General features: G+C 36.6%; 6 protein-coding genes across 9 annotated transcripts; 2 read left to right on the top strand and 4 right to left on the bottom strand.

Moving 5' to 3' along the window:
* Window positions 1-2655: 2655 nt before the first annotated feature.
* tmem236 (transmembrane protein 236) lies at window positions 2656-5932 on the bottom strand. The gene is made up of 4 exons (XM_067363662.1): window positions 5615-5932; window positions 5049-5121; window positions 3762-3885; window positions 2656-3680 (listed from the first exon to the last, which is right to left on the bottom strand). The coding sequence occupies exons 1-4, from the start codon at window positions 5860-5862 to the stop codon at window positions 3097-3099; spliced, it is 1029 nt and encodes a 342-aa protein (XP_067219763.1). The 5' UTR covers window positions 5863-5932; the 3' UTR covers window positions 2656-3096.
* Window positions 5933-7957: 2025 nt separating this feature from the next.
* stam (signal transducing adaptor molecule (SH3 domain and ITAM motif) 1) lies at window positions 7958-23088 on the bottom strand. The gene is made up of 15 exons (XM_067362371.1): window positions 22937-23088; window positions 22749-22856; window positions 18879-18963; window positions 18135-18210; window positions 17913-18008; window positions 17680-17826; window positions 16303-16393; window positions 16013-16214; window positions 13308-13402; window positions 12244-12332; window positions 11932-12019; window positions 11776-11830; window positions 11451-11604; window positions 11180-11313; window positions 7958-9601 (listed from the first exon to the last, which is right to left on the bottom strand). The coding sequence occupies exons 1-15, from the start codon at window positions 22983-22985 to the stop codon at window positions 9394-9396; spliced, it is 1677 nt and encodes a 558-aa protein (XP_067218472.1). The 5' UTR covers window positions 22986-23088; the 3' UTR covers window positions 7958-9393.
* A 4128-nt stretch (window positions 23089-27216) lies between these two features.
* On the bottom strand, window positions 27217-67683 carry colec12 (collectin sub-family member 12). The gene is made up of 10 exons (XM_067362370.1): window positions 67236-67683; window positions 64187-64237; window positions 40589-40711; window positions 36889-36975; window positions 35175-36218; window positions 32308-32799; window positions 28499-28641; window positions 28268-28377; window positions 27957-28099; window positions 27217-27843 (listed from the first exon to the last, which is right to left on the bottom strand). The coding sequence occupies exons 1-10, from the start codon at window positions 67240-67242 to the stop codon at window positions 27824-27826; spliced, it is 2220 nt and encodes a 739-aa protein (XP_067218471.1). The 5' UTR covers window positions 67243-67683; the 3' UTR covers window positions 27217-27823.
* Window positions 67684-71669: 3986 nt separating this feature from the next.
* clul1 (clusterin-like 1 (retinal)) lies at window positions 71670-80942 on the top strand. Its single transcript, XM_067363887.1, has 9 exons — window positions 71670-71677; window positions 72977-73117; window positions 73228-73376; window positions 73521-73691; window positions 75096-75531; window positions 76115-76243; window positions 78254-78468; window positions 78627-78805; window positions 80808-80942. The coding sequence occupies exons 2-9, from the start codon at window positions 73009-73011 to the stop codon at window positions 80821-80823; spliced, it is 1404 nt and encodes a 467-aa protein (XP_067219988.1). The 5' UTR covers window positions 71670-71677; window positions 72977-73008; the 3' UTR covers window positions 80824-80942.
* Window positions 80943-82407: 1465 nt separating this feature from the next.
* yes1 (YES proto-oncogene 1, Src family tyrosine kinase) lies at window positions 82408-116534 on the bottom strand. 2 transcript variants are annotated; one of them, XM_067364124.1, is made up of 12 exons: window positions 116173-116534; window positions 103434-103721; window positions 100718-100817; window positions 99767-99865; window positions 98356-98459; window positions 98103-98252; window positions 93640-93795; window positions 93037-93216; window positions 90763-90839; window positions 89791-89944; window positions 88630-88761; window positions 82408-84640 (listed from the first exon to the last, which is right to left on the bottom strand). In XM_067364124.1, the coding sequence occupies exons 2-12, from the start codon at window positions 103711-103713 to the stop codon at window positions 84432-84434; spliced, it is 1641 nt and encodes a 546-aa protein (XP_067220225.1). In that variant the 5' UTR covers window positions 103714-103721; window positions 116173-116534; the 3' UTR covers window positions 82408-84431. The 2 variants fall into 2 exon arrangements, with proteins under 2 accessions (XP_067220225.1, XP_067220226.1); XM_067364125.1 differs by lacking the exon at window positions 116173-116534 and adding an exon at window positions 104232-104367.
* Window positions 115754-129216, top strand: adcyap1b (adenylate cyclase activating polypeptide 1b). 3 transcript variants are annotated; one of them, XM_067364127.1, is made up of 5 exons: window positions 115754-115891; window positions 126311-126415; window positions 127353-127487; window positions 127847-127951; window positions 128478-129216. In XM_067364127.1, the coding sequence occupies exons 2-5, from the start codon at window positions 126312-126314 to the stop codon at window positions 128659-128661; spliced, it is 528 nt and encodes a 175-aa protein (XP_067220228.1). In that variant the 5' UTR covers window positions 115754-115891; window position 126311; the 3' UTR covers window positions 128662-129216. The 3 variants fall into 3 exon arrangements, with proteins under 3 accessions (XP_067220228.1, XP_067220227.1, XP_067220229.1); XM_067364126.1 differs by lacking the exon at window positions 115754-115891 and adding an exon at window positions 125647-125899; XM_067364128.1 differs by lacking the exons at window positions 115754-115891; window positions 127847-127951 and adding an exon at window positions 125647-125899.
* The last annotated feature ends 73960 nt before the right edge of the window (window positions 129217-203176 follow it).

The raw sequence follows: 203176 nt of genomic DNA, 5'->3' as shown, positions 1-203176 counted from the left end.
TACGCCCTCCCCAGACAAACCCCCCACCCCACCCCTCCCACCGCACCCCTTTTTTTTCAAAGACAGACACAGGCTCAGAGTTTAAAATTGATACACGGTGTAAATGTCATTTTCCTGCCTGACTTTCTCTGCGTCAGCTTCTCCCCGCCCACTCCGGCCAATCAGAATCCAGAAGCGAGCCACGTCTGGGTTGCCTTGTCTCCAGTCCACACAGGCAGAGGAGGCTGGAGTCCACCGTCTGCCGTCTCTCCTCCCTGGTCTCTGCTGCTTCTCTACCTCCACAACCCTTCCCGCATCCAATCCCTGTGGATTTAGGCTCTTTCTGTCTCTTTTTCCATTGATGTTGTCAGGGGCACTCCTGATTACCTGCGTTACCCCCTCGTGTCCTTTCTGTGGTTATATTTTGCCATTTTTCCCTCGCTCCCTGTTGCTACACTGCATGCTAGAGCACTTAGTGGAGCTTGTAATGCAGGAGAAACACAGACTGAATTTAAATGCGCTTCCTTCTTCCTCTCAATGAATCTCAGCCGCTTTTCTATATCGCAGGCTTTATCAGTCAGTCCACTCCTCTTCTTTATCTATATACTGTATCTGAGTGTCTGTCCTTGCTGTCTCCTCTCCCTCTGTTGTCCCCTGCTGAGGAGGTGAGCGAGAGCTCATGCAATTTCATTTGCTGCATCTGTTCAGATGCTGACTGTCAAGTTTAAACGGAATGAATTAAAATTAAGCTCTATTCTGAAATCTGTAGGAGGAACACTGAGGCGAACAATTCAGTCACACTCAGAGATGGGTTTTTAACATCTCCTTTTGAGAGAATAAATTACGCCTCGTTGGTTAGATGGGAATAATGCCAAGCTGAGAAAATAGGCTTGAAATAAGCATTAGACTGAAAAAGAAGAATACCATATTCAGAGGTTTCTCCTTGAATACTTATAAATGGGATTTCAGAAAAAAAATTTAGATATCATCATCACACATAAAGCAACATCCTGGTGGTCATAGACTTCAACAATGTTGGGACGTTTAATAAAATGTATTTGTCCAAAAAAAAAAAAAAAATTGTTCAATTGTTCATCGTTTAATTGAAAAATCATGGAAAAAACTGTGTAAAAACCTGTTAGCTGCAAGTTAAACTGGTAAGTTACATTATATATATATATATATATATATATATATATATATATATATATATATATATATATATGTATGTATATAGTAAAGGTATGTGTATATATGTATGTGTATAGTCAAAAAATACATTTAACAGGAAAATTGTGTAAAGACTAATTTTGGAAGTAACATTTATAACAATATAATTTTCAGTGAAAATGACAATACTTCTAGAAGTAAAAAGTGTCATTTAAAGCTGCAGTCCATAACTTTTTTTTTGTTCAAAATGATCCAAAATCAATTTTTGAGCAAGTACATAACCAGCCAATCTTCTTACTTTATCCCAATTCACAATGGTAAGCTTGTAATAATGTTTTACAATAAAATCGGTACTGGTGGGTTTCCGCTGGAAATTTGAGCATGCAGCCGTTCGTCTTTGCGCTATTACGTCACGTCTGTTTACATAAAGGAGTCCCAGCTAGCTGACTATATCATGTGAGGATGCTGCAGGCGGCTGATTATTTATAGCCTTTTCTCACAGCAGCTGCAATAATTAAACTTATCATGTTGATGGCGGATTGTAATCCAGAAAGGTCCAAATGACAATCATCAGTGATACCTGGAGATTCACCCGTAATCAAAAGCAAAAGATTTCGGACTGCGGAGTGGCTATAGAAATTGAAATCTACAGGTGACGCTAATACACACTAAATACATATAGTCACTGATGTTGTTAACATTAAAAATTTGAGAACAAAATATAACAGAAAGAATAATTTGCATGGCTTGACGTGATCCGAGCTAAACGATCGTTAGATTTAATCACCATTGGCAGTGCGATTTATTGTATTGCTGATGCACAACCCACGTAAAGATGAAAATTCCGCAAATAACTGCAATTGCAGGTTTCAGACAGAGATGGCGATAAAGAGGCAAAACTTACGGACTGCAGCTTTAACAATTTCCCGTGAAAATCTACAAAAGACAATGCATGTTTTTTTACAGTAAAATACTCAAATATTTTGTTGTTAATTTATTTTGAAAGTATGAAAAGAAAAACCTTATAGAATTAGCTTATAATTAAGATGAATTTTTAATATCAATATTAAAAATATCAATAATATTATAATGTGATAATTTGAAAGTGTTTACAGTAAATTATTGGAAAAATAATAATGTAAATATTATCCTTATTATTAAAATTCATTAAAAATATTAATAGAAATATATATTAAAATGTATTTAATAAATAGTAAAAATATCTAGGGTCTAGTAAAAAGAGTCTTAGGAGAGAATGATCTCTGTTACAAATGCATAACCTGACAACTGGTATAACAATAACAAATCAGGTGTGTATGTATCATTAAATTAAAAAAAATTATGGATGGAATTATGGTTTGCAGCAATAAGAGGTTTCATTTATGAGATGCAAGGGGATTTCTGAACATAATGGAAATTCAAAAGCTTCTCTGCGTCTTATGATATACATTAGAGTAGAATCATAGTATTACTGTTCAGGCTTTTTATAAAAAGCAATCCGTTTTTACATGATCAAAATATGTCCTGGCACAAGATGAACTTGCATTACCTTACATTCAGTATCAACCATAGCTGCACTCATAGGCTGAAATGAAATCCAACAATAAACGTGTAGTATCAGATGTTCTTCAAATGTTATATTCTACAAATTTGAAAACACGACATTCGTCATAATGAATTAAAATGTACATTAATAGAAAAATGCTTGAATTGTGATGCATGTAAAACATGTAATATACTCAAAATATTAAAACAAACAGCATTTACCAATACATTTTTCAATAAATATTAATAGAATGATGGCTAAACATTCAGATGTCTGTCTATAGTTTTGGTTATCTGTAAAATAAAAATCATGAAATATACACATTCATTCATATTTACAAGTCAAAATACATAGGCTGTCAATCTGTACTTATTTCTTCTCTTATTTTCCTCACAATGCCCTCAGAACATGCTTCTTTTGTTCAGCGGCTTTAGTTTAGTCATAAAGACAAAGTACACGAAAGACACCGCAGCGAGAATGTTCTTTAGTATGTACAGCACGGGGGTAACGTAACCGAAGACCCCTACCAGGCATATGCGCACCACCAGGAAGGGCACATCTTGGGAAAGGACACTGGAAGAAGCCAGCAGAGGACTGTCTGGAGTTAGAACAGTGCGCAGGATGGACAGATAAGCCAGCAAGTATATGGGAATCACCCACGCTGAGTAATACACCGAATCAGTCCCGGCCGCCCTCAACATTTCCACGGTGTCAAACCAGAACATGAAGGAGGCCACGAAGAGGTCATGCCGAGGGTCTCGAATCCAGAAAAAGCGAAAGGGACCTGAGTGAGAATGAGAGGAGTAGAGATACGCCGTGCTGCTGGTGCGAGACGGGCCTAATAGTGACCCATTCCTGACTGGCGACCTGAGAGACGCGTCGCCGTCCCGTCCGTTAGCCTGCAGCTGCGCGGACACTGATGTCACCTGCTCCAAGTGAGTCAGAACCGGACCCGGCATCTCAAAATCCAGATCCAATGCACTCGCTTTTTAAAAAGAGCATAAAAGTAGAGCACAACTTAGACAGATCATTTAATTGGCCGTATTTATTGCCTATTATCTCTTACCCTGTCCTGTCAGGCGAAGAGGGCGAATTCTCTCCACTATGTCCACACAAATGAGGGAGAACAAGACCAGAGAGACAGGGAGCTCAGTGAAGCGGTCAAACTTAATGCCAGCGTCAACCTGAACCTGCACAACCATAAATAGGCCAGAAGGTTGCTGAGTGAATGCAAAAAGCCTTTTATCGTCCCAAGAGAAAATAGAGGTGAAAGACTGAAAATGAGTTTTAGATGTATCACCAAAAACAAACCTCACCAATCAAAAACCGTGAGAACTTCTTTAGAAATACGGGCCTCATGATTTTAGATCTAAGTTGGCTGTAATTCAGCTCCATTCACATTCCACAGTCTATAATACCCCATCTTTGGGTTAATAGTAAATCTGCTGTTCAACACTGAGTTACTGAGTACCTCAGAGAGGATTTGTTTATGGAAGGTTCCTGTTGTGTTGATGAGCCCTAGAGTTTTTATTACATACCAAAACTGCCATAATGTTTCTCATATACAGTGTATTTTGTTTCCTACTTTCAGAATGAAGTTACATAGAAACAGTACATGGTGTTTGTATATGTTCAAATGGAGACAGACTTTTTTTAAGTTCTAATTAAGAACCTTTTAAAGTTCCAAATTATTCTCTAGTTCTCAGGAAACCATCAGTGTAGTGATGTTTAAATCAACCTGAAAAAACAATATGTTGATATTAAGAACTAATAACGTAAAACATATTTTAATCTCCAAAAAACATATAGCAAATCAAAAACCCTCTACAGTAAACTATGGAAGATGATTATTTTTTTATGTAATTAATTATATGGATTCTAATAAAATGTATTTTGATATACCATTGTCATAACGTAATTACAAAATAAGTTTAAAAATTGCATTAACAAAAATACTTACATTTTTTAAACTTAGTTAATGTTAACTAATGTACACTGTAAAAAATTTTAATGATTTGTCATCACATTTTTTCTTTTGTCAAATTAACTCCAATAATTAATGTGGTTCAGATAACATAATATTTTGAGTTTTGTTTTTTTTGTTGATTAAACCAATCACCTTCATTGTATTAACTCAAATTTTTAATTTCAATGAACTCAATTTTAAGGCCGATAACTTACATTTTTAAGTCAAACCAACAAATCTTTTTTTACAGTGCACTGAGTAATTGTAATTAACAACATATACTTACTGTAGGTTTAGGGTTTGGTTTGGTTTAGTGTTAGTAATTAAAGAAAATACATTTATACATTGCTGCATATTTATATAGTAGTTTCTAAATGAGACCATTACCTTTGAGTTGGCTATGATGATAGCAAAGCATGGTAAAGTGCTGAGAATCACATAGGCAAGAGTAACAGGTCGCCTGCAGAAGAAATAAGGGTGTTTTCATTGTGAAACACAATTAGCATCACAAACTAAGAAACATAGATTAGAAATTAAGAGTATGATTTCATATTTTTCATATTAGAAGGGGAAAAAAACCTGGTCCCATGATGTGCCTTACTTAAAATGCAGCTTGGTTTATATTTGACATGAAATTTCTAAACATTCAATCAGTGACATGTAGTGTGACAAGGAATAATTCATCTTTTTTTTTTTTTTTTATGTCTATACTGAATATTTTACAAAATTAAATTATTTCACCGCAGAACCATTTACAGTGAACCAGTGAAGCCAAAAAAAAAAGGGTGATTCTGAGTGGTGAAAATTTAAAAGAAACAATGATCAGTCAGAGTATATAAGATGTGCATTTTCACATATGAAAATTCAAACAAAAATATTACTGTTTAATGATAAAAGAGTTCATGGGTCAACTACCTTTATACAAAAATAGAGAAGCAGTGGTTAGTACTCACCAGTTAGTCACTTCTGAGAACCGTTGAGTCTTGACGATGAAGTATTTCAAAGGAACCCACACAAACAGGGTTGCAGACGCCATATAGGCCACAGAGGCCGCCACCACCAGCCAGTAGGCAGTGGTACTAGACTTTACAAGTCGAATGACTGAAGCGAAGCGCTCCATAACTACAAACACAGGAATACAGAGACATGCGAACTGTAGAAGCTCATAAAGGATGAGTTTGACAGTCTTCCAAGAGGGCATCTTGACAGTTTGAGTCTTCAGTAAATCCCTCTACGAGTGAGCCGTCACTGAATACATCCAGTGCATCTCCTTCAACGCTGAATGACTGAACGCTCTGGACTCTGTACACTGGCACTGCTTACACTGCATTCCTACAGGTCCTTTTTTATTGCCACAGTAATGAAGCAGTCATTTTCTTTTTATGGAGTTATGGGAAGAAAAATTGTCATTCCAGTAGCAAACTGAAACAATATAGTCATAATGACATGCTGCAATATCCCCACATCAAAAACGTGTAATGATATTTTTTATTTTATTTTTATTTAAGAAAGAAAGAGGATAAAGGTGTCTAATTTTATTTTACATATCAAGTAGTATTTTGCTGAGGCTTGTAATCTGCATGGTAAAAAACTCAACAGTATCTTTATTTTTTCAGTAAAAACTCTTATGTACAAAATGTACTGAATACATTTTCGTACATTTTTTCATAATAAAAAAATATTAGACAATATATTTTTGTTGGAAATACTCAAAATGTTTCTGAAACTCTCTTATGCTCATCAGCTTTTAAATTTTTTTTAAACCAAAAACACATAAAACAGTAATATTTAAAAATATTATTACAATTTAAAGGGTTAGTTCACCCAAAAATGAAATTTCTATCATTAATTACTCACCCTCATGTTGTTCCATACTCATAAGACCTTCGTTCATCTTCGGAACACAAATTAAGATATTTTTGATGAAATCCGAGAGGTTTTTGATCCCCCATAGAAAGAAACAACATTACCATATTCAAGGTCTAGAAAGGTAGTAAAAACATTGTTAAAATAGTCCACGTGACTACAGTGGTTCAACCTTAATGTTATTTAAGCAATGAGAATACTAAAATAACAAAAATAACAACTTTATTCAACAATTTCTTGCCTTTCCTGTCAATCTGCTACGGTGTTTATGTTGTAAACACAGAGCAGCACTTCCTGGTTCTACGTCAGAACAGCGACTCAGTATTGGCCGACGCTGTTCATGTGAGCAGCACGACGCTGACGCAGGAGGTGGCCAAAAATGCTATGCTGTTTACTATAACGTAAACAGCATAGCAGACTGACAGGGAAGACAAGAAATTGTTGAATAAAGTCATTATTTTTTTGTTTTTGCGCACAAAAAGTATTCTAAACGCTTCATAACATTAAGGTTATACCACTGTAGTCACATGGACTATTTTAACAATGTCTTATACTACCTTTCTGGACCTTGAATGTGGTAATTCTGTTGCTTTCTAAGGGGGATCAGAAAGATCTCTAATTTCATCAAAAATATCTTAATTTGTGCTCTAAAGAGGGGTTTGGAACGACATGAGTCAGTAATTAATGACAGAATTTTCATTTTTGGATGAACTAACCTTTTATGTAAACTGTTTTCTGTTTTCACACATTTTTAAATGTATAACAGCTGAATTTTCAGCAGCCTAAATTCCAGTCTTCAGTGTCACATGATCCCTTAGAAATCATTCTATGCTGATTTGAGCTCGAGAAACATCTCTTATTAGTATCAATGTTGAAAACAGTTGTGCTGCTTAATATTTTTGTGGAAACCATACTTTTATTTTTATTTTTTTCAAATTATCTTATGAATAGAATGTTTTAATCAATGTAATGTGTCCTTGCTGAATAAAAGTACTAATTTCTCTTTAAAAATTTGACCCTAATGATAATAATAATAATCTGTAACACTTTAGTTTAGGGTCCAATTCTCAGTATTAAAATTGTTGCTTATTAGCATGCATATTACTAGGATATTGGCTGTTTATTAGTACTTATAAAGCACATATTAATGCCTTATTCTGCATGACCATATTCTACATAACATCCCATAATCCTACCAAATACCTAAACTTTACCAACTATTAATAAGCAGTAATGAGGAAAAAGCCATAGTTAATAGTGAGAATTTGACCTAATAATCAATCGGTTTCCAAATCATTGTATTTCTTATTCACTACTTATATTACACTAATTGCAAGGAATGCCTTTCTGTCGTAAACTAGCTCCTGAACCAGTAAGCCACTAATCAACCACCTGTCTGCCTGAGCAAAGAACACACTAGTGACGCATAAACATGAGACACAACATATGCCGTACATTTGGCCTAGTTTTATTGTGAATACTAATAATTAAGATGATTAAAATAGTACATACAAACAACTGGGTACATAGAACCGATACACCAAAAACAGTCATTTTCCCTGTGGATAAGGTTGACTTAAGGATTATCATCTCCATGTGCAAATGCTAAGTAGTTACATTAGAACTGGCCCATGGTCCCAATTTCCCAGAATGTTCTTATGAAAGGTCAATAACTACTCTGATAACACTGTAGCTACATTGAGACAGATGTGGGGTACTGCCTTAGTTTAGAATAGGAGATTCAAATGAACCGAGTCTGTTCTCTTTAGTGTCAGTCTCAGCCCTTGCCAGGACTTATGAAGTTAGTTAAATCGTTCCACGTGCTACAGTGCATTTACACGTGATTCATTCATTCCCAGTGGATACGTTCGCAAAATCCAAGACAAGTTGCATGAGTATTTCTATCATCTGTTTTGAAACGGTTATGGAAAAAAGGGAAGAGTTAAGAGTGCAGGGTTAATGCCATTCGGGTTCTTCGAGAGCTTAGGAAACGTACGTTTTAAAGTGGGCACATCTGAAATGAGGGTAATGGAAAAAGGTAAATTAAAAGTGCATGATGTGGAGTAGCATTACTCCTCAACTTCCCACGTGCCCTTTCTACAGAAGCAGCAGCTGCTTTGAACGTTACGCTCTAAAGTCAGAGGTGAGCTCTTGTATATACACATCTGCACACAGGCAGAATATTACATCCTTCTATTAATGTACTGTCAATTAAAACAGCAAAACGACAATCAAAATATAAATAAAAGACACTAAAAAAACATTTGATCTTTTTTTAACACTGAGAAGTGAGCTTAAAGACATTGGGGTGATGGGCCACTGTCAAGACAATGGCAGTGTTTCGCTATTTGGTTCTGGAGGAGAGATGCGAGATGACTTCTGTGGGCTTGAACACTCTCTCTCTCTCTCTCTCTCTCTCACACACACACACACACACACACAGTGATGAGAAATTAACCTGTTGTGACAAACACCGGACTATCAGGGACCTACATTTGAACAGAAATGTATGTACAACACAAGCATGCTCTCTTTGTGTGTTTTCCTGTAAGAAACATCCAGTTAAGTATTACTATAATGAAAATGCCAAATAAATGGTATAACTTAGTGTTACTCATTACCTTCAACAAAATGTTCTTATAAAAGAGACCAAAAAAAGAACCGCTCTGTGAGAACACCACCTGTTAGTAGTCAACAATCGGCACATCCTGTCATGATCAGAATCAGTGTTTGTTTGTAGTGTGTCTTAAAGAAGAGGAGGAGAAGACAATCTAGGAGATATCTGTGTGTGAACTGAATGTTCTTTGTTTATGACTGGAAGTGTGTGTGTCTGTATGAAACCAGAGAGGTTGAGTCTCTAGGGGTCCTATAAGAGGGCTTTCTCAGGGTAAGGGGTCTGTTGGTTGTCTGCAGTAGCAGGGTGGCTTTGGGAGGAGGGCACACTGTAGCCGTGGGTCTGGGTCATGCCCGCTGGAGCGCCGCCTGGGGTCTGGTAGGACTGGACATCAGCTGGGGCCAGGCTGCCAGGAGAGGGGCTGTAGACTGGAGGCTGGCCCATGTACATATGGACATCACTGATAAACACATGTGACAAAAGCAAATCAGATTTTTATAGAATTATACTAATATAATGCATTGATACAGCTTTTCATTTTTTGTTAATTTAACCCTCTGGCACAGTCTTTTTGACCCCAAATGATGTTTTCTGAAAAAAAAAAAAGTTCTCTTTGTCCAAATGGCATGACACTTTGTACGGTTGTCAACACTTTCTAGATCTACAAATAAAAAATAAATTGTAATGATATCTGTTTTATGTTAGTGTGAGAAAAAAAGTCACACTTGTGCTGTTCAGGGACCCCGCTTAGAAAATGGACAAAATTCATCTTCAAAATCAGAAACAATGCAGACCACACATAGACAGAATCCATGTGTTTTATTTGTTATTCATGTCGAGTATTTTTACTCGATATGTAATATAACTGTTCATTTCTGTTAATTTTTGTTCTGTTTATTTAGTAACTGAAGTGTAGATTAAATTTGTATATGAAAAACAGATGTTTGAAATAAATTATAAAGTTTAAAGACTCCAACTTTTCTCTTTGTAACATCTTGTTCAGGTTTGATTCTAGTCATGATGTAACATTTTTGAAAAAAATATTTTTTTTCAGTGCAAAAAAATGCTAAACTTTGGCAAAAGTAATTTTTATTGTTTTTCATAATATGTAGATATGAATCCAAACTGCAAAAAAACTTGTGAAAAGATGTCTTTCAGTTAGTCAAATGGCAATATTGGAGCTCTGCAGCCATCTACTAGATAAAGTGATAATTTTTTAATTTTAAAACTGCATTTTTCCAAAAGATTGGCAAAAATCTTACACTAAACCATGTCAAATTATCCATGTTATCCCCATGAATGAAAGTTAGAAATGTGGGTCTTTTAAAAAGTGAATTTTACATAAAAGGCTGTTTTTGTATAAAAACCTGTTTAAAAAATATTTTTAAATTTAAAAAAATATATAAATAATCCAAAAACTGCACAAATGTGGATAAAAACATTGATAAACTGAGTAAAATTACATTTGTTTAAATAAAAACATTATTTTGTTACAAAATTACATTTCGTTTTCTGGGGTCTCTGGATACATTTTTATTAAGGTAATAACTATAATCATAACTGAATTGATATAGGTTTTTATTTTTTTATTATAAATTTAACAATAATAAATACATAAATAATTAAATAAAATGATTTTATAAATGCCTTGATACAGCTTTTTATTTTTATTAAGTTTAATAACAAGAACATAAAATAATTTTATAAATGCATTGATACAGCTTTTTATATTTAAGTTAATAATAGCAACAAGAATAATATCCATACATTGATACAGCTTTTTATTTAATTATTGTTAAATAATGTAATATAAATAATAATAATAATAATAATAAATATATCAATGCATTGATACAGACTTTATTATTGTAAATGTAATAATATAAAGCAACAATATAAAAAAAAGTCAGCATTAATACATAGATACAGCCTTTTATTTTGACACAACATTTTATTTATTTATTTATTTATTAATAATAATAATTTAAAAATATTTTTGAGATTCTTTTATTTGTGAAATATAATAACGTGTGATTACCTGGGAGCCGGCTGCCCAGCCATTGGTGTTCCTGTTTGGTTCATTGCAGTGAGCTGCTCCATTGGAACGTTGTATCCCGGTACTGCTGTGCTACCCATTGCATACTGCCCTCCAGTGGACTGGCCAGGGTACACCTGAAAATAAAACAGACTCTCTCTAATATACCACTGCCAAAACAATCAACAACAAATAGCCATCATAAAAACCATATTTAGCATTAAATCATATCTAGAAAACTTATAATATACAAACTTTCATCACAGATTCTCACCTGTTGGGAAGCGTTTGGGGTCTGCTGCATGTAGTATTGCTGGCTCTGTAGTTTAGCATACATAGTGTATACTGGGTCTTCATTCATTAGCTTAGCATAGAGAGATAGTGCTTCCATGACCTTCACGTTCAGGTCAGACAGCTCTGAGTGTTTTCTGAAAACAAGCATGACAGATTTATTACATGTGAGATCACTGGGGGAATGAAACTTGCATTTGATTCACTGGACATTCACTACAAATAATTGGAGATTTGTTTACAGGCTTTTCTAGACATATGGAAGGATGGATGTTTTATTATTTAAATTAGTTTTTAGATGGGAATACCTGTCAATCTCCTCCAACTTCTGATCAATGAGAGGACCCATCTGGTTGCAAGCAGCTGATTGTGGGAGGGGGAACAACTATTAATCAGTGGACCAATCTCTACAACACAGAACCAACGAACTCTGTCAGAGCATACGGATATGGTTTTACACTCACCCTCCAACTGCAGGAGTTCACAGCTGTCTGACTGGTCATCTGTTGGATCCGCACTCTGGATCATCTGAAGCAGCTGGTCCATTTTCTCCTGCAGAACATTCCAAAGACATTAAACCAGACTGCATGACACTTCTAGGAGAGCTGCTACTACCCTTAACACAGTTCTCGAATGAGAGCATCCGACAACTTTAGATGGAAATAGTGAATTATGGATCATTCTTGATTCACTGTTGGTCTATAGTTGTAAGGGGTGTTTGAAACAAATGAACCAAAGCAACACTGCCAAACACTATGAGATATATGCAGCCTCACCTCATCGATGTAGACAGGCTCTGGCTCTGGTTCAATCGTCTCTACCTGGACGTCTTCACTGAACTGCACAGTCTTCTTCTCCGTTTTCACTAAAGACAGAAAAACATTAAAGATAAAATCATGTAATGTAATAAGCAGAGAACCAACATCCAAGAGGATATTACTGTGACAATATACACTGGGATCCAAAAGTCTGAGACCACACTAAAAATCTGGGAATAAAATAATAATTTAAATCTGGAAATAAACATTTTAAAATACAAAAAGATTCTGCACTACTTCTAGGTCCTCAAAACAAGCATTTTGTGACATTGATCATGTGAACTCCCTTTGTACAGACAGTCAAATGTTCTTCCAAGGGAGCTCAAGATGCTCTTTTGGTCACTCTCAGGTTTTATACAATCTTGTGGAGTTCATGCTGCTGCCATTACAGTAAGAGCGGCATACAAAGTATTGATAATTATGAGAAGATTCAGGAAAAACTTATTTTAAAAAATTCCCTAGTGGTCTCTACCTTTTGGACCCCACTGTAATTACTGTTTTTCATTGTATTGAATACTGAATGACTAATAATACACTACCTATCAAAAGTTTGGGGTCGGTAAGATTTGATAAGACTGCTCACCAAGGATGCATTTATTTAAAAAATACAGTAAAACAGTAATATTATGAAATATTTTAACATATTTTAAAATGTAATTTATTCCAGTGATTGCAAAGCTGAATTTTCAGCAGTGTCACATGATCCTTCAGAAATCATTCTGATATGCTGATTTGGTCCTTAAGAAACATTTCTTACTTTTATCTATACTTAAAACAGTTTTGTTGCTTAATATTTTTGTGGAAAACTTGATACATTTTTTGTCATGATTCTTTGGTGAATAGAAAGTTCAAAAGAAAAGCATTTATTTGAAATAGACTTGATTGATTTTGATCCATTTAATGCATCCTTGCTGAAAACATTCTGAATGAGAGTGTAAAAAGAGAAACTATTGGAAAAAAACTGTGAGAGAGGAAGAGGCAGTGAAGGGCTGAAAAAGAGGAGATGTGACAGCTTTACTCACTCATCTCAGGCTCTGCTGTAAGGTCTGCTGTCACAAAGTTTGACGGAAAAAGCCCAACACCCTGATACGTCTCACCCTTCCACCAGTTAGGGTCACTGTGATAGAGAAAAGATGCTTAAGCCACCTCCCTCCAAGTTTCATTTAAAAAAAGAAAAAGAAAAAAAAAAAGAAACTCTTTGGCTGTGTTTAGAATCATTCACTCCATCTCTACAGAGAGCTGAATGAACAAATTGCCAAAAGAAATTAAAACAGAAGCCCTATTCGGACGGGACAAGTTTTCTGATCACTCAACATTTGTGATGTGATGTGTCAGTTTGGACGAGACTAACATCTTCATGTTAATTACAGAGGTTGGAGTGTGCGTTTTATAGACATGAGTATTATAGTAGGTCATGTGCTGTGCTTGTATGCATCACGTATGACCAGGGCCTAGAACTAACTTTTTGCCACACCTGCCAATGGCCGGTGACATAAAAAAACATTTACTAACAGTAGTTTTCAGGAACAGAAATTTAAATTTAAGTAATAAAATGTAAAATAACAAATACAGTAAATCTTCACTGTATAAATTAAACAAATGAATCCTTATTGAAGTTACAAAAGTTATTCAATCAGGAGCAGCGAGTGATTTTTTTTCTCTGTCCTTTGTTGTTTGATTAACATTAAAAACAGACAGCAGCAGGATTAGTAGGCTGCTGTCACTTTAAGACTTAATGTACAGATCCAATATCCTGACATGTGTTTTCTTTCTAAACTGTTTACGTTCACTTAAGACACAACCGACTATGTTTACTAGGATACTCGTCGGGACTGGCATATTTTTTATTTTTTTTACATAATTTTGTGTGAATCTGTCTATTGAAATGCAGGAAGATATGAAGGAGAGCTTAATCTAGTTTTGTCTGAGACACGTCTTTCTCTGCACGGCTGCACGCACTTAAACTTTCCACAGAGTTCATGTTCTCACAACATTGCATTGTTAGAATTCATAAAAATGTTACCGGCCAACTGCCGTTTGACATCGTGTCATATACTCACCAGCGCTGATTTTTACTTGCATTTGGCACTTTGGCGAGTGTTAATTTTAGGCCCTGTGTATGACATACATGTCTTTTAATGAATTACTTATTGATATAACTTAAATTGTTTTTATTAATAAAAACCTATTTAAATAAACTTCACATGAATTTATTTAAGTGGCTGTTTATAATAAACCAACATAAGTGAGTATAGACATCTATGAGAGTAGAGATGCATAGCAGGGACGTGCACAGGAATTTTGAGGGGCAGTTGCTCTGACCTAAAAAAAAGGCCCCCCCCCCCCCCCCCCAAAAAAAAAAAAAAAAAAAAAAAAAAAACACGGTCTATATGGTATAAGCGGAATAATTGACTACGCTTCGAGTCGTGACCGAATCAGCACCTCAGGTGTGCATTATTTTTCTAATAATTCAACGGCCCCTTACTTGAATCACATCTTAAATTGTGTTTTGACATCGCCAACCCAAGTGCATTTTACCTCAAACTTGCGTCTAGTTAACTAGCAATCGCTTCTCGGGTCGACATTAACACACTGACAAAATTATATTCAGAATTAAAAATATTTTTATACCACTTTTTAATGTGTGATTGTGTAAAGGTTTTCACGAGATACCAACCTTTCGCGAACTTGCTTCCAACATGGAGGCGCGGTGTGCACGGAGGGGTGGGGCTGTGCGCGCGCGAGTATGTGAGAGAGACGCGTGAGTGAGAGACGCAGGGAAATGAAATGCAGCTGAACGTTTGCTCTATGAAAGACATTGACAAAGATGAAAACTAAGAACATTTAATCTATAATTTTATTTTATTTTAGTTAGTTTTGCCAAACACACATTACAGTTTTGGTTAGTTATCGTTTTTTTGTAATGCCTCGTTTTTATTTTTATTTCAGTTAACGACGATGTTTTTTCCCACCTAGTTTTCGTTCGTTTTCGTTAACGATTATAACCTTACTCACCTTTCCGACAATGTTAAGTCGTCTCACCCGACAACCGCGACAATCTCCTTCTAGTGCCGCTCATGCAGGCTCAGCTCAGGTGCCGGTCGCGTGCAGCGCTGCAGCCAAGTAAACAGAGTTTGCCCTTCCCCTACTGACTTTCACTTTCGGACGGGTGCCCGAATATGGAAGTGAATGAGGCTTTGCGATTTTTTATTTTTTATCTAGGCCTACGTGAAATTCTGCATCCATTGTACGATTTTTTTTTATTTTTTTCCACCTCGGAAGGGCAACGTAAGTCGAGAAGGGCATATGGGCAGTTGCCCGGGCAACCTGAGCAACCCCCCTGTGCACGTCCCTGATGCATAGGCTCCATTTATTAATTTTATAATTCTATTTTTCGTTAAATACCATATTGAAATGAAAGCACGCGTAAGATTGGTGTGCAAACGGTAGCTCATAAAACACATGAGAAGAAGCATTAGTACAATACAATATTGGCACAGATATTCGAATGCGGACTGGATTTGATTTCTCAGAGGACCGTTGTGTGAGAAAAATACAGACACAGCAGAATCAGATAGGATTAAGATCACAAGTATGCCAGTAAAACGTGAACTTCTCTAACATTCTCCATGAAAACTAGTCCCGTCCAAATAGGGCTAAAGGGAATGATTAGAAATAAAGCCTGAACCATTTTGTCGTTACAATCAATGAACAGAACCAGACTCACCTATCATCCAGGATGGTGATAATCTCGCCTGATTTAAAGGTGAGCTCATTGTCTTCGGCTGCCTCAAAGTCATAGATGGCCCTGACCTTTCTGCCCTCAGTCTTGTGAGAGGTGATGAGGCTGCTGGTGCTCGGGTAGAGGCCAGACAGAGAGACCTGAGGCTGCTGCTGGTGTCGCTGGTCCTTCAGAGACAGTTCAATCGCTGAGACAGAGACACACAGACAGAGATATTACCTCCCTTTCTTCAAGGCAATTCACCGCAGATGTCAGCATTACAGATTTGTGCCTACCTTTAGCAAGGTCTTCTTCTTCCTTCTTGTTTGTTGAAGTTGCAGGGTCTTTAGCTACCAATGCAGGACTGGCTTTAGCTTGATCTGCTGCCTGCACAAAAAGTAAAACATCTCATTACTTAAACATTATACACACACATATTTTCTCCTTTTAAAACTAAATACTCATTCAGACAAAGTCTGTCATGACAAAACACTAGGTTATAAATATTTAACAAGTAGTTTGTTCAATTAGTTGTTATTCCATTTGAACGGTCTCTTAATTGTTCAGCATCCCAAAAAATAAAATAAAATAAAATAAATAAAAAATCTAGACTTTGAGAAGTCCGACATAATGGAAAAAGTCTTTTTTTTTTGCAAATAATAATAATAACAAAATAAGAATAATAGTAAAGAAATTTTTTTAAATGCATACATATATATATACACATACACACTACCGATCAAAAGTTTGGGGTCGTGAGAGTTTTTAAATGTTTTTGAAAGAAGTCTAATATACTCACCATGACTGCATTTACAGTAAAAAAAAAAAAAAAGAAAAAGAAAAAAAAAAGAAATACAGTTAAAACAGTAATATTGTAAAATATATTTACAACTAAAAATTATTGTTTACTATTTGAATATATTTTAAAACCTATTTTATTGCTGTGATGACAAAGCAGATTTATTTTAGCAGCCAGAACTCCAGTCTTCAGAGTGTCACATGATCCTTCACAAATTTACATTTATTCATTAAACACGGGCATCAAACAGGAGAAGTGATAGTAATACAAAGTGTCAGACATTGTTCAGAATAGTACAAGCTAAATGAAGGCACTGACAGGTTTTGTTTTGTTTTTTTGTGCCCACGGAAATGGCTGTCCGGATAGGGTTGGAAAGATCATCCCACCAGCAAAAAATAGGTAACATAATCCTTCTAATATGCTGATTTGGTGCTCAAGTAACATTTCAATGTTGAATTATTGTCAATGTTGAAAACAGTTGAGCTGCTTAATATATTATTGAAAATGGTGATTTCCCCCCCCCCCCGGATGAACAGAATGTTTAAAAGAACAGCATTTATTTTAGATAGAAATCTTTTGTAATGTTAAATGTATTTTCGGTCGCTTTTGATCACTTATTGCATCTTTGCTGAGAAAAAAAAAGAAGAAAAAAAAAATCGTACTGACCCCAAACCTTTGAACGGTATTTCCTTTATTATCAGGTAACGCATTTTTTTTTTTTGTGCTGAAGATTCGGATTTGGCCTTCAAACTGAAATTATACTCCTGACACACATTAAATTCCCTACATACTTAAATAACAAGTAACTACAGCATTTCACAGAATCCAGTGAACTGGCAGATCTGGACAGCAGGGAACTGACTGAGCCACTCACCTGAGAGCCCACCGCAGGGAAGATGACGCCCTGTTCTCTGAGGTTCTTGATCATGGCCGATATGAGGCTGAGCTGAGGGTCATTACGGAAATCCTCAGCCCATTCCACCATGAGAGCCTTCAGCTTCTCACACACTTTTGGGTGGCCCTTGAGAAGAAAGGCCTAAACATCAGTCTCATACTGCTGGACAAGACAATGACGCATACAGTATTTCTGCTAACAAAAGTACGTACCTTATTTAACACATTGCTAACTTCACTAGCAAATTCCCTGGAGCAGACTTCTAAATGGAATATTTTTCCACAGTTTGACACACACGCACCAAGTAGCTATGAAAGAGAAAACTCTTATTTCATTCTCAGTAGGTCATTAATGGCCTCTGATGTTTGCATACTTGAGATGGAACCATGCTTCCTGGGCATCCACTTGACAGCATTAAGAATAGTTTGCCTTACCGTCAACGCTTGCATGGCAACATGAGGATCCTTGTGATTCACTCTCCTCATTATAGATCGCAGGCATTCTTTAGGCCTTCAGAAGACAAGAAAAAACATTTAACTCACTAAACATTCATTAAAGGGATAGTTCACCCAAAAATGAAAATTATCCCATGATTTACTCACCCTCAAGCCATCCTAGGTGTATCTATTTTCAGAGGAACACAATTGGAAATATATTTAAAAATATCCTGACTCTTCCAAGCTTTATAATGGGTGTGAATGGGGGGCATGATTTTGAGGGGGATTAATAAAGGCCTTCTGAATCAAAGCGATGGGTTTTTGTAAGAAAAATATCCATTTTTAAAATTTTATAAACTAAAATAACTAGCTTCCAGCAGTTATTAAAGTTTTAAATATGGATATTTTTCTTACAAAAAAACCCATCGCTTCACTTCAGAGGGCCTTTATTAATCCTCTGGAGCCGTATAAATTATTTTTATGATGGGTGGATGCATTTTTTTGGGGGGGGGGGATTCAAAATTGCACCCCCCATTCACTACAATTATAAAACTTGGGATGAGCCAGGATATTTTTAAATATACCTCTGATTGTGTTTGTCTGAAAGAAGATAGTCTAGTCATATACATCTAGGATGGCTTGAAGGTGAATAAATCATAGAATAATTTTAATTTTTTGGGTGAACTATCCCTTTAATCTAAAAGACACTCTCAAAATAATTCTGAATGCTTGTTCACCAACCCAGTGCGAGACTGTCCGATCTTGTCACAAATATCCAGAATGAGGCCCCAGTCCTCAGCTGTGTTCATCTCACTTGTCGCTTTCTCTGCAAAAGAATAGTTACTCAAATGTTTATCCCTCATGACAAAAGTTTCCAGTGATTTCACAGATTCAACAGCATAACATTTATATACATAATCATAATGAATAAATGTGTATCTGTGAAAGGCCACAGGTTTGGTTCTGTTAAGGCCCAGATATACTTCAAGTGAAATGAAGTCCTTTCAAACGATAACAGGCCAAAACAATGTTCGTTTTTTTGTAGTTGTGGACTATTTTAACAACGTCTTTGCTACCTTTCTGGGCATTGAATGTGGTTGTAGCTATGTTGTTTTCTCTTGGGGGATCAGAAAACTCTTGGATTCCATCTTTATTTGTGTTCCAAGTAATAAATGACAGAAATTTAATTTTTGGGTGAACTAACCGTTTAATAAAAAAGGTTAAAGGGTTAGTTCACCCAAAAATAAAAATAATGTCATTAATTACTCACCCTCATGTCGTTCTACACCCATAAGACCTTCATTCATCTTCAGAACACAAATTAACCCTTAAATGCATACATCGGGTCTTTAGTGACCCGGGACATCATTCACTACCCCCCTCCTCGTTCATTTTTTAAAATTAGACATCAACCTTGTTGGTATTCCTCAATCAATTCATTATAAAGAATATAAGAAATAAAATTATAAAAGAATGCCTATTTTTGTATTCATTTTTTGTCAAAATTGTATAGGGTCGCAAACGACCCGAGGTATGTATGAGTGTACATATATTTTTTCTGCACAACAATAATTGAATCTTAGATGACGGAATAAGTACGATTCACCTTTATTCCACAAGGTGGCAATGTCTGATACACAATGATGAAGTGACGACTCATTCAGACAGAAAACGAAATAATAAGAAAAACATGAAATGGCTCAGCGATTTACTGCAGAGCAAGAACTGAACGCAATCAGATATGACTGTCAATGGATGGATCTGGTGAAGCTGTTAGCGATCGAAATATTGATTTTGAAGATGTTGAAAATTATATAGTTTTGATAATACGTTTGACATCGCGAATGGGCTCATATCATGTCCTCAAACATAAAAATAGCCCATTATTTGCTGAATTTACTGGGAAATGAGCTCTGACGAGGACATTCGTGATGGCATAAAACATCTGCTCAAACTGAGCCCTTTCAAGCTCCAAAAGGTAACAAAATATGATTTATTTTATTCTTCTGTAATTGTTACTCTAATATCAGAGGAGTTTTATATTATCGCGACAGGTAGAGATCCTTCCGTGTTAGATATAGATTAGATGCGGGTCGATAAAGACCCGAATATGTAAGAATGATGCATTTCAGTCATGCATTTAAGGGTTAAGATATTGTTGATGAAATCTGATGGCTCAGTGAGGCCTCCATTGGGAGCAAAGCCATTCAAACTCCATTCAATGTCCATAAAGGTACTAAAAACATATTTGAAACAGTTCATGTGAGTTCAGTGGTTCTATCTCAATATTATAAAGTGACAAGAATACTTTTTGTGTGCCAAAAAAACTAATGCTGCTTCCCAATTCGCCTACTTATACTACGTCCTAAAAGTATTTACTGTTTTTGTAAAGAAAAAGTACATACTTTTGAGTGTGTAGCAGAAGAGTATGCAAGCTTTGGGACATACTACCTCGTCATAATTGCGTCTTTAACGGATGTTCTGTCACTTAGTTACGCAACCTGTAACTGTTTAAATTGCCCTGTCAATCATCTTGTCACAGATAAAATCCTCAACATTCAATTAAATTTAATTTCCTACCGTTTCGGAGAGAAATGTACGTTGATCTGCCAGTCATGGGTCTTTCATGCAATAACTCTCCTCATCTTTGCATAATGATGCATTTAAAAGTTAATTACCAAACGCATCGTTATAAAGGTTCACAATGCTGTTGCAGATGAAATATAATGTGGATAACATTTAATAAATATCTTTTCATCAGGTTAGATAATGATTATTAATCATTTAAGCCCCTTTATCTTAACCGCTCTGCTTAGCCGTCGGTCTTGCACATCCGTCATGTTTGTAGTTTAACACTTTTTACTCGTTTTTGTAGTTCTAATAAATCCTCATCCACAGTGCAATGTGTTATGGGTAATATTAGTGGTTAGAAGTGTGCACGCGGATCTGCACTTCGAATTTTAACTGGAAAAAGTAGACCATCCGGGTATCTTTGGAATACTGATTTCAACATAATACGATTTGGGACATACTAATTCTTTTTTCGAATACTATTTAGGACGGATAGTGTGCGAATTGGGACGCAGCATAAATAAAAATATCTAGTGATGTGCCAATTTCAAAACACTGCTTCATAAAGCTTCTGAGCTTTATGAATCTTTTGTTTCGAATCAGTGATTCGGATCTCCCATCAAACAGCTAAACTGCTGAAATCATGCAACTTTGGCACTCCGATTTACTGATTCGATTCGTAAAGCTCTGAAGCAGTGTTTTGAAATCGGCCCATATAGATATTTTTGAAAAGTCTTTATTTTGTTTTTTGCCACACAAAAAGTATTCTCGTCGCTTTATAATATTTAGAACCACTGAACTCACATGAACTGTTTCAAATACATTTTTAGTACCTTTATGGACCTTGAATGGAGTTTGAACGGCTTTGCTCTCAATAGAGGCCCCACTGAGCCATCGGATTTCATCAACAGTATCTTAATTTGTGTTCCGTAGATGACCGAAGGTCTTACAGCTGTAGAATGACATGAGGGCGAGTAATAAATGACATTATTTTCATTTTTGGGTGAACTAACCCTTTCATTTACAAAAAGCAATAGCCCTGCTTACAGAAGCTTAACCAGTGACCTACATTTGTTGTGAGATTCTGCGGATCAATCTAGCAAGCTGTCAAATAGAGTAGTTAACAAACAAAAACACACCTCCCACTGTCAGAAACTCAGTATCTGCAATTTGGTACGGAGATACCACTACAAAATATTCAAAATAAACAAAACCGACCTATAGACAAATTCTATATATATTTATGATTTATGCCATCAGACAGCCAATAACATCTGCAGCTACTGAACATCAGACCACTTAGTCACTGCCAAAATCTGACATTTGTCACATCACCAGGATTTCATATGCTATGTATGATCAACTCATGTATTATTAACTAACGTTAACCTATAAGTGCATTAATTAAATACTAACTATAAGTGCAAGCATTTATATTACATCAGCACATGCTGGCTAAGATATTTTAATGGTGGTCCAAGCTAAATTACCACCAACAGGCTCAAATATCTTAATAATAGCCTATTATAAAGGATACAGTCATCGTTTAGCAAAACAAACACGGCTAATAACATATAAAAGCAGCAGATGGGGACATTTGCAGCGTCACCGTATGAACCGTTAGCTCGTGTGCGAACGCCTTCAGGTCGGGTCTGAATTAAACCATTAAGCGTGAGATAACTCAAATCATCTAAAGTGAACTGCAAAGCACCTGTTTTTACTCAATAGTGCACTGTCAGTGCCATACAAACAGAGAAAATGACATTCTGCTCGCTTACAATCATAGCTTCTTCAGCTATAAACTTGGCTAGCCATCAGGCTAATAAACACGTCTAGCTGTGAGATTGTTGTCATTAATGTCCAGGTTAATAGTCAAAACTGCTGGTGGGAATTATTTAACCACCGGAATGCCATTGCGAAAGTCTCACAAATATTTAAAGTCAACTGGAAATGAAATAGAAAGCCGGTGGGTTGCCATAAACAACAATAGACAGAGATGAGGTCCCGTTAGCTCGCCTGCTAACTGCAAGACAAACTTACCAACATCTTGATCAAAGGGATTTGACGTGAAGAGAGGCATGGCCGAGATATACACGCAACGAAATCTAAGCTCGGTCCTCTTCTTGTTCGTCTCCCTGTCAGCACTTCCTTAAAAGTGAATTAATAATCATAATAAAATAGAAACTACAGTCAATGTTGCTGATGGGATCCCCTCCTCAGTCACTTACTCGCAGCGGTGCATTCTGGGTAATAGAGGTGTCGCTGGAGTGTGCACATACTATACAGTATATAACACACAGACAAACAGCTAAATAAATATTAGCAGAATTATATGTACCGTGCGAGATTCGACACTGGAATTTGTTAATCGGCTAGTGTAAATGATTAATTATTGAAGGTTATGGAAAAAACAGCTGATAAATCATATGACTTAATCACATGGTAGACTATCTCTGACTCAGCAGTCACGAGATAATATAAACACTTTTTCTTTTTTTTCGACAGTTAAACATAATTTTCGACTTTTGTGATTTTGGAAGTGGTCACAAGTGCTATTTCTCTCAGTAACTAAAAGGAGTGTGTGGTAAAAAGTGAAATGACAAATCACTGATTCTTGAGAGATGGGACAAAACATGCCCAGCAATTGTAACTGCTATTAGGTTTAAAAATAAAAATAAATTCTATTATAAATGTTATGAGGGATTATTAATAAAATGTATTTATCACAATTATCCCCTTCAATTTATTTTTATCATTATTATCTCATTGTCTTCTCACTACATCTAAAACTGTGTTCACAGAGAAGTGTTCAATCATTCACATGCAATAAAATGGACATTTAATGATGAAAAAGCTTGTTTTATAAAAAGCAACACTTAGTAGCTCTTAGTTAAACAAGTAAACACATTCCTTTAGACAAGGCGGGATTGTCCATATTAGGTTTTATCATATAATGGAACATTTAAATAGGATATTTACATTTATAAAATAAAAATGTTTTAGAAAGAAGTCTCTTATGCTCACCAAGGCTTCATTTAGCAATGTTAACAACAGTAATGTTGTGAAATATTATTTCAATATAAACTATTGTTTTTTATTTTAATATTTTTTAAAGGCCCGCTGAAGTGTCTTGGAAAATGCAGCGTTATTCAATGTGTTAAAGGATTAGTTCACTTTCAAACTAAAATTTCCTGATAATTTACTCACCCCCATGTCATCCAAGATGTTCATGTCTTTCTTTCTTCAGTCGAAAAGAAATTAAGGTTTCTGATGAAAACATTCCAGGATTTTTCTCCATATAGTGGACTTCAATGGCCTCCGAACGGTTGAAGGTCAAAATTAGTTTCAGTGCAGCTTCAAAGCGTTCTACACAATCCCAGACGAGGAATAAGTGTCTTATCTAGAGAAATCATCATCATTTTCTAATTTTTTTTTTTTTTTTAAATTTATACATTTTAACCATAAATGCTCATCTTGAACTAGCTCTCTTCTTCTTCTTTATTAGAATTCCTGCAGTGTAGACACTGCTAAGTGTATTACTGCCCTCCTCAGGTCAAAGTTTGAACTAAATTGTCATATTCAATATGCTAGTGCAAGTATATAACAATTAGTTCAAACTTTGACCTGAGGAGGGCAGTAATATTTTCCTTCAGGTCAGTCCTATGTTCATAATAAAAATCCGTTTGAATGTCCGCTGCGATCTTGTACTTTTAACAGTTAATGGGTTTCCCCGTGCCCTGCTGACACTGACAGCGCTAGTCGAAGCATTTGTCATTTGCGTCTTGTTCCATGTTCGCAACAATTTTCAATATAAAAGTCTTTGCGACTGCCTGACTCGCTCATAAAGACAATCTTTGCTGCCATCTAATGGCTGTTATAAATTTACTGTAAACCACGGCTTCTTGGGGCTTATTGCTTTAATTTATTCCTGTGGTGGCGAGGCTGAATTTTACACACACCCCCTATAATGGAAAACATAATGGAGGTATAATACATTTTGATGTTTTATTAAGTGTTAATAATGAAATTTTGGTTTTTATAATCAATTAGCACTGCTTTTGTAATTTTTTTCAAAATGATTCACCAAAAAGGTCATTCGGTTTAACCACATTTTCGGTTTTACCTAATGACACTTTTGGTTATACAGAATGACTATATTTTCAAACAATGCTAACAGGCTGCTAGCTAGCTAGCTAGCTAGTTAACTTGCTAGCTAACTAGCAAAAGGACAATCAAACATTTTATATTTAGTACAAGTTTTTAAAATATTACCACATTTTCCATGTTTTATAGCGGTTGAACCAAATGACCTGATCTTTCGGGACATGTGTATGAGCAAGTGAAAACATGAATTTTTCAACTAGTTAAAAGAGGGTTAGTTACTTTGCTTCATGACCATGTTCTCCTTTGCAGGTGTCTGAATGATGTCACATCCTGTCACATGATGTTGACTGTATGACTTGATCCAAAATGGTCCCTTTATATTGGTTACTCCGAATGACATCAATGAAATTAATTTTTCGGGACATTTATTCTCATAACAAAGCAACGACTTCTACACATAATTTTAATATCATTTTGCACTATGTTAATATATGATGTTATAAAATCATGCCAAAATAAAAGAATACACACATTTATTACATTTTAAGATTTTTTAATCACTAATGAAATGGCTGTATTGGCCTTTGGACTGTTAAACCGAGTGAACTTTTGACATTTCAAAATCTTTAAAATACCTTTTTATGTAGCAAAGCATACTTTGGATGTCATATATTTGTTTATTATTATTATTAAGGCCTTTGGACAGAAAATGACCCATCATGTCCTTATATTATATATATATATATATATATATATATATATATATATATATATATATATATATATATATATATATATATATATATATATGGGTCATTTTCTGTCCAAGGGCCTTAATAATAATAATATTAATAATAATAATAATAATAATAATGATAATAATAATAATAATAATATATATATATATATATATATATACAGTATCTCACAGAAGTGAGTACATTTTTGTAAATATTTTTTCATGTGAAAACACTGAAGAAATGATGCTTTGCTACAATATAAAGAAGTGAGTGTACAGCTTGTATAACAGTGTAAAGTTGCTGTCCCCTCAAAATAACTCAACACACAGCCATTGATGTCTAAACCGCTGGCCACAAAAGTGATTACACCCCTAAGTGAAAATGTCCAAATTGGGCCCAATTTGCCATTTTCTCTCCCCGGTGTAATGTGACTCATTCTTATTACAAGGTTTCAGGAGTGAATGGGGAGCAGGTGTGTTAAATTTGGTGTTATCTCTCTCATGCTGCATTCACACGGGGCGCCGGCATTAATGCTTCTCATTTACTTTGAATGGGTGACGTCACGCGTTGCCGAACTGAATTGTGGGTTCCGTCGCGTCGCTTCACTCGCGTTGCAAGCAGCAGAAGTTGAAGATTTCTCAACTTTTCAAGCGCCAACGCAGGCGTCATCCAATCAGATCGCCCTATGCAAATACCCTAGAGCAGTTGCTAGCCAACTGTGTTTCTGCAACACCAGAAAGTAATGTGATTGGCTGTTATCACTATAACGGTTGCGTCAACACAAGCTTCAGACACGCCCTCCGTCAAGCGTTGACACTGACGCCCCGTGTGAATGCAGCGTCACTCTCTCATACTGGTCACTGGAAGTTCAACATGGCACCTCATGGCAAAGAACTCTCTGACGATCTGAAAAAAAGAAAATAATTATTGCTCTACATAAAGACGGCGTAGGCTATAGAAGATTACCAAGACCCTGAAACTGAGCTGCAGCACGGTGGCCAAGACCATCAGCAGTTTAACAGCACAGGTTCCACTCAGAACAGGCCTCGCCATGGTCGACCAAAGTTGAGTGCACGTGCTCAGCGTCATATCCAGAGGTTGTGTTTGGGAAATAGACTTAGGAGTGCTGCCAGCATTGCTGCAGAGGCTGAAGGGGTGGGGGGTCAGCCTGTCAGTGCTCAGCATGGCTGTCGTCCCAGAAGGAAGCCTCTTCTTAAGATGATGCACAAGAAAGCCTGCAAATAGTTTGCTGAAGACAAGCAGATTAAGGACATGGATTACTGGAACCATGTCCTGTGGTCTGATGAGACCTAGATAAACTTATTTGGTTCAGATGGTGTCAAGCATGTGTGGCGGCAACCAGGTGAAGAGTACAAAGACAAGTGTGTCTTGCCTACAGTCAAGCATGGTGGTGGGAGTGTCATGGTCTGGGGCTGCATAATTTCTTCAGTGTTGTCACATGAAATTATATAATAAAATATTTACAAAAATGTGATTGGTGTACTCACTTCTGCGATATACTGTATATATACACACACACAAATACAGGCAGGCAAGGCAATACAGCAGTGGAAACTGATGCAAGTGAGACATTCCACATTCAGACATAAATAATAAGGATAATATAAATGTCAACATAGAGCTTATTGAAAAATACCAACTATATTTTATTTCAGATAAAAACATGGTCTTTCATGATGATTACATACATGTACATGTATTCAAATACACAACTATTTTATACATAGCTACTGCATAATCAAATATTTGAAAAATCAAAGTGTTAAAGATTTATTCACAAAATCACATCATTGATGTCCAAGACTTAAGAAGTAAAACTCTGGCGTGAACAAATTTTGGATTATAGTCATTAAAACATATCGACATATTGATTTGTATCTTTATGGTTGGCTGTTCAAAGCTTTATTTTAATTAAAGCAGCTACAAAGCTTCATTGTATTGCACTGGATTAATGTGGCATCAGCTTTGTTAATGACAGGTAAAACAGGTATTTACAATCACATGATTACAATACATTACAGCCTTTTCACTTATCATTAACATGACTGGTGATCAGTGTATTTAAAATAGTTTGCAGTCTTGACTTGCTCGTGATTGTCAATGACGTTTACTTTTGTGTCCATCACGTATGCTGATCTCTGGGCAAAGAAGCGATTGTTCATGCTTTGTGAGAGGATACTGTGACAGAAGTCTTCTGAACTGTCTCTGTGATTGTCATATCCAATATTCTCTGTTCATTCATAACAGATGCTATAAAACTGGAACTTTGGCTGTGAATAATGGAAAAAATACCTCAATGAATTATATGAACTCAAAGCACACCAAACAGATAACACATTTCAACAAAAAGAAGCAAGAAAAACATGCAAGAATCAGAACTTACATTCATTAGTTCGTTCACAAATGAAACCAATGCGTTCTGTGCAGAAAAAGTCATTCCAATTGCCCTCATGTATTAAACCTGCACAGTCTTCCCCAGCCTCGTGACCATGATTCCAGTTATCAGGCTGTCCAGGTTTCCATTTCCTTTAAATTAAAAGCAGACAAGACTAATGGGGAATGTATCCTAAGTTCCTAACACTGCATTCTCCCCTCACTGGATACACTTTATGTAATATGTACACTTGTGTACACTGGAGGTACACTAATAGAGTTCATGGGTATTTTACTTCATGCATTCAGTTATTTACTCACGTATAGTTGGGCAGGCTCCCATCCACCCATCTCCAGATGTTTTCATCTTCGCTATCTGTGAGGCCCAGCCAAAAGTAGCCCTTTCCAGAAATCTGCCTCTTTATCCATAGCTGTGAGAGATAATAACACTCATATTTATAGAGTGATATTAGGTCTAAACCTCAAGAGTAATATGGACAATGCTGTTAATTGGAGATGTGTATATGTTCGGAAATAGTATCCAAGATTTACCTGCTCATCTTCATCATTGATAATCAGCATAGATGAACTCTTGTTGCTGCATCTTTCCATTGTTTCATTAAAGTTCAGACTCTCTGTTTGAGCTGAGAAGTAGTAACATTTATCTCTGAAGCTCTTCCACTGAGGTGGGCACCCTTAGATAAAAAAAACAAAAAAACATAAGAAATATTGTCACATCTCCATTTGTGCTTAAAAGTAGCACTTATGACAAATGCAGACTGGTTACATATAATTCAAGTCTTCATGTTGTTAAAATGGAAATCGATATGGATGTGCAAACTAGCATGTGCTATAATCTCTATGTGCAATGCATCTTTTTGTACTGTCCCTATACAAACGTTTTTTAAAAAGTAACATAAGTTACATACTATAAATTGTGGTTTGTGGAATTTTGACAATTTTTGATAATTTTTAAAGTGCCCCTTTCTATTCTATTTTAAAGGTTCAAACAGGTCAGCTTCAATAGGTTTACATGCATCCAAGGTAAAAAAAAAAACCACTTTCATTTTCCCTAATTTTCAGAGTCTAAAAATGTTTTTTTTTTTTTTTTTTGAAGATTCAGTCTCTCTAAACCCCTCCTTTCTGAAACCCTACTCTGCTCTGATTGGTCAGATGGCCCAGTCTGTTGTGTCTGGTCTAACGCTTATAGCGCATGTTAGAAACGAAACGGTAATTACTATAACTGAACTTCAGCTACAGAGGCTTTCTCTGTGCTTGATACACAGTGATATGAACAGTTAGACTGGGTAAACCCAGCCTGATCTGCCGGCCATTTGATTTCGCCCGGCAACTCAGTCTGGAAACCCGTACATTCATTTCTACTGCGTCTGTTACACTTTTGCGGGAACCAATCACAGACTGGCTTATCCACCTTGCTCGCTATTGGCGGGTATAACACGATGACGATAGAGAAGCGACAGCAAGCACGACCGTCAATCCAATTCCTTTTAACCTCTCGACGATGCTGAATGACTTCTTTAGTTTAGCAAACAAATCGCTCGAGTGGAAGTAAATACCACTCACTTTCATGTTTTTTTTTTTGCACAACCTGCAAAAATTGCTCGATGCCATTGCTGCTTCTGCAAACCGCTGATCAATGCTACAAACCAATACAAACTAAACCTGTCTGGAGTTTTCATGTCGCTCTGCAAAGTACGTCACCCGGATCGTTGATCTGATTGGTTGAAGGACTATCCAATTGCGTGAATAATGCTCGTTGATCACGCCTCTTGTGCAGTAGAAAATACATACAGACCCCCCAGACCAATGTTAAATTTTAAATTGAGCTTGGTCTGGTGATAGCCAGACAAATGAACAGTAACAATGGTGTCGGTTTCACCCATAGACTGTAAAAGGTTTTACCTATCAATTCCAGCACGAGTCCTCAACCTTTGAACCAAATCAAGAACCAAACTCTTCCAGCTACAACTACAGTGTTTGAGGGCGGGTCAAAGTAGACGTTGTTCACGACACGAGCAGTCAATGAAGACCATAGGCTGGCATTATGTATATTTGTAACATTGTTACATAGGAAGTGAAACTGGAATTCCAGGAATTTCCAGGAACTGGAAACCAGGAAGTGAGACCGGAATTGCTGACAACTCGTTTCGGCAGTTCAGAATCGATTCTTTCTTTTAGGAGACAATAACTTTATTTTGTTGTGCACTTTGATCTTTAAAACTTTGCAGACCTTTTACGTTCACAAAAAAAATATATTACACACTGCATGAAACATAATATTCAAAAAACATAATAGGGGCACTTTAACCCTTATAGGGTCTTTGGGGTCTGCACAGACCCCAAACGACGTTTGCTCAAATAAAAAAAAATATTCTCTTTGTCCAAATGACATGAAACTTTGTACCGTTGTTAACACTTTCTAGATCTACAAAGAAAAAAAAAAATCGGAGTGATATCTTGTTTTTATGTTAGTGTAAAAAAAAGGGTCACACTCAGGGTCTTCGGGGTCTCCACAGACCCCAGGCAATAAAATTTAATTTTGTTATAAAATAACTGCTTTTTAAAAAACAAATGTAATTTTACTCTGTTTATTAATGTTTTTACTTCATATTTGTGCAGTTTTTGGAGGATTTCTCGTATCTTTTAAATTTATATAAATAAATAAATAAATTAATATTTTTACAAAAACAGCTTTTTATGTAAAATTCCCTTTATAAAAGACCCACATTTCTAACTTTCATTCATGGGGATAACATGGATAATTTGACATGGTTTAGTGTAAGATTTTTGCCCATCTTTTGAAAAATGCAGTTTTAAAAGTAAAAAATCACTTTTACCAGTAGATGGCTGCAGAGCTCCACTATTTGTTATGTGCTATTTGACTGACTGAAAGACATCTTTTCATAAGTTTTTTTTTGTTGGATTCATATCTAAATGTTATGAAATCACAATTATAACAATAAAAAATACTTTTTGTCAAAGTTTAGCATTTTTTGTACTGAAAAAAAAATAATTTTTCCAAAATGTTGATTTTGAGGATGAATTTTGTCCATTTTCACAGTGGAGTCTCATCATAATGTAACAATATTGAAAAACTATTTTTTTTCATTACAAAAAATGCTAAACTTTGACAAAAAGTACCCTTTATTGTTATAATTGTGATTTCATAATATTTAGATATGAATCCAACTGAAAAAAACTTATGAAAAGATGTCTTTCAGTCAGTCAGATAGCACATAGCATATAGTGGAGCTCTGCAGCCATCTACTGGTAAAAACGATAGTTTTTTTACTTTTAAAACTGCATTTTCCAAAAGATGGGCAAAAATCTTACACTAAACCATGTCAAATTATCCATGTTATCCCCATGAATGAAATTTAGAAATGTGGGTCTTTTATAAAGTTAATTTTACATAAAAAGCTGTTTTTGTATAAAAACCTATTTTAAAAAAATATTTTTTAATTTATTTATATAAATTTAAAAAATATGATAAATCCTCCAAAAACTGTACAAACATGGAGTAAAAACATTAATAAAAAGAGTAAAATTAAATGTTTTTTAAAAAAACAAGTATTTTGTTACAAAATTGCATTTTGTTGCCTGGGGTCTGTGGAGACCCCGAAGACCCTGAGTGTACTTCCCAAACGAAGACCGCATAAGGGTTAAAGGTGCTAAAGAGGATGTTTTGTTTTATACATTTTTTGCAATATTACTTGAAACTGTCTTAACTTACTGATAAAAGACTATTTATTAGGTGCACTGAAAGGAATAATATTAATATACATCATCTGTGCACGAGGTAGGGCCTTAAAAACATCAGCAATCATTGCGTAAACGATTGGTCCTCTGGCTTGTCAATCACTGCCGTGACGTTCCTTGTGAGAGACAAACGCGGCCGCGCGCTCCGGTAACTTTCCACACTCCACAGGCGCTGCATTCAATGTTTTTGTCAGGAGACAGGAGTAGCAACTGCAGATTATGAGTTACCTGCGGTTAGTCCCACATAATGAATCCACTAACACGACACAGCGAATGCCGTTGGCAAACACTCGTGTTCCAATACTCATGCACGAGTTTTGGGAGGCGTTCCCTTTCAAAAACTCACTAACAGTCTTTGGTTTCTCAGTCGATGAAAAGATCCTCTTTAGCACCTTTAACTTATATAGAAATTAACAAAATAGATCTGAGTACAAATGGCAAATATTCTAAGATCCATATTTTATATAAAAGCTAACCACATTACATGAAAACAGTATTATTTATTCTGTATAAACCATATTATCGAATAAATTGCCTGTATTAAGTGTATGTGAACAGTGAAAGTAGAAATAAGCCTGTACCTGGTGTACTTGTAGGAGGCGGTGCTACCTGGCGGTTGACAAAGCCTTGTGGATCTACCGGGGGCAAAACTACTGGTGCAGGAAGTCCTGGTAATCCAGGAGGTCCAGGTGGGCCAATGGGGCCAACGGGCCCACGGGCTCCTTCCAGTCCTGCAGGCCCAGCTGGCCCTCTGAGTCCCTGGGGCCCTTGAGGCCCAGAAGGACCTGGCTGACCATCTCTTCCGGGCAGACCAGGTATACCGGGGTCACCTTTCTCTCCTGAAGGCCCGGCCCTGCCCCCTGATCCTCGTGAACCCTTTGGCCCAGGGCTTCCTCTTGATCCAGGTGGCCCTTTTAACCCTGGCACACCAGAAGGCCCTGCTGGACCCCTTTCTCCCTTAGGCCCAGCAATACCAGGTGCTCCTTTTTCACCAATTTCACCTTTCTGGCCAGCTTTGCCAGGTAGCCCCTGGGACCCTTTGTCACCCCGAGGACCTCTTGGACCAGGAGGACCTGAAATTAATGACAAAGAAAGTAACTTCCACTCGATTGTCTAAAAGCACAAAATGCTGGTAGTGAAAATGAGTTATTAGCATAGATTGAGAGGTGATTTTGATCAGTGTTTCATTCTAAGAGATCATTAATAGATTCAGATGGTACCCCACATGACCACAAAGCCATGTTTTGGCTGTGAATTATGTCTCCAAATATCTTAATTTTATAAATGTAATAATTATAAAATATATTTTGGTAACATTTTATGACAAGGTCCCATTCATTTAAGTTAATTAATGTGTTAACTAACAATGTGCAATATATTTATTACAGAATTTGTTAACAAAAATACAAATGTTCATTGTTAGTTCAACAGATATAACTTTTGATTTTAATCATTTCAATTTCAGTTTATTTATAAAGCACATTTAAAAAAAAAACTTTTTTTTTTTTTTTTTACCAAAGTGTTGTTCATAAAAAAATACACCAATGCAGTTACAACAGGGGTGTCTAAACTCTGTCCTGGAGGGCCACTGTCCTGCAAAGTTTAGCTCCAACCCTAATTAAACACACCTGAACCAGCTAATCAAGGTCTAATTAGACATTTTCAATCAAGTGTGTTGAGGCAAGTTGAAGCTAAACTATGCAGGATGGTAGCCCTCCAGGACCGAGCTTGGACACTCTGAGTTACAAAAGGTTAAAAGCACAAAAGAAAAGATGAGTTTTTAACATGGATTTGAACTCAGGTAACGTAGGGACAGACAATAGATAACAGCAAAAAAGCAAACTGGATGGATAAAAGCAATCTGGATGGATCGTGGATAGCAATTAAGTCTGAAAGGTATTGAGGGGCTAGATGGTTGAGGGCTTTGTAAACAAACAGTGGCACCCCAACAAACCCAATAAACAATAATTATCGAGCCCTGATGAAATAAAACCATGAATATTTTTTTTTTTTACTTAAAAGGGGTTTGACTTTGGCAAATCGACAAAGGTGATAAAAGCTAGCTCTAACAATGGCATTAATTTGCTTGTCTAGCTAAGTCTACTATCAAGGTAAAATCCTAAATCTACCCTGGTCAATAATGTTTCGGTCCACACAAAATAATTAGATTTTTATCATCATTTAGGTGCATAAAGTTGTTAGTGAGCCATACTTTTAGTTCATGAAGACAAGCCACCAGTATCTGAACAGCAGAGATATCATTATGTTTTACTGGTATGTAGAGTTGGGTGTCGTCAGCACAGCTACGGTACGACACACCATCTACTAAATATTGACCCAATAGATAGTATATATAATGAAAATAGTTTTAGTATTATGTATAAGTAAATGTTAAAATTTACATTAACTAAGTTTAAAAAATGTAAGTATTTTTCATTATTTCATGTTAACTAATGTACACTGTAAAACATATTTTCATGATTTGTTATCAGAACATTTTTTCTTTTGTCAAATCAACTTAGATAATTAATGTGGTTCAGATAACATAATATTTTGAGTTTCTGTTGATTAAATCAATTGCCTTCATTGTATTAACTCAAATTTTTAACTTCAATTAACTCAATTTTTTTAATGCAACTATTTAACTTACTTTTTTAAGTTAAACCAACAATTATTTTTTTGCAGTGTAGTTAGCAAATGTTAAGTAATGGAACCTTATATTTTTAAAATAAAATAATATAAAATAATCTTTTAAAAATACTTCATAAAGGCTACATGATACTGTATTCTGAATTATACATATTTTATTAGATTATTATGACACCAATAATTAGCTTCCCTTAATCACCTAGGATCAAATCTATTCGGTAACTCCTCAAAATAGTTTTTTGTTTATATATATATTTGAATATTTAGGAATAAACCTTCTCTATATAGTACTTTTTGTCATTTATGTATTTGTTTTAGTGAATCATTTCACATTGCATTGTTGTTGTGCTCGCTTTTTTTTTTTTTTTTTTTACAATTCAGGAATTTGCTGTTTCAACAATTTAATTCTTCAACATAAAAGTATTTGAGTAATGAGATAATCACAGAAGTGTGCACTTGCGGTTGCCTGAATGGTTTGTTGGATCTGCGTGTCTCACGGTTTTATAGTATTTATAGCTCCTCCCAACTTAATAAAACAAATTGTGTGACTATGAGGATAGATTACCTCAAAATGTACATCTGTATGTATTTATTTAAATTACATACATAACCCTCTTTTAGCTATTGTCATGTGCCGGTGATTATGGTTGCCATAGGGTGCCAACCCCAGCTGTAATATATTGTATAATAATAATAATAATAAATAAATAAAATATAAAAAAACATTATTAAATTGTGTATAACAAAACAGAATTGTTTTAAATAGTGTCTACATTTGCTTTATAGCCTCAGCTCTTACCCTGAAGGATAGTGAAGTTTGTGATGAGCTGCGAGTGTTTGCTGTCGACCAGTTTCATTTCCTCCATGACTATGGACAGGCTGCTGACTTCTTTGTCGAGCCTGGCAGCGAGTTCCTCCTGTTGGGCTTTGAGCTCTGTGCTGTCCGCCTTAGTTTCTGTCACACTGTTGTTCAGCCCCAGCAGCAGGTCCGAGTGCCGGGTCACCGTCTCGGCGCAGGTGCGCAGACCATTCAGGTCCATGCTGATCGCTCCGAGCAGCTGCGTGGTGAAGCTAACATTCCCTGTAATGCGGTCCATTTCCCCCTCATTGCGGTCAAGACGTGTCTCTAGTGCATCAAACTTCATGGAAGTGGCGTTGTCGTGGTCTCGCTGCAGATCCATGAGCTCACGCAGGCTCTGGTCGTGGCCGTCAGTGATGGCCGAGGCGTTCTGCACCTGCTCTGAAAGCGAGTTCAGCTGAGAGGTCACGTCCTCCAGAGAGTCACTGTTAGAGCGAGTCAGTGCAGAATTATTAGCAGCTAAAGCCTGGAGGTTCTGCACCTTCTCCCTCAGCCAGTCGGCATCTGCTTTGGTCTGCCTAGCCACCTGCTGAAGGCTCTGATAGTCATTCTTAAGCTTCTGGACAGCCTGGCTAGTGTCCTCAACTGACCTCTGGAGGGAGCTGATGAGGCTCCTCTGCTGGGTCTGGGTGAAGTTCAGAGTGCTGATGCTGTGAGTGTTTCGTCCCTGTTCGTTCGCCTGCACCTGAAGATCGGTCTGGAGCCGAGCCGTGTCAGTCTTTAGTCTGTCAATCAGGCCGCTGTATGAGTTTAAGGTGTGGTTTACTTTGCTGATGACGTTGACGTTGCTCTCCAGCAGATCTCGCAGTGAGAGGTGTCCGCTCTGCATGTCCTCGCCGGCTAGCCGTAGCTCATCGAGAACAGCTTTGTTGCTAGAAGCCTTCATGGCAATGTCGCTGAGCTGCTTCTGCAAGGTCTGAATTTCCAACTTGAATGAGAGGAGTTCACTGGTGGCGTTCTCTGATTTCTCTCCCGTTTCATCATCTGCCCATCAAACACAGAAGTTCATTAAGTGGAAAAAAAAAATGGATTCAGGGCAGCTGAGTCAATGAGGTATAAGAGTGTCCATTATAAATATGTAATGATTAATTTATTTTAATATTTAAGGGCTGTTCTTAATGAATTTTAATGACTTGTAATGAAGTAAAAAGTAATAACATTATTACTGAAAATCAATATATTCATATATTTTAATATATTTATTTATTTTATACTTTTAAAATATTTTTCAAGACAATTGTTTTACAAATATCATGAATTATTAATTCATAGAAATCACACCACATTATATAATATAACCTGTACTAACCTTGCCTTGTCATAAAAATATTCCACCACATGACATGAATTTTCCGGAGAAAAGTTTATCAATATATTATATATAAGCAGTGGAGCAAATTTATAAAATAAAATAAAATAAAATAAAATAAAATAAAATAACATTTCATTCTGATAATGAGGCCTTTTCCCTTCATTGTGACATTAGGGCAGTTGTATCACATCATCATTTCTTACATAATATCACCCCAAAAATGTAAATCATTGAAAATCACTGAATGTGTGACATGCACCTTTAATCTATTTTTGAAAAAAATAGTCATTAAGCCAGTTATGTGATATCTAAAGGGCAACATCTCAGGTCTACTGGACTTACCAAGTTTCTTGAGGTCTGTCTCTACAGCCATGATTTTCCCTCCATAATTCTCCATACCTTCTGTTACATTATCCATCCTTTGGACCACTGTGGGACACACATTACAGATGCCAATCAAACATTGTCTGCACTATGGACCAGAAGTATATTATAAATCCTTAAGGGTGCCCTAGAATTGAAAATTGAATTTACCTCAGCATAGTTGAATAACAAGAGTTCAGTACATGGAAATGACATACAGTGAGTCTCAAACTCCATTGTTTCCTCCTTCTTATATAAATCTAATTTGTTTAAAAGACTTCTGAAGAACAGGCGAATCTCAACATAACACCGACTGTTACGTAACAGTCGGGATCATTAATATGTATGACCCCAATATTTGCATATGCCAGTCCATGTTCAAGGCATTAGACAAGGGCAGCCAGTATTAACGTCTGGATCTGTGCACAGCTGAATCATTTGACTAGGTAAGCAAGCAAGAACAACAGCGAAAAATGGCAGATGGAGCGATAATAACTGACATGATCCATGATAACATGATATTTTTAGTGATATTTGTAAATTGCCTTTCTAAATGTTTCTTTAGCATGTTTCTAATGTGCTGTTAAATGTGGTTAAAGTTACCATCGTTTCTTACTGTATTCACGGAGCCATTGCTATTTTCATTTTTAAACACTTGCAGTCTGTATAATGCATAAACACATCTTCATTCTTTATAAATCTCTCCAACAGTGTGTAATGTTAGCTTTAGCCACGGAGCACAATCAAACTCATTCAGAATCAAATGTAAACATCCAAATAAATACTATACTCACATGATCCGATGCGTGCATGCAGCATGCATGACGAACATTTTGTAAAGATCCATTTGTGGGTTATATTAGCAGTGTGAACTTTGTTTATGCACTGTATTATAGTCGAGAGCTCGGGGGCAGGTAGCATGAGGATTTAAAGGGGCCGTAGCCTAAATCGGCGCATATTTAATGATGCCCCAAAATAGGCAGTTAAAAAAAATTCATTTAAAAAAAATCTTAAATTACATCTTGTGAAAAAACATTCTAGGGCACCTTTAACAAAGTAACGAGTCAAGAGGCTGCTTGAGACTCATCTCTGAAATTTCCTTCAAAATGCTGATAGTTTTGACCTGTGTCGACATGATTCAACATTTTAACTTGTCCAGTGCACATGCACAAAAATACAACAAAAATTCCACACATATAGTCATGCAGGAAATACATGACACTTAATTTCCTCTGGAATTTGGATTGGATCCTGAGGAGTCTTTATCTGAGCATCTTCTGATCCTTTGTGGTAATTCCCAGCAGTCTTGCTGGCACCACTATAGATATTCAAGGACAGATTTTGGTCTCATCCCTGATTTGTACAATAATGAAACCCCAGTCTAAAATGCCTAAGGGCTAAAATGTTAATATAACCTGCCATAACCATGACCAGGCCATTTATGTTCTTATGTACATTGTTGTAAACATCTTGATTCTAGAGTTACGTGTTCACATGCACCACTAGATGGCGCTTTCACTGTGCATTCTGCTTGATTCTTTTAGTAAGAGGTATATGATTAAAATACCAACTGTCACATTTGTCATTTTCTTTGGAACGGTCAGAAGGTGATCTTACAGGCTATTATGACAAAGTCCCAGAATGGAATCAAATCCCCCTCTTGAGCCCAGTGTTTATCCCATTGAATTTCTCACTGGTGGTCAAACATGAATGAAAAAATAAAGTCATCCTCTTTGCTCTCCAGTGTATTCGCTCTCAATGTTTTTAACTCATGTTTCATTCAGACATGCAGCACTTAGCTATTCACTGCCAGCAAATTCAAACACATCAAAGATCTTGGGTGTTAGCATTCCTGACTGCGCTTGTGTAACCAAACACAGAACAAATATATGCTGTAGGGGAAAAACAAAACATGGAGGTCCATTTCAAAGGCTTGTTGGTCATTTTCACACTGGGAGTCTGTCGGCAGGAGGTCAGCACTGCCAGTTCCTCGTCTCAGTCTCCTGGCCTCACACTCTCCTTTCTTTCTTGTATAGGCCATGTTATTTTTGAATGGAGTTCTCTAGCTCTTAGATTATTGAGGCACTAACTGGACTAAATCTGAATATGCAATTAAAAACTTTTGTTGATATGAAGCTGTTCAGGAGACCGTTTAGAAGTGATACAGAATAAGCATAACGTGACCAGATTCAGCCTGGCACTGCCAACAAAGGAAACATGCACTGTATTCAGAATGCAACAAAGTCCCTGTCAATCAACCTGTGGGTTTCGGGACAACAAATTACTGCTAAGGCATAAAATCTCCTCTGGAGCAGGTTTGCAGTGAGACTTGCTGCTTTACATGGTTTTCTCATCTGGTTGGCATTAGGGTTTTACAAAACCAGAGGACACATATGGACTCAATGGACACATGATCTGGACGATCAGATCAAATTCGTTGAAAAGTAAATAAGCAAGGAGACACTTTCCATTTCAGATTTGGGGTGCTTTGTAGAAGTTCAGTTATTCCATTTAAAGATACAGGGATGAAATTAAAAAACAATCAATATTAACAGAACTGGCTTTTAACGCAATCGATGCAGTTTCGAATCTGCTTTTTGCCGAGCTCGCATTTATTTTCAATAAAATGTAAAATAATGTTCTAAAAGTGGAAATAAACTGCGAACGAGTGTTTAATAATATTATAAAAGTTTATTGGGTTGATTTAGGGGAAGGTGTAGGGAGGGTTTTTATTCTCCCAATAAGGCAGCATCCATTTAATAATTTTAATAAATAAAATCATTTACACTCTATGATATTATTGCATCCTGTAAATGTACAAAAATACTGAGGTGCAAATAGTATCTGCCAATATAAAGTATAGATAGCATCTAATTACTAATTACTCTTATTGCAAAGAACTGATACTTTTACATGGTATAAATAGAATATCACTATTTTCACCTAGTGTAAATAGCATATCGCTAAAAAAAGCTGCTACTGTCACTTAGTGTAATATATTGCTATTTTCACTTAGAGTAAATAGCCGCTGCCTTAAATTATTTCGTAATGCCTTAATATAATATTATTATTATATCTTCTAAAACATTTAATGGCAAAAAAAGGCATACATTTGATCAATTCATTTATTCCTTGAGAATCAAACCCATTAGCACTGTTAGCTATAGGAATGCTAATCACACAACTGAGTAAAATTATTAAAAACAAAACTCTATTCAAAAGCTAGAAAAATACCTCTATTTTACCATGGCCTTCAGGAAGACAACAACATGCATTATCTTATCCTGATTGGCACCAGACAAAATAAACTGGGATGCTCTGTTTCACAGTGCTCTGGCTTTCCCAGCTAATAGAGAAAGCAGAAGCCACTGTGATAATATGATTGACAATATTTGGAAAAAATATCTTGTTTCTATGGTGCAATATGGTTGCCTTATGTCAGGACAAATAATAAAGTGAGCCAAAGTTCAAAACTGAACAGCATAAATGATGGTGAATGTTAAATTATAGCACATTCTTGATACATATTGGCTGGATATAAAAAATTATAAACCCAGTGAACCTAGATTATCCAAATTTCTGATCTAAACAACAGACAGCAGGAATTGTCTATACTGTACTTTTGTTGATTTGCTATCTCCAGTGTGAAAGCGGGCTTAAAATGCATAAGACTTCCTACCTTTGTATCCCAGCACAGCCACAGCTATGGTGAGCAGCGCACAAAGCACATACAGAAGAGCAATGGCCACTCTCAGGGCCCAGTCATTTTTACATTTAGTGCATTCACTTCCCTCCTGGATACCTGCAACACAAAATAACACTGCATCAAACATTGAAAATGCTTTTTTAGCATGATGTAAATACATATCCCTCAATCCCTAATTCTTACAGGATTAGTTCACTTTCAAATGAAAATTAGCCCAAGCATTTCTCAACCTCAAGCCATCCTAGGTGTATATGACTTTCTTTTTTCTGATGAACACAATAGGAGATATATTAAATATCCTGACACATCCGAGATTTATAATGGCAGTGAGCGGGATCAACAAGTATGAGCTGAAGAAAGTGTCTCCATCCACATCCATCTATCATAAACATACTCCACACAGCTCCAGGGGGTTAATAAAGGCCTTCTGGATGCATCAGGATATTTATTAATATATCTCGGATTGTGTTCATCAGAAAGAAGAAAGTCATATACACCTAGGATGGCTTAAGGGTGAATAAAGCTTGGGCTAATTTTCAGTTTAAAGTGAACTAATCCTTTAAATAACAACTCAAACTCTGACAGGAAAAAAAAAAAAAAACAGGAAACTGGTTGCTAAAATAAATAGTTCACTCACAAATCATCTTCATTTACCCACCCTAATGATGTTCCAAACCTGTATGACTTTCTTCTGTGACACAAAGAAGACATTATGAAGAATGTCTGTGTTGTTTTTCTTGCATTAGCATATTTTTATGGTCTTTCTAATCATCATGTTTGACATGTTGTTGATGTTGACATATGCTTTTCATTCAAGTTTTAGACTTGGCTAAGTTTAGAAAACACTGAAACACCTTCAGGAAATTACTTGAAGAAAAAACACAAATTCCAAGGGACAACTATTTCAGCGATTTCACGCAAAGCAGCTTTAGAGATCACAGAGTTTTACCACATGATGATGGTGTAAGCGAATAACAGCCCCTCTGTTTGTTATCAAGAGTCAAGCTGAAACTACACCATCGGGGCTTACTGTGGCGAGAGACCATGTGTCATGCTAGTCCTGAACAAAAATGACTGATTTGTGTCAGTCTGGTTCAGATTATCATTGAGCCAAATTGCTTTCCCCTTCAATTTAGAGGGAACATGCGGTCAACTGTACATTGTGTCACACTAGGTCAAACAAAAAGTTTGAACGGTACATAACAGACTATGACATCAAATTCGCCACGCGCTGCATGTTCTTGAGCAAAGTGGACCCCTGTTGTGTTTAAGTTGAGGCTTAGCAAATAAACATGTCTACTATCTCCAGAAAACTCCAGACATTCCACAACGAGGCTCACATCCTTGTTTGACTTATCAGCATATGGTCGGAAGTGGCAGCCATGGCATCCAGGTCAGGCTAAAATGAAAGCCCCAGGAGAGAGCTGGGGGTGGGCAGGTCGCTGAAGAGCTTGTCCTTAGACCCACACATCTGTGTAAACATCATGGCAGAGCGCCTCAAAGGGCCCTCCGAGCTATGGCCCAGGATGCAGGGGGGTTTACATCGAGGGTTTGGTGAGGTGGTCTGTGTGGGGGAGATCAGAAGTGGCCTACCCACCCTCACTCAACTATAACCAAACCACACCATGTAAACAAGCAACATTACAACCTCTGGCTATGGGTCATTGGGTTTTCAAAGGAGAGAGAGAAAAGAAAACAATAAATGCTTCACTTTTACATTGCTGTAGAGTGTTTATTGCTGTGTTTCTTTCACCTAATGAAAACTATTAACTAGAGATGGACAAATTGCTCCCGACTTACAGCACTGAAGCTAGATTAACCGCACAGCTTGCCTTCCTACACTTTTCACACATTCTTTCGAAATCAGGAGGGAAAAGCTGATTTCACTGAAGAAATACAGATGTGCTCTCTATCAGAATTCCAAGGTGGGACACTTATATTTGTGCTCAGAAACACCAGATAGGGAAACAAGCAAACATGTTACACTCACAACTAGGGTTGGGAATGAGAACTGCTTTCTGGTTAATTCTGGAACTAATTGCTGCCCGTAAATGGTTCCCGCATATGTTCCCACTGAACCGATGGAGTTACCTGCAGTAGTTAAACAATTACACAGCAACATAGTTGCTAAATCTACAGCAAAAAAACATTAGAATTAATGTCTCTATGCCGGTTCACTTAGGCTACGTTCACACTTTCAGTCCAAATCAGATTATTTGTGTATCCAACTGGAATCTTATCTAAAATTATTGACTGTCCACAATGTGTATCACAACTATTCAGATCTGATTTGTGTGTTCATGCCGTTCTTTCGTTTACCAGAATATCTGCATTGGTTTCTATTGTAATGCCATTGCGTTGGTAGGCATACGGCAAAAACAACAACATAAATCGCAACTAGACTTGTGCCGATATTTAGTAATGCGATATATCGCGATAATGAATATGCACGATATTGTTATCGTGGGTATTTCAAAATACCGTAAATAATAATTTATTACCAATTATTAAAATTGTTATGATGCATTTAAGAATACTTTCCCCATCAACCATATAAAATGCACAACACCGCTGTATTCTGCGTCAAAAGAACACGTGCTCATGTAAACAAGCCCAACGTGCACGAGAAGCACATGGCGGAACGAGTGAAGGAGACGCGCTGAATGAAAATGCGCGTTCACTCTCTGACAGCGGAGGGCGCTGATGGAACAGCAGAGTGCAACGGTTACCCCGGAAACCCCATAAACAAAGCAACTGCGCTAGTGAAGTTTTTAAAATGCCTCAAACATATATTTTAATCTGGACTACAACATGCCCTAATGATTAGAAATGTTCTGATTATTTGTTATTGTTCAGTAAAACTTTGTGAGTTAACATGTTAATTCATTAAACTGACAATGAAAAATACTTATAAAGCATTAATTATTCTTAGTTAATGTAATTTCTTAGTTACTGTTTAATATCAATACTAAAATCAAAAGAACTTATTTAATGGGCCTGAAATTATCAGTTGTATTTCTTAACTAACATTAACACAAAAAATAATACTTTCTGTAACAAATGTAGCTATTGCTCAATCTCAGTCAATGCGTTAAATACTGAGACCTTATTGTAAAGTGTAACCTGTTGTTCTTTATAGCCTAATTCTTTTGCATTTAATCTGTTTGAAAATTTTACTTTATATATTTTTTGTGTATTGTATTATTGTATTTAAACATTTAGAGGTTTTTTTTGTTATTACAAAAAGAGTTCTTAAACCTGTTATACTAAGGCAAAACTCTTTTTTTTCCCAACTTATTTCAATACCGTGATAAAAGCTTCAGCAATTAATCGCAACAAGAAAAATTGATACCGTCACATGCCTAATCGCAACATGGAGGGGTTTGCAATACAGATGTTGTCTTATTTACAACATTATTTACATCGTCCAGCACTTTGCAACAACACAACCTTGTTTCTGCAGTGACTTTCAGCATGCTTCCTATAACAACGCCTGATGTTTACGTTTTACGTGGCGTGAAAAAGTCACATAAACCACACAAAATCCATTAGTAGTCAGACTGAAACTGATTTCCGGAAATGCGATTTGAATAGGATTTCAAACCACATATGAATGTAGCTCAAAATGCATTTTTAAAAATCACATATCATGTGTTTTTGGCCATTCACACTTGATAAATCTGACAGTCTGAATGTAGCCTTAGTGAATCAACAGCAAACAGCACAATGTAGTCCCATTCCCAACCGAATGACTCTAATGAACCGGTTCTTTTAAGTGAATCAAAGGCTTACAACGCAACCAATGTAGTCTGATTCCGAAGTATGTGCATTTATGTTTGTAATATAAACGTTTCATGTTTTCTATTTATAATTGAAATGATGTCATCATATAGCAATGGAATTGTTTCTTTTTCCAAATATTTATTCCTTTACGGTACAAAAACAATTGTTAATGGATCCTTTGAGGAACTAGAATAGACCCTTTTCACATTTCCGGTTTACTCAAGTCGTCGTAGTTGGGTAAACTTTTATAGCGGTGAATGAGAGACTTCATTAAATATATTTTGTGTTTCTATTTGCGCAAATAGCAAAAGAAAAAGTCCACAATATAGTGTTTTCAGAACTTTCAAAAAAAACAGAGAGCGATTGATAACGGCAGTCATTAGAAACACCCTCAAAGCAGCGCTAACTAGTTTTTTGTAATTTGATGCAAAGTTAATATAATACAATGTATAGTGTGTTTAAAATGAAAATGTAAAAATCTTTGCAGGATTTACAATACTGATGACCATTAAAACGCGTCATCACAGTCTGTGAAAAGGATCTATTGTTCTATATAGACATTTGAATCAGAATACGACTTAATTTCTTTACCATTCTCATTCTTAAGTAAAACGTTTTCTTGTTCAAACCTCTTACACACTTGCCAAATAGATTAATGCAGTCTCTGCAGACTGTACATGACAACATTATCTATAAACATTCGCATCCAACACACATCCAAACACCCACACATTTAATGTTTGTAACTCACACACATGGAAAAACCTATAGGGAAAAGCAAACTGAGGCTGTGGAATGGATGACCATACCTTGCCCTTTACTACAGGGCTTTAGGGAGGGTCTGGAAAGTGGCTAGTGTTAATTTTAACAGGCCAGCAGTGACAGGTTCAGATCCAGGAAATTCCCAAAGAGAGAATAACTAGTCAAACAGTCTGAATGAAGTTAAAGTATAACACACAACAGGTGAACTTACTGTATGTTAATGTACATTTGGATGACTACTTTCCTAGTCAACACTTCAGAGTTTGAATCCTACAGATATCATGATGGATCATATTAAAATTTGGACAACAAAAGTGCTGCTTTAACTCTGTGTGAGATGAGGTTGTTAAACTGTGGTAGGAGATTGGGGGAGAGAGAGAGAGAAACACTGAGGCCTGCATCCATGCCTGTGCAACAGCTGTGTTTCATTTAGACTCAGGAAGTCGCTCAAAGAAAATTCCTGTACTTCTCTTTTTTCTTTGTACCTGCTATAAGACCCACTCACACTTGCCCAATGCAACAGAACACTTGTGATGGAAATTTCCATGGCCACAAAAATACATTTTTCCACACTACACACAGAAATTGGTCCATGTTTGAGTTGATTTTTGATTTGGTACTTGGGACTGAAATATATAAGGATGATTCTTCACTTAGGGGAACTTTTTTGTGCGCCTCTGAATGATTCAAAATATGCTCTTCCTAGTTTAAGGGTAAATTATAATAGATTTCAACTTTTCTGTTGTCTCTTTATTGAATTTTTCCTCATTTTTAAGAGTACTGAAATGCTAAATATGTCATAATTGAACTATTTTGGACTCTGCTACCTATACCACTTCCACCACACCACTATTCAATTAATCTGCTATGTACAGCATGTGTACAACTTGTATATATATTATAACAAAAACAGCCAATATACCCAATAAAGTGGTCATTATTGCCAGCACACCAAGCATTTTAAAGAAAAAATATTTTTTATTTCCATTTCTATTTTTTTATATTGGAAATGAGGGAAGATAGCCAACCATGATCACACCCTTATTCCAGGACAATGAGACAAATGAGTTGTTAAAAGTAAGAAATCACCCGAGATCTCACAAGGCCATCTAATTTGGTCTCACAGAAACCATAAAGGCCTCAAGCAGCCTTTACAATTTTTATTAAAAAATATGCTTGCACATTTACTGTGGGTGGCTGAGTTATAAATATGTTTAATTAAGTCTTCCTTAACATTTAAATGCTTGCGCTATTGTGACCTACAGTTTGAGAAGCTAATGAAGAGTTACAGATACATTAAGCCAACTCCTCAGGGTCCAATCAGAGTCCAGGCATTTGAGAAAAACAATTCTTTTGTCATTTGATAATAATTATAGACTTATCTGCATGATCTGCATGCAACACATGTGCAAAAGCTGTGATAATGAAGTATTTCTTCTTATATTTTCATTCAAGCGTTAACTCAACTGATTTCATGTTGGCCATTGTTTTGTAACTGGACAAATCTTGAAGACCAGAAGCGAGAAATGATTAAACAGAATGGATTGGCAGCCCTGAAAGCAAACAGTTTAACAAACATGGACGACTAGTAAAAACAGATCCAGTCAGTCTCTGAAGATGAAGAGGAAACAAACTCTTGCTGTATGTCATTGCGGTTTATTTCAACATCAGAAAACAATGAGTTTCATCATGTTAAATATATGTTGCATCAATTCCCGATCCGGCCACTGCGAACATCTGGAATCATCACTCAAAGCAAGACTCAAATAAAACACTATTTGCATGCAATTCTTTTCAGTTCTGTAGCATCAGAAATAGCAAATATTGTGTATCTGGTGAAAATCTCTGGATCCAATCATCTTGCCCCCAGCGTCCCTCATTACAAGCCCCCTCTCTGGAATGTTAACAAGTAAACGCTCTAAAAAAGGGGGTATAACTACAGAGACAAATTACTAAACCATTATGTTTATAAACCTCTGAACTGTACTGCTCCACACTATAGCGTGCATCAACATTTTTCCCCTTTTTTGACAGAAAACAGGTTTATAACACTTTAAATGGGCAGAACCATCTGGAGCTTATTAAAGAAAGTGTGTGGGGGGAATCAAAGGATGCAAGAGAACATTTGATACATCATCCCTCCATGCCAAGGACTGAAGAACAAACATCTAAAATGTCAGTTCAGCTTACAGTTTGGATGCAAGGAATGCTTTTCCTCAAAGAACCCTTTATATTACAGAGTTTAACGTAGTTTTTAAATACAACTAGTGTAAAGGAAGTGAATTCTGTAGCATATTTTAGCAAGATGTTAACTTATGGACAGCTTGAACATGCCACCAAATCTGGTGTTTCCATGTGGAATAGGTCTGGACCAATAGCACAGCCCATTAAACTGGAGCATTTTGATTGATCGAGTAGATTAATGAGATCAAATCTTCATGGAAAATCATGCACTAACGATCCAGGTCATAATTCCTCTGTATATTGTTATGCACTCATGGTTGGGCTACGACATGAAGCCTTTGTTTACATGTTTACTTGCCTTTGCTCAAATGTGATCAGACACATGCAGTTTTGATGCAAACAAGTCAACAGCAAGCGATTTAAAGAACATCTTTTTTTCTGGATCCAACCGTTTGTTTTTGTTTGTTTGTTTGTTTGTTTTATGACATCAGCAACAAAATAAAGGCAGAAATAGGAATAAATCCTCTCTAGAGTTCAGAGAGAGGCAATAAAGTCTTTCCTAAGACATTGGCAGAGTAACTGGGACACGTGTGGGCTGTTTTCAGCTCCAATTATTTCCTTATGTGATCAAGGCCATGTGCAGTTTTAGAAATCCAGTGAGACTCTGAAAGAATGAGAGCTAGCGATTGTGAAAACAAGCTTCTCAACAACTTAAATAACTGGTTAATGGTCATTCAAGATAAATTAAACATAGACTAGAATGGTCATGCCCATATGCTTATGTTGAGCACTGGAAATCATCTGTACTGTATTACTGTAGAAGTACGATGTCGAATAAAGCACAACCTTAAGAGGAAATCATAAAAAGGATGTATGGAAAATGCGTGGAGACAAAAACAGAGATAATTCACGGCCAGACAGACAGGCAGATCCCACTCAGAATCTGAGACAGGAAATCAAAATCCGAAGCCAACAGCCTCTGGCTAATGAGCTAAAAGAGAGATTCTGCTCTTGATATTGGTCTACTGCACTAAATAAATGCAAATACCTTTAAATACATTCTTCTTCAGCAACTTTTCCAAATGGTTTAACAGTATTATGCTTATAACTTAACCAGACTCTCACTTTATATGAAGTTATTCATGATAGCGTCTTCATTTTATATAATGTAACATCTGTCTTGGTGATTGAAGCAGAAAATTTCTTTAAAAAACATAGCAAGAAGACATTTTTTGGCTTTGATACATGCAGAATGTTGCAACTTTTTTTGGCAATGACTTGAGTGAAGTCACACAAGATCACCTTGTTCTTATTCCAGCACACAATATGTTATTTATATTGTTGTTGTTTTTAATTGCACAATAATTACATATTTTAGCTATTGTACACCGTGTCCTAACTACACGTGATGTAGCGATGATTCTATTTTAGAAACGGTTTCTATTTTTCTGCGTCGTCGAGGCTGAAACAACAACACAAAGTACTGGCAATGATAATCTCAAGTACTGTTTATGTGCTTTATTTATTGTTAAAAGTGTCTAATGTCCGTTTGTATATCATTTTGTGTTCTCAGCTTTGTAGCCGTATTGAAAGTAACCATGGATAATTCAACCTCAGTTCGTGAAAATAAATAAATGGGCACAAGAATGTTCAAACTGTCAACTCATTGCGAACAAACAAGTATAATCTATAACAAAGATTGTTTCGATAACTCAGTATCTACTTTAAATAGTGTTTAAAGGTGTAATATAAGTCTAAGGTGTCCCCTGAATGTGTCTGTGAAGTTTCAGCTCAAAATACCCCATAGATTTTTTTAAATTAATTTTTTTAACTGCCTATTTTGGGGCATAATTAGAAATGAGCCGATTCAGGGTGTGTGGCCCTTTAAATCTGGTGCTCCACGCCCCAAGAGCTCACGCTTGCCTTAAACAACATAAAAAAAGTTCAAACAGCTAATATAACCCTCAAAATGGATCTTTATTAAGCGTTCGTCATGCAACGTCTAATCGTGTAAGTATAGTATTTATTTGGATGTTTACATTTGTTTCTGAATGAGTTTGATAGTGCTCCGTGGCTAACGGCTAATGCTACACTGTTGGAGAGACTTATAAAGATTGATGTTGTGTTTATGAATTATACAGACTGCAAGTGTTTAAAGTGTCTTGTCTCCGTGAATACAGTAAGAAACGATGGTAACTTTAACCACATTTAACACATCAGGTGTGGACAGACAAACTGCATGTCGCTAGAATCTTATCGCATCGCGTCTGGTTAGGACACGGTGTTAGTCTACTCTGAGTTGAAGAACAAATGTTCCTTTCCCTTAAAAGAACTAACACAATACTGTAATTATGTACAGTAATTGCAAAGTCTTGGCATTCGCTTACTACTGAGCAACTTAGTATAAGGTGGGATACATCTTTTGTAGCCCATTCAACCACAAGCATAAAGTACAAAAAGCTACATTCACACTTTGTGGAGACAAAGTGAACAAAATTAGATTTTTACGCTTTTATAACCCAATCTTTTAGACTGTGTAAGTGATCAGATTCTATCTGCATGTGCTTATAGGTGGTGTAGTCATATTCTGGCATATCTACAGTAGTTGCTATATAGTTTTGACGTGAGCATCAACCAATGCCAAATGAGTTTCAAATAAACTGGCCATATGGAGAGACCCGATGGTGAATAGTTGCATGCTTATGTACACTATGGCGTCTGGTTTCCTTAAAGCATAAACACATGCTTCATTATCCCAACATTAGAAACGTTAGGCCACAAGGGCACATGCCATTGTAATCATATATGATCTAGATGATAAACTAAAGGCTCATTCCAGCAGTGCACTTATTAGTAAAATATTTGAGTAATCACATAAAGTCTGAGAAGTACAAGCACTAAAAAACAAAAAACAAAAAAACAAAAACGTGCATACTCGCAGTGACATCTTAATAAATGTTGTTTTTGTCCACTCTCTCTCTCTCTCTCTCTCTCTCTCATATATATATATAATAAAGCTAAAATAAAACAAATATAAGATGAGAACTTTATATCTTGGCAACTAACTGAAATCAAGTTCAAGCTGAAGTACAAAAAATTAAAATAAAATAAAATTTATAAAAACAAATTATAAAAATGACAAACACACATAACAAATTTACTAAAACACTCTTAAAGCAACGTTCTAAAATGTTTTATACAGTATATATACTATGCATGTAGTACAAAAGTATGCAACATAAAGCAGAATTCAAACGTAGTTTAACTTAACAGCCTCAAGGCTAAAACATTTACTTTAAAGAGAGTCTAGAGGGACTCGTAGTAATGACCTCAGTGATAGAAATCATATTACGAAATAAAGGTTTGTTTTCAATCTTTTTTTATAAACGGAGAGGAACTGAGAGGAGAGTACACTACTGGGGTTAATGAAAAGAACCCCTCCCACAAATGCTCTGTTGCCTGAACCAATTTTCAATACGGCTCATTGCGCTTGACAGTAATGTGATGTCATCTAGATGTATCCAAGGAGATTCAAAACAGCCCGCTCATTCAGAACACTGTAATGTTCTGGAATCCGGCCCTGAACTTTCATGACAGCGAAAGAGGGGGGAAAAGACCCTCTGAGCTAGTGCAGATTATTTTTGGGTTTGGATAAATGTAGTCATATAAATGTAGTACCTCTCCTCAGAGACATATGCTTGAATGATAATTAAATTGTTATGTACATGTTGCTTCAATAACACATAATAAGTGGATGATAAGAGGGTGACCACAAAGCCATATATCACACGCTTATTTACAATGATGATTCTGATGTCAGCTGAAAATCATGACTTACACTGAAGAGGGATACTGATTTTCCTGATTTCTGCATGCACAATTACGGGGTGACATTCGTTTCATGTCTTCAGAGGCATGATCTCATTTCGTCAGTATGTTTGCCAAAGAACATGCTTGGCAACAAAAAGGCAAGAGAGACCCTTGAATACAGTAAATTACAGCACTAAACAATGATCCTTCAAGGAATTAATGGCACAGTTCAGAGTAAGTCAACAATTCCTGCATCCAAATTCAAACAGAGCAACAACACAGCAGGCATTAAAGCAATTTAGAATTGTGAAACACTTTCTTCTCTTCTTAAAGGGACAGTTCATTCAAATATGTAAATTATGTCATTATTTACTCACTCTTTGGCCTATTATTTTTCCATGCAACACAAAAGTGGAATTTTCTGAAACAATCAGGGGCTGTCAAGCTCAAAAAGGGACAAACACAATTTAAAAGACAACATTAGGTGGATTATTTATATACCATTATAATATATATTAAAGGTCCCGTTCTTCGTGATCCCATGTTTCAAACTTTAGTTAGTGTGTAATGTTGTTGTTAGAGTATAAATAAAATCTGTAAAATTTTAAAGCTCAAAGTTCAATGCCAAGCGAGATATTTTATTTAACAGAAGTCGCCTACATCGAACGGCCAGTTTGGACTACATCCCTCTACTTCCTTCTTTAATGACGTCACTAAAACAGTTTTTTGACTAACCTCCGCCCACAGGAATAAGCAAAAAAGGGGGCGTGGTCTTGTTGCGCTCCCATGCAGAAGAGCAAGAGTTGCATTTGTAGAGTGTGTTTGTCGCCATGTCGTCGAAACTGTGTTATTTTCATCCCGCAGTCCAATCACCTTTGTTTGGCCTTCCCAGGGATGCTGTACTTAGAGATCAATGGTTACAATTTATGTTTATCTCGGTTCCCGAAAATTATAATTGTGGTATCCTTACTGCAATAGTTAATGTTGGACTGCAGTGCACATAATGGCCACAAGAGGGGACTATGTTTATGTATATGGCTGTTTTCCGTATGAGGTACTCTTCTGAGTGAGTGCTGACGTTGTACATTTTCTGTCGCTGCTTGCGGAGATTAAAGAGTTCAGTCTCTCAGGAATTATTGTCTTTTGTGTTCATTCAACACCACAATAATCCACATGTAAAACTATGTGCAGCACATGTTATGGTAAGAGGCGTGATCTTTCTGGGCAAGGAGCGCTAAGCTTCTGTCGAATCACAACACAGGAACCGCTGGTACAATCAGAACTCGTTACGTATTTCTGAAGGAGGGACTTCATAGAACAAGGAAGTCATCAGCCCGTTTTTATGACAGTGGAAACAGCGGTATACAGATAAGTAAATTATGTGAAAAATACAGTTTTTTTACACGGGAAACATGAACACATGTTATATTGCACACTATAAACACAATCAAAGCTTCAAAAAAACACGTAAAACGGGACCTTTAATATGTTGAATTAACTTTTATTTTTATATTTTCATTTAAGTGTTGTAATTTTAATGTTGTTATTAATTAATTAAAATTTCTGTTTAGCTTGTTTTATGGATTTGATGTGAAAGACCGTTTATTGGTGACTAATAACTTCATTACATTTTAGATAGGGGTATAACGGTTCTTTATAAAAAAATCAAACCACATGGTTTGCACCTGCACTGCGGTTCATATTAAATTTGACGATGCATCTATAACATGTTTTGTTAAAAATAATAACACATAAAACAGACAGACTCAGCTAATGTATGTTTCAGTCGATGGATACCCATTTGAATAGTTTCCCAATGTTACAACAGCAATGTTAAAAAACTTGGCCAAAACAGTCACTCTTTGTAAACGTTGTTCAATGCGAGTGCCATATGCTTGAATATGACCATATGCTTGAATATGTCGATAGCGCGCGAGCACTGGTGAAACCTGAACAGCACACAATGCTATCTGTGTTTGAACTAAACTCATTTAAACCTTGTTAATTTAAACATTTAAGAGCAAGAAGACGCGAAAGAGAACTTGCGCGTGTGCTGTGAGAAGATTTGTGTGCACTCATCTGAAGAGCGCATCTCAGACAGCACGCAAATATTGAGTTCTCTTTCAAGTCTTGCGCCTGAACGGACAAATTCACACAAAAATTAAACAAACATGCCCGTCTTGTTGAGTATCCTAGCAAACATAGTAGGTTATGTATTAAGTGAATGTAAACAGTCGAGTAGACAACACATGTGTATCAGTATCAGTGTACTGCTGTGGTCGCCAACCCATGATCGCGATCGACTGGTCGATCTTTATCACTGTTCCAGTAGCTCGCGAAATAAAATATGAGTACAAAAGTATCACTGCTGCTCCATAAGCGCCACCTGCTGTCAGAGAGTGAATCTGCGTCTCATTCAGCCTGCTGTTTTTGTTTCATGCTTTTTTTGTGTGTAGCATTTATAATTTCACAAAGATAAAGTCAGACTGTTCTGTTTTTGCTTTTAAATCTTGAAATTAAATCTAATTCAAATAAAAAACAACTGCTCATGAAACGTGCGTACCATCTTTGTTTGGATTGTGATTAAAAAGCAGTGGTTCCCTCTAATTTGAAATGGCTATGTATTTTTGTTTATTATAATAATATTAATAATACTGCAACCAGTATCAGAATTGGCCAATTTGCTTGTAAAAGTAAATAAATAAATCAGAATCTACATTGACCATGAAAAAAATACTCAATACAATCTGGGCTGTCTTTTTCTATCAAGTAGATCTTGTCTTTCAAAAAGGTCAAGGTCAGGGATCTTGGGCTTAAAAAGGTTGGTGACCACTGGTGTACTGGATCTGTGCATTATGTCTTAAAGTGACAGCAGCCTAATATTCCTGCTGTCTGTGTTTTTAATGTTAATCAAACAACAAAAGACAAGGAAATGTTCTTGACTGAATAGATTTTTTTCTTATTTTCTTTATTTTTATTTGAGAGTATTCCTTTATTCCTGGACATAGTTCCCGAAGCCATGACCCTAAAACCGTGATAAAAACCAAACCATGAGTAATTTGAACCGTTGCACCCCTAATTATAGAAGATTTTTCATTTAATATTTTGTTACAAATTAATAAAATACCAAATAACCCAATAACTTGCCATTTTAAGTTTCAAGCGCTGATAATGATCAAGAGCCCAGAATCAATTTAGCGACTTCCCCGCTCCTTTTGAGACTTCTGAGACCACGATTTCACAAACCTTATCTAGATTCCATGACTCGCCCACTGATCTATATTTATATTAATATAGATCAGTGGACTCGCCAGTATGACATCATTTAGCGACATTTAGCGACCAGTTTTAGCTACTTTCAAATAAAAGCAATTGACAACGCTGCCCAGAATGTCGTTCTGCACCTTTAAATTTTAGGCTGTTTTTCTTCATGCAAAGCCTTCAAAAGATTTTCATATGGAAAGGCATGAACAACTTTCATGATACTTTTATGGTGTTTTTTTGTTGTTGTTCTTTTTAGAGTTTGACAGCTGTGGTCACTAAGGAAAGAGTCTTTAAAAATGTTCTTGGGTTAACTGTTCCTTTAACCTCTTTATTGTGTATAGAATGTTCTAGCAGGGGCATAGTCATCTGCGCTGGCGGGAAGAGCATGGGTCGGGGGGTTTGGAGCAGGAAAGGTTCGTGCTAGTGGGTGGCCCACCGCAAGGCCTGGATCCTGACTCAGCAATCAGCGGCTGTCACAGTGGAAGGCTGTTAGTTACCGCAGCAACTAAGCTTAGCCTGACATAAGCCAGAATCGCCTAAGAGCACCCACAAGCTTCATCACTTTACGCAGCCCATAAAACCACCAAGCTCTTTAATAAACTTCCATGCCAGGCATGCTTGACACGTAACAGAACAAAGTGCAACAAACACCAGGAAAACGATACCACTCCACCCATTGCGTAAGTGACTAAGAAACAAAATATAAACACTAATTACATTGGGAGAAAAAACAACAACTACAAAATGAAATGAATGTGTTTGCATTATTTTACAACACTCAGTGGAGCCATGTCCAATTAAACTACATATGTAGCATGAAGAAAAATACCTTGTGCCACAGTTCAAACTGATTACACTCCAAATGTCTGCCATCAGAGGAAGAATTCCTAGCCTTTTCACAATAATTCATAATTTATGTATGCTTATCTGGGTTAAATTATACATTTAAAAAGTCAAAAAACGTAACACGATCAAGAATAATACCGTGCGTCAGTTCCCATGACAGCCAAAGTAATCAAAGTCTCAGAAACAAAGGCGCTGTGCCTCTGTCTTGGCCAGTTCCGCAAAACCGATTGCCAGTAAGTAGTACTCCGAGTCGAGCTAAGGAAAATACACATCTTTCTTTCACTCTACCTTTTTTTTTAGGCCAGGAAGCGCAAAGTTGATTTTGGCTGAGTTGGGAGCCAAAAGACTTTCATTAATATATCAGACACAGCGCTGCACTCGGGGTCTGTCTTTTATTGGTAATGCCAAAAGAAAAGAGTTGGTCTCCATCAGTGACATGTATTGTTTTTGAATGAACGCCAGACCCTGTGGAGCAAGAAAAGGCACAGAGTCCATCCATCATTTAGGTGTGACACCCTATCAAGTTATAGCAGGCAAGAACATCTCCGAAGACCTTCTGTAAGACTGGACGGATGCTAACTTGACCCATTCTCCTTGCACGTCTGCAGAGTCCAACAGATGGTTTGTTTTAGAAGCTGAATTTATATCTATTTGTCTAGAGTGGAGAAGGAGAGCTTTGGTTGCATTCCTTGTTTACGCGAGGAGACCGCCACTCCTGATCTGTTCCCTGTCATACAAAAAAAATCGACTACTGAGAAGCATGAATTTAGTCAAGGCCTTCAACAACAAGTCAACTCAGCATAAACAAGCAAGATTTACTCTAAATCTTTCTTGTCACTATGTAAACCACATTGTTTTACAGAGAATTGTTCAGCTCTGATTTGTGTGGCTGCTTATCTCCCTTTAGCTTAGCTCCAGCAAAGGTGCTTTTAAAGAGGAGAATTCAACTGGCCTGACCCAGCAATGACCCAAGCTCTTTCCAGAATCCTCATGCTATGAACCTCCTGCTGGGAAGCGGCCATTTGTGAAAAAAAATCCTGTTCTCTGTAGGAGAACTGTGTGCCATTCTCATAATCCAGGTTACAGCAGGCTTGAGATAAGGATAAAATCCTCCAGACCCCCTTGACAGCTCATCCCGCAGAACCTTTTGGCTCGAGGACAGACAAATTATCTTTCTTCATCTACCTGTATCCTCCTGGTCTCTGCACGCATATTGAAAACACACAAGTATGTCATGTTTCAAGCCAGCATTACAGAATACCATGAAGACCCTGGGGGTGCATTAAGCAAGGTCTCTAAAAACATTCTCTTTTAGTAATAAAAAACCTGAGCCAAATCAAAAACACTCACTCTGGCACAAACATATACTATATCAAATTAAGCATTTCTACTGTATATATCCTTAATTATTGTTAATATGTAATTCATTTTTCCAATGAATGCTACAAAACATGTAAATAAGAACAAAGACAGATACTGCAAAAGAAGAGAGACAGATTTACTAGAGAAACTAAATTCTGTAAGATAAGATGCAAGTTTATTTCCAACATTCTTCTAACTAAATTTTGCTTCTAACTAAACAAAACAAGAAACAAACAAATAAACAAACATTATATCCTGAAAGATTCTTTATTTTATTGTTTTTCTATTTGGTTTTGTTTCTTTTGTCAGAAAAATAAAGAAACAGGTAAATACTTGCTTATTTTTTCAAAATGTGAAGGTTCTTAATAAAAAAAAAATTTTAAAACTAAAACATATTTTATAAAAAATATAAAACTCTATAAATATAAAAATGTGTGTGTGCATGCGTTTTTGTGATTTATGAGGACACAAATTTGTATAATGACATGGGTATTACACTGGTGTTACGACGTAAACATGAAATATGAGGACATTTCATATTTAAAATAGCTTTAAAAACATACTAAACAATGAGGACACAACAAAACAAATATGAATCCTATAAATCCCTAAAACAATTATAAAATCCTATTAAGTGAGGTTTTTGAGAATGCAAAAATGCAGAAAGTTTTCAGTTTCACTTTGTTTTGATGGTTCCTTTAACACATTTTGTTGACTATAAGTAACGTTGCACCTACATGTCTACTGACTCTCATTAGTGTTAGCAGAGTATTAGTAGACTGGTAGGGTTAATAGAATAAGTTGGCATGTACTTGCAAAGTTACTTATAATCAGTAAATGTCTGTTGGGTGACCATCACAACAAAGAGATAGCAACTACATAAAACTACATTCTACCATTACTCATTCTACTCGTGTACTTTACTACCAGACTTTGATTTCAGTATTGCTCATTTCTCATTAAAATGATCTAAAATGGTTTCTTTCTGTATTTCTTTACTTCTACTTCCTTCCCCATCCAACGTTTTTTCCCAGTGGGATTGAAAACCATCTGAAAGACCATATTTCCATGTCAATGGCTTATAAAACAGTAAAAAGGATCCCTTCTATTCCACTGAAGGATAAAGAGTAACTTTTGCCAAATATCTGGCAGCACTTTGATATTTTGAATGAAGGGGAAAATAATCAACTTAATAGTGAAAATGTGTTAAAATCAAAATGTATGACATATCCAAACAGACAGCATTGATTGTCTGGTTTTGCCACAGAGAGAAGTGCCTAGAATAGTTTCCATGCTTTCCCACTTTCTGTCTATGACAGCACTGGCTTAGCGAAAAGGGTATCCATTAATGGGATAGTTCACCCAAAAATGAAAATTTCTCATCATTTACTCACTAACTCACTTGAGGTACCGGAGGTACCTTTGCATAGTTCCTAGAACTAATGGTGTAAGAACTCACTTTTTGGCATGTTCGCATCACAAGAACTAGGAATGATTTTAGTTCTAGGAACTCCTTTTGGCGGAACTGAATTAGCTCCTACTTCAGAGCAGGGTCTAATCCACACTGTAAAACTGAACAGTGAAATTAATTAAATTAAATGAGTTTGTTTCACTCAAATAATAATGAAAGTTCATTGTACTTAATAGAAAAAAGTTGCATGAACTCAAAATTTCATTGTAGTAAGCTGAACTTAATATGATTGAGTTGAGCTGCAGCAGATTTCTAATTCCCAGCATGCTTTGCATCAGACCATATAAATAACTGTTGAAATTAAGTGTTATTTTGTGTGTTTTTGCACAAGATTAACATATGGAGATATAAGTTAATGTTAAATGTTGTGTTATGTTGGGATTCAGGGGGGTTCTGTTATGTTAGTTTTGTAGGGTTACCACTGTGGTGAAGAGTAGAGCCTGTGGTTAGGTTGAGGATGTTGTTTGAATACATATATGCAATTATGTAACGACTCTCTGATAATGTCTCTCTAATAGTTATAATAGCATGTGTTATTTGCAACCTGGTCTCATGACGAAAACGTACCCGTGGGCACGTTTTCGCGAGTCGCGAAATACGTACCAGTGAGTACATATCACTGCAGTTTCGATGCGAAATGTCCACTGAGCGGCACTAAAAGCGTTCTTTTTTTTTTTTTTTTCCATAGCAGATAATAGGGTGAATGCGGTACGTTTTTATGACGTTGCTTTTTAGACGAATCGCAGCGGTTCTCAATTTGACAATTGCGCTCCTTTGCGTTTTAAAATAACTTCCCATCGACACTATGCCTAAACCAACCCGAGTTTTTATGAATCCATAATCCGACCCCGGATTATGTGTGAAAACGAGCCAAAGCGCTCATTGACGTTTTACCGGCCTCTAGCGTTCGTTTCTGTCGGAAACTGCAGCGAAACGTACGTGCAGGTACGTAATTTTGTGTCTCGCGAAAACGTGCCCATGGGTACGTCTCTCCCATGAGACCAGGTTGGTTATTTGCTATGTAACATTTAACCAAGATCTGAATGTGATGTTTATGTAAATTAACTGTATGTAATTAACATTATGATGAGTTGGGAAAAGGATGCTGGTGACGGGATTGTTAGTGAGAGACACCTGTGCACCACACTGGCCTTGATCCGCTTCCATGGCTCTCAGCCCCGCCCCACTTGTCACAAAAATTTTAAGTTCTACAAACTTTAAAAAAATGAGTTAGTTTACTTAAATGTTTTTTCAGTAATAAGTTTCCTCAAATGTTTTGAGTATTCTGAACTTATTGGGTTTTACAGTGCAGCACAATAGGAACTACCAGTAAGGTAATTGTATGCTGATTGGCCAAACGCATGCGAAACACCAGCACCCCCTATTTTTTAAAAAGCTGTGTACACACAGTTTATAACCAAAACATTTACTCCACGAACTAACTCCACGAACATGGAAAACAGTGATAGATGGACCTCTCAACCTTTATGCTAAGGACAAAATCCAATGCGACTTTGAGAGGACCAAGCGAGACATGATTAGGCATATGTATTTCTGCTCAGCTAGTGACATTGGGCATCACCCACAAGGCAAACGCTAATACTTTTTCATATACTGTTTACTTTCTTTGTATAACAGTTTTATCTAATAACGTATTAGACAGGACTGTTTAAACAGTTTTTAAAATAATGAAGACGGAGCATGGGAGCGCTGTGTGCTGAGGTTCTGGCGTTCTCAGCACCGTCAAAATAAAAGTCACAACAACAAGCGTGGCTTACATCACTTCAGAGATTCTAGTGGCGATGCGAATGCAACCAGAAAAATGGCCCTAAGGATAGTTCTTGAGGAACTGCTTTGGTGGCTAGTTCCTATAATTAAGCTCTTATAACTACCCAGTGAGAATGTTCCAAGTAAGTGATGACAATATTTTCATTTTTGGGTATCCCGACCTCACAACCCACCAGCCCTACACTCTTGCGCTGACGCAGCAGTTACACATTCTGCTGGATTCCTTCACTCCACTTCCTCACTCGTTCCCTACACCCACCTCACAGCCATCAAGCCAAGAAATTAGCCTGCATGACAGGAAAATAGATCAGTGACTACCAGTAAGTCAAACCCCTGTAGATAGTTTCTGTGTACTATCGGACTGCAGTTCTGCTCAAACAAACAGACTGCAATATATTAAAGGTGCCCTAGAATTAAAAATTGAATTTATCTTGGCATAGTTAAATAACAAGAGTTCAGTACATGGAAATGACAGACAGTGAGTCTCAAACACTGTTGTTTCCTCCTTCTAATATAAATCTCATTTGTTTAAAAGACCTCGGAAGAACAGGCGAATCTCAACATAACACTGACTGTTACGTAACAGTCGGGATCATTTATATGTATGCCCCCAATATTTGCATATGCGAGCCCATGTTGAAGGCATTACACAAGGGCAGAACATCTGGATCTGTTCACAGCTGAATCATCAGACTAGGTAAGCAAGCAAGAACAAAAGCAAAAAATGGCAGATGGTGCAATAATAACTGACATGATCCATGATTACATGATATTTTTAGTGATATTTGTAAATTGTCTTTCTAAATGTTTCGTTAGCATGTTGCTAATGTACTGTTAAATGTGGTTAAAGTTACCATCATTTATTACTCTATTCACGGAGACAAGACTGTCGTTATTTTCATTTTTTAAACACTTGCAGTCTGTATAATTCATAAACACAACTTCATTCTTTATAAATCTCTCCAACTGTGTGTAATGTTAGCTTTAGCTACGGAGCAAAACCTCAAACCATTCAGAATCAAATGTAAACATCCATATAAATACCATACTTATGCGATTAGACATGTTGCATGACGAACACTTTGTAAAGATCCATTTTGAGGGTTATATTAGCTGTGTGAACTTTGTTTATGCTGGTTAAGGCAAGCGTGAGCTCCGAGGGATGGGAGCATGAGATTTAAAGGGGCCGCGCAGCCTGAATCGGCGCATATTTATTGATGCCCCAAATAGGCAATTAAAAAAATGAATAAAAAAAAATCTAAGGGGTATTTTGAGCTGAAACTTCACAGACACATTCAGGGAACACCTTAGACTTATATTACATATTTTAAAAAGAAGTTCTACGGCACCTTTAATATTTGTTCCATTCATTATTGCCCCATGAAAAGTTTTAATCCAATTTTTCTCAAAAGAGGTATCCTAACTCTAAACTTAACCCTAAATCTGACACGATCATCATAAAATCAAATTTATAAAGGAAACCTAACCCTAAGTGTAGTCTATAAGCCACTTAAATCACCCATATTCAGTCAAATTAATTTAACACTGCACTAAAGTACTCAAAACTGATGAGGTGCATAATAAATTCACCTGGTACCACTCTTCTGCTGTGACAAATGAACTGTGGGCTGGAGGCCAACCATTTTTAAGAGCTACACTCTAAATGTTCATGCCCTTTTTCAACTCATTCCTCTACCTCAGTGGTCAAACAGCACATTATTACTCTGGATGAAATGAAATCTATAAGTCAAACTGGGAAATAACTCTTGCTGTTTTAATAACAGCTAGTTGGATGGTGCTAGCTCAGACAGAAACCTGAAACCTCTTTCTGGACCACCAAAGACTACATTTACAAATGCCTTAATGCAAAGGTAATAAACTATCGAATTACACAGTTAATGTGATTTGTTGTTGGAGGCATCTCTTGTGGGACACAGTGGCTAAATTAAACAAAGCACTTCTTAAAATCAAGACAGTATGAGATTTAAAGTAGATGTTAAATGAACATACACCTTCAACATGCATTCCTACAGCATAGAGGATTCCTTGACATTTTATAATATAATGTCACTATGGTATGTGATTGCAGTGTTTAACACTCAGGATACACAGATACTTAAATTCTGCATAAATATTTTCAGGTTATGGCCGATAACCGATAAATGTCTTATACTAACATTTTATATTATTTTTTTGTCTAATAATATTAATAAAAAATCAAATCAAATGTTGTTACAAATGAATTTATGCACCACAACATTATAATGTATGTAATGTTATAATGGTATGAAAATGTTTATTAAGATTAGACATTTAACAGCTTTAATAAATAAGATAAACCTTAAAAAATACTAACTTCAACTTTAAAGTCTGTGACACACAAGCCGACGTCAAAGAAATAGCTGCAACAAAAGCTAACTGTGTTGTTGCCTCACGTTGGCCAAAAAACTGCGTTCGAACCACAGACTGTAAAAAAATATGGACATAGTGTCCGTGACATAACCCGTAGGTTTCTGAAGAGCATCTTTGAAACCTACAGCCGGCTGTTGCCATCTTGGCAGCACATCACTGCATGCCACTCCCGGATAACAGAAAATGGGCAAAAAGGCGGGACGTGGGTGGAGCTGAGGTGACAGGCAACAGACAAACGGCTAGTGGTAACAGCAGTGGCAATCAACCTCAAGTAGCCATGGCCTTAATTATGCAGAAAATTTTAAGGTTTAAAAAAATTCACCCCCCTCACAGTTGTCATGAAGGGCAAAATTAGCTATATAGACCAAAACCACAATTTGTACCAGGCTGTAAACATGTTTTTTTTCCGCTGTAAAATTGGGCATTTTAACATGGGGCTCTCTAGCTTGTCCCTAGCGGCCAGTTGCAGTTTAAGTCACTTCCATATTGGCATCAAGAGAAACGGGGGTAGGTTGCCGCTTGGTTCGAACACACCACAAAGACTACAGCCAACTAGCATGTGGTTTCTGCGCCTGCGTGTAAGGAAATAAATGCCTAGTTCTGTCATAAAACTCTAGATGGCGCAGACTGATGGGTCCTTAATGCAAGCTGATGATATTTACAGTATTAACTACTTGGCACAAGCTGACTGGTTCATGACGCATCTGCAGCCAATGAGCTTGCTGCTCAACGGTTAAATGGCTGGTTATAATTCACTACAGCAGTTGCAGCGTGCATTCAGATTTTGTCTAAAACCCTCCACCTTCCCCAGCTCCACCTGTATAAATCTGCTATGGGTAATTGGTATATGCTATTTGTGTAGCAGCAGTATGTCTTACATACTCACAGCAGCGTATCGGCGTATGTATTGGCAGTAGCAAGTTCCTGTACTTGCTTTGCAGCAGCAGTAATATACAACACAGCAATAATCAACAGCAGCAGCTGCATAGCAAATCTATTTCTATTAGCATTGTCATATCCATTACCATGCTATACCATTCAGCAGGTATCGATAGTCTATATTCATCATTAAAAAAGGGAGGCCGAAAAAAGGACTGTAGATATATGGACCATAAACAAAGAAGTGCTTACTTACCATTTTGAATATCAGTCATGCTGATCACTTTCTTCATTCCAGGCAGCTCATGTTTAAAATATTTGCATAATGGAATGCTCAGGTAAGATGACCTAAAATTAAAATAGACTACTGTCTGGGCCATCTTGGCTTTTTTGCTCGCTTTCACCACTTTCGCTTCTATTCTTCTACACTCACTCGTTTGCTAAACTGAATATCCAATCTTAGGATCTCTCTCACCTATGACCCCGACGGGAACCCAACTAGCCGATGTGTGAAACACACCTCAAAAACTAGCCTAACAGATGCTTGTTTAATGGCCATACATCATCTTGTGTCATGGTGTGTCACAGCCCTAAGTGAAAGCATCAAATTGAATAATATGACATATAGAACTTCACAATCAAATCCCCGAGGAAATTTGCCCTGAAATCTCATGGGACTATAGAAAAAAAAGCAAATTATTAGAATGATCAAAAACAGAACAGTCCAATGAAAAGGCAAAGAAAGGACTGAGGCATCCAGATCTATTCACTAAAACATCCATCTGATGGACTAATGATAATAGCACGTTTAGATGGGAAAACAACTGCGGAAGACACCAGGGCATGACCTTGTGTAACTTATAATCAGCTTTCCTGATTGTAAGTTAGAGTCCAATTTACCTTTCAAACACTAAAAACTGATATATGGAGAAGAATGAAGAAAACAATGAAGAGCATCTCTATTGATCGTGAACTGACTGCAGATTCATCAGGCACTGCAATACACTTACCAAACCTTTTGTAGCCAAAAGACTGCACTTCCTCTTCATCATTGAAGTCGTCTGCAAAAGTAACAAATGACAATGATATTAGTATTGTAAGTGCTAAATGCCTAGTAATCACATGATGTCCACATATATAGTATAATATCTGACACTCTAATATTACAATTATAGTTAGACTGTATATACATATTAAATATAATAATAAAATTAAGTTTAGGTTAACGCTATATACACACTACCATTCAAAAGTTTGGGGTCTTTGAAAGATTTTTTTTTTGCTCACCAAGGCTGCATTTATTTGATAAACAAATAAAATAAAAATAGTAATATTGTGAATAATTATTACAATTCAAAATAACTGATTTCGATTTTAATATAGACAAATCATTTTAATATGCTGATTTGATGCTTTTTTTGAATTTTGTATTGTTATCACAGTTGAAAACAGTTGTGCATTTCTTCCAGGATTCTTTGATGAATAGAAAGTAAAAATGAACAGCATTTATCTGAAATATAATTCTTTGCTTAACATTGATGTCTTTAGTCACTTTTGATCAATGCCTTAATAAAGCTAAATAAAAGTATTAATGAAATCTTTCTCATCCCAAACCTTTGAATGATAGTGTATATTATTTTAGTTAAATATTATATATTAAGCTACATTATACATAGTAAACCAAACACAACTAGCTATGACATTTCATAACACCAAATATATGAAAGTATTGATATGTGCTAATAAACAAGGTCAACATATTATGCATTAGCTTTGGGAGTGATAAAAAGCACGTGGTCTGCATCTGATTCTTGAAATAACACTGGCCAGGATGGTCCATTCATGAGTTAACTAAACGATACCATCTTCTACTTCCTCTTCCTGTCCTGGAGCGCAGTCTGCCTTAGAGCGCTCTCTCATGTGGCTACCATGCTCATGGGAATGGAGAGGGGTGACTCCAGGCGGTTTTATATGTCATTGTCCAAAGCCAGAGAAAATAAAGAAAGAACACATGTTTCTGTAGTTGGAGCCCACTCCCCCTCACTCTTATACTAAACCAGAGGATGAACCGCAGGTGGGAGGGGGAACAGTCCGTTAAGAAACCCCACAGAGTGTGACCTCAGGTCCAAAAATCCAACTGGACAGATATACACAACCCATAGAAACCTCAGAGTGGAAAACAAGAGAACAAACAGGCTTGGGACAAAGAATTGAGGACTGATGCTGACAGCTATTTCAGTCTTTTCGCTGAAAATAACAGCAAAACTCTGGGAAATCCACAGGAACAAAGCTCCCACACACCCAAAAACCAACATTTGTTCAAAGCCACAGCCTGAAACATGACATTGCAAGAGAAATATTGCTTGAAATAAAACCTTTAAGGTTAAAAATGTTCTGCATAGAGGAGTTTCACATGGAAGAGGACCAGCATTTGACTGTGTGTGGTCTAAACACCCTTATTAGGTTGTTTCCGTGGGCCTTTTGCTTTGTTTACTAATCATTAATATGTTAATGCATTCAATTGATTAATGGTAAACAAACATTTAGCTAACCAAAAGATGAACCAAAAACAGCTACAGTATCTCATTTGTTTGCAGTCTGGAGAAAATCCAGGCAAACCACAGGAAAACTGTGTCACTCATTGACAAACACGGTGACAAACAAAGACAACATCCTGCTTTTAGATACAAATTCAGAAGTGATTCGTTTGGAAATTGCACTGCAAATTCCAGCTGAAGCAAGATTCAGTCAATGACCAATGTCATGTAGCCTCCAAGCATATGCCTAATGTTTTTAGTTCAGAGTGAAACAAAATCTATGCTGAGGTTTGAAATTTCCACTAGATTCGGCATTCTGATTAAAAATGAGAAGAGCAGTTAAATGTTGCATAACTCATGAGGCACAAAATGGAATGTGAAAGCTTGGTGTTTGTCAGAACATCTGGACATTTTACTGTAAGTGGCTCTACTGTTCTGCTGTGCAATCAAGATGGAAAACATCTTGGCTCTTAGAAGAACTTGCAAGTTCAACAACCTCTGAAAATAAAATACAGAGGACCTTTTCATTTTTAATTATATAATTCATTCTGACTCTTTATTTTCCACAGCTCAACTTACCTTAGAGCACATGACACTTTTAAAGTTGCACTCAATACTTTTTTGTTGTTGTTATTCATCCTGATATTAGTTTAGTTAGAATTTATACTTGGACCAGCCTGGATGAAACAGTTGCTGCTGCACATTAACAATGAAGCTGTTTTTTAAAAAAATAATTAATATTTTTGAACGTTTTAACTCATTTTGAGCACTGACTAAAATGTAGCTATGTGAAGTAAACATTAGAATCAACTATCACAGCCGATCACGTGATCTCAACGTGGCCGCATCCATGAGGGTGGACCCACTTTATGCAGAATTAAAACGCTGTTTTTAGAAGACTACAGTCTTAATCTTATGTCAGTGTACATTATTTTAATATCAACATAATATTAACATTTTAAATATTTTTCAAAATTGCTGTTATTCTATTTGCGCGTAAAACTAGGAAAAATACTCAGTGCACCTTTAATTAAAAAACAATAAATCCAATCTCAACATTGAAAACTTAACATTAGCACTTTAAATTCTCTGAAGCTTAACAAAAAATGTTCAGAAATTAGAATTCACAATCTTCAACCCTTAGAGATTTATTCACACCCCGCCAGATGTTGCATTTGTAACGTGACCATGCGTTTTCTTTTTTTTCTTTTTATATAATTTAAAGGAAACAATCTCATCCCACACAATAGCCGGTCAGCAACACAAGGTTGTCTATGTAGATCATCCTATTCAGCTGTCTTATGGCAGTTCAGCCAAACAATCCGCCAACCTTAGACACCACGAGCAGTTAATCGCAACCAGATGTTTCATGCACTGGAGTAACACGCATTCCTCTCACAAGAGTAAGAAAGAAAAGCAGAAAACTGAAGAGCGAAACGCGTGGATGGACTCAAGAGACTTGCCTTAAAAAGACACAGCACTAAAAATGTGTAAGCAGAGGATCATTTGAAATGCATCTTACCCTTCATTGTGGTAAAACTAAGGTACACCGTTCTGTCACGAGCCAAACGTTCACATCAATCTCATGACAATAGGGCTGACTCAAGAATAGCGCTCACAGATGCGAATATTCCACCTGAAACATGCGTAGTATGTTATTCACCCCCTCAATCCCAGTTTTTTTTACGCTAAAATTGTCCAAAGTAAGACAAAAAGGGGAAAACTCGTGAAAACCGATGTTCAATAAGTCGTAGCAAACTTTCTCTCCATGAGAACACGATGGAAATTCACTTGAGGTGATTGAGGAGGATGCCTCCTCTACTGCCTGTTGGCTGCAACTCGAGAAGAGAGAATTTGGGAGTCCGTAGGGTGTCTGTTAGTCCACTTGTTTTCTACATGAACTTAATCTCTTAAAGGAAAACCAGGTAAAAAGCAGCAGCAGCAGCAGCCTCCTCTACACTGAAGCTCTGAATATGCTGCATCGCATCTGGAGTTGAACTTCCTCCTGGCACATGGGAGGGTCTTACACGTAGCACGAGTTAGTACTGTGAAATCTTAACCTGTTGTAAGAAACAGTACAGAAAACATTAGGCCTGTTTGTGTTTACAGTTTTATTTTAAACTGCTATTCACCACTGTTGAGGCTTAAAATGGGTTAAACTGTTCTATGAAGTTTAAGCTTTATGAGCAGGTCCACCTTTGAGTGTAATTTTTCTTTCTTCTCTGTTAACACTTTTAAGCTTCTTTATAAAACTGAGGATTGGGGCTTGTTGTCACACAACAAAGTTATATAACAGTAACTATAAGGCTTGTGCCAAAGTTCAGTTACAAAAATGATTTTTTTTTCCTAGCGGTGGTTTTGTGTTAACTGTCTGACTTCAAATTTAGCCTGAAGAGCTTATAATAGGCTAAGGCATGTACCATTGTGACAACTTACCCCAGTGTGACAGTATTCTCCATTACAAAAGAACAAATATACTGCATTAAAACACACGACCAGCACCAAATTCTATGTGTTAAATGACAATAACATTAACAATATAATACGTGACCTCAAAACCAGTCATAAGTCGAACGGGTATGTTTGTAGCAACAGCCAACAATACATTGTATGGGTCAAAATTATAGATTTTTCTTTTATGCCAAAAAATCATTAGGATATTAAAGGTGCTAAAGAGGATGTTTTGTTTTATAAATTTTTGCAATATTACTTGAAACTGTCTTTACTAACTGATAAAAGACTATTTATTAGGTGCACTGAAAGGAATAATATTAATATACATCATCTGTGCACGAGGTAGGGCCTTAAAAACATCAGCCAATCGTTTACGCGATTGGTCCTCTGGCTTGTCAATCACTGCCGTGACGTTCCTTGTGAGAGACAATCGCGGCTGCGCGCTCCAGTAACTTTCCACACTCCACAGGCGCCGCATGCAATGTTTTTGTCAGGAGACGGGAGTAACAACTGCAGATTATGAGTTACCTGCAGTGAGTCCAACATAATGAATCCACTAACACGACACAGCGAATGCCGGTGGTAAACACTCGTGTTCCAATACTCGTGCGCAAGTTTTTGGAGGCGTTCCCTCGAAAGGAGGGGGGGTTGTTCTTACGGTTGTTCTCATTTAAAAAAACTCAGTAACAGTCTTTGGTTTCTCAGTCGACGAAAAGATCCTCTTTAGCACCTTTAAAGGTACAATATGTAAAATTTTTGCAGTAAAATATCCAAAAACCACTAGGCTAGTGTTATATATTTTGTCCAGCTGATTACTAACAATATCTCTAATGTTTTCAACTACTTGTAAATCATGAGAAAATTCCCATTCTAAACAGTGACATGGGGCAGTGCAGTCGCCTGTCAATGACGTCAGTTACCCTTTGTTACCGCCTTTACTATGACAACAGTGCCGTGGACAAATGCGGAAGTAGTGTCTAGCGTCCAGCAAACCACTAGCTTGCTTCAAGCAGTTCCTTATTTACTTCTTGCACGTTATATGGTGGATTGTGTTACTTATTTGTGGAACATAATTACTGTTTACCATCTGCCGCTGGTTCTGTCGACAAGGACAGCTTCCATAAACTCATAACCGGAAAAGCGGAAGCGGCGCCGGCGACTGTGTCATAATAAAAGTCCCGCTGCTCGTGAGGCATGTGTTGATCAATCGCTCCAGCTCCTCGTTCAGCTCCCGCAACACTCGGTCCTGCTCTGCTTCATACTACAGTAACGTTAATAATCACATCCACGAACATGAGTTCTTCCAGACTCCAATCCCTATTCTTTTGCACCGTCCGTTCACATGTCCCAAGTTTCCGCTCTAAAACTTGGCGTCATCAAACTACGCCTTTGTTTTGAATAAGCTTCTAGCGACCTCTAGCGGGGAAAAAATATCACAAATTGTACCTTTAAGTGAAGATCATGTTCAATGAAGATATGTTGTAAATTTCCTACCATAAATATAAAAAAAATGTATTTTTGTGAGTGGATATGCATTGCTAAGAACTTAATTTGGCCAACTTTAAAGGTGATTTTCTCATTTTTTTTTTTATCCTCAGATTCCAAATAGTTGTATCTCAGCCAAATACATCAATGGAAAGCTTATTTATTCAGCTTTCATATGATATATACATCTCAATTTTAAAAAATTTGACTTGTTTGGGTTCCTTGCCGCTGTCGCCTTTGGCTTGCTTAGTTGGGGACACTTGACATTTGACTTGACATTTGATATTCAACAGTATTCTTGACATTTATTCAACAGTGCTGTGATCTGCCTGCATTGACACTATTCTTTAAGAGCTGCTGTGCAGCCAAAATTTATGTACCAGTTATCAATGTAAAGCTGCTTTGACACAATCTGCATTGTAAAAAGCGCTACATAAATAAAGGTGACTTGACTTGTTTTGTGGTCAAAGTTCACATATACTGTAGATCTATATAAATAGAAAGTGTTACCAAATCTCTTTTTCAATCAGTTATAGTGTGTGCTTTTTTCCTCCAAATAAACGTCTTAGGTATGCCAGCGTTTTGGCTCTGAATCCCAGGTCTGCCAAGTGTAAAGTCCTTTGCGTGTGTTGACTGTTGCTCAAAATTGCTTGCACAATTGTTCCGCTCCCTTCGGGTTTAATAAGCACACAGCTCATTTTGTTCTTTCTTTGCATTTCTATCTAAATCCCTTTGCCACAGGGATCCGTGATTAATTATTTGACATCCCGCTGGATTGTTCAGAATCGTGTGATCTGTTGCACCACACAAGTCAAGCACCGCACCGGTTTGAAATGTTTTTCCAACTTAACGAGGCTAAGCGCTAACGTAAAAAAAACAACTCTACCGTATTAAAGCTGCACTGCTGGGCTCTAAACCGACTTTATTTGCCCTCTTAAGTATCAGGAAGCTTTTGTGCCAGAGCAGGTGCCTTATTCATTTTTATTTACCTTCAACTTTACCATAGCAAACACAATTTCCACCATAGTTGCTACATGAAACAAAATGATTCTGACAGCTTATTACAGCATTTGAAGGACATCCAATATTACTACGGTTTTACATAAAAAAATATGTTATAGGGTTACCATGGTGCATTTTCATTTTCAAGGTATCTGTAACATTTTATACTAAACCAATGTTTTCTTTTCATGTTCTGCCTTTATATGTGTTCTGAGGTTCCAGTAACTCGCCCTCGGTCTGCCAGCCACCAGGTCTTTGGCAGGAGATGAGCGCAACAGGTCCAGATAGGGTTATGAGAAACAGGTGTGTTTAGACTTAGCAAAGATGGACATACCAGTGGCCCATATTGCTGTTTCTCATTAGAGGTTAGAAAATACTATTTTCAGGGTCACAAGCCCTGAAGAGAGGGTCCTTTTACAAGGACATGGTGTGCTAATGAGAAACGTGAGGGGAATGTGGGCATACGCCACATCTTTGTTGCCAATTTTTTGCTCTGAGGAGGCTGACAAGGCTGTTCTTAAACCATGTAATATAGATGCAACTTTGTCAAATGTATCACATTTAGCTTTGTTACATAACAAAATAAGACCAAAATAAAATGTATGTTTAGCATACACTTCCATTTTTACTACAAATGTATATTTTTATCCAACAAGAACACACAAATTGATCTAACATGACATTTTAATGTTATAAAAGATTTCTATTTCAAATAAATGTTGTTCTTTTGAACTTTCTTTTCATCAAAGAATCCTGAACAAAACCATGTCATGGTTTCCACAAACATATTAAGTAGAAAAACAGTTTTCAACATTGATAATATTATGTATGGCAGAACAAAAGCTAGTTTTGGTGGCTGGATTACATGTTGGACGGGCACAACCTTTAAATGCTTTAATTGGATTGTCTCTGGTTCTACTTATAAATAGAAGCATCCAGGTATAGATAAACAACACACCTTCCTTCTTCACAGGAAACAGCATCAATCACATTGCATAGTCAGACATCAGTAGGAATTTTCTGGTAAGTTCTTCTCCTATGATCTTGATAGCTCTGTTTATGTATCTCCCGTAATGTATGAAATACGAGCACGGCTTATTTATATTAATAATATTATACTTTCAGTCTTTGTTATGGTTCTGAGATATTTAATTGGCCAGTGTTGTATGATTGCTTATGATCACACTGTGTTTTACCGTGGACGGAAATCAAATATGCTAAACGTAATGTTGGTATATTGATGATCTAATAACAAAAGGATTAATAATGAATATAAGCAATTAGGCATGCATATTTACTCTACAGATAATGTTAGGATGTCATCATAGAGCTATTTTTATAAAGTTAACTGTGGCCTTGTTCATTATTAAGAAGTGATTCTTTGGATTTAAAAGCACATCCTCATTTTGAGTAATGCAGACACTATTGTGTAACACCCTGCTGAAACACATATCAATGGCAGAAAACGACCTAAGCACACATATGATGTGACGGCTTTACAACATTAGCTTTTGACTTCAACTTGCCAAATGTGGCGGCTCTGTTGTGTTCATTTAGGACAACAGATGGCCGTTAAATAAAGCTGGTGAACTTGTGAACCTCTGATGGTATTTCAACATGTTTCTTGAATGTTTAACTTTGTTTTCTTGTTTTACCTTTATGGATTGTTTTATAGTGTGAGAATCAGTATAAAGAATTGATTTGCCTTAGATAACACCATCTGTTCGCTTGAATCTTGAAAAAAGCCCAAATGTCAAAGTTTAAGGGTAGAGTTTATAGTCCCATGACTTGTTTGGCTCAAGTCATAGTCGCATACTGTAATGTTTTAAACTGCCTAATGTGTTACATATTCTCCCTCCTTAATCCCAGAAAGAAGCTTCTAGAGATCAGTTGGCTCTCTTGAAGTGGACGTGTGCAAACATAAACAGTGATTACAAAGACACTAACACAAACTGACCACATGGACTAAAGAATGACAGAGATGATGTATGTGCTGAAGGTCATAAAACAGTTAATTTCAACTGAACAGTTTCCCCATGAGATGTAGCGCCACACAGTGGTGCTTATGCGCATTTTCTTTAAGAATTTACGCGCATCTTGAAGTTTCCATCCATCTTTTAGGGGGAAAAGTGAGGAAATATGTATTACTTATTATGTATTACCTTTCAGAAATTAACTGCAACTATTTTATAAAAGTCTCAGAATCACCTCTATGTTGGCCTGTTGATTGCCACTTGGAAATAAGAATGTTTTGTCCAAAAAAAAAAAAAAATGTATGTATGTATAATAAAAAAATTAAATAACTATTTGTTTCTTAAACAGGTATTTTTTCCCCTTTGAGCCTATCAAAGTTGATGAAGATGAGGGCGTTGATCTTTTCTCTGGTTTTACTGGCATTTCTGGGGGCATTTCATTGTTCCCCTGATACCGCCCTTCCTCCGATATCAGCCAACACTCTCAAACGTGAGTGAATCCTATATAGCTAAAGAGATAAATGTCATAGCTAGGTGCTCAAATGAATACACTAAAGCCAGGGAACAATCTATATGTCCTGAAACACAATGCTCTTTCAGGTCTGTCTCTGGAAGGGGAGAAGCTGGTGGATCAGGAGGTCAGCAAGGCACTGTACGGAATCAAACAAATGAAGGAGGTGATGGCCAGGAATGAAGAGAAACATACAAACCTCATGAACTCTCTCAGACACAGCGGGGAGAAGAAAAAAGTCAGTGAACATTCAAATGCCATTTTTATTTTATTTTTTTCACCAGTTTTTCTACTGGTGTTGAACTTAAAAAAAAATCAAACATACCAAAATTAAATACCATTTTGATATAAATGTTTGTTCATTGCCTTCTTACACCATCAGGGGGCGTCAGAGATTGCACAGGATATAGAAAAGAAGCTGAATGAAGCCGAGCAGCAGTGCAGAGAGTCTCTGAAGTCCTCCTGGGAGGAATGTCGACCTTGTCTCGAGGACACCTGTAAGAACTTCTATACGAACACCTGCCGCCGCGGATTCGCTACCTTCACCAATAAGGTACAGCATTCCCATAATCCTTTAACATTCAAATGCTGAGTAGGTCTGTAACTCTATGAGAGAAAAGGCCAGGTTAACTACTGAGTGGAAATTTGCGGCAACACTTTATTTTACTGTGTCTTTGTTACACGTTATATGTGTTTGCTATAGTAGTAACAGTCATAACAGTGATAACAATTACAGGTAACTAACCCTAAACCAAACTCTAATCCTAACCCTATAGTAAGAACACGCAGTTAATTATTATTACTCAGTATTTTAAGGGTTAGTTCACCCAAAAATTTAAATTCTGTCAGTAATACAAACCCCTATGTCGTTCCAAACCCGTAAGACCTTCGTTCATCTTCGGAATACAAATGAAAATCTTTTTGATGAAATCTGACAGCTTTCTGTCCCTCCATTGACAGCCTACGCAACTGAAACTTTGACGCTTCAAAAAGTTCATAAAGAGATCATAAAAATAATCCATATGAATTAAGTGATTTAGTCCAAATTTTCTGAAGAGACTTGATCACTTTATATTATGAACAGATTGAATCACATATAAACATTCATCAAGTCACACATCAGTTGTGGTAAACAGAAGCTCAAGCATGTTTGCTTGACGTGTGTGAGAACCAATGTGGTTCATTCTCATGTGTTATGCAGCAAGAGGTTTGTTCTCGTTTGTTCTTTGGTTTAGGGTTAGTTTGTTCAGTCATGCTCAGTTGAGCTTCTGTTGGTTCGCTGATCAATGTTTATACGTGAATAAAAGCCTAAATTCAATCTGTTCATCATATAAAGTGATCGAGTCTCTTCAGAAAATTTGGACTAAATCACTTAATTCATATGGATTAGTTTTATCATCTCTTTATGAACTTTTTGAAGCATCAAAGGTTCAGTTGCATTGGCTGTCAATGGAGGGACAGAAAGCTGTCAGATTTCATCAAAAAGATCTTCATTTGTGTTCCGAAGATGAACGAAGGTCTTACGGGTTTGGAACGACATGAGGGTGAGTGATGACAGAAATTTCATTTTTGGGTGAACTAACCCTTTAAATGTATAGTTGCACTGCAACAAGGACACCATAAAATAAAGTCTAACCAAATACACATTTTTCTGTGCTTGATAGTCACTACATCCTACCTGTGATATAGATGCTAAACCAAATTATTGGTGTCTATTCATACAATCTTGCATCCAAAAAGTGATAGTACAATGCACTGAAAAAATGGCTTTTTGAAATTTATATTTCACATGCTTGTTATTAAAATAAAACCTTTAATGTATTTAACCATAATTTAATAATTAAAAATAATATATTTTAAATGAATCAAAATAGCACAATTTGCTTACATACATTTTTTTTTTTTGTGAAATACAATGGAATCAACTTCAGCTTGACTATTTTTCCGTCTTCCACAGCTACAGAACTTCTTCCAAAGACTGAGCTCTCGCTTTGGCCCTCGTGATACTCAGGACGAGGTAGCGTTGAACCAGAGCGCAGAGAATCCCGACCTGGAGGTGGTGAGAATCGAGGACTCCTTCAGCAACCTGCTCACCAAAGTAGGAACTCTGGTCAATCGCAGCGTAGTGCTGGTCTCCCACTTCCATCATGAGCTGGACCAGGCCCTACGCAGAGCCTTCAGCCCTGAGCTTCAGGAAGACAAAGAGAGGGAGCTGGCTCTCAAGCCTGCCAACAAAGCTCTGGATTCTGCCTTTCTGGAGGGTGTGGGCCTGGACGATGTGCTGGAGTCTTTCTTTGACTTTGGCAGAAGTGTGCTGGAGGAGTTTGGGGCCGTAATCACACAAGCCTTCAGTGACATTCATGATGCTGGGATGAAGACGGAGAAGGAGGAAGGTGCTTGATCTTGATACATGTGTTAAAGGGATAACACAGCCAACAATGAAAATTCTGTCATTTACACACACAAACAAGTTGCTTCAAAACTTATATAACTTATATAACACAAAAGGGGCATAAATAAATAATATTCTGGCTATTATTTATAATGAAAGTGAATGAGAATAAGGAACAAAATTATGAATCAAAATAATTTATCCTGCCACTTGCAGCGACATCTCTGCTGACATTTTACAAGCACATGGCTAGAAAACCTGTCACTAACATGAGATTGCAGCAATTGCATACCACAACAAACTAATAAATTCCTGATGGACTAAATCAAATCCTGCCATATTTTTTTTTCTTGTTCTAGAAGTCGTTGTACTCAGATATACGTCAAAATATGGAAGAAAAGACTCGCAACTTCCATTTAATGTTTTTTCAGCTGATGATCCCTAAAAACAGCCAATCAGAATCCATCCGATTCAAGCATTTAAAGCAGTAGACATCATAAAGGCAGTGCACGCTTATGATAAACATATTGTTGTTGGTGTGAACAGGTCTTAACTCTCTCTACATGTGTCTGTATTTACCCCAGGGAGGAAACTCTTCCCTCAGTTTCTGCAGAACAAGAGGCTGTGCAGAGATCTGCGCAGAAAGTCTTCGGAGTGCTGGCAGCTGCAGACCAAGTGTGAGGCCTGCCAGGGAACCTTGTTTACTGGTGAGAGCACATGCTCACATCGATCAATTAGATATTTCAAATGGATAGTTCTCCATATATAAATCCATACAACCTGTGCGCACTATGTTCCAACCCTTTAGAAGTGTGAGGAATAGACCACAGTCTTGTTGACATTATTCACTGATAATCTCACTACTAGATCTGAGTCAGTGAGTTGATTTTGAGAACTATGGCAAACTGTTTTAGCTTTTAATATTCCCAGCGTTACTCATCGTAATTGCATTTTTACTAGTAACAATTAGAGCTCTTCAATTCAGCTCTTTCTAGTAACGGTTCCAATTAGAGAGCTCTTCAAATTCATTTTTACAAGTCATGTATCCATTGATTTCCATTCATTTTTAATTACAGAGCTCTACAATTGAATTTTTACTTGTTAGAATTCCAATTAGAGCACTCTTTAATTCAGTTTTTAGTGGTAAGAATTCCAATTAGAGAGCTCTTTAATTAAATATTTACTAGTGACAATTACAATTAGAGATCTCTCTAATTCAATTCATTCACATTAGTAAATATGCAGCTAAAGAGCTCTCTAATAAATTTTACTAGTAAAAAACACAATAAAGATGTGTTTAATTCCAGAGCTCTGTAACTGAATTAGAGAGCTCTATAAATCAGGTCTTACTACTAACAATTCCAATTAGAGAGCTCTAGAAATTCATTTTTACCAGTCATATGTCTCCACTGACTTCCATTCATTATTACTAGTTAGAATTCCAGTTAGGCAGATTCCTGAATGAATTTTTACTATTAAGAATTTCAATTAGAGCGCTCTTTAATTAAATTTTTACTATTAAGAATTTCAATTAGAGCTCTTTAATTCAATTGTTACTGGTAAGAATTTCAATTTGAGCTCTTTAATTCAATTTTTACTGGTAAGAATTTCAATTAGAGAGCTCTTTAATTCAATTTTTACTATTAAGAATTTCAAATTAGACCTCTTTAATTCAATTGTTACTGGTAAGAATTTCAATTAGAGCTCTTTAATTCAATTTTTACTGGTAAGAATTTCAATTAGAGCTCTTTAATTCAATTTTTACTGGTAAGAATTTCAATTAGAGCTCTTTAATTCAATTTTTACTGGTAAGAATTTCAATTAGAGCTCTTTAATTCAATTTTTACTATTAAGAATTTCAATTTGAACTCTTTAATTCAATTTTTACTGGTAAGAATTTCAATTAGAGCTCTTTAATTCAATTTTTACTGGTAAGAATTTCAATTAGAGCTCTTTAATTCAATTTTTACTATTAAGAATTTCAATTTGAGCTCTTTAATTCATTTTTTACTGGTAATAATTACAATTAGAGAGCGCTTTTATTCAATTCTCACTAGTAAAAATGCAACTAAAGAGTTCTCTAATGGATTTTTTTACTAGTAAAAACACATTAAAGTTATGTTTAACTCCAGAGCTCTGCAAATGAATTAGAGAGCTCTCTAATTGTAATTGTTACTAGTAAGAAATGAATTGTAGAGCTCTCAAACTGAATTGTTTCTAGTAAAAATGGAATTGCGACAAGTAATGCTGGGACTATTTTAAGCTAAAATGGCTTGTCATAGAGAAACACCCTAACCTACCATGACTATAGAATTCAGCATTAGACTAGAGAACCAGTTCATGAATGAATCATTCAGGCGGGTTAGTAAAACTGAAGCAGCAGATTGATTAAATCCAAACAAATTCAACCCAAAAGAACAAGTTGTTCTCACCATTGTAATTGGACAGAAAAATTTCTCTTTTATTATTGTCATCATGTTTAAATCAGATGCAACTGTTTATACTGGACGTGACTAAGTGACCATCATGAATCAGTTTGTTTTTTGTGTCAACAAATAACCGTTGTGGTGTGGACTCTGCTATTCTTTTAAATTTAGAATGATTTTTAAAATTATATCATTATAGTTATTGTCTTTGGTGTGAAGAATTTTCATCTTTGGATGAGCTGTTCCAATAACCCTTACCATTCATACTGATCATGTCAAATGCTTATTGCGTGCCAGAATGCCCAAATGTAAGAGAGTTGCACATCGAGTTAGATGAGGCCTCGCAGCTGTTGGAGGCATCCAAGCAACAGTATGAGGAGGTGCTGGGCATCGTGCAACGTCATACTGACGACACCATCAGCTGGCTCGGCAACATGGCCTCTGACTTTGGTTGGGTGACTGAGCTCACCAATAACAACACCACTCCTGAGAGCATCTTCAGCATTGCCACGGTGAGACACTGACAAAAAAAGTACATGTAGCACAGTAGCACCATGGTATTCATTGAAATAGTAATTATTCAATAGGTGAGAAAGAGTGAAATAAACACAGTGGTGGTAGATGTACCCAAGAAAATCAGATACTAAATCTGTTGACCTCAAACAACAAGGTAATGGCACAGACTGAGGCGGGCAACAACACTCCAGCAGCAGACACTACAGTGGAAGTGAATATTCTAAACTCCCCCACTCTCACCCTGACCGTTCCTGCGGGTCTCAGGCTGCAGGATCCCGCCTTCATCCAGTATGTGGCACAGGAGGCTCTGGGCATGTACAAGCAGATGGCCAGGTGAGACTCTATCCAATTAAACAGTGTCAGAATACTTCACACTCATCAACACACATTTCACAGGGACAGTTAATATCTCATAAAGAGAATAACATGCAGTTCAGTCACATATATCAGTTCTCAACCAGGGGGCTCACAGGGGAATCACAGGATGACTGTGATAAATAAATTATTAACCTCATAAAGCCTACTGCATCACATAGTTTATAGTAATACTATTTAATACTATAGTTCATAGTTTTTTTTAGCAAGTAAAAAATGCAAGTTTTGAGGGATATTTATTTGTTCTCTCAATCGTCTTTGTATTGTATTGCATTTTATGATTGCCTCCCAAAATTAAAACTACAAAGCTTTGATCATAAAACTAAGCATTTAAATATAATCTATAATAAGACATTATTGAGAAACAGAATTGGAATTGTATCTTATTTTTTGCCATATAAATAACATCTGCACCAAATTAGATATTTTTTTGCCCTGTTTGGGCTTCTTAATAAAATAAAGGTGTGTGTGAGCCTTAAATGCTCACTATATCATACTATATGAGCCATAAAAGCCAGATGAATCAAGTTTGATAATTTTTTTTATTTATACAAAAGATTCTTTTTTCTAAATACACACACAAAAAACCCCCACGCTGTTTGGATTTTAATAAATACTTAAGAGTCTATGGATGGATCATTATTACAGTGATTATTATTTTTCTAGCATGTTATATGTTTGGCAACGGTTCTTTTAACCCTAAAGCCCTGAACACACCAAGCCAACGGTCGGCCGTCAGGCAGTTTTTGTTTGTTGTCCGACTAAGTTTTCTCAATGTGTTCTGCACCGTTGGCCGTATGGTATGGAAAGGCTTTTCTTCTTACGCAGGCGCAGAATGGACGTGCTACTTGGCCGTTGGGCGTCAAGCGCGTCAGGGCAACTTTGGACCCAGACGCTGCCGACGTGAACCAACCCCGCAGTCTGCTTTCATCGGCGTTGGCTTGGTGTGTTCCGGGCTTAAAAGATGAAGTGTGTTGCTTTTCATTTCTTAAACAACCATGGATTAAGATGTATCATGGCCATATTCCAGGATGACAACGTCAAGATTCAGCAGGCTCAAATTGTGAAAGAATTGTTGGGAGGGAGCATGAAGAATCATTTTCACACATGAATTGGCACTGACCTTAACCTTAAAGTGTGAGTTTTTGGGATGTGCCATGTACCTCTCAATGGAAATAAATGATGTGATGTTATTTCCCTCAAGAGGTGTGGAAATAACATCCATTTTTGGTCAAGATCTTGTATTGACAATGCAAGAGGTGAGCACTCTGTAAAGTCTAGACTCATGTGTGAAAATGATTCTTCATGCTCCCTCCCAGTCATTCTTTCACAATTTTAACCCTGGTGAATCTTGACATTGTCATCCTGGAATATGGCCATGATGTGTCTTCTTACATGGTTGTTTAGGAAATGAAAAGCTGCACACTCTGTCTTTTAGGGTTAAAAGAACCGTTGGCAAACATATAACATACTAGAAACATAATAATGATCCATTCATAGATTAAATATTTGCCTATTAAAATCAAAACAGCAACTTTTTTTTGGCCAGGCAGTGTATTTTGTCTAAATGTTCAATTTCAAATCTTTTTTTTTTTTTTTTTTAAAGGAACCCCTTTAACGAGCATTGAAGGGTTCAGGGGACCTTCAAGTCAAAAAGTATGACAAATTATTTTGGTGCAAGGACAAGGTTGTTTGTCTGTAGATTATGTAGTGAGTCTAAAGGTCCGTTCACACCAAGGATGATAACGATATAGTTCTAAAAATCATTCTAAATATAAAAGAATAATTCAAGTATAACGATATAACACCAAAAGTATAACGATAATGGCAGATAGGAACGATATCGTTGGCATCACTTTCAGCTGGTGTGGACGCTAATATAGTTTTTATTCTTGGTGTGAATGGGCCTTAATGCTCAGTAATGACTAGGCTCTAACAATGTTTTTTTTTTTTTTTTTAGGCATGATGATGTGTAATCAAACTAGAAGTTTTCATCACAGCACTAACCTGGGTAACACTGCTAAAAAGAGTGCATGGTTATATCTTGTTTACTTGTGCATTGTGCTTAGTTAAAAAAACAAACTTGTCATTTATTTATGGTGTTATGTGACAGGTTCCAATTAGCAGCAGTTGAATCTTGTCTTGTGTTAATTGAACTAAACATCAGTATGTCCGAAATGTACTTATGTACTGTAACATATATTTAAATATATATATACATCACTGTTTTTAAACAGCCATAACTGAATAATCACTACTTAAAATAAGCATTTACTTTAGTGCATAACCATTTGTCTAGTTACTTGCATCAATAGGCCTATGTGTGTTCACTTTAAAGGTGCCCTAGATTCAAAAATTGAATTTATCTTGGCATGGTTAAATAACAAGAGTTCAGTTCATGGAAATGACATACACTGAGTCTCACACTCCATTGTTTCCTCCTCCTTATATAAATCTAATTTGTTTAAAAGACCTCCGGAAAACAGGCGAAACTCAACATAACACCGACTGTTACGTAACAGTCGGGGTGTACGCCCCCAATATTTGCATATGCCAGCCCATGTTCCCAACATTACACAAGGCATTACACAAGGGCAGCCAGTATTAACGTCTGGATGTGCACAGCTGAATCATCAGACTAGGTAAGCAAGCAAGAACAATAGCGAAAAATGGCAGATGGAGCAATAATAACTGACATGATCCATGATAACATGATATTTTTAAGTGATATTTGTAAATTGTCTTTCTAAATGTTTCGTTAGCATGTTGCTGTTAAATGTGGTTAAATTTACCATCGTTTCTTACTGTATTCACGGAGACAAGACTGTCGTTATTTTCATTTTTAAACACTTGCAGTCTGTATAATTCATAAACACAACTTCATTCTTTATAAATCTCTCCAACAGTGTGTAATGTTAGCTTTAGCCAAGGAGCACTATCAAACTCATTCAGAATCAAACGTAAACATCAAAATAAACACTGTACTTACGCGATTAGACATGCTGCATGACGAACACTTTGTAAAGATCCATTTTGAGGGTTATATTAGCTGTGTGAACTTTTTTTATGTTTAAGGCAAGCGCGAGCTCTTGGGCGTGGAGCATGAGATTTAAAGGGCCACACACCCTGAATCTGCTCATTTCTAATTATGCCTCAAAACAGGCAGTTAAAAAAATGTATTAAAAAAAATCTATGGGGTATTTTGAGCTGAAACTTCAGACACATTCAGGGGACACCTTAGACTTATATTACATCTTTTAAAATAAAGTTCTAGGGCACCTTTAAAAAAAACTATGAAGCACTACGTAAATCTATGAAGCACTATAAATGATTAATTAAATTATTGGGAATGTTTCTATGCAATTCTGCCTCAGCCTCTGAGTAAAAATATGATGTACTACAAGTGTCATATAAATTTCCTTGTAAAAAAGGGCTTCCATGTGTTTCTGTTCAGTCCCAGTCCAAATGTTATCCATCTTAACGTTCAACTGAAACAATTTCACAAATGTTGTAACAAAAACACAAATCGTGATTTGCAAATAACCCACATACAATTAAAATCATTACGTAAAACTTTATTTTTTACTGTACAAATTCTTCAGATTAGTAATCGTAACCATTGTTCCACAACAATTTCATTAAAACTCTGCAGCGGAGACCATCACCTTATATCAGAGTACTTTCTCTTTTTTTTTTTTTGACACAAAGAACAAAAATCAATAAAAGAGTTTTGCTCAAACTTGCCTGTAGCCCTTGTAAAACAGGAGGCGATGATGGGAAAGATGTCCTGGGTAAAGACGGACACGAAGTCCCTAGGACAAAGGGCTCGTGTACAGGAAGGACAAAAGCAAGGCCTCTCTCTCTCTATATATATGAAAAGCTACATGACAAAAGGGAGAAGATATCAACAAATTAGCCCTCCAAAAGATATCGGTCTGATTCATCTCAAGTGCATTCAATTCCTTGTCATGGATGAAATGAACCCGTTACAAATGAACCCGAAACTCTGACATTAAGACTGAATCTGTAATAGTGGTGCAAATACCGATGTCTATTTTGCCCTCTCCATTAGACTTGTACCATTTTTCTTTTTACTGATTCCATCAAACTTTGGTTGGTAAATGGTTTTCTTAATCTGTAGTACCTGAATATTTCACAGTGATCGATGCCTAAACAGGAAATGCAACGACTCCACCAGCAGCAAACATGGTACATCATGGTGAACGAGTTAAAAAAGGCTTTCTGCGATTCTGATTCCTGTTCAAGAAACTTGCAAGAGTCAAAAACAAACGAATCTGTGTGAAATAATTTGAGCAAATTCACATTCGTACGTCAGGTTGAAGAAACCATGGCTCTCTTGAAATATACTGAAATATTTGTGTATGAAAATCAATAAATCTCTGTGGTTCATTTATTGGAGTGTACATGAGAGAACAATGAATTTGTAGCAAGAGGTTGGCAACACTACAAATGTGTTGGCACGAAAAACACAAACCTGGCAGTGTCGGTGCTGATGTGCGTAAAAAAAAAACTCAAGCATTGCTGTTGCGATATTAAGACTTGTCAGGTCTCGACAGCAACGTGAGGAATGATGTTTGGACTGGTCAGGTCTGGTGTTTTGTTAATAAAATGTCTCTGCTAAATTACTGTTGAATAATTCAAGACAAAAATAAGATTTATAATAATGACTTTTTGCTTTAAAATTAGCGGCTGGCTGAAATGGTTGTCGGAAATGTTTTGTGAAAGCTTTTCAATATGAATAATCTCTCAGGATATTAATTCAAGCTCTCATAAAGATTGAAACTGAAATTAAGAGATCTATTTAAAATCATGATTTGCTATAAAAGTGTTTTAGAGGAAAAAATCTGCCCCTGTTATCGATCGCTCTCAAACTTAAGCTCTCATACATTCAGAACGGCTAATGCCCTCACGTCTCTCTCTCTCTCACTCTTTCTAACTTCCGCAGTCCCATCCCAGCAATGGCACTAACAATGTCTCTGGTAGTGCCAACCAATTCAACCACAGTTATTGGTCACTTTTAATAAACTACTCAAACTACTAAAAAAAGAACAAAATAAAAAGGAAAAATAAAAATGAACAACATTAAAATAAGAAAGGCTGTTTTTACAATAGGATTTAGTGTTCAGGTGAAAAGAATACAGGCAAAAGGGAGAGAAAAACAAAAAAGAAAAAGCTGATTTTGTGCAACTGTGAACCAGCCATCAGCATTAAGATCATCGCTTATTTTCCCACAACTCCCTCTGTCTGCGATGCAGGGTATGAGCCCAGCAGAGTTCTGGGAGCGTGACGTGGTCCTGCTTCAAACCCGCTCACACACACGTCGCCCTCATCAACTCCACCACACACACATCCTCAGGCAGAGAACAGCCTGACGACAAAAGTCATGCTGCGAAAGATGCGATTTATATTTGATTCTTGGGGGGAACAGAAAGAAACGAAAAAAATCTCTGTAAGGACAAGTGTGCAGGGGAGCTGTTGGGAGGAAGTGCCACAATGGGTTTGAGAACCGTCCTGGTGGCTTATTAGCACGTGGTGGTGAGTCTCTGGGTCCCGTAGAGGCTCTCTACAGGTTGTCTCCGGGCTGGTACTGTGGCTCAGTGGCGGTGAAGTAGTCCTCAAGGAAGGACTGGATGTACTCGAAAGTGGGCCGCTCGTCTGGCTCTTTCTTCCAGCAGAGCCGCATCATTTCGTGTAGCGACTCCGGGCAGCCCTGAGGACACGGCATCCTGTAGCCTCGCTCCACCTGCTCCAACACCTCTCGGTTCACCATGCCTGAAAAACAGTTAATACAGAGTCAGTTTGTCCAACCGCCCACTGTTCAGCAGCCAGACTGTCTCAGACAGGATGCGCGGGGTGTGTAATTACAGCGGACACTTTGCTTAGAACCCACAGAGGACAGGAGCGTTGAGGACAGAGGGGACAGACAGTCTGGTGCTGTGTGAGAGGAAAGGATGTGTGAAGCAGTGGGCCGGCCGTGTCCGAGAGCTCTCTCACTGGAATGAGACTTTTCCTGGGCCGCATATGTAGACTCTTTATGTATGCGAGGAACACTGAGTGACCTCTCAGAGCTCAGCCCATTTTGATTTACACTCTCACAACAATAAGGTTCAAATCAATAAATCTTATATTAAGTGGAAAGTTAAAAAGCTGCTGGACTTCCTGTTGTTGGAAGTAAGACTATTAAAAGGTCAGTTCACCCAAAAGTCTTCGGAACACAAATTAAGATATTTTTGTTGAAATCCGATGGCTCCGTGAGGCCTGCATAGGGAGCAATGACATTTCCTCTCTCAAGATCCATAAAGGTACTAAAAACATATTTAATTAAGTTCATGTGAGTACAGTGGTTCAATATTAATATTATAAAGCGACGAGAATATTTTTGGTGCGTCAAAAAAACAAAACGACTTATTTAGTGATGGCCGATTTCAAAACACTGATTCATTTATGCTCCGATGCTTCCTGAAGCAGAGTGTCGAATCAGCGTTCGGAGCGCCAAAGTCACGTGATTTCAGCAGTTTGGCGGTTTGACACTCGATCCGAATCATGATTCGACACAGAAGAATCATAACACTGCGAAGCTTCATGAAGCATTGTTTTGAAATCGGCCATCACTAAATAAGTCATTATTTTGTTTTTTTGCCACACCAAAAATATTCTTGTCGCTTTATAATATTAATATTGAACCACTGTACTCACATGAACCGATTTAAATATGTTTTAGTACCTTTATGGATCTTGAGAGAGGAAGTGTCATTGCTCCCTATGGAGGCCTCACTGAGCCATTGAATATCAACAAAAATATCTTAATTTGTGTTCCGACGATTAACGAATGTCTTACGGGTGTGGAACGACATGAGGGTGAGTAATGACAGAATTTTCATTTTTGGGTGAACTAACCCTTTAAGGTTGTCATATTGCAGATTATATACTTTTCCCATGACTTTAATATTTACACTACTAAACAGTTGGAATCAACTGATTTTTTTTAATCAAATTGATGCTTTTATTTACCAAGGAAAGATTTAACATCATCATTAAATTTAAGACATTGTTACAAATGACAATTTCTATTTCAACTGGCATATTTTTCAAACTAATTCTCCATTTTGTACCAACTATTTGTTACAAATTTGAGGTCAGTTAATTTTTGAAAGAAATTAATATTTCTATTCAGCAAGGACACATTAAATTGATCAAAAGTGACACTAAAGACATTTATAATGTTACGAAATATTATCATAAATAAAAAAAAATCATGCTCTGGGGGTAAAATCCACATTTTTGGCAGAGATTCCCTGGTAAAATTCGTATTCCAGGGGCTAAATATCACGTAATTGGGGTCATTTCAACCCGCAGACATGAAAAACAAGCCGGCGGAAACAGTGTTTAAGTAGCCCGATACCGTGGGAAAACCAGACTTGGCAACAGTGCTGAAAATACAGCTCTGTCATCAAAGGATTAAATTACATATTAAATATCATTTCATATTCATTTTAAATTGTAATTTTATTTCATAATATTACTGTTTTACAGTATTTTTAATCAAATAATGTATTGGTGAGCATAAGCAACTTTTTTTTTTTTTACAAAATCTTACCAACCCCAAACTTTTGAATGATAGTGTAGCTGTGCAACCTAGACAATCTAGGCGTCATCTAAGCTATTTAGGTGAAGTTATATCCAAAGTTTTCTTTAGTACTTCCTGTAGGTGTGACTGGCGTGTAGAGCACTTCTTATTCTACTGCTCCCACGAAAGCTCAACACCTCAAACTTGGATTCATCCATCCAAAATTCTTTGTATTTGTCAGTGTCAGATGTGTCTTTTTTTCTTTTAAACTCTGCCTGAAGGCCAGAATCATCTCAGTCTTCTCTTCACGGTTTCAAATGAAAGTGGTGTTTAGCGTTCAATAAAGCTGCCAGCTGAGGGGCTTGTTTCTCAAACTAGAGACTGTGATATACTTCTCGTCTCTCTCTGCACCGTTTGATGCAGTTTGCTTTCTTCTCTCAAAGACAATGATATGTGGAAAAGTCTTCAGAGAAATGTGCTTCTTTTTGGCCTTTAAACCAAAATTCTGTACAATTCACACTTTCAATTCAGCAGCACAACTGGGCTAAGAATAAGAAATGTTTCCCAAGTATCAAACTAGCACATTATAATAATTCCATAAGCATTTATTTGAACTCAAGTGTTTCTTGGCAGACTGGAGTAACGGCTGCTGAAAGTAAGCCACACTGCCCTGCACTTGAGCAAAGTTGTCGCATTAATCCAGCCTTATCTAGTACTCTGCATGGAAGCAGATGTCCATCAATAATGGACTCTAATAGTGTACGACTGAATGATTGATGAAAGTCTAACTGGGTTTGTGATGTGCAGCATCAGTGAGATGCTTTAGGTAAGCACTACAAATGACAGACTGGGCCGTGTGAGGGACAAGTGCAGAGGGGGAAAAGACAGATGGTGGCAAATAAGAACTGGTGCCCAGTCAGTCTTTCATGCCCGCCTCAGCCAGATGGCTCCTTCAGAGTAGTAATAACACACCCAGCAGTCCCTCTCTCCTCCAGTAGGGGGCACAGTGGAATCTGCACCTCTCAGTTTGGAGTTCTACCAACCCACAAGCTCGAGTCCCAACCCTAGTTGAACACACCTGCCTGTAAGTTTTGTGTAAACCTGAAGACCATGATTAGCTGGTTCAGGTGTGTCTGGTGGTGTATGATACTAAAGGGATAGTTCACCCAAAAATGAGAATTCACCCTCATGCTGTTCAAAAACAAAGCCCAGGTAAACAAAACTAGGGTTAAGACCCAAAAAGGTCATAATCCAAGTGGTTTAATCTAAGTCTTGTGAAGAGATTAAAAATCGCCAGTCAATAGTACAAATACAATAGAAAAAAAAAATATACAAATGAAATAAACTAAGATTTTCAGGTACAGTAGCCTAAGTTTATTTAACATGTAGTAAGAATTACTACAGAAATTGAATAATCAAATGTAAAAATAAAACGCTATGAATTAAAAGTAATCTGTTTCATATTACAGATACTAAAGTGATTCAGTCAAAAGCAGTGAGTGATTTTTTTTAACATTAATGAAACACTGAATGAATGAATGAATGCAGTGATCTAATATAGTTACACATACAATTTTCTCCTAACGTTTTACGTTCGCGTAGGACACAACAGATCATGTTGACGTAAACATCTGTGCTTGAGCTTCGGCTGTGCATCCGTCAGCATCCTTTTTTGCGGCTTATTGTGATTATTAACACTCTAACATGTCAATAACTTTAAGTAGTACCAAGAAGTTAAAGAAGTGTAACACTTTAGAAAATTGATTTTTGAAATTTGTGAATTGATGCGAATCAATAGATTCTAAGATAGAATCGTGATTCATATGTGAATTAATACTACTTATGTATGTGTCAATCATAGTTTAGATGTTAAAAAATTAAATCTGTTCATCAAAAAGGATCATATCGCTTCACAAAATGTGGATTAAACTGCACCATTATGACTTTTATGGATCTTCTAAGTTTTGGTTACCTGGAATTTTAATGGAGGGACAGAAACCACATGGGTTTCATTAAAAAATTCTTAATGTGTTTTGAAGATTAACCAAAGTCTTATGGGTTTGGAACGAAATGAGTGGAGTAAATGATGACTATTCTCATTTTTGGGTAAACCATCCCTTTATATATGCACACAAGTCTACCTCAATCCAAATTAAAGTGCTTTTTAATTGCTGAATCAAATAATATTTCTCACCTGGATATGGCACTCTGCCCTTGGTCACCAGCTCAGTCAGCAGTATACCGAAGGACCAGACGTCAGATTTGATGGTGAATCGTCCGTACAACGCTGCCTCTGGTGCAGTCCACTTAATGGGAAACTTGGCTCCTAGAGGAACAATGGCACACAATCTTTAAATTACTGCAGTATAGTCAATGGCTATTACTAAAGCAAAGCAAATGTCAGCATTTTAAAACATCCCGTCGACTTCTAAATATCAATGGATCTGAGTGGAAAAAAAATGAATTTACCATGTTATTCAAAGTTAAAGTAGCAAAGGAAATCAAATATATATAAGGAAAGACTCCCTGCAGGGAAAATCATCATTCAACATTTATGTAGGTAATGGCAAGTCAACTTGTTCTTCACAATCACAGTGCATTCTGGGAGATAATGGATTCAAACAGTAATTGAGGTAATTCTGCATGATTAGATGCTGATTGCCTTGTAATTTCCAGCACAATGGCTTTTGTTGCCAGTATCAGCATTGTTCCAAACAAAAGATGGTGAGTTACATATTTCACCGTGCATATTCTGTCTATGACAATTTACTCTTTTTACTCTTATTAAAAGGTCTGATTCTGTGGATGAATCCCCCATTTTCAAATCAAGCTTTGGGTTTATATCAATGTTTAAGACCATGACTGTTTGAGTTACAAGTGAACAAAATGTTTAATACATGTCACTTGTGCTTAAAGCATACACCCAAATATATAATTGAACATGAAATTATATGATTAACATATATAGGCTATGATTTCCATTCAGGCTTTGTAAATAAAAGTTGCATGGTGGTAGAATAATAATGATAGTCTTTATTTTTGATTCATCCACTATTCATTCACAACCCAGCGGAATATTATTCTAGCAATATAATAATATAACTTTGCATAATATTATAACATTATGCGCTGCTCATATACACTACTGCACCGGAAAAAGGAGACCGGAAATATTTATACATTCATATAAAACTCCCTTAGTAAGAAGGCAATACATGATTGGAATTTAAAGTGCATAATAATCATGATTATTTCAAATATCCACAATCAAGAAAAATCATGACCAGGAAATTGTGTAATTATCGCTTCAGGCCGAATTATAGAAAGTGTTAATATCGCATTTCCATCCACATACCTTGTCTAGCAGTGTATTCATTGTCTTCAATCAGTCTAGCCAGGCCAAAATCAGCGATCTTGCAGACCAGATTGTCTCCCACCAGGATGTTAGCAGCCCTCAGGTCTCTGTGGATGTAGTTCATCCTCTCGATGAAGGCCATGCCATCTGCAATCTAGACAAGACAACAGGAAATCAAGCCTGCTGAAATGCTTCTAAAAGCCAACCTGTCAGATTCAGTCATGGAAATCTTATTTTAGGAGCACCGGAATGCTGCATTTTTGGGTTCAGATAAGGGGGCACGTGTTTGAAGTTTCAGTGCTTAAAAATCTACATTTTAACCAATGTTCAAATGTGAAAACAGCAGCTCCAAATAGCTGCTAGTGGGTGAAATCAACAAAGCAAGCAAACAGGTTGCTAAACATAAGCTTAAAAGAAGAAAACAGAAAACGGGACAAAATATTCTTGAGGGAATTTAACAAACAATCTCAGATGGAAAAACTGTCCAAAAGCTCTTCCTAAGAATCGTCTCACAAGCTGAGATGCGAGAGGGAGATTGAAGCCTCAGCCAAGCCATGTGACAGTGATGGGAGCTCAGGAAGGTGAGAGAAAGAGCGAGAGCAGGAGGAGGGAGGAACGTGAGAGAGAAACAGCAAGCTTTTTTAAGCGAACAGAGCAGAATTGAGTAGACACATTAAAGTGAAGTGGCCCCACAGGAGTGGCGGTTAAGTGCTCCAGGCATTAGGCGGGAAATGAGGATCATGGTGCCTGGGAGAGACACACGGGCAGCAGGATGTCATATCAGATATGAAATAAATATGACAGCCAGATGGAGGTTGAAACAGAAACCCTGCCGCTTTGGGAGATGCCGTTCGTCCAGGTTCACTGTGACATGCTTCTGCTAATGATTGGGCAGCTGTGTGTTACTAAATGTGGAAGAGGAAAACAAAGCTGGCTGGTTAACAGTGGATCGGCGTTGGGTTTCTCTCTCACCTGAGCAGCCATGTCTACCAGCTGGGGCAGCTTGAGGTACTTGCCCTCACCCTCCTTCAAGAAGTCCAGCAAACTCCCTGAAAGAGAGAAGCACAGAGTAAAGCAACTGATATATAATCTTAAATATACATAATATATTTTAAATTTAACATTTAATACATATATTAAATCAATATCATTTTTAAAAATAATTTTATTCTTATATTTTTATGTCGTAACCATCTCAACACCAAATTATAACATTTATTTTATATTATTTATATTTTACTTATATAAATAATATAATGAAACATACTTAGAAAATGTACGAGACTTCTGATTTATTAGCCGCTATAGGGAAATAACGAGAAGAATATCAAAGTGCAGTAAACTGTAAAACTGTTTGCGCTACAAACCAACGTGTTTATAATTAAGACAATACATCAAAATAATATGGTAAGAAATACAGGTTTGCAATATTAAGCAGCATAACAAGCAGTTTTGAACAGCTAAAAATAACTGGAAGCGAATGACACCGGAAGCAAGATGCATTAAATAATAAATGTCTGCGCCTACTCTTACCTAAAAAATAAGGTAAAATATAAAAGGTGTATATATGGGAACGTTTTTCTTTTTCTTTGCGTTTTTCATATCCAGACAACAACACTGTCAAAACAATCCCTGCTCACATAGATCTGTGAAAACCACTAAAACATGTATTATGCTGCCAGGCCGCCAATGTCACTTTGTAAAGAAACTCTACAAGCCTAAAAACTGAACACATAATACACACAAGCACGACATTACCATTTTCACAAATTCGTGTTTCTGTAGTTTACATGGAGATGATAACAGCATTGGTTTCAAAAACTGGCTACCATTGTTTATTGTTTGTAAATGGCCAAAATGCATAAAGGCCAGGGCCCGTATTCATGAAAATTCTTAGTGCAAAGAGTTGCTCCTAGTGACAATTCTAAAAAATTCTTAAAATTGAAGAAAAAAATCCTAGTAAAGATTTTTTTTTTTTAAATCACCCTTAAAGAGGGGTTGTAAGGTCCAAAATAGTTAGGAGTACGGATGAGGACTTTTAAGAGTTTCTTTAGCAGTGGAGAAAATAGACAAAACGCAGAAAATGGATGGCAGTGAGTTAATAAGATGCTACATATTAGATCGTGCAGGGATCATGTTTGTGACTGACCTTATTAGAGACAAGCTAACATCTCCGACACAGCGCAGAAATGCTATGGCGCCAGAAATGGATGTAATCGTACATTAACTATATTAACATATTTGGCAACTGGAAAAATGCAGCTATACACTAGTGATGATTTGGGTCTGTCAAAACTTTCTATAAGTAAAGAGATCACACAATTACAGCACTTTCAGAACCTCGTGTCACTGTTCATTTCCTATCAAATAAGTTAAGTACGACATTATTAGCATGGTAAAAAAAAATAAAGAATATATATACACATATATATGCATTTTATACATATACTGTATATTATAATAAATATATATATATATATGTGTGTGTGTGTGTGTGTGTGTGTGTGTGTTTGAGTATGGTAAAACGGAAAAATTACACCCGTAATTTCAAAGTAAAGGCTCATAATAGACCCTATACTTAAAAGCACTCTTTTTTTTTTTTCCTTCTTGGACAACCAACCAATCACAGTCTTCAAAAGACTGTGTCATACCTAGCAACGGGGTCAGCCCTGCCTCCTCACTAAGTTAAACGTTTTTGTCACTTCTTTGCTCAGGGTTGCTCTCAGATGCCGAGGTCCAGAATCACTCTTAAGCTAAGACTCCTAGATAGAAATTTTTAAGCTAAATTAGGAGCTTTCTGAGAGGATTCTTAGAAGCTTTAAGAATACGGGCCTTGGTTTCACAAACTGGGCTTAGATTAAGCCAGGATTTGGCCTTAGTTCAATTAGGACATTTAAGTAGCATTAAAAACATTACTGGTGTGCATCATGAGACAAAACAATGACACTGACATATTTTAAGAGATATTAGCGCAAGTTGCTTTCAGTTAAAACAGCTGAAACATGCATTTTATTCTGGGACCAACTTAAGCCTCGTATGTGAAACCAGAGGAAAACGTTTTCCGTTTTTAGTTAAAAACAGTGTTGTGTAAATGCCCCCTAAAATGATAAAAATAGTTGCAAAATAAATTCCTTAAATTATTGATGAATATGGGTCAAGATGCTGTTGTGTCAGACATTACAGAATTGCTTGAACTGTCTGGAGTTTAAAAATAAACAGGAAGTAAAGAACAAGAAGGCAAGCTACCTTTGCCCATGTACTCAGTGACGATGTAAATTGGCTCCTCGGACACAACGGCATACAGCGGCACCAGCTTGTCATGCCGAAGCTTCTTCATGATCTGGGCCTCCTGCAGGAAGGCTTCAGGAGACATGGTGCCTGGCTTCAGAGTCTTTATAGCTACTTTAGTTGTGCCATTCCAAGTACCTAGAAAAAAAAAAGAATAAAAATGAAAATTACAAAATTACACAAATAAACAATGTTTTTGAAGAGCAAAAACACTTAATCCAGAAGTGTTAATTATTTTATTTTACAATAAAATGTAGCAGCAATGACACAGATTGCCAGCTCATGACAAAATAGTTATGTGGAGCCTATTATGTGTGTTGAAACAAACACACACAGTGCAATTCCTGACATAGTTTTCTATGATGTGGCATGTTGGAGCTTGCAGCGAGGCAAGCATTAAGAGAGGTGACGAAAGACACGGTACTTAATAATAACCCACTTTAACACCTCCCTCTAGTACTCCGGTGCATTTGCAAAAACAACAGATGTATATGAAATTCACTGTAAAGTGTTCCAGGTGCTTTGGACAATGAGTTTGAGTTGTATGTGCATTTGTCTTACCCATCCAGACCTCTCCAAAGCAGCCCTGACCCAGCTTGAGCTCAAGACGCAGTGACTCTCGTGGGATTTCCCATGCATCTTTAGCCAGACCTTGAGTCTGGGGCTTCACCGTCGGACACACTGTGGTCAGTCGGTAGCACAACCCATCTGCATGCTCTACACACACAAAAAGAGTGATTTCAGAGAGAATACAACAGTCATAAACCCTATGCAGATGAAACTAATTTTCCCTAAGGTAAATTACGCCAGTGACACCCATTTCCAGACAATAGACACTCCCTTAATAAAAACAGATCTCAATACTGTTTAGATCAGTACATAATGTCCTGTGTTAAAAACTAACTCAAACGTCATTTAAAAACAAATAGCACAGAGATCGAGAGAAGAATTGAGCAAAATGAACAAATGCCATTCTGAATGAAACAATGTCTTTGATATTTTCCCAAACAGTAGGGGACCATAAAAGAACAAGACAGCAAAATGACCTAGGTGAGGGCAAAAGTCATTTATCATTTATCCAGCCATAAAACCAATTAATCACTGTCTTTCAACAAAACGATTAAAATCTTTACAAAGCGGGTCTCGCAGAGAGAGCCAGACAAGGACTGATGGCCTTTCATTAAGCCTTGACGTTCTTCAGATAAGATGAATCTGAACAGCAAATTTGTTTCTTCCTCAGGTCTGCAACAGGTTGTATGAAAGGCCTGACAGAACACAATTAAATCCACTACTCAGTGGCAATTTAAGCATTTCAAAATCAAAGACATTAATGGCAAGTTAGTCCTCCTTAACAACATCTACTCTTGTGGCAAGATTTTCTACTACATTTTGGAACTTTTCTATGGTGATTGAGTTGGGATTTACACTACTGTTCAAAAGTTTGGAGGTAGTAAGATTAATCCTAAAGCTGCAGTCCGTAAGTTTTGCCTCTTTGTCTCTGTTTGAAATCTACGATTGAAGTTATTTGTGGAATTACACATGGTTTGTGCATCGGCACGGCTCCTCAGCGCAGATTAATCTAATGTTTGCTGTCAGTCACCTCATCGGTGTGGATACTGTACTTTGGAATCAGAGGTTATACGTCTTGGATGATGTCTTTCTGGAAAATGTCATCTGAACAAGTAACTAACAAATCTGCCACTTTTGTTCTGACCAACTAAGAAAAAAAGCATTACAATAAATCGCGCTGCCAATGGTGATTAAATCTCATAGCTCATATCACATCAAACTGTGCAAATTATTATTATTGTTATACTTTGTTCTCAAATTGTTAAATGCTAACAACATCAGCATTGCGTGACTATGTATTTAATGTGTATTAGCATTACCTGAAGATTTCAATTTCTCTAGCCACTCCACAGTCTGAAGTCTTTTGCTTTTGACTACTGGTGAATCTCCAGTTATCACTGATGATTGTCATTTGGACCTCTCTGGATTACAATCCACCATCAAAATGATAAGTTTAATTATTGCAGCTGCTGTGAGAACAGGCTTTAAATGATCCGCTACCAACAGCATCCTCACATGATATAGCCTACTAGCTGGAACTCCTCCTTTATGTAAACAGACGTGACGTAATGACACAAAAACGAATGGCAGCATGCTTGAATTTCCTGCAGAAACCCACCAGTACCACTTGAATTATAAAACATTACAAGCTTACCATTGATTTTAGATCATTTTTAAACAAAAAAAGTTACGGACTGCAGCTTTAAAGGATTGTATACTTATATTCAGCAAGGATGCATTAAATCAGGGGTTTTCAAAGTCATAGATGGTGGGCCTCCCTTTGGACACACCGTACACTATAGTGCCTCCCCACCCCCCAATTTTTTACTAATTTTCAATAGCGATCAGTGCGCCGAGAGCGCCGCACACACGTTTTATTTGTGCATCAATAATAACGGACTCTCGTCTCATGTACAACTCCTGCATGTCACTGTAATTTGATTACAATTGTCATCCATCAAAACTTTACTAGCGCGACACTGGTTTGCTTTATCCAACCAAGAGAGATGCGCATCATATGCTAATGCAGCAGTTGGGTGTTTTGAGCCATCGTTCAGTCTGTATTTCATAGAAGGATGAAAAATGGCTTGGGCCACTCAGGGGAAAAAAAATAAAAAAAATAATTCACAGAACAGGAGAAAGATAGTGCTTTGAAGGCAAGTACGCCATTCTCTCCGCCATCTCTAATGAAATTGGCTGTGTTTTCTCTGCATTAGGGCTCTTTTGGACTGACTGTTTGAATGCATTTGCTTACTGGATACTTGGACTGAAAACTTTCCAGGAGTTCAAGGTTTAAAATGATCTGATTGAAAACAGAGGAGCGGAAACATAACGTCTCTTGTCCAAAAACCTGCTGCTTTATGCTTTTTAAAGGTGCCCTAGAACTTTTTTTAAAAAAAGATGTAATGTAAGTCTAAGGTGTCCCCTGAATGTGTCTGAAGTTTCAGCTCAAAATACCCCATAGATTTTTTTTTTATTAATTTTTTTAACTGCCTATTTTGGGGCATCATTATAAATGAGCCGATTCAGGGCTACTGGCCCTTTAATTCTCCTGCTCCACGCCCCCGGAGCTCGCACTTGCCTTGAACAGTGCATAAACAAAGTTTACACAGCTAATATAACCCTCAAATGGATCTTTACAAAGAGTTCGTCATGCATGCGGCATGCATGTGTCGGATTATGTGAGTATTGTATACTGTTATATTGTTTACATTTGATTCTGAATCAGTTTGAGGCTGTGCTCCGTGGCTAACGGCTAATGCTACACTATTGGAGAGATTTATAAAGAATGAAGTTGTGTTTATGAATTATACAGACTGTTTAAAAATGAAAATAGCGACAGCTCTTGTCTCCGTGAATACAGTAAGAAATGATAGTAACTTTAACCACATTTAACAGTACATTAGCAACATGCTAACGAAACATTTAGAAAGACAATTTACAAATATCACTAAAAATATTCATGGATCATGTCAGTTATTATTGCTTCATCAGCCATTTTTCGCTATTGTCCTTGCTTGCTTACCTAGTCTGTTGATTCAGCTGTGCACAGATCCAGACGTTACTGGCTGCCCTTGTCTAATGCCTTTCATAATGTTGGGAACATGGGCTGGCATATGCAAATATTGGGGCGTACACCCTGACTGTTACGTAACAGTCGGTGTTATGTTGAGTTTCGCCTGTTCTTCGGAGGTCTTTTAAACAAATGAGATTTATATAAAAAGGAGGAAACAATGGAGTTTGATAAATAAAATTTTTCATTCGAGGGCACCTTTAAAGCATTGTTCCCCCTAAAATATATTAAAATTATAAAAAAATATTAATCATCAATTAATTTAATGAATTTTTTTACCACTTTGCGCACATGCTCTGGCGCCCCCTGCCCCCCCACACTTTGAAAACCCTGCATTAAATTGATCAAAAACAACATTTAGAATACTACAAAAGATTTATATTTTAAATAAATGATGTTCTTTTGAACTTTCTATTTATCAAAAATAAAAATGTATCACCGTTTCCACAGAAATATTAAGCAATATAAGAATATATTTTTAAATGAAACAACAGCTGGGCTTATGGAGGCTTGTTCCAGACCAAACTCATTAAACCTTATCTATGTGGACCTCGCTTTATACACGGTGCATTGTTAAGCTGGAAAAGAATAGGTACGCCCTGTTCTACTGTAAATGTTTGTCTAAGGAGACCTGCTAGCAATGAGTGTAGCTCAAAAGCCAAACCTTTTGATTTAGAAGAGTGTTCACATACTTTTTGTCATGTAGTTTATATCAAGCACTGAGAGTTTAACCACTGAGGTAAACATATCATTGGTTTGATGGCTTGACAAAAACCACAATTAAGAGAATCTGATTGTTTAGCTTTGTGGGGACTGAAGTCAGCTACAACAACAGCACTGTGGCAGGACACTCACGTAACGTCTCATAAGATCAAAGAGGTGTCGATGTCAAAAGCCCTCAGACATTCTCCTGTGAAAACTAAGCCAAGATAAACTGACAGTCTGGGTGAACGAGGACACATTTCTCACAGCAGACGTCAGACACCTGTTAGCGCTAGTCATAGTGAGACCCCCAAGCTTAAAACCAACACCCTGCCATCTCCACATGCCTGTATTCAGAGCTTCTGTACTTCTCACAAAGTTTCTGGCCATGTCAAGTTTTGCTCAAAACCATTAAAGTCCATTTAAATTGAAAGATGATACAATAAACAATATTGTTTCTTCAGGTTTTTCAACACTATTTTTCAAATGTTTGGGGTAAAACAGTTATTTTACATTTTATATTACTATTTTTACTGTATTTTGATCAAATAATTGCTTCTTTCAAAAACATAAAAAAATTCTCAACTGCAAACTTTTGAATGGTAGTGACTGCAATAAAATGCAAATCATCATCTAACTTCAGTAGGAATCAAAACTTGAGCCAACTGAATGTGCTAACCTGTGTAATGTTTCACCAGTTTCTGTAGAGTGTCAAACTGAGCTCTTGTGGTGATGTAATAGCCACCGTTGTCAAGCTTTCGGATTTTGTAGTGTTTCACGTTGTCTCCCTTCATCTCATCCCAGTCCCGTATTGAGAGAGAGTAAGCCCCTGCCAGGAGGAGAGGATGGAACGGATTCAAATTATTTCTGCTTTGGTTTGGGTTTGAGTACCAGTGCTGTACATGTCTTAAGAGAGATAGCAATGCACTTACCTTTAGTGGTCTCACTTTCTCTGACCAAAAAAGTGCCCCGCTGGTTTCCAGGAACCAGTAGCAGTCGCTCAGCATCTTTACGACCCATTTTTCCAAAGTACCATCTGTGAGATGGAAATAAATGAAAATAAATCACTTGCCCAGCCATGTAAAAGTTTGGAATGCTGTGGAACATATAAAAAGGCAGTCTGAAGAATAATAAACTAGTATTTAAAAAAAAAAAAAAAAAGTCTGATGAAGAATGTACTATTCTCTGAAAAGAAGGTTAATTTAATTGTTCTGTATCTGCCCTGGATGAATTAAATAGATGTAAATTTTATTTTATATTACATTACATTACATTACATTACATTACATTATATTATATTATATTATATATCAGTATACAATACCATTCAAAACAACAGGGTCAGTAAAATGTTTTAATGTTTTTGAAAGAAGTCTCATGTTCAAAAATACAGTAAAAAAATACAGTAAAAAATGGATTTTATGAAATATTACATTTTAAAAGTAACTGTTCAATTTAAATATAAAATGTAATTTATTCCTGTGAAGGCAAAACTTAATATTGAAATAGTTTATAGCTTAATACTCAAATGGAAACCATGATTTGTTTCAGGATTTTTTGATATATGATATAATAATATATAATATATCAATATATAATATATGTTTAACATCCTTGATGAATACATTTTTTTTTTTTTTTAATTACTGTATCTTGAAGCCTAAAGGAGTTCAAATTAGCTATCTTGATAACTGTTGATTTATAGCTTGATTTGTTATAAAGCAGTAAAAAAACATCAAGGCATATTTCAACACTTTTTTTTTTAAATGAACAATGCAAAATGCCATTTAATCATTTTATTTAATTAGAATTTATATGAACCAATAAACATAATATACAATAAAGCTACATGAAGACCTCTGAAGTTTTTACAAACAAATCACTGAATAACAATTGATTTACTGAAACAGATGGTTTCAGAAATGAACTGAATTTAAATCAGAGACTATATATATATATATAAAAAATAATAATAATAAAAAAAAATAATAAATCAGATCATGATGAAATATTGCCTACATTTAAAGGACATTTTAAAGTCAAAAACTGACTTTTAAAAAATATCACTGCTTAAAACATTTGCAGATTGAAAAATAGCAAGTACAACAGAAAAAAAACCCAAGTGAAATAATATGGGTGAAGGAGGAAGTAACACCGAAATAGAGACAGACGTAAAGTTTGCAACTCAAAAAGAGAGTCTTTTGTCTCGCAGTCATGCGTTTGTTGGTGTGCTTGTCAGCACCAGGGCTCTGGGCGTACGTGTGACCGGCCATCACGCTCTCTTAATTACGGCATGAAGAGATGAGATGATTGGATAAGCACAGGAGGAGAGGAGTTACTTACTCTTCCGCTTGGATGGAGTCTGCAGGGGCCACGTAATTGCTGGGAATGTAGCCCTTCTGCCCTGTGTTGATGGAGCGAGCCTCCCACCAGTCTCCCTCTCTATGGGCCAAAGCAAAAGACACAACCGAGTTATCAGGCTCATGTCCTTCACCACAAACAGAAAACTATTTAGCAACAAGCCTGTGTCTGCAGGCTGTGTTATCAATAGTAAAAATGCAGGGAAGTGAAGGAATTTGAAGTGTATGATTAAAATGTCAGGGTCATTACAGAGGGAAAAATCTGAGTAGCAAGCATTTATTGAACGCCAAACATGGCTGGTGGTTGAACAGATGGCCCATTATGGAAACACATTAACCCAGACAGATTTTGTCCTCGATGAGCTTGGAATACAATGATGGATTAAAAAAGAAAATAAATATATAAATAAATACACAGACACATAATACACACATTTGTGTGACTATCTTTGACATTCATTGATATGATGAAATCCTTAATCCGCTTACCATAACCTTACAAATAAATGGCTAACCCTACCCTAAAACCAAATGTTAACCCTCAAAATAGCCCTTTAAAGGGGTGTCAGAGAATGAGAACCTGCCAAAAGGTCCAGTTTAATAATTTTGCCCTCACTCCAATGGGCTAAAACTCAAACTGGTCCTTAAAATGTAACTATACAGGTACAAACAAAATAAATTTGGTGGTATCTAATCTATCTATCTATCTATCTATCTATCTATCTATCTATCTATCTATCTATCTATCTATCTATCTATCTATCTATCTATCTATCTATCTATCTATCTATCTATCTATCTATCTATCTATCTATCTATCTATCTATCTATCTATCTATCTATCTATCTATCTATCTATCTATCTATCCATCTATCTATCTATCTATCTATCTATCTATGGATGTGAGCGTATGAGCAGAGGAAAGGAACTCACGTATTGTTGATGATCTGAAATCTATCGCCTTTCTTGAAGGAAAGGTCATCTGATGTCCTGGCTTCATAATCATATAAGGCCACAAAGAAAGTTACGCCACCTGCAAGAAAAATCAATGAAGGTTGAATGTTTAAAGGTTGTGTAAAGATGCAAATCACAGGCTCAGACAAGCAATACAATAATAGAACGCTAATAGCTAGTTAGCAGCTCCCAAGTAACTTAATTTTTCATTCATGCCACATAATAGAGTTTAGTTAAGCATTTATATACATGCTGAATGACGTGTCCATTGATTTTTGTTCCCGGCTTGGTCGTCTCTACAGTCAGTTATCATTAGCCGGCTCGCTCTTTGTCTTGGCAACATAAACAATGGGATTTTCACCAGCATGGTTTATGGATGGCCTAGTTGGACACAAAGTAGAAAGACAGCAGAGCTGAGATGGTTTTAAGTGTGATGGAGGACAAAAGGAACGGGTTGGATTAAGCCTAAAGAGGCCCCCGAGACCAGATTATCCATTAGTGAAGAACAGAGGGCCGACCCGCTGATTACATCCGCTATGCCACACACAGATCTGCCAAGTCAAGAAGCCTAACGGGAATGACGTGTACATGGGTGCTGTTGTTTTTTTTCTGTCTGACTATTAATTTGGATCAGGTTTTAACCTGCAGACAAAGTATCGATGATGAGTAATTAGGGTTGTCACAACAGCAAAATTGCATTAGTTGATCCTGCTACCAGCTAAATGTCTTATTACAACTGCGATACAAAGCAAAAACTCATACATTAATGTGAATTGTAATTGCAAATATAATATATTAAATGTTAAATAATTTAAAGTGTAATTATAATAAATTAAATTGAAATATATATAATAATGTTGTCATTATTAATACACACTTCCTTTGCAATTGTAAAAATTGTTTAATGCACTGTGCAGTTCATTTCCACATATTCTGAAGTATTGGGAGAATATTGGCACATTTTTAAATCAGATCTAGACCTTGTGAAAACTTTTGAGCATCCTCCATTGATGTTATTCTATAGATATAAGAATTTAAAGAACTCCTTAGACAGGGCTGATGGATGCATAAGTCCTTCCAAGCCTTAATCATTTGCAATGCCTCCTGGTAACTACAAGTGTGGAAATTGTACCCAATGTCAATACGCTAGGAGGTTGAAATATTTCACACACACTAGAACAGGCAAAAATGTATTTATAAAATACATTGTTTCCCAAAGGGCTTAATCAGGAAATAGACTATGGTATGTTCTATTGATGTTTCCTTTTTTCCCCTCTTAATCTTGTTATAAAGCCACTCTCACAATTAGTAGAGTACACCTATTGCTGATTGTAAGAGTGTATAAAGCAGTGTGTGATATAGTTGTTCTTGATGTCTGATGAGGGCCTTGACAATGACCGACATGTTACTTTTTTTAATAAAGTATTTTTTTTTAGAGTGAGTGTTGAACCTTTTCTGCAATTGGATTTATCCCACTTATACCACAGTCATTTGCTAGCAATTGAACAGTTAAAGTTGTTATTGATGTTTGACAGGAAGGGTAAAAATAACTGCTTTTTTTTTACGTCGGTTAAGTATAATTTCAAAGATGCCAGAAAGAATATATTTTATGTGGGTGAGCTGGATACACTGTCTTTTGCCCGCTCGCACTGACTGACACCGACAAGATCTTAAAAACTCTCTGTATTTTCCCTGGAGACGATTTCCATCAGACCACTCTGGATTTAGCAGTTAAGCAAAGTCTATCAGATCAAATGCTGCTTGAAAAAGCAGATCCATGAACAGCGCTTGGCCTGTGACAAGACATGATGTGATAATTACACTATTTATAGCCCGAATGAATAAAAACTGTGCCGTTTACAGAGAACACACAAAGATCTAATTATTTCAGTTTTCTGCAGTAGACACATATCGCATTTATACCCAGCCTCTTAGAGTCAGGGAGAGCAAGACTTGGTATCAAGAGATCTCTTCACGGCCTGAAGCAGAAAAGAAAAATTATCACTGAACAAAGAGGAATAAATCACATTAGTTCCCCTCTCTTTTATTTAGGCCTACTACAACTGCGGCTTGTAATTCTGATTTAATGAAACATACTGGATATATTGTTTTAGTGGTCTCATTTACGTAACATCTGGCTTCCATGAACTCTGATTTCATTAAAGTGCTTACATACATAAACCAATCACCAAACACAACCTTTATCCTCATGCTGACCCTGAGCGTTTGAATGAGCTATGGCACTATAGATGCCATATTTAATATGAGATTAATAAAAATGAGGCTGTGAGGGATATATAAATATTTTAAAAAATATATATATATATTATATATAATGTGCCAACTGAAGATCATGCAAATATTAATGCATAAATATTTGAAAAAAAAAAAAAAAAAAAAAAAAAAAAGTATATATATATATGTGTGCATGATCTTCAGTTGGCACAGACTATTTCATGTCAGTTTCTGCCTTATAAATACTGATTTGTTCCACGTGTTAATGTGTTGAATTACATTTAGGATCAACTCAATCGTTCTATAAATGAGGCGCCTGGAATGGAATTTTCAAAACCTGTGATCCATGAGGCCAGACCTCGTATCAGACATCTGATATAGTTTCTTACGAATTCTTCTTTCCTTAGACAAAGCTACTTCACAGAGGTTCAGGTAGAGCTCTTATCGCTCATCCACTCACCTGTGACGGCACCAGGGAAGGGGTTGCTCACAGCAACAGTGGAGAAGGAAGTGGAGGCTCCACCGAAGGGCGTGATGACAGAGGAGGATCCACCAAATGGGGTGAGCCCAGTTGTGCGGCTGTTGAAGTTGTTGGTGGGGCCCTTCAGGGCAGGTGACTGGCCCATCTGGGTGGGGTCTGGTCCGTATAGACCCATGTGTGACCCAGGGGCGGGATTGGTGGGATCTGGTCGGTACTTCTGTGTAGGACCCTTGTCCTCTTTACTCTTGACACAGCCCATAGTCAAGCCTGTGGAGAGAAGAATAAATATTTACCAGCTCACAGATATGCATCAGATTTTTTACATTTACTAAAGACATAACTGACTGCGTTTATGTAAACTTTGTATGTATTCGACAGTTAAAGTGCAATAAGATGAGAAGGATAACTTGGATGAGAAGTCACGTGCTGTTTGACATTTTAAATGTTCACAATCTAAGAATCATGATATCGCACAACCCTACTTCAAAATATCTTTTGTGTTCATACAGGTTTGGAACGACGAGTGAATTATGTCAGATTTTTAATTTTCCAGTGAACTAACACTTTAAGTTTTACCCATAACTCCAAGTATGAACAGGAGCACCAAAATTAATTTTACAGTTGTTTCCTTAACATTACACAAGAATGAAAGTGGATGAAATGCAGAATGAAAATGAGCATAAAAATAAAAAAAAAAGATAAATATGGAAAATGTTTTCACAATGAAGGAAACCCCAAATCAGACCTCAGCATGAGCATCTACTTCCTGTTACTTGCCAAATCAAAACTGCTTTCAACAGACTTGCCGTCATTCCACAGCAATGCACATGTCAGAGTGAATCACACGAGAGTCTTTTGAGCAGTGCTGGGTCACCGATCCATGTCCCTAACAACCCACACAAACGCGTCAGGATGTGTTGACTGCTCCATGTGGTCAATGTGATAGGAGGGCTTTACCCTCAGAGGCAGAGCTCGAGAGAGATGACAGTGTAATCTCCAGACATCCCATCCCTGCTTGTGTTTCTGCCAGGCCTCTTTGTCTGGGATGCACTCAGCACGGCGCAGGCACACATGTGCTGGGGAAGGAAGAATGCGAGCGTGGCCTTGAAGGAACAGGTGGCCCTGAGATGAGGGTTACAAGACACAACAGGGCCACCACACATGGAACACAGATAGCTGGGAGAAACAGACAATAAGATATAGAGTGCAACAGTCGGTTTACGGTAGTAAAAACCTATTCATTTTTTCCATAGAGGAATTGATTTTGAACGATAACCTTTAAATACAGACCTACTGTGAGCTACAACTTTGAAGGTATATGCTTTTGAAGCCATCTGCCCTCATTGTTTCAACTCAATTTTTAAATGACCATGTTCAACAGTGGACTTCCTGGTGTAAAACTGCATCCACTCCAATGAAGCACTTTGAATAGAGTGAGCTTCCCTACACTCTTAGACTACTTAATTATTTCATATTAAGGATATAGCTTAATCATAAGCTTGTTCAGAAATGGCGACAAAAGCTTAATGATTTTTTAAAATTTTTAAAATCATTTAATGAGAATATATTAAAGGGTTAGTTCACCCAAAAATGAAAAAGATGTCATTAATGACTCACCCTCATGTCGTTCAAAACCCGTAAGACCTCCGTTCATCTTCGGAACACAGTTTAAGATATTTTAGATTTAGTCCGAGAGCTTTCTGTCCCTCCATTGAAAGTGTATGTACGGTAGACTGTCCATGTCCAGAAACGTAATAAAAACATCATCAAAGTAGTCCATGTGACATCAGTGGGTTAGTTAGAAGTTTTTGAAGCATCGAAAATACATTTTGGTCCAAAAAGTAACAAAAACTATGACTTTATTCAGCAGTTTATTCTCTTCCGTGTCTGTTGTCAATCCGCGTTCACGACTCCGCAGTGACGCTGCTGACGTGTTATCTGGTGCACCCGAGCTTCGTTTACAGTCTGAGGGAGACGCACGCTGTAAACAAAACAACCTTTACAAACATTTCTAAGGATTTCGACAGAGAGGAAGACTTGCATTTTTTTGCTCAGCCATATTTATTTGAACCTGAATACACAGACGAAGAACTAAGAGCGATGGAAGAAGCTCCTACACAGCAGAAACCGCTGTCACAAGCAGCGTCACTGTGGAGTTGTGAACAAGGATTGACAACAGACCCGGAAGAGAAGACAATGCTGAATAAAGTCGTAGTTTTTGTTATTTTTGGACCAAAATGTATTTGATGCTTCAAAAAAATTATAACTAACCCACTGATGTATATTGAACTACTTTGATGATGTTTTTATTACCTTTCTGGACATGGACAGTCTACCGTACATACATTTTCAATGGAGGGACAGAAAGCTCTCGGACTAAATCTGAGTCAATATGAGTCATTAATGAGTCATTAATGACATAATTTTCATTTTTGGGTGAACTAACCCTTTAAAAAGTATTTAAATTTCCCCATCATTTTTCCAGTTAATTATTTCATTCACAATGATTCATGTTTTTTTTTTTTGTTTCTTCCCCTCATTATATAGCTAAGTACATGGTCTTGTACCTTATATATATATATATATATTTATTTATTTATTTATTTATTTCAGGTTTTCAAACACTTTTTTTTGCAATCCATTTTGGTTCTTCAAATCAAAGTTTGTAATGTTGATTCACCTCATAGCTGGCAGGTTTGGTTCATAGCTTATAACTCTCAAACAAACTTTTTTTTTTTTTTTTTTAAATCCCTATGGTAAAAAAAAGAATGGGAAAAATAGTTCAGCAGAAAAGGCTGCTGAAAATTTGGGAGGCACTCTATAGAGGGGAGTGTTTCAAGCTTTGAAAAAAGAAAAACTTAAGCTAAACGATGTGATGAAAAGTGGTTGAGCTTGAGTGGTTAGCTTGAAGTGGGCTGAACATGTCCTAACCTGTGAGGAAACTGCTAGAAAGGTGTCACCTCCTCAGGACAGGATAAGCCAACGGCGGGTGCTTGTAAACATGCCAGAATGGGCTTTAATCAATCCCAGCTCTGAGAAGCAGTGGACAGGAAGGAACTGGAGAAAGATCTGACCTCTGATGGAAGTCATATAATGCTCAGCACTACATCATCTGCTTCTAATACCCATAATGCAATTTCAAAGGCTAGGCTTGAGGGGACCGCAGCATCCTTTCAATGAAGAGAAAATGTATACATACATACCCCTGATATAGGAGTGAGCGATAATAATAATTTTATTTCACGATAATGATATATATCATGATTAGGGATGTGTACGAGTATTAGGACGTGACAGCGACGATCAATCATGAAAACGATGATCGCTGTGACTTTAAAAATTTTTTTTTTTTCCCTGATTAGTTGTTGCAGCATTCTTGGCGGTACCTGAGGTCTGACTGGTTAGCGTTAAGACAGCACTGGCGAAGTAAAGTGATACTGGATTTGAAAGCGCGCAATGATGCCCGAAATAATTTTAATCAGTATTTTGTTAGTTTGATTAACATTAATGACACAAACAGCATAGGCTACTGTGAATGCACTGTGAATGCACTGATCTAATACACTGATACACATGCGCTTACTTATGCTTTCTCAACTTTTTACATTCACTTAATGACTGTGTTTAAGAGGATAATAACAAAGAAAGGCATTTTGACAGATAAATGTGTGTATTTAACTTTTTAAGCTCAATTAAGTGGCAAAAAGAACTCTGTTTAAGACTTGCACTCTCTGAGCAGGGGCTTCATGTGGGCCTGCCTCTCAGACAGTGTTCAGAAACAAGCAGCGCACATACATACCAAAATTAGTTCTCTTTCTCTGCTTATTATCATTACAGCAATGCTTAAAAAGGCATGCAAATGATAAGCTTTCGCAATGGCGCAGCACTGCAATGTCATGTGAGCTTAACCGCGATAGAGAAGATAGTCCAAACTTTCTACTGGTTGACAAATTTATACCGGTTAATCTCGTCGACCGGTATATCGCCCACCCCTACCCTGACAGATGAGATTCAATCAAATTCACCTCGACCTCTGCTAGAATCTTCAAGTTTAAGAATCATTTACACCTACAAGTGAGCATGAGTCATGATGCCAATAAAACATCACTCTCATTACGGCTAGTGTGATATCATGTGCCTGCAGTGGACACTGATTCGTCGATCATGATGGGAGTGATTTAGTTTTGTAGCATCACTCTCGCTCGCAGTGTGCACAGAGTTTATACTGACAATGCTGCTGGACTAAAAACAGAGCACCAAACATGAGCGCAATCTGAGCACAATCTGAGCTTTGTAAGAGAGCTGCTTGGTGCTCTGTGTGTGACAAGCACACAGAGCTGATTGTCACGAGACCAAAATTTCAGTAGTCAATACCAGCATTGGGCCTCAATCATTAAACACGAGCAGAACAAATTTTTGTGTAAATCGCTCATAAAGCTGTTCTGACGTACATCTTCGGATTCACAAAAATGCTCTTATTTTCAAAACGTTAGTTGGTACGAAATAAATTTACACCAGCTCCCTACCACGTGTAAATGGTGCCTAAAACATTTGAACGTTCTGTGCACTATATACTATAATAATATTTTACGAGTTTATTTGCCCTGTCTTTATTTATTTATTTTAACTGTCCAACTTTGGGTAATAGGCAGTGCTCATCACTGTCACTTTTTACCCAGCCGGAAGTTGAGGAGGGGTGGGACAAATACTATACCGACCAATCATCCTACTTGTACAACAACTGAACAACAATAGAGAAGTTAATATTGCTGGTTACTACAATTTTATATTCAGTAATATATAGGGGTGTGACGAGATCTCGTGTCACGAGATCTTGCGAGACGAAAGTGTGACGAGATTTCTTGTTGAGGCGAAAAGTAGTCTCGTGATGTTGCCATGACAGAGTGGTTAGGAGCACCAGACATTTTTTAACTGGCTAAATATGCTTTGGTGGACACACGATAACTGAATATTTAGTGCTAGGCATATGGCCAATTAGTCTCTTTTGAATTTATGCAATATACTGGAGCCAAACCTGAGAAAGAAGCCCAGAAGATTCCACAGTATTCCTGGACACATAATTTGCATAGCAAAGATTATGCTAATTATGCGCCCTATTTATGAATGTTTGGATTTCGTTAATATACACACATTTAACTACTGAATCCATTGTATACGAAGCGTTTGTGAATTTTCATAGTTTTCGTAAAGGTCCATTTTCTGCGCAAATTACTCAGAATTTGCTTGTGTATTTATGAAAGTTTCATGAACGATAGTGGTCACATTGGGTAAATGACTAGTCTTTTAAACTGCATTGACACTGCAAGGCTTTAACACACATCTAATATTTTGACATCCAATTTTTGTCCTGCCAGCTTAAAAATGAAATAAGACTTTCCATTGACTACCGATACTGTAGAAACAAGGGTAACATTACTTTTTAAAAATTTAGTCTTTAGTTGGTACTGAAGATCTGGTACTAGCTCAGAGACACAAACCAGAGACACAAACTCCAAACCTAGTCGATGACCACCACAAGTACTTGGTTGGGGTCTGTTTGAAAAGCAGCATGAGTAATGGGGAAATTGATAAGAGCATATGAAAGCAAAGGACTGGAAGAGTGAAGGCAGAGACAGAAAGTTGTTCGCAGATGTGAGGATTATTGGCAAAGAATGAGAGGTCTGTGCCTATAGAGTGTTGAAAGAGCATTAACAGTGTGTATACATCAGTGATACGGATGGATGGGCCCTATTTTCTTTGCTCAGATGAACCCTGCACTGTATCCACACATGTGCATCTTCACAAACACAACTTGACTGAGTGGTGCAAACTGGGTTATACTGTACATACCAAACCAATAATCAAACAAATGAAGTCAACAACTTGCTCAGCAATCAGGGTTGCAACAACTATTTGTATATTATTTAAGAGAAAGCTAGGAGGTCAAAGAACATCTTATCTTCTTATCGTCCTTCAGTCATTTCCTCTTTGTCCCCAACACTAGCTCAGGATGGTAGCTTAGGCTCATTATGAGCTTTAAGAGCCATTTAGTGCTCTGTTTAGGCTAAGCACCACAGCACACAAGACATGGATTCGGGCCCCAGCATGAGGGTATGTTGGGCTCCTCATTTCAAATCCCCTGATCTGAGTCCTGAAGGTATTTAATCCCTTTAGTACCACTGTCTAATCTTCTAGAGGACAGTGTGGCCCCCAATGGCGCTGACATAGATCCAGACCACACCAACCACACAAGGTCACGGATGCATGAGGACATTGAAAAATAATTCATAAAAGAATGATGGCAGCACAAGGCAAAATAGATTTCCTCTAAGAAACATCAGAAACATAAAAAAAGGCACATGGTCAAGCATGTCTACTTAGATGCTCTCCAATTCTCAAATCCAAATCTGATCCTTCAGCAAAATACAAAGCCCTAACAGGGAAATCCTGGGTTTATCATGGCACACTTAGGAAGTGCGAAACATGTCTTCAAAAATCACTAGGCTATGGCTTGCCTGAACAAAGAAAAGCAATCCGCTACCATCTGAATCTAAAAAAAAAAAAAAAAAAGAAATTAAGCTTCACAATTTAAGAGTAAATGTACAGTGAAGTTCTAAAAGATGCGTGTTGGTTGATCGGATCACAAATGGACAACGCTACCTTCCAGAGGTAGTCGAAAACGCTTTCGACCGGTTTGCTTTCGTAGTGGAAACGCTCATGTGGTCGAATGTGTTCGAACAGCGCAAAAGACCACCTACTCTCCTCCTACTGAACTAGTGCATTAGTCAGATGGGATTTAAACTTTGTCGGCTAAAGACCCAAGTTTAGTTTACAGACCAAAAAAATGTACCAAGCACAATGTTCTCTCATCATTTCACAGCATTCGCCATATTGTGGCTATCAGAGCAGAAATGAAAGCTGCTGCTCTCCGTATGTTTTTCCGTCGTGTTCATGTGTAAATCGAATGAGCTTATTTTGTCCATTACATCGAAACTTCTGAAAAAAAACAAACAAAAAAAAAAACATACATTTATCTGCCCATAGACCATGCCCTTGAAGAAATCAGGACAGAAGTGGTTGAAAGTGGACAAAAGAGACAGATTAAAATACCAATTTGAAACAGGAATGCGTCTTCCTCGTCCACTTGTGATCCGATCGACCAAAACACATCTTAATACAAGATGAAAACAGGGCCTCTCATAGAAAGTGAACCTTTTTGAACCACAATGACATCACATCTTGTAATAATACTCTGTTGTCTGTGCCAGTGAAAAGAAGCAGTGCTTCAGGGTTTATCCTTTATAGTTATCCATTACAAAGACCTTTTAACTGAGTCAATGAGGTCAGGAAAAGGGTCATAAATCTCATTGGGCAATGCCCAGTTGTTATAGGTCACACATCTGTTAGGCAGTGTAAATCAACCCAAACTGGTTAGCAGGTTGGCCGCTTGGTCTACGAACTGAACAGCTGAACAACCGAACAAGTGGCCAAGATATATTAAAGGAATATCAGATGACCCTCATGATTACTGCAATATAAATAGCTGTTGAAATATGTGACCAGTTGGATCTGATCGATAAACTACAACAGAACATAATGAACTCTTCCAGGCTAACGGGAATCGGAATCAAACTGAATCAAATTCAATGAGATTGGATTACACAAGGTCCCTTAAGCGTTCGGTCATACACCATCTGATCCAACTAGGCCTGTCAAGGGTGGGGGTGAATGTACACTAGCGTTTAATAGTTTTAGGTCAGTTTTTTGTAAATTAATAAAGATTTCCATTTCTATTCATCAAAGAATCGTGAAAAAAAGTATTGATTTTCACAAAAATATTAAGCAGCACAACAGTTTTCAATATTGAAAATTAGAAGATGTCTAGCACCACATCAGCATATTAGACTGATTTCTGAAGGATCATGTGACACATAATTCAGCTTTTCTATCACAGGAATAATTTGCATTTTAAAATTTAAATAAAAAAAAGAGCATTTCTTTTAAATTGTAATGTCACAGTATTATCACTAGTTTTATAAATGAAGCATTGATGAGCATAAGAGATGTCTTTCAAAAACATAAAATAAAAATGAACCCAAATTGTACAACAGCAGCTTCAAAATGAAAAAGCTTGAATCTATCTATGTACTACTAAACTCGAATCATTCATGCCTCTCCCTCCTTTATCAGTGATGTCATGTAATGACGCGTCCACTCCACCTTGGATAAATCAAATTACACACCAACCATTTGACCCACATTCTAATCAAATACTCAGTTATATGAACTCCCTAATTATGAGACGTCTCATTATCCCCTCAGTGCTGATAAGAGCCTCGAAATGTACTCCGTTAGAAAGCTGACACAGTCATGGTTCCTCATTCGTGGCAGTGGTTAGTGATGGTCAGGCACGTCTGCATTGTGTTAACACTGACTAAGACTTAATATTGCATCACCTGAAGCATGAGTACGCTACTACTGAAGGTGATACTTTTTCCCATTAAACTATACAACATACTGGGTTAAAGGGATAATTCACCCAAAAATGAAAATCATGTCATTTCAAACCTGTATCAATCCTGTGGAACACAAAAGATGTCCTTGTAACGGCTTTTGTTCATACAATCAAATTCCATGGGGTCCAAGACAACATTGGACCTCAACGAATTTTCATTGAATTGACAAAAACAAACAAAAAAACAAAAAAAATGTTTGTGTTCTGCAGAAAAACAAGTCAGGTTTTGAACAACAAGGCATTGACATTAACACCCGTCTACCCGCCAAATGTGGGTTGTAACGCAGTCACTCTTGCTAGCCACTTTGGTGGGTTGAATTTTATATAATATATACATTTATCAATTGTAGTCTTTTAAAAAAGGCATCTGAAATAACAAACTAAGTGCAATGTTGCCAAAAATATAAATTTTTCAATACATATCGATGCTGAAATATCTGAAATGTTTCCAATACTCACTTTCCACAAAATAGATACACAATACCAGAGCTGAGCTTTCTCATCTCTCCAACAGTGATTTAACACACAAACCCGCCTTCCCTCACTCACTCAAGTATTCACAAACACAGTCAGTTATGTTTCAAGTGAACGTAAACAGTTGAGAAAAAAAACACACGTGTAACAGTTTAATGGATATGTGTGTCAGGACTTAAAGTGACAGCAGCCTAATATACCTGCTGCCAAATTATGATAATATTAAAAATATCTATATGGCAGTTTTTTCCCCATGGTACTGATGTCAAAATTGTGGCTAGTGAAAATGCTGAGTGGCTAGTAACTTTGGAAAACCACTAGCCACAGTGGCTAAAAAGTTAATGTCAAGCCCTGGTGAAGCTCATTTTTTCATGAACTACTTTTAACAAATGGACACACATCACCTTTTATCATTATAATCAAGCCAACAAGGAAATGGGGAAATGATTTTTGGTGGCAAGCAGGCAGGTGGGTTGATCTTATAACCTAAATGGAATCAGATCTCTTACCTCAAATCTCCTTCAATGCAGGCCATCCCAGCACTGATGTTACATAACCAACTATACAGGTCTGATCTTGTACAGTTCTGTTGTATTTCAAGCCCATAACAAAGCACAAACAACACAATCTTGAATTTAAAAAGTGAAACTTGACTTTGTGCCATCTTAAAGAAAGTACAAGTTCTAACCTATAAAATAATAATTCTGTGGACGTCCTGGAAGAAAGTGTTTATAATGCCATTTTGAAGAACCTGAAATATTTTTCTATACTTCTTTGCTGACCATGCCACTGCCGACATTCCTGATCCAATCCCAAACCATCTCTGAATCTCAGCTCTAATCTTCATCCTAAGCTAGCACCTTCTGGATTTCAGTGAAAACGCTGTGTTAGTAAATATAGAGCTTGGCCGAGCTGGCTGCTGAACATTACGTGCAACACTGTAGTTGCTCTGGCACACTCACAGCACTGCGGAATGGCCTAATCACCATGGCATTCTGCTGCTGCTGCCAATCAGAGCCAAGCAAGGAGGGGGACAAACTTCCTTCCGAGTCCATTCATACCACAAAAGCCACCTGCTGTGCCTGTCAAAGGCTGGAGCAAGGGGTGAGGGAGGACAGAAGAAAATGGACATAAGGGATGGATGTATAGACCCATAATCACCATAGTCAACACCTTTCTACCTTCAGCACCCACAATCATAAGTACATCTTTGGTGTAGGCACAGAGGTTTAATCAAATGTATATGTAATACTACTTCTGGCCTTTTCATAATGACATTTGCACTCTACATTAGTGAACAGTAGTACAGAAGTGACTTCAGAAAGTCATCACTGTCATTGTATGCACACAGTCATGAGGCTAAAATCCCTTAACTGATCAGATTTACATGGTATCCCCAGTGATTTATGGTTCCTCACTGCTCTTCAGCTTCAGCGCACGCAGCTCAAACAGCAATTATGTTATTTGAAACAGTAATATTAATTTAAGATGCTTCAAAATATTTATGCATTGTTAATAATAACTAGCACTTTTATTTTTCTCATATTTATCAACAACAATATGGTTCAATTAAAATCATTTATTGTCCGTGCGGAGGCTTTTCCATTTTATTTATGCATTGCACATACATTTTGATTCTTTATACTCAAGTAGTCTTGTCCAATGACTTGTTTGCATTATTTAGGCTTTTTTATTTTTATTTTTTTATTTGGGTCATTGACGAATATGGTTTTTAAAAGTGTAAAAAAAACATAATGGAGATTTAATAAAACTTCAAAATTAATTGTGCGTTAACAATGAGATTATGTGGTTTTTATGATCAGTTAACACTGCTTTTGTCATTTTTTTACAAAATGGACAAAATTTGTCACCAAAAAAGTCATTTGGTTTAACCAAAATTTCGGTTTTACCAAATGACACTTTTAGTTATACCGAATGACGATATTTTCAAACAATGCTAACAGGCTGATATCTAGCTAGCTAGTTAGCTTGCAAAAGGACAAACAAACATTTTATATTTAGTACAAGTTTTTAAAATATTTCAAAATTTTCCATGTTTTATAGCGGTTGCACCGAATGACCTGATGTTTCAGGACATGCGTATGAGCAAGTAAAAATAGGAATTTTTCAAATAGTTAATAAAGAGTTAATTACTTTGTTTCATGACCATGTGGTCCTGTGCAGGTGTCTGAATGATGTCACATCCTGTCACATGATACTGACCACATGACAAAATGGTCCCTTTATATTGGTTACTCCGAATGACATCAATGAAATTCATTTTTCCGGACATTCTTTCTCATAACAAAGCAATGACTTCTTCACATAATTTTTTATACCACTTTGCACCATGTCAATATATGATGTTAAAAAATCATGCCAGAATAAAAAATATATACATTTATTACATTTTAAGATATTTTAATCACTAATGAAATGGCTGTATTGGCTTTCGGATGGTTACACCGAATGACCTTTTGACACTTCAAAATCTTCAAAATACCTTTATATGTAGCAAAATATAATTAAAACATTTTGGATTCAATAACAGTGATCTAGTTATACTACCTTACATATTTTGGATGTCATATCTTTGTTTTTTTATTATTATAATTAAGGCCTTTGGACAGAAAAATGACCTGTCATATCATTAAGACAATAGTTTTTGGTTTTGGTTTTGTTTTGATAAAGAAAGTTGGCCATAGGAGTGTAAAATTAATCTTTTAAACTTACACTACTCCAAACTAGGCTGTACTGTATGTGTGATTTTTATATCAGTGCATCCCTAATATAATATTTGGGGGTTGGCCTTTACAAGTTTGAAAAACAATTTTGGTAGGTAGTAGCATGTATACAGAAGACCGGATCAAAAGGAAATAGAGCTGAGGATGGCATCATTTCCTTCAGCATCAGCCAGTGGGGCAGAGGTTGTGCTCACAGAAGGATTACTGAAGGAGGATTATTCTGGCGCTTGCGCACGCATGAACTCGGCTTTGTTATTATGACATCTTTCATAAATTATTCAAAGTAAACAACCGAAAAATACATAAAATGCCCGGATGCTGGAGTGGATGGTAACCGCACAGACTGAAAAAGTCTATTGTTAAGATTTCACAACTAAATCACGAATCCATCTCAAACATCATTCAAAGTTGCAATTGTATCAACTCAATCGCGGAAGGTTACACAGTTTACTGACAGAGAACGAAAAGTTACAATATATCAAAGAGAGTCGTTCACACATTGGATCAAAAGTATGAATCGCCCCATGTTCCCTGTGGCGTCTAGATAAACTACAGGCCTGTACTGTGTTCGTTTGTCCACAAAGTCCTCATAAACAGATAGAAATGAGCGTATAGACCAGTTTTGAAGTACTGGCTTTCCCAAGAACGCCCGATTATCCGCGAAAGAGACGAGTACAGCGTTTCCACAGAAATCTACAGTTCAGGTGGGAACTTTGAGGAGCCACGTTTCACGTTTCTCGATCTGTTGTCGAGGCGAACAAGGTAGTCGGACGGCTTCGAAACTACTTTCGAGAAATACAACTAGTTTCGGGACAAGAAAGCGTGTACTGCGGAGATTTGTGTTTGGGGAAGGATAAAACACTGAACTAAGCGCCCACTGTTGTTTCCGAGCACTACCACACTCGTTTCACACTAAATCAAAGGCGAGAGGAGAGTAGGCCATTTGACTAGACTTTCACGAAAGGAACCGAGTCTGGTTTCTTACCTTTGCCGAACTGGATCTCTTTTCTTGAGGTTACATACGCCTTCCGACCGCCTCGTCCTCAGTGAATGTTTCGGTGTTGCTCTCAAATTGATATTGTTGCGTTCAACTTGAAAATCACAGTCTGTCCCATTCCTTTGCCATGCAACACCTCACGAGACGTGATAAATAAATGCTGTGTCCAATTGAGGGAAAATCCGTGATAGATAGGCCTATTATTAATCCAGTCACGTTACTTGGTTTTGTTGTTGTGTTGCAGTAAAAGGAAAAGAGTAACAGTGACCATTCCTGGCAAACAAAAACCTTTAAACCGGAACCGGTAGAGATTGTGTGGCTATGCTACATGACAAAAGACAGCTCTAGGAATAGTGGATGGACTCCCGCAGATGTTCCCCCTCCCTCCGCTCTGAATTGGTTTAACTTGCAGCAATGCATCCCACAATATGGCCGCCACAGGGAATGGTGAATGGAAAGAAATCAGTGCCTCAGTTAACAAGTCGAGGATAGAGCAAAAGCCGGTGATATTTGAAGCATTATACTACCGTAGTTCATTTTTGCATGAAACCAACATAACTAATAACACTAGCCGGCTCTTGGCATACAGTGTTTAGATCAGTCCTATGGCGCCCCCTGCCTGTGAGGTTAAATCAATGCAGCTTTCTAGCATTTGTTTACGTTCAGTAGTGGGCTTACATCCTACTATTGGGCACATTTCACGAATGCATTTTTTTAAAGGATTTGAAAAGATTCTTTTGTTGTGAAGCCATAAAATTTACCATGAAAAGTAGCTCATTATATACACATATGAGACAAAAAAATATAAACACCTGCCTTATGCTCTCCGTGATGCCAAAACAGAATTGATGTCTACTTGAATGGCCAATTTTGTTTAAATTAAGGATTGCAGAAATGACTACACCCTAGATTTAATTCAACAAATGTATAATATTCTAGCACTTAGTATTCCCTCCATAATTTTGAATATACTGCTCTGACCCTTCTTGGCACGGAGTGTACAAGTTCATGACAAATTCTCACATCTGTCCTGTTTAACTCCTGGATAATGAGCTCCTTAAATGCTCTGATCTTTAATGGGGAGTGTTGCTCAACTCGTCTCTACAGAATCCTCCACACGTGCTCAAGAGTGTTAAGATTGAGTGCAATAGAAGGTTTTTCACCTTGGGAGAATGCATATCCTCAATTTAATTTAAATATTGTTGTAAAATACTCATACTAAGACTACAGTCTCTTTTGTAATGATTACATGGTTACCTGATATATATATCTATATATCTATATCTATATATATATATATATATATATATATATATATATATATATATATATATATATATATATATATATATATATATATATATATATATATATATATATATATATATATATATATATATATATATATATTTTTTTTTTTTTTTTTTTTTTTTTTTCTTGTATATCTTAAAAATACAAAAATAAAAGGTAAACTATGTTGGGGTTTGTAAAGGAACTGCAGGGGGGGTTGTAAATTGATGAAAAGCTAATAATTAAATATTTAAATAGTTTTTATTTAAAAATTGTCTATTTCTTTTAACAATTAAAATAAATCATCACTAAAAAAGATGAAATATTTTAAGATTGAGCAATAGAACACTCTAAAAAATGCTGGGTTAAAAACAACCCAAGTTGGGTTGAAAATGGACAAACCCAGCAATTGGGTTGTTTTAACCCAGTGGTTGGGTTATATGTTTGCCCAACCTGCTGGGTAGTTTTATTTAACTCAACTATTGTTTAAAAATTACTGTATTGCTTAATTAAAATTAACCAAAAGTATGTTGGAAATGAACATTTATTTATGTTCAATGAATATTTATTAAACATCAAACATTTATTAAATTGCTTATTAATAAATTTATATTAATAAACTATTAAACTATTAATAAAATATTAAAGCTTATTAATAAACATTCACCTTTTGTCTATTATTGTTGTCTCTAATCGCATCTGGTTTTTAATTTCCCAACTATTTTGGGTTCATTTTAAGCTAGCCATATATCAATTTTTAAATAATAGTTGGTTTAAATAAAACTACCCAGCAGGTTGGACAAACGTTTAACCCAACCGCTGGGTTAAAACAACCCAATTGCTGGGTTTGTCCATTTTCAACACAACTTGGGTTGTTTTTAACCCAGCATTTTTTAGAGTGAAGGTTTTTCACCTTAGGAGAATGCATATCCTCAATTTAATTTAAATATTTTTGTAAAATACTCATAATAAGACTACAGTCTCTTTTGTAATGATTACATGGTTACTTGAGATATATATATTCTTGTTTATCTTAAAAATACAAAAATAAAAGGTAAACATTATGTTGGGGTTTGTAAAGGAACTGCAGGGGGGGTTGTAAATTGATGAAAAGCTAATAATTAATTAAATATTTAAATAGTTTTTATTAAAAATGATCTATTTCTTTTAACAATTAAAATAAATAATCACTAAAAAAGATTAAATATTTTATTTGTTTATACCGTGGCTTCTCAATTTTCTGTGTAATTATAGAAACTTAGTAACTGGCCTGTGTGTACAATTCCACAAAACTGAAAGACTTTCTGAACATATATAAGCAACAGGCTTTTTTAGAAATAATTTTTTAAAAGATAAATAAGCAGACTTAGGGAAAATCAATGAGTTATGAAAAAACTACAGCCATCTCGTTAAATATCAAGTAACCATGTAATCATTAATCATCAAAAGAGACTGTAGTCTTATTATGAGTATTTTACAACAATATTTAAATTAAATTTTTGGAATCTGAGAATGTACTCCATAGTGTGTGTGTGTGTGTGTGTGTGTGTGTGTGTGTGTGTGTGTGTGTGTGTGTGTGTGTGTGTGTGTGCTTGTTTGAGTTATGAGGAAACAAATTTGTATAATGACATATGTATTACACTGGTATTACAACGTAAACATGGTTCATGAGGACATTAGAGTCCTCATAATTAAAATGGCTTAAAACATACTAAACAATGTTTTATTAAAAATGCAGAAAGTTTTCTGTGATGGGTAGGTTTAAATGTGCTAAAGAGGATGTTTTCGTCGACTGAGAAACCAAAGACTTACTGAGTTTTTTAAATGAGCGCATGCGTAAGCACTCGTAACTCGTAAACACTCATATTGGAACACGAGTGTTTACCACTGGCATTCGCTGTGTCGTGTTAAGCCGAGTTCTGCAGACTGCACGATTTTAGCCCCGATTTTGGCTCGCCGACAGGTTTTGAGAAATCGCCGACAAATGCCCGTGCTCGTTCACGTGAGTGACAATCACGCAGTGTGAATGAGCAAAGACGAGATCTGAGAGAATCGCCGACGAGTCGCCGACACCCGTGAGATATTTGGCATGCTAAATATCTGGACCTGTGGGCGATTCAAAATCCTGCAGTGTGAAAAGTGTTCTGACTGAAAACTACATCGGCGATGACCGACAGCCAATGAGAGAGCAAAATACAGAGCAGCGGGGAGTTTGGGGAGGAGTTATAGACCACAATATCAGCAAGCATGGCTTCATTTCACATAAACATTACAATTCTATCAAACAGAAACAAAGCACAAACATTTGCTTGACCATCCGCAACAGCAGCACATTGAAAAGTTATTTACCTCCAACTCTCGTTGCAGAACACACAATCCACAGTCTCCCCAACCATTTCCTTATTTTTCTTTTCTTTTTCTTGTTTTCGCTGCAAATCAGCGCACAGGCAATTCGTATTGCAAGCTTCTTGCGGGCTACTGTTTTTAATAATAATAATAATAACTCCGGTCTTGCACGCGTGATATCGCGTTGTTTCCTTGTCACATCTCGTGTGTGTTTGGTTGTGAAACGTAGTTTGCGTGCCAGACAGAGTTGTCAGCGATTCTTCCTATTGTAAAGTCATGCAGTGTGAAACCTTCTGTCGCCGATCCATCGTGCAGTTTGAACACAGCAGCGACTGAATGCTGGCCAAGATAGTCATGCAGTGTGAAAAGAACAATGACCAGACTACTTTGAAAATCGTGCAGTCTGAACTCGGCTTTAGTGGATTCATTATGTCGGACTCACCGCAGGTAACTCATAATCTGCAGTTGTTACTCCCGTCTCCTGACAAAAACTTTGCATGCGGCGCCTGTGGAGTGTGGAAAGTTACTGGAGCGTGCAGCCGCTCTCCTCTCTCACAAGCCAGAGGGCCAAAAAACGATTGGCTGATGTTTTTAAGGCCCTACCTCGTGCACAGATGATGTATATTAATATTATTCCTTTCAGTGCACCTAATAAATAGTCTTTTATCAGTTAGTAAAGACAGTTTCAAGTAATATTGCAAAAATGTCTAAAACAAAACATCCTCTTTAGCACCTTTAAGGGTAAGTGGGTCATTCCATGAATTCGGCACCTTTTCAACTTTAAAAAATTAAAATATAAAATAAGTTTAATAATAATTTTAAAAAAATTCTATCTATGAAATTAAGAATTTAAAATGAAAAGAAATTGTATTGTTCCATCTCAGGCTATGTCATTTTTATTTTATTACTATTTTTATTCCTCATGTTTTGATACTTTTTGTCATCCCTGTTACAGACATAATCATCACTATATACTACAGTTTTAATTTGAACTATGTAATAGTTTTAACATATATGAGCAGCATTTTTGTCCCTTTTTTCACTGGGGTTGTTTACATTTTTTTTTTTTTTAATCTAATATTTGTCATTCAGATGACCAAGAACATCCTAATTTTGGAGGCTGATCACCTGTCAATTAAGAAAAATATATAGATTTACAAGAGAGATATTAAAAGAAGGGCTTTCTCCAAAACAAAATATAGTTAATGTTACAATTGAAAAACTTGGAAGGCCATTTCAAACATTATTTTTACATTTTTTATGAAATTAATGAAAGTAACAGTATTGACGGAATGGTTACAGGACTGACCAGAGTAACGGGGATGACAGGGCACACATTCTTCAGCATACACTCTACATATTTGTTTACATAAAACTGTAAAGTTTCTAACTTTTTAATTTACATGATATTGTTTTGCATTCACTTTGCATAGCCGTATTAGTGAAACATTCAGTTTCTAAGAGATCAAGGGCCTCATTTATAAAATGTTGCACAGAAACCATCCTAAATTTGATCTTTCTCAGATGTGCATACGTGTGATTCATGGAATGAACGTACACACAGAAAACGAGCGTGTGCCTCTCTTTGAGATGTGAAATCTATAAATCACAAATGATCTTGATCTTGAGTTCTCCGCGTTGTAAACGACACCTAATTAATGTAATTTACATATAAAAGATCACCAGTCATCGTCCAAATCTTTAATTCAGAATGCTGCAAGAATAGCTTAGATTTCCAAAAACTTGCAGTAACCTGACAAGGAAAAGTGTGTACGTCTGCTCAGACCCTGACATGGTGCTAAAGCACTTTTCCACGTCAAAGACCATTTTTATAAATATGAGCACTGGCGTGGATTTAAACATCTGCACGTACGCACACTTTATAAATGAGCCCTCTAATGTTTTAAGGATAATGTAATTAGACCCATGTGTCCATCTGTTTTGTCTGTGTCAGTGTGTCCCCTCACAGAACTTAAAATATATAAGATCTGGTTTAATTATTAGGCAAGGAAGACCAGATCTTGGTCCTCCTATGATCATCTGAAACCAGATTAAACCGTTTATATATACATTTAATTAATATATTACGTTTATGTAATATTTCAGTAGTTAATACTTTAATTATAAGATTTGTGTACCAACAATACTAATACAACAATACTAAAAATGTAACTGATGCTCATATGCCACCCACACTGAATGATATAGACATTAGATCAATAATACACCTGGGATGACCTTTTAAAATGCTTACATTTTACACAGATAAATGTTAAAATCAGTGTGGCTATGGTGACACCTAATCTGTCATCCCTGTTACCCACATGTCAAGACCTGTTACTCTGGAAAAGTAACAGGTTTGACAATTTCAAGCTAATTTTCCATTTGCTAGCTAACAGACTAGACCACAAAAGCACATGTTGTAGACCTTGAAGGGATATTACTTGTAGATAATGATTATATTACATTAAATAAATAAGTGTTTAAATGTATACTTCAAAAATGGTAACATTGCATTGCATGATGTCCCCCCTCAGTCAAACCTTAAAAATCATCAAAAATAAACTTACTTGTGTTCTAACTGTTAACATCCTGGTTGAGAGATGATGTTATTTTATGGAAGTGATGTCATTGGAATGTACCATTATTTTACAAGGTTTTTTTGGTGACACCGAAAAAATAATGTGTACTTATGCTAAAACATTGCTTGACAATAAGACTATACTTAGAACAATATGTAAATGTGATTTTTGTTTAATTTTGCATTCAATTTGCAAATTAAAATCATGCTGAAAAAGAACAATCATAGCAAGGGACAGGCCAAAAACCTTACCCCTATCAGAATAAATGCCATTTTAATTATGTAAAATATTATTTAATTGACTTTACTTTGGTGTAATATTGATAAAACAATACACAGTACTGATGTTTTTAAATCACAAATTTAATTGTTGTTAAAGGGATAGTTCACCCAAAAATGAAAATGTGATGTTTATCTGCATACCTCCAGCGCATCCAAGATGAAGGTGACTTTGTTTCTTCAGTAGAACACAAATGATGATTTTAACTCCAACCATTGCCGTCTGTCAGTCAAATAATGGGAGTGAATGGGAACTCGAACAATAAAAGTCGAAAAAACATGCACAGACAAATCCAAATTAAACTCTGCGGCTCGTGACGACACATTAATGTCCTAAGACACAAAACGATCGGTTTGTGCGAGAAACCGAACAGTAATTCATTTTTGGGTGAATTATCCCTTTAAAGTACTTCTATGTCTGATTATTTCTTAGGGACATAAAAAGCACAGATTTCATGGAATGACCCAGGGTTAGTTTGTAGTATAAAAACCATTACACCTGTGTCCTCATAATGATATGTGCACCAACGTGTGTGTGTGTGTGTGCGTGCGTGCGTGTGTTTACGTGTTGCTGCTAAAAGTGAACTATCACTCTACTGGTAAATACTGGCATCAAGTGAAGGCTGGTCGCACTACAGCTTTATTGTTCTACAAAAGTAAAACGAATAGACTCTTCAAAACTGTCACGTTTGACTTGAACAACCTTTTGTCTTAATCCCAGTTGGAAAACCCCCCAAAAACCAACAAAAAAACGCCTAAACTAATAAAAATTGTGTGTATATTGTGTATACAGTGCCTATTCTGCTATACTTACAATTAATAGACTTATAATCAATTAATTAACTTAACAACATTTTGATACTGCATATGCTGCTTAAAATGTGCATGGTAGTTTCTGAAGACAATGTCTATTATAGTCTAATAATAAATTGAGTCAGCTTTATAATTTATGTATGTAAAATAAGAATTTCCATTCATTAAAAATTGTGCTGATGTATAATGAGACGCAACAGCAGCTGCACTTTTAAGCTGTTTTAGGTGAGGTTTCTTGTATGCTGTAGGCGTGCATATGTATATGCGTCATAAAGAGGTCATGCTCTTCCATAGGGGAAACCACTACTTGGAAATTTAAATCACCACAATGTGCAGAGACACAGGAGACGAATATGTGACGAAACGGCGACTTCCTCTCGCTGTAATTAAGGACATCAATACTTGCACTCAACTTGACCGTAATATCATTGGTTACCCAGAGGAAGCAACTTAATAGCTTTACTGTAAATAATCCTTCTCTTGACTCACACACTGTCAGTAATAGCACGTGTTCCTGTATCATTTAGCGAATTTACAGTAGCCTATTAGTGTTTTTCCTCGCTTATTACTGCAACGGAAATCAACTGTATTTTAAAAATTGGGGTAGGCCTTTAACTTTTTAGCTTCAACAATTCATATATCTCTAGTATATTTTATATACATCTAGTATATCTGGTATATCTAGTCTTTGCTTCAACCAAAACCAAAAGAAGTAAAAGTTCCTACTTGAAGGTTATATTTCTGTATTATTTTGCAAATAGGCCTATATCCTACTTATGTAGCCTATAAACATTTCATCAACGTTTCAGCAGCCAGAACTTTTCAAACAACGTTTCAGTCACAAACAAGTTCGATTTAAAGCCTCGCGCACAGAAGTTGTGTGGTAACAATAGCAACAGTAGGTTCGCGAGCACTACATGCAGGCTACTTCTAGAAAACAAAAGTAGCTACTGTCATTATTTATCTATTTATTTCATCGTGTTTTATTGGGCTATAGCTTAGTTCGTTCACATAAAACGTCTAAAAAGTCTAAAAGACAACCGTAGGCGATCTTGCATCTCTGAAACCAACTTTTTCTAATGCGTTTTCATATGTAGTTTCAAATCCGAAACACATGGGGACAGTGTTGAGGTACAAACCGACTCGAGGTGATAGGGAACCAAGGCGCGGATTCATTGTTCAACTAAATCACGCTCTGTGTACGGACTGAGTGAGTATACATACCAAGCAGTGACTTATAGTTTCGTCATAAGACGTCATAGTTCACATGAGCGTAAGCATGAATTAATTCATACAAAATCCATCGGTGGTGCACGACTTGGACTTCGTCATCTGTGTGTGGACAGGCCAGTAAATGCACAAGGATCCAGTTTGCTTATAACATCACGACAAAATCACGTATTCTGCTTTAATAAAATAACTTTTTGTACTTGTGAACCTGACCTCACAAAAAGGTTATGCGTTGAAGTGAACATGAATGTCATTCAGATGCAATAATATCCGTTCACCAAAGAAAGGCCATGACGCATGTGAGATTAAAATAGACTGATACGTCTTTTATTAATTGTGTTTCTTAAAAGAAAGATAATGTCAAATTTCATAATGTAGAATAATAAATATAGCGCAAGTTTTTAAAAAAAAAAAAAAAAAAAAAGAGTGCGCTATTTTCATTCACGAAGAAATTTCAGAACCGCATTGGTGGACAGCGCTCAGCTCGTGACCCTGTGACAAATGTGGCGTTTTTGAACATGGCTCTTTTTGTTATCGTGTCCACCCTACATTGTCTCATCAATAGTCAGCCCGACAGTGCGTAGCCTAAGTGTTTGTATGGAGTGACTAATGTGGTTTGGGACCTCGAGACAACCCACAGACCGGTGATCCTAATTGGCAGTCACATTGTCATGTCAAGTTGAACAAAAAAAGAAAAAAAAAAAGAAAAAAAGTTGCAAATTGTCCTTTCTCCCGAAATTACATTTAGAGTAAAGTTCCATTTGAGGTGTATGTGTGTGAGTCGTTCATCGATGAGGAAGGAACTGTACTATTATATCCCGGGAGGAAGGGTTGATGACGTCTGTGGCATACTTAATGTGACTTATTGAAAAAAAGCAAGACTCCCTATTCATGGATAAAAATCCGAGGAAATCGGAGCACAGCAGAAAAGTTTTGTAAAAGGACATGTAGACAAACGAGTGCTGCTGATTTCACCGAGGTTTTGTTTGCAAAAGTGATTTTGTGTATATTGGTTATTGTATAAAAGTGCAGGGGTTGAACCGACGAGCACATAAGCAAAGGACGGTGGCGCTTCAGGGAAGAGGTGCTGTGAGGAAGATCTCTATCTCTCTCACACAACCACAGCCGCACCCGAGTCGCATCCAACAGCATTTCTATCTACCTACTCTGCAATAGGTACGTTAAACATCAGACAAAGGCGTTTTTATTCGGTTTAAGCCAAGGAATTATGATACGAAGACGCTCAGACAACTGGATTTTTTCCTTTTCTAAAGATTATCTACCGGTTTTATTGTTTGCCTCATCGGGAGAAGGATTCTGTTGCGCGTGCATGGCATTCTTTAAACTTTTCAAATCATCTTACGAGCGGAAAATACGAGTAAAAAAGTAACCTGTTTTGCCTTTCTGGATTTGTTTTTTTCTTAACAAAAGTTCTTTGCGTATTATATCGAATAGAATAAAACCCATCATAAGCGACAAATAAACCAATGAAATTGTAAATTCACCTGGACCGCATCGTGGCTAGCCTACTCTATAAGTGTTTTATATTTTTTAAGTTATTTATTTAACTTTCTTGTGTCTTTACAGCATGGCCAGATCTAGTAAAGCGACTTTAGCGTTGCTCATCTATGGAATCATGATGCACTACAGCGCCTACTGCACGCCTATTGGGATGGCTTTTCCCAAGATGAGGTATGTATATGCTTTTCTACTCAACGTTTGTGCGACTAGCCTTATTTTACAATCTAAACACTCCAGAATTTAATCATCTTGCCAAGGCGCAAAAATGGATAAGGATGTTAAATTCTTCTTCTTAGCACTATTCCTATTATTATTATTATTATTATTATTATTATTATTATTATGGCTTCTAAATTTTATATTAAAAAAGATGGGCTTTGTTGTATTATTCTGTAGACTTCAAACAGAAACAACCCAACGAGATTTTCCCCCGAGAGTTTACGCAGGGCTACAGTGCAAGCGCTTAAGATCTGCTTGCAAATGTGGGAGGGCGTTCTTCATCGCTAAGAAGGAAATTCTCCATCGGGACAGGCAGATGCAGTGTAGCTTGTATGAAAATGAGAAACCAATGAATGTAACGGGTGGCCCGTAAGATGACGGTACAGTGGCGTCACTGTACAAAAAAAAAAAAAAAACACGAATGAGATTTATGAGAATGTTCAGTGCGGGACCTTTTGTTGTGTGAATTTACTGATGATTATACGATTATAATGTCAGATATATTTGGTTTATCATACCTTCACAAGTCACCATCAAATCCCAAATTTAGCCAAACATAAGCTTTAACATATTCTTATGCTTCTTTACAAAACAAACAAAAAAAACAAAAAAAACAAAAAAAAAAAAAAAAAAAAAACCCACACACCTCCAAATAGATTATTATTCTCTCATTTACCCTATGAAGATATCACAAGTTTGTATGACTGTCTGTGTCGATAAACTAATTATTTAAAATCAATTCGATCCATAAACCTTGAAGATGTCGCATTGTATATCATTTTCGTAACACAACAATTTACGGTAGAATTTAGCGATGTATTTGGACTTTATTTAAAACGCTGTTTTTATTGTGATTAAATGCATCAATCATTTTTTTTTTTAATTCCAGACTAGACAACGATGTATTTGACGAAGACGGAAACTCGTTAAGCGACCTGGCTTTTGGCACTGATCAAATTGCTATACGAAGTCCTCCATCTCTTACGGATGACCTATACACGCTATACTATCCTCCAGAGAAAAGGTACATTATTTCACATCACTTCGCTGTATGTTTTATGAGAATCGATGTCATTATGTTTAGTTTATGTTGTTCCGCTATGTCTGTTCCTTTTGTTTCCCAGCTTTTTTCCTTTGCTTTTTTCTGTTATTGTTGCTGTTGATATTTGCATCTATTTAATATAGATAGATAGATATATAGATAGGCAGATAGATAGAGCGACAGAGAGACGGATCGATTGACAGATTTACAGGGAATCGAAAGTAACACTATTACGCGTTTAGCCGAGAGAAGAATACAACTAAATCAGGCTGATTACTTTGCAACAAACGTGTTCTGTGGTATTTCATCACTGATATGATGTGTTTGGCGTTTTATCTCAGAACGGAAAGGCATGCAGATGGATTATTAGATAGAGCCTTGAGGGACATCCTGGTTCAGTTATCAGCACGAAAATATCTGCATTCTCTGATGGCAGTTCGCGTAGGGTAAGGGCATTTTTACGCGTTTACCTGCCGTCATTTTTGTTTTCCCCCCTCTTAATTTCAGTGGAGGTGATTTCACGTTGTCTTGTCTTGACTTTTTGTCTTTATTTTCTCCCGACTTCTTGTGTCTTTGTCTGTGGGCTCGCATGGGCGTGGAATTTCATGGGAAAGATGAACCACGATAAATTAAAAGTTATTTGTTTAATTGTTTGTGCTCAGACGAACATGTTGTATAGCCTATTGTTTCAGGGAAAAATGTCGAGAGCCAATGCGTCAGAATACATTTAATTTCCAACATGCATAATTTATGAGGCTTGTCTGCTCTATCTTATTTCGATTTCTAATAAAAATCGTTGTAATGTTAACGAAAATAAATGCTCACGATATTTTTTATTATTATTGAAGAATTGGAATTAAATGATATATATAGGCCATGTTTGGATCATCAAGAGCGTTTAAGCTGTTCTGAAACCTGTTAACACATTTTCTGTGCCAGGCGGTAGCCTAATAATAGTTCATATATTTGCAGCGGAGGAAGCAGCGAGGAAGACGAATCGGAACCATTATCAAAAAGGCATTCGGATGGGATCTTCACCGACATTTACAGTCGCTACCGAAAACAGATGGCCGTCAAGAAGTATTTAGCAGCCGTCCTGGGAAGAAGGTACAGACAGAGAATTAAAAACAAAGGACGTCGATTTGCTTATTTGTAGCGCTGACAAAACTGCCCCAACTGCCCCTCCATGTGTACATTCAGTCCTAAGATCAAAGTCATTCTGATATAACTGATTAATCAGTGGATCGCGCCTGTGTTCTTTAAACATGTATTTATGTATGAAGTAAAGCCATTAAAATGAATATTTTACTAATAACATTGTTTTTCTTTTTGTACAAAAGCACTTGAAACCGCACAGTTATACTTTGTGGACCAACCTTCAGTTTCATGTATATAGCTATATATGTTGAAAACAAAAGAAAACAAAAACCATCAGGAGAAAAAAAAAAAAAAAAAAGATGAAAAAAAAAAAATGTGCACCTTGAACGTTATGCGCCTGATATCTTTTCAAATTCATCATCATATGCAGAAAATAAATAGATTTTAAAAAGACAATCAAAGTTCTGAATGTTATACTTATTTTTGTAATCTGCTAAAAGAATAGAGTCTTATTTTATCCAAAGTCTGCCCAGGGATGTATTGGACATACTCTGTAAAGTACAGGGCTGTTTCAACTATTGTGACTCCCCCCTAAAAGCAGGAGTGGGAGAGGGATATATAGTAGCTGGCACGATTCCCTCTTTCTTAGCCCACTCATTTGTGAACTGTACTTCAAATCACCTGCCTTCTCCAGATGGAATGTGATTGTCCTGCCTGTGTTTGTGATTGGAGCCAGTAACCAGTATGCCTGACTGGAAAAAAAAAATGACACTGGAGTAACATGTTTTTTTCTTGGTGAATTTTCTTTTTTTATTGTTTATATTTTTTCTTCATCACCTCAGAGCATGGTATACTTATAATGTATACATGCATGTCCTTTGTTTCCCATCCATTTTCATTGTATTGGTCCCTCCATCAGAAACTACTTAGATCCGCCTCTGAGGAAGCAAGAGTATTTATTTATTTTTTTTGAAGAGAATTGAACAAGCCCTAAGATTCAAATGCATTCTCCTAAAACATTTTGAGGAATTGGCGTGTCAGTCTCTCTCAGTTCTTTGCATGCTTTCAATGCCCTTTGACCGAATTTTGAAGCTGTGAACGCTTTAGGCTATGCTTTAGAATGCAGTTAGGCTAGAGTATCAAGTCATTGGATGACAATGATCTTCTGACGCCGCCACAATTTTAAAATTCTGTGCCAGTGAAGAAATAAATGTAGTTGACGGTCCTCTCACGCCCATTATTTGATAGCAAACCTTCTTCAGTGGCACGATCGGCCTTTAATAGATAGGACGAAGTATGCTTAACGGTTTCATTCATCGACTCATCGCAGATCTAGAAAAAAATCAATCGTGTTATCTGTAATTGGTGCTGATGACTGAGGGAATGTGAGGCTGAGAGAATGGGGAGGCCAACGAAAGCGAAGGGGGAGGTCCTTGTGAACTTCAACGTGACCATTGTCATATTCACTATCCTTTTTGCCAGATAGTGCTTTTGCATGTTGAAGATAGCCTTTCTCTTGTACGTATAGAGGAGGTACACTACACCCATCGCCCTTAGGGAGGGAAGCACCGCAAAATCATCCATTTGTTGTTTTTTCTTTCTTTTTATAAATCATATATTTAAGTCAGTTTTGACTATATTTAAGCCTGTATTGAATTCAGTATATTTCTCCTGATATGGAAATCAGGTCTTATTCATCCACTAATTCAATATGTAAACCGTTGTCCCAGGCATGAAATCAATCTTTCTTCAATTTGGCATTGTCCCCCAGGCTTTATGTGAGTATGGATGCGGCTCTGATAGTGTTATGCGAGGAGCGCGTGTGGAAGGGCGGGAGGTGGGTGGGAGAGCGAATGCGTGCGTGAACATAATGATGTTATGAAAGATGATATGGGTTTTGGCTTAGGTGCCTTGTGACAACTTACGATAAAAAAAAATCGCCACTTATCACGGATGGCAATTTTAGTGGCCCTACAATGCTGCAAACTATTAGGTTCCATTTCATGAACTCCATCTTTACTTTTCCTCTCCTTTTCTTTTTGAAACTTGGTTTCAAACCTGATTCTTTAATTAGAGCTGAAAAGCATGGCCAGCATATATTGTGATCAAATCTATTACTGAAGTGGTGTACATGGTAAAAGTATTAATTGTCTGGATTGTTTAAGCTGATGAATGTGTGTAAATGTGGCAAGCACGTGTTTCTGTTTAGCTCTACTCATTGTAGCTCAAGGTCCATGAAGCCTACAGCTAGGTTTTGTGTTGTTTCCTGTTGCATAGCTTGAGGGTTTTTTGACAACGATTGGAAAACCTGACAGAACCCAGGCCACAGCACAGCCTGTTGTGTACATTTCTGAAAGCGCCGAAAGCCTTAATGTGAACGTTTTATCTATACCTGAAACATTATATATGTGACAAGTGAATATTAGCAAGTGACATCATCCTATATTAACACATATAGCTCCTTAGGGGGTGACATTTTTAAATGTTAAAAAGTGTTGTAAGATTTGTATGAATAAATTTTTGTAAACAACACAATTTCTAATCCATGTCTAATCTTTGGAACGCTCCACCATAGCCCGTGTAAACGCGCAGTTTGTGCGTTTCTCCATAAGGCTACTTCTATCCACACAAGCACACGATGAAGGCTCACGCTGTGACACTAATGATAGACCAAAACCCACTGCTGTTCAAGATGTGTAATCAGTATAATTCAGATCTCCATATATCACTGTGGGTGAGCTGAGTGGTTGTGACAGCTTTAATTTATACTCACAACAATCAGAACATTAACATCGAGTCAGTGATCCTGGGCGGCTAGGTCAAGAGTGAACCTTAACGCACCACCCACTTCAACACTGACAGCACATACGCAGAGATTTGTACTCATACAGTAAACAAAGATAAATAAGAAACATTCACAAAACTATTCCAAATAAATGAACACCTATATAACTCTGAACAACACTACAGCGGTGGCGGAAGATTACACAAATTCTGTGCTGTCCAGCAATGAAGACGCCTAATATACAATCAGTTTGCTCATGATGTGTTTCTGGATGCCCCAGTCAACTACAAAGGTAAGTCAAAAGTCCCATTGCTTGGGACTGTAAAATACAAAATGAAACCAACATAATGTCACAATCCGGTCAAGTTTCCAAGCTCACTATTAAATCTCACTTCAGTTAAGCAAAGCCAAAGCTTCAAAAGCACTAATTAAAGAGGATGGGAACATCATTAGATGACAAATTTTTACTTCAAAACATTGCCGAAGGCCATGGGTTAGATTGAAAATGTACACTTTCAATGCAATTTATGTCAATTTGCATGAGAGTGTTTGCCAAATGCATAAATGAAAATGCGAGTTTGGTTTGCTGCACCTTCAACATAAGCTAATATTCTTGCTCCAGTCCGTCCTGGAAGAAAAGCGTGTATTTAGGACAATTTAGGATACTCCATCTGAGCCAGTAGACCTCAAGACCCTCTCTAGCTCCTCTCATATCTTCTGTCATTCATTTTCCCTCCCTTCCAGCCAAGTCATGTTTCCTTTTGGGATGAAACCCTCAGTCAATCTTATCTGGAAGTGTGGTCAGAATGGGCAAAGTGTCACTTGTTGTCTATTTCATAATGTCCAATGCACTGTATATGGCACTGGTTATATAGCCATTGAAACTCCTACTCAAAGGGAGCCTGGAGACAAGTGCTAATGGAATCGCTTCTAACCCAGCTAGATGATGATGATGGAAACACTACTCACCCTACTAAACGATATAAAAGGAAGTCACAAGGACTATTTTAACTATGCATTAAAAATACAAGCCTAAAGGAGGCTATACAATAAATCTGAACACATTCCAGTGGGTGGAACAAACAACACTCAAAAAAACACAACTCTTCAGTCTTCCCGGGGACGTTTCTGCATTCAACAGTGCGAGTTTTCCATGATCCCTCTCAAGCTGTCGTGAATAAAAATAGACGTCCCTGTTGCACAATAGTGTTGCCCTGGTACATTCTCTCTGACTGAGAGACAAAGGCTGGGAAGAGAACTCGACCCATGGGACCGGGGGCTGAGGGTGTGGTTCCAGATCCATTAGTGTGATCTGATCCGGTGGTCCATGCAGAAGGCGGATCCTTGCTCCCATAGTCAGCTAACTTAATCAGAGAAATTGTTGCTGAGCAACAGGCCGCAAAGGACAGTTTATTTGTAGGTGAGCATATACACATCATACACACGGTGTTTGATGGTAGCTTGAAGAAAACTTTTTTGCTATGGCTATTTGACACGTTTTCTGTGGAAAATAGCAGTTTTCAAAGTAGGTCCCAGGAGGGGTGAAAAGAGGGCTGCGAATATGAGGGAATATTTTTATTTTGAAAGAAGATATTATTCAGCAAGGACACATTAAATTGATCAAAAGTGACAGTAAATTCTATTTCAATATTTCTATTTCAAATAAATGCTGTTCTTTTGAACTTTCTATTCATCAAAGAATCCTAAAAAAACAATGTATTATGGTTTCCGCAAAAATATTAAGCAGCACAACTGTTTTCAACATTGATAATATGAAATGTTTCTTGACAACAAATAGGCATGTTAGAATGATTTCTTAAATGGAAATTCTGTCATCATTTACTCTATTTACAGTCCATGCAACTACCAATTTGATGCTTCAAAAAGTTCATAAAGAGATGAACTGAATGATTTAGTCCAAATTTTCTGAAGAGACACAATCGCTTTATATGATGAACAGATTGAATATAGGCTTTTATTCATATAGACATTCATCAACTCACACATCAGTTGTGGTAAACGGAAGCTCGAGCATGTTTGCTTGACGTGCGAGAACCAATGAGGTTCATTCTCATGTTACGCAGCATGTTTGAGCTTCCGCAAGAACCAATGAGGTTTGTTTTCACGCATCAAGCAAGATTATGTTCACTGATGATTATACATGAATAAAAGTCTAAATCTGTTCATATAAATCGATTGAGTCTCTTCAGAAAATTTGGACTAAACCACTCAATTCATATGGATTAGTTTTACAATCTCAACTTTTTGTAGTGTCAAAGTGGTAGTTGAATAGACTGTCAATGGAGGGAGAGAAATCATTAAAAATTTCTTCATTTGTGTTTTAAAAAAGATGAACAAAAGTATTACGGGTTTGGAACAACATGAGGGCATAAATGATGACAATTTTCATTTTTGGGTGAACTATCCCTTTAAGGGTCATATGACACTGAAAACTAAAATTCAGCTTTGCCATCACAGGAATAAATTACGTTTTAAAAAATATTAAAATAGTTTTTTACTGTTTTTACAGTGTTTTTTGGTCAAATAAGCAGCCTTGGTAAGCATAAGAGACTTCAAAAACATTAAAACCCCCAAACCTTTGAATAGTAATGTATATTGTGTTAATCTAGCAAATCTTTCAGTTTCATAAATAGTATATTATCCAGATAATATTTTAAATATTAATAGATAATATTTTTAAAGTTACTTATACAATGATAATAAATGATATTGAAAGCATCAAAAGTTTGAAAAACCCTGCATAGATGACAATCTATAAAAACAATCAATAAAATCCATAATGCTTGAGCTAAAACCAAACAGCTATTTAAAATCTGTTGTTTTTTTTCACAAAATCATTTGTACACATCACATTTATTGCTTCATGGTTCAGCTTCCACTCCTCCAAGGATAGCCTGTGTTCATCATGCTGTTTGTATAAGGGCTTCGAAGGAAGCAACAGAACCCTCCTTCCTTCAATTAAAGCTGTGAAAACAGCAGGAATCATGCTGGGAGCCTCCATCTTAGCCATGTACTTGTTCCCTGCCGCACCCCCTTTACACCATACCCCCTTTGCCACCCTCCTGAGGTGCAGAGGCTGCTGGGTAGATGGGGGTGAAGTGGGGGGTTTTCCAAAAGGGTGACTTCATTAAGATCAGCACCCACCCCCAGCTCAGTCCTTTCTTTTGTGTGCCCCCCATAGTGAAATGTGACTTATATGCATGTACATGTGTATGTGTGTGTGTGTGTGTACCTGAACACGCTCCCTTAGGGAGTAATTTGCAGTCGCACAACAATATGTCAAAGGTAAATCTGTGGCCTTGGTGATTGGGGAGGTGGGGGGCTGGTGCCTGAGATGACTTTATTTTATTTTATAGGACTCTTGTTTTATTTCAAGCACTGATAGTGTTTTCATGAGTAGCCCCTGAGTACTGATATAGATTTTCTTGATTCAATTCTGATTCACAAGATCCCGATTCAATTTTAATTCTGATTAATTTGGGCATTTTTCTGTTATAATGTCCATTTTACGTATATTAACACTTTCTTTCTCAGCTCATGCTGTAAAATATCAGGGAACCTCGTAACTTGGTACATTAAAATTAATATTATTATGTATGAGTTAAAAAATAGTTAACAACAGGGCCTAAACTAGTAAACTTCTTTATATGATATTCAGTTCAATCAAAAAACTGTTCAGTGCATATTAACTGAAGTATACTTTAAATTGCATTTCTTGTGTCAAATTGTAAGGATAAAAATGATTATTATCACAAAATTAAGTTAAAATGATTCTATAGAGTATAGAGTAAAAAAAAAGCCATGAAGACATACACTATATTGCCAAAAGTTTTGGGACGCCTGCCTTTACATGCACATGACACCCATTCTTAATCCGTAGGGTTTAGTATGGAGTTGGCCCTCCCTTTGCAGCTATAACAGCTTAAACTCTTCTGGGAAGGGTTTCCACAAGGTTTAGGAGTGTGTTTATGGGAATTTTTGACCATTCTTCTAGAATCGCATTTGTGAGGTCAGGCAGTGATGTTGGCGAGAAGGCCTGGCTTGCAGTCTCCGCTCTAATTCATCCCAAAGGTGTTCTGTGGGGTGAGGTCAGGACTCTGTGCAGGCTAGTCAAGTTCCTCCACACCAAACTCACTCATCCATGTCTTTATGGACCTTGCTTTGTGCACTGGTGTGCAGTCACGTTGGAACAGGGGCCATCCCCAAACTGTTCCCACAAAGTTGGGAGCATGAAATTGTCCAAAATGTCTTGGTATGCTGAAGCATTAAGAGTTCCTTTCACTGGAACTAAGGGTCAAGCCCAATCCCTGAAAAACAACCCCACACCATAATCCCCCTCCACCAAACTTTACACTTGGCACAATGCAGTCAGGCAAGTACCGCCAAACCCAGACTCATCCATCAGATTGCCAGACAGAGAAGCGTGATTCATCACTCCAAAGAACACGTCTCCACTGCTCTAGAGTCCAGTGGCAGCATGCTTTACACCACTGCATCCTGGCTAAAAATATCGATTTCTCGATTTTAATCGATTCTCATTTTTACAAATCCCCATGTCTCTTGTAATAGCTCAATCAGTGTTTCAACCTCGGAAAGACTACAATAAAACAGCTTGTAAACAATGTCACGTAATGACACATTTACCTCAGAAAAACTATATTCAGTGACCATAAACTCAATCAGCTGGAAAAATGAACTCTAGAGAGCAGCATATATGCACAGTTACGTTCATTATAATTTTTCATGTTCTGCAATATTAATGCATGATTGAATGATTTAAATGTTTTTATAAAAAAAAAAAATGAATTTGAGTATGATTGATTATGGAATTTGAGTATGATTGATTATGTAATCCTAAACTTTATTTATTAAAAAAAACATCACTGAGTGTAAGTTAAGTGTTTGTAAATGAATAAGTTAATTTTAAGCTTCAATATTATAGTAATGTCGTACCAACTGACTCCCATGTGTAGTTTACAGCATTAGTTTTTCCTCAACATTTTTTTACTCTAGAATATTTGCCATGTACTGTATTGGTATACTACAACCAAAATAATCAATATCGAATCGAATCAAATTGAAATCAGAATGAAATCGAATGGCAAAAATGTGAAAAGAAATTGAATTGAATCATGAAAATTGGGTCAATACCCAAGCCCTAAAAAAGAATCACGTAAAACCCAGTAAACCTTGTGATTATTACTTGTGACATCAGAACAAAATATATAGCACAAACGTTGCCTGATAGGGCATTGGGTGCAGTCTGCGAGATCAACTCAATAGAAAGATAGGCATTCTTGCCATTAAAGGTGCCATCGAATGTTTTTTTACATGATGTAATATAAGTCTAAGGTGTCCCCTGAATGTGTCTGTGAAGTTTCAGCTCCATTTTTTTTAGTTCATTTTTTAACTGCCTATCTTGGGGCATAATTAGTAATGTGCCGATGAAGGTTGCGGTCCCTTTAAATCACGCGCTCTCCGCCCCCGGAGCTCGCGCTTGCCTTAAACAGTCCATAAACAAAGTTTACACAAGTAATAAAACCCTCAAAATGGATCTTTACAAAGTGTTCGTCATGCATACTGCATGTATGCATCGGATTATGTGAGTATTGTATACTGTTATATTGTTTACATTTGATTCTGAGTGAATTTGAGGCTGTGATCCGTGGGTAACGGCTAATGCTACACTGTTGGAGAGATTTATAAAGAATGAAGTTGTGTTTATGCATTATACAGACTGCAAGTGTTTAATAATGAAAATAGCGATGGCTCTTTTCTCTGTGAATACAGTAAGGAACAATGGTAACTTTAACCACATTTAACAGTACATTAGCAACATGCTAACGAAACATTTAGAAAGACAATTTACAAATATCACTAAAAATATCATGTTATCATGGATCATGTCAGTTATTATTGCTCCATCTGCCATTTTTCGCTGTTTTCCTTGTTTGCTTACCTAGTCTGATGATTCAGCTGTGCTCATCCAGACGTTCTGCCCTTGTGTAATGCCTCGATCATGGGCTGGCATATGGAAATATTGGGGCGTACACCCCGACTGTTACGTAACAGTCGGTGTTATGTTGAGATTCGCCTGTTCTTCGGAGGTCTTTTAAACAAATGAGATTTATATAAGAAGGAGGAAACAATGGAGTTTGATACTCACTGTATGTCATTTCCATGTACTGAACTCTTGTTATTTAACTATGCCGAGGTAAATTCAATTTTTAATTCTAGGGCACCTTTAATTCATGGTACACAGCCAATTTTCTCATTATCTTCAATACGGACAGTCAACTTTGACAAAATATTACCTCTTTTGGTGTGAGACTGTTGGTTTGGCAGCAGGAAGGAGTCATCGTTATAAAGAAGTACAGGAAAGCACAAAGTATAAGATCGCTCGAAATTCAAAGAATGGATATCGGGTTCAAATAAAGATCACAATTCATCGCAAAATCGATATTTTACCCAGCTTCACCCCACTTTTTGAGGGTCAGACAGTAGATACTAGGACAGAGACACCCTTGCAAGGCACTCAGTGAAACATTACCTCAAGATAATACAGCCATCACCCCACTACTATGAATCATTCAGTAGTGTCCACTAAAAGGCCAAGGGGCTGGTCTTCCTCCACCCTGGCCCGGAGCAAACCAGCTCAGTGTTTCAAAAGTCCCTCTTAGTGAGCCAGTGCTGCTGTCAAAACTGCCAAAGAGCACAAAGCTGGCTATGACACACTGCCTTCCTCAAGGGAATCGGGGGCACTTACACAGAAGAGAGAGCACTGAGACGTAACTCACACTGACACTGACTGGTGATCATCCCTAAACGCAATGTTTATCTTGAAATGGAAGCACTTAGCCTGGATTTCACTCCTTTTTATCAAGCAGTACATTATGTTCATTATGTGTAAATGATGTGCTGTGGTAATGCTGTCTTTGATGTATAGGGCCAGAGCACTGCTTGTGTGTATTTGTTGACGATACCAAGAAATTCATTGTTGCTAAGCCACAGGAGTTTGACGGATACTGTGCAAGAATCAAACAGAGAGGAACAGGGGAAAACAGAAGCCTGTGGGGAAGAACCAAAGACGTCAAAACAGTGAGTGGCAGGAGCTCCTAGTTTACCTGAAACAACAGACTGAGTTTAACAGTGTGTGGCTCTAATGTTTGGAGACCACAGATGAATCATACTTTTTATATTAAAAAAGTATTAACTTCTTAACTTAGCTATTTGAAACAAACTCCTTATCTGCAGAGGAAAAAAAAGAATGCGGTCTGAGGTGCTGTCCATGGTGTTGAACTCTGTCACTAGCTTACTGGAGCTGAACCGAAGAGTCAGGATATTCCTGCTTAGCATGACCACATTTGCCTCTACTGGTAGATGTTGGAATCGCACCATTTGGCAGCAACATGCATCTTCCCTATTGACAGCCATTCAAAACTATCTGTGCATTCTGGCATTTTTTTCCGAGAAGCAACGTTTAAACCATAAACATATTTTACAATATATTACATATACTACCATTTAAAAATTCAGGGTCAGTAAGATTTTTTGAAAGAAGTCGCTTATGCTCACCAAGGCTGCATTTATTTGATGAAAAATACAGTAAAAACTGCAATATTGTTAAAAGTTATTACAATTTAAAATAATGGTTTTCCATTTTAATATATTTTAAAATGTATTTTATTCCTGTGATGACAAAGCTGAATTTTCAGCATCATTACGCCAGTCTTCAGTGTCACATGATCCTTCAGAAATCATTCTAATATGCTGATTTTTTGTATGATTATTATCGATGTTAAAAACTGTTTTGCTGCTTAATGTTTTTGTGGATATTTTTTTCAGGATTTTTGATGAATAGAAAGTACAAACAGCATTTATTTGAAATAAAAATATTTTGTAAAATTATAAATGTCTTTACTGTCACTTTTGATCAATTTAATGCATCCTATCTCAATAAAATTATTAACTTTCAAAAAAGAGAAAAAATCTTAACCCTTAAACTTTTGAACATGGCATTATTATATTATTAACAATAATATATTATTATTAATATTATAGATTTACAAACATTTCATATAGCCTATACATATTTTGTATTAAAAACACTAATTCATAATTTCAGTTATGCATTTTGGAGGAACCACTTTGAGGAAGACATTCCCCTTTTTTTGTTCTGATAAATCTTTAAAATAAAGCCTTCTCAGAGAGCAATGTTTCCACTTGCTGTGTCTATGTATATGCCAACTTTCCCATCATGCAGCTCCCAGAACATTAAATCCTCTGGCGCTAAAGAAACTACCATAAATGACAAACCTTCTGTGTCTGCAACTTATTGCTCTAGGGGATAAAACGGTGTAGTTCATCTTTTTTCCAGATACCACCCCAACAAATATAAGCTGAGCATTACTGCCATCTTCCTGCAGAAACGCTTCTTTTTGACAGTGATAAAGGTAGGTTTCTCTGTGGGTGGGTTGCCAAAAACAGAGACATCCAAAGACAGTGGGCTTATGGAGCTTCAGAAGGCATGGAGATGTGTCGGCAACATTACTGTCTGCGTCTGGATTTTGATGAGAGGTAATGCAGGTACTTGGAACATCCCCCACAAAAAGGGATTGGGAAGTGACTCCGCATTCCTTCAGGAAAGCAGAGACTTTCCGTGTGGAGCATCTGTCCTCAATTTCTCTTATAATAATCTAAACTCTCATTTCTTGGCCACCCACCCACTCATCACATCTGCTTCTGTGCAGCATAATACTGATTTTGTGTGTAAGAAATTGTGATAATGAATGAAAGTCTAATTCGACACACTGCAAATAAACTCGACCTGTCATTATTTTCTCATTTACAGGAGAATAGGAAGAGATGCCTTACATTAGCAAGAGCCCTAAAAATGATCTCAAAGGTCAAGGTTAACCAATTACTCAAAGAGCTAGAATTAAGTGAGTAAGATTCTTGTCGTGCTAAACTGTTTTTTTGCGCACACAATCACATTTCATGCATTTGACAGATCACATATAAATAGCAATCATTATAGTAAATAATAAATACTTATCTAATGAAATATGTATGTACTCCACTTCAGGGTCACGCAACTAGTCTTAGTTTTTCTTTACTTTTCATTGTTGATGAATGAAATGTCTAGCATACAAAAGAATACTTTTAAAAACTTGATGATAAAAATAATTGTGATATTATCCTGAACCAGGCTTATTATCGTTAACTAAAACAATTAAAAACATTTCTGTTGACTGAAATAAAGCTGAAAAAAAAAAAAAAATAAGTTGAAAAACTTAAACTATACTAAAATTAGAAACTTTTCCTTGGCAATAAACTGAAATAAGTTTAAGGTGAAGCAATATTTTAAAAATAAAATACAAAAGCGCATAAAATGGCTAAAAATTATAATTAAAGCTGCAGTCTGTAAGTTTTGCCTCATCTCTATTTGAAACCTGCAATTGCAGTTATTTTTGGAATTATCATCTTTACGTGGGTTGTGCATCGGCACGGCTCCTCAGTGCGGATGAATCTAATGTTTGCTGTCGGTCACCACATGGATGTGGATACTGTACTTCAGAATCACAGATTCTACATATTGGAAGTATGACCAAAATAAGAACTTTCACTGGAAAATATCATCTGAACAAATAAGTAACAAATCTGCCACTTTTGTTCTGACCAACTGAGAAAAAAGCAATAAATCGCGCTGTCAATGGTGATTAAATCTAACGATCGCTTAGCTCAGATTAGCCACTCACTGTTATACTTTGTTCTCAAATTGTTAATGTTTACAACATCCGCATTGCATAACTACGTGTATTTAGTGTGTATTAGCGTTACCTGTAGATTTCAATTTCTGTAGCCACTCCGCATTATGAAGTCTTTTGCTTTTGACTACAGGTGAATCTCCAGATGTCACTGATGACTGTCATTTGCCTTTCTGGATTACAATCTGCCATCAAAATGATAAGTTTAATTATTGTAGCTGCTGTGATAAAAAGTCTATAAATGATCAGCCGCCTGCAGCATCCTCACATGATATAGCCTACTAGCTGGGACTCCTTCTTTATGTAAACAGACATGACGCAGACGAACGGCTGCATGCTTGAATTTCCCTTGGAAACCCACCAGTTCCACCCGAATTATAAAACATTATTACAAGCTTGTGAATCGAGCTAAGGTAAGGAGATAGTTTTGAACATTGTACTTCTGTACTGTACTTGCTCAAAAATTTATTTTGGATCATTTTTAACCAAAAAAAAGTTACAGACTGCAGCTTTAACATATAAACTAAAATATAAAAATAAAAGCTAATTCAAAATATTAATAAAACTAAAATAACACTGTCCTGAACAGGCTGCTTTTAAAATAAATACGATTATTTCCTCTTTAAGCAATATGAGGAAAATATGTCCATCAGCCATACCCTGTCAGACGAACAGATGCTATTTAACTAGAGGAAGCTAAGCAGCTATCTCTTTTCTTTAACAAACGAGCTAAAAAAGGATGCTAGACAGAGTGAGAATTAGACGTAGAAGGGGCAATGCGCCATAAGGTTCCTCATTCACACCTGTGAAAGACAGACCATATTCCCTAAGGAGTCCAGATCCAAGCAGCCCAACAGCAGGACATGTTTCTGCTTGTGCTATGATGTGGGTTCTGTCATCTCTTATACTCCCCCTCTGTTCTCTCGTTGTATCTCTTTCCTTCTGTAGCCATTTATCTGCATCTCCAGTGCTGAATTCTATACCATTACTCCACTGACGTGCGTGGGAAAACAAGAATGGTGCTCCAAGGCATCTTGCTCCGAGCCTGGTCAGCTTGTGGGTTTGTAGGGCCCTAGGTGAGATCATGGAAATGGGCCTCATTGGTGTCAAAACAATGAAATATCCGTAGATGCACAGCAGTATTTATACATATACATAAATTATTTATTTTCCAAGAAAAAAAAACATCACTAAAAATCTACACTGCACAGTAGCGGTGTAACGGTAGACAAACATGACGGTTCGGTATGTACCTCTGTAGTGAAGTCACGGTTCGGTACAGCCGGGTAGAAAACTAAATTGCTTCTTTTTTATTATACAGTGGTTTATTGAACAAATTGTGTCTCTCTCTTTAAATAAATTCAATTATAATTAACATTTTCTCAAGGATAAAAAATATCTACTTGATAGCTAAACTATATACAGGGAGCACTTTCTTGCAAATTACTATAATATTAAAGGGTACAATTAACAACAGAGCCCAAACTATTAAATTCAGTTGTGATTTATTTTTAGACATAATAATCAACACTCAAAAAAAGAAAAAAGTAAATTGCACACAAGGCAGCTAGGTTTTGCATTAACTTTTAAATCAAATTATAAAATAATTTACATGGTTACGGTCATAACTTGATTTCATGAAAAATTTATTTAAAACATTAAATAATCAAGACATTACTAACAGGTAAATATAATTAATATATAAGCTAATATAGTGCATATATTTAGTGAAATGCTCTTCTTTAGAGTTAATTTCTCTAGTGAACTAACATGCTGTGGACACTGAATGACTTGCCTGAGGTAAATGTAATGCTAAGTAATGTTTTATTGATGTCTTTCTGCAGTTGAAACACTGGTTGAGAGATTGATTACGTGTAAATATATCTATGCATAGATCTTCTGCACTTTTTCCTGCTGTAGCAGTTAGCAAACAGTGTTGCATTACCGTGCGCGCCTCTTTCTGGATTGGAGTGTGGACTGTATTTGTCATCTGACTGTAACTTAATATAGCCAGATTGATCCAGTCATGTCAAATATTTTTTAAATGTTTATTGAATGCAATTGATGTATTAAAAAAATCATCATCGGAAGTCCTTGCAGGGGTTGGAGGAGTCATCTGAAATTGCCTGGATTCAAACTGGAGCTGGCATGATCTCTTGTTTCCTCGGGATGGGCATAATTATAAGCATAATGGGCAAAATAATTAGTGTAGCTGCTGTGTATAACATTAAGCAATAGACAGCCATGCACATTTGATCTGATATAACTACAGTGCAAGGTTATGAGATGCATTATGTGAATACTTGGCTAAAGAGATGTGTATTTAATCTAGATTTAAACTGTGAGAGTGTGTCTGAAAAGAAGTTTTGTGACCTTAAAAAGCATGATGGATTGTAGGGTGATAGAAGATCGGTTAAATACACAGGAGCTGAGCCATTTAGGGCTTTATAGGTCAGTAGCAATACTTTGTAATCGATACGGAACTTAATAGGTAACCAGTGTAGAGATGATAAAATATTATATCATATTTTCTTGGCCTGGTAAGAACTCTTGTAGCTGCATTTTAGATTATCTGTTTACTTGTTTTAGGACAACCACCAAATAGTGTATTGCAGTAATTCGGTCTGGAGGTCATGAATGCATGAACTAGTTTTTCTGCATCAGAAATAAATAACATTTTCTATAGCTCAGCAATGTTTCTGAGGTGGAAGAAGGCTGTTTTTATTACATATGAAATGATTTTTGAAAGACAAGTTATAACACCCAGGTCTGAGGATGAAGTATCAGTACATACTTCTAGATGATAATTGTATTCTAAGAGATTCTGTGAGAACATTTTTGATCCAATATGTAATACCTCAGTCTTATCTGAATTTAAGTATCATTTGCATAACAGAACAAACTAATTCCATGTTTTCTAATAATAATACCAAGAGGCAGCATGTATATTGAAAATAGCAGAGGGCCTAAATCAGACCCTTGCTGCACTCTATAATTTACTGATGTTAACTTGATAATTTCCATTTAAATAAACAAAATGGTAACAGTCAGACCATCTAAACCATCTTACTACCTATCCCTGAATACCAGGATAATTTTGTGATCAATCTAAGAGTATATCATGATCTATAGTGTCGAACACAGCCCTAAGCCCTAAGTAAAACTAATATTGAGATGCGGCCTTGGTGAGAAGCTAGTAGTAAGTCATTTGTAATTTTAAAGAGCACAGTTTCTGTGCTATGATGGGGCCTGAATCCTCACTGAATTTCGGAGCTCAATTGATCAGACATTGATTTTTCTAGTATTTAGACATAAATAGAAGGTTTGACATGGGTCTGTAATTTGACAAGTCATTTGGATCTAGTTGTGGGTGGCATGGTGGCTCAGTGGGTTGCCGGTTCGAGCACTGGCTGAGCCAGGAGACCTTTCTGTGTGGAGTTTGCCTGTGCTCCCCGTGTCAGCATGTTTCCTCCGGGTGCTCCGGTTTCCACCAAGGTTAGCTGGATTGGACATGCCAAATTGGCTGTAGGAGTGTGTGTGAGTTTGAGTGTGTCCCAGCACTCTCAGTGCTGGGTTGTGTCAGGAAGGGCATCCGGCGTAAAAACCTGTGCCAAATCCAATGCGTGTGTGCGACTAATTCAGATGAAACAGACCCTGCAAATGAGCGGGAAACCAAAAAAAAAAGAAAAAGAGGCTCTTCTGCGACAGGTAACAACTCTTTCAGTAATTTAGTGGGAATTGGATCTATTGGAGTGAAGGAGATCTGGGATGATTGCATCCTGGGTGCATACACAGGCCTTATGCAGAGAAAGAGATGGTGGGAGTATTAACATTGCACCGCAAACTTACCACGGACTTGTGTCAGCCTGGGATGTTTCCAGCGCGGTTCTTAGCTCTCGCAGCTGTGCCTGCTTCTCCACCGCCTCCAGCTCCAAATGCACCATGGCATCAAAGACTATAGAATAACACAAGACGCATCACTCATATTGTTTTGACTGGGAGAAAGTGCAACGCGCAATATGGCGGAATAAGTCCCGCCTTCAAAATAAGAGCCAATCGCTGATTGGTATAGTCATCATGTCACTGCAACGGCAGTTAGAAGCTCCGGTTCCTATAGAAACAGTCAGACGTGCGCCTCCAAAATGAGACACAAGAGGCGCGCATTTAGGACTGCGCATGCGCATTAACGTGATCCAGCCTAAAAAATTGTTTTTTGTCATGATTCGAACATTTATAAACAAAATTTATGAGACAGTTCCCACACAGCAAAAGGACTCCGCGGCTGATCGTGGCTTCCGGAACGCATCCGTGAATGGACCTGTATTGGCGTCCACTTGCAGTGATGGATCCGCAATAAAGGCGGATCGCGGACCGTGGCTCCGCGCTGCATCTGCTCCGCATCTGCGATTAAAACCTTACCTCCGCGGCGGGTCCGTTTGGGACCCACAAATTGATACTACCGTTACAGTAAAGCTGCATGCGTGTCCACGGATCCGCTGATTGACAGTAGAATTTACGGCACTGCCCGGAGGCGGAGCTGATCCTCTGGGCGGCGCCAAAAGGAATGTGACAGTAACGCAGGTTTGGCGACTTGAATGAGGATCTGCCTAGGAGTCTCCTGCTGTGTGGGTTGTTGTCAGATTTCATTGGTGATTTCAAATATAAAAATTTAATCGAAAGCTTGGCAAACTGCTTTGGAGAATTTGATGTTTCCCCATTCAAAGAGATAGGAGCTGCACTTGAATGCCCGAGAGGCGTTTCAAAGATGTTCGGCGAGGTAAATGACTTGTCTTAAAGAGACTTTGATGGCATGTGCCGCTCGAAAATGTCCTCACCTGCACACAAAGGTAGACACACATTCGATATATTCGCCATTAGAACGAATAAACAAATTTTCTGAGTGAGAAGTGTGTAATCAAGTCAAGTGGTAGCAAGGAACACGTGATGCTAACAGGCTAAAGCTAGTAGCAGATGTTCAAAAACTAGTGATATTAAAGCGTTCCGATAGTTTTTGATATATAACACTATCAGGGATATGTTCACCCGCTGTAGAAAGAGAGAATGAAAGGTTATAAAAAAAATTAAAAAGTTGACAACAGAGGATTAAAAATCAACTTGACAGAGTTCCAAACTCAAACCACGCAGCAGCAACAAACAAGAAATGACCTGCTGGTGCACCCAGCATAGTTAGATCAATCTCACCCATTGATTACAATGGCACCAATCTAGTTTACAGTACTGAGCATTAAATGTTTTCACATTGTTTGTGATCTATGCGTTTTTATGGACCATCTGTGCCATATGTGACTACCTATTTAGAACAGCTCAGCTCTGACTCCAAGTATCTTGCTAGAGGAACTTCACAATAACTTTGTCTCAACTAAAGAAACAAAGAGTGGATCATTTGATGGAAACCAGCATCATAACTTACAGGCCTTTTCTAATCAACATTGACAATCGTGAATGATGTCTTAACATACCATAAATCCATATGTATGTATGTATGTATGTATGTATGTATGTATGTATGTATGTATGTATGTATGTATGTATGTATGTATGTAGGTTTGTTTTGCTGTCTTAGTGAGGACATTGCATAGACTTCCATTGATTTTATATCAGGTCAATGATATTTTCTATCACCTAACTCAACCCCTACTCCTAAATCTACCCATCACAGAAACATTTGCCAATCATTAGATGTAAATAAAAACCTCTTTGGCTAAGAAAACTAGTGAGGACCAGTCAATGTCCTCACTAGTGGGTTGTGAAAGTATTTCACAATATGAGTGAGGATATTTGGTCAAAACAAGTACACACACACACTTCAGGTATTATAAGTATTAAATAAATACAGTTTTAAATAATAAAGATGTTAAATGGGAAAATGGATTTATGGTATGTTTTCTTTTTTGGTATTATTCTTTTTTCCAGTGTGTGCTTATACTCTATGTCAATTAGACCCTTATAAATAACCCTAACATCCCATAATCTATGAGGATCTACACAAAGCTGCTCTCCATTTTCAAAATCAAGATCTAAAGGTTCTCTTTGGATGACATTGAGTGAGTCACACCGATCCCCCAGTCAATGCTTAGTTAATACATTGGCAGACAGGGTTAAATAATTTGAACCACAAAGACAAATGCCCCTGGTTTAAAGCAGGGGAAAAAATATTGATCCCTTGCTTGAACACCCTTTGTCAGCAAAGTTCTATTTTAATACATGCTGTGCCGTAGAGTTCAAACAAGATATGAGGAACCCTCTTTTCAGTCTTATTATTGAATCAGAAGAGTTTGTTACTCTTTTTGGCTCAGATACACAACCCTACACAGAATCTATTTATGTGTGATTTATACATGAATGCATGAAATCCAAATTAAGTAAGTGCTCAGCATGTGTCCAGCCCCAAATATGGAGGTGATTGTCATGTTGCAAGGGAGGTTGTTTCATATGAGTCGTAATAGCCCAGTCCTCAGGGACAGCCCCCACAGCAGACCTCCTCTCACGTGTGACGGATCACCTATAGAGGTTGCTTAATGACCAACGCTGTTCTCTCAAGTCAGCACAGAAGTGATATACTCAAAGTCAAAGAATTAACACATATATTTTTGCTTTTAGGCAAAAAGTGTTAGTGATGTTCTAGGAGTCTTTGTAATACTTTACATTTTCTTTAAAGGGATAAAAATGGTCATAATTTCTGTGGTTTTTCACTGACTTTCTTTTGAATGATTTTTATATTGGGGTTTTTTTTGTCCACACAAGGAAATTTAATGTGGTCCAATCTTTTAAACCACCAGAATATGATTCAAAGTTTTGAGTCAGGTACTTTACGTTTCTTTGTTAACTACTTAAAAAGACCTTTAAAAAAACACCACAGGAAGTAAATGTTTTAAACTAGCTAGAAAACACAATGAAAATAATGCCTCTAAAAGTATGAAAAACAGAAATCCATGGCCGATGATTTCAAACAATGTGTTTTTGGTACTTACATGTTAGGGGCCCAGAACATCCACATATAAATGAGGGGTCAATCCCTCCCTAAAAGTTAATTAAATCAGGCTTTCATGTTCACACCTGGGGCCTGTGCCTGTCAGAATCTGGCATGCGGTCACATGATCGCACCCACTTGCTCATGCATACATAGGAAGTCCCCCCCTCATATGTTAGGACGCCATCCTTTGTTGTGCCAGAGAGCAGATGCGGCCCCTCAGTAAATCTAATAGAGACGTGGTCCAGAGCTGGGGGGCTGGGTGTGTATGTGTGTATAGGGGAGGTTCTGGCTGTCACCACGCTTGTCTTGAGAGGAGCGTGTGCTCTCTACTCCCCTTATTAGTGGGCTCCATGTGTCACTGGTGTCAGTGGTTAATCCCACTCCCCCCGGGGAATCCCACCCTCCTAAAACCAGTCGCCCCACTTCGACAGATGGGACCTTCTTCTGCATACTAATGACGGATGGATTCCAAAGGCGTGATTTTTCCGTAGTTCTGCCTGTAGAGGATGATGGAGAAGAGTGATAATGCAATATGTATATTGCATTTGTACACACACACGTTTGGTTAAAGCATTTTGAAATAGTTAGGTGACTTCCATTAGCAGCCATAATAGTTATTTAAAAGTAAATCATTGAAAATGTATGTTTTGTATTGTTACTCTATAATATATAAAAATACAGTAGTGGCCAAAAGTGATGTTCAACCTAGGAAAATTGGCTTCTTCGCACTTTATTCAAACTTTTTATTAAATATTTATTAACTATTTTGTATGTTGCATGTTGTGAAGTTGTGCCTAGAGTGTATAACTAATGCACATGTACACATTCCAGTTCAGTTGTCATGACGCAATGAAACATACCAAACTGCGTGTATGTCATTTTTGGCCCAGTGGTCATTCCCAGCCTATAATTAAAAAAAAATTACTATGTGGCAAGTGTTAGCTACGTTATTAGATGTTATTTTGTGGGTTTTAGTGAAAATAGCCAGAGGGAAGGAGCTGTACTCTGCAACCAGGGAGGATATTGTTAAAATGGCTAAATCTGGTCAATATTGCTCAGGATGTGAATGGTCTCAATGTCCACAGAACTATTTCAAGGCACAGTGAGACCACTAGCATGCAGAATGTACAGTGCTGTAGATGCTCAAGGAAGACTAGTGAGCATTTTGACAGGATGAAAATCACCTTCTGAACAGCTTCTGAAGACCTAGATGAGACCTCCAACCTCCAATCTCATCTCGTAAGAGGCTGGATTGAGAGGTTGTTTACCAGTAAATAAACCATTTATTAGTTTTATCTACTGCAAAAAAATATGAGGATTGGAGTATGGAAGATTGGAGCTGTGTTTTGCAGTCTGACAAGTCGAAATTTAACAACCTAGCATTGGATGGTGTCAGGTATGTTCGTAGGATACGACTGGAGTGTTTTACTACCAAATGCATGTGTGGCACCATTAAGCATGGCAGGGGAAACATAAGGTTTCGGGATGCATGTTTGCAGCAGGTGTTGGAAGGATCTACAAAGTTGCTGGCACTTTTTCTGACATGATAATGATCCCAAACACACTGTGTACATGCTCAGCATTTTGAAGTCTTCAAGTGGCCTCCTCTGTCCCCTGACCTTAAAGCCGTTAAAAACCTTTGGGAAATTATAAACCTCAATTGTGATAAGTCATGCAGGTCTTGCATGACATATGCACAAAGTTTAGTGAGTCAATGCCCAGGAGAGTGGCTGTTGTAATCAAAAACAAGGGAGAACCAACAAAATAATAATAACTGAATACATTGTAGTCAGTGTATGCTTTACTTCCTGTGAGCTTTTTGTTATTCTTTTTTTTTGTATAATACAATAAAACCCATGTTTAGTTATTTGCTGGAGCTTGCCTTTTTAGCCAGATCATTTTGACATTTTAATACCTTATCCAAGTTTAGTGTATTCTTCTTCCCAATATAACATTCTCCTTATATTTTGATTGTTTAATAAAACTTGAAGTGTCATTAAAAAATTGTGCAAATATTCCCTCTGCTTTGTACACCACTTTTGGCCATTTATATACACCGATCAGGCATAACATTATGACCGCCTTCCCCCTTTTTCTGCCAAAACAGCCCTGACCCATCAAGGCATGGACTCCACTTGACCCCTGAAGGTGTGCTGTGGTATCTAGCACCAAGATGTTAGCAGCAGATCCTTTAAGTCCTGTAAGTTGCAAGGTGGGCCTCCATGGATCGGACTTGTTTGTTCAGCACATCCCACAGATGCTCAATTGGATTGAGATCTGGGAAATTTGGAGGCCAAGTCAACACCTCAAACTCATTGTTGTGCTCCTCAAACCATTCCTGAACCATTTCTTCGTGGCAGGGGGAAACATCCTGCTGAAAGAGGCCACAGCCACCAGGGAATACCGTTTCCATGAAAGAGTGTACATGGTCTGCAACAATGTTTAGGTAGGTGGTACGTGTCAAAGAAGCATCCACATAGATGACAGGACCCAAGGTTTCCCAGCAGAACATTGCCCAAAGCATCACACTGCCTCCACTGGCTTGTCCTCTTCCCATAGTGCATCCTGGTGCCATGTGTTCCCCACCTTCTTCCATTACTCTGTTGTCCAGTTCTGATGCTCATGTGCACACTATTGGCGCTTTCGGCGGTGGACAGGGGTCAGCGGCTATGTAGTCTCATACGCAAAAAAACTGTGATGCACTGTGTATTCTGACACCTTTCTATCAGAACCAGCATTAACTTCTTGAGCAATTTGTGCTACAGTATCTGTTCCTTCCTTGGAGCACTTTTGATAGATACTGACCACTGCAGACCGGGAAAACCCCACAAGAGCTGCAGTTTTGGAGATGCTCTGACCCAGTCGTCTAGCCATCACAATCTGGCCCTTGTCAAACTTGCTCAAATCCTTACGCTTGCCCATTTTTCCTGCTTCTAACACATCAACTTTGAGGACAAAATGTTCACTTGCTGCCTAATATATCCCTCCCAATAACATGTGCCGTGATGAAGAGATAATCAGTGTTATTCACTTCACCTGTCAGTGGTCATAATGTTATGCCTGACCGGTGTATATAAATGGCCAAAAGTGATGGAAGACCTGCATCATATAACAAACATCAAAACAACAGCTTTCCCATAAGACACATGGGAAAGTAAAACTTTTCATATAGTCATATGAGCTCACAAGCAATATAAAGTTTTTTCTTTACTTTTTCTCCTCTTTATTTTGAAGGATGGAGTCTCTTCAGTGCTCAAGAGCATGAAGTGAGTTCTAATTATAGGGAGAAGTCTTTAGATATCCCACTCACTGCCTACATAACAAACATACCCAGGCCTGAATCTAAAAACTGACACTGGTATCAAAGGGAATTCACTTTACTTAGGAAATACGGAGTCAAATGCACTGGCACCTGCAGTTACTGTAAGCAAATTATGCTTTTATATAGGAATGGTTTGGTGCCTTCAAATTAATTGGAAAATATATTCTTAAATTACCAGAATAATGCTCTAGAGATAGGTAGAACAATTATTTGCAACAAAGAATGACTCATTTAAAACTTCAGCCCCACTCATGTGAGTGCTCACGTCAGCAAAACAAGTAAAATCACATAAGATTACCCACAGTGTGTCATTAAATAATAATTGAGCAACTTTAACAGCAAGCACAGAAACATGGACCACAATATGAAGGGATAAGTATAATCTTTAAATGTCATGCTGTTTTTGCTTTGAGGATACATTCTGGGTCCTTGAATAAATCATGCTTAAACTTACTGTGAGTGACAAATATTTCAGTGCCAGTTCCTGAATGACTTCCTAAAGGGTGTCTTAGCAGGAACATAAGCACTGTATACACTATGAGGGACATGTTCTTTATGCATAAATACGAATTGTTGAACAGCTGGCTTGCTCTCAGGCCTAAGTATGTTGCTATATCATTGTCCTCGCAGGGTTTGTGAATAATTGTGACGATTTAAAAGCCTGTCAGGAAAGCTTTGTGAGCAACCATAAGCAGTTTTGTCAGATACAATTTCATGCAGATATGTTTGATTCAAGAACAAATGACTCTTATGAACTTTTTTTAATGAGTTGGTCAAAAAGATTCCTTAAACATCATTTAGAGCCACAACTAAACTCACAACTGAATCCTTTGAGTCTCACAACTGAATCCTTTGAAACTGAACTATGAATCTCATTTTGATTATGTCCATTGTGAAAGGAACTAGGAACGGTTACTGTAATGTATAAATTAGGTTTGTGAGACTTCTTCACTCATGATTCTGGTTTTGAGAAAAAAAGGTTTTTGAGGAAAACATCCCAGGATTTTTCTGGACTTTTTTTTTTCTGGCTACCAACATTGAAGGTCCAAACTGCCATTTAAATGCAGCTTCAAACCTCTCTACACTATCCCAGACGAGGAATAAGTGTCTTATCTAGCAAAATAATCTGTCAATTTCTAAAAAAAACCTTTAACCACAAATGCTCATCTTGCACTGCTCTGCGATGCGCCACACATTACGTAATCATGCAGGTAAGGTCACACGTGACGCAGGCGGAAGTAACGTGGTAGGACGAAAATCTAAAAAAAAAAATCTCCCGACATTGTTGTTTTACCTTTTTTTTTTCGTAAAGGCCGTTTTTTTTTGTAAAGGCCGTCTTTGTACATTCTCTTTGTAAACACTTGCTCAGTACTTCCGCCTACGTTACGCGTGACCTTTCCTGCATGATTATGTAATCGCAGAGCTAGTGCAAGATAGTGTTGCACGATATACAGGTACTAGAAAGGTATCGCGATACCCTGCTTTTAAAAACGGTCCGGTTCTTCATTTTATTAGTACCGGTACTTTGAGTGCCAGCTGTATTTCCTAATGTGCGACAGCAGGGGGCAGTGTGCGTGCAGCCCGCTGCTTCTAAGACAAATTGAGTGCATCTTTATTCCTCTCAACTGCGCAACAGCTTTTATGGTGACGAAACGAGAGGTATGGCAGCAAATACAGGTGCTCTTGCAGACCGTCCACAAATTGTTGAGAAAGCAGATGCACAAAACGAAATATGGCATTATTTTGCTTACATTGCCGACAGTCAGGGCAAGCTCACGGACACCACAAAGCCCGACTGCAAAAGATGTTACAAAATAACGCAAGCGAAGGGAGCCAACATATCCAACTCTGCAAAGCATCTTGCCGACAAACATCCCGATTTGTACAAAGAACTTAAAGAGCGACAGGTTAGTGAATATGATACCAGCATTATGTTTATGCTCTTTAAATGCATTAAATGAGAGTTATTTATATTTTTTACTCGTGCAAGCAGACCTCTGCAAACAGGTGTATTATTGAGTCTAAGTTTAATAAGTGATATCTGGTTGCAAAAATAAAATTAATTTAATTTAAAAATACATAAATATGTGAAGGGTATATACAGTTATTTTAAACCAATTTATACTTTAATAACATTGCTCTAATTATTTACAGTAATATAATTTTTACAATAATCTATCGTTTAAGTATCGGTATCATGATATTTAAGTTGGGTATCATATCGAAGTCAAAATTTTGGTATCGTGACAACACTAGTGCAAGATGAGCATTTGTGGTTAAAAAGTATATAATTTGTATTTATTTTTAGAAAATGACTGATCATTTCGCTAGATAAGACCCTTATTCCTCATCTGGGATTGTGAGGAGCCCTTTGAAGCTGCACTGAAACTGCAAATTGGACCTTCAACCTGTTGGTAGTCACTGAAGTCCACTATATGGAGAAAAATCCTGAAATGTTTTCAGCAAAAACCTTATTTTCTTTTCGACTAAAGAAAGAAAGACATAAACATCTTGGATGACATGGGGGTGAGTAAATGATCAGGAAATTTGAATTCTGAAGTGAACTAATCCTTTAAATCAAGTCTGTATGTCATTTCTTAACCACAGATATAGCAGCAATATTGTTAAAAGCTAGTAAGAAACCATGTGCAAAAATGCCTCTGTACAGCTGGTTTCAGTAACTGTATAACTAAAAAAGCAAAATATTTAACATTGTCAAATGCAAACGGGATAGTGCATTTGAATTGCCCTCCTCACAAAGATTTTGACTCAGTGTTACTTATTTTCAGCAGCAAGGCGGCTACGTACTTATAATGTATCAGACAAGCAATAGCACAATGGGACAAGTGCGGAAACTATCTTCTCATTAGTAAGATCATCAACCGGCAGATGATGAAAGCCATATTGAGAGTGGCCACAGAGCTCTCCGCATCACTTTCATTAACACTGACTATTTGCGGAAATGCACATTTTCTCCAGTCTCTGAGGGGCCGAATGGCAAAAAAGGACATTTGTATGCATGAATATTACATTTTTTCTTCTGCTCCTATGTAAATAATTGATCAGGATGCACTTAGGAAGGCAGGATCTCAGAGGCACTTTACCAACATGTGTCCTTCAAATACACAAAGGTTCCGTCTCCTGAAGTAGGAGAAATTACAACCCCTCTCTATGCCCCCTCAACCCCAACAAACAACACAAAGATGTTTGATCTCTGAAACAATCACCATCATTGTCAAGGGAACTTTTGAAGCTCCTGGACGAGGTCTTGTGAGTGGAGCTTTCACGTAAGGTCGCTTTGAAACTGCATGAGGTTCATGTCTGCAGCATACCTCTCCTCATTTAGCGCAGCTCGCTAGCGCTATAGAGGAATTCCCCCCAGCGTGATCCGAGAGGGGCTCTGACTGCACGCTCAACAGATGGCCGTGAGGTAGCGTTGCTAAGCGACTGGTCATCACTGATCCCACAGCTCGCTCTGGAGAAATCTCTCCTGCATTATGAACTTATTTACAATAATAACACTTTTCATTTGAATAATCACTCTGTGACTGGTGCATTGGAAGACTAATACGCAGAGGCATTTTATGTCATTCATTTAGGAGGTCTAGCCCAATTAGAAGAGTAAAAATGTGGAAGAACTTAAACTTTAGTTTACTTTATGCATTAATGCAGCTGGTGTTAACAAATAGAACCACTGCTACCAGTAAATCAGCTATAAGGCTATAGAGTGCAACAGTCAGGTTCAGGAAATAAAAACTCCATTTATTTTCTCCATAGGGAAATTAATTTTGAACGATAACTTATAAACCTTTAAAGGCAGACCTACTGTGAGCTACGAGGTTAATCCATGCTTCTGCTGAAGGCGTCAGCCTGCTTTATTTCAGCTCATTTTTAAATTAACCGTGTTTATCTGTGGAATTTCTGGTGAAAAACTACATTACCCATGATGCTGTACGGAAAATTACACCAATTAGAGTCGAAAAGCAATGCACCAAAAGATCTCGTTAGCTCCACCCACTCCCATCAAGCACTGCGAATGATGTAATCAAGTCGATCTCTCTACAATCTCACATATATATATATATATATATATATGTGTATATATATATATATATATATATATATATGTGTATATATATATATATATATATATATATATATATATATATATATATTTATATATATATATATATATATATATATATATCTCTTTATATATATATATATATATATATATATGTGTATATATATATATATATATATATATATGTGTATATATATATATGTGTATATATATATATATATATGTGTATATATATATATATATATATATATATATATATATATATGTGTATATATATATATATATATATATATATATATATATATATATATATATATATATATGTGTATATATATATATATATATATATATATATATATATATATATATATATATATATATATATATATATATATATATATATATATATATATATATATATATATATATGTGTATATATATATATATATATATATGTGTATATATATATATATATATATATGTGTATATATATATATATGTGTATATATGTGTGTATATATATGTGTATATATGTGTGTATATATATATATATGTGTATATATGTGTGTATATATATATATATGTGTATATATGTGTGTATATGTGTGTATATCTGTGTATATGTGTGTATATGTGTGTATATTTGTTTATATATATATGTGTATATGTGTGTATATGTGTGTATATATATATATATATATATATATATATATATATATATATATATATATATATATATATATATATATATATATATATATATATATATATATATATATATAAAATAATGGTGAGTAAATTATAGAATTTTCATTTTTGGATGAACTATCCCTTTAAGACAAGTAAACAGTCAATAACATTAAAATAACAGTAAAATAAAAACAAATAATCAAATTACAAGCAAATTATCTATTATCAAACATGTGAATTTTGGAGAAAATTGGACATTGTTTGCCTGAGATGCAACAACTTCCTGTTTCGTGGCGTTAATCGCAAATATTAGCACTTAGCCAAGTGTTGCATGATTTAACATGTTTCTAGTATGTTTGGTAGTTCATGGCATATTTAAATGTGTTTCTGGGAGTAAATTATTGTGCAAAGCATGCCATTTCCTGTTGCCAGCAGGTTGCGCTTTGACTGTAACTGAATATTGCCATTTAGATGTCTTCAGGGCTGCGTTCCAGTTCGGTTTTAGACACGCACTCGCGAACTTCCCTAAACACTTCCCCTCGGGGGAATCCCTGCCGCCATTTTGAAGTGCGTTCCACTTCGTGAAGTGGACGAGGGAAGTTTATATGGACAGACCCTCGCTCCCTCGATTTTGACCGAGGGAGCGAGTCTACTTCATATGTACACTTCAGGCAGCTCCATAACCCACAATGCAACACGATTGTGACGTCACCGCATATCGCGTTTACTTTACCCCACCACAAACAACTCTATGATATATTGATTATTTTTTAAACATTTAAAACACACGTATATACATATAGAATGCTGTATTAAACAATTTTGTAAGGGGAAAAAATAAATAATAAATCAGCTCCATTGCGGATTCCAAGTGATCAAGGGCTTAGGACGTTCCAGTTCAGCCCATACAAAGGTTCCGCCAGAAGTGGGCACTCGTGCAACATAAGCAATGACGTACATCCGAGTCAACGAGACCGAGTGAAGTTAGCGAGGGAAGGGCATTTAAAAACCGAACTGGAACGCAGCCCAGGTCATCAGATCGGACATTTTGCTCAAGTTACAACAACTTCCTGTTTCATGGCGTAACATCAAACTTTGTCAGGCCGCCACGGACACGCCCTTCAGTGTAAACTCAAGATCTTCGCAATTTAACGTCACAAAGGTCTTTAGATTAGACTGACCAATTATGATGGTTTTCTGAATAAAGCTCTAGGAGGAGTTTGTTAAAGTACAACGTCTGGAAATGGCAAAAACTAAAAAAAATTTGCTGAGAAAATTCAAAATATTTCACTTAATATTTCACATCACATGTGACTTTTTTGTAAGTATTGAGCCGTTACATCTGTCTATCGAACTTCATACCTGTACGTGAAATGTAGCGTTAAAGACGCTTAATTGAAATATTGTAGGTGGCGCTATATTTTCCACACCTAATTCAGAAACCCATCTCTGATGTAAATTTTCACCACTTCTGATGCATGTTTTCGAGCATGTTTAGGCCCTCAAAAATGCAATTCATTTCAGAGAAGAAGAAGAAGAAGAAGAATTGACCGAGTCAATCACACCATCAGTGCTCAGGCCCTAATAAACTTGTAAACTAATAAACCTGCTTTTCAGGTTTTACAGGTATCTAACAGTAGTTTTCAGGTAGAGAAATTTAATAAAGTAGCCTAAGCAAATGTAAAATAATACTGCATAGTCTTCACTGTATAAATTAATCATCTTTATTAATGAATCCTTATTAAAGTTACAAAAGTTATTCAGCCAAGAGCAGTGAGGCTGTGTCTGAAATCGCATACTACATGAGTTCAAATTCAAAATACTACATTTGAAATTGAACGTACTTCCCGACCGTTAAAACGGTACGTTCTATATAGTATGAATATGGGTAGTATGAATGGAATTCGGACGTACTACATCCGCCATGTTAATGTTGTCACGTGTCATGCGTCGCACAACAGCGCGAAAATTTAAAGGGCCTGCTCTACTCCGCTTTCATCAGCAATGTTTTTTATTAACGCTTACCGCTTTCATCGATGTTTTAACGTTGATTCAATCAACAGCTCAAAGGAGGCGTCTGTCAGCTGCTCGCAGATCAGGCTTTCTTCAACAGCTTGTTAAATATGTCAAAGTATAATCACCTTTAGCTAAGAAATTTTACCTCAGAATAAAAATACATCTGTTAATATCGCAACAGAGGCTGATTTTAAATTATTAAGTAAATTATAAAAAATTAATGCATTTAAAAATACACGAGAAACAAAAGACATGAATCAATAAACAAACTTGAATACATTATATATATATGTGTAGATAGACAGAGAGGGCGAGAGAAATACACAACATAGCCTAAATATTATATACAATATACAAATAAATACAATGATAATATACATATTCTAAAAAAAACTACAAATGGTGAGCCCTATAAACTGCTGCCGCCTGAATGTTGCTGTCCGTTAAGTTTTCTAATCTCATTAAACTGCTTAACAATGAACGTCTCCGTTAAATAAAACAGTGCTAACAAGCAGATGTAACGTTATCTCGACTTGTTCGTTAGCTTGATGTGCTGTCAGTAATAATGAGTAAACATCTTTTTAGAGCCAACCCTTAATCTTCTCATTACATTGTTTAAACTTTCAATTAGTCAGCCATTTACTTACATTATGTTAAACAAGTGCAATTTAATCACAATAAACACAGTTTTTCCCTGAGGTACTTAGGGACTTGAATGAGCTGCATATCACCGCTTTCCGCCATTTTTGAATATGAAGAATCCTCTCCTGTGGCATCACGGGATAGCGCAGCGTCCATCGAATGCCTACTACAGAATTCAGGCGGAAGCAGTAGGTCATCCGGGTACTTCTCGCCTACTGTTTTTCAAATACTATGAATTCGGACATACTACTCGCCTCACATACTGTTTTTCGCATACTATATAGTAGGGAAGTATGCGATTTCGGACACAGCCTGAATGTTTTTTTCTCGGTCCTTTGTTGTTTGATTAACATTAAAATCAGACAGCAGCATGATTATTAAGATGCTGTCACTTTAAGAGTGAATGCACGGATCTAATATACTGATACTGTACACATGCGGTTACGTTCACTTAAGACACAGCCAACTATGTTTACAGATTCTAGAGAGCATGTGAATGGACAGAAAATACTAGCTTATAGATAACCTAGATGGTCAATGAAGAAGATTATACACCTCAGTAAACAAACACTCAAAATGCACATCCACACAAATTCTGCTGACTTCTGTTTAATATTTGTTGAACTTCCCAAAAAGCTTTCATGTGCACAGAATAAAGCATTGCAAGTCAGAACAGATCTAAATCTGAGCACAGGAGACAAACAAACACAACTCAAAGCAGTGAAGAGGAAGCATACACCGATCCTATGTCCTTATTTGATTAGACACTGTGAGAAACACTCCCAGCAGCATGTTTATAAATGGGCAAAGGAAAAAGAAACAGTCAAGACAATGCTGTGCAGCTCAGTGTCTTAATGTCTGAGAAGGGGGTGTGAGATTCTTTCATCTAAAAATAAGTTTTATAAGCACTCCTCATCGCTGTCCTCACTTCCCATTCCCTGAAAATGCGGTGGACAGATGATTCACTCCAAGGAGGAGGAAGAGGAGGAGGAGGTATATAGATGCTAACAGAACAAATAACACAAACAGACACATCTGTCAACTTTCTTATTCAAACAAACACTCATAACACAAAGACAGATAATTTTATCCATGTATAAACACACTGATACTACTTTAATACCCATTGCAGTGCAAAGAGACAGTAAAACAAACATGAACAGGCAGATGTCAAAGTTTAAATAATAAATTTTAACAGTACTTTGCATCAATTAACTAGTGATGGGCTGATATTAAAAGAGAACATTTTGTCTAAATATAAAAAATATAAAACACAAAAAATTTAAATTATATAAGTGAATTTAAACATCACAACATTATAATGTTTGTTTTGAGTTTTGCTAAAGATTACATTTAACAGTGTTAATAAATGATTAGTTTGTTTAAAGATTACATTTAAGTGAGTGACAGCAAAGGTAATAAATATAAAAACAGAAGAAAAATGAGCATGTATAATTAAATATATAATATCCATACCAATAAATAAATAAAAGTGTCTAATATCAGGAAACTGATTTGATATATATACTGTAAATGCATAAAGGGAATTTAATTATTTCTAGAAAACAATTGATGAAAGAGACAATACTATATTATATTATTATATATCATGTAATATAGTTAACATTTGCCTGTGGATTTTTGCTAATAAGCTGCATATTGCTTTATTATAATGGCAGGATTGATCTTTATATACTCAATAAAAGTCATATTACTATAAGTATATCTGTATCTAAAGTCAACAGACTTTATGAGCTCTTGTGCCTGCAAGCAAAGGAGAAAGTGCTTTGTTTTTGCCAAATGACTTTACACACCACTTAACTGCATGAAACGTCAAGCACACGTATGTCAGGGACTCCCATTTGGGACATCAAACAAGATAACACACTAGCAACCCTTTGACACATCCAATTCCCAGATAAACAACAATGACAGTGACAAATAATCCCTAACCCCTTTAATAAATATATAATGTGTTTATCTATGGGGCATCAGAAGATACAAAAATAAGTAGATGAAAGGGGGGCTCAAGTCGCAGAGTCTCCTCCCTCAGTCGTGAATGTTGAGGGGCTCATGGGGACGTGTTCAGACGGGGAATGACTAAACTTGAAAGGCATTGCGTTTCTCAAAGACAGTATACATTTTTTTTGTTTTTGTTTTATGTCTGTCGCTGTAATCTAATCAAAATGCATGGAGAGGCAAAGAGACTGGCGGCAGGCTTGCCTATACAATGAGATGAAGTTACACTATAAAAATATTATATCAGGTAACCTAAAATGTGCTTCATGTGGTAACACATAAAATAACTGATTCAAAAACATTTAATTTGACCAAATCAATTCTTAGGTTACATTAGGCAACACTCAAATATTTTTAAGGGTCAGATCAGGTACAAAATAGCTTTAAAAAAGACACAAATATTGCATTTTAATTTCAACATATGCATACATTGGGGAATCCAGAATATACACTGGATTAGAATTTTGCTCAAGTCAATAGATAACAGACAGAACAAGTTAAATTACACTTGAAATGTCCATTTTTTTAATGCGTCATAATATTATCATGTGTAAATAATAGTTTTAGTGGATTCTCGTGTACGCAAATATTTCTTGAGATGACACCGTGTTTACTAAATTTTTTTAGAACGAGGAGAAAAAAAAAACTGGTAGGGAAAGCTCCGGCTTCGTGCCTAAGCGACTGATAAAATGTTGGTCGACTAAGCCTCTTCTCGTCGACTAATGGTTAGACTATTAGAGGCCAGCCCTAATTTCTACCTGATATGATCATGAAAAATGACCATTAAAACTTTTGTTGTAACCTGATGTATTACTGTTGACTTCCTCCTATTATAACACTTATGACTTGAATAAAGTGAGTTAATTTAAATATTTCTACATGATGCACATTTTTCAGCTACCTGACAAAACTTATTTTACCATGTAGGCTGTTATAAAATTAGTATATGAAAGTGTAAATATGTGTGAAGAAAAATTTTACTCAGGAAGCAGTTATGTAACATTTAGAGGCATGCTGATTCTTTATGTCAATAACAGGAAGCTTGTTAACTGCTTTGTATAACAGTGATGGAAAGTAGGATTGCTGGACGTCTGGGGGAAACATGGAAAATTAGCTTGGCCATTACCTGAGCAAGCCCACACCAATGAGAGCCCTGCAATATCAGTCTAAATGTCTGAGTACAGATGTGTGGGTGGATGTGCTAAGTCCCTGATTCTTATTAGTGGGATTTCCATCAAGGGTCGATACGGATTGAGCTCACCAGCGTCCTGCTGCAGTCCCACACACTGTCCTGTTCTGACATGTAGTCACAGTAGCTAATCACCAAGCCTCCAACTCGCCGCATGCTTAATCACTTTGGGGGTGGGCCGGGGAATGGGAATGAACAGCTCCAGCTTTAATGGCAAAGCAACCTTCTACACTTTCTTTACCTTTTCTCTCTCTTTTTGTTTAGGTTTCTTGTTCTCCCTCCCTTTCTCTCAATGTAATGTGTCAGCATTTATGTTTACATGCATTTAGCAGATCCAGCAGAACTTACAAATGAGGAACATTACAAGCAATTAACAAGCTTATATAAGAGCCAACAATATTTGCAGTACAGCAAGGCCAAATTAAAAAAAAAAAGAAAAAGAAAAAACTGCGAAAAATATAGAAAACAGGAAGTGAGCAAGAGGTACCTCTATGTATGGTTGTGGTTTAGTTTAATTGCTTGAGGAAGATGTTTAAGACAATTTGGAAGCTCGTTCCTCCACACAGCAACAGAAAGAGTGAAGGTTCTGCACCGCCGTATTCTGGAGAGGGTTAATCATTTCAGCTAGAAAATGAGGCTAGATGAGATGTGGGCAGGGAAGTTCTGGTGTGATCTCAAGAAGATGCTCTGATTACCATTTTTTATTTAATTTATTTATTTAATTTTTCTTTTTACATGTTTTCAACTTGGTGCAATAAAGAACCCATATGGAGCACCTAAAAGGACATGGTAATGAAAAACATTATGTGATGGGAGGATAAATTATGTGTCAATGCTTTTGACCTATTTTTAATTTCTACAAAAAAACAAAACAATTGTGAGAGAATGCAAAAGTCAACAGTTTGCATATCTTTTTTGGGGTTCAATTCATTTTTTTAAATGAAGTAAATACTTTGCATTTGAATAAGCTTAAAATGTCAAATTGCACTGAGTTAAAACCCTGTCATTGTACCTTTTTAAAGGGACAGTTCACCCAAAAAAACGGAAAAATGAAATAAGAAAATTCTTTGTGTCATTCCAGTAACTGGTTTTTCTTCATTTAAGTAGATATTTTGAGAAATTATTGTTTTGTGATAGGGGTGTAACAATACATTGTTTCACAATATATTGCAATACAAAAATGCAACAATATCATATCATGGATACTGACAATATGTATTATGTATAGTTCACTCAACATGAAAATTACTATAAGAGAAAAAAATCAAGTTTACAGAGTTTTAGTGTCAGTACTACATTAAACTACTATATATAATGTATAATAATGCAATGGAGGAATATTTGTGGGTATTCCTCCTGATAATGCCAAATGTCTTATGTTAATCATGACAGAATATGGGTGAGCTATCCCTTTAAATAACTCTAAGCAAATGGTTTTAAACTGTTTAATATCAAATGCTTGCTACAGTATCTCATGTACTGGAGAACAAAGTACTTGTATTTGCTGTCTTAAACTATCAAGAACATTACATGAACACATAACTTGCTACACAGACCTCAACACTTGGTACATAAAAAACAACAAGGGTAACCATCACCTGACTAATCATTTAAAGTAGCAAAACAAACTCATCCTGACATCACAAGACCACAAGCTACTAAACATGACAACAAAATCAACTAGCACGCATTCAACCATATTCATTATTCATAACACATGGCATGCTGGGACGAGCGTGAAAGGGACTGAACCTCAAAACGTTTTTCACTATAGGCCTGTTTGAAATAAAATGCATCTATTCAACTCACATACTGTGCTTGTTGGTTCAAGGATAAGAAATGTGAGTATACTGTAAAAGAAATTCAAGATGCATTATTTGTGTTCCTGAAAGTTTTTGTTAGAACTACAATAGCAGTATTATTTACTTTATGTAAGATCCCTTGATCTCATTTTTTGCAGTGCAGGGATATGTTTTGGTGCTGAAATTTCACAATGCCTGATACTGCACTGTGATGTGCAGTTTCATTTAATCCACCATATTTCTGGCTCACAATGACTAAAAGCACAATAAAGAAAAGCACAATAAAGAAAAAGCTCACATAATAAATTACTTAACGTTAAAGGTGATCAAACATATTGCATTACTATGACACCCACAATTTTGAATAGTCAACAATCTTGGCATGAAATTAAATGAAATCACTCTATTTATTAAATGCATGTGATTGATCTTATTGTGAACAATTCATGTTTACTTTCTTTAACAATTGTAACCATAGCGTCATAACTCGATCATCTATTTACACAACAGACTTCTCTCTGGTCTTTTTTAAACGATAATCTGTTTCATTTGAAAAAATCTGTTACTAATTTAAATTAATTTCAGATTTAATGTTTCACGATAAAAAGTGAGATGTTTGTGTATATAAACAATTTGCACTTGACATCCTTGACAACAGAATGAAACAATGTCTTTTATTCAATCAATTATTTACATTTTAATATTAATATTTAGAGATCCAAAAAACAGCTTCAGAGAGGATATAAAAAGCTAGCGTTGCGTTCCTGTTGCTACGATCAAAATCATCAAGCTTGCAATGTTGAGTGCATACTGAATGTCCTGTATACGCAACCCAATCTCACGGCAATTCGTACATATTTTACAAGGAGGCTAATTCGTACGAATTTGTATGACCTATGATTTTTTTTTTTTTGTTAATTCGGATGACCTCACTCGTAGTAATTTGGAAGTTTTTTGCTAAATCGCATGTATTTTGCGAGTTACCAAATTCATATGGATTCATACGAATTACCTACCCCTAACCCCGCCCCTAAACCTACCCATCACTGGGCTTTGGACAAATCGTATGAATTCATACGAGTGAGGTCATACGAATTTGTAAGAAATAGCCACCTTGTAAAATACGTACGAATTGATAGTATTGATAGTTGGTATACCCTGTGGTTTTCAAGCATTCTTCCTGTATATCTTCCTGTAATTGTGGCATGCAAATGTACAATGAATTTAGAAGGTTAGTATTAATTTTTGTTTCCAGGTAAGCTAACATCTATGTTTTAAGACAAACATATAATATGACTGAATCATCCTGACTAGGATACACCAACATTAGCATTTAAGGTTCAGATCAGGTAAACTGCTCATTAAGGCAACAACTGCAACTCTTTCCACTTTTAACACTGCAGATCATGAAAGATTAATGAATGAATCTTTGCATATTAAAATTTGAGAGGGAGATGTTTGTTTAAAATATGATCAGCCCTTAGGAAAACTTCCTGAACATGCCAACATCGGCATCACAATCCTAAAGTGGCCAGAGTTACACTAAGAGTATGAAACTTTAATCTCAACGTTTATGTTTTACGATAAATACGCACTAACTGTTTTCCGTTGGTACCCCCACAGGCATTACGCTTCAGCAGTTAAGTGACACAAACACTTCAGCCTATTTAGCCGTAATTTATATAATTTACATCACACGATACACAAAACGTTGATGATACCTCTAGTTTCTCAAAATGCAAGTCTATTGTCTTAACACTGAAATGGCAAAGCATGGCATTCAATTCTAAACATGATCTAAAACTCTAAAACTGAAAAATCCCTTTTTTTTTGGTATATTTATTCAACCTAACACCATTATCTTTTCCTCATGCCATCAATTAAGGCCATGGGTTTGCCACAGCCCCTTTTGTTCTCACAAGAGACATTTCTCTGGTGAATGCATGTGTCTTTACATGGCCACTGTGTCCTGTGTCTCCAGCAGGGATTCTCTCTCAGTGATTGTCCATTGAGACTGGCTCTCTCACCATTGGGGAAGAAATCTCCCCGCTGCTCTTTGGATTCCATCATATATTCTCACAGTGGTCATCACAGCCTTCACTGTCTAACATCTTATAGCTGACCTATTGATGGGGAGACACTCTGTGCCTCTTGATGATCTTTACAAAGGTCTTTACAAAGGCCATACTTCCATTTTAAAAGTCCAAGTCATCAGTATAGATCAAAAAAAGGAAGTGGGGGGAAAGGAAGCTGGTTTTCTCACTTTAAGGCATGTTTCACACTTTACAGTGAGACATGATCTTTTATATGATTTTATGAAGCAATGTACAACACTGGAAAAAAATTAAATTAAATAAAAAATTTAAATATTCCATATCTTAAAGCATCAATCTGATGCATTTTGAGATGCTTTTTTTGCCAACCTGGGGAGAGCTGGAGAAACTTAACTTCAGCCATGAGTCAAAAATTATTATGGCCTCCTTACTAAGTGTTATGAAGGGGGATCGAGCGGGAATCTTTATTCGCCTTATTCACCTCGAACTTTCTAAGGAGCTTGAGGGGTACACCTACCACTTCCGGGAATTCTCGCGTTGCGATTTCTCTTAGCGGCAATGGCGCGGCACTGCTGTGTTCCCCAGTGCTCGTCACACAGGAAAAAATCCATCAGTGGACAAACCTTTCACCGTTTTCCAGAGGATAAGGGACTACGTCGAGAGTGGATAAAAAAATAACAGAAGGCATCCTGGTCACTGGCATAAAGTTGGTTTGACGACAGACGTTTGATATTAGCAAATTTAAGGACTGTCTCTAAAGTTACATCCGACATTGGTATGCACGATTCTAACTTCAATTACATTTGAAGGGAATAATTAACAGCCATAAAACCAGCTGTAAAGTGTTCATCTACATGTCAGCTATGATGCACACCTTTTATATTTTAAATATTTATTAAAATAAACTGTCAAATCATGTGTAAATATGGCTATTTTTCACTACTGTATATACGCTCATACATAAATGCCGTAATTTAATGCTCAATAACATTTGAAGGGAAGAATTAACAGCCATAAAACCAGCTGTAAAGTGTTCATCTACATGTCAGCTATGATGCACACCTTTTATATTTTTAATATTTATTAAAATAAACTGACAAATCATGTGTAAATATTTTTCACTACTGTATATGCGCTCATACATAAATATGCCATAATTTAATGCTCAATAACATTTGAAGGGAAGAATTAACAGCCATAAAAACAATTGTAAAGTGTTCATCTACATGTCAGCTACGATGCACACCTTTTATATTTTTAATATTTATTAAAATAAACAGTCAAATCATATGTAAAAATTGCAAGATTTGTAGTCGTTTCCATTGCTGCTACTGATTGATAGTCATATAGTACTGTATCTGAGTCCAACTTCCGGGTTTGTGTACCCCTCAATGGAGTTCGAGTTTTCAAAATGGCCGCCAGGTGAATAAGGCGAATTGGTGTTGAATTCAGTCTCTTAGGCCGGGTTCACACCGCAAGCGGCAGCAGAGCAGAAGCAGCGCGTATTTTTTCGGCGTCCATGTTAACAGATGAGAGCGTTCACACCGCACGCAGAGGCTGCGCGGCAGCGCGGAGCAGGAGCAGAGCAGAAGCAGCAGTGCCGCGATCGTTTCGCCGCTGGGTCTATTTTTGCTGCTCTGCTAACGCTCAATTAAAGTGAAAGTACCTTTGATGGACAAAATAAAAGTGATTTCACACAAAAAAGTACTCAAAATGCACAGAATAAGCATATCTAGTGTGTTTTAACAAGAACTGAAGTATGTCAGGAGAGAAAATTAATATTAAAAAATATTTATAGAAGATTTACTCATTTAAATGTGTTTTTTATTATTCAGTTTGGGTTAAAGTATGGTTTATTATAGAAAACTAAACTAAACTAGCCAGAAAATATGATATATAAACATTATTTTAGTTATTACACAGACAGCCATATAGGCTCTTGCATACCCAAATCAAACCCGAGTTTGCTGTCTTTTTCGCCGAGTTTGCAGTCTTGTAAACATGTTCATGCGTCAGATGATGTAAAACACAAAGCTTACCTCATTCGTTTGCAGCAATGGATGACAGGAGGCTTTTATTTATTTATTTTTATTTAGGCTTTATGTTTATATGTGAGTGTTGTACACCTTGCATGTTAACAAACTTTCAAGACTATCAAGTTTAACAATGACCAATTATAAAAACACATTCATAGCTGTCTTTGTAAAGAAATGCTCACTTTATATGCAGCTTCGAGCCGCTGCTGTGACGCTGTACAAACGCTTCCAGTGTGAACACTCGCGCGTCTCTGCAGCTGCAGGTCACGCTCACGCGCTGCTAACGCGCTGCTTCCGCTCTGCTGCCGCTTGCGGTGTGAACCCGGTGCTATGATTGGTCAAACTCTTCTTCTTTTGCTGTTGCTTGATTTTAGGCGTCACCAGGTTTTTGCGTAGTTTAGAGAGACAAATCGTACCAGCGTACTTTAAACCAAAATGCGCAGGTTGGCAGGTCTGCTTATTGATAGAACGGTGGACCACTTTACCTTCTGCTTTGTCAGTCCCCTCACCTCAAAATCTACCTCCTCAAAAATGGAAGCGTTAGCTAATAATTTTCCACCGGAGCTTTAGCTAGCTGACTAACGTTGCGTTCTCTCCTGCTGTGTTCAATGACTCAATTCATCAAGCTGTAGCTAACGTTAGCTAAGTCTATGTCAACAGAGCTCCTGGGTAACTTAACTTAGATATACCAGAAAATATTAAAATTATTGAAACTCACCAAATTCAGTCAGGTAAATCTACATGATTCACGTTGGTCACCTATTTTGGTTTCAAAACAGCAAATTTTGCCAAAAGGTGAGGGATTTTCATGTATGAACAAAATGTCTGTTGGGTTTGACGGGCTGAAAAAGAGCACCTTCTATTCAAGTTTGACAAAATTCAGATGATTACAGTGGTTTATAGCTAGACTAAACATGGCCAAAGTTTCAAAAAATGGAGTATTTCTGTGCCAAATACACTCCTTCAGGGATTGTATGAGTTTTGGAAAGTTTTTTTAAGAGTATGGCCCTGTATGACATCATAAAAGGGCAGAATTCCTTGTATGGGCAATTCTCCCAGAAGAGCGTGCGCATACATCAACCAGAGCGCCCATCAACATACTTCATTTGGGTTACGGAAGCCGTCAGCAGCGCTATCACTTTGTTTTTAGACCACATAGTCAACAATGTCACCAAAGAAGGGTGTTTTTGGCTGTGAGGGAAAGATAACCATGTTCAGTATCCCAAAGAACCCAGAGTTAAAGGTTCAGTGGATGCAGTTTAATAAAATCTTTCGGTCATGAGTCGGAACCACAAGCGGTAAGTAAAACTGCACCAAATATCTGTGTTTTATTGGCAATCGGTGTGTAAGTGCATATAATGTAAACAACACGAACGTATAGTGAATCAAAAGTTATCTTGGGATAATGCAATGATGTATTGTGTGTGATGTCGTGACTTTAGCTCCACCCACAGCACGCCTCCAGGAGCTCGAAAGAATCGGTACAGCGTATTTGTCTTTTATAAATCTGAAAAAAAAAAAAAAAAAAAACGAGCGACTCTTCGGAGATGTGAAAGATGCTATAGTACTCTATAGGTACTCAAGCTTAACATGCGATTGGCAGACACTGTGTTATGTATCCTTTAATAATGCATTGTTATAGAAATATATTACAAGTTCAAATTATAAGTACAGATCACTATGTGCTTTAAATGACAGTAAACATACTATTTTTTAAACTGTTTTTAATGTAATTTTTATTTTCTAAATATATTTTAAGGTGCAACTGCAAAAAAAATTTCTATGGAACGACAAATCTATGGAGCGATGAATTATGGAAGCTTTGAAGGCAAAAGGGGGTCCAACCCGGTACTAGCAAGTTATACCTATAAAGTGGCCAGTGAGTGTATAACAAATATAATATTGGCATTACATGTGGTCCTATGATAATTTTTTCCCTTACTTAAGCTATACTTTATCAGTTTATATATATGTTGTTTAACATAAAAAAAAAAAAAAAAACACATTTATTGGTCAATACCTGTATAACTGCCAACATATTATGCACCCCAATAACCATTTTATAATTTATGTCTTATTAAAGAAAAGCCCCAATATCATCATTTTCTGATATTTTTTCTGATAAACGCTCCCAGTGTGAAAATACAAGTAGTAAGGGTGTTGACCTAAGATACTGCTTGCATGTGTGGTGTGAAAGAGGCCTAAGACAATACAAAAATGATACAGAATTATTGGAAATTTGATTTGAGATTTATGAGATTGCTTAAAGCAATATAATATGGAATAGAGCAACCCATGAGAATCAAGATCTTTATCAGTCTCACAAAGACATACTCAACCTCATTTATCAAGCAAGATTAACTGTCAGCTTGGATAAAATTCAAGGTGCCTAAATTTTGTGGTGCTCAGAATTCAAAGTATCACAGGCAAAATAATCATATCCGATGCATTTCGTACAGCAAAAGAGAGGATTCTATTTAGAAAACGACAACAGAAGCTGCTGACCTGTTAGACTTGTGATGCGCTTATTTGCTGTGTTGTTGAAAAATATGACAATTATTTATTCATTCAAAATTTGCAAATGAAACTCTACTATTCAAATAATCTAACATATTCAATCATATATATACTTAGAATATAATATTCCAGTGTATTCCATCAAAGCTGGTAATCAGTAACACTATTAACTTGACTTCACTACACTTAAAATTCTAGAGGATTACTGTATGTCGTTGACTTGTCTGATAAAAGGTCAGGCAAAGAAAACTGTGCTAATATTTTTAAGTGTAAAAAAAATCAGTGTTTTGTCATCATAATTATGATTCCTAATGAAGAAGCTTATTGAGGTCTGGGGAAAAAAAAAAATCTACAAAGCCAGTCATCACCAAACTCAAAACTAATGAAAAAAAAAAAAAAAAAAAGTACTTAAGTCTCAAGCTAGTTGTGCTCCTCATTAAAATGAGATTTTCCTTTTTTTTTTTATCTGAATACAAAACACTGCCAGCTTCACTACATTCGCAACTTATAATCAAAACAACTAACTAGCTTATTTGAACCTTAAGAAGTATAATTGCAACTTGCTTATCATATAATGTTGCATCAAAGCTTTGAATTGATCATTTCTCACATGCTTTTCAACCCCCAGCTAGAATGTGTTAATTATCGGGGAACACGAAAGATGCAGTGTAAATATGCTTGGATAGCACCTTATTAACGTAATCATGAACTGCAGTGTTCCCGCACTCATATGAATTCCAAAAGTTTTATGTGAAAATATCGTACTGGGATATCAGTTAATTCACACTTTAAATATGCAGAGCACAGAAATGAAGGCAGGCTGAAAAAAAATGATATTTTGCTCACCATATCTAAGGAATGATGCTAATGGAACGACGGTCCCTTTGATTTCTGATGATGAACATTCATCTTAAGGACCAAAATGGAAATCTCGGTTTGTCAACCTCTTTTTTCACCCCAAATTCAGCCCCAGTATGTGTCACTGGATATTAGTTATACCCATTTTAAACTTCTCTGATTATTATCCTGCACAGCTGCTCTGATTTATTAAAAAAAAAAAAAAAAAAAAAAAAAAAAAAACTTATTTTTGGTCTGTCTTTCATTTAAAATCACTCTTTAATTATTGATTTAGACCACTGAACACAGCACTTGACATCCTATAAATCTGATTCTAAATTGTTCTGTGACTGATGCGCACAGAAAGGATCAATGGATTAATTTCTATGAGAAGGGTGTTCTTGTGGGCCGAAGACGTGCCTGCACATGCAAAGAGCAGGATTATGAAATTTGAGCCAGGGGCTCTCACGTCTGATGGGTGGAGGAAAGCTGGCCTAAAGGGCTGAGTTGATGACAAATGGTAAGGTATGAGGCAGAGTGCTCTCCCTCACCAGCTCAATCACGCTGAATAAACACACCAACACACACCTCGACCCTGGCTCTAGAACCGTCTGTCTTAATAGTTGTCTAACAAGACTGTGAGTATATGAGTGTGTAAGAGTAGTTTGTTTGCTTAAGGAGAGTTTTTAAAAAAGGAAAAAATATTCCAAAAAATGTTGTCAATGCATGTGTACAGTATGTGTAGTTCATTCATGTAAAGTTCATTCATGTAAAGACAATGTTTCAAAAATGAAAAAAATTAAAGATTTACTTAAACTCAATCTTTTGTCAAGGTCATGGTGTGTTTTCTTGTGTTCATGTTCCTGTTTCCATTCAGTTTAGTTCCCATTTCCACAGTTATTAAAGGTGTGTTTAACCCATATCGCAATTACCGTAACCAGATTCTGGCTTGTAAAAAGCTTTCACGTCCGCGTAGAGCTCGTAATTGACCGTTCGCAAAGACCCGTCTCCTTTAGTTAATCTACTAACTCCCTTGACTGCTTTGTTGGACAAAATGTCGGATTCAGCGTTATGATTGGTTAGATTGCCTGTCAATCAAACTCCTGGTAAAGGGTCAATTACAGTTTGTAAGATGGGAGTTTTCTGAAAGCTCCCACGTGTACCATGTGGCTGTTGTACCACCTGACTGCTGTAGCATCATTTAGGTGTTGATCGTGGTGCCTTAATTCCCAGTCCGAGGACGTGAACAGCTCCGAATATATTGTCGTCATATCAAGATTACGGTAATTACGCGGTGGCCTGAATGCAGCATAAGTTTTCCTTTTTTGTTACCTAGATTACTGATTAATCCCACCTGCATCTAGTTTAGTTCTCTGTGTATAAGGCCCTGTCCACATGAACACGGGTATTTTCAAAACAACAGCTTTTTCTACGCGGTTTGGCTGTTCGTCCACATGCAAACTTAGTATGAGGTCACTGAAACCAAACTTTCTTGAAAATTTGCAGTGTTGTCATGTAGCCAGTGAAACTGGAGATTTTGGCTTGTGATGTCGGAGTGCGTGCTGTTATCTCCTTTGTTTGATATCAGATTGTGCGCCGCTATCTTTTTTGTTTACATGAGGTGAGTCTGTGCAATGGCGGACTTGGTGCTAATAACTGTGCTAGCAGGGCTTATAACATGTGTACAGATACATACACATTTCTCCCATTATATTTCGGTACAGAGGCATCAGAATGGACATATTACGCAGGTTACTGCTTATGACAACACTCCCACAACATGACCGCAACCCTTTTCAGGCTTCTGATTGGCCAACATGGATTTACGGTTAGGGTTGTATCGCCACCTGTTGGTTTGGGATGCTCTTGACAGCGCTTCATAGCGTGTTTTTGCGTTATCATTTGGACGGAGATTTTTTTAAACTGTACTTATGAGGAAAAACTGTTTATTAAAATAACCTTGTACGTGTGGACTAGACATAAGTAATCCCTGTTTTGTTCAATCCTCTGTCGGTTCTCGTTGTGATTTAGTTTGTTATGTGTTACTTTCATTTTTGAATATTCTCAGTGATTATTATTAAAGTATATATCTTGGATTACTTGCGTCATGCATCTTGTCTACTACCACATGTAGCGTCTGGAGCGATCAAACACAATTGTAAAAAGCAATAACCCATGCAGGCCCCGTAAGGCCTGGCTCCCCCACTGAGCGCAATCACCTCATCTGAGCGCTATCACCTCTTTACACACATTTCAGAGACTTAGAATCAGACATTGTCTATAAACTGGATTCTTTGCCATTAATTCATTGACAACCTCGTCTAAATGAATGAACATGCATTTCCCCAGTACATCATGTCTATTATTACTGTTTGTATGTTGTTCTTTCGTATATTGTATAGTGTTAGGCATGCCTGAAAGTTGGAACTATGAGATAATTCATTTCATCTAGGTGATGTTTACTATCAAATTACTCCTGGTTTAATGACTCAGATGTTGGTGGACATCGAAATATCATAGAATGCATTGTATGTTTGTTATATTTATCAGAGTATAAATGGACACAAACCTACAAACCCAGGCAAATTAACTCACTTTCAAACAAATGAAATCCCCCGCCAGAGAACTGCACCTTTCTCATTGGTCAAGCCAAGATTTGAAGGTGTCGACTGTCTGGAGAGTTCCAAAGCCCCCACAAAAATCACACTCAGTTAAGTTTTTGTTTTTAGGTCTTTCTAGACTTTTAGTTCTTCGCTTTGTTCCTGTTGATACAAAGAGGGCCACCCGGCCCGAGCCGGGCTGGTAGGCCTCCATTTCACTTCAAGCCATGCACAACTGCAGCGACCACAAAAGAGTCAAATTAAAGGGATAGTTCACCCAAAAATGAAAATTGGATGTTTATCTGCTTACCCCCAGTGCATCCAAGATGTAGGTGACTTTTTCTTCAGTCGAACGCAAATTAGGATTTTTAACTGCAACCGCTGCCGTCTATCAGTCAAATAATAGCAGTAGATGGGAACTTCAACTATAACAGTAAATAAAACTTGCTTAGACAAATCAAAATTAAAACCTGCGGCTCGTGACGACACATTAAAGGTGCCCTCGAATGAAAAAATTAATTTATATTGGCATAGTTGAATAACGAGTTCAGTACATGGAAAAGACATACAGTGAGTCTCAAACTCCATTGTTTCCTCCTTCTTATATAAATCTCATTTGTTTAAAAGACTTCCGGAAAACACTCGGATCTCAACATAACACCGACTGTTACGTAACAGTCGGGATCATTAATATGTATGACCCCAATATTTGCATATGCCAGCCCATTCGACGCATTAGACAAGGAAAGGCAGTATTAACGGCTGGATCTGTGCACAGACAAGGTAAGCAAGCAAGAACAACAGCGAAAAATGGCAGATGGAGCAATAATAACTGACATGATCCATGATATCATGATACTTTTAGTGATATTTGTAAATTGTCTTTCTAAATGTTTCATTAGCATGTTGCTAATATACTGTTAAATGTGGTTAAAGTTACCATCGTTTCTTACTGTATTCACAGAGACAAGAGAGTCGTTGCTATTTTCATTATTAAACACTTGCAGTCTGTATAATGCATAAACACAGCTTCATTCTTTATAAATCTCTCCAACAGTGTAGAATTAGCCATTAGCCACAGAGCATAGCCTCAAACTCACACAAAAATCAAACGTAACCATCTAAATAAATACTTTACTCACATAATTTGAAGCATGCATACAGCATGCATGAACATCTTGTAAAGATCCATTTGAGGGTTATATTAGCTGTGTAAACTTTGTTTATGCGATGTATATAGCCGAGAGCTAGTGGGGCAGAGGAAGCGCATCTCTTAAAGGGGCCGTGCTGAAAAAAATCAGTGCATAGTTAATGATGCCCCAAAATAGGCAGCTAAAAAAAATTAAAAAAAATCTATGGGGTATTTTGAGCTGAAACTTCACAGACACATTCAGGGGACACCTAGGACTTTTATTACATCTTGTAAAAAAACAATCTAGGGCACCTTTAATGTCCTAAGACACGAAACGATCGGTTTGTGCGAGAAACCGAACATCATTTATATAATTTTTACCTCTAATACACCACTATGTCCAACTTCGTGTATATAGCCATGGAAAATATCCTTTCTATAAGAGTTGATAGACAATTAATACTGAGTGTTCGCTGGCCGAACAGATTAATTGATTGTAATATTAATTCAGCTACTTTAAGTTAATTTGATTAATTATAAATATTTGAATCAGTTAATCATAACGAGTTATTACTAATTATTAATATTTCCCCTTTTGAGCTAATAAATAAATATCGTTACACATACATGTGACATCTTTCTTCAGTGGAACACAAAAGGTTAATAATATAATAAATGTCTTATTATATTTTATTGTAGTTGCACATTTTCTGCTACATTTGTAGAACTAAACCAATTTTCTAATAAAACTTATGGTCAAATTTCTTTACTTTGACAATAAGAAAAATATACACTGATAAGTATGTCTGGATTGCAATTATATGATACGATTCACCATGTTCAAATAATGGATCCACATTTACATGCTACTCTGCAGAAGCTTTAATGCAAATAATGCTTCCCCTGCAAGAAGAAAATGAATCAAAGTTACCCTTGATCTTCAAAACAAAGCAAGAATTTTTCAGTGGCACAGCAGGCTGTTGGGAGATCATTTATATAAATGCAGCTGGAAAGTGTAGGGAATTGGGAATTGCAGAAGTGTCACATTTGTCTAACGTTTATCACTAAGCACTGATTGTAGCTGCCACAGAATATGCAGAGTATATATTTGAAAGAAATAATGTTGCTTCAATGGGCATAAATAATCTTCATAAATAATCATCATTGGGGCCCAGTTACTTCTACAAGTCCCTACAGTTAAGAAAACCATTTCTTAATGTAGGAGGTGTTCCAACTGGCTACAGGTCTTCAGCAACTTAAATTACACATATATAACCTCCAGCACAATACGTTTCACTATGCCATTATTGATTTATGAAACCCATGGCAAAAATCAGAAACCATATGGGAAAAATTAAGTACACCTTGACTGCTTCAAAAAGAATTAAGAGGGTCATTAGAATTCAGGGGCTGATAATGAAAAGCACTTAATTACTTGATCATCAGCAAGTGTGACCACCTCTTCAAAAGCAAATGAAGAGCATTCAGAGGCAGTTGCCTTTGTCTTTACTAATATGAACAGAAGGACATCGCTCAAAAATGGGGAAAAAAAATGGCAGCCCAGTTTAGGTTCACAAAGGTGAATGAACAAATAACAAAATGTCCGGAATAATGTTCGTCAAGCAGACGAGTCCATTGTGAAAATGTGTGGTTATTATGCACAACACCATGTTTGGCAAGAACATACCGTGTATAGCCACAAACACTTCATACCAGCCGTCAAGTGATGGAGGCGTGATGATCTGAACTTGTTTTACACCTACAGGACTTGAGCACTTTGCAGTCATTGAATAGAACATGAACTCCTCTTGACACTAAAGTATTCTAGAGTCAACATGAGGCCATCTGTCCATCAGCTGGCCTAAAGACAAGTTGAAATTCGAACATGTAACAAGACCATAACCTCAAATACAGCTGCAAATCCTCACTGTTGGGCAGAAACCTTGTATGGCTTTATATATGGTCAGAACTTGCATGTGCCATTATATTATTAATATTTTACCAAAAATTAAGCTTAAGTTACAAGGTTTTTGACCAGCGATTGTTGGACATATGTGGTTTGTCCATCGTTAGAATGGCGCATCTGAGGAAGCAAGTGCATCGCATTATGTTTTCATCAACTTACAAGTTATAAAGGTTATTGTAGCTATGTGGGCGCTCAGTTTGTCATTTGACCAAAATCTGATGTTATAATGCTAGACCAGAACACCATTCTCTGCTCCTCAAATACATAAAACAGTTTATATATTTATATTGTGTTTCTTGAGTAAAGAAAACACTGTACTTATTCATACAACCAGTTATTTATTTACCTTGCATTGCAAACAAGCATAGATAGTCCAAAAAGTTTGTGGCATTTCTTTCATGATTGAGGAGGGGTGGAGTTATCCAATGGAGTTCTTAATGGGTTATTGACGAATAAGGTTTCTAAAAGTTTCTAAAACATAATGGAGATAAAATTAATTATGAAATTTTATTAAAGGTGCTTAAGAGGATGTTTTGTTTTAGACATTTTTGCAATATTACTTGAAACTGTCTTTACTAACTGATAAAAGACTATTTATTAGGTGCACTGAAAGGAATAATATTAATATACATCATCTGTGCACGAGGTAGGGCCTTAAAAACATCAGCTAATCGTTTACGCGATTGGCCCTCTGGCTTGTCAATCACTGCCATGACGTTCCTTGTGAGAGACGTGTGCGGCTGCGCGCTCCAGTAACTTTCCACACTCCACAGGCGCCGCATGCAATGTTTTTGTCAGGAGACGGGAGTAACAACTGCAGATTATGAGAGTGCGACATAATGAATCCACTAACACGACACAGCGAATGCCGGTGGTAAACACTCATGTTCCAATACTCGTGCACGTGCACGCTAAATGAGCTGTGAAGGAGGGGGGTTGTTCTTACCCATGCGCTCATTTCAAAAACTCAGTCTTTGGTTTCTCAGTCGACGAAAAGATCCTCTTTATCACCTTTAAGTGATAACAGTGAGATTTTGTGTTTTTTTTTTTTTTTTATAAACAATTAACTCTAAAGCACAGAGTTACAATCAGAAGTGTTCAGGCCAAGCAATAATTAGCAACTCTCTTTGACCCCTATTGCCGCAAACAGATATATTGACAAGTGCCCTGGCTTATGTACCTGATCCTTCACCTTTTACTTCAGCACAGATTGAATCTGTGTTGCACAATTTACCCGTTAACACAGCTAGCAGAATGGATGGAGTGACTTATGATACGTTCAAAGCCAGACAGTGTTCAAAATCTAAAATCAATGTTTAATGGGTGATTGATTCTTGCAAGGGGTCTCTCACTTATTGAATACTCCAGAAAGAGGAGCTTTCAATCTAAAGAAGCATTTTTTTATCATCAACAATTTATAAAATGCTTGTGAAGTGCTTTCTTTCAGGTATTCTCTCGCTCAAATAGACAGCTTACATCAAAAGTGGAGATTGAATGAGCATGTCATGACATCAAGGCTGTGACTGATTCAAGCACGAGTATCTTTTCATCTTGGAAAAGTTGTGTTTTTAAATTCATCTTCAAGTACTGGTGCAACAGCTACCACCACTTAATATTAATATCTCAATCAAATCAAATCACTTCAGCCAGTCTTTGGAGTGTCTCACAGTATTTCTTGAGTTAAAGCTTCACGAGACTCTTTCTGTTTCCACTTTATATAGCTATTTTTAAAGCTTATATGTCTTATGTAAACACCCTTAAATAGCCTGTCTGTTTAAACTCAGGTGAACCCAAACCAGACTAATTACACGATGTTTCCTTAATACTATGTAAAATAAAGAATATAAAGAATACATTAAGAATATGTATATGTTGACTCTCAACCAACAACTGATGTAATGTGTGTACACAGGTTTCTTCACCAAATCAGCATATTAGAATACTGACAAATGGAATAGCTGCTGAAAAATGAAGCTGTACATTTTGACTATTTTTTATTTTAAAAAAATATGCAGCCTTTATGAACATAAGACTCATCTTAAAGAAATGTAAAAAAAATGTTACCGACTCCAAACTTTTGAAAAGTAGTGTACATTAGTAACAAAAATGTGTAAAGATTCTAAAATAAACAGCATAATTTATTGATACGACAAGATGGTGAGTTAATAGTGACATTTTTGGATAAACTATGTAATACTTATAAATACAAGTTGAAAAGATGGTTTGAAGAATGGCTGACTGGATCTGATTGATTGATTTATTTAGTTTAGTTCATCATTATAAATGATTATGGTGAAAATGCAAAGGAATGATATTAATGAATAAGACTAATTAATGAGACTAATTATATATAAAAAAAACTTGTCACCATAAGAGACCTTAAAATTCCTTTCGATACTTCCCTTGAAAATGTCAAATAAATCAGTTGTGGCTGACGTCAATTCTTTTGGAAATGTGTTAGTCAAATTGTTTTTTGAAGCTCATAGTCAACAGCATAAACTTTTGAGTTAATAGTAACATTTTTGGATGAACTATATAATATAAAACGTATAAATCTTATAACCACATACCTGAGACAAAAGTGTAATGTGGATTGTAAGTGGAAAGAACAGGTTGACGAGATGTTAGAAAAATAGTATCTGATTGATTTATCTCCCCTGTCACTCATCTTGGAAATTGAAGCAGTAGGCTTAGTAGCTCTGTGCAACATGGCTTTCAAATATCCATTTTGAAAGAATAGCATAATACACACACAGTAAGTAAACAGTTTAGCCTGAACATCTCACTCATGACATCATCCATAATACAGCTGTGGATGGCATATAATAGAACCCTTTCATTATTTACTTTCATATTATATTATATTATATTATTAGTCACGGTTCGGTTGCAGCAGAGATGAAGCATAAACGGACTTCTACAAAACTAGGATATTTATTTAACAGAGCAGGAACACAACCGAACACACTAGCAAACAATAGAACAGACAAGGAGTGCAGGGAGTGTGTCCATTATAAAGGGAGTGCCAACGATTAAGTCCAGGTGCAGGTAATCAGTGATGATGGGGAGATGACGAGGAAGTGAGTGCAGGTGTGGAAAAAAGGAGGATCATGGGATATGGATTCTAGGACAGAAGGGAACTGTGACAATTATATTTCTGAGCAGGTATTTTATTCCTGATCCTGAATGAATCCGTTTTTTTGAATTAATTACTTGAATGATTCAATGACTCACTCATAATAGGCAATCACTAATTTGTGAATGAGTGAATGTTTTGAACAAATCGGTTGAATGAATGAATTATACATTCATAAATGCCACGTTCACACAGCAGCAGAATACGGTTGTCAGTCCTGTATTTGAGTCATTAATACGGTTACATTCACACACAGTACAGTTATTTACAGGAGTGACAACCGCATTCTATAACCAAACTCGCACCCGTAAATTTTCAGGACTCACAACCGCGTTCTCGGAAAACCTGCGCTGTGTGAACGGAACCAGACTGGACAAGTAGTTTCTGCAAAGGATGTGAGACGCGAGTGCAACGGTAAAGGTGCCCAGCTAACGCTTTTACACTGAAGCAGCAGTCGGTTAATGAAGATTTGATGGGTATACTCGCAGCTCATTTGGACTCTGTCTTGTCAAAAGTGATAAGACTTTTCAGTTTTATGGACATCACCATCTTTGATGTAGCATATGCACACGTATCAGGATAATCAATAAACTTTGGAATGTTCAGAACACTTTTAGCATGCTGGACTGGGTTGTAAATCTCAGCTTGGCCCCGAAGAGACTGGAGAAGATGAGCCCACTTGACACCTTTGTTACCCTCCGAAGTAAAACAGAAAACTCCAACTTTGCAACTTTGGAGACTTCAAAAGGAGCACCCCTCCAGACACTGTCCAGAACACATTCCAACACACACACACACACACACACACACACACAGCTACATTTTTGACTGTATATGTAAAATACGACTATGCCAAAATATACCCATCCTGTATTTTGAAGCGTATGCATGTTTCCTAGTGTTTAAATGAGTGTATTTGTGCTAGTGTTAGTTGTAATAAGGGAATTTTGTCTGTAAACCATAACTTCTTGTGTATGCCTTTCTGATCTGTCGAGTTTGATCTCGTTTTAAAGCTCCGGACTCAAGCTATTCACTGAGAGATGTCACACAGCTGACAAATGCATTTTTCAGTGTTTAATGATATTGTGAAGAAAGCACTCCATCTCGAAATCCGATCTGATAGTCAAAAGTATGCAAATTCATCTAGGAGACCAAACAAAAAAAGAGCTTGCCCGCCAACTTTGCATCAATGTCATTGGCCATTCCACCTCAAGGAGGTGTGTCAGCTTATCTATCATAAAAAGGAACACCAGGATTCTCCTGGGTGTTCTCCCGATTGTCTCACGAGCACCTCGTGCACGTCCTTCCCGGATGTCTCCGGTGACCACGCACTGCCATCGCGCTCAGCTTCGGGACCGCCATCTTCCAGCGAAACTCACTCTCTGAAGTCCTCAGTTCAAACCTTCCCGCGGAACGGAAGAAGCCAGCGAACTGCACCAGCGCTAACCTGAAATTCGACACGCACAACCAATGCAAGTATACTGCCGTTTCTCAATCTTAGATGATGAAACTGATTTCCGTGCTGGCTTAGTACTGTTTGTAAGTTTGCTACTCGCCTTCTCTCTTTCCTTCTCTACTTCCACTCTTGTACATAGGTGTGTATATTCTTGTATATATATTTAGACGTATAACCTCTGTATTTGTAGTTTGCATATATTAAAACATTATTCACGCTCGATTGTTCTGTTTGTTCTTTCAACTGAAGACCAATTCACTTTAACGTTTCGAGTCCTATATCCTTGCTCTACGTTTGGATGCTAGAATAGGAAGTCTTTCCTCGTGGCCAGAGGAAAGAAAAACCTTCCTTTTTATAACATTCTGAGGAGCTGCAGTTTGCTGGACAAACTAACAGTTTCTCTAAATAACTAGTAAACCAGAACTAAGCATATATGTAATTGATTATAATTCGTTGTAATTAATTCACAATATATGTTTAATTCCCCGTTGGGTCGATATATTAATCATAATTTAATCATAAGGCTTTATGAATTATTATATTCATATTTCATCCATAAATTGATTAATAACCGCTACATCGTTACACTGATATAACTTTGGTCACTGTCGCTATGGTTGACTATCATTGCAGTGTGAACGGGACATTTCGAGACTTGCACCTGTAAGTAAATGCGGTTGTCAATCCCAAAAACTTAGTGTAAACGTACTTGTCTCCACCTACTAGCGTAAAAATTTAGCTTTTAGAAAGAGCCACTGAACATTTCTACCACTTATTCACAGACTGACTACATACAGTAGTGGCCAAAAGTGATGTATAGCATAGGAAAATTGATAAAAAAATCTTTACCCTTTATTAAAATATTATTAAAACATTTATTTTGTAAGCATCTTGCATAGTTGTGCTTTGAGTCAATTGTTTTATTTGTGATAACGCCATGAAACATGCCGAATTGTGCTGACAATTCAGAAATCATGAACATATGCAAAAACTAGAGAGAACCAACAAAATATTAATAACTGATTATGTATGTTTTTCCTGTTAGTTTTTTGTATTTCTATGCATTTCCCCCCATTTGCATATGAAATCAAACCAATAGCTGTAGTTTGCCTTTTTTTTGTCAAATAATTTTGTCAGATAAATTACCTTAACCATGTTGTGTTTTGTTCTTAATTTACCTTATATTTAAAACATTCAAAAAATACAAAATACTTTCCTGATATTTGGTTTGAGTGAACTTGTAGAGTATTTAAAAAACAAATACACTCTCCCCCCATGACTTACAGCCACTACTGTATAAGAACAAATAAAAGTAAAAGTAAATAAAAGTAAATCTATAGTAAAAGTAATAAACAGTACAGATCAATACTGATTTTTAGGACAAGTGCTGTTGTTGTGAGGTAACCACAGCAACAGAGGATATTGTTGCTATGGTTACCTCACAACTTCTGTTTATGAAAATCTTGTTTGCGCACATTCTTGAGATCAAACTTTTGTGGTTACTGAAATGCTATTTGAAAACATTGCTGACATGTTATTATGAAAGATTAAAACTGTTACTCTGAGTATCTGAATCTGATATTGTGTTGGAGATGGTATTTATTGATATGCAAGTTTTATCTTTACTTTTTATGCTCTTTCTGTGGTTTGGTAGCTGGGCACACAATCAGTTTCCAGTTTTATTGATATACAGCAGAAACTGAGTTATAATAGAAACATCCTAACTATAGAAAATGTAATGTTCAAAATAGTGCAGTATGTGAATCATGAGTAGGTGTCTTTCTATGCAAGTATATATATAGGTCCATCACAAAATGTGTCTTACCGCCACTGGCTGTATCTGCTTTTACTTCACTGTTCTCAAGCCATCCTATAAATATGCATCCCGAAGTAGACTATAAATATAGACCAATATAACATGATGTAATTTAAAGAGCTTGAACTATACCAACAAAGTGCAGACAACATAACATGTGTCATGGAAATTAGTTCACTGTAAATGATCATTATGAGAATGCACTGGAATGATATTAATGAAGACTAATTAATGAGGCTAATTATCTTAAAAACCTTGTCACCGTAAGAGACATTAGAATCCCTGTCGATACTTCCCTTGAAAATGTCAAATGAATCAGTCATGGCTGACGTAAATTCTTTGGAAATGTGTTAGTCAAAACAATTCTTCTGAAAAGGTGGCAGTCACAACTTGTTTCTTGAAGTGCAGTCAAATTTAAAGTGACAACCTAGATCCATGTCCTGATACGTTTAAAACCCATCCCATTCTTTATAATGACCCAGATATATTCTGATTCCTGTTTTACTGACATGCAAAAAAATAAAAATAAATAAATAAATAAATAAAATTGATAATACAAAATAATAAGGCATTCAATAGAACACAGCAACTTTTACAGTTTTCAGTTGTTTCTATGGTAAACAGAGTAGTGGCCAAAAGTTATGTCTAGCCTTGGAAAATTGACATCTTCACCCTTTATTAAAATATTAATTTGTTAAACATTTGGTAAGCATCTTGCATCATTCTGCTTGGAGACAATTGTTTTATTTGTAATAACACCATTAAACACGCCAAATTGTGCGGATATAATTTTTGGTCAATCAAAGAAATTACGAACATTAGCAAAAAAACTGATTATGTATTTTTTCCTGTGAGCTTTTTATTTTTCTGTGCATTTTTTTTTATTTTCATAGTAAAATAAAACCTGTAGCTGCCTTTTTTGCTAAATAATTTGGTTATACTCAGTTATACCTTAACCAAGTTTAGTGATTTGTTCTTTCCTCATATTTAAAACATTGTAACATCTGAAATATTTCCTCATATTTTGATGGTTTAATCGAACTTGTAGGGTAATCAAAAACAAATATCCCCTCTGGACATCACATTTGGCCACTACTGTACATTTCCAGTTCAAGTAGCATTTTTCTTTTACCATTATTTAATTACATATATTTATATATAACACAAATCCAGTGTTCTGGAGCAAATTACTAAAACGTCTGATGTAATTTAAAGGGTTAGTTCACCCAAAAAATGTATGACAAACGTATGACGTAAACGGCAACGGCGAATGACACAGAAGAGAATATATTGTTGAATAAAGTCATTATTTTTGTTTTGTTTTTGCGCATAAAATTAAGGTTGAACCACTGTAGTCACATGGACTATTTTAACAATCTCTTTAGTACCTTTCTGAACTTTGAAAGTGGTGGTTAAAATTGCTGTCTGTGGGAGGAGTCCGAGAGCTCTCAGATTTCATCAAATAAATATCTTAATTTGTGTTCCAAAGATGAACAAAGGTCTTACGGTGAGTAATTAATGACAGAATTTTCATTTATGTGTGAACTAACCCTTTAAGCAAGTTGATTCACTTGAACAATTCTTTTCAATGAACAGATTCGTTAGAATCATCTCCCTGTTGTCCAACTGAAACTCCCATTGTTGGTAGCTTGGCAAGCTATTCTTTCAAAATAGATTTCCCACCACTGCGCAAAACTATATTTTCAAATTTTCTTAAGCAAACATAACTTTGGGAAACCAAAACTTTAAATATCAATAAGATTAAAATATAAAGAAAGTACACCAAACATGTGCATGTACATGATGGTCTGTATAGCCTTCCAGCAGATCCCAACTTTAGGAAATTTGCTGAAGTTGACAACAGTTTTTGTTGTATATTTCAGCTCGGAATGTTTTGTGAACATGAACAGCCGGGTCAAGATATTATGATTTTTTTATGCTGTTTTTTGCATCCTTTTTGAAGCTTTGCAGCCTCAGGTCTTATTCACTGAAAACTGTGTCAAGGAAAATTTCTTCCTTCCTTCTTTCCTTCCTTTCAAAATTCACCTTTGTGTTCAACAGAAGAAACAAAGTCAGGTTTGGAACAACATTACAGTAAATAACATTTTTCTTTTTGGGTGAGATATACCTTTAAAGGTGGCAAAAAAGATCTGGGCTGTGTTTCTTAAAAGCATCGTAAGCCTAAGTAGATCATAGAAGCATTTTCAAATAAACTGGATGGGATGAAGAAAGGTTAGGAGAAGGGAAGGAAAGTGAGGGAAAATTAATTTCACTCAGCAGGAACCAGAAAAATGTCACTCAATCATATATTAGACAACAACATTCACAGTTATCAATCTCTTTGATTGACAGTTTTGATTCAGAATAAATGAGTTGAACCACTACGGACAAAGTTTCATCTTAATGGAAGCCCGGAAAATGTCTGCCTGAAGTGGGTTTATTGTCTCTCATGAAATATTGCATGGATTGAAATTACCAGAGAAAACATGAACATAATGAAGGATGAAGTTTGTATTACTCCATCTTCACTAATGAATGCTCATTTACAGTCAACACAAACAAAAACAAAAAAATGAGCAGCTCTGGTACCACTAAAAACAAAGGTGCAAACGTCAAGACAAAACAAGATTTGTGTTTTTCTCACAGCTTGCTGTCAGACAGTAAATAAGCATGTCTGCATCATTTGGAAAGCATATGAGCTAATCACCCATATATCTATCACCAGCAGGCCGTATGTTACAACAGTGAGGCAAAACAAATCAGTTCCAAGAAGCCAAATTTACATTGTGTTAGGCAAAACGTCTATCACCTGTCCAATTTTGTCTATAAAATTTGCTGTTTCATTTAAAGGTCGTAAATTGTTGCACAAGTCAATGTTTTCATTAAGGTGGATGACCAAATATGCTGCAGTATGAGGGATCTCTTGAGCCCCTTGAGACACGCATTGATTTTAGATGGTCTGATGCCATCAAGCTCATTCCTTAAAGGGATAGTTCACCCAAAAATGAAAATTCTGTCATCATTAACTCACCCTCAAGTTGTTCCAAACCAGTACGAATTTCTTCTGCTGAACACAAAAGAAGATATTTTGAAAAATATTGGTAACCAAACAGTTGATGGGCCCCATAGAATGGAATAAAATAAGTAATAAATGGGTCAATGAAGTGACAGGCCATTTCTTTGTTCAAAGGTCTTAAAATAATAATAAAAAAACAAAGACATGACATCCAAAGTAGGTCAGGTAGTACAACTAGATCTATTTTATTGAATCCCAGAGGTAATTATATTTTGCTACATATAAAGTTATTTTAAAGATTTTGAAGTGTCAGAAGGTCATTCGGTTTAACCGTCCAAAGGCCAATACAGTCATTTCATTAGTGATTAAAATATCTTAAAATGTAATAAATGTATATATATATTTTTTTTATTCTCGCATGATTGTATAACATTATATATCAACAGTGCAAAATGGTATAAAAATGTGTAGAACTCGCTGCTTTGTTATGAGAAAAAACGTCTGGAAAAATGAATTTCAATGTCATTCGGAGTAACCGATATAAAGGGACCATTTTGGATAAAGTCATGTGGTCAGTATAATGTGACAGGATGTGACATCATTCAGACACCTGCAAAGGACCACATAGTTGTGAAGCAAAGTAACTAACTCTCTTTTAACTATTTGAAAAATTCATGTTTTCACTTGCTCATGCGCATGTCCCAAAACATCAGGTCATTCGGTACAACCACTATAAAACATGGAAAATGTTGTAATATTTTAAAAACTTGTACTAAATATAAAATGTTTGAATGTCCTTTTGTTAGCTAGCTAGATATCAGTTTGTTAGCATTGTTTGAAAATATCATCATTTGGTATAACCAAAAATGTCATTTTGGTTAAACCGAATGACTTTTTAGGTGACAATTTTTGTCCACCTTGCATAAAATGACAAAAGTATTGCTAATTGATTATAAAAACCACATAATCTCATTGTTAACACTTAATAAAACTTAAAAATGAATTATATCTCCATTATGTTTCTTTACACTTTTAAAAACCTTACTCGTCAATGACCCAAATAAAGAAGGATATGCATTTAATAGAGGCCATTGAATTTGGCCATTGAATAGATACAGCAATTGCTTCAGCTATATGCACCAGTATGAAAATATTTGAAAAAATACATATCGTACGTGAAATTGAAACCATAAACCACACTAATACATATTAATCAAATACACACTACAGTACAGTACTATATAGTTTTCTAAAACATTTGTACCATTTTCAAAGGTTTAAATGTTATGACTCTAAAAATACGTTATATTGTACTAAAATAGTAAAATAGGGTGTAAACATGGTGTCCCCCATCAAATAAAAAGTTCAAATTTCCTTAAATCCTTGAATATTTACCAAATAGTAATTAGGCTTGTCACTACTCACTACACCAAATAATTAAATTATAATCCTCAATATGACCACATAACAAATTAATAACTTGAATGAAGTAATTAATAATAAACAATGAATTATACAACCACTATAAGTCCACAACTATAATATTTTTTTGAAAGTAGCACCTAACTAGTATAATTTTTCATGAATGGTTTGTACGACAGGACCATTTTTAATGAACAAGACTTTGTGAAACAGCAAACGTTTATCAGTAACAGAGGGAACTAAATAGTCTACTACAGATTTGATTTATAAAAAAGATCAACACTTTGATTGGCATTATAAAGTCACCCACAGTAATGTATGCACTTGATTGTGGATGTGAGCCTAATGCAATAGGACAGCTAGTCGTTTAATATTTAATGAACAAGATGGCAGCAGACACTGAATAAATTAAAGCCTTTAATCATCTAGACCATTGATAACATGGTCAACACGGAAAATGAGATTTCAGGGTCCCCTGATAGTTTAGATTAGCCACACAGCTCAACTGATCTCCCATTTGTTACATTGCAGACCATACAAAACAACTAGAAAATAGCCAATACCACAAAAGAGACTTTGATGTAAACATCAACCGCACCCCATCGCTAAATACACAAAGCCAAAGCTCAAAAAAATGCTAAATAAGATCCATCTTGCAGACAGAAAGGTTAACTTAATAGAAAATTCAGGCCATTAGCTTTGGATTACATCATAGCTATAGCGAGCAATAAATGGTATGGGTGCCGGTAACTGGATCCTGGAAGGGTAGCCTGTTGTACTTTGCTGATCGTGAGGTTTATTCCTTGTAGCATTTGGGTTGTGACATATACTGTGATTTCGAACAAGAGCCCTCACCTACAAGCAATTCCTTTCCCCCTTCTCAGCCTCAGCGTTCACCTCTGTGTTTATTGGTTCGTTAAATAATTCATCACCGCAGCTCTTAGAACGTGTGGGAGTGTATCTGCGCGTGGGGCATATTGCACTTGATCGGAATCACGAATCCCCGAGGACACAGTCTTGTTTGGAATTTCAAGGGGACGTTCATTAGACCAAAACAAGACATTTCCCGCCAACTCAAGTCCTGCATACAAAGTGTGAGTTAAGCGTGATGAAGGCAGAAGAACGATCCTTATAGCCGAGGGCTTGGGTTTAGTACGCTACATGTGCCAGGAATAATCTGCAGGGGTCTGATACTCAATGAATGAATTTTATGATTCAAACAGGGTACCTGAGCCGACACTGTGCAGACCAAATGTCAATCACTCCTCAGCAGATCCAACTTGCTCAAGGCTATTTACACAAAAACTCACTCATTTGAGATTTTTGAAATGAATTTCCAAACAGCACAAGAAATAAAACCAGCAGCTATATCAAAGAACTGGACTGACTGTTTACTAAAGACTCACCAAATGCTCACCAAAACTGTTTGGTTACCAACATTCTTCAAAATATCTTGTTTTTATGTTCCATAGAAGAAAGAAAGTCGTAGAAGTTTGGAACAACATGATCATGACAAAATGTACTATTTATTAACTATCTATTTAATGTTCAAATTAGCACAGTCAGACAAGCAATATTATTTTAAAGCATGTTTTATTCTTAAAATTACATTTAAACGCAGTTTTAATCCAAAAATACAGATGAAAGGAAGAAATGTGACATGAGAGATACATTTTGTGCCTAATATCACATCTCATAAAATATGCATAAATGAATGTGACTCAAAACTAATTAAGGAAGAACATTTCCAAAAAGCATAAATATAAAATCCCCCAACTAATTTATTTCAAATATATCTGTTATGGGATAATAGCTGTGAATATTTCCTGCTGGAAAGGGTAAGATATATAATAAGATAAGATATTTGTTTTTGTTGTCATTGCCTCTGAAAATATTGATTAGTTCTCCTTTAATAATGCATATGTTAAACCACAATTCAAAGTCGATAAACTTGATTTGTTTGGTCTAACCATATAAATCATTAAATAAACTTATATGCATATGACAAGACAATACATTCATTAAAAATAAATGTATTTGCTGCTGAACTTTGGGTGCAGCAAATGCCGAGTCTCTCTGGATCACACGGATAATATTATCCAGTGTGCATAATGATCATAAAACCATTCACTGGTGATTATAGAAGTTATTTCCTCTAACAGATTCCCAAGGTAGCTCTCATGGCAAATGTTTTTTGTAATCCATATACAGATCTGACATCTTTACCATGCATTTTGTCGTTTTCCCAAATGCATGGCTATATATATATATATTATATATTTTATATTATATATTTTATATATATATATATATATATATATATATATATATATATATATATATATATATATATATATATATATATATATACACGTCAAGCCCTGTGTGTATATAATATAATATAATATAATATAATATAATATAATATAATATAATATAATATAATATAATATAATATAATATAATATAATATAGGGCTTGACATTAATTATTTTTGCTCACCAGCCACTGTGGCTAGTGGTTTTCTAAAGTTACTAGCCACTCTGCATTTTCACTGGCCACAATTTTGACATCAATACCATGGGGAAAAAAAAGAGTTATTTACAGAGATATTTTAGTAACACTATATTTTACAATGTCAATGTTAAATATGTTACATGCAGTTTTTATAGTAATAACTATAAATTAAGCATAATTACATGCAACTAACCCTAAACCAAACCAAACCAAACCCTAATCCTAACCCTAGTAAGTACATGCAGTTACTTAAAGGTGTCATCGAATGTTTTTTACAAGATGTAATATAAGTCTAAGGTGTCCCCTGAATGTGTCTGTGAAGTTTCAGCTCAAAATACCCCATAGATTTTTTTTTATTACTTTTTTTTCTCTCCGCCCCCGGAGCTCGCGTTTGCCTTAAACAGTGCATAAACAAAGTTTACACAGCTAATATAATCCTCAAAATGTATCTTTACAAAGTGTTTGTCATGCATACTGCATACATGCGTCGGATTATGTGAGTATTGTATACTGTTATATTGTTTACATTTGATTCTGAATTAATTTGAGGCTCAGCTCCGTGGCTGACGGCTAATTCTACACTGTTGGAGAGATTTATAAAGAATGAAGTTGTGTTTATGCATTATACAGACTGCAAGTGTTTGATAATGAAAATAGAGACGGATCTTGTCTCCGTGAATACAGTAAAAACGATGGTAACTTTAACCACATTTAACAGTACATTAACAACATGCTAACGAAATTTAGAAAGACAGTTTACAAATACCACTAAAAATATCATGTAATCATGGATCATGTCAGTTATTATTTCTCCATCTTCCATTTTTCACTATTGTTCTTGCTTGCTTACCTAGTCTGATGATTCAGCTCTGCACAGATCCAGATGTCCTGCCCTTGTGTAATGCCTCGATCATGGGCTGGCATATGCAAATATTGGGGCGTACACCCCGACTGTTACGTAACAGTCGGTGTTATGTTGAGATTCGCCGGTTCTTCGGAGGTCTTTTAAACAAATGAGATTTATATAAGAAGGAGGAAACAACAGAGTTTGAGACTTAAGGTGATGATACACGGGGCAACTTTTTGAGCAATGTTGCCGAGCAACGTTGCTTGGGCACTTTCCCATTGAGAATGAGCAACAAATGTATATCTGGATACGTTAGATCGGTTGTGGGCAATTTTTTGAGATCCTCCAATCAGAATGTTAGCAGCCGATCACGTGACCGGTTCGGAGATTTCAGAAAAAATTAAAACAAGATGGCGGCCTCTCAGCGGCAGTGGAGCGGAGAAAAGGAGTGTGAACTTTTATCTTTTTACGCTAGTAAGTTGTCATGCATCAACCCAAAACTGGGAATTTACCTCATATATTGCTTAAAATACCAACAACTGTCCGAAAGTAATGTGTGTATGCTGTAATGAAGCTATTGAATGATTTCAGTTAAATACTAAAAAGACAGGATTTTTCAACGTCTGTAGTAGCGTAGGCTGTAGGGCGTTTGACATTTGAATAGCTTTTATTGCGATCGACGCGGGTTCGAATCCGCCTTTTGCCGAACTCGCTCTTCTCCCTTTTCCGGTCACAAATCAGATCGGAAAGGCATTTATTTTTTATAAAAATGAAGAAAATATTTGAAAAGTTTAAATAAAGAGCTTAACAAGTGTTTATAATAAAGTATTTATTGAGTTGGCAATAGAGTTGCTCCTCTCTGATTGGTTGCTGCCAACTGTCTGTTGCCCTAATTAGTTGCCCTGTGTCTCATCAGGTTGCCCGTTGACGGCAACATTGCCCAGCAACATTGCTCAAAAAGTTGCCCCGTGTATCATCACCTTTACTGTATGTCATTTCCATGTACTGAACTCTTGTTATTTGACTATGCCAAGATAAATTCAATTTTTAATTCTAGGGCACCTTTAATATTACTCAGTACTTAAATGTATAATTACAGTGTAACAAAGAAACCTTAAAATAAAGTGTAACTGATATTGTTCATATGATCTCATAATTTGGCAGCAGGTATCTGTCACTGTTGTTGAACCTGATCCATTATACCAGGGGCGGCGAGAGCCACAGTCCTGCAGAGTTCAGCTACAACCCTGATAAAATTTCACCTGCCTCTAGCTTTCTAGTAACCCTTCAGACCTTGATTAGCCTGTTCAGGTGTGTTTGATTAGGGTTGAAGCAAAACTCTGTAGGACTGTGGCCAATGTTCCAATGTTCACCACCCCTGCATTATACTGTTACACATGTGTTTTCATTCTCATTACATTCACTTAAAACATATTTAACTGTGTTTACCTGAACACTCGCCAAGACCGTCATTTTGACATTATTTTATATGTATTTGACAGTTTAAGTGCAATAAGCAGCAAAAAAGAACTCAATTTAGTACAGAGAGGCAGCTTTATGTGTGCGCACTTTGGGTGTGATCACAAAATCTGCGGAAATGAGTAAAATTATGCACAAAAAATATGCGCAGTCCCATGCTGTAATTCAAGCCCTGTAACACCATACACCAATAATATTCATCCGGAGCAAATGAAATGAGTGAGTGAGGGTAAGCGGGTTTGTGTGTCAACTCGCTGCCAGATTTTGGTATTGTGTATCTTCTGAGGAAAATGAGTTTAGGAAGCATTTCAGATATTTCAGTATCGATATGTATAAAAAAAAAAAAATCAATATTTTTGACAACACTACATGGCACGTAGTTTATTATTTCAGATGCCTTTTTAAAAGGCTACAATTGAAAAATGTATATATTATTATACCCATAAAATTCAACCCACCAAAGTGGCTAGTAGGAGTGACTGCGTTACACGCCACTGCTGAAATCATCTGCATTTTATGGGTTGACAAGTGTTAATGTCAAGCCCTGTATATTATATTATATTATATTATATTATATTATATTATATTATATTATATTATATTATATTATATTATATTATATTATATTATATTATATTATATTATATTATATATATATATATATATATATATATATATATATATATATATATATATTCTGCAAATGGCCTTTAAATAATTCATTACCAATGCTATTTGGGGGCCAAATGTACCCTCTTGTATTATGCATGATGAGTCTATACAGCATCTGATGTCCCAGGACATTCGTGAAATGACAGCGCCACTCCAGCCGACAGCTCACCAGACCAGACCATCTTGGGTCTGTGTGTCACATGCACATCAGTCCGGCTAGCCAATATCACATTAATAAAAGCTAGATGACTTTTGATGCTAAAAATTGTGGTGGAGAAAATGCTGTATTACTGTAAATCAAGATCTTTTGGATTATGCTAGCCACAACAAAATAGTGTTGTCTGATTTAGATTTTGGTGACAACATGTTACTCGCAGAAAATTAAAAAAAAGATTCAAACAATAAGACTAACCGAGTTGAGCTATATAACAATGCTATATAACATTAGTTTTCTGTTGATAAACGTATCCAAACAGTTGCTCTCCTGTCTAATAAAAACTATATATTAAAGCCTATTTGTTGTTTCCATGGTTTATTTGGAAGAAAAAACGGAAATTAAGGGTAGCGTATGAGGCAATTGACATGGGACTCAATGACATGGGATGTTACTAGGGCCGGGACAATACATCAATTCTCGATACATATAATGATTCTGGATCGATTCTGATATTTTCCCTCTCAAATCGATTCTGAGCTTAGTTTTAACAGCAGATGGCGCTCTATGCTGGTTTTTAACCGCACACAAAGACTCACGAAGAAGAGTACTGGACAGTGATCGTGCATTCGGCTACGTCATGTATGTGGTTAAATATATTTGCACCTCGGCTCAGAATGCTTTTATGATCCGAGATTAATGTAAACACAGCCCACTGCGAACACCCTTAATATTCGCTTCAACATTTTCAAATGTTATGAATGATTGTTTTAGGTTTAGGTGGTGTGTGTAAAGGAACTGGAAGCAAGCAGAGTACGAGTTTCTAAAGCACGTAATGCCATCTGCTGTTAAAAAAAAAAGAAGCTCAGAATCGATTCGCAATACATCGGAAAATATCAGAATCGTTCCAGATTCTTTGAATCATGACTCGAGAAACGATGTATTGTCCCAGCCCTAGATGTTACAGTGGTTAAAACAGCTGATTTCTCCTGATTTAAACCAAGCGTGCCACACAAGTCCTAAAAAGTGAAGCCAAAGCGTCTCAATTGCCCCCAGGTGGCTGGAAGCAGTACAGGTCATAAACCCCGCCCTCTCCATATATTCCAGTGAGACAAACTAAACAATTAAATTACAATTCAAATATTTTTTTTCCAAAGACAATTTCTGTCATATTAGGCAGTTTTATCACGCTGGTGTTAGTTCAAGTGTTCATTCTTTAAATAAGTTTGGTTTTAATTAGTTATTTGATGGTATAAAAACAGGGGTGTTACATTATGATTGAGAGCTGAGGTTGACAGAGTGAAGTTCTCTGAGTGAAGGCACCAACTGACTTTTATCTGGATCTTTGCGAGGTGATTGGAGCTTTAACTACATTTCCATAACTGTTCATTTCACAGTGAAATAATAAGTTGCTCTGAGTGTGGGCGGTACGTTGATATTGCGGCTCCACTTTGTGTTCACTACTGAGCAGACTCGGGTTTCAAGTTTACTATGCGCAGACTCGAGACTCAAGATGTCAGTGCCATAAAGACACACTGGCAGCTTCACTTGCTACAATGGAAGAGATTGAAGGTGCATTGTCCATATTTTTTTTTTACAGTCTATGATTTAAACATTGATGGAAACATTTGGGATAATGTTAAGTACCCAAGTCAACAAATTACATAATACTGTTTTAGTGGGTTTTTTTGTGTGTGTGTGTGTGGATATTTTAATCCAAAAATCTTACATATTGTGCCTTTAATAAGAAAAAATATGTTTGTTGTTAAATGTAAATCTTTCACATATACTCCAATGATTTAACTTACCCCTTGACAAGACACAGATTATCCCCAATGTGCAATGAATTGTCTAACTGGGCCACTATACAGTCTTTCTTCTAATTTTACTTGATAGCAGACATCCTAAAATTGAAATTAGCATATAGTTTAATCAGATTTTTTGTTACAGAGAGAATGTATAAAAACTGGCACAGCTTCCCCCACTCTCCCCTATATTATTTGGTGCTTTAATGCTGCTCCATTTGCATGTGTCCAGCTCTCTCATATGTGAAGAATCAGCTGTATTTAATAATCATCATATTTAATTAAAAAGAAAATGTTTTTCCTACTGACAGATTGCTTTTTAAATGTGTTTTCTAGCTGTACTATTTTAATAATCAGGATCAATATTGAGTGACAGAGTGATGTGGTGGAGGTTGCACCCTAGAAGAATGGTGCATTTGTGTTCCCACGCCTCTGCGCTACATGCGTCAGCACCACTGTGTGAAATCCCAGCTTGTGGAACATTCGGGGCCCTTCAGGGTCTCTTGCTTTCCTCACAACTTTGAGTGCAGCTGTGTTCTGCCATAATCATAGATTTAGGCATATACTTTCTCTCTCCCCCTTCCTTTTGTAATTCGTACCCACTCTTAAGTTGTATGTAATGGAAAGAAAATGATTCATTGGTTTGTACATTGCAACGTAAATGCAGATGGCGAAGCTTCTTCAAAATTAAACTCCCACTTTAACCAGATGAAACAAGTTCAAAATGCATGCCGAATGCTATTGAACAACCCTGTGACAGCTGCAATTGCAGATGGCTCCTGTCGACTACTTAGACATAGTGAGAAGAGGAATCAAAAGTGCATGTCTGCGTCTCTCACCGAAGGTGTTAAGGGATCACAGAGCCATTGACACTTTGTACTGACACCAGAAAAAGATAGCTGTGGAGGGATAAAAGAGCTCCAAGCCAAAAGCACACATGTAATTTTAATGAATGCAAGAAAATGCACGCCAAAACTAAAATAGCTTCTTTTACCATTACAAAAGTTTTGTACTGGGTGAACGAGCAGGTTTGAAATTGGAAAAAAAAAATTAGCCAACAAGAAACACAGACAGACCCTAATGGCCATTATATCATCAACAGCAGGTGTTTGGACCTACAATATCAAGGGAATTTCACACATTAAATCTGTGGTGAGAGCTTTCAACAACATTATCCATTCTCACTTTTAAGTTATTCATCCTTGGCGGTACTTCAGGAAATTATTCTTTTAATATATTCCTAATGGCTCACTTAAAGGTTATGTCTATCTGATGGCTTTTAAGAAACACACATTTGGCTTTAATCTTAGTTTGTTTTTTTTCTTTGAATAAATATTGATTTTTTTTTTCCTGAATAAATTGTTCATTATCTAATATCTGCCTTCGCAATGCTTAATTAAACATAATCACAGTGTTCCCCTAAATTTGCCTTCCTTCCGATAACTCACACTCCAGTTTTCATACAGATGCTCTTTGTATTCATGTTGGTTTTGAAAAACTGTGAGGTAACTATTAAAGGGTTAGTTTACCCAAAAATGAAATTTCTCTCATTAATTACCCACCCTCATGAAGTTCCACACCCACAAGACCTTTGTTCAAATGAAGACAAATTAAGATATTTTTGATGAAATCAAAAAGTTTTTTTCTATCTCACATAGAAAGCCATGAAATTACCACATTCAGGGTCCAGAGAAGTAGTAAAGACATTGTTAAAATAGTCAACGTGACTACAGTGGTTCAACCTTAATGTTATGAAGCGATTAGAAAACTTTGTGCGCAAAAACAAAACACGTAAACATGGAAGCTCTGTGCTGCGTCAACAGTGTAGGAGAATGACAGGGAAGAGGGAAAAAAATGTTGAATAAAGTAGTTATTTTTGTTTTGTTTTTGCACACAAAAATTATTCTCATCGCTTCATAACAATTAATTAAAGTTGAACCACTGTAGTAACGTTGATTATTTTAACAATGACTTTATTACTTCTCTGGACCTAAAATGTGGCAATGTCGTTGCTTTCTATGGGAGATAAAAAACCTCTTGGATCTCATCAAAAATATATTAAAGGTGCCCTCGAATGAAAAATTTAATTTATCTTGGCATAGTTAAATAACAAGAGTTCAGTATATGGAAATGACATACCGTGAGTCTCAAACTCCATTGTTTCCTCCTCCTTTTATAAATCTCATTTGTTTAAAAGACCTCCGAAGAACAGGCGAATCTAAACATAACACGAATGTTACGCCCCAATATTTGCATATGCCAGCCCATGTCCCCAACATTATGAAAGGCATTAGACAAGGACAGGCAGTATTAACGTGTGGATGTGCACAGCTGAATCATCAGTCTAGGTAATCAAGCAAAAACAATAGCGAAAAATGGCAGATGGAGCAATAATAACTGATGCCATGATATCATGATATTTTTTGTGATATTTGTAAATTGCCTTTCTAAATGTTTTGTTAGCATGTTGCTTATGTAGGCTACTGTTGGTTAAAGTTACTATCGTTTCTTACTGTATTCACGGAGACAAGAGCCGTTGCTATTTACATTTTTAAACACTTGCAGTCTGTATAATTCATAAACACAACTTCATTCTTTATAAATCTCTCCAACAGTGTAGCATTAGCTTTAGCCACGGATAACAGCCTCAAATTCATTCAGAATCAAATGTAAACAATATAACAGTATACAATACTCACATAATCCGACGCATACATGCCGCATGCATGACGAACACTTTGTAAAGATCCATTTGTCCATTTATCCATTTATATTAGCTGTGTAAACTTTGTTTAGCCACTATTTAAGGCAAGCGCGAGCTCCGTGGGCAGAGAGCACGAGATTTAAAGGGGCCGCACAGCATAAATCGGCTCATATTTAATGATGCCCCAAAATATGCAGTTAAAAAAATTAATAAAAAAAAATCTATGGGGTATTTTGAGCTGAAACTTCAGACACATTCAGGGGACACCTTAGACTTATATTACATCTTGTTAAAAAAAACGTTCGATGGCACCTTTAATTTGTGTTCCAAAAATGAACGAAGGTTTTAGGGGTTTGGAACAACAACGTTTTTTTTATTTTCATTATTTGGTAAACTAACCCTTTAAGTTCATCTACTGTACCTTACACCCTGAATGCATGCAAGTATACAAAACTAAATGCAGTGATGAAGTAGGCGTTGATCATCTTCTGCGGAGGCGGTGCTTGCTGCCCTTTGACGTCATAGATCCCCACTTTGTAAATCCTGTCATTTTCTGGGTCTGGTGTCAATTAAAGCTTTTATTGGACTAACAAGGAAGTTTTCAGCTCTAAAACTTACTGTACAGGATATTCTTAAAGTATGATGACCTCTTATATGTCAAAAGCTCAAGGAATATTTGATTTCTCAGTTCATCACCCCTTTAAAATATGTATTTTAAAATTTTTTCTTTTGCAAATATCATGCCATTTTACAATCTGAGCTAATCTTGTCATAAAAACATCAACTATACTGGATATTCTCTATAAAAGACTTATTGATATGATACAATGATCTATGATATAATTTTCTGTTTTCTGTTTGTTTCCGGCATGTTTCTGCATACCGGTAGCACATGACAAAAGTTTTCAATCAATAAGTGGTAAAATAATAGTTAAACATTATGGCGAACTAATCAATAATATATATTTTTTAAATTAAGGTTAGTTTTTTTCCCAAGAATTTCATTTTTTGTTTAGTGAGGCATTTTTGATATCAGGGTAGTTACATCACCCAGAAATATTTGACTTTATGTCCCCCCCAAAAATGATCAAAAAGCATTTTAATACAGATTCTAAAAACTTGCTCATCATATAAGTCCTTGCATGTATAAATTGCATTTTGAGTGTATTTTTGAACAAATTAATCAAATAAAATGAACATGACCCACGTTTAAGGGCACGTCCAAACTGAATGACTCACACGACAACTCTCAGGCTGGCTGTCTACAGGTGATCATTCCCTATGTAATGACACAAGTCAAAAGGCCGCATTAACAGATAATGGCCACTGCACCCACAGTCGCTGATAATATCAGTCCTTTGATGGTCGGGTTACGCAGAGATGAGAGACGAATGGAACGGCAGCTCTGAAAAATGTATGAGGGCATGTAGAAGATGAAGCACTTACTAAAGAAAGCTTTTCAAGTAAAATATGACACCTGCCCCTGTTGTCATTTCTAAAGATGGTGAAATATTACCTTTCTAGATGCATCACACCCAACAGATGCTTCTTTTGTGGTGCCCAGAGACGATCTGTCTATAGCCATGGCAGAGGTTAGCCGCTCAAATGAGTGGTATGGCCTCAAAATGTGTACTCTTGACAGGTTTGACATAACTTACTGCAGCAATAAAGGTCACTAACACATAGTGTTGGATTGATTTTGTGTAATGTCACACAGCTACAATGTCTGTATCATTCTGAGCTCTCTAGATGGGATCAATTTAATGCACAAAATTCTCCAACTGATGGCAAGACGCAAATATCAAAAGAAGACCAATTTTGTAGGCGAAGGAACAAAAGGCATTTGTATCAATAACTCTGGCCCTCTCTGTGTGGTCACTTCCACAGCTTCATAACGTCACGTCTGGCTCTGATCCACCTCTCACCTCATGACTAATCTAACGGGAATCCTTCGCTGAGAGTTTGCATGTGACATTTTACATCAGAGAAAACCGAACACCACCCCCCGCCCCCCGCCCCCCAACTGCACAAAGTCTCTCTCTCCCTCTCTGTCTCTCTTTCTCTCACACCCACTCGGCCCCACACTAAAATCACGACTCACAATATTTGGACTAAAGCTAGAATCAAGGAAGAGAACCTGATGTGTTTTGAAGTTAAAAAAAGTGCACAATGTTCTACACGGAGTTCAAAGGAACCTGTTGCATTCACAAATATAAAAAAAAAACCAACCTCTAATGCTTTCATACATTATTCACCAATGAAACTGCTACAATCACACATAAATAAAGCACAAGGGATAAATTTGGACCAAGTTTAGCTACATGTGCGCTTTCTACACCACCAGAGACAAGAAGAGAAAATACGATTGCATAAGAAACAAAATTCACTTCCTATCAGTTATGTAAATGAGATACTCCTCAAAGTTATGAGAATGAGAAATTGCCACTTTAAAATCAATTTTATAAAAGCATGTTATAGATCTTGCTGTTTTCTGACCTCGATATTTCTGTGAAAATTACAGACTTCTTTCTAGTGACGTATGCCGGATTTCTCCAATCATGTAGTCAGTTTAAAGGGTTAGTTCACCCAAAAATGAAAATTCTGTCTTTAATTACTCACACACCCATTAACGTGCCAAAAAAACAAAATAACGACTTTATTCAACAATAATGGTGATGGGCAATTTCAAAACACTGCTTCGTGAAGCTTTACGAATCTTTTGTTTCGAATCAGTGGTTTGGAGGTGTATCAAACTGCCAAAGTCATGACCCCCAGTGGTGAACTATTGAAATTTCACATGCACTTATGACGTAACGAAGCCTCGTTTACCGAAATCACGTGACTTTGGCAGTTTGTTATGAATGCCTGTAATCAATCACTAAAACAGCTCACACAAACCATTAATTATTTTGAAAATATGAACTGTTGCAGTTACTGCTTAACATTGAAACTTCATTACCTTTTCGAAATAATCCATTGAACAAGTTGCAATTTAAGGAGCGTGCACTAATATTATTTTCAGTTCCTTTTGTTTGCGGGTTCCCAAAATATGGGGAAATATCATGAATATTCATGTATACTCCACACACTGGATAAGTTTTTGAGTGGAACTGAATATTACACAACACCAGAAATGCAGCTGCTCGCGTACTTTCGTATTGTAATTAAACTGAATACATTTGTTTGCATATTGATTGATAATCATCACATTGCATGACAACCTGTAAGCCATCATGACTCGTCTCACTCAATTCAATTACGCAAGACACAAGTGTTTTTATAATTCATCAAATCACATCAACATTCACTAACATTGCAAGAATTCGCTAACACTGCAATCTGAATCTGCTATAGGCTGCATGCTGCTACTGCTGAATAAAAGTACAAAAAATTGCTGTAAGCTCTACTGAAATATGCAAATACAAAACCGAATGCCTATTTAAATTTAATTAGTTCACAAGCCAGCCAATGCATTGTCACTGTAACCTCATAGCAACTACATTGTCTGCTTGTTGCTGTATAAACACAATCTTGCATTTACACTAGCTGCTAATATGTTTAGTAATTAACTCTAAGCATTAATACAGGACTGTTAGCATGATGCATAGTCTCAGCCTCAGATGTCATGCCCAAAGACCGTTGGCTGAAAGTCTGATGCACATGGCACACTTATCTGGAAACACTTCAAGATTTTCGAAGTCGTCATTTGGTTGGTTGAATTCTACAGGATGTCAGGGAGACGTGTATGTCGCGTTCTTTAATGGTCCGCCTGGAAACAAATGGCGTGACATCCAACCCCCTCGTAGAAGAAAAAAGCCGTCGTGTTTACAACTGTGACAACGAGCGCTGACCAGGATCAAATAAACGCTGGGTTTTCAAAATTATGTGAAGTTTGCAGCTCCATTGTTGCAGTAAACTTGCACAGTTTAACTTTGCCATCAGTCTGAAGGTCTGGCTATGCGAGACTAGCATGATGCTTGATCTTGTGTATGGTTACTTCATAAGGAATTAATAAGGCAGACTAAGCAAAAGTGCATAGTGATGTAATGTAAGAAAGACCATTCACTTATCTTAGATTTTGAATTTCAGAGGAATTCTGAAAGCGTGCTGCAACTGCTACAGCAAATGCTGACCAAGTATTTGAAAGTTGAGCATTGAGCTCATTGGCTACTGATTCAGCAGGAACCAATCAGCTGTGCCCTATAGAAAATGATGTGATTCAAAGCAGATTGAGTTAAGGACCTATCAGCCTGCGCCATCTAGAGTTTCCTGACAAAACTTTGTATTTAAGTTAGTATTGACTTTTAGTTTGCTACTTATGCTATGCTTCTGAATCACAAACTGAATTTACCTATTACAATGACTGTTTCCAAAGCTGCTTAGTATAATTACACAGCTTTTTCTTTGTATGAAACATTATGCTCATCCATGTTTTCCTTTTTTTTTTTTTTTTTTCTGAAAAAATCTGACATTTAAAAAAATCAATAAAGAAGCAAGCTCTAGTTTATATTTGAAATCACCCGTGTAGTCCAGACACACAGTCCAGACAGAATCCTACAATGCACAAATCACTCCTCATGTTAACACAAGCCGGATGATAAAGCTGTCGAACAGATTGAAATTACTCTGAGCCAAGCAATGAGAACCACATTCAGAGCCGACAAACTGCTCACCTCATGCTGAGCAAGTACAGCACCTGGGACTGTAGAGAGAAATTCAGAAAGCAACATATTGACTCATTTTATTCCCCCGTTAATTTTCATCTTGCCATTATTTGCAAGAACACACATTCATTAAATGTTATAGCAATTGATGGCAATATTTGGAAGTCAAAACAGTCCCCCAGAATAATGTACAGTTTGTGCAAATTAAGAAGCACAAACCAAGTGACAGAACTCTCTGAGAGATGACACCATTGCTTTCTGAAAACAAGGCAGCAACAGCTTGATATCAACTAGAAGGATCTGGGGTGTAGAAAACAGCGCAGGTGCAACCATATGACCATTATCTTCAGGCAAAGGGGCTATAAATGTGCTTTAGACAAAATGACTCCATTAATCTTTTCTTTTTTCTTTC

This window comes from Chanodichthys erythropterus, chromosome 16 (genome assembly GCF_024489055.1).
Source record: "Chanodichthys erythropterus isolate Z2021 chromosome 16, ASM2448905v1, whole genome shotgun sequence".
NCBI classification, from domain to species: domain Eukaryota; kingdom Metazoa; phylum Chordata; class Actinopteri; order Cypriniformes; family Xenocyprididae; genus Chanodichthys; species Chanodichthys erythropterus.
Note: the sequence above shows the minus strand (reverse complement) of the source record. Positions and strands in the feature narration are given on the sequence as shown.

What these genes read in the sequence shown, in the direction of transcription:
- tmem236 (XM_067363662.1), bottom strand. Translation starts at nt 5,862, where the DNA reads ATGCCCTCTTGGAAGACTGTCAAACTCATCCTTTATGAGCTTCTACAG. An exon ending in TTCTCAGAAGTGACTAACTG is followed by an intron (nt 5,122 to 5,614) that starts GTGAGTACTAAC and finishes TTTCTTCTGCAG; the next exon opens with GCGACCTGTTACTCTTGCCT. An exon ending in TCATCATAGCCAACTCAAAG is followed by an intron (nt 3,886 to 5,048) that starts GTAATGGTCTCA and finishes ATGGTTGTGCAG; the next exon opens with GTTCAGGTTGACGCTGGCAT.
- stam (XM_067362371.1), bottom strand. Translation starts at nt 22,985, where the DNA reads ATGTGCACACTCCAGCGACACCTCTATTACCCAGAATGCACCGCTGCG. An exon ending in ATCACCATCCTGGATGATAG is followed by an intron (nt 13,403 to 16,012) that starts GTGAGTCTGGTT and finishes TCTCTATCACAG; the next exon opens with TGACCCTAACTGGTGGAAGG. An exon ending in TGAACTCCTGCAGTTGGAGG is followed by an intron (nt 11,831 to 11,931) that starts GTGAGTGTAAAA and finishes TCCCACAATCAG; the next exon opens with CTGCTTGCAACCAGATGGGT.
- colec12 (XM_067362370.1), bottom strand. An exon ending in AAACTTCACTATCCTTCAGG is followed by an intron (nt 32,800 to 35,174) that starts GTAAGAGCTGAG and finishes CATTAATTTCAG; the next exon opens with GTCCTCCTGGTCCAAGAGGT. An exon ending in TCAATGATGAAGATGAGCAG is followed by an intron (nt 28,378 to 28,498) that starts GTAAATCTTGGA and finishes TATCTCTCACAG; the next exon opens with CTATGGATAAAGAGGCAGAT.
- clul1 (XM_067363887.1), top strand. Translation starts at nt 73,009, where the DNA reads ATGAAGATGAGGGCGTTGATCTTTTCTCTGGTTTTACTGGCATTTCTG. An exon ending in ATCAGCCAACACTCTCAAAC is followed by an intron (nt 73,118 to 73,227) that starts GTGAGTGAATCC and finishes ATGCTCTTTCAG; the next exon opens with GTCTGTCTCTGGAAGGGGAG. An exon ending in GCATCTTCAGCATTGCCACG is followed by an intron (nt 78,469 to 78,626) that starts GTGAGACACTGA and finishes TCAAACAACAAG; the next exon opens with GTAATGGCACAGACTGAGGC.
- yes1 (XM_067364124.1), bottom strand. Translation starts at nt 103,713, where the DNA reads ATGGGCTGTGTCAAGAGTAAAGAGGACAAGGGTCCTACACAGAAGTAC. An exon ending in CTTCCCTGGTGCCGTCACAG is followed by an intron (nt 100,818 to 103,433) that starts GTGAGTGGATGA and finishes TTTTTCTTGCAG; the next exon opens with GTGGCGTAACTTTCTTTGTG. An exon ending in TTTCAGATCATCAACAATAC is followed by an intron (nt 99,866 to 100,717) that starts GTGAGTTCCTTT and finishes TTTGGCCCATAG; the next exon opens with AGAGGGAGACTGGTGGGAGG.
- adcyap1b (XM_067364127.1), top strand. Translation starts at nt 126,312, where the DNA reads ATGGCCAGATCTAGTAAAGCGACTTTAGCGTTGCTCATCTATGGAATC. An exon ending in ATGGCTTTTCCCAAGATGAG is followed by an intron (nt 126,416 to 127,352) that starts GTATGTATATGC and finishes TTTTAATTCCAG; the next exon opens with ACTAGACAACGATGTATTTG. An exon ending in TACTATCCTCCAGAGAAAAG is followed by an intron (nt 127,488 to 127,846) that starts GTACATTATTTC and finishes GTTTTATCTCAG; the next exon opens with AACGGAAAGGCATGCAGATG.